We start from the raw sequence: 224,998 nt of genomic DNA on the forward strand, positions 1-224,998 counted from the left end.
TCTGATCACGATGCCGCCGTCAACTGTACATGAGCGCATTGCCTTTATTTGAAAAACAATATGACACTCAGCCTGATATTTTGACTTTTCAACTTGTAGTGTCCTCCCTCGAAAACTCGGTGCGACAATTAGGCATTCTTAGACAAAAGAGTGGTCATTCAAGATTGGTCGTTATGAGCAGGGAGGGTTAATTCTCAAGCCAGAAGTAAATAAATAAATATAAATATAATCCTTATTTTGATTATAAAATTTTAATATTTAATAGGTTTGAAATTAACATTTTAATAATTTAAAATTTAAATAAATTGTTATAATTCGTTAATTTTTACCATTAATGCATTATTTTCCTCAATTTTGATTTTATTTTCTAAGTTAATAATTTCCCTAAAATAGCAATAAAACATATATTTCAATGATTTAATTTAAAAAAAAAAAAAAAAAAAAAATCCAGAAAAAAACAAAGACGAAGCTTTCATGTTCATCATCTTCTTCAATGAGTTGATTATTAAACGGAGTCTGGAATCGCGACTCCATTAACGACCAAGAGCTAAGGATCGGTTTGTTCATATAAATAAAATAAAATAAAATTAAAAAAAAAAAAAGAAGAAGAGAAAATTGTGTTATAAAAAGGAAAAAGAAATGAAAGAAAATGGGAGGAAAGAGAAGTTTGGAAGTTTCTGTTCCAAGTTGGGTATGGAACTCACAGTTCTCTCGTCTTTGCAACCACTAAAATCAGCCCCCACTCTCCCCTACACAGATGGGAATTGATCGTCGTCTTTGTCGGCCATTTGAGCTTCACAATTTCATCTCTGATTTCTGTTCTTCATTTTAATAATCCATTGGAACATCTCTCAACTCTCTTCTTTCTTCTTTTTGTTTTTGGTTCGACTAATTTGGGGGTTTCCGCTGGTTCAATATAATATGGTAAAAGTGCGGAATCATTTCTCTATGATTCTTCGTTGTTTTTAGAGTGCCAAGTGTTTGATTACAGCCGCAAAGTACTAGAGATTGTGTTCATTTTTGTTTTTCTTCTTCTTCTTTCTGCCGAATTATTGATTGAAATTCGGCGACATCCATTATTGCGAAGGCTTTGAAATTCAATCTCGATCTGCTACTTTTTTCTTGTTCCTTTTCGTCGTTTTTGATTTATGAGCTCCATGGTTTTAAGGTCGTCGTTAGAAGATGTGAAGTGGAAGAAGACATGGCCGGATTGCTGTGTTTATTATCCTTTCTTCGACGAGTGATGGCTATGCTATGAGGTATGTAGCTTGTTAAGAGTTTTTGTGATGTTTTGAAATGAATACCGTGGAACTTTGAATCTGATATGAACTTGTTAGGAACTTTAAGCAAAAGAGATATCTATTTTCTTTGTGAGATCTGTTCTTATTAGGCAATGCTGTTTGTTTGAAATACTAGGGGGTTTCTACGGCTGCTATGTTGCTGGATTATCTGGTAGTTAATATGTCAAGGGGAGGATTCTTGGTCAGGATTGTTGGATTTTGGTTTGCAATCATTCTTCTTTCTTGTAATTCACAAGGCTTGAACTTAGAAGGACTGTCTCTTTTGGAGCTGAAAAAGGCTTTCAAGGATGAGTTTGATAGGTTGAAGAACTGGAATCCTTCGGACCAGACACCGTGTGGTTGGATCGGTGTGAAATGCACGTCTGGTGAAGCTCCGGTCGTGTGGTCACTCGACTTGAAGTCGAAAAACCTCTCTGGATCTGTGAACCGTGTAATCGGTAACTTGATTCACCTAACTTATCTTGATCTCTCTGACAATGAGTTCACTGGAAACATTCCCAAAGAAATTGGTAATTGTTCAGGTCTTGAGTCTCTTTCTCTGAATAACAACATGTTTGAGGGGGAAATCCCACCTGAATTGGGGAAGCTTTCTTCCTTGAGGAGCTTAAATATTTTTAACAATCGAATAAGTGGTTCGATCCCGGAAGAGCTCGGGAACTTATCGTCACTTGTCGAGCTTATGGCGTACACTAACCAGCTCACCGGACCGTTGCCTCGTTCTATTGGGAATCTCAAGAATCTTAAGAGATTAAGAGCTGGACAGAATGCTATATCTGGAAGCATACCTTCTGAAATAAAAGGGTGCCAGAGTCTTAACATGCTTGGCCTAGCTCAAAATGAGATAGGAGGGGAGCTACCAAAGGAGCTTGGGATGCTTCATAACTTGACTGATATGATTCTTTGGAGTAACCAGTTTTCTGGGACTATTCCTGAGGAGCTTGGGAACTGTTCGAGCCTCGAGGTGCTCGCCCTGTATGCAAATCATCTCGTTGGCCCCATACCAAAGGCATTGGGGAATCTCAGTTCTTTGAAGAAGTTGTATCTTTACAGAAATGGGCTTAATGGGACTATTCCAAAGGAAATTAGTAATCTTTCTCTGGTTGAAGAGATTGATTTCTCAGAGAACTCTTTAACAGGGGACATCCCCTCTGAGTTAAGTAAGATAAAGGGCCTGCGCTTGCTTTTCCTCTTCAAAAACCTGCTCACTGGTGTAATCCCTGATGAACTTAGCACCTTGAGTAACTTGACATGGCTAGACCTATCAATTAATGATCTTAGAGGTCCCATACCATTTGGTTTTCAATATTTGACCAAGATGTTACAGCTGCAGCTCTTTGATAACTCTCTAACTGGTAGCATTCCGTCAGGGCTCGGTCTTTTCAGCTGGCTTTGGGTGGTCGATTTTTCGATCAACAACTTAACCGGGACGATACCGTCTCACCTTTGTCATCATTCTAACCTGAGTATTTTGAACTTGGAGTCTAACAAGTTTTATGGCAACATCCCTTCTGGAATCCTAAACTGTAGACCACTGGTGCAGCTTCGTCTCGGTGGGAACATGCTTACCGGGGCGTTTCCATCAGAACTTTGCAGCTTGAAGAACCTTTCTGCTATTGAACTTGGCCAAAATAATTTCAGTGGTCCAATTCCTAAGGATATTGGAAGATGTCAAAAGTTGCAAAGGCTTCATATTGCAAACAACTTCTTCACATCTAACTTGCCAAAAGAGATTGGAAGTTTAACTCAGTTGGTCACTTTGAATGTTTCATCAAATCAGCTCACTGGTCAGTTGCCACTTGAATTTTTCAACTGCAAGATGCTTCAACGACTCGATCTCAGCCACAACGTCTTTATAGGTTCTTTACCGAATGAGATCGGATCACTTTCGCAACTCGAGCTTCTCATCCTCTCAGGAAATAAGTTCTCAGGAAACATACCTGCAGGACTAGGAAACATGTCTCGTATGACCGAGTTGCAGCTCCGCGGTAACTTGTTTTCTGGTGAAATTCCAAAGGAGTTGGGATCCCTTTTAAGCTTGCAGATTGCAATGGATCTTAGTTATAACAATCTAACTGGGAGAATACCACCAGAGCTTGGAAGACTCTCTCTTTTGGAGATTCTTCTGCTCAATAACAATCATTTGACAGGACAAATTCCTACAGAGTTTGACAACCTATCTAGTTTATCAGTCTGCAACTTCTCCTACAATGATCTTACTGGACCTATACCTTCAATTCCTTTGTTTCAGAACATGGGCATCGATAGCTTCGAAGGCAACGGCGGACTTTGTGGCGGCCCTCTTGGCGATTGCAGCGGGGATCCTTATTCTCGTTCAACGCCATTAGAGAGTGCAAATACATCACGAGGTAAACTCATCACAGGCATTGCTTGTGCTGTAGGTGGGATTTCTCTCATTTTGATTGTGATTATTTTGCATCACATGAGACGTCCACACGAATCTTCGACGCCGAATAAGGAGATTCCGTCCTCTGACTCAGATTTTTACTTACCTCCCAAGGAGGGATTTACCTTCCATGATCTGGTTGAAGTCACAAATAACTTTCATGATAGCTATATCATTGGAAAGGGGGCTTGTGGGACGGTTTATAAGGCCGTGGTACCGACCGGGCAGATCATCGCTGTTAAGAAGCTGGCATCCAACAGGGAAGGAAACAGCATTGAGAACAGTTTTCAGGCTGAAATTTTGACTCTTGGACAGATAAGGCATCGAAATATCGTTAAGCTTTATGGATACAGCTACCACCAAGGCTCCAATCTGCTTCTTTATGAATACATGGCAAAAGGTAGTTTAGGTGAGCTAATCCATGGGTCCTCTTACTGCTTGGATTGGCCAACTCGGTTCACGATCGCGGTGGGAGCTGCCGAAGGACTAGCATATTTGCATCATGACTGCAAACCAAAGATAGTTCACCGTGATATCAAATCAAATAACATTCTCCTCGACGATCACTTCGAAGCTCACGTCGGTGATTTCGGTTTGGCAAAGGTGATTGACATGCCTCATTCTAAGTCGATGTCAGCCGTTGCAGGATCTTATGGATACATCGCTCCTGGTAAGCTCTTTGTTCTAACTCGAATATCAAAATTTTCACAAGTTTTTGGTAGTTATGAGCATATCATTGACATTTTCATCATGCAAACTAGAAGAAATCCTGAAGTAGTATACCTATTCCATTCTCTTTTCTGGGTGCAGAATATGCTTACTCTATGAAGGTTACAGAAAAATGCGATATTTATAGTTTTGGAGTCGTTCTTCTAGAGTTGTTAACGGGAAAAACTCCCGTTCAGCCAATAGATCAGGGAGGCGATCTTGTAACGTGGGTGAAAAATTTTATCCGTGACCATTCATACATGTCGAGAATATTTGATTCTCGGTTGAACCTTCAAGACCGAAGTATCGTCGAGCACATGATGAGTGTACTTAAAATCGCTCTAATGTGCACGAGTATGTCGCCTTTCGATCGACCATCGATGCGAGACGTTGTATCAATGCTTATAGAGTCTAACGAGCAAGAAGTGAACTTCATTCCATCTCCGGATTCGGATCTTCCCCTCAAAGATAACACTGTATGACTGTTTCTCCATTCTTGGAAGTTCCATAAGATGGCTGAAGATTGCTATAATTGCTGATTGGTCCTCCTGATTTTTTTTTCTAACAGGAAATTGATTGGTTTCATAGCTTTTTTTTTTTCTTTTTTTTGAAAATATGTGCATTGAGTTTTGAGTATTTGGGGGTAATTGGTTGAAGATAGGTATTCTCCAATTCTGTATTTTTTGTTAAAGAAGCTAATACAGTTTTCATGTACAGTTGGTAATACCATCTTTCTGTATGTAAAACTATCACTCTTATCAATAAAACTCTTTGAACTTCTTCCTTTCAGTTCCTATCCTAATGTTCTTAAATTTGACTCAAAACTACTCTTAGAACGTTTAATATCTCAAATGGGTGATCGTATGATTTGCATTTATATTTGTTTCTACTAACAAAGCATTCCTGGTATGGGTGTGGAAACCTTTTTCTAGCAGATGCGTTTTATAAGCTTGAGGGGAAGCCCGAAAGGGAAAGTCCCAAAGAGGACAATATCTACTAGGGGTATAATCTTGAGGGGAAGCTCGAAAGGGAAAACCCCAAAGAGGACAATATCTGCTAGGGGTATAACTTTGAGGGGAAGCCTGAAGGGTATAACCTTGAGGGGAAGCCCGAAAGGGAAAGTCCCAAAGAGGATAATATCTACTAGGGGTATAATCTTGAGGGGAAGCTCGAAAGGGAAAACCCCAAAGAGGACAATATCTGCTAGGGGTATAACTTTGAGAGGAAGCCCGAAAGGGAAAGCCCCAAAGAGGACAATATCTACTAGGAGTGTGCTTGAACTGTTACAGGAGAACGTTGGGTCCCCAAGGGGTGGATTGTGAGATCCCACATCGGTTGGGGAGGAGAACAATACATTTCTTATAAGGTGTGGAAATCTCTCCTTAGTAGACGCGTTTTAAAACCTTGAGAGAAAGCTTGAAAGGGAAAGCCATGGTAAGGGTGTGGAAACGGTTTTAAAACCTAAAACTTTGAGGGGAAGCCCGAAAGAGAAAACCCTTATAAGGGTGTGGAAACTTCTCCCTAGTCGACAAGTTTTAAAACCTTGAGGGGAAGCACGAAATGGAAAACTCAAATTAGACAATATTTCCCATGAAGAGGTTTCTAGATATGACAGCTCCAATCAACCTAAAATCTTTAGTCGATGTCGGGTTGCAGTAAATTTAATTGTATCGATACTTCAACACTCTCCTTCACTTATCAACTTCAAAATTTATAGAACGTCTAACGAGTGGAAATCATTGTTAATTAAGGAGGAAACAACATTATAGTAGTTCAAACACAAATCTCCTACTCTGATACGATACGATAGATCTCACTATGTCGATGCATGGGACTCTGTTTATAAGTCAAATTGGATTTTGATATGCAAGATTTGGTGGAAGAATGGCCTTGGAAAGAGCCATTAGTGAACAGAATAATCTCTTGACTTTTATAAAACTATTCACTCCAATTCTTTGCCCAAGTTGAGAGCTGATAACGAAATCCTCTATTCTTCACTCTAATTCTTTATCTTCGTTGTACTAAAAGAATCGAATTTTTAACTCAACATTCTTCATTTGATCATGACATGTCGTTAGAGATGTTGATGGGGCTGGCTTCTTTGTCTCAATCTTGGCCCCGGGATAGGATGGAGATTGGAGCAGGGTTGGAGACGAGAATGAGGAATGTAATCCCCACTCTCACCCCCATTTAGCAAACGGAAAAAAAAATCTCTATGCTTCCTCTCCCATTTTCGTTTAAACGGGATTTTCCACTATGTACCGGAAAAGTCCCCACGAAGTCTAATCCTACAAGTTAAATGGACATCTCTATGTATTATAAAAAAATATAGAAATACAAAAAAAAAAAAAAAAAAAAAAAATTGTTAATGTTAATGTTTTAAGCAATATCACAATCTACTTACCTACGATGGATCCTCTGCCCGTAATGTGTTATTGGGCTGCCCGTCGGCAGAAAGAGACTGTCCATCTTCTTGTTTTACATTTTCGTCTGTCGCCATCTATCAGAACACTTCACTGTTCATATATATATATATATATATATATATATATATATATATATATATATATTTATTTATTTTTCTAATTTTAAAAGTTGACCGATAAATATTTTTCTCAACTATAGGGCTGTAGGAACCTAAAAAAATCAATTATTATACCTAGATTTGATTTTAATAAAAATTTTGACCAAATTTGGAATTCCCCATACTATTGTAATTTATTATTATTAATTTTTTAAATTTTGATATTGAAGTTAAATAAGTTTATTATTAAAAAAAAAAAAAAAAAACAGAAAAAGATATTTCTTTTATTTGAACCTCCCACTTTTAAAAAATGATTACATGTTAATAGTTAGTAAATTAAGTTTATTTTAATAGGCTACTTGTTTTACGCATAATAAAAAGGTATGTTAGTGAAGCGTGATTGACACCGTTAATACTACTCAAAAAGACCTTCTACACACCCTTTGTTAAATGATCGAGTTTAGTCAAAATTTGCTATAGAAGTTGCTCCGACTTTGGACTAACCTCTTGGAAATATATAATTGGACAATTTCATTGGTTTTTGCATGACTTGACTCGTTTTTTTAACTGGTTTAATAGTTGGGACAATAGGATTTTTAGTTTTTTAAGATGTGTGGTTAGCAAGACCGAATTTGTATCATTTTTTCTTGTACAACCATTTTGTTCATAGCAATAATTCAAGTATCCTATTGTGAACCAAAATGTCATTTTTGCTAATATGGGAAACCACTCAAACCCAATCCAACTTTTAAAGAGATTTCTTTTACGCATAATAAGCGATTTGTTTTATTCTACTTTAAAGCAGGACCGACATCACTACTATTAGTAAACACTCTCTCTGTAAACACTCTCTCTCTAAGGGATCGAGTTTAGTCGAAATTTGCTGTAAAAATTACTTCAGCTTCAGACTAACTATTGGGAAAGATATAATTGGGTAATTCATTCTTATTAGAAAAAGGAAGTTAGTCTGGAAAGATAGAATTGGGTAATTCATTCTTATTAGAAAAAGGAACCGTTTACTTGTCATATCTCTTTGTTCTTTGAGTTGTTCTAGTAGTCGGGTAGGAAAATCTTGCAACTTTGACAGACTAGAGACGTGTGGTAAGTACGACAAGATTCATATCATATTTACATTTATATGGTTTAAAAAAAAAAAAAAACCAACGTCCTTTTTACTAATATTGTTCCCACTCAAAGCATTTTAGGATCTAAGCCCAATGGGAATGAAGGCATGTGATGTATAAGATATATTGCTTGAAGGGTTCAGTCCTGATGTGAAAGAATGGCTCATAATTGGATAAATAGCACTCAAATAGAAATTGCCCCCCACATAAGAAAGCATGATGAGGATTTTCTTTAGCGCAGTTCATCTATATATCAATTTGGCTCTCTTTAGATACAACAAAAATTGCTACCATGGCATATTGTTAAGCCTCCAGCTCAAACAAAAACATCTATCATCAAACATTATAATAAGATTATTGTGATTATAATAAATAAATTAAAAAAAAAAAAAGAAGAAATCTAATCTTGGTAGATAATATATAATAAAAGTAGATTGCATGATATGATGCTCCAATTTCAAATCAGGCTAGTTGGGCAATTTGAAGAAGATGAAAGATTTGATGTTACAACAGGATATTATATTTTAATAGTTTTTCTAATGGTTAATTTGTGGTGATGATAACTTTGCTTAGATTCATTTAGATTAGAAGACCCTTGGTGTAATTATTGCATCTAAGAAAGAAATTTAGAAAGTTAACAATGGGAACAAAGATTTCACATAAACAAATATGGAGTTGTGAGGTGAGGTGTAACGGCTCAAGTCTACCGCTAGCATATATTGTCCGCTTTAGCTCATTATAAATGGTACCAAAGCCAGACACTGAGCAGTGTGCCAACAAGGATATAGAGCCTTCAAGGGAGGTGCATTGTGAGATCTCATATCGATTCGAAAGGGGAACGAAACATTTCTTACAAGGATGTGGAAACCTCTCCTTAATAGATGCGTTTTAAAACTTCAAGGATAACGACGATATATAATAGGCCAAAGCGAACCATATCTATTGAAACTTTGGCGGGTGTGAATGGAAACAGAATTTGATGCTAACTTCTTCCAAACCATCTTGGGCTGTGTAGCGCATAGGAGGTTGGCGCCACCAAGCCAACAGAAACTTAATCCTCCACCAGAGGAAATGTCTAACAACCACCTTAGTGGAAATTTAATCCTCAAACAGTTCACTATTGTGGATGTTTCAATTTAGCCTACAGACTTTTGATTACATAGGCACTAAAAAATAGACCACATTTCTAAACAACATTATTATCTACTTTGAACCAAAAAATTTAGTCACGATCTTAATAATTACCATTTTCCAACAGATTGATTGCACCATAAACTTAGTAATGTGATGGAATTACCACTCCTAAATTTGTTTTTGTTACTTCTGCCTCCCATTTGTCCTTATGAACAAATATTAAGAAACATTTCTATTTGTTATTTCTCTCTAACTATCCTTCCTCTTCATGAGTCTCGCAAGTTTTTACCTTAGTAACCAATGGCTATCTCTTCTCTTTGCATCTAACTTTGGTAGTTTTGGTCTCAACAAACCTCCTTTTAGACCTACTTCCTCAACCCTGACAACCCTTTTATCCTCAAACATTGCTCTAAAAGTTTAGCTGGGTCTAAGATCATTGAGCCTATCAAAACAATGAGGCTTGCCTAATAAATACTACAATATTCCAAAAATTTTGAGAACTGGAAAGGCTAATGCTATTGGATTTCAGAGTGAATTGAAACAAGTAGCTTGATTGATCGTTGCCCAATCAAAGAACTTGCTGATTCTGATACTTAATAGTTTTTTCCCATCATACAATCTCCCTCTGTTTCCTCTGTTTCCTCTGTTTCAGCATCTGTGTTTGGCTCTCCCTAACTGGTTTCTTAAAATCTTGATTAAAAAAATGAGTAAAAATAAATATGTAAATAAAATAGGCCCAAGCTTTTACCATTGACAGAGGGAAACAATGGTTTTGAGTTAAATAGCAACACCCTCTAGGCCTCTACATTCTTCATTTTTATGATTTACCCGTAAAAAAAAAAAAGAAAAAAGAAAAAAATTCCACTAATGTACCTTGTATTCCTTCTTATGGAAAGGCGATTTGACAGAAGAAATCAATTCCTAATAAACTGCCAAAACACAGCCCGTTTGACCTCCGTCAAGTCTACAGAGAAAAATAGGCTAAAAATTACAGAAATAAAAAGGAAAATGGAGACAATAAGATCAAGAGCATCCAAAAAGCAGAGAACTCTTCAGTAGTGAACGCCTGATTTCACGTACGGAATAACATGAAATGCAATTATTACCGACCATTATATGCCACAGGAGTACTGAACAAACGTTGATATATTATTAATAACCTCAAAGGTACATGGTAAAAAAAAAAAAAAAAAAAAAAGGTGACCTTTACTAGGAAATACTGCCCTAAGATAACCGGGGAATTCAAATTCCTTCGCTATACTCATATTCATGACGCAAAATAGCCTTCCTTTCCTGAACTACATTATAGAATCTAGCTTTGGAAAGGCCAAGATCATGACAGTAAAAGTAAAACTAGTAGAGAAGTAGAACAGAGTAGAGTGAACTTAGCTGGTCTGGTGCTTCACCACGAGAAATCCTTCTTCCAGTTTACTTCGTCGTCACTGAAATAAAACCCATCTTCCAAAACCAACCAAGAGCATTTCCTGAGGGCACTACAGCGATATATATCTCTTGGTACCTTGAATGCGTCAAAACTCTTCCTTGTACGGTCAAGCTTGACAGTGCATGAGAATTGAGAGGTTGTAGTAATCCAGAAGTTGGTCCTGACGGGCCAACTGAAATCATCATGCTCTTGGAGCGCACGCCCGCCGATATCACTGTCTTTGGACGCGCACCATATCACCAGAGGAAGTGAGGAGTTGTTTGTGAAGCCATTGATCACACGGACTTCGTATTCTATGCCATACAGTTGCTCTGGAGGTAACAATGACATGAAAACAGTGAAGAATGGAAATAAAATGAGCATCAGAATACTAATGAGTATCTTCATGATCATTAAGAATGGAAATTGGAAATTTCTGGTGTAAACGATGGCAGTCTTGTTCAAGCTTTATATGCTCTCAAAATGGTAATTCTAGACTATTTACGTTCTCTATGATGAGAATGTACTAGTTCGGTGAAATGCACTTCCACTATTCATATTCTGTGTTAAATATGAAATGAAATGGTTGTGAAAAACTTAGATATCAGAACCGTATTTTATCTTTTCTAGATATTCTTGTAAACAAATCGAGAGAGGATTATATGCTCCTCCATTAATTTGACACGTTTTCTATATATCGAACATTTGGAAAAGACATATAGACGGAAACCTACTAGCAGCGACGCGGCGCGTGATTTTGTTCAGAACTTTCTTTAGGAAAATGATGAAAATCTTAAATGACAGTGTTTTCAAGCTAGCCCCCCTGAAGAAAATGGCAGTGTACTTTAATAATCACACCGTGGACCAAAATATGCGATGTGAATGAGCTTTATGCAACACCAACGCCAATAGTTCAGAAAGTACTTTCCGATTACTATAAACTTCTATAAAAAAAAAAAATACTAAACTATAATCATCCGAAAATCTTAGTGCTCATGTAAACACTTTGAATTCACAAAATTGAATATAATAGTTTAGAAGCTCTTCGATAATTATTTTCTTTCTAATCATCCTGTAATCTTTTATTGAAATGGGGTTTAAAAATCTAATCAATCAAAATTCATGAGCTAAATCATACATTCATAGATATAAAATAATAATAAACTAATACTCGTTCCAAAAAAAACGTGCTTTTCTTTCCAAAGTGTTTCAAAAGTGAAAATTCTAGACAAACTTGTTATGTTCGTTAACAAGTTTAGTTTTAAAAATAGAAAACTAAAAAGACATTAGCTTAATTATCTACCAAATTCTAATTTCAACTATTCCTTTTATCTAAGGTCCCTGAGAAAGAATATTACTCAAATGCTACCCTTGGATCCAAGGACTACAAGATACTCGAGACGATTATCGATTAACTATACTCTTGCTTCGAAAATAATGACCCAAGAATTTCAGAGTACCTGTACTTATAGGGTCCACTGAAAGTACCTCCTTCGAAAAATAATCTTCGTGAGCTCCGCTGACATTTTCAGGTTGGAAAGCTGCGGTCAAAGTGTATGTCAAAGTCTAGATCATTGTTCATCATACATACTACACAAGTCTACTTTACTCCAGACTTTTTAAAAAATAAATAAATAAATAAATACCGACTGTTCAGTGGTGCTTAAGTAAACAGTTATCGATCATTTTTTATAGAACGCTACGTTTACCATTTTCAGAGTTCGGCAATATGTAAAACTGACCTCTACACCCTTACCCAAACAAGGTTTAGCCTCATAGGAGCACCAATTAGATCTCTCAAATTCACTCCCCCCATCTTATCGCTATCCTATGTATTAATATCAACTATTACGATATAATTTATATCAATCCACTTGTGGCACACTCCTAGATAAACTCAAATCTTCAGCCTACAGAACAAAAAATGGAAAAAGAAAAAAAAAGAAAAGAAAAGAAAAAAGATATGGTGCCTTATCCACTCTACGAACAAAATGGTGTCTGTCACGGTCCTATCGTGTCTAACAGTCCTTAGAATGTGACCAATTATACTTGGGTATAAAATGATGGTTCTAATTCTCCCATATTGAAACAATATCAGTCGCCTTACCATTATACTATATTGACGCCTCAATTTCTGTTCACTAGCAATGCATCACGTTCGACAAATCAGATTATTTGTTTCTACTTTCTCTAAGACTTCGCTACAGTCAACTCGTCTTTAATTAACTTTAGTACCTGAAATGGACCATAAAGCCAAATGCATCAATGGTTTCAATACATAAATAATGATCTCATTGGAAGTTTGAGTGATCTTAAAAGAGAGATGATTTGTAACCAACATCAATGGTAAACAAACCTAACAGTTTTTGGAGAGAAAATTACTGAGATGAGAAGTAAAAAAAAACCTTTCTAACCTTGGCACTAAAGAAAGGCTGTGAGGCAGACTACTTCTCGGCCTCACCACCGAGCACGAACCAATATGGTTCATTAGGTAACGACCAATGACAAGTGTGGTTCCACTATGCAAACTGGCATTCGGTTCCTTCTGCAACAGAACGATGGCAGGGACTGAACCATAAATCACCGACCCACGGGCATAGTGCTGGGTTTTCCCGTCTGGAACGGAAAGAAGAAAAAGGCATAACAATTTGAAAAGAGCATACTCCATTAATTTGAAGCCACGATTACAAGACCATGCTTATGAATGTCCCCCATCACATTGAAAAAGATAAAAATAACCATCTGTAGTAAGCGCAGGAGTGTCAAACAAAGCATAGCTAAACCAACTAAGGCATATACTTTAGCCAAGACAATGTTTGAACTAAAAGGAAAGAAAAATGAGGTTATTATTTCACAAAGATAAAAGCGACCTAGCAGTACAAGAATATATTTATTCACAAGAATGCTAAAACCTATGAACAGTTCCATTCATTCGCATGTAAGCCATACCATAAGAATAGTGTACCTTTGGAATTGAGACTGGCTTAGTCAATCTCACCCAGGCTGCTTAACCGATATATTTCATCTTCAAGGCCAGAAAAGTGATTCAAAAGTTCTTTATGAAGTTCTCAGGAATCGACATGACTTTCTTCCAACAGTGAGAGACACTGGTGCATAACCTTTAATCGATTAGTTAGCAATTCCATTCCCTTACCGATTCCATTCCCTTACCGATTCCTTCAGGAAGCTTTCTTTTCCTGCTAGATGGTCCTTAAACGATCTCCATGCTCTTACATTCCCAAAATATCAAGCTATCCGTCAAGATATACAAGCATTTACTCATAAGAGTAATATATAACGACTTTTCAGAACTCAGTAGTAATAAATTAAGAATAAACAGATTAAAAAACTGCGTCAAAATTTAATTAGCTGCTAATTACGTGCAAATCTGAAAGGTAAATGCCATGCCAATGCCTCGTCTTCACATACCGTAAAAACACGCGACAATGAGAATCGCCAAAGAAAAAAAAAACATTAAAGATTAAAAGAAATCGCAGAGCGGATACGGTGAGGCTTTCGACCAATGAAATCAAGCCTGATTTACTTGATAAATTCAAATCCTCCAGTTTATTGAGCAGCTGAACACGATTCTCGACGGCCTGTAAAATATAATTGTACATCAATCAGTCACTGGAAGGAAGTATCTGCCGTTCACGAAATCTAATAGCAGAAATTCAACAACATACGAGAGCAAATGCTGAAGGACTTAGTCCAGAAAATGAAGAAAATATTATAGAACAAATATGGATACCGATAAATCCTTGCGGATTCAACCACAGATTGCGAGTAGTAACAAACAATCGAAGCATGATCACACCCGAAACATTGCTAACAAAATAGAATTCGACTCAAAATCATTTTCCGAAAACCAGAAGAAAGAAACTTCAAAGTGAGATGCAATGGATAAACGGAAATTACATCTGAAGACGAAATGGCATCGAGAATGCTCAGCAAATCGCCGCTTGACCCTCTTCCGTCCATCGCTCCTCTTGCTCTTCCTCGCGCGCGTAATCCATCCGTTTGCGTATTCGAAGCTTTCCCGCCTTCGGGATGCGTAAAAAAGTAAGCCCGGTCCAGGAAGTTGGATTTTATATGACCCTTCAACTTTTCATTATTTCATTTTTACCCCAAAATTATGTTCTTTTATGTGGGCCGCCCCAACAGCCCAGACGATTTTTCCTCTTATAGCCGTAACTTTTTCCCTGCAAACTACAATATTTCGTAATATTATAAATTTAATATATTATTATGATATATTTATTTTTAAGTATTATGGTCATAATATTTCACGTATAAAAAAATTAGATTTTTTCTTATTAGATAAATGAAACTGAGACGGAGCTAACAAGCTCCGTCTCGACCCTATTTCTCATCCCGTCTCGCCTCCATTTTTTTACCTATAAAAATAAAAAATTTGATAAAATTTCCCGTAGAGAATCCAATCCCGATAAATTATTCAAGAAAAACCTCACCCAATTTCAGAATTTCGCAAAGATAAGAAATGAAATAGAAACGAGGACGAGGATGAGGACGGAGAAGACTTTCCGAGTAAGATGGTAGTGGAAAGCATTGGTACATGAAGCAGCTTATTCATTAATATGTAGATTACATTACAGAGCTAATGCTCCAACGCTCTTTACTGTCGACATACACCTGATATACACAAAACGACACCAAGTTAGCGAGACGACAAGTCGTCTAGCAACGGACTAAAGGGTTCATCTGTGCCTAGCGACCTGACCCGCCACCTCTCCCCGATCCAGACCCAGACCCGGATCCCGTACCCGGACCACTACTCGATCCACCTCCGCCGCCTCCGCCTCCGCCACCACCGCCTCCACCTCCGCCGCCTCTTCTGTTAATAGTTTCCATGCCGCCGCCGGCGTCGGCGTTGGGCTGCTGCTGAGCGAAGCTACTGCTTACGATCAAAACCAAAAAACAGAGGAAAATTCCTGGTCGAGCCATGTGTGGATATGGATAGGGATAGAGAGCATATGTTCGGTTTTATCGTTATTTATAGAGAGCATTTGGGAGATGAGATTTGGGAGTATGGCAGTTGTTGAAGTCTTGGCTTGACAAGGAGGCTCTGGACCGTTGATCTGGCTACCCATGTGGCGGCCTTTTGGCCACCCGATTTGACAACACAGCAAATATATATATAATATTACTCGTTTCGCCTCTTTATGCATGTATATTAACACAAAATTAATTTATTATATATTTATTTATTTATTTACTTACTAAATAATAAATAAATAAATATTTCTTTTTATGTGCATGCGTGCATGCATGCATACTTTGAACAAAAAGCCGCCACCTTCTTGCAAACACAAAAATCAAAACAGTGACCGAATTCCTACACCTCCAACACGACCACTACACGACAACACTTGTTTTTTTTTTTGTGACAGCTTATGGGCGAACAGCGCCACTGACCGGACCGACGTCTCCACCGACACAACGCTGCCGCCGCCCCCAATGCCACCAGCTCCACCAACGCCAGCCAAATTATTCGATCCCGGCGGCACCCCCTCAGCATCGGCATCGCCTCCATCCCTGCGTACCCGTTAAGGCGTGAATAAAGATTAAATTTATCCACCATTAATTTAGGTTCCCATGGATAATAATAATGTTTTGTGTTTCTTTTTTTTTTTTTAATTAAATTTTTTTAAAAAAACGTGAACGAGAAAATAGGTCGAAAACAATGTTATAAACTAAAAACAACGGCAACAACAACCGTTTTGATAGCACATAACTTTAATAGGAAAACGTGACAAATGGTCCTATTCTCCTATAATATATTTTGATACATTTTAATTCCGACGGGTGTAGACATGATTTTTTGTGAATAGTAATACACTCGGTATTGAGACAACATGAAATATTAAAAACCTATTTAATATAAGAGCATATAAAAGGGGTTTGAAATTGACATATGGCTATAAACAACACGTCCTATAGATAATTATATTTAGGAATCTCGACTGTACAAATAAAAATAAACATTGGGTTTTAAAACCATAATTATCTTCAAATACCAAAATTAAAAAAAGTGAGTGAAGAAAGTGAGTGAAGAAATAAAATTAAAAAAAAAAAATCAGTTAGAATTTCACTTGAATCACATTTTGGGAATGGAGGAAGATGGGTAGATCAGTGAGGAAGAAGAAAGGCTGAAACCATCGCTTGTGGCACGAACACTTTCTATTCCCAGTTTAGAAGAGGATGTCAATGCCAACACCCCCTTTGGCCTCTTGTTTTCTTGACCATCAGTACTTCCCCCTTCAACGAGCAGGTCGATCTTCGAGTCGGTTTCTTGCTTGATTTCTTTAAGCATGGCAGCGACATCTTTCATGTTCGGGCGCTCGTCCGGGGCGAAGTTCACACACAGCAATGCTATGCCTAAAACTTGCACCATTTCCTCTATCTCTGACTCTGACCTGGATAGAAGGGCTGCGTCTAGAACTCCCACTCCTTTGTTGTGTCTCACCCAATCAACTACATGTTGCCCTTCTGGTATTGTTGGATCAATTGGTTGCTTTCCGGTTAGGACTTCCAATACTACGACACCAAAGCTGTAAACATCGCTCTTTTCTGTGATCTTCATCATGTATCCATATTCTGAAAGGAAAAGAGAGTTGGTTAAGAATGACTTTAATATCGGGTCGAAAACCAAAATATGTTTGTGTAACAGCCCAAGTCCACCGCTAGCAGATATTGTCTCATTTTGTCCGTTAGATATCGCCATTAGCCTCACGGTTTTAAAACGCGTCTACTAGGGAGATGTTTCCACACCCTTATAAAGAATGTTTTGTTTCCCTCTCCAACCAAGGTAGGATCTCACAATCCACCCCTCCTTGGGGCCCAACGTCCTCGTTGACACACCGCTCGGTGTCTAGCTCTAATACCATTTATAACAGACAAAGCCCACCGCTAGTAGATATTGTCCACTTTAGCCCATTACATATCGTCGTTAGCCTCACGGTTAAAAACGCGTCTACTAGGGAGAGGTTTCCACACCCTTAGAAGAAATGATTCATTCCCCTCTCCAATCGATGTACGATCTCACCATTTGTCTATAATGATGAGACGAAATGGGGGAAAAGAGAAACCAATAGACTCTGCACGATGGTTGGCTTGATCCAATAACATCTTTGATCTTGACACTTAAAAGGTTTTATATTAGCTATAAAGTTTCATGAAGTAAAGACTGGATATAGACATTACTTGATATGAAATAAAGATGATGATCAGAGAAAAAACTACAAGAACTGAAGGAAGAATGGCTTACCAGGAGCAATGTATCCATAAGAACCGGCCACTGTATTGGAGGAACGACCGAAATTACCTTCATCGACGAGCTTGGCAAGGCCGAAATCAGCAATGTAAGCCTCAAAATCCAGGCCAATGAGAATATTATTGGCCTTGATATCCCTGTGAACAATGGCAGGGACACAGTCATGGTGCAAGTAAGCAAGCCCTTGTGCTGCACCAAGCAAAATTTTGTACCTAAGTGTCCAGTCCAAGGCATCATCCCCTCCTCCTCTTTCATGGAGGAGGCTTCCCAAACTCCCATTAGGCATGTAATCATACATAAGCAACCTTGTGTTTTTGTTCCAACAACAACCCAGGAATCTAACAATGTTCTTATGACGGATCAAGCCTAAAGTTTTCACCTCCGTCGAGAAGGAATCCCGAACCCTTGGTTTGTCGTCGGTATACTCATGACTGGCAGCTGATATCGTTGGCCATAGCTTCTTCACGGCAATGATCTCGCCGTTACCGATATCAGCACGATAAACAACCCCAGAACATCCTTTTCCAATCACATTTGAATCTATGAGGCATCTAAGTACTTGATCCACAGAGAAATTTAGTTTCTGGAATGGTGTGAATTGCCAAGGCCATTTGTCCCCTAGCTCCGAATCATCATCATCAATTATGGTTCTTCTTGCTCTAATCACTGCTATAATCCCCATGATTATCAAAACAAATGTTAAAACAACGAGCAAGGCAATTACTATCATAAGTTTATGAGATAATCTCACGTTGTTTACATTCCTTGTTAGTCCTGATCCATCCATTAAGAAACATGAGTCCCTGATCGAAGAACAGAGCCTTTCATTGCCAGTCAGGTCCGTTGGTGCTAGCTGCCTGAAAAGCTTGTTGTCAGGAAGATAACCACTGAAGTTATTGTAAGAGATATTGAGAGAGACCAAATTACTCAGCCCTGCAAGCGGTTTCAAGTCCCCCTCGAGCTTGTTTCTTGACAGATCAAGAACTGAAAGCTTAGTAAGTGCAGATATCTGAGGTGGGATTGGCCCATAGAGCTCATTGTTGCTGAGATTAAGAGCAATTTCAAGAGCATCAAGCCGTCCCAGCTCCACTGGAATGTTGCCTGTAAAATGGTTACTACTAAGATCGAGCCGTTGCAAACCCGAACATAGCCCGAGCGATGCCGGTATTGCTCCCGAGAATAAGTTTGCTCTCAAAGCAAGCTTATTTAACGAAACAAGACTCCCGAAACTCCCCGGGAGCTGACCCGAAAATCGATTCGATGAAACATCTAAGACCTGAAGCTCAGACAAAGATGCCAAAGAGCTAGGCAAGGGACCTTCTAAAGCATTATAGCTCAAATCTATCATCTGCAACTCTCTGCAATTGCCAATCTCATCAGGCAATGGACCAGAGATTCGATTCCCAGAGAGATCAAGAAAGTCTAAACTACTCATCCTGCCAATTGTTCTCGGAATCCCACCGGTAATCCGGTTGTTTCCAAGCCGCAGCCGCACGAGCGAGCTGCCATTACCGATTTCGGGTGGGATCGAACCAGATATATCATTGGAAATCAACAGAAGTTTTGTGAGATTATGAAGCTGAAACAACCCAGAAGGAATAGCACCTGTGAGTGAGTTATGAGACAAATCAATAGCTTCAAGATTACTACAACCCTCCAAACTTTCAGGAATGCTTCCTTCAAGCTGGTTCTGCCATGCCAACAAGACAGTAAGCTTTGACAAAGCCCCAAGCTCTGGTGGAATCAACCCAGAAATTTGATTGTTATCAAATTGCAGCTGCAACAAATTCTTGGCATTTGAAAGACTAGCAGGGATCGAACCAGAGACATTGTTATCACTAATCATAAAGTCCTCTAGTTCTGTAAGTCCTCCTAAAGTTAAAGGTAAAGTTCCAGACAGGTAATTCAAAGAGAAATCAATTCTTCTCAAACTGCTACAGTTACCAACCTCTTTGGGGATTGCCCCAACAAGATTGTTCTGCCATAAGAACAATTGCTCAAGTTTTTTAAGCTCCCCAATCTGTGGTGGAATCGAACCAGAGAGACTATTTTCGTAAAGAAACAAATCAACAAGCTCAGAACAGTTACCTAAATCGGAAGGGATTTCGCCGGAGAGCAAAGTCGTGTAAATCGACAATGTTTGAAGCTTCTGAAGCCTTCCAAGAGACGACGGTAACCGGCCGGAAATCCGAGTATCGGCCAGTCCTAACAATGTCAGTTTACTGCAGTTTCCAATCTCCGGTGGGATTTCTCCGGTGATTTCTTTGTTACCTCCCGCTCGAAGAACTTCGAGATTTCCCAATTTTCCGAAGTCCAGCGGCAAAAATCCAGACAGTAAGTTATCAAAAACGAAGAGATTCTTGAGACTAGAGCAAAGCCCTAACTCCGCCGGAATGCTCCCCGTCAACTGGTTTCCGTTCAAAATCAAGTCCTCTAACTTCCGGAGGTTTCCAATACTTACGGGAATAGAACCGGCAAGATTATTGGAGCTCAAGTCGAGAATCGTAAGTTCCGTGCAGTTTCCAATATCATCGGGGATTTTCCCGGTGACATTAGCGCCGGAGATAACAAGCTTCTGAAGAAATCGAAACGAAGAGAGATTCGAAGGCAGAGGAAGCCGAAGAGGAACAAACTGAATATTAATTTCAGTAACAAAACCTTGAGAGGAGCAAGAAATGGAAGTCCATTTACACGGATTAGGATCAAGAACGTTCCAATCGGAGAAATGAGAACTACTACCAGAACTTCGAAGCCATGAAAACAACAGAGAGGCTTCGCCATTGGTAGCAGAGACATAAGAAACGCATTGAAGAACAGAGAAGAACAAGAACAAGAACAAGAAGAAGAGGTAACGTTGTCTCGAAGATGGCATCGACGACATTTGCATCAATTTCCAAACCCTTCTTCTCGGGCTCGTATCATTGATATTGCAGCCTCTTTCCGTTTCTCTCGAAGAACTATCAATGGCGATCAATCAAAACCAAAACCAATAAAATAAAGATTAACGAGCACTATCTTGAGACTATCAAAACCAAACCCACTACCCACGCCGCGCTTTGGATGCTTGTTTTCGGTTTTTCTCTCTCTAGGGCAGAGAGAGAGAATTGAATATTGAAATACTGGGCACGAAAAGAGAGGAGGGAGATGAACTGCTTGGAGTTGCAGTGGTGAAGAAGATAGCCGACGCCCGCCATTGTTGCTTCTTATTTGCTTGCTCGTTTCGCTCCATGAACCAAAATTATTATCTATTTTTTAAATTTTAATTTGCTAATATCCACATTTTTTTAAAGTTTTATAGAAATACTAAAATTATAAAATGAATTATAATAAATAATTTACATTGCCATTTCCCTAGGTTTGTATGATTTAAATAAATGTACTAATTATGAGAGTCGCAATCTAAGCCGTTGGATTTAACGAGCAAAAATGATCAGATGGTCCAAATTCGTGCATGCATAATTGATGCATCAGAAAGGCGGGAAAATTAAGAATCCGTTTATAAACACTAGGCGACGTTGATGTTGAGTAGATTCTTGAATTGTAATGCAAGTTTGTTAAATTCCATTTCTACCCCCAACAAAAAATAATAATAATTAAACAAATTTAAATATTATTTTGACTTACTCTACTTTTAAATTTTGTTGGTTATTTTATCTTTCAAATATTTATTCTTAATTTTTTCAACTTTTGTTTATTTTAATAAATATGTTCTTAAAAAGGTCCACTTTAATGAACATTATCAATTGGTCAACCGATTTCCGACATTTTATTGCATCTCCTCAAAAAATTTATCATTCAGATGTAGTCTCAGTTCATTAACGTACCATTTTTACTCGGGTCTCACATGCCCACCAGCTTCCGTGTTGGTTCGTCATTGCTTTGATACCATTTGTAACAACCCATACCCATATTTTTTATTTTGCACATGATGGCCTCGACATTCCCTCGTAACCCCCCGGGACATACTCAGGTTACTTACTCCTTTCTTGAGAGTAAAAACTATTCCATAGACCAACACGAGTCGTTCCAAACATGTTTTGTCCTAGCTCACATAAAGCTCAAGAAAATTCCTAAAATATCATAAAACATAGAATTGCTTCAATTAAAACACGTCTAACCATGAAGTTTCTATGATTGAGCTACCAAAAAATAACGTTCATATTTTTTGTATAGGTAATGACTTTTAATTATTTTTAGCATTTATTAGATATCCTATTATCAAGATTCTCTCATAGAATACGGTTTCTGTTCATTCATGTACCTCTCATTTACTCGGTATCACACTATTATTTTATTGATTAATTGCAGCGGATATAAAAAATATATAAAACAAAATAATTAAACATATTTGTAAAAATATATACTTTATAAATATTTTAAAATGTAAATTTAAATAAACGCATGTAAATATCTCAAATATACACCAACCTATTTAAGGAGAAAAAAAAAACAATAAAAAAATGGTCCCATTTTATAAACGTATCTCACGCACGTGAAACTCACGTGAAATATCAAATCCTAAGTAAAGAATCAAATCATACAACTCACATTCATCAAAAGAATTGAAAGGTTATAGAAAATTAAAATAAATAAATAAATAAATAAATAAATTTGAATAATAATTGAGTGTCTGGTAGAGTGACATTGTAACTTTTGCTCAAAGCCTTCAACAAAAAGACAACGGTTTCCTCATTTTTAGGCCTCTCCACGTGACATTCAAATTTTAATTAAAATTAAAAATAAACACAACCCCTAAATTCGTGTATAATATATAATAATTTGTATTAATAAAATATTTAAAAATCTAATTTTAATATTAAAGGAATATAATTTTTTAATTAATATTGTTTTATTTTAGCGACGGAGGTTTAAATTAAGTACTTTAGTTCATTTATATTAAATTTAGAGTTAATTAATTGCTGAGTTGGAATTATAAATTCATTTCAAAATATTTTAAAAAAATCGACTTTTAAAAACATCACTCCACAAATTATGGTAAGAAATGATGATGTTTGAATTAAAATATTTATAAATTGAATTATTATAGGAGCAAATTGAAATAAATAATTAAATATTTAATGAGGATTACGTGTAAATTAGAATATTTAAATCATTAAATAGTTATGATTTATAAAGTACCAACAATTAAATATATTTTGACGATGGCGCTTTGTCGTCCTAAATGCTCCCTAAATTGAAGGGTCACTGCCTAGAGAAACTCCAGGTGGAATCTTTCCACGTGGCATTTATTAAAAATATAAATTTTTTAGATGGGCCAGGTACTCGGCCCATTAGTTAACTACAATTGGGCCTCGATTTGTGCGTGAATATTTGGGCTTTTAGTGTCTGCTAAGAGCTGTAGGTTTATAATGGGCCCAATGCAAGGGCTAGCATGACTCGAAAATTCCAAATAAGCACAAATGAAAAATTACTTTGTCCGGGCATTCCACCGCCAGTAGATATTGTCCTTTTTGAACTTTTCTTTTCGAGCTTTCCCTTAAGATTTTAAAGGGCCTATGCTAAGGACAGATTTCACACCCGGGATCTCACAATCCACCCATTCGAGGGCAGTATCCTCGCTTGTACTCGTTCCTCTCTCAAATTGATATGAGATCTCACAATCCACCCTCAGAGCTCAAAGTCCTTGATGACACAATGCCTCGTGTCCACCCCCCTTAAGGGCTCAGCGTCCTCGTTGGCACACCGTCTGATGTTTGACTTTGATACCATTTGTAATAGCTAAAGCCCATCGCTAGCAGATGTTGTCCTCTTTGAGCTTTCCCTTATAAGTTTCCTCTTAAGATTTAAAAACACGTCTGCCAGTGAAAGTTTCCACACACTTATAAAGAATGTTTCATTCTCTTCTACAACCGATGTGGGATCTCACAATGGGCATGTTGTCTACCCCTCACTCTTAAGAGAGAAGGCTTTCTCCATTGCCAACATGAGTCACTTGTCCATAATCCACATTTTACTGGGATATGTACTGCTCTGACACCATTTGTAACGATCTCTCGATATTCAAAATTTGGATTTAGCAATTGTGGGCCCCGACATTCTCCTACATCTCATACGATATGATCACATTACCTATTTCTTGTTTTTTAAGAGTGAACTATCCTCACATACAAACACGAGTCGCTTAACCATAAAGATTTTATGAACGAGCCACTGAAAAAAGAAAGATGTGCCATATTGTTATAAGAAATAACTTTTATTTAAAACAATTTTTAGCCACCGTATCGTTGGACTATAACATAATTCACGTATTCTCTCATTTATTCTCCCTACCCAAGGTTATATGCTGTGAACCGTTGTTATTTCTCTCGTGCTTGCTTATATAACGTCTCTTTAAAAAATATATCTTTCGAAAATCTCTCTCTCTCCTCTCGTTTTCTAAAACTTTCTTTTAAAACCGAGGTCAGAGGCTCGAGCATACATAGCTTGGTTGTGGGTGACGCAAGAACGAATTGACTTAGCTCACTTGTCGTCGGAAAGTGAGTGTCTCACGATCGCAAGTTCGCTGCCATCAAAAGTGCTTTGTGACAAGGACACAGTATTAGCATTAAAAGTTATATTTAATTTTTTTTAAAAGTATAATAATAAAGATTCTAAATAAATTTGAAAAAAAAAAAAAAAAAAAAAAAACTGAAAACTGTCGTAAGCGCTAAAATAATTAAAATATAGGTTGAAAAACCCTCGTCCTAAATTAGGGTGGAAGAATTGGCGCCTTGAGCTGAATAATTTGTTCTTCGTCATCGGGAATCAGAGCAACTGAAGCAGAATGGCAACAGTTGCTGCTTCAAGAATTGGATTGGTGCTTCCTCGGCCGGTGACATTTGTGACCGGCAACGCCAAGAAGCTCGAGGAAGTTCGAGCAATCTTGGGCAACTCCGTTCCTTTTCGGTCTCTCAAGCTTGATTGTATACTCGCGCGCTCTCTTTCTCTCTTACTTTATCCTAGTTTTTTGATCTTTTGAGCATTTGTTTATTGTTGTTGTGTTATTATAATCAGTGCCGGAGTTGCAAGGCGAACCAGAAGATATATCGAAAGAGAAAGCTCGATTGGCAGCTATTCAGGTGCACTCTCTTTTACATTTCCGTCATTCGATTAAGAGTCACTCTTCAGATGAATCAAAACAAAAGAGAGGAGTCATTTTATCCTTTTATTTGTTTGAGTGTTTGACTGATTTGGAGTTGCCGGGTTTGATCAATGGAAGGTTAACGGGCCGGTTCTTGTGGAAGATACATGCCTCTGCTTTAATGCTTTGAAGGGTCTACCAGGTATTCAGTGTTTTTCATTTTTGAAAACCTCTTCCCCTTCCAAGCGTATATGTTCAAATCATTGACATCGTTATCTTTCTCTTTTTCAGGGCCATACATGTAAGTTGCTACACTATGAATGCCCCTTCTTAGGTGAAGCTTTGTTTCTTATTTACATATTACTTGAACCATAACTATGTTGTCATCATATATATATTAAAGAAACTTATAGAAGAATTCAACAATTGAAGGATTCATACGATTCTCAAGGGAGAAAAGGGTCTTTCTCTGTCCAAGGATGGCACATCCTGGAAGAACTAGAAATTGATTCCCCTAATTACTCAAATAATATTTTCTTTTTCTCCATTTCTAATTTAACAAAACTAATTGAGATCTATCCAAGTTTGTTTTCGCATGGATCTCAGCTGAGTTTGCAGAAGACGCGTATCTTATGTTTTTAATCATCTGGTGGCTTTAATTGTGCAGCAAGTGGTTCCTGGAGAAGATTGGTCATGAAGGTCGTACTTGTCTTCATACTAGCTTTTCCCTTTACCATTTTTCTTTTATTTAGTGGCAGTGATATACGCTGGTCATTGCAACCAAGTGTTGCTTACATCTGTCTTTTGCAGGCCTGAACAATTTGTTGTTGGCATATGAGGACAAGTCAGCATATGCTTCATGCATCTTTTCATTTTCTCTTGGGCCTGAAGCTGAACCCATCACATTTGTGGGAAATACTCCGGTATGAAATTGTACAGTTTCCTACTTAACTATACGATGAGCAGTATTTTCTCCAATCAGTTGTTTTAATTATCTCAATTTTCATAAGTTTGGATATTTTTATTCTAAGTTTAATCTCCTCCAATCCAGTTTATTTTTATAATCACTTCATATCTTTACAATATTCCCAACATTTATCCTAATAAAATTCTGTGAGTACACCTTTCTTTCTCTCTTTAAGTACGATGTTTAGAAGTTGAATTTTGTAGACATATAGTAACTTACATGGCCAAAAGAAGAACCTCGACCTTCTACTTGAAAGTCAATGTTGGATTCTTAAGATGAGTTGATAGGTCATATTGGGCTCAAGTTATTTGTAGAAGATCTCTTGGGACATGTTTGAGAGTGATTTTGTCTGTTATATTTGTTGTGATCAAATTACTCCAAAACATACTTTTAATGATTCAAAATCAATTTAATGTTTGTTTTACATTTTTAAACATTATTTTCATAAAATCAAAATTGATTCAAAACATGTTTTGGAATGATTTTGAACCTGACAAAAATGATTTAGCAATTTCAAAATCACTACCTAATATGCTTTTAGTTTCTTACTGTGTGACGGAAGAAACCTTTTGGAGATAAATCTAAATGCTAATGGAAAAAGTAGGAAAATGATAATGCCTCTTCTTTCATCAAATTCATTATCATCATCAAGAGGAGAAAGAGATTTAATATGAATATCACAAGTTGTCACTAGGAAGCATTAGTTTAGTTAATTTTGGGCTTTAGTGTTAGAACAGATAGTTGCAGCTGGGTATTGAGTGTATCAATGCTAATATGAGGTTGTGAATTTTACATTGTGGCTGGGTAATATATATAGCAATGCTATTTAGTTTGGATATGATAGAACAAAAGTTGATTGAGCATAACGTCAAAGAGAAGCGTGGTTAAGGCAAATGGAAGGAAACATTAGTTTTAAGTGCAAGTATGAAAGCTAGAAATCACAGTTTTTTATGATAGCGATCTACTGACCATCCCAAGAGTGCACAACTTCGTGAGGTTATGCTTCTCAAGGGTCTAATTTGGGAGTTCTGGATAAATTCTGGTTGTAGGGACATACATACATACAAGTCTTTGATTGGAAATAATTTTGGACATTAGTGTAAGAACGAATAGTTGCTGCTTTTGGTAGTTAATGAAGAACAATTCTTTTTATAAGAGATGAACAAATGGATTCCGTTGTTGGAGAAGTCGGTAAATCAAGGCCAGAAGGAGAAGAAGCTATCAAGTTGAGATCACCTTAAATTCAGTGGTTGCGTAAATGTTGCCAAAGACCATTTCATGGGTGTATTGGCAGTCAAGAACATGTAGCGATAGGACAACGAAGCGACCTATAATTCTTTTGTCCAACACAGGTAGCTACAGATTAATCACTGGTATTTGAATATTGTTGCTCGGACGATGATGCTATTCCTTATTCACTTCCTTTTCTTCTTATACATATTTGTCTAGTTTTCACTCATTGATCTCAGAAAAAATTTGTTCTCAAAATAACACTGTATGAAAATGAGTTCTCTCTGGGTTCTTTCTTTGTTGTACTAAAAATTTGTCCTCATTACTTGCTCTATTAGGGAAAAATTGTTCTTCCGAGAGGCCCTAATGATTTTGGTTGGGATCCAATTTTTCAACCTGATGGCTATGATCAAACGTAAGCTTATCTATCCCTCCCTCTCATTGTAGAATCATACTACAACAAATACGATCAATTTATAAATAAAGGGTCTGCAACATATTCTTATGATTCTACTTTATTTCATAGGTATGCTGAAATGTCCAAGGAAGAAAAGAACAAGATATCTCATCGCTACCGTGCTCTCGCACTGGTGAAATCTCACTTTGCTGAAGCTAATTACACCTACCAGATCCAAGACTAAAGGTTCTCTCTATCTTGTCCTGTCATAACACACTATTTACAAACTTTTTGCAGTGTGATAATTAGAATTTTCTGTGCTGATCGTTGGAGCTTGAAAGCCATGTTGCCATGATGGGTTTTGGCTTTAAGGCTCTTCTAAAATTCCAATTTAGAAATCACACAGTGTCAGATGTGATAAACGAGAATAGTTTCTTCATCTAAATTGCAACAATAATTGTTATTTATGCATAAATGAAAGGTTAGAAGATGGATAAGGAGAAGAAAAAACATCAATAATTGTTATAAAGCATATCTTGCTTTCAATACAGTAGATTGGGAGAAATATTAAGAGAGGTTAGGATGGAATGGGGAGACAACAACTCAGCATCTTTAAAGTGCATGTCTGAGGCTGAGGAGTTGCATTTGCAACTGAAAGGGAATGTTCATCCTTTCTACTTAGTGTCTCCTTGTTCATATCCATTTGGGAAAACTTTTGGGCCCAGAAATGGAAATGGGCCCATTATAGTACGGATTTACGTTTGCAGTCCCTACTACCTAGCAATAGCCAAATGGGCCCGACTCACATGCTTCCCTATTTGTTTTTCCATCATCCATGATGGAAATTAATACTCTCCACTGTTTTCATGATATCAGTTTCTGCTCTGTTCATTGGAGACCCCATTTGCCTAATGCCATCTGTTTAGATGAAGGCATAGTTGTCATTAAAATTCTTTCCCCCAGTTATATAAGTGAAAGAAATAGTTCTGGTGTTATTAAGTTGTCTTGTGGTATCATGCTAGTTTTTGGAAAGTTTTATTTATTTAAAGTTGTCATGTCTGTCTTAATAAAATCTAATTGGTGGCTGCATACATTAGAATTATTTAGATTAAGTTACATCTTTAGCGCTTTTAGTTCACCTTAATTTCAGTTTGGATCTTATTTTATGAAATATGAAGCATAGAAACATATTTTTCAATCGGGTAAAGATTTAATCACCTTGATTGAAAGGTTAAAGTTTTGAATCTCTCACTAAGCAAAAGTATATATTAACGTAATCTCTCACCTCACCTCACATATTGTCAAGCCAACCAAAAGCTTAAATTTTCTCTCTAATTTCTGCCTGCATTAAAGGAAAGAAAGGTTGGAAGCCATGTGTATGTGTAGAACCAGAATGTAAGGTGGTGGGAGGTTGCTTTCTTTGATTATATGGTGCCCTTTCACAGTCTCTTATCGGTTGTAAAGTGGAGCGTAAGCCTACCATGTGTGGTAGAATCGGTCATATGCTGAATTTAGTTCATGGAATGAATCATTACACTTGGAATGCTTCCTTAAAATATTTTCTCCCTCGTTAGCTCATTTAAGAGGAAATAGATGGTGTGAGATTCTACACCGGTTAGAGAGGGGAACGAAAACATTTTTTATAAGGGTGTTGAAATCTCTCTATAGCATACGCGTTCTAAAAACCTTGAGGAGAAACCTGAAAGGGAAAGTCCAAAGATGACAATATCTGCTAGCGGTGGGCTTTGGCCGTTACAGATTGTCATCAAAGTATTAGTTATTGTCAAAATTTGTTCGTTATAGCATTTCTTCTCTTTCTCCATTAGCATATATTTGAACAAGAACTAGAGGGGATGAAAGTAAGGTGCAATTGTTATGGTTGACTTGAGCATAACTCAAATGATCGAGACGTTCTATGCTTGACTGAAAAATCAAAGGTTCAATTCTTTACTCTCGAGATGTGTTGAACTTTTTTCTTCTTTGAAGATAGCTGTGAATCTAGATTTTTTTGAGGGCTTGATTAAAAACAGAATAGTCAATTATTTTATTTCTTGTAAATTTGTTGGATGGATAAGTTACTGGTATATGTCAATGAAATCAAAACTTTTTAATGTCATGAAAATGATTACTGCCATTGAAGTTCATCATGCCTAAAATATAGTCAAATGTTTGATGCCCCATGACAAAGGGCATGGAATTGTTTTCTAATATGATTTTTTTTCTTGCATAGTACTTTTATTTGGTGTTGACTTTGACTTCCAATTTGACCACTCCAAGAAATCATTTTAGTTTCCTTGTAGAGAAAATGAATGAACTATGAGCAAGAGAACAAGAAAAAAAAAAAAAAAAAAAGATCTCAAATGTTCATTTCTTTAATAGAAAAGTATTGTGATAAAAAAAAATCAATATTTACTGCAAGTGCTTGTATTGCTCTTCCTTTTATTTACTCGATCATATAAATAAAAAACATTAACTCTTTATTGACATATTAATCCTCATTATCTAACTTCAATAATCACTATCAAAATCTTATCTTTTCAACTAATCCTACACTCGGTAAATTTAATAGAAGGACAAGTGACTTTTCAACTATTCTTACACTCGGTAGAAGGACAAGTGATTGAGTTAAAGAGAATGAATTCATATGTCCTGTTCAGTTGTAAGAACCAAAAGAACACAATTGTTTTAAAGTATCAAAAGAAAAAGTAAAGTATCAAAAGAAAAAGAAAAGTAAAAGTAAAAGTTAATCTTTTTCTTTATTTTTATTTTTATTTTTTAAAAAAGGGGCCTAACCTATTTAATTTGCCTATCAATAATTCTATACACATTTATGATTGTTTGTGAAAAGAAAATATATGGGTTTCAAAATTCAACCAAATGAATTTATTTCACATCACCTCTCAACCAATACCTTACAACTATCTACCTTCAAGAAGTTAATTAAAAAAGAGAAAAAGTAGGTGGAAGATAGACAAAGACATATCAACAAATATTTGCTATCATCTTTAGCAAACTTTTGCTTTGATAATTAAATGTTTGACAAACATAGTGTAGAGATTGTATCACAAAACAGAACAAAGTGTAAAAAGAAAGAAAAAGAACAAAAAATACAAAAAAGGAAGGAAAATGTAAATAAAACACTCAAATGATTCTGGTCCTATAAGAACCAGAAGATAGTAGACATGGTGGGTAAGAATGATAGTTGAAGGAAGAGGAGCAACGGATTGGGAAGAAGAAAAGTGGGGAATAAATGAACACAAGAACAACGCTTCCGCACCTGCTTGCTGAATGGCAAATGGTGTGTTTTTGAAGTTGAAGCAGGCCGAGGTTGAGCGATTTCAGGGTGTCTCAACAAACAGCAAACTGGGATGGTGTTTGAATGGGAAACGTCTCTGTAATGAGACAGATAAAAATGTACACTAGTTTGTTTTTAGATATGATAGAGGAGATAGAATGTGGAGATTGAGGTAAGGTAAGGCTATTTGTAAGTAAATATTTGAAAAATTCACAGAAAAACTATAGAGGGGGTGTTCTGTGATAGCCAAAGGGATCTGAATGCTAGCAGGGATGGCCTCTCCGGCAGGAAAGTGCACCGGCGGTGGCTGTTATGGTAGCAACCATGGATGAAGATTTTGCTCCCAAGCTTGAGGCTCTAGCATAGCTTGCTGAGGCCCCTGCACCAGATGGAGTGAAAAAAGCACCATTCATCAATAGGTCTCCTTCTGATCTCCAATTCCAGTTTTTCCACTCAGATTCAGCTGTCTCAACTCTCTTGGTCACCTGCAGAAGGTGGTTGATTCAGTAAAAAAAAATAATGGTGAGGAAAAAGTCGAGCATAAAAGTTTAAAAATTGTGTGGTTAATCTTTTTACCGCTATTATTATTGGTATCTTCTTGTTCATCGAAAGAAAGACAAATCGAACACTAAAATGAGACGAAGTGTATCACTAATAGACGATGTTTGAAGATTTTTAAGAGTATTAGTACCTCTTTTGCAAATGGATTGGTTGGAGCAGCATATCTGTTACCCTGGCTGTTGATGGTTGGATTTGCACTTCCACCAATGGCGTACATTTCCCAGTGAGTATAATCATTGTTCACTACATGAAAGTATCCGTGTCTACACCTGCATAATAGGTCAAATTGATTCCATTTTGTTAGATTGAAAACGGGTTCGGATGTTAGTATTGTCCTCTTGCTTATAAATGGCTGAACACTTTCGTTTAGCTGAACAGAGTTTTAAGCCAATATCTATCTACGGATCTGGTTGTCATCAAGACATGGCAGCTTGAAGCTGACATTTCAGAAAACTGTGGTGGCTTAAAATGAATAAAAGGACAATAATGATGAACAGTAAGATTGTACCTTGGCATTCTTTGGATGAGTCCTTCTCCAAAGTGATTGTAAGCAATGGTCACTTGCATTTGTTTATCTCTAACGTAAGAATCACTATGTCCCAATAACATCACCTGTTCATAAAACACACAACGTGATGCACTGTCTCTGAAAAATAGGGACAAAAAAAGAAGGAAACGAGTAGATGGATGAAGTGAAGATACCTCATTGTGGTGGGTGAAGTAATTGTTGGTGATGGTAATTGCGGTGGATCCCATGACAGCATCAACGAGGCCATCAGCACAGTTAGAGAGGGAATTGTGATCAATCCAAATATGACTTGACCCAAAAATGGAAATGGCATCCCCATCAGCAATTGTTCTCCACCCAACGTGATTGGGTGAACTCCTTACCATGGCGTTTCCAGTGGGCTTGCAGTCATGGATGTTTAGACCATGGACAATAACATTGGTCACAAACTGGATTGTGATGCAAGCTCCATTAGCAATATGCACATTGGACCCACGGGCATCAATTGTCTTGAAACTGTTCATGATCAGCTCCTGTTTCAGCTGTATCACCATGTCTCTTTTGAACACGATCCAGAGAGGTTCATCCTGTATAACGGCATGTCGCAAAGTGCCAGGCCTTGGATTGACAGGGTCATCGTCGCCAGAGTCAGTGATGACGTAGAATCGACCATCACGACCACCGATGGCATTTCGGCCAAAGCCAATGCCACAATCTGCTAGACGTTTGCGGTTCTGTTGCCAATTGGGGTCGCAGCGCCAGCAGTCATCAATAGGATTGCCGGTTCCACACGAGAAGAAACCAAGCTCTCTCCTCGTAGTGGCATTGCGGATACTCCTGATCAAGTGTAATTTTTCTTACGGTTAATCTTCGGTGTTATAAAACTCTTTAAAGAATGAAGTAACTATAATTAGCACATTATTGGCGGAAATAACAGCAGAAACTCCTGCTAGCAGCGTCGGTGGGGGTAAATTTCTTGTATAATTAAATTTACACCCAAAAAAAGAACGGGATAATGGGAGCCATAAAAAAAGGCAATCCTATTTGTCAATATGTGAGACTATTCAGTTTGATGGGTGAAAGTTTGGTGGCCTATTTTTTCGGGTCCTTGTCGCCTACTGGGCCACTCAAGGGCAATTACCACTTGCAATAAACTCGTCCAAATCAACTTAAAAGTTCATTTGCCTCATATTACAAGTCCACATGGACTGGATAGCAAGATCCTAGAAAATAAATGGATCCACTTTCAACTGTCTTGTTCTGAAATAAGACCAAACAGTAACAACAGAATGAAATAGACAGGTATAAACGGACACTTAGGTGAAAAATCTAATGCAACGTTAAGAAGGAGAGACGAAAAATGAAAAGGGGGTTTTCAACTCTGGAATCAGGATTCAATCTACCGAAAATCTGACGATGAAGGACAGAAAAGTGGCCATGTTCATATTATTATCGATCATTTTTAGGTGGGTTTGTAATAATTTGGTCAGATTGGACAGGTTTACTTAATTTTCCTTAAAAATTTGATTCCTAAACCTTCACACCTCCATAATTTTCCTACTGATAATTCAAATTCTAGACTATAAATGGTATTATCTCATATATTTATAATCTACATGAAGAGGAAAAGAAGACCCACATGTCAACCATAGCAGCGATCTCGTCTGGGTTGTCCACGGCATGCTTATTGCCGGGAGTCTCAGCCTCAGGCTCCTCCAACCTGAAATTACCAACAGAAAAGAAGAAACGAACGATACTTCAGAACTGACAGTTGATAGGCAGGATATGGATATTTGGCAAGGACATTAATGCATTTTGACAAGGACAGAGGCACATGCAATTTTGAGGAAATCCCAGCAAGCAGCAAATCATAAAGCAAAACGTGGCAACGCAACAAAGGTAGGGAGCGCAAGAAAAGAGAGTGGCATAATGTAACGCGTTTTTTCTTTTCACGTCGCGTAGTTCAGTGTCCAATATAGTGAATCTTGTGCAGCACTCAAAGGTGGAAAAAAGATACTCAAAAACCGTTGAAAGTATCTTTTCTAAGAGCCAATATAGAACGGAGAGCGAGCGGGAAAAGGCTATTTTCACACTCTCACACATGAAAATGTCATAACCTTTTTTAGCACAACAAACAAACGACATAAAAGGGAAAAAGTTGCAAATCTGGGAGGACGTCCAAATTTGTTACTGAAGGAGAGGAATCCCAAGAAGTAAAGGATAACGAAATAAACGGTTCAGATGCAGGGATCTAGATCCAAGCGATGGAGATTTGTAAGAGAGTTGAGAGAGGCCAAACAACAGACGGTTGAGATCAGTTCAGGTAGAGGAAGGTAGGAAGGGTATTAACGTTGAAAGGTTTTGTTAGGTACTGAATCTGCCGCATTTATTCTTTCAACTGAACTTATTCATTGAAAATAAAAGAGGAAAAAGAAAAATTATTCACCTCACTGCCATTGATGAGTTGCTTGAGCTCTGCAACTTCCCCGTTGCCTCATTACTGCAAAATTTATTGAAATCACAAGTTTGAAACACAAAAAACGGAGAAATAAAATTTTGAAGGAATAGCTTATTGAACTCTCCATCTTCCCTCGTCATTCTCTCTGACTCTATACTGAAATGTTTGGTAGGTCGAAATATGCAATACAAGACAATAATACATTCCTGAAATTGGTTCCAAGGACGAGCCCTTTTCTCAAAGTACACAAGTTGTAAATGAGAACCAGAACGAGAGATGAAAAGCTCTGAGTGAAACAGCATTAATACAATGTAGTTGAGAAAACACAACCGCAAACGCTAAATTGAAGAATCATCGAAGTTAGAAAACATCAAAACTCCAAAAACGTTTCAAAATCGAGCGTCTACTCACATAATGTGGCTAAAATGGATACAAAATCAGGAAGAACAAACGAAAACTATATAAAGAACAACAGAGACAACTCGGATCCCATAAATACAGAGCAAATAACAGAGAAGGAGGCGAAATCGCCGACGAAGATAAGAATTAAGATAAAAGAAACAGAAAATCCACAAATTAAAGAGAGAGATAGAGATTCATACTCAATTTCAGGAATGTCTTTGGGAATTCTTGCAATTGCTCCGACGAACAACATGAACACCACGAGAAGAAACAAACGAATCCACCCTCCAGATTCCGCCATTGTCATTCCTCCAAACTCCAATTCCTTTTGCGTCCAAATGCAGACACAAATTTTCAGAAAGGAGAGCGAAAAAGACGAAGAACAAGAAGAAGAAGAAGAAGTTGGAGAACGCAGTAATGGAGTCGGAGTAAGCTTCCAACGAAATGGCTTTTCTTTATAGACTTTCTTCAAAATTAAAAATTATAAAAATAAATTATAAAAACTATTCCAACCGACGTCAACACCGTTAACTCGGTTAGGTCACCATTTTAACCTTCACAATTTAACCTAACCCACCACTTCACCACACATTTCCAGTTTTACCCTCGCTAACGCCCCATTTTAACTTTTAACCACTGTACTCCCGCCACACGTGCGGACGGTCTTCCCCACGTGCCACATCTTTCTCTCTCCCCGTTACGTCGGACCGCTCCTAAACGTTGACTCTTTAACCATCAGACCCTTCTCCGTCACGTAATCTTCATTTTGGTATGAGTCAATTTTATATTAATATTATTTTATTTCGTTTTTTTTTTGGTATTTTCATGATATTTTATTTATTTTTAAATGGATAATTTAACTTTAAAATCAATATTAATAAAATATATAATATTATTTAGACACATTGTCAAAACCAACCTTAATTATTACGAAAAAAATAAATAATATTTATTTGAAACAAAAAAAAAAGTACGAAGAGGTTACGGAAAATTAGTGATTTTGCTGAGATTAAGGAATGAAAATGGGAGAAGGGAAAATAATTAAAACAAATCAATGTAATTAATTATTATGATAATAATAATTATTAATTAAAGTAGCACGATAATTATTAGGGGTTGTTTGGTTGCCACGTAATATTCTAGTCGCCAATCACGGGGGTAAACATTTGAGTCACGCGTTGACTCGGTCGTGAATCAAGGGATTTTATTGGCTTACAGCTTAGTTAATATAATAATTAAAGTTAATATAATAATTAATTAACATAGTAGACACTATCTATTAGTGGGCTTGAGGGAGCGATTACAAATGTTATCAGAGGCAGACATGGAGTGATGTGCCAATGAAGATAAAGTTAAATTGCTGATAAACTCTATCTACTATTTTTAAAGTTGATATTACTGTACAATTTTTTAACTAAAAATGAAAGTAAAAAACCTGAGGTTAAATTTATAAAATAAATTATTTTTCATTATAAGAGTATATTATACTTTTTAACCTAAGTTAAGATTGCTTGTGTGATAGGGAATATAAATAAATAAATAAATAAAAAGATAATGTAATTTTAAATTTAGGTATTAAAATAACTAATTCATGTTCTTTTGGATAAATTAAATTTTTTTTATATTTCCCTTTTTATTTTTCCCTTTTGAAAAAGCCAATAAATTCTGATTTTTTTAGAATTTAAACTTTTTAAAAGGCAAATAATTATTATTGTGAAAGGTGATTTTGTTTAATATATATATATATATATATATATTTTTTTTTTTTTATTCAAATTAGGATAAATTATTTCAATAACTTATAATTATTAGTTTTTTTAATTAAAAAAACCCTTTTTTTTCCTTAAAAAAATTTAGAAAATTTTGAAAGAATATTTATAGAAAAAGAAAGTTTTTTCTTTTGAAATGGATTGTGGAACAACCAAGTGACTCCCATCATGAGGGAAGTTGAAAATTGAAATTCCCTTCAGTGGATTTACAATTTTGCCCTTGTTTTTTGACATATTTTACACCCTCACCAAGCAAAGGGCCACTTATTGTGTGGGGGCTAAACCCATCAAAGCAAGTAATTAGTTTTGGGGTTTGACTTTTTAGGGTTAGAAATGGAATAATAAGTTTTCAAACACGGTTTTATAACCGAAGGTTCTAAATCTCGACATTGACGAACATTAAGGGTAATTTTATGAATTCAGTTGACTTACGTTAATAAACCTATAAGTTAACTTGAACATAACTCAATTGATTAAATTGTATTTCCGACCTTATCCTCTACACGTCGATTTTAAAAATTCCCACAAAGCTAGATTTAAAAGCTGCTCGAGAATCGAGCTTTCTCGATGGCATCTTGAGAAAAAAAAAAAAAAAAAAAAAAAAACAAAACAACACGAAATTTATGAAGTAGTTGGCATTAAACACAAATAAGGAAAAAAGTGGGGGGAATAAATGCAAATAAACAACTTATGAGGGGGGAAATTGCAAATGTAGTTTAGAAGGCAGATTTATTGGTGAAACTGATATGTCATAGCCTTTGGTTGTGAATTGAAATTTTGGACCCAAAATAAGAAAAAGGGCAAAACTTTCTCCCTCTGGGAGGTACATCTAGTGTCCTTAGCTACTTCTAATGTTTTTTTTTTTCGGGAGCGGTGATTGTTCGGGATCTTATCCTATAATATTTGTTTTTAGTTCAACGAGGAGTCGAGAGATTTAAACGTTTGATTTTTAAAGTAATGTAAACAAAATCTTCAACTGTCCATTGTTAAACTAGAAAAAAAGAATGTTCGTACGAGTTTCTCATGATAGTTTGATTTCACTGACTATCGAAGTACACTAAAGTTAAAAACTATCTTTTCGAGGAAAACCCATAACTAGAATTATGTCATACGATGTTACATAGTACACGAGAAGTATATAGAAAATGCGGTAATAACTTCACATGTATGTTTGGTAAAGTAACACTAGTCCTTAGCTCGAACATTCGAGCTTTTGATAAAATAAGAACTCTTGAGTCAGATAAATTAACAACTAATCACTGTTGTAACAGACCAAACCCACTACTAGTAGATATTGTATGCTTTGATCCGTTTCGTATCGCTGACAACCTCACAATCGTATCGAAACATGTATCCTAAACTACAGAAAACACAAGTGTTTTTTTTAATAATAATAATAATAGAGTAATATTAATAAAAATGAGGTTGCTGTTATACCCTTAAAGAACATGTATATTACAAAACGACCCCAATTGTTCCCGACCAACATAAATTATGCACATGGGAAGTCATTTTAAAACCACAAAAAATAAAAAAATAAAAAAATAAAAAAAATATAAATAGAAAATAACAAGAAAAATTATTTGATTTGGCACCAATCATTTGGAATTTTACAAAAATCCCCCCACCATACCCCTCAGGATAATTTTATTTGGTGCTTCTGGCTCCATTTGTTGACACGTGTCCTGTACTTTTCATCTGTGGTGAAGATGAGATCAAATCTCTCTCTTTATTGACCATTTTACCCTCTTGAATGTTTGCTCCAGCCTCCATGTGCATGGTAGCCCAATTAAAGCCTCACTTTTCATATCCAAATATGTATAAATTTAGATTTTATTTTATTTTTCATAAATATTCACGTAATTATAAAAAAAGCTTTTTGCCACTTGAAATGTCTATTTTGTGCGATTTAAAATTAATAATATAATAAATGTCTGCAGAAATTTATTCTATTGGTCATCTTAACATATTTGAGTAAAACTACGACTGATTTTATCGGTCAATTTTTGTTAGATAAGATTCTCGATCTAGAACAATTGACCTTATTCAATAAAGTAATTTACGGTAGCTTTTTCGATTACGACCTGCACCCTATAGTCAATGAATATTAACTATCCCATTTTATAGTATCGTGCCAGAAAAATGATATAGTACACGACGGAAGCTAACTGTATTTATTTCTTTAAATTCCATGAAATGACATGCCGACCTTTTGTTTCTATTTTATCTTTTGATATTATTACATTACCGAAATTACCCTTTTTTTTTCCGATAATTAAAATAATTAAAATATTAAAATTTTGTTCATTATAATATATATATTTTAAAGAATTTCGTTTGTTAAGCAGAGATTTGCGGATGGATGAGAGAGAGAGAGGTCCAGCCTTCCGGGGCAGGTCATCGCCAACCCGAGAACGTGGTCGAAAGTGGGGCCCACAACGGACCACATAAATGCGCATCAGGATCGGGTCACGTGGCCAACCCGGTTTGCGTCTGTTTCCTATGGGCCCCACTCAGTCTCAAATCTTAGTTGGCATTCCGCCCAACCCGGCTCGCCTTCCGTGTATATTTTATTTTAGATTTTACCTTTTTTTTTTCTCTCATTTTTTTATTATTTATAATTATGAAACTAAAAGATTAAATCATACGACATTTACCACGGTAATTTATTTATCTTATATATTTATATTTACGGTCTAGACCGAACATAGTTAAATGTACGATAATTGAATTAAATTTCTTTTTACTAAAAGAATAAATAATTTTGCTTCTCCACCTCTTTGTGAACCGAAGGTCCAGCATTTCACTAGCACATCGTCCAGGTCTGATACTATTTATAGTTCTTTGGGAGATGTTTGTTCTGTTCCTCTCTCTAACCGATATGGAATCTCACAATCCACTCCTCTGAGGCCAACGTCATCACTATCGCACTATTCGATGTCTGACTATGATACTATTTGTAATAGACCAAGCCCACACCGCTACTAGATATATTATTCTTAAAATTCTCGAAATTTCTAATACTCCTTGAATAATGGCTCGGAATCACATCTTTATTGCTATTCAAATAAAATTAAAATAAAAAATTTTTAAAAACGGTACATAAACATTAAATTATTATAAGATGAGGTATTACTTACATGCATAATTTAAAATAATTTTATAACTATACGACTGTTACAATAAATGAAATGAATATTTAAATATGTATATAAAATAATTTTAAACATTTTAAATAATTTTAAATTAAGTCGACTTGATGACGTTAACTATTTAGTTCCGTTTTTTAATTTTTAATTTTTTTTTGGACAAATTACATCATTATTTCCATGTTTTCTCTTAATTATTATAACTTTTATTCTCCCAACTTCCAAAGGCTATTATTGTAAATGTACTTTGACTTTTTTGTATCAATAATATTTATATTAAATGATGAATGCTATAAGCTCAAATTAATTTTTATTTAAATTTTCATTTTAGTCCTCCCACTTTTTAAAATTTCATATCTGTCTTTTAACTTTTTATTTATTTATTTATTTATTTATAGAATTTAAAAATTATGGACTAAATATATACCATTCTAAAAAAATTAAATTTGGCTAAAAATACAATATTTATTTAAAAGGGGATGAAAAATAAAATTAATAAACGGCGAGAAAACAGTTATAATTCTAAAAAATTGAAAAATATTATAATTATTAAATGGACCTTAATGGTCACGTTTTCTTAATTCAACCCATATTTAATTTAGAAATCACTTCGAAATTTATTTAATGATATCTACGATACGAACCATATAGAATCAAAATTTATAAGTTTAGGAACATTAGTCAAATTACATACATAGATGTAGGTATCAAACTTTATTATAAAAACTATATCATAAATGACGAAGCAAAGAGGAAAACGGAAAACAACATTAACGGATACAATATTGGGCCGACATGTTTTAGAACGTACGGATGAGTGTGATGTGGGCTTGGGTCGACATATCGGGCCGGCATTTTTCTTCGTGGGCTGAGCCCAGCCCAATTTGGTCATTTGAGCCCAATAAAACGAAACTGTTCATTGGATTACAAATCTTACCTGTTGCAATTCAATAATGAGATTTTTTAAACAAAAATTTGTAACTAATAATTATCGAAACAAATTTACAAAAATAAGAAATAATAATTATTTTTTTAATTATAATATTATAATAATAATATTTTGCACTGAAACAGTGTTTTACTCCTAGATGTCCAGCACCTCAACCCATTTTCGGGGAGAACCAGCTAGCTTTGAGTTCGAGTGGCATTTCACCTCTAACCACAACTCATCCACTGATTCTTCGACATCAGTTGGTTCGTACCTCCACTTAGTTTCACCAAAGTTTCATCCTAATCATGGATAGATCACCCAGGTTCGAGTCTATAAGCCGTGACAATTGCCCCATGAAAACTTATAAACGCCCTAGCTAAACTTATTGAGACTAGGATAGATCACCCAGGTTCGGGTCCATAAGCCGTGACAATTGCCCCATGAAGACTTATAAACGCCCTGGCTAAACTTATTGATGATCGAGATGAAATTTCAGCTTTTGACTCTCGGTTAATTGAACCCTCGCTCCTGGTATTATTTCGAGACATTCCGTATACGAGCCTCTTCAAACAGGACTTATTGCTATTGATGCGATGATTCCTATCGGACGTGGTCAGCGAGAAGTGAAATTCTCCATTTATTTTAGTGAGTATCGGGTGGGAATTTTCCATAGAGAATTGTTTGGTGTGAAAATTTTATCTGTTTATCATATTTAAAAATATATTTATATTAAGTGGGACGAGAATTGGGTGAAGACGGGGACGGAGAATATAATCCCGTCCTTGACTTCATTTATCTTGAGATTGTTACACGAACATGACTATCCACAGTGGTATGATATTATCCACTTTCTCTCGTATTTTAAATATAAATTAAAATTTTTATTTTTGGAACTTATTAAATAAATACTAAAATAAACACAATATTTAAAAAGAATATTCAAACCTATTTAAAAAAGGACCGCCAAATCCCAAATTGTCGAGAACGTGAAAGGCTTGTAATTTGGATCAATATAATAACGGTGGTACCCGGGCGCGCACGTCTTCTTCCCACCATCATAGATCGTACTTCTTGTTCTTAGTAACTACTGAAAAAAAAAAATAACCACCCGAATTTCAGCATATTCCACTCTCGAAGATGCGAAATCCCACTTCAGTTCATCTCCATTTCCCTCTCTTCCATCGCCCCATTTCTGTCGAGAAGATTTAGACGGAAATCGCCATCATGAAATGGATATGCATTGCTCATTTTTTGCTGTTAATTAGGTTGATTGTGGCCGATCATCGACGAATCCCCACCACCCTTGATGGGCCATTTCTGCCAGTTACTCGTCGATTTGATCCGTCTTTGAGGCGTGGAAGCGATGATTTGCCCTTGGATCATCCCAGGCTACGGAAGAATGTTTCATCCAACTTCCCTGAACAGATAGCGCTTGCGATTTCAACTCCGAGCTCCATGTGGGTCTCTTGGGTTACGGGTATTTGATTCTTTCAGTCTCTGCATACTTTATTTTCAGTCGTTGTATCAATTTCGAAGAGTTTTGAGGAAGCAGAGTATCATTGATGTGTTTTTACTTTCAAATTAGTTGCTGTTGTTTTGTTTGATGGAAATTTGGATATGGGATTGTTTGAATTGGTTCAGGGGATGCTCAGATTGGCCAAAATGTGACTGCGCTGGATCCCTCGTCTATTGCCAGTGAGGTTTGGTATGGAAAAGAAAGTGAAAAGTACACGAGTGTGAGAAGAGGGTTTTCGACTGTTTACAGTCAGCTATATCCATTTGAAGGGCTGCTTAATTACACTTCTGGCATCGTTCATCATGTCAAAATCGACGGTATAAAAGCTCTTCTTATAGATTTCTTATGGTAGTTGGAATTATTTGAACTCTATTATTGTTTTGATTGTTTTAGTGCCTGAAAAAATCTCGTTATTTTATGGTTTCATTGTGAGATCCCACGTCGGTTGGGAGGAGAATAAAACATTTTTTATGGGGTGTGGAAACCTCTCCCTAATAGACACGTTTTAAAAACCTTGAGGGAAAACTCGAAAGGGAGCCCAAGGAGGACAATATTTACTAGTGATGGGCTTGGGTAGTCACAAATGGTATGAGAGCGAGGTTCCAGGTGATGTGCCAATGAGGAGGTTGAGCCCTGAAGAGGGGTGGACACGAGGCGGTGTGCCAGCAAGGACGATGGGCCCCAAAGGGGGTGGATTGAGGGGTTCCACATCGATGGAAGAAGGGAACGAGTGCCAGTGAGGACGTTGGGCCTTGAAGAGGGGTGGATTGTGAGATCCCCCATCGGTTGAAGAGGAGAATGAAACATTCTTTACATGGGTGTGGAAACTTCTTCCTAGTAGACGCGTTTTAAAAGTCTTGAAGGGAAGCTCAAAGAGGACAATATCTATTAGCTGGGGCTTGGGCCGTTGGCCAAAGAGGTCAATTTGAAAGGATGTTCTTATAGAGGTGCCGAAGCCTCTACATCTGGCATGGGGGAAGATCAACTAATGAAAGTTATTTTCATTTTGAAGCATGTTCTTTCGTATGGTGGTTCATATCTTGAATTAAAGATAATGCAAATTAGGGTCATTCCAAGAACACTATGACTTCCTTTATTTTGCCTAATATATTGTTTCTATCATAGATGCTCTTAGAGTAGAGTATTATTCCCTTTTATTTGCCAAGTATGTTGCTTAGTTTCTTGCAGGCCTCGAGCCCGAAACCAAGTATTATTACCGGTGTGGAGATAGCTCTATTTCAGCTTTGAGTAAAGAGCACGTCTTCAAGACTTTACCGGTGCCGAGCAAGAGTTCATATCCTCATAGAATAGCCATTGTTGGAGACTTGGGACTCACAAGCAATTCAACAACAACAGTTGATCATATGGTTAAGAATGATCCTTCTCTGATCTTGATGCTCGGAGATTTAACTTATGCGAACCAATACCGCACAACGGGTGGCAAAGGAGCTTCATGCTTTTCATGTGCATTTCCAGATGCGCCCATCAGAGAGACATATCAACCCCGTTGGGATGGGTGGGGCAGGTAAAACCTCATATAACACAATCCTGTTTCCTGTTTTTAGATCTTTGAAAATATCTTTTGTTACTTGTTTTGTTTGGAAAACGTCTCTGAGATATGTGGAAATTTTTTAGGAAACAATACGTGTTCTTACTTTACCTTAATGGAACTATTATATTTTGTTTACGGCATTTTGAGAATTGTTGTGAGGGAATTCCACATTGGCTAATTTAAGGAAGGATCGATCATGAGTTTATAAGCAACAAATACATCTCCATTGGTACAAAGCCTTTTGGGATAACCAAAAGCAAAGCCATTACAGCTTATGCTCAAAGTAGACAATATCATACCATTGTGGAGAGTCGTTATTCCTAACACGGCTTACATGTTGTATACTAAATATCGTGCTAATTTGACATGGGTCATATTGGGTATCAGGTTTATGGAGCCACTGACATCACGAGTTCCAATGATGGTTATTGAGGGTAACCATGAGATTGAGCCCCAAATTTCCGGGATCACTTTTGAATCATATTTGACAAGATTTGCAGTGCCCTCTGCTGAGAGTGGCTCGAATAGTAGCTTCTACTATTCATTCAATGCTGGCGGAGTTCATTTTCTTATGTTGGGAGCATATGTTGATTACAACGCTACTGGTAATAGATACATACACGCATTCTAGTCAAGTTTTCGAACTTTGAAGGGATTTTTTTTATAAATGGCCTGGCTCTCATTGTAGGTGCTCAGTATGCTTGGCTGAAAGAAGATCTGAGTAAAGTGGATCGTAGCCTGACCCCTTGGTTAGTAGCTGCCTGGCATCCTCCATGGTACAATAGCTATGCTTCTCATTACCAGGAATTTGAATGCATGCGCCAAGAAATGGAACACCTTCTTTACGAGCATCGTGTCGATATCGTTTTTTCTGGTCATGTAAGTTTCAAGACTCTCTTGGATCAGAAATATGCCTGTTTTTCTTGACCCTCTTCCCACCGGACCCCCCGAGAGATCGAAATAACTTCACACAAATGTCTAGTCTTGCAAGTTCAATATGGGAGGGTCATTGACCATCATGTTTATCTTGTGAATTATGGTCTGCAGGTCATTGAGTCTTGTACTGGCTTTAATATTGACCCTGTCTTAGGACTTTAAGTTTATTTTGCCTGTAGTTCTTTGTTATTTGATGAACATTTGATCGAATGTGTGCTATCTGTCTCGGCTGTTCAGGTACATGCCTACGAGCGCATGAACCGAGTGTACAACTATACGCTGGACCCTTGTGGGCCAGTTTACATAACAGTTGGAGATGGTGGAAACATTGAGAAGGTTGATGTGGACCATGCTGATGACCCTGGAAAATGTCCTTCAGCTGGTGATAACATCCCTGAAATTGGAGGAGTTTGTCGTTTGAACTATTCTTCAGGTCCAGCAGAAGGGAAGTTTTGTTGGAACACTCAACCTGAGTGGAGTGCATTTAGAGAAAGCAGCTTTGGTCATGGAACGCTTGAGGTCATAATTTATCATTCTATCCTTACTCCGAATACAACTTTTGTCTGTTGTGAGATCCTACCTCGGTTGGAGAGGGGAACGAAACATTTCTTATAAGGGTGTGGAAATCTCTCCCTAGTAGACGTGTTTTAAAAACCTTGAGGGAAAGTCTGAAAGGGAAAATCCAAAGAGGACAATATCTGCTAGCAGTGGGTTTGGTCTGCTACAAATGGTATCAAAGCCAGATACCGAGAGATGTGCCAGCGAGGATGCTGGACCTCAAGGGGGTGGATTGTGAGATCCTACATCGGTAGGAGAGGGAAATGAAACATTTCTTATAAGGGTGTGGAAATCTCTCCCTGATAGATGCGTTTTAAAAACCTTGAGGGGAAGCCCAAAGAGGACAATATCTCCTAGCGGTGGGTTTGGGCTGTTACAAATGGTATCAGAGCCAGACACTGAGCGATGTGCCAGCGAGGACGCTGGGCCCTAAGGGGTGGATTGTGAGATCCCACAATGGTTGGAGAGGGGAACGAATCTGTAACAGCCCAAGCCCACTGCTAGCAGATATTGTCCTCTTTGGGCTCTCCTTCTGGGCTTTCCCTCAAGGTTTTAAAATTCATACGCTAGAGAGAGGTTTCCACACTCTTATAAAAAATGCTTTGTTCCCCTCTCCAACCGATGTAAGATCTCACAATCCAAGCCCACCGCTAGCAGATATTGTTCTTTTTGTGCTTTCCCTTGTGGGCTTCCCCTCAAGGTTTTAAAATGCATAGAGAGGTTTCCACACCCTTATAAGGAATGCTTCGGTTCCAAATAGGATAATATCTGCTAGCGATGAGTTTGGGCCTTTAATCTTCGATGTCCATTAACCTTGCAGTCTAATGAAGATCCTATCGCACTGTATCAGATGCGAGAGCTGAGAACTAAACTTGTTTATTTTTCTAGTTCAGGTAACAAATTCAACACACGCTTTGTGGACTTGGCACCGGAATCAAGATATGTACAAGGAAGATAACCATGGAGATCAAATATACATCGTTCGACAACCCCGGGCGTGCTCTCCAACTGCCAAGGTTGCTTCTGTCTCAATACTCTCTTGAATTGTTAATGTTTATAGGTCCTTTTAAGCTTCCTTGCTCTACAACTTATAATCAAACCTTATCGAAAAATGTTCAAGGTTCGATACGTTAGTAACTACCATGGGTTAGCCTTATAGCATTAGCATGTAAGAAGACTTTGAGTGAACGTGTTCAAAGCACGTGATGACTTATCTAGGATATGAACGTTCTATGAATTTCAAGACATAATGTTACAAGGTGTGCGTAAACTAGCTCGAATACGATATAAAAAAAATCAAAGAATGCTGCACGTATACCTCACTTGTCTTTCTCATCTATGTTATCAATATTTTTCTATCAAATCCCTCGTTACTGTAAATTATTGTATTTATTTTTAGCTGAGGGTAGTGTGGTAATTCCTCCCATGCGTTGAAAAACATTTAGGGACAAAGAGATTTGTGAGATCCCACATCGATTCAAATGAGAAACGAAACATTCATTGGATGGATATGGAAATCTCTCCGTATTTTAAAATCGTGAAGACATATCCAAACGTGAAAGAACCTCTTCATTCAGTGTATGTAACTAATTCGATTGAAAATGTTGTCTCATCTTGTATGTCTCAAAAAGAAAAAACAATTATTAGCTTTAAATAAGTAACAGGTAATTCCCATATTGGTAATTACCATATAAATAAATATTGCTTAGTGAAATTGGAAATTAGCGTAATAATTTGAATTTAAATATATTAAAATATTATTTTATTTTCTATATTATCCATAAATCTCTCAAATATTTATTAGTTTATTACTAATTTTTTTTAATAAAAAATCTCTATTAATATTTTTTTAATATATTCAAATTGTGTATTTTATTATACAAAAATTATTATAATTATTTAACTAATTTTGATATAGTTTTTCTAAATGATAAATCCAACATTTATATATATATATATATATATATATATATATATATATATAACTAAATAACTAATATATTTTTTCAAGAACGAACATAAATATTTATTGCATTATTTTTCCTCATATGGAAAGTGTTCTGTCATGAAAAAAAAAAGTATATTTATAATTCCTTGTTTGGACATTTAATTTTTATGATTTTTTTTATAATTAAAACTAAATTGTTACAAATTAAATTTCCGTGAATTATGAGAGCTTTCAATCATATATAATTGAAAGTTTTTATTATTATTATTTATTTATTTATTTTATTTGAATCCATTTATGTCAAGTGAGTTGTTCTTGCTCTGGCACAATGAATTAATGAAATATTATTTATAAGTCACTTCAGATATTTCTTGGAGAACCCACCGCCTTCACGTGTTGCTGTTGAAGAAAATTCTCACAGCTCTGAGGACCGATTTGATTCCATTTCGTTTCCCCTTTTCCATATCCTTCAATCACATTCACAATCCCGATTCGCTCTCTCGCCGATCGTCCTCCATTGCCGTCCACGATGCAGTACAACAACTTAGGCAGGTCCGGCTTGAAGGTCAGCCAGTTATCATACGGTGCTTGGGTCAGTTTCGGCAATCAACTCGATGTGCGAGAGGCTAAATCTCTTCTTCAATGCTGCCGTGACCACGGCGTCAATTTCTTCGACAACGCCGAAGTCTATGCCAATGGAAGGGCTGAGGAGATCATGGGCCAGGCCATTCGTGAGCTTGGATGGAAGCGCTCTGATATCGTCGTCTCCACCAAAATCTTTTGGGGCGGTTCTGGTCCCAACGACAAGGGGCTTTCCAGAAAACACATCGTTGAAGGTACCAAGGCTTCGCTGAAGCGATTGGATATGGAGTATGTTGATCTTCTCTACTGTCACCGTCCGGATGCGTCGACGCCGATCGAGGAGACGGTGAGGGCGATGAACTATGTGATCGATAAGGGATGGGCGTTTTATTGGGGTACTAGTGAATGGTCGGCTCAGCAGATCACTGAGGCTTGGGGGATTGCTAATAGATTGGATTTGGTTGGGCCGATTGTCGAGCAGCCGGAGTACAATTTGTTATCTCGTCATAAGGTAAGCGCCTTCTTTTTGCTGCAATCGATTGTTTCCTGATGTGTTCTTAGATCATAGAAATGGAATTTCCAGTTATGGTACACAACATTTTCTGATGAGGGTTTTGAATGCTGTGATTATTGACTGATCCGGTGTTGTGATGGTTTCTGCAATTGATTTCCAATGGAACTATATATCTGGTTTCTTCAAATCTGCGTTAGATATGCAATTTTGGCCTTGATCTATGCCATTTTTCGATTTTATTATCATTCTTTAGAACTTCCATTAGTTTTTTCTTTCAAAACTTGACTGTGAATAGATATTAAAAAGCAACGTCGTGAAAATTGAATAGTACTGTTTTCCAAGGCAGTGATGGGTTTATGGTACAGTATTATTTTGGTTAAATTACAAGATTTATGTTTATTTGGTCCTGTACATCCAAAACTATTACTAAACTTTCAACTTTGTATCTATTAAATATAAACTTGAGTTCGTGTCGAACGAAACCTTAAACTTTCAATGTTGTATCTCATAGATCTGTAAATTTTAAAATTTTTGAAAGCTGAGGGGCTAAATTTGAAATTTTGAAGTTAGGAATCAAATAAAAATTACCCTGTAGTTCAGGGACGAAATTTATATTGGGGATTAGATCGAAGAATAGAACGTAGATGATATTATATGTTTAGCCTAATGATTGCATGGTTCTATATGTATTTACCAGTAAAACTGTTCTCTTTGTTTTCCTCTTCCATTTGGAAATGGAAATAGAGCTTTCCTGTTGTAGATTTAAAGTCAAGGTCTAGTTTCAGAGATGTCAAATGAGATTTCTTTGTTGGAAAACAATCTTTAACTTAATTCATGAACAGTTTAATGTGTTGCAGCTTGCAAGGATGATTAATTTAGTCTCCTCCTTTTGGGTTCTGTTCTTTTTGCATGGAGATTAAATTCAGACATGTTACTGTATCAATGCAGGTCGAGTCCGAGTTTCTCCCTCTGTACAGCAACTATGGCATAGGTCTAACGACATGGAGTCCGCTGGCGTCTGGTGTGCTCACTGGAAAATACAACAAGGGAACTATACCACCTGATAGCCGATTTGCTTTGGAAAATTACAAAGTAAGATAAGTTCGGATCTGATAGTTCGGCATGCTTCAGTATGATTTAGCTAATAAGTTCTTAGTTATCAGTTTCTTTTTCGGATTGACGTCTGCAAGCAACCTCGTTTTGACATCCTATGCTAGTAGTGATTAAGAACTTAGTGTTTTTTTTTTTTTTCTCCCTTATACCAATGATGAGAACGTGGGAACTTAAGCCTTATTCTGCATGTTTGTAGAATCTCGCAAATCGATCTCTGGTTGATGATGTGTTGAAAAAAGTCAATAACTTGAAACCAATTGCGGATGAGCTAGGAGTGCCATTGTCGCAACTAGCAATTGCCTGGTGTGCTTCAAATGCTAACGTCTCCTCGGTTATCACCGGCGCCACGAAGGAATCTCAGGTCAGTTTTATGTGGCTGTTGGTTTTGAAATTTATGCACGTTTTACTCCGAGATCTAGTGTAGTTAGCATGTGTGCTTCAAATCCTAATGTCTCATCAGTTAAACATGGTTGGGCTAACTGGGAGTCCTTTATCTGGCTCGTCGGGTCCTAATTGGGTCTGTAAGCCGTAAAATGTAAAGGACTGCCTTCAAAGAGTTGGCTCATATGGAACAGGCTTAATACTTCTAAAAACCAGTTAATCTACCCTATACATCATAAACTAGTTCATATCTTCTGCTAGTTATTGGGTGATCTTTAGAGGTTGATCTTTTTTAGCTGTGAGGATATATGTGATCTGATTCAGTAGGACCATATCTGTTCTTAGAAGTGTAACAAAAAAGGATTTTAGTTCAGCAGTTGATTGAGTAGGACCAGTTTCCAATGTTGAATGATGAAAGTCCCACCTCGGCTAATTTAGGGAATGATCATGGGTTTATAATCAAAGAATATTCTCTCCATTGGTATGAGGCCTTTTGGGGAAGCCTAAAGCAAAGCTACGAGAGCTTATGCTCAAAGTGGACAATATCATACATTGTGGAGAGTCGTGATTTCTAACATGGTATCAGAGCCATGCCCTAAACTTAGTTGTGCCAATAGATTGGTAAATCCTCAAATGTCGAACAAAGAACACCAAAAGAAAAGGAGTCGAGCCTCCACGAAGGCATAGTAAAAAATGACTAAGACTCCAAAAGAAATAGGAGTCGAGCCTCGATTAAGGGGATGCGTACATGGCTAATTTAGGGAATGATCATGGGTTTATAATCAAATAATACTCTCTCCATGAGTATGAGGCCTTTTGGGGAAGCCTAAAGCAAAGCTGTGAGAGCTTATGCTCAAAGTGAACAATATCATACCATTGGGGAGAGTCGTGTTCATCTAACATCCAAAACCATTCTGTTTGCATTCAGCCGCCGTTGATTTTAGTTCAGTTTCCCATCACAGATTTGGGAACCACACAGTTTATTGATCATAGTCCTAAGTTCATGATTTGTAAAAGTTAATATATAGTATAAGAATGTGCATGAGCATAGCCTTTTTTTTATTTTGATGTAATCTCAATTCATGTAAGTTACGGGATTAGCTCTATTCGAAGCGTGGAAATGAATCTGGAGATTCAGATAGTTCCCGGGAAGGAAATTTGACTAAAGAATTAATGAAAAGGGGAAATATTTATTGATTATCGTACAAATGATAACCATAGGAATCTCATTAGTTCATAAGAATAAGTACCAAGTTAATCAAAGATATCAAGAAAAAGGCTATCCTTATAAGAAGAGTTTAGTTTTGCTGAATCCATTGCAATACATCAAGAAATGAATGTATGAGATAACCCGACCTCTAACTCGTATCCTAAACATTCTTCTTCACCCTAAAACTAACGATCACAAACCGTTTTCGAACGTGTGCAGATTCAGGAGAACATGAAGGCCGTGGACGTGATCCCACTGCTAACTCCAGCAGTAATGGAGAAGATCGAGGCTGCTGTTCAAAGCAAGCCAAAGCGTCCAGAGTCATTTAGGTGATCATAGCCACATTCTTTAGTTGACAGATGGCGCACCATTGTCTTTCTGTGTATTTCTTCCTAGCTTCCATATTTACGTGCTTTTATTTATGATATGCTCTGTTATGACCTTCTTTGTTTGCTATGAACTCTTGGGGATTTCTTCTTTCTAGTCTTTATCAATGTATGTGTGTGGTTTTTTTGAGGGAGATAAAAACAAATAATTCAGCTGTGTGAACCATTAAACGGTTTAATAGAAACATCTCCGATGCCCGAACTTGATCGAAATATCGATATATCAACCAAAATTTAATATCATGATTTTACATGATTTTTTATTTAGCTAAACGTGTTAAATATGTACAATTATTATTATATAAACTATGGTTAAGTTGACATTGTCACGTAATATTAAAAAGGAAATTGAAAAATCTTTTTTGAACTTTTTTATAAACTTTTAAAGGTATTTTTCATTGTTATAATTTAAAAAATATTTCAAAAGTTTTAATAATATTAAATTGAAAAGAGAAAAAGTTAAAAAAATATATATATTTTCCACGAAAACTTTTAATATTATGTTTCAATAATTTTTTTTTTTAATTTAACAATAAAATAAAATCTGAGGGGTTGCGTTGAAAGAGCGAGAAATTCATAAATTAGTTTGGCGGTTGGGACCTTCCGTCCCTGTGATTTTGCGCGCTATTCTGACCATTGTTACTATCCTACAACTCCGTTCCTCTTTCAACATCTTTCTCCATCTCATTTTCCGAGCTTTTCTCGTTCGAATGCAAATCCGAACACAGGTATGATTTTGCATTTCTGATCTCCGATACGCATTTTGGTCGTTTCTAGCTAGGGCAAAATCTTGTGTTTGTTGGAGAAAATTTTCTTCCGACACCACGCTCTCTTCGAAAGACCATCTTGAGTGAATTTTTGGCGATATTCGTTAATTGATTCTCTGTATGTTCATTCTACAGTTCGGTAAGGGCGCAGGAAATCTTTTAGGTGAGCGCCTATTTGAAGATTCTTAGGTACATTTCAACGTTTCAAATTTCTGATTAGTTTTAGGTCTAGCCTTTTGTTTTTTTGTCCATGTTATTGAGAAATGAATGGAAATTGTTGGCGTTAATGGCTCGTTCTTGCTGCGATATTGAGTAGACTGAATGGTTTGTAAATTTAGGAGAAACGAAATGAGCATCTGAAGTAGGTGATTTGGGGGTTCAGAGTGTAGAATTAGCAAATTTGTCGATTCTTTTTGTTTCTGTGATGGAAAAAGATAAGGAAAGAGATTTATATTTTGAAGAAGAATGGAGAAGATAGCTTAAAAGGCCAGAAACTGTTCATATGTTGAACAATTTATCTTTCTGAGATCATGCCTAGGGAAGTACATGGTACTTTAAGCCAACAATTATACATGGAAAGACCAAGGGCTGTTTCGGATGTCCGAATTACTGCAGATTATAGTGCAAGTGATGTTTGTGTACAGACGGGTGGGGTATTTTCTTCCCAGTTTTTGCGGGATCGAGCTGCTGTAAGAAGATTGTCTGACATGAATGATGGAGATCATCATAATCAGCAACAGAAAAAGAGAACAGGTCTTAGTTTCAGTCCGAGCACCCAATTGGTATATGAGGATCTCAGTGGAATTCATAGACTCGAGAGAATGAATTCTGAAAGGAACAACAAGGTTTATCCTAACAACACAAGCAAATATCAGTGGGAATATAGTGCTACTGGACAAGCATCTGGTGAATACGCCGATGAAATTAACCGAGAAGTTCAATCTGGCCACACGATGCCGCCCTTGTATGCACCGGATTCACCTTGTTCATGTTATCCCCTTGGGGCTGGATTTGGAGATTTTTCTGCCAATGGCAAGATGAAATTTCTCTGTAGTTTTGGAGGTAGAATATTACCGAGGCCTAATGATGGGATGCTTAGATATGTCGGTGGAGAAACACGCATTATGTCCATTAGAAAAAACATCTCATATGAAGAACTTTCCAAAAAGACATACGCTGTCTGTAAATATGCCCACACTATAAAGTACCAGCTTCCTGGTGAAGACCTTGATTCACTAATCTCTATCTGTTCTGATGAGGATCTTCATCATTTGATTGAGGAATATCATGAGCTGGAAAATGCAGAGGGTTCTCAAAGACTTAGAATTTTTCTTGATTATTGCGAGAGCCCTACTTCTATTGAAGAAAGGGCAGTTCAACCAATTGATGTTGATTATCAATATGTTGCGGCTGTGGATGGTATGCTAGACCCAACTCTTCATAGTCCTAATTTTCGTACTGCTTCTTCACATACTAGAGACTTAAAAGATGCCCATTCACCTATGCCAAATTTGGCGGAAATGCTTCCTAGACCTAGTGGGCAATTGTTAAATCCCATTCAAATCCCACGCAAGGCATTTAATCAATCACCTTTAAATTCTCCGGTTACAGTAATGCAAAAAGACTTTAAGAACGTAGATTCAACATGTGCAGAAGATGCTAGAAACTTCATTCCATTTGTTTCTGAGAAACGTCCTCGTGATACGGTTTATTATGTTGATGCAATTGGCCGTCACAATCATCTTTACCATGGTTCTCAATTGATGGATTATCATCATGAAAAATTTAGAGTGGAAACTGATGAGACATACGAAGTTCTTAATGTTCATTTCCCACGAGGCTCCAGCGTGGATTTTGAGCCTGCACCCAACTGGGGTCTAAGTGATACACATTCAGTGAAAACTATGCTCAAGGAACGGGCAGTTAACTATGAACAGCTACTCTCTGATGCGGAGTATTCGATGCAGCTAACATCTGGAACCACCCATATGGGACAAAGAATTATGCATTCACATTCTGAACCCCTACTGCAGGAACAGGATCAAAAGTCGAATCATGGAGGATTCTATCCACTGACCTCATTCAATGATTGTGATCAGTCACCTTCACTGGCAATGTCAATTTCCATGCAGGATTTGTCAACGATGTGGAAACAGAGAGTTGACGGGGTATATCAAGATGCTAAATATGAGAATCATCGAAAGGTGGCATCTGGTAGTGAAAATGAAACATATGAAGAATGCAATTTTGATGAAAAAAAGGCTAATTTCAATGGAGGCATTTATGTTCCATCACTTAATGATGACCAAAAATACAAATATTTTCAACATGTTGACTACCAACAAAATGGTTGTCTCCTCAAAGAGGTTCAAAGCTTTAGAGGCAGATTTTCTGCCGAACGAGGTCTTGAATTAGAAAATTCTGCAGACACCACGGGTGGCCCCACCCTCGTATACCATTTAGAAACAACTGCTCCAAAATATTTCGAGGAGAGCCAATATTCTACCAAGGATAAACAAACTACTTCTAATATAGTAAGCATCTACGGCCTGCAGGTTCAAAGCTTCTTTATGTGCAACATATATACCTTTTCATATGGATTTAATTCTCATATATAACATATCTTGAACTCTTTCATCCGCTTAAGGTACCTCCAACTTTTTAAACATATCCGTCCACTTAAGGTACCTCTAACTTTGTAAAATATGCATCACTGAATGAAGTTGTTGTAATACTAGTATTGAGCATTTTCCACATGCGCGCGCGCGCACACACACACACACACATCGGTTGTAAGAAAACATGCAAGGATGTTGATAAGAATTTTGTAACTATAGCATAATTAAGTGGAAAGTTTACTCGTTCACAAAAGTTGAAGTTCTTATTATGTTTTGTTGATCAATTCATACACTGATATGCAGATCATAACGGATGCAGATCTTAAAGAACTGCAAGAGTTGGGATCTGGGACGTTTGGCACAGTTTTTCATGGAAAATGGAGGGGAACAGATGTAGCTATTAAGAGAATAAACAAGAGTTGCTTCTCAGGCAGTTTTTCAGAGCAAGAACGACTGGTAGGTACGACATAATTTGAAAATAGATCTTTTGAAATGTATAACCGATTCCTGTGCTCATGTTGGTGAATATGGTTATGAAAATTTTCTTAGGAAGTTATAAAATTGTGCATGCAATTTCAAAGTAAAAGTTGTACCTTCTATTTTCTCAAATGCATTTCATCATTGATTAGGCCTACGAACATATTGTTGAAGAATTTAGCACAAAAGGGGAAGAGACAAACACTTGGAAAAAAAAAAACATTCATTGAGATAGTACAAAATGGACGAGAGAAGACTTCTTACTCACCCACTTTAATCGCTCTTTCTTACTTTTCTTTCTTATGGGACATGCTTCGTACTCGTAAGTATGAAATCCTTGGAGCCCAAGTAAAAAAAATTTATAGGAATTCTCAAGAAATGCTTGGAGCCTAAAGAAATGCGAGTATGGTTTCTAGAGCATTTCTTTTGAGATACTTATTTACAATCTTCAAGATAACTTCAGAGAGGACTAATATATATTTATGTAGATTCTCCAAGAAGCTCTCGATATAGTTATTGTTGTCTTTCATTTTAACACATATTTCCTACAATCTAATTCTACCTTCCCCCCGGCCCTTTCACAATGGGACCAAAATCTCACTGTTTGCTTAGACTAGAGATTTCTGGAGAGAAGCAAAGATCCTATCGACTCTGCACCATCCAAACGTTTTGGCTTTTTATGGGGTGGTTCCTGATGGACCTGATGGAACATTGGCAACTGTAACCGAGTATATGGTAAACGGTTCGTTAAGGCATGTCCTTTTAAGGAAGGACAGGTAAGCTGGTCTATCTCCACATTTTGATTCTCTTCTTTCCTGTGAAAAGGGATATTGAAACTTTGGCATTCTCACTGCAGAGTGCTTGATCGTCGGAAAAGGCTTATACTTGCAATGGATGCAGCTTCTGGCATGGAATATTTGCATTTGAAAAACATTATTCATTTTGATCTGAAGTGTGAAAATTTGTTAGTCAGTTTGAGGGATCCTGAACGACCTGTATGCAAGGTAAGTTTTAACATAGCTGACATCTTGTGCACCTTCAATGTTTTCTGAGGTTTCTGTGTTTAGTTATCTACTTTTATCAAATTGAATCTTGCAGTTACCTATGACTAGTTGAAATTCATATTTAATATTCATGTCACACTGAGCTCGTTTCGGGGTCATTTCCTGTCTTTTAAGGTGGGAGATTTTGGTCTATCAAGAATTAAGCGCAACACACTTGCTTCGGGAGGCATGAGTGGAACTCTTCCATGGATGGCACCAGAATTGTTAGATAGTTGCAGTTCTAAGGTCTCTGAGAAGGTTAGCAACTTAAAAACGAAGATCTTTACTTTCTTTCATCTGAATCAAGCCGTGTAAATGTTGCGTAGATATTGTGCTTGAGATGCAAACGTAGTTCTGTATCAGTTATATCATTGGAGGATACTATCAATACTATTTTTGCTTTATTATCATTTTTCTTTTTAACAGGTTGATGTTTTCTCATTCGGTATTACAATGTGGGAGATTTTGACAGGCGAGGAGCCATATGCTACCATGCATTGCGGTGCCATCATCGGTAACTTTCCTTCCTATGCTCCTAACTTCTTAAAACCTTCTCAAGAGAGGTCTTGTGCTGTATTGTTCAAATTAGTATCATGCTGTTCTATACTTTGGTGGGCAGGTGGAATTGTAAGTAATACTCTTAGACCGCGGATCCCGAAACGCTGTGACCCCGAATGGAAAAGGCTAATGGAAGAGTGTTGGTCTCCTGAACCTGCAGCAAGGCCATCATTCACAGAGATAACGAATAGACTTCGTAGCATGTCGGTAGCGGTTCGGATCAGAAAGAGACCAAATGTAACAAGTAGATGAAACTCAACATCCTCATGTAAGTCACTGTTCTTGTGAATTGGAAAAGAGGAAAATAAAATAACTTAAAGCTTAAGCTATTCTGTGTAGTTAATTAGCTGGTTTTGCTTATTCACTCAGCTGAAGCAACCCATAGATCTGACGTTTATGGAGTTGATATACTTAGAAAAATCTGTAGATATGTAATAACAAATTTTCATATTGCATAATGCAGCCGTTCATGTTCATGTTCATGATCCTGAGTTGTTCATATTTATTCGATATTGTACCAGAGATTTTTTTCAATTAGCTAAACGAGATAGAGGATGAGAATTTTTTTTTTAAATGAATATTATAACAAATATGATCTCTATAATTTGACTGATAATTTATCCTTAGAGGGACAAGCTGAAAAGTCCATGCTCCCTGCTAGTAGATATTGTCCACTTTAGCCCATTATGTATAATCGTCAGCGTCACGGTTTTAAAACGTCTACTAGTGAGAAGTTTCATACCTTATAAAGAATGTTTCGTTCCCCTCTCCAACCGATGTGAGATCTCACAATCCACACTCCTTGGGTGCCCAGCGTTCTCGCTGGCACACCGCCCCGTGTCTGGTGTCACAATCGCACTTTTAATGGCAGTGGACTTGCGATTGTGCGGTACTCACTTTCCAACGACAAGTGAGCTAAGCCAATTCGTTCTTGCGTCGCCTACGGCCAAGCGACGTATGCTCGAGCCTCTGACCTCAATTTTAAGAGAAGGTTTTAGAAAGCGAGGGCAGAGAGAGATTTTTGAAAGATACGTTATATAATAAGCAAGCAAAAGAGAAATAACAACGGCTTACAGTATATAACCTTAGGTAGGCTCGATGACTTACTCGGGTCACAATCAAATTGCAGATTGTGACATTCTCTCCCACTTAATTTAGTCATCGTCCTCGATGACTTCCTCGGGCGCATTCGCCCCATTGATTGTGAAACTTGGCTCTGATATCATTTATAACAACCCAAACTCACCGCTAGCAGCTATTGTATGCTCTAGCTCATTATGTATCACCGTCAACTTCACAGTTTTAAAACACGTCTACTATAGAGAGATTTTCACACTCTTATAAGAAATATTTGGTTCCCTCGATATTGGATCTTATACAAACTTTAATAAACGCACAAAAATTAGATAAAAAGATATCACAGCAAAATATTAGCTCACTTTTGCATGATAGTTAAAAGACATATGTTATCAGCTATAATTTTTAATTAAAAACATTGAATAGAAAAATGATGGCCCACCAAATAATGTCTACATTTGTCCAGATGCGGATAGATAATGTAAACATATCTATCATACGGATAGATAAATGAAAATGGCGTCGTTGTTCTAGAATTCCCATGCGCTTCCCAATTTCGGCATTATCCATTATCCTGAGACGGCACGCATTCCCAAGCAACCGCCTATTTTGATTGCTATATTTACCTGAAAATGGCCACCGATCACCATTTCATATACTTTTCCGGCCAATCTCAAGCTCAATCTCATTTCTCCGGCGGCTTCAGTAATGGAGAAGGCAATCAACAGGCAGAGCATTCTGCTACATCACCTCCGGCCTTCTTCTTCGGCTTATAGCCATGAATCTTCGCTCTCTGTAAGTTCTTTATCCCTCCTTTTGAATTGAAGATTTTGTTATTCAAACTTTTCTCTGCAAGTCGCTCTTTGAATTGTTTGATTGAGTTTGGTTTGGTTTGGTTGTTTTTTCTTGCTAGGCATCGGTTTGTGCAGCTGGGGATAGTGCGTCGTATCAAAGAACGTCGGTGTTTGAAGATGATGTCGTGATAGTTGCGTAAGTTGCTTCGTCTTACATGAAGTGAATTTCGCTCTCTATTTGCTTACAGTTGATTCAAAGTGATTCCTTAAATTGAATTTGTGAAATCTCCATTTTCTTTCTCTCAGAGCATACCGCACCGCCCTTTGCAAATCGAAGCGTGGCGGCTTCAAGGATACTTATCCTGATGATCTGCTCGCCCCTGTTTTGAAGGTTTCTTGTTTCACTTTTTCTTCTGTTCTCTTCATGGATTCAACTTAATAGGTTAAACCGAATAAGAGGAGAACCATGCTTTCGTTTTTCTTCGTTTTTGTTGCTTAATGATTTAGTGAGCTCTGAATCCTGATGATGATGATGATTTGATCCAGGCATTGATTGAGAAAACTAATTTGAATCCAAGTGAAGTTGGGGACATTGTTGTTGGTTCTGTGCTTGCACCAGGTTCTCAGAGAGCGAGTGAATGTAGGATGGCTGCTTTCTATGCCGGCTTCCCTGGTATGCAATTCTCCAAGAATTGTTCATATTCATTGGTGTCTTCTATTATCAATGCATGTAATGCTTTTGTTGCAGAAACTGTGCCTGTTAGAACTGTTAATAGGCAATGTTCGTCGGGGCTGCAGGCCGTTGCTGATGTAGCAGCAGCTATAAGAGCAGGATTTTATGATATTGGTAAGCAACAAAGGGATAAGTTGAGTGAAGATTTATAACTGCCTTGTTTAGTACGCAAACTTATTCTATTTTTATTACTCGTGTTTAAGGAATTGGAGCTGGGTTGGAGTCGATGACTGTTAATCCAATGGCTTGGGATGGATCTGTCAACCCTAGAGTACTATCTTTCCCTTGCTCTAATACACATATTTGAGTTCAGTTCTAGATAGTCTTTAAAACATACTTCGAAGTAGGAATCTTAAAAAAATTGAAATCTCTTCTTTAAAATGACAGGTGAAGTCAATGGAAAATGCACAAAACTGCCTTCTTCCGATGGGAGTAACCTCAGAAAATGTTGCCCAGCGTTTTGGGGTGTCAAGGGAGGAGCAAGATAAGGCTGCTGTAAGTAGAATGGATCTTGTATCTCTTTCAAGGCTCTTAGATGTATATTTTGTACTGAAATCCTTAGTGTGTGTCTAGGTTGAGTCTCACAGGAAGGCTGCAGCTGCCACTGCTAGTGGCAAATTTAAGGATGAAATTATCCCTGTTTCTACTAAGGTAAGTAGTAAGATTCGGTACAATGCAGTTTTCACATATTGCATCAACAGGTATGCCAATTGGTTGCTGGGGTTTTGATGTCTTTATTTCAAACAGATTATTGACCCGAAAACTGGTGAAGAGAGACCTGTTACAATCTCTGTTGATGACGGGATTCGACCGAACACAACTCAAGCAGATTTGGGGAAGCTAAAGCCTGTGTTTAAGAAAGATGGAACCACCACTGCTGGTATAATTATGTCTGATTATATTTGAATTGATTAGTAGAGAGATGTTCTGCTATTTTTGCTTATGATCCTCTGGTGTTGGTATTGTGTAGGCAATTCTAGTCAGGTGAGTGATGGTGCTGGAGCTGTTCTCCTTATGAAGAGAAGTGTTGCAATGCAAAAAGGACTCCCTATTCTCGGCGTCTTCAGGTTTGAATCTCAAGATTTCTCTTTAATACTTGACATCACAAAGAATTGTACAATTTGAATGGTGAATTCCGCTAGATATTCAAAACTTGTTCATCCACGTATCCTGACTTGCAAACTTCTCCCCAAACTGTCATGATTATTTTTACTATCTTATGCATGGGGTGATGACAGCATGCTTTGCATTAGCCATAGTTACTCTCAGAATACACCATGTCACGAAACGATGAAGGAGATTAAGCGTTAGTTTCGAACATAAAAGCTCATTCTTTTAGGTATTAACTTGGGGCTTCCCAAAGTAGAGATTTTAGAACTGTTTTGAGTATGAATGTAAGATCCCATGTCGGTTGAAGAGAAGAACGGAACATTCCTTATAAGGGTGTGGAAACCTCTCCCTAGCAGACGCGTTTTAAAAACCTTGAGCGGAAGCCCTGAAGAGAAAGTCCAAAGAGTACAATATCTGCTACCGATGGGCTTGGGCTGTTACTAATGGTATCAGAGTCGGACACCGGGTGGAGTGTCAGCGAGGACGCTAGACCTCCAAGAGGGTAGATTGTGAGATCCCACATCGGTTGGAGAGAGGAATGAAGCATTCCTTATAAGGGTGTGGAAACTTCTCCCTAACAAACGTGTTTTAAAAACCTTAAAAGGAAAGTCCAAATAGGACAATATCTACTTAGCGATGGGGAAGTACTTTTTTGTCTCAACATTTGTTGCTGTTTGTTTTGTAGGACGTTTACTGCTGTGGGTGTGGATCCTGCTATCATGGGTGTTGGCCCGGCTGTTGCAATTCCAGCCGCTGTCAAGGCTGCTGGGCTTGAACTGAATGATATCGATCTTTTTGAGATAAATGAGGTACCATATTTTTCTATCACAAATTGAGGCTTGAAGTTTGAACCTTTTAGGCACATGTTGGCTTTGGACTAACGCACAACCTAACCTACAGGCATTTGCATCCCAATTTGTGTATTGTCGTAACAAGCTGGGGCTTGATCCAGAAAAGATCAATGTTAATGGCGGAGCAATTGCCATTGGACATCCACTGGGTACAACAGGTATGTTTCTGACACGAATTTCTGTTAACCAACACCTAAAATTTTTTAAGATCCTGATGAGTTAGATGTATGTTTCTTCTTTGTATTCTTTAACCACGATTGAATCATTAGCAAATGATAATGTTTACATGGCAGGGAGAATTAGTATTAGATTGTCACAAATCTCTCCTTAAAATTTTTCTATCATTTGATGATTTTTCTCTTAGCATATGCTCATTAACTTGGTTCTGTCTGCGCTCTGTCATCTGTGGCTGTCTTCTTCCATAGGCGCCCGCTGCGTTGCTACATTGTTGCATGAGATGAAACGCCGTGGCAAAGACTGTCGTTTTGGAGTGATATCAATGTGCATAGGTACTCTCTCTCCCTCTACGTCCTTCTCTTTACCATTGTGGAGTTACAGTCCAATGACGATGACGCGATGGATGATTAATTCTTGAAACTGCAAAATTGCAGGCACTGGAATGGGAGCTGCAGCTGTGTTCGAGAGGGGTGATTGTGTTGATGAGCTTTGCAATGCTAAGAAAGTTGAAGGAATAAACCTTCTGTCTAAGGATGCTCGTTAGAACAAGTTTTAATACTCAATAGTGTGAGACAAGGAAATCAATAAGAAGGATACAGTTTTATGGAGATTTGAATATCTGTTTGCTTCCCACCATCTTATTCCATTCTGGACGCATCATTTTAATTCTATTGTCTTTTGATTTGTTTCCATAAAGGCTTTGTCCGAACTACTTGATGATCCTAAAACAAGTAGTCATTTGGTTTGAATTCAACGGATGGATATTTGGATGTTAATGATCCTAAAATTGATGTAACTCGAAGCTATCTTGTTTCATTAGTCTTATTCAACTTTTGTTGGGTTTAGAATGTCGTGAGACAGTCTGATTAATAGCAGGAAAGTTTCAGTCATGAAATTAAATTTCGCAGGAAAGTTTCAGTCATGAAATTTAATTTCATTGTGAGACATGATTATATTCACTAGAATTTTATCTTTTAAATTGTTTTAGCGATTGGTATTCCATGTAATATTCCATGTAATAAGTTTAAGAGTTGGAAGTTGAGTTTGTATACCCCTCCTTCAGAGTAAATGTTGAATGATGGCTTTCTTCAAGGGTGTTTTTTTGGGGTTTTATTGATAATCTAATGAAGGTTAAAAGGCGCCTTATCCTTTATATAAAATATCTTACGTCATTTTCATTTTTTTGGGTCATGTTACCCGTGCTAGTAAGAGCTTGAAGTTTTGTTTTCGAGTTAGTTTTAGATGATACAATGTAACTAACACTTCTCTCAATGTATTGAGTTTTTTTAACTTTTAGCATTTTCACTTTCCACTTGCGTACTCGAATAGCAAGTCTTTTTTAAGCTTAAATCATGCTCTTATGAGAAGCTGATTTGTTATAACTCTTTCGGATGCAAGTAAATTATGATTATTCAGCTTGTTCTTATATTAGACTAGTGTTTTTATCCTTCTTTTGTTGTTCATGATCTAAATTGAATGCTTTAGTTGTATCTTTGATGTTGAGATAAATTATGTTCGTTGATATGTGTTGAGATAGATTATGTTTGTTGATATGTTTCTCAAGTGGTGGTAGTCGTAAAACGCTCCTGTTTGATGATAGTCGTAAATGCTCTGTTTGGTGATAATCATAAACGCTCAATCTAGTCTGATACGTAGTAGCTACCAAGTGACCTTATCCTCCAACATTATGGTACAATAGGTATTGTAGATGACTTCTTTATGTCAAATGGCTCTTGGTGTTGGTTGTGTAGTTATTGAGTTGAGGTTGGGATGGAGGATCGGGATCATGTGTTTTACGCCGAAGTGCTTGAAAATTGGTTTGTCTTAAGAATCGTGTGATTCCCCAAGTTCTAAGTAGTTTGATGTCGTATTCTCCTAAGTTATGGGATAATTTGAATTTCAAAAAATTTGGAGACTCATAAAAGAAAAAGAAATTAATTTATTATCTAATGGTATTGTAAATTTTCCATTCAAATTTCTTCCACGTCATTGAATTTCAAACAAAGAAGAAATTACATTGGAATCTCAAGCTGATGTGGCAAGTTTCAGCTTGACAACAAGTTGACATGGCATAATAACTTGGTAAAAAAGAAAGCTGACATGGCATTCAAAAAGGACAAGAAATTCACCCCTTCCCGTCGCCGGTTCCTCTCCCTCCCTTCCCTCACCGTCAACTCCGCCGCACAGCGCAGATCCAACGTTCAAAAACCTAATAGATGAGAAGCTTTGAACCGCGGTGGAGCTTTGGGGGCGGCAGCCATGGCAGCTTGGAACTCGAGCCGCTTCGATTCGTAAGCCCTAGAAGCCTCTTCAGCAGTATTATAAGTCCCGAGCCAAATTCGAGCTCTTTTGAAAGGGTCTCGAATTTCAGCAGCCCATTTCCCCCACTTTCTCTGCCTCACGCCTCTGTATCGGCAAGCCGTTCTCCCGGTCGGTAGGGTTTTCGACAAAACCCTAATATTCCGTCGCTGATGAGCCTTTCCGCCATTACTACCTCCGCGGGCAGAGCTCTGAGAGGCTTCATCATCAATTGATTTTGAGGAACGAGAAGGAAAGACAGGAAAGTGGATTTCTCGCACTATGCGTTTCGATTTCGAAGATTTTGCTTCGTCTCTCTCGTTTTCGCTGGAAGATGAATCGGTTCCATCCGGATCGTTGCAAATTACGCGGAGTTTTCGGCTCATTCTTCTGTTCTTCGAAGGAATTTGAACTCAATTTGGAATCCTTTTCCCCCAAAAACTTTTTTGAATCGTCGGAGTAAAATACTGGAAGGTCTGACAATTGTGAGGGAAAAAATTGTAGAATATTTCCTTTTATAAGTCCGCTTAAGCGTTTTTCTTTTCCGCTTCCTTTTTCGTTTTCATAAATATTTTCAAACTTATCTCTTAAAATTCATGAATTAAACTGACTTTTGAAAAATGTATTTTCAGTTTCAATGTGTTTAAAACTCACACTTTAATACTTTAAAACAATTATTTTTGTATTTTACTCTTAATTATATATTAAAAAGTACTATTTTCTTTTAATACAAAAACACTTATTGGTTATCATTCAATAATTTTTATTTTTTTCAAGGTGTATAAAATATAAATTGTATTTAAAAAGTATTCTTTTTCAAAGTTACTCGAAATACGATTCTTTTTAATACTGTATATGGTATTGTTTTAATTATATACCATAAAATGTTCTTGGAACTAAATGAATAACAAGCTATTTAATTATATACCATAAAATGTTCTTGGAACTAAATGAATAACAAGCTATTTATTAGGCAAAAAAGTGAATTTGACACAAATGATCGTTACCAATTACGCTTAATGAATATTTAAAATTTGGGTAAAACTTTGTAGGAAAACTAATCGGATTATGATGAAAAAATGTAAATTCCCAACTATGAACTGATAGAATTGAGAATTATATGAGTACGGTGGCTAACTATTTGGTTTCCACTATTTGGTTTCAAATACGAGCATTATTCAGCTGACATAAAATACGTATCATTGTTTAAATCCTCCCGTCCACCTATAAATTTATTGGGATTCCACCTAAATAATGTTTCTTTAATAGAGGGGAAAGAAAACAAGCATAAATTTCGAAAACAAAACCGATATAAATCATGGTAGTACATTCATTCCGAATAAAGTTTACTAGAGAGATGTGGTAAAAGTTGCAGTTTTACATGAATGGTTAATTGCACTATGCATAGTCTTACAGTTAAATTTTGTGCAGCCCAAGCAACTAAACTATATGGCCACCAATATATTTCACAGGTTTGGTATAATAATTAGCTTTTCCTGCTCAATGGCAATGCCTTAACTTATAAAAGTATAAGAACCTGTCAATACATACTATGAATCTTCACCATGCCCACTCCTCATTCAGGCTCAGGCTGGGAGGCTTTCTTCTTCCCCAATGGAGAATTGCACCTTTGAAGTCTTACGCTTCCGACCGAGAGTTCAAGCACAAACTATTCTAACAGGCTATACGACGAGACGAAGGGAAAATTAGAGAAAATACACGACGAGAGCATCATTTTATGACGACCATCGTCGTCCAGGAAAAAGTCTTTAGGACTTTTCTAACATTGCTTAACAATGTGTAGCATAAAGAAAACCCAACTCAGGCCTCGTCTCCACAGTATGGAAACATCTGTTACATTCTCATCCAAAATGTAGAAAATAAAATGAAAATAATAGATCTGATTTACCTTGGTTCCACAAAAGAGTACGAGTGTGTGTGCTGATTTGTAATAGGCCTGAAATCACCGTTAATATCAGGTGATTGACGACTTACAAACCGGGCATGATGTTCGCCTCTGTAGCCATGGATCAATACACTGAAACAGCAAACAGAAAGAGAAGAGGTTAGTGATTATGGCTTGAAATGGAGAACGGTGCTTCTTTATTAAAGCATGCATACATCTTTATGAAATTTGTGTAAGCAAGGTAGATGGCGAATGACATCTCCGATGGCTGGCGTATCGAGACAAATTGCACAAGGGTCTTCCATGCTGTTAGTCTGAGAAGGACAGGAGACAAAAGGTCAAGGGCAGGCTAAACCAGCAGATCTGGTGGTCCGGAGAATGAGTTTTTGATCAACAAAAGAAAATACAACTGAAACCAGGATGCAGAACCACCACCTACCTGTACTGTAGATTGTGGCAAACTATTAATCCGGTTAGTCGATGCACCAGCATGGCGGTGATTGTTCTCGTCAAGGGATAGCAGCATTTCATAATCATTCCTGATAGAAAGAATGAAGAAAAAGAATGTCATATATCTAAAACAACTGAACAAAGGGGTTTCTTATCCAACAAACAACCTAAGTTTGAACTTATTTCCACATCATTTGTAATCAAAATTAATGGGTCGCCTAAATTTATACAACTTCGCATTAGTTCAGACATGACCTTACACTTCCACCTTTGACTTAAAATCTTTTACCCCGGCCCATTATTGCAATAGCTGAAGTTTCATATTTGAGAATCAGTTCCACATGTATATAGTTTCACTACTCAGACCCAGGCCAATTGCTTTAAGTTTTCATTCTCTCATTTTATCACCTGATGACTAAGATTTCAGTCTCTATGGGCATACTCTTTATTTAACTGAAACGAGAAATAAAATGTCAATCCTTTCTCCATGATATAATAAATTAAGTGCATAAACGATCATGTCTTTTAAATCACCAATCTAACCCAAAAGCTTAAGATGATGGGTTAGGATAAATTTTATATCAATACTTCAACAATACCTCTCACTTGTGACCTTGAACAAGTGGAAAATAAAGTTGAGGAAGAAATGATATTAGAAGGTTCGAACACAGAACCTCCTACTTAATACCATGATTTAACAGTGTCGCTATTATCTTGCAACAAGTTTGCAAACTTAACTGAAAACATTAGCTAAAGTTGTAAATTGTTTTCAAATAGGTTGACATCTTACTCGTTGAAATCACGCCGGCTGTGCAAGATGTCCCTATTCATTCTTGCATCTTCCATTTCTCCAACCGCAGCCTCCAGAGCTTCCAATATATCAAGTCTCTGTATTAAAAGAAAGTTACCAGGGTTTAGATATGGTAAAGGATAAACTATCTCATTACAAACAATCATACGCAAGATACAGTCATCATACCATCAAGAATCTATTTCATATATCTTGTCCATATAACAGAAAAAAAGTAGCTGGTTAACCTAGCACCAAAGAATGAATCGAGTAATTACCATATCCAAATCCATATGCACAGGAAAATTAACATTCCTTTGTCTAGTTGACACTCTATGAGAGCCACCAAAAAATTGATTCCTCATCTGTGCCATACGTGTAGAGTGGGTTACTCGAGTCCGTGTTATATTAGAAGAGTTTTGTGAAGATTGAGATCGAGTTCGTCTATTTGCCTGTGCTACCAGTGAGCCCCTCTGACTCTGAACAAAGGAAACCAATCAACTTTTAGATAGAAGATGGATACGAATTCAAGAATATCTTTTACCAGGCACATTGTACATTTGAAAAAACAAAGATAATTAACTAAGGATCAAACTATTTTAGGAAAACATGTTAGCCATCTTTCCACCAAATCTACGAAAAAAATGCATGTAGGAGAATGGTCGACATAAATTAGCCAAAGCTATGCCAATGACATTCTAACCCTAGCTTTGTGGACATAGATTAACATTGTGGGGAAACATGGGTAATAAGTTTTCAACTTTAAGGGAAAAGAAGTAGAGAGGGAGAGAGAAAGAATTTCACTTGCATAGGTGGTTACACATCCAAAATGAATTTGCAATCATAATCTCTGTAATATCAAATTGAAGAATTGAATAACTTAAGACGGCAATGTTCCAAAGACCAAAGATGTTGGAATCACAGGAAGAAAAAAAAGACAGTCAAAAGGATATAATACACTGTAAGTCTGGCGGGAGGGTGCAAAATGTCCATGCTCCACCTGCTGCAGTGCCATAGCTAAATGTTCATCAATCTGCAAGCAGAAACATAAAACTTATGAAAATTAAGAATTTTATTAGTAAGTTACTGATTAAGCATGGATAAGGACAGCTTAAATAAGAATTAACCACCTCTTCTCCTCCAATAGGGATCTCCTGATATAGTTGCTCCTGAAGTTCACGAGCCAACATCTCATCAGCTTCAAGTTGTCTTGCCCTAGCATCTGAGGTGTTATCATTTAAGCTGCCAACATTCTGGGAGACAGGGTGTCTCATTTCAGGAGACAACTCATCAACCTCAATAACTTCATTCAAACTATCACGAATTCTTCGACTCTGGAGTCTAGTTGACCTTGAGTTTGAAGATTCCTCAGACGTACCAAGGTACATGACATCTGGAATGGGGCATGAAGTATTAATTTGTGAAGTTGATCCGTGTTTCCTTTGTTTTTTGTTTAGTTTGCTTTCAACATGCATCGGTACAATAGTTTGTTCTATTTTGGGCACAATGCTGGAAGCCCTTTGAGATGTATCACCATTTCCTGCACAATCAGTTTCTGCTACATGTTCTTGCCCACTAGGGATTTGTCTCTCCATGACAATTTCAATTTTTTCATTAGAAAACCTTCCAACGTTATCTATCTTCTTAAAAGAACTCCCAGATGGATTAGACAAGGCAATCCCTTTCCTTGAATGATTATGTGTTCTTCTCCAAACACCTACTTCTTCAAAACATTCAGATGTACCTAATCTGGACGTTCGGGCTGGATTAGCTCCAACAGCCTTTTCCGTGTCACTGAAAGCAAATAAGATATCAGAACAAATTTCTTTTGAAGGCTGCAACCATACAAGAAAAATTGAAGCTGAGCTTTAGTGTGTGTTGACATCAATAACTGAAGTTGTTAAATGATGTTACATTTTAACTGATATTCAGATAAGGGTTCAATTTCCAACAAAATTCAGTTGTTGTAAATCCAATAAAACAATTACCATGCAGTTTTGTATACCTGCAAGAGTGGTCATAAAGTAGTGTGTCAATCAAATATTCATGACAAGACTGTAGTCTCTTGCATGGAAACATGGAATAGACCGGCATGGTCTCCCGATGCCAAACTATTGCACTACAGTGTACATTGTAGCAAAGAGTCAAATCTATATGGTTCAAAATCCCTGGTTCAGTGGAACTAAGAACTTTCCACAGGCCAAATGAAAATGAAGAACACCCAAAGAAAACATGCAACAACTTTGAGAAAGTAAGTAGCTTAACAAGAATTCTACGGAAGACGCCAGGATACAGTAAAATACTAAAGATTGAACATAGCTTGATTCAAGATGTCTACAAAATTATTTTGTGATGCAACTGTCAGGTTGTTTAAAGGACATAGGAAGTTTTAAAAACAATCGGCAATATTTGTAAGATAAATAACCTGTCATAACATCCTAAGGTCAATGATAAAACAAAGATGCCCCTTCTAGGTTCACCCTTTTCAATAGAGGGAAGGGGTTCCACAGAGAAGAAAGTATGAGGATTACAAAAGAAAGTTGAGCGTTAAGCTTCGATAAAGGATTTTAATAGCTAAAAACGTACGAGAACCTCAAAAGAACCACCAAGCATGAGTGAGAGCATGCAAAAATATAAATAAACTCACAAGAGGAAAATTTCAGTTGCCAATACCTCATAGGCAGCCAACAACAACAGAATATAAGCAGCAAAACACGAGTTCAGCATTATGTCAACACTGACTAAAAACTTTCAATCTTTGCAAAAGCATAGCATGAGGGATGATCTTTCGTTACCTGCTAGAAGCAGAAATAACTCTGACATAATCATTATCATGTGATACACAAGGCTGACGCATAATCCCCTTTCCTTTATCTTTGCTACTACAATTGTCTTCAGCAACTATATCATTTATATCTATCGGACAAGATGGACTGTTTGATGGCATGTTCCTCAAATTGTTCTCATCAACAGCTCTAGAACTCTTTTCACACTGCTCAGATAAATTCTTTGCTCTTATTGTAACATTATGAGGTGAGATACAACCATTCCGTACCAACCTCTTGTGCCCAGTAGCTCTAGGGGAGCTTGCAAACTGACGATGACCCAAAACTTGCTTCTCATGTCGAGTATTAATGTTATTGGATTTTTCAACTCCCTTTCTATGAATCATGGATAAACCAACATCTTGGAATGATTCCTCAACAACCTTTTCCTTCCCTTTAGTGTTCACGTTGGGTTTCTTTGGAGAAATTGGTATGTAACGTGCAGACTGTTCATTTGATGTGTTTTCAATCTTACAGTCCTTAGATACATTACGATTAAACGTTTGAGGATTATACTTAAGATCGTGTTCTCTTATTTGTGGACCGGTGGTATTTTCTTGACAAGGTGGTGGTTTGGAAGGAGAGTCAACAGATATAGTTATCCCTTTATCCAAGCGACGAGGGCAAATAAAACGTTTCGGCCCCTGATATGAATATTTTTCCCTTCCACCTTTTCTAAGTAACAGATTATTTTTCAATGCTGAATCCTCTCCCGGTGAAAGAATAATGGTGTTTCTATGACCCTTAAAATTCTCACCAGGAATATTTTTGGAACTACTATCTAATCTCAACTCATCCCCATTTTCACTGACAAGCACCCCCAGGCCCTTCATGCCATTCATCCCCTTTTCTGTCATGAAATCAGGGTTTCTTAAACGATTAGATAAAGATGAATCAGTCTCAGTTTGAACAAAATGTCCACCATTACTTTGTCTGGCAGCTAACCGATCAGGTGTATCGGGAACATCCATGATCCATTCAGTCTCCATCTCCTTCATACTCTGCATTGAGGGTAAAAGATCAACTCCCAGTAGATTATAGTACCACCCAACTAGGACACTCAAAAAGGGACAATTGGGAATTAAATGGTAACTAAGTGAATATTAACAGAGAAAAAGGAAATATGAGCGGTGAAACCGAGTTGACAGTCAGTGGTAGATTTTCCAAATAAAACACTAAAATCTAAATTTATTAACAAAAAAAAAAAAACAATAGGAAGAATTCAAATGAAATTCATGAACCAAGAGAAGACTAGAAAAAAGTTAACATACATTAACAAGATATGCAAATATCCAGCATCAACACATTGTCTAGAGCACGGGATTTTTTTACCGTTTAGCCTCCCCACCCTCCCCCCCCCCCCCCCCCCCCCCCCCCAAAAAAAAAAAAAATCGTAATCATAGGCAAATATCCAGCATCAACGCAAGAAATCCATCCATCTCCCACTCCTTTTTCCTATGGCAGATAAAACCGACCACAAAATGTACAGAAGAAATTGATTTTCATTCAACTACGAGAATTCAAATGCATATAATGAAAGAAATCATACAATGAAAGCATGTTTTGTAATGCACAATGGGTAGACAACAATATCCTACAAGTACACCAGCTCTTTCCATGTGTGTAAAGGTCTAATCGCTTCTCAAGAACCAACTGATTCGGCAAAACATTGAACTTAATCGGAGCCAAAATAATTGTAAAAATAAACGTTCTGGTAATCTAAAGAGCGAATCGAATACATTGTAAATAATTTTCAGAACATACGTTAATGTAAGGAGAAACAGAAAACGACACAAAAGAAACCTCTCACAAAATAAACCTAAAAATGCAATGCTCAAACAAAATAAATGATCAACCTCGGCGTGTTTCTCTTTCAAATCCAAACAAGCGAGAAGCCGACAGGTTGAATTCAGGTACGACGGAGAAGACGATGGTGAGGCCATCCAATCACCTCCATTCTCTTTCTTCCCTTCTGTAAACCCACCGTCTGTGTGTTCCCTGGTGCGAACCGGGTCGGGTCGCATCGGATATTTGAATATGGGCCCAGATAATATTGAGGTCCAAAAAAGCAACCTTGGCTCAATTAAAACACTTCTGGCTTTCATTTCATTTCGGTCCAAATTTCCGTCGCTATATTTTCATATATGTAAATATGTATTTTAATACAAATTAATTGCAAACAAGTTATTTTAAAAAAAAAAAATTCCTAAACTTTATTTTGTAACGCTAATATATTTTTAAAATTCCAATAATTTAATATAATTTTAAATTTGTTACAACAGAGACTCGATCGACCATGTCATTTGCCTACATTTGGACAAAACGATCCTAAACTTCACCATCTCTCGAATTGGCTTTGCGCTTTTCTCATGCAATTTAGTTGGAGGGCGAAGAAGGCCCCTTGAACCATCAATGAGGTGCCACTCTAGAAGAGCTCGAACTCTAATATGTGTCAGCATCTACGAGCCAGTGACTATTCCTTGAATTAGTTGGAGGGCGAAGAAGCTTGAGCCATCAGCTAAATATCACTCTAGAAGAGCTTGAACTCTAATTTGTATCATCACCTACAAGCCAGTGACAGTCTCAAGTAGACAATTTCATAAATACCACTCTAGAAGAGCTCGAACTCTAATTTGTGTTAGCACCTACGAGCCAATGACAGTCTCAAGTAAATAGTTTCTATGAAACGTAAATCTTCCAAAAAGTAACGAATGTATGCACAAATATTCTCAAAATTATGCTCAAATTTTAACTTTACAATTTGCCTTTATGATTAATAAATAAATTTGATCTCCAATCCCTTAATTAATCCACGTATGATACAGAAATATAACGTTACTAAATTATACATAAACGGTAAAGTTATCGCTTGAAAAATTCATAAATTTTATTGCATGTACATACAAAACGATCAAAATTGTACTTGTAGATAAAAATGTAATTAATATTATCAAATTAAATGGATAAGCAAATTTTTTTTTTTTTTTTTTTTTCTTTTGAAGAAATCATTTTAAATGACTTGCAACAAAATGGTGAAGAAAACAATAAGTGGATGTCTTCGAAAACTGAAAAAAAAAAAAAAAAAAAAAAAAAAAAAAAAAAAAAAAAAAAAAACTGGACTAAAGAGAACAATGAGAGAAGAAAAATGGATGTGGTCTCAGGGACTGGATTTGGGGTATAACTCTTAAATGTGAACTAGAGAAAGATCTCTAACCGCAGCCATAAGGTTCGTCGTCTTACTCGTCTGTCACACACCCTCTCGATGCTGCTTGCACGTTCTTGATGTACTGAAAACGAAGAACAATTTTGATTGAAGTTTTGTTTTCTTTTTTTAAAAATAAGGAGAAACAGTTTTAGACGAGAATCGTAGAGATGGTAAGACACGAACCTTGTGGAGAACGCCTCTGGTAGCCTTGTATGCAGGTCGAATCCAGTTCTTTCTTCGTTCTTCCATCTCTTGATCGGATAATTGAACGTCGATTCTCCGGTTCTGGACATCGACATTGATGATATCGCCATTTTGAACCAACCCGATAGGACCACCTTCCTGGAAAATGGATACAGAAGAAGCACTTAAACATTATTTGATCAGAGAGAAGGCATAAGGACAGGAGGAAGAAGAGAGATCGCATTCTTAGTCTAAACCTAAACTTCAATATTAGATTCTTCACTCCAAAAGTTTTCGCTACACTCTGGTTCTCTCTTTCGTGTGCGAACACGACGATCGCCATAATGATTTATTGCAACAAATAAAATACTACCGACAAAAAAGATTTGTATTTCAGAAAAGTAATATATTCTCGCAAAATATTTGCAAGAATGCAGTCGTATAACGGATATAGAACCGAAAACTTTTCTTCCCCTGAACTCTCACTAAGCTTCTACTGTTTCAATGAAGTTCAAGAATTTAACAAAAGAGAGAAACAAAACGCACCACTGCTTCGGGGCATATGTGACCGACAACGAAGCCATGTGAACCTCCAGAGAACCTACCATCGGTAAGCAATGCCACTTCCTGTAGATGTCAATGGCAGTGTAAAGATGAATTTGACTTCAAAGAGGATGTCATCATCTTCGTAACCAACACGTGACTTTGACAGCAATGCTTTACAAATTAAACAAAAATCTAACATGAGTTTAGAGTTCAAACACCATACCTTCCCCAGACCTGCACCCATTATGGCACTAGTTGGTGTTAACATTTCCGGCATACCCGGTCCCCCTTTAGGGCCTTCGCCCCTAATGATCACTGTTCGTCCCTATGTAATTAAACAATTTGATTTCAATTACAACATACCAAAAAAAACACGAGTACGTATGTACGTATATGTATATGTGTCTAATGTATCTAAATGTGCATGGATTACTTGTTCAACTTTAGGCTCCTTGGTTTCAGGGATAAAAACCTGAAACCAAGGAGCCTAAAATTGTACTATTTATATTTGGATGGTGTAATCAAATGGGTATAAAAACCATAGATTTATATAACCTATCATTAGTACTAGTATGTAATTATTTGAAAATGAACTTATGTAGTATGTGGAATTTGCAACCTGTAACTAAGAATTGCATGCAGATATCAGATTAGATTATTAGCCTAAGATATAGGGATAAAGTCATCAGTACCTTAAAACTCGAAGGGTCCTCTGTTATAGCTGCAATCATCGCTTCTTCCCCTTCAAAAACAAGGGCAGGACCTACAAAACAGATTTATTTTAGGTAGAATGATTTATTTTCATTCTTTGCAATATCTTGTAAGTTATAAGAATTTGGGTCAGAAGTTAAAAAAAGGAGAAACTTGCTATACAGATAAACTACGTCTTTTCTGCCTTATCACTTTAACCCCAAGGTTGTCTTTTTTGGCTTTGGCCTTTTGAATGAAACCCTTTGTATCTCATCCAAAAAAAAAAAAAAAAAAAAAAAAAAAAAAACAGAAAAAGAAAGAAAGACGAGCGTCTTTTAAGAATTTGAGTAGTGATTCATCTGTAACACCGACTCTCTACCAACCAAAGACACGGGCATTAGACAGTGGCACGGAGGCACGAAGATGTACGTTCTGATAAATGATGAGATTCAGAACCACAATTCGAGGGCAAAGCAGTTGTTAAATGAAAAGTTCGTTGTTTCCTCATTTTTTTAAAAGCAAAGATGAATCAAAATTTTAACTGTGAATAACGTTTTTGGTTCATAAAGCATCTCGAAAGCTCGGTAAATGGTACCAGAGAAATATAGCCCCTCCTTGCCAGTAATCTTAGCCACCGAACCCTCGGGAGCAAGGTTGCCATATAATATTTGAAGGTGCCCTGTTTCCTTGATGGGATTGTCCAAGCTTCTGATAACATCCTGCATTCAAAGCATAAAAGGTAGTTATAAAGTGTTCCTTCAGATTTTCACCTCTATTGTAGCCAACATACCTGCCCTTCAGATAGAGGTAGGAAAAGCTTAGCATTTTCGGCCAGCGTCTTTCCCGTAACTGAAAACAAAAAATAACATCACCAATGGAAGTAGAAGTTAAAACGCAAATGCCACGGATGTGTTTGCTAAAACATACCAGTCATACAATCTCCATCTAAAAGTTCGTTCTCCAACAGATAGCGAATGACTGCAGGTGTTCCTCCAATCTATCAAAACAAATATTCAATACTTATCAGGAAGCATGATGGTAAACTTGTTGCACCCGTACATACTACAGTAAACCATAAGCACTAGTGGTGGCATTTTATATGACTGGCAATGAGATGAAAATAAACTCCAGACCTTGTGAATGTCCTCCATTACATATTTTCCACTAGGCTTAAGATCGGCAAGGAAGGGAACCCGATCGCTAACCTTCTGAAAATCATCAAGGGTTAAATCCAAACCAACAGACCTGACAAGAATCATTACATTAGCCCACAAAGATATCTATAGTAAAAGGAGTAGAACGTCGATGAACAATTTTACATCAAGCTCTCCTCACCTTGCTATAGCAATCAAGTGTAGCACTGCATTAGTGGAACCACCCAAAGCCATAACAACAACCATTGCATTTCGTAGAGATTTTTCCGTAATAATATCCCGTGGTTTCAAATCCATCTTCAATAGATCCAGAAGATATTTTCCAGCTAAACGGCACTCGTCCAACTTTAGTGGATCCTCAGCAGGTGTTGACGAGCTTTAGGAAACATGAATCAGATAAGAAATAGGATAAATCTCGAGAATATCTTTGCTCCAAACTAATGTTGTGGACTGGAGATATAGCTTACCTGTAAGGAAGAGACATGCCCATGGTTTCAATAGCAGAAGCCATTGTGTTAGCTGTATACATACCACCACAAGCCCCAGCCCCTGGGCAGGAGTTGCGGACAACACTCTTCCTCTGCTCGTCACTTATTGACCCGCTAACATATTCTCCATATACCTAAGTACCATAATTAAAAGATGTTAAATGGGAACCTAAAATTTGGAAGAACAAATTTGACGAACGCAGTCATTAAGATTTTTTTAAACAGGCATCAACATATACAGCTCGATATCACATACAAACAAATTCAAATGACCTACTTTCTACTTTCTTAAATTTCTTAAAGATATCAAATGACCATGCTCCATATTCTTTTTTGTTCTTATATATATGCATGCAAACTCTTACAAAGTACTAATTCCAGCAGTTGCATGCTTATGCATACCCAGAGAAATCGTCCCTGAAAGAGTGTTATGTTCATGCATTTGACATATACATAACGAGCTTTTAATGCATAAATAACTTAATATGTTAAAATAAATAAATTTTAAGATTTTTAAATGAAATAACTAAAAAATGAAAACTTCTCATACTTTGCCTTTAATATGCACGTACCTGAAATGCAGACACTATGTCGTATGTATTGCCTTGAAAATGACCGGGCTGCAAAAGAAAAGACGACAGAAAAGAATGTAAAATTACAAACAACTTCAGAAATTTGCACTAATTAGCATGAATTCAAATGAGGACAAAATACGAGTGTCTAAGTGAAAGTATGAGGATGATAAACATGCAGCTATTAGCAACAAACAGAGTAATGATTCTTTAAAATGTGAAGGCTCTGAAACTGATCATCTTCTGTAGTTCTACTCTGATAAAGATGGTGAGAAAAAAAATGCAAGGAATCGAAGACACGAATTGAACACATTCCATTGTGCTAAATTAAATACAGACCATTTACAAGTGAATAATTTTTAGCAAAGTTTTAGAAAGAAGACACAACACCAGCTTCATGATAAACATGAGAATCAATTGAAAGATTATATTCAAGTCCTGGATATGAGCAAAATCCAAGTCCCAAACCTTGATGGTTCCACCATAAACCATAATACTTGGTCGATTCAGCCTACCCATCGCCATTATTGTTCCCGGCATCTGTAGAATAGCCAGTTATCAGTACACAGTTGTAATGTGGAAAAAGAAAATCTTCTAATGCTTTTCATGGAGATTTTTTCTCTTTTCTTTGTAACTTGACTTCTAAATTTTCATGCAAAAAAAGGTGAAGTAAAAAACGGCATGCTGGTTAATCAGAAAAGGAAAAAAAAAATGAAGCCGGTGCCCACACAAGATCACACCCCGTTTAGTAAGGTCAATTTTACAGACATGTAACCAATATTTCTCCAAGGATTTTTCTTTACCTCCTACTAGATCAAACTCAATGATTATCGATAAAATCTAAGATATAACATTCTTGTGATATTAAAAATCGTGCGTATTTCCTAACATTGTTCTTTGTTTTCTAATCTTAAAGAACGTCTTTAAGACTGTCACCAAATTTTGGAAACTAAAAGATGTGGTTTAACCTGTTTTCGTTTTAATTTGACTAAGATTTCAGGAGTGAACTAAACAGAGGAACTGTATGCACAATAGTTTACATAAGCTTACAGCAAACCGATGTCAAAATTTAACAAATAGAGGTTAATCGATCGGGAATGGCACAAGGAAAACAGAGAAATGAAAAGGGGAAAAAGGAATTCAAATTTCAAACCAATCCGCAAATATGAGTAAGCAAGATGAAAAAGACGACCAGATTCTGTGCAAAAAATAGCTGGAAATGGGAAGAAAATGAACGAAAACTCACATTCTTATCACATCCAGGGATGGAGATATTTCCGTCGTACCACTGAGCACTCATAACAGTCTCAATGCTATCGGCAATCAAGTCCCTCGACTGCAAGCTATAGCACATGCCTCTAGTCCCCATGGAAATGGCATCACTAACGCCAATCGTATTGAACCTAAAGCCAACCATGCCGGCCGCATTAACCCCATATTTGACAGCCTCGGAGAGCTTCAACAAGTGCATATTGCATGTATTGCCCTCATACCATACCGACGAAATCCCAATCTGAGGCTTCTTGAGATCGTCATCGGAGAGACCAACGCCGTGTAGAATCGCCTGAGAGCCACCCTGGGACTTCGGCTCGGTAACGCGAGAGCTGTACTTGTTAAGCTTTTGAGCGCCAGGGGAACTGGGAGATGGAGAGTCTACAGACACCGGCGGCGGCGGAGATGGCGTAGTGACATTAGAAGTCGAGGCTCTGACAAAGAGGGAACGACCTCGTCGGACATTGGTATGGACAGGTGGTCTGACTGTGGTGAACGGGATGGCGCGTGGAGACGGAGCTATGATCGCCGATTGCATTTTGGCGCCGGAAAGGGACGGCAGCGGCAGCGGCAGCGGCAGCGGCAGAATCAGGGTTTAAGAAGGCTGCGGCTACAATGCTATATAGCAACAGGGAGGCAGGAGAATACTCGTTCGAGAACAATAAGAAGAGTGCTGACATCGAATCTTATTAGTAAACGATCCCATCTTGGCTTTGTGAGCGGTTTCTTTTTTTCTTTTCTTTTTTTAATTATTCCTTCTTTTTCTAAAAATTAACTTGTTTTTAATTTAATTAATCAACTATATTAAATATTAAACTTTTACATTTAAGTTCTTAAATAAAATATTAATAGGTTAATTTTTAATTTTACCTATAAATTTTAAAATATTGATTACTATTCTTTTAATTAAAATTTATATTAATAATACATTTTAATTATTTTATTAATTGTCGTCAAACCTATATAAAAATATAAATTATTAGATAAGACATAAATTATCATTTTAAAAATTAAAAAATATATATAAAGACAAAACCATGGGACAAATACAGTGGACACTCGTAGTTTGTGTCCCACACACACCAACGGTGAGAAAGGACAAAAAAATTCCAACTTATCCATAGTTTCCTTTTTTAATACTATTTTAGCATTAATTATTCACATTATACTTATTCCATTTTAGTTCACATGGGTATAATTCTTATCTTATTCAATATATATACATAATTTAAAATATTATAATATTAATTAAAATTATTTGATTATTTTAAAATTAATGAACGAATAATTTTAACCATAACTTTAAAAAAAAAAAAAAAAAAAAAAAAAAAAAAAAAAACTATTCAATTATATAGTTTAATTTTATACTCAATGAGTCAGTGAGAAATTAATATTTGGAGACTTATTTTATTTAATTCACATGGGTATAATTTTATAAATTTTATTTATTTAATTTAATACCTATTATTCACATGTAGTTATTGTATAAGTATACATAATTTAAAATATTATAATATTAACTAAAATGATTTGATGAATATTACCATTTAAATTTATGTTTGGACAATTTTATTTGTATGAACGAATAATTTTAACAATATCATTAAAAAAAATAATTCAATTTTATATTTAATTAATCAATGGAGTTTTTGTAATTATTAGTATTAAATACGTTAATTAATCAATGGGATAATTATTAGGTGCACCTTTAAGATTTGTAGATTTTATTATTTTTTAAAATTTTTAAAATAAAATTAGAATGATTAAATTTTAAAAGTGTATTTTAAGTCCCAGTTAAATTTTTAGAGTGAAATAATTAGTTTGAAATTTATGCCATAACAAATATATTTTCATTTTTAAAATAAAAGATATATTTAAATTAAAATGGATAAACATAATGGTTTAAAAAATGTAAAAATAATAATAAATTACATGAGAATATGGGAGAGACTCGTAAAATAATTGACTTAAAATAAGGAAATTATTTAAATGTATGCAAAGTACGATAATTTAATGTATGAAATAAAGTTTTTGTGGCCTCGACTTTTTCCTCTATCAGGTGACGACAATGCAAATTATGATAAAATAAATGTATAATATGTATAGATTTAAATTTTATGTATTTATAATGATATCGGGTTAGGGGCTTGAGCCCAAGACCCATGTGCCTCTGCGGGTGATTCGAAATGGATAGAACGCTGGTGAGGGTGGTCCAGTAGTCGTGTCCCACTTGACATCAAAGTTCCATCCCATAAATAAAATAAAATATTAATTGTGTTCATATTAGCCACACAAATTTAATATATTCAATTGAGACTATAAAGGTTGAATTATAGAAACGTTTTAGTATGAGACGAGTTTAATTTTTTTTTTTTTAAATAAAAAATTATATTTAGATTAAAAGTTATTGTTTTTTATTAGAAGTCAACTCGATCACTCGGATAATAGGGTTTACAATCAAATTCAATTATACCGTTAATATCCTTACGAAAATAAATAATATTTATAATATTTGATATTAAAATTTTATGAGATTTTATTTATTATTAATAAGTATACTTTTTCATTGAATTAAAATAAATCTAACAGACGAACCATCAAATGGGCTTTTCTAAGTGGGCTTTCCTTAGTGGGCCTCTGTCGCTCTACTACGGGTTCTTTGTTCAACTATTTATTTATGTTTTATAAATATTATATAAAATATTAAAGAAAAAATAAATAAATTTTGATATTTAAAGTGATTAAATCGCAAGTATTTAAACTCTAAATTTTAAATTTCCTCAAATTAAATATTAAATTTAAAAATTATTACAGTATTTACTTCCAGGTTAAATTAATTTTTTAAAATTGTACAAAAAAAAAAAAAAAAACTAAATTAATAAACAAAGCATAATTAGCTGTGACAACTAATTTAGGGCTTTAATCACGTTGGATAATCAGGTGACAAATATTCAAATTTTAAAATAAATACAATAATTAAAGTCAATAAAAAATTTAGAGTGGTGCGGATCCAGCCCACTAGCGTTTTATTTTCCGCTCTATTTTTTTCTCCTAAATCACGCGTTTCATTAAATAAATAAATAAACGTTCAAATATATTTGAAACCGTATTTTTTTTAATAAATAATTTCTTAAATTTTTTAGAATAAAAAGTAATTGAAACCTTCTTTATTAAGCAATCACTAATCAACAGATTAATGCACTAATTGCCATTTTAAAAGTCAAAATTTATTAATTTTTTTAATTTGTATTTGTTTTTATTTTATAAAGGGCACAAAAACAATTATTTAAAAAAAAATATTAAAATTAAAGAATATTAAAAAAATTAAACAGTAACAAAAAAAAAAAAACCTATTAGGGTGTTAAAAGTTTTGGTCTGTTACTAAATTTTGGTAAAATTAATAGAAAATTGAATGGGGAAAGGAGGAAGAAAGAGGAAGTAGAAGTGCAAGTCTGGCTCACATGGCGACTTTCCATTTTGGACAATCTGTGTTCTTCCGGCTTCGGTTTACCCTCCGCTGTGTTCTTATCTCTTAATCTTTCAGTTCGTGAAGGTAAAATTATCGAGAGATAAAACCCTTGGATTTCAATTTCTTTCGCTTTCTATTATGCATTTGATTTCATTTGATTTTTGAACGCGTTGTTCTCTTTGACAAAACCTCCCCAAATCCCCTTTCGTGTACTATTTTTTCTCCAATTCTACGTTCTCGTAGATCTCGCTGTTTCAATTTTTCTTTGTCTGCCTACCAACCGCTTGCGCGACCATTTTTTTGTTTGTTGTTCGTCTTTTTGATACAAACATTGCTTGGATGGTGGGGTTTTCCTGCTTTTTCCTGTGTTCTTTTCTTGATTCCTTTACATATTTTTATCCATTTCTTTACAGATTCGGCTGCTTTTGATTGTTTTTGTTCTTTTTTTTTCCCTTCCAATTTATAATTCGTGCTTCACGCACCCACATGCATGTTTTTGGGTTTGTCTGATCTGGATTGGATCACAAGGGTCTTATGTTCTTTTTCTACTTGTAGAGAGAGAAAGAGAGGAGAGAGAGAGAGAGGGTGGGGTTTTGGCTCTTTTCCTGCAATCTTGGTCTCTCGAGGGGTCATGGAAGAAGCACACAGGAGGAGGAGGAGAAGGTGAGATTTCTTGAATTGAAGGATATTGCCACTGGCCCATTTGATAAACCTTTCTTCTTTGTATGATATTGGCGTCAACGTTTTCTATTGGGCTGTCGGTTGTCTTCTCGTGACGGTCTGGTGTAGTCAATTGTGGCTGCTGGAACTTCGGAAAGGGTTCAAGGAATTCTTCTTTTTGTTGGATAATTATGATCTGGGGGTTATTCTTCATAGTTGAATCTACTTCTACTTAATCATTATGTCCTTGCTCGTGTGCTCCCCTGTGATTCTTGATCTCTGTTGAGTTTTTGAGTTGAATGACTGTTGATTTTGAATGTTCTTGAGCCATGGCTGGTATCGATGTTTCGAAGTATGTGCATAGTCCGGTACACAAGGCTGTGGCCACCAGAGATTATACCAATCTCAAGAGAATCTTTGCAGGCCTTCCTCGGCTTTGCAATCCTTCTGAGATTCACACTGAGGCTGCTTCATTAGCTGAGGAAAGCAAGGCTGAGGCCATTTCTGCTATGGTTGATTGTCGAGATGTCCCGAATCGGGATACTCCACTGCATTTGGCTGTAAAGCTTGGGGATGAGACTGCTACCGAAATGCTTATGGTTGCAGGGGCAGATTGGAGCTTGCAGAATGAGAATGGTTGGAGTGCACTTCAGGAAGCAATTTGCAGTAGACAAGAAGGGATTGCTATGATAATTGTTCGGCACTACCAGCCTTTGGCTTGGGCAAAATGGTGTCGGAGATTGCCTCGCTTGACTGAGACTATGCGAAGAATGAAGGATTTCTACATGGAAATCACATTCCACTTCGAGAGTTCGGTGATCCCTTTCATATCTAGAATCGCTCCTTCAGATACTTACAAGATTTGGAAAAGAGGTGCTAACTTGAGGGCAGATATGACACTGGCTGGTTTTGATGGATTTAGGATCCAACGTGCCGACCAGAGCGTTCTTTTTCTTGGCGATGGGACTGAGGATGGGAAAGTACCTTCTGGTTCACTCTGTATGGTCTCACACAAGGAGAAGGAGGTAATGAATGCTTTGGACGGTGCTGGTGCTCAAGCAACTGAAGAAGAGATTAGACAAGAAGTGACAGCAATGTCTCGGACTAATATATTTAGACCCGGGATTGACGTCACTCAGGCTGTTCTTTTGCCCCAGTTGACTTGGAGGCGCCAGGAGAAAACCGAATTGGTGGGTGCCTGGAAAGCTAAAGTATACGATATGCATAATGTGGTCGTTAGTATCAAATCCAGGAGGGTCCCTGGGGCAATGACGGATGATGAATTCTTCACATCATGTAATGAAAATGAAACTGAGAGCGAGGAGTTTGCTGACATTTTAACCGAGGATGAACGAAAGCAACTTGAGAATGCACTTAAATTAGATTCAACTGATTTGGCTTCTTCTGAGAATGGTGACGGGACTATTGCGCATCGGCACAGTTGTGTTGAACAAAGGGAAGTTCCTGTCGAGGATGTAAATGGATGTAGAAATGGAGAGATTCGACCAGAAAAGAAAGGATGGTTCGGGGGATGGAGGAAACGGGATAGCAAAAACGAAGGACAAAAGAAGATTGCTCCTCCAAGAAGCTCCCTTTCTATGGATGATAAGGTAGGTGATCTTCTAGGGGACTCTCCTACCGAAAATCATAGCAGCATCCCTGGAAGACATTCTGTTGAGATAGTCTCTGAACACCGAAGAGGAAGGGAAGCGAGAGCTACCTCTTCGACTTCTGAGAGCAAAAATCGGCATAAGGATGGGAGTCACGAAAACGAGTACAAGAAAGGGTTAAGACCCGTTCTTTGGCTCTCTCCGAACTTTCCTCTACAAACCGATGAACTATTGCCATTGCTGGATATTTTAGCTAACAAGGTCAAGGCGGTTCGGCGTTTGAGAGAACTGCTTACCACAAAACTCCCACTGGGAACGTTTCCAGTCAAGGTATTGTACTTGTTATGTTGAGCTGAATTTTATATTTAACGAAGCAAAACTGGAAGATAGTTTTTCACGTTATTTTTTCTTAATTGTTCGCTTGGTTCTAGTATTCCCTCAATATATAGTTGGGAAGTGAAATTTTGCATATGGCATGCGTAGAGAAGTCTGCTAGCATTGGATCGATCTGAATATTTTAGATTTTACATTCACAAGCCTGCTCTTTTTGCTCGTCTCCCTGTCGATGTGGCGCTTCTAAGTTATTGCCGTTCAAAGCCCGATAATTAACTTGTTATCTCTAGCTTTTACGAGTCGATAATGTTTGATTCTGGTGTTACACCTACCTACTGGTCTCAATATCTCAAGTTTCATGGTTCTGAGGCTAGTAAGACTATGATATCTGAATTTTTCTCATCATTTCTTAGTGTATATATATACCTATACATATATAGATATAGATACAGATACATAGATATAGATATGGTAATGGCCCAGGCCCACCGTTGGCAAATATTGTCCTCTTTAGGCTTTCCCTTAAGGTTATTAAAATGCGTCTCTTAGGGAAAGGTTTTCATGCCCTTATAAAGGGTGTTTCGTTCTCCTCCCCAACCGACGTGAGATCTCACAAATATAGATATAGATAGACAGGGCGTTAATTAAATACCCAATGAGTTACTTTGATCAGTGCTCTTGTGAGTTAGTTATTGAATCATGGCTGGTCAATCTGCACATAGCATTACTCATAGAACGAGAACAGCCTGATGGCTATGAAGAAGTAATTTCCTTCTGGCATTTGTTGGCTAGATCGAGTCAGATTACTCGTATTTTCATTTTCTTCCTTTCCCGATCGTTAGTTTTAAACATGGTGAAGTTTTTTTTTTCTTTTTAATGAAAAACCGTGTTCGTTTCGAGCTGGAGGTAGCAAGTAGGATGATTGAATGCATTTTTCAGTTAAGTTAGTTATTGATGCTGTACTTTCTATACAGGTTGCCATCCCTGTGGTTCCAACCATCAGAGTGATTGTTACCTTCACAAAGTATGAAGAACTTCAACCGGTGGACGAGTTCGCAACGCCCCCATCAAGCCCTACAGCTGCAGCAGCAGGCAGGGAGAGCCCTTCCGCCACAAATGCCTCGAGTTCATCTTGGTTTCAGTGGATAAAAGCCCCGTATCAACGCACGAGTTCATCGTCCAGTGTTTCTAGCAGTAGGATAGAAACTCTCGAAGACCCATTCGCCATCCCCCGTGATTACACCTGGGTTACCGCTGAAGCAAAGAAAAAGAAAATGCAGGAAAAGAACAAAGCAAAGAAAGCGAGAAGTCGCCGTGATTGATCGAATCAAAGGAAGTCGAAACACCGGTGAGAGGCTCATTCAAAACAAATTAGAAGAACAGATACGAGGTAGGAAATAGTTTTTACTCGTTTAAAAATTCATCGATTCGTGTTTACTTTGAAGGAAGAAATTCTTGTAGGAAATCATCGCCCGGGTAGAAAGAATAACACACTGTTGTGAATTTTTACAATTTTTACACCATTTACTTTCACTTCTTACATTGTTCTCTTAATTAACAAGCTCATGGGGTAATATTTTCGTGTATATTTTGTATTTAAAAATGTCAATTTTATATTTTATATTTTATTTTATTTACCAGAAAAAAGAATGATGAACAAAATCTAATCAGCTTGGTGGTCTAATCGAAGCCTGAGATAAGGTTTTTTCCTGTCTTGATTGCTTATGCCGGCCTGTCGTTTAGGTGTTTGGATTGTCGGCCAATATGGCCGACACGAGGAACCTGTCGTTTCCTTGACGTGGCGGCGATGTGTTCGTCCTCGTCCTGTGGGAAAAAGTAAAAGTAAAGCCTTTTGTAGACCAGGCATCACTTTATTATTTTAAAACGTAAAAAATATTAAATACATTTTACTAATATAAATAAAATATAAATAATAGATATTTTAACCCCCTTGCATCCGTGAACAACAGATAACTATCTTTTGGCTAACTTAGCCTCTCCCTCGGGATCAACAAGGGGTAGTACAGGAATATTCACTTGTTGTCCATTGTTTACACCTTTCGGCCTGATCTTAGGCCCCCTCCGTGGACAAACCTTGGAACCCTTAAGTTTTTGGGGGCATTGGATTCTCACCCATGTTTGCTTTACTCAAGCCAACATTCTCACTTTCGCTTCGTCCACCACTGCTCGTGCGGGTGCTTCCCTCTAAGGCGGAACGCTCCCCTACCGAAGCAGTTTTACATCCCACCGTTTCGGCAGATCGCTTAGCCCCCGCTCATCTTCAGCCCCCACAGTTTCGGCAGATCGCTTAGCCCCGTTCATCTTCGGCGCAAGAGTGCTCGATCATTTTAAAAAAACAAAACGTTCATTTATTAATTTAAATATTTATTTGATTTTTTTAATATATATATATATATATATATATATATATATATATATATATATATATATATATATTTTTTTTTTAAGATTTATTGAAAGTATATTAAATTTTAAATTATTAGGGGTAAAATTGAGGGACTAAAGTGTCTTTTCACGAGGTTTCACCAAAATGCCACAAAAAATGGATGTTGGCAGAGTAGATGGGAGGATTATCCTAACTACTTGTATTTGTAATTCTCGAAAAGGTAAGCGCCACGTGTCAAATTCTGATTCGTTACTACGACTTACAATACATTAATGAACTTGGACGGGGTGTCGTCTAGTTTCATCCCCTTGTAAGAACGCGCAAAAACGTCAATACGAACCCGAAAGCCTCCATTGTTGCGACCTCTAGAGATATGAAAATTCTCTCGTTTCGCTCTTTAGATCAATGGTTGCTTTGTGCTTTTAGAACGTGAAAGTGCGTGTAAATCTTTCTAATTTAGAGAGAGGGGATTTTGAATCTGTTTTGTTTGATCGGGAAGGACGATGAGCGACGGGAAGAAAGGAGATCAAAACTTGGAAGCTCCATTTCATGTTGTTCATAAGCTTCCTGCCGGTGATAGTCCCTATGTTCGAGCCAAACACGTCCAGGTATTCAACTTGGAATTAATTCATCAAGTTCATATAACGAACTGTAAGGATCATAATTCTCTGCTTTTTATATTTGATGTCTCGTTTCGTTCAATTTCTGTTCCGTGTATGGATGTATATTTATTGTTTGCACCGAGTTTCTGCCGGTTTTGGTGTTGGATTAGTTTCTCCGCAGTACAAATAAGATCCGTTTTGAATGTTGATTAACTTGTTTATCAGTAGGAAAACCGATTTTTCTAGAAAATGAATCTGAGACGGAAAATTTTCAGTCGATAACCATGAAAAAGGATATTCAGTTCATTATTACCAATAGCTTTTATACGGACGAATTTGGAAACTTTTGACTCTTGCTATACCTCATTTATCCTCAATCTGCTGAACTATATAAATGATCATTGTTATAGGGAATTGAAGTTTCATATTGTTCTCATTATAATGGATTGAAATGAAACTTTTTAAAATTCGAGGTATAATTGAAATGAACCTCATCTGAACTATTTTGATAATTTAAATAAAGAATTCAAGAATCTGCAATTATATTTGAACGCTTACAGTCCCAATTTTGGCATCTCCATTTCCTTCATAAATGCTCTTCATTCATAAATGCTCTTCATTCTTAAGTTGAGAAAATTTGAATTCTAAAATAAATTAGAATAGGAGATTGTGTTAGGAATCACGACTCTACATATGATATTGTCCAGTTTAAACATAAGGTCACTTTATTTTGTACTTTTCCAAAAGGCTTCATGCCAATGAAATGTATTCTTTTACTTGTAAATCCATGATCATTTCTTAAATTAGCCAACGTCATCCTAACCCTTCTCAATAAATTGGACTAGAACATAGAATATTGTGTTGATTGTGCTTTACGTTTCTTTTGACTCCTGCTTTCTAACGAATTGTCTATTATTTCTGCAAATTCAGCTCGTTGAGAAGGATCCAGAAGCAGCCATAGTCCTCTTTTGGAAGGCAATAAATGCGGGAGATAGAGTAGATAGTGCTCTGAAAGACATGGCAGTCGTCATGAAACAGCAAGATAGAGCACAAGAAGCCATTGAAGCCATAAATTCTTTCAGGGATCGCTGCTCCAAACAAGCTCAGGAGTCATTGGACAATGTTCTCATTGACTTGTACAAGGTAAACAAAAGATTTGGTTTCTGTGTTTTTGATAGTCAAAATCATATAATGTCTTAACCCCCTTAGAGCTAATTACTTAAAAAAATTATTCAAATTCAAAATTCCTCAAGTTGCATGTTTGTGGAAAGCATTTATGAAAACTTATGTGTTGTCGTTTTGACATGCTTGGCAGAAATGTGGAAGAGTTGAGGAGCAGATAGATCTGTTGAAGCAGAAACTTCGGATGATTAATCAAGGAGAAGCCTTCAATGGAAAGCCCACAAAGACAGCTCGCTCTCACGGAAAGAAGTTTCAGGTCACCATCAGGCAAGAGACTTCAAGGATACTGGTATGTGTCGGATGAAAGTTCACGTTGGCTAATTTAGGAAATGATCATGGGTTTATAATCAAGGAATACTATCTCCATTGGTATGAGGCCTTTTGGGGAAGCCCAAAACAAAGCCACGAAAGCTTATACTCAAAGGAGATAATATCATACTATTGTGGAGAGTCGTGTTCATTTAACCGTATGAACAGACCGCCCTCAATTCACTCCCCTTCTATTCGAAGGAAAGGAAACTTTTAAACATACAGAAACCAAACTAAAAAATAAACAAAAGATGCCTCCAATGGCATAGGAAAAGCTTAAATCTTAACTGTCTTGCATATATATGAAGGCTTTGTAGTTTGATATTAAAAAACATGAAACTCCGCCATTGCAGGGTAACTTGGGATGGGCGTATATGCAGCAAGAGAACCACAGAGCAGCAGAAGCCGTATACCAAAAGGCCCAAATCATAGACCCAGATGCAAACAAGGCCTGTAACTTGAGCCTGTGCCTGATGAAGCAATCTCGACATTCAGAAGCAAGGCTAGTGCTGGAACAAGTGCTGCAGAACAAGATTGCAGGATCCAACGACCAGAAATCAAGAAAACGAGCCGAAGAACTGATGAGGGAATTGGAAGAATCCCAATCGGCAAACAAGTCGTTTACTGAAGATGGATTCATCATCGAGGGACTTGATCAGTTGGTGATGAACCAATGGTCGCCGTTGAGATCTAGAAGGCTTCCAATTTTTGAAGAAATTTCCCAATTTAGAGATCAATTGGCTTGTTGATCCAATTTGGACTGGAGAGCTTATTTGGAGTTTAGAGTTTTGCGCCTTCCAGGTGTGTTTACTTCTTTTTTCTTTTCTTATTTTTCTTTTATTTTATACGTGAGAGAGATAGAGAGAGGGTGATGTGATTGGTTAAGAAGACTTTAAGAGCAGGGTGACGAAAGAAAGCTTGTTGTCATTTTGTGTTGTATAGTTGCAGGAGAGAGTCCATATCTCTTCCGTGTACACAATGGTTTCATTCAATAATGTAGTTGGTATTGATGACCAGCAGCAGATATAGTCCAAAAAATATGATGATTTTTACTTTTAAAGACAGAGTTTGAGGGTGTTAAATAATGGTTTTACCCCTTGGAAATAAATGCGATCACTTTCTCGTTGGTATAAGTTTGACAAATGTAACAAAGAAGATAATCCTCTAATGGATGAGATTCTCTTTCTTTTTGGGGCCAACCAACTTTTGGAGTAAAAAAATTATTCTCAAATCAAAGTGAATATGAGATGCGAAAGGCTTTACTTTCTCCCCTTTTTTTTCCCGGTCCAATATTTGAAGGAAGGCGAATCAGTCCATTCTATTTTTGTTTCACCTTCACCCTCCCGTGATTTTTGTTTCGCCTTCACCCTCCCGTGTACCCACCTTAGGCGGGGCGACTAAGATAAGCAAGCCCGTCCAATCCTCTAAGCATTACCCCTTTCCCGCCTTCGACTTCAAGCGGTAACCAGCTTGCTACTCTAACAGGTGGGTTTACTCTAACAGGTGGGTTTGAGCTAGTTGAAAAGTGTCTTTCGCTTCTCTTACTCCACTCTTTTCTCCTTCCTTCTTCCTCGTTCCTAGCCATCCAATTAGATATATATAGAAAGTTCTTTTACCATAAAGCCGATAAAGAATAAGAAATTGTAAGAGTTGTAGTAAAGAACCTTCCTTACCGAGTTAGTGGTCCGGATATCATGAGTGATAAAGGCTGAAATCTTGCAAAGAAATATGATGAAAAACAAACTAAAAAGTAACCGGTTATAGATTAAAAAAAAAAAAAAAAAAAAAAAAAAAAAAAAATACCAAAAAACAAAGAACATAAAAAAGGAAGTATCACTATTATTACATATCGGAGGATCCACAACATGAACCATAATAAACCGGGTCTACCTGAAGATTAAGGAATTGCTTATATATATATGTATCTATACATCAATACAAAATACAAAATACAGACTATCCTAGCAGAAAGGTGATGGGAATTGGGTACTACAGCCTAGAGAGAGATTCAAAGACATCAAAAATCAAAGATCTGCGAGTTGGGTATGCGAATCTATCTACCGAGAACGATCGTCCACCAATGTAGAGAGCCAGTGTACAATGTCGAGGGAAATCGAGATGGAACTTAACAATGAAAGCCATGACAGACCGACAAAATAATGATGAGAATCAAAGCAATGACAATACCGAGAACGATCAGTTTTATCTTCATATTCTGGAACCACATCTTCCTCCTCATTTTCGTTCCCTGCGTCCTGAAATCCTGAGCCTGAAATACAAAAGAATCCAATTCATCAACTTGGAATGAAAATAGCCTTAAAAAAAGGTGGCAATGCATCTTCAGGTTATTTATAAATTTTGGTTCTAATCAGTTGCTTTTCTTCATTGATTATCAAGATAGTGTATTTGAAGAAGACAAATCGATAAATGCAATCGAAGCCTAAACTCTGAGGTTGCTTCTGATCAAGCGACATGAATTTTACACAATCAACATAAAAATGTAAGAAATTTTTATTCAACCAACCTGTGAGCGGAGATTCTCTGTTTTATCCACTAACAACTCGATTTTCTCACCACGATCGAGAACCTGCCAAACAGATAAAAAAAAAAATAGTTGTTTCATGATTAAAATGTCATCCAAAAGGCCCCTTTTCAAGTTCAGTTCCACAAAAATTCCTCAGTAGATTTCAAGGTATCCTAATTATTCAGATACATGCAAGCCATGCAAGCATACATAACCTGGGGTGACATACCACCAAATCGAGCATTTAACTAATTCAAATGCACGCACATATAGGGGCGTGTATGTGATACGGGGAGATGAAACAGTTCATTATTTGCATCCCTACCCACCAAAAAAGAATAGAAACAAAAAGGTAAAAAAAGAAAGAAAGAAAAAATGTTTGAATTAACAAAGGACATGAACAGCATTTTAAATTATTGAAAACAATCCTTCACTCTAACAAAATCAACAAAATATTATTACGGCTCTTTACCTTCTCGATGTTTTCCATCATAACACCCTTGACTTCAGAAACCTGAGCCTTCACCTTAGCAAGCTTGCTGATCTCTTCAGGATGATCCACACAATATTGCATATGCTCCTTTAATTTTGATCTACAAAAATTAATTTGCCAATGAGTTCTAAAAATTGTATCAGAACACATCAGTTATCAATGGTTTCCATCTCATGGTTGGTACATTGGTTTATGTTTCTTATCTTCTTCACTAACTTCTTCTTCAGTTTAAAAAAAAAACATTTCTAAATATGTATTTAAGAACAGGAAATTAGAAAGAGTACCCAAATTCTTTGTTCAGACTGTTGGCAACAGCAGTCGCAGCTTTCCCACCACCATATCTCTTGTTGAAGTCTTCCTTGACGCGCTCAAGAAAAGCAATAGGAACTTGTCTACCAGCAGCTTCAACAGCAACTACACAATAAGCTGCAGAAAACGGAACAGAAAGTTAGATGTAAATAAAATCATGAGGGAACTTAATGGTTGGAATCGATCATAAGTGATCATAAGGAGCTTATGCAATCCACCAACAGCTAACCAAGTTTTTAATACAAGCAATTGCAACTGAGCAAATAAAACAATGCCAAGTTCTTCACATTGATACCTCCATTTCTAATTCAGTATTTTTGCTCAGCTTAGATCAGCCTGGATTCGAAACAGTGCATTTTCCCTCCAAGGTGATCTCGTGCTCCTTTCTTTTCGAGGTAACCAAAAACACGAATTCTTTCTCTCTCTCTCTCTCTCTTTATTATTATTATTTTTTTTTTCTTTAAAAAAGGAAATAACTCCGATCGTTTTAGCCGCCTTTTAGTGTTTATAAACAAACCTCAATTCTCGTGGAACTATAAAATATCCACCGATCAAGATAAGCAAAATGTCCGAATCTGATGTGATTCAAGATGTACCATGAGCTATAATACACTAACACACTAATGACCAAACCTTCAGAAGATTAAAAAAACGATGGATCTGTAACAGTGACGAAATGACATTGAAAACGAAGAGAAGAATCTCGTAAAGGAAAGCTCAACAAACGAATAAATCATAACGAGATCTGGATCAAAACAAACTGTAGCATTAATTCAGATAAATGAAACGTACTGAATCCGTTCTCGACGAGATAATTGAAGGTGTGGCCATCGCAGTTGTAGGTGAACTTATTATTCGAAGCAGGGAGCTTCTGGAGGCATTGAGAGGCGATGCTAGTGAAATTTCCGGTGAACTCTGTATACTCAGCGAGAATCACCGTTCCTCTAGCCACAAAGCTGTAGATCAACGACTGTTGCCCCATTTCCGAAAGAACCCTAACTCAACAACAATCATAGATCGAGATTTAAGAAGATCGATGCAATGCCAAAGAAACAAAATCAAAACAAACAAACAAACAAACACAGAGCGAACTTCAGGACAATGGAGAAGATCAAACCAGATCGGCGAAGGAGGCTGAAAAATCCTTACCAATACTAGCTGCTTCCAAACTCCTCTTCGAGTGAGCGCGTATATAGAGCGAGACGGAAATTTCGGGGTTCAAAATATCGGAAGAGGAGGTTCCTCAACGCTTACCTTTACCTTTAAATATAGTTGGGAACTGCAAGGGAGCATTACGAACGTCGGTTGAGACTTGGGGGACTGTACGACATAAATATATTTAAATAAAAATAAAAATAATAATAATAAATCCGAATTTAAACGCTCCCCCGGTTCTTTTTGAATTTCGAATCTTTTTTTCCTGCTTAAATCATCTAACTAAGTTATTGCCTATTTAGTTCACTCTTGAATAAGCACGATGTTTGAGTTCGAGTCTCCTTCCACGGCTTAAAACTTACGTTTTTATGTATTATTTCACTTTCTGATAACGGGTATTTTCATCTTTCCATCACAGTACTAGTTCACAATCGAGCCACTCTTGCCCCAATTCTTTTTCGTGGGCTTCTTTGAGGCCCAAACATAGGTGGGTCATGTATCTCGAGGTCCATACCAATGAGGGGCGGTGGTGAAATTAACTAGTGCGTGAGTCTCATAGCCAAAGAGTGATCCTGAGGTCAAGAGTTCGAGCTTCTCAAACCAAAATTCTTTTTTCATTCGCTTCTTTGAAGTCCAAGTAGATCAGTGTGTACTTCAAGGTTTATACTAATAGGCGTGGTGACGTAGTTGGCTAGCGCATAGGTCTCATAGCTTGGAGAGTGATCATGTGGTCAAGAATTTGAGCCTCTCTCACCCCAATTATTTTTTTCGTTGGTTTCTTTGAGGTCCAAGTAGGTCAGCGTGTACCTCAAGCCTGTACCAGCAGGGGGTGATCCTGAGGTCGAGAATTCGAGCCTCTCTCACCCCAATGAATTTTTTCATCGGTTTCTTTGAGGTCCAAGTAGGTCAACGTGTACCTCAAAGCCCATATCAATAGGGGGTGGTGGCGCAGTTGGCTAGCGCGTAGGTCTCATAGCTTTGTAGTGTGATCCTGAGGTCGAGAGTTCGAGCCTCTCTCACCTCAATTATTTTTTTCATCGGTTTCTTTGAGGTCCAAGTAGGTCAACGTGTACCTCAAGGCCCACATTAGCAAGGGGTGGTGGCGCAGTTGGCTAGCGCGTAGGTCTCATAGCTTTGTAGAGTGATCCTGAGGTTGAGAGTTCGAGCCTCTCTCACCCCATTTATTTTTTTCATCGGTTTCTTTGAGGTCAAGTAGGTCAACGTGTACCTCAAGGCACACATCAGTAAGGGGTGGTGGCGCAGTTGGCTAGCGCGTAGGTCTCATAGCTTTGTAGAGTGATCCTGAGGTCGAGAGTTCGAGACTCTCTCACCCCAATTATTTTTTTCATCGGTTTCTTTGAGGTCAAGTAGGTCAACGTGTACCTCAAGGCACACATCAGTAAGGGGTGGTGGCGCAGTTGGCTAGCGCGTAGGTCTCATAGCTTTGTAGAGTGATCCTGAGGTCGAGAGTTCGAGCCTCTCTCACCCCAATTATTTTTTTCATCGGTTTCTTTGAGGTCCAAGTAGGTCAACGTGTACCTCAAGGGCCACATCAGCAAGGGGTGGTGGTGCAGTTGGCTAGCGCGTAGGTCTCATAGCTTTGTAGAGTGATCATGAGGTCGAGAGTTCGAGCCTCTCTCACCCCAATTATTTTTTCCATCGGTTTCTTTGAGGTCCAAGTAGGTCAACGTGTACCTCAAGGACCACATCAACAGGGGGTGGTGGCGCAGTTGGCTAGCGCGTAGGTCTCATAGCTTTGTAGAGTGATCCTGAGGTCGAGAGTTCGAGCCTCTCTCACCCCAATTATTTTTTTCATCGGTTTCTTTGAGGTCCAAGTAGGTCAACGTGTACCTCAAGGCACACATCAGCAAGGGGTGGTGGTGCAGTTGGCTAGCGCGTAGGTCGCATAGCTTTGTAGAGTGATCCTGAGGTCGAGAGTTCGAGCCTCTCTCACCCCAATTATTTTTTGCATCGGTTTTTTTGAGGTCCAAGTAGGTCAACGTGTACCTCAAGGGCCACATCAGCAAGGGGTGGTGGCGCAGTTGGCTAGCGCGTAGGTCTCATAGCTTTGTAGAGTGATCCTGGGGTCGAGAGTTTGAGCCTCTCTCACCCCAATTATTTTTTTCATCGGTTTCTTTGAGGTCCAAGTAGGTCAACGTGTACCTCAAGGGCCACATCAGCAAGGGGTGGTGGCGCAGTTGGCTAGCGCGTAGGTCTCATAGCTTTGTAGAGTGATCCTGAGGTCGAGAGTTCGAGCCTCTCTCACCCCAATTATTTTTTGCATCGGTTTCTTTGAGGTCCAAGTAGGTCAACGTGTACCTCAAAGGCCACATCAGCAAGGGGTGGTGGCGCAGTTGGCTAGCGCGTAGGTCTCATAGCTTTGTAGAGTGATCCTGAGGTCGATAGTTCGATCCTCTCTCACCCCAATTATTTTTTGCATCGGTTTCTTTGAGGTCCAAGTAGGTCAACGTGTACCTCAAGGGCCACATCAGCAAGGGGTGGTGGCGCAGTTGGCTAGCGCGTAGGTCTCATAGCTTTGTAGAGTGATCCTGAGGTCGAGAGTTCGAGCCTCTCTCACCCCAATTATTTTTTGCATCGGTTTTTTTGAGGTCCAAGTAGGTCAACGTGTACCTCAAGGCCCACATCAGCAAGGGGTGGTGGCGCAGTTGGCTAACGCGTAGGTCTCATAGCTTTGTAGAGTGATCCTGAGGTCGAGAGTTCGAGCCTCTCTCACCCCAATTATTTTTTTCATCGGTTTCTTTGAGGTCCAAGTAGGTCAACGTGTACCTCAAGGCCCACATCAACAGGGGGTGGTGGCGTAGTTGGCTAGTGCGTAGGTCTCATAGCTTTGTAGAGTGATCCTAATGTCGATAGTTCGATCCTCTCTCACCCCAAGTATTTTTTTCATCGGTTTCTTTGAGGTCCAAGTAGGTCAACGTGTACCTCAAGGCACAAATCAGCAAGGGGTGGTGGCGCAGTTGGCTAGCGCGTAGGTCTCATAGCTTTGTAGAGTGATCCTGAGGTCGAGAGTTCGAGCCTCTCTCACCCCAATTATGTTTTTCATCGGTTTCTTTGAGGTCCAAGTAGGTCAACGTGTACCTCAAGGCACACATCAGCAAGGGGTGGTGGTGCAGTTGGCTAGCGCGTAGGTCTCATAGCTTTGTAGAGTGATCCTGAGGTCGAGAGTTCGAGCCTCTCTCACCCCAATTATTTTTTGCATCGGTTTCTTTGAGGTCCAAGTAGGTCAACGTGTACCTCAAGGGCCACATCAGCAAGGGGTGGTGGCGCAGTTGGCTAGCGCGTAGGTCTCATAGCTTTGTAGAGTGATCCTGGGGTCGAGAGTTTGAGCCTCTCTCACCCCAATTATTTTTTTCATCGGTTTCTTTGAGGTCCAAGTAGGTCAACGTGTACCTCAAGGGCCACATCAGCAAGGGGTGGTGGCGCAGTTGGCTAGCGCGTAGGTCTCATAGCTTTGTAGAGTGATCCTGAGGTCGAGAGTTCGAGCCTCTCTCACCCCAATTATTTTTTGCATCGGTTTCTTTGAGGTCCAAGTAGGTCAACGTGTACCTCAAGGGCCACATCAGCAAGGGGTGGTGGCGTAGTTGGCTAGCGCGTAGGTCTCATAGCTTTGTAGAGTGATCCTGAGGTCGATAGTTCGATCCTCTCTCACCCCAATTATTTTTTGCATCGGTTTCTTTGAGGTCCAAGTAGGTCAACGTGTACCTCAAGGGCCACATCAGCAAGGGGTGGTGGCGCAGTTGGCTAGCGCGTAGGTCTCATAGCTTTGTAGAGTGATCCTGAGGTCGAGAGTTCGAGCCTCTCTCACCCCAATTATTTTTTGCATCGGTTTCTTTGAGGTCCAAGTAGGTCAACGTGTACCTCAAGGCCCACATCAGCAAGGGGTGGTGGCGCAGTTGGCTAACGCGTAGGTCTCATAGCTTTGTAGAGTGATCTTGAGGTCGAGAGTTCGAGCCTCTCTAACCCCAATTATTTTTTTCATCGGTTTCTTTGAGGTCCAAGTAGGTCAACGTGTACCTCAAGGCCCACATCAACAGGGGGTGGTGGCGTAGTTGGCTAGTGCGTAGGTCTCATAGCTTTGTAGAGTGATCCTGATGTCGATAGTTCGATCCTCTCTCACCCCAAGTATTTTTTTCATCGGTTTCTTTGAGGTCCAAGTAGGTCAACGTGTACCTCAAGGCACACATCAGCAAGGGGTGGTGGCGCAGTTGGCTAGCGCGTAGGTCTCATAGCTTTGTAGAGTGATCCTGAGGTCGAGAGTTCGAGCCTCTCTCACCCCAATTATTTTTTTCATCGGTTTCTTTGAGGTCCAAGTAGGTCAACGTGTACCTCAAGGCCCACATCAGCAAGGGGTGGTGGTGCAGTTGGCTAGCGCGTAGGTCTCATAGCTTTGTAGAGTGATCATGAGGTCGAGAGTTCGAGCCTCTCTTACCCCAATTATTTTTTCCATCGGTTTCTTTGAGGTCCAAGTAGGTCAAAGTGTACCTCAAGGCTTGCATCAACAGGGGTGGTGGCGAAGTTGGCTAGCGTGTAGGTCACATAGCTTTGTAGAGTGATCCTGAGGTCGACAGTTCGAGCCTCTCTCACCATAATTTTGTTTTTCATCCGTTTCTTTGAGGTCCAAGTAGGTCAACGTGTACCTCAAGGCCCACATCAGCAAGGGGGTTGTGGCGCAGTTGGCTAGCGCGTAGGTCTCATAGCTTTGTAGAGCGATCCTGAGGTCGAGAGTTCGAGCCTCTCTCACCCCAATTATTTTTTTCATCGGCTTCTTTGATGTCCAAGTAGGTCAACGTGTACCTCAAGGCCCACATCAACTGGCGGTGGTGGCGCAGTTGGCTAGCGCGTAGGTCTCATAGCTTTGTAGAGCGATCCTGAGGTCAAGAGTTCGAGCCTCTCTCACCCCAATTATTTTTTCCATCGGTTTCTTTGAGGTCCAAGTACGTCAACGTGTACCTCAAGGCCCACATCAATAGGGGGTGGTGGCGCAGTTGGCTATCGCGTAGGTCTCATAGCTTTGTAGAGCGATCCTGAGGTCGAGAGTTCGAGCCTCTCTCACCCCAATTATTTTTTTCATCGGCTTCTTTGAGGTCCAAGTAGGTCAACGTGTACCTCAAGGCCCACATCAACAGGGGGTGGTGGCGCAGTTGGCTAGTGCGTAGGTCTCATAGCTTTGTAGAGTGATCCTAAGGTCGTGAGTTCAAGCCTCTCTCACCTCAATTAATTTTTTCATCGGTTTCTTTGAAGTCCAAGTAGGTCAACGTGTACCTCAAGGCCCACATCAGCACCGGGTGGTGGTGCAGTTGGCTAGCGCGTAGGTCTCATAGCTTTGTAGAGCGATCCTGAGGTCGAGAGTTCGAGCCTCTCTCACCCCAATTGTTTTTTTCATCGGCTTCTTTGAGGTCCAAGTAGGTCAACGTGTACCTCAAGGCCCACATCAACAAGGGGTGGTGGCGCGGTTGGCTAGCGCGTAGGTCTCATAGCTTTGTAGAGCGATCCTGAGGTCGAAATTTCGAGCCTCTCAAACCCTAATTGTTTTTTTCATCGGCTTCTTTGAGGTCCAAGTAGGTCAACATGTACCGCAAGGCCCACATCAACAGGGGGTGGTGGTGCAGTTGGCGTAGGTCTCATAGCTTTGTAGAGCGATCCTGAGGTCGAGAGTTCGAGCCTTTCTCACCCCAATTAATTTTTTCATCGGTTTCTTTGAAGTCCAAGTAGGTAAACATGTACGAGAGTTCGAGCCTTTCTCACCCCAATTAATTTTTTCATCGGTTTCTTTGAAGTCCAAGTAGGTCAACATGTACCTCAAGGCCCACATCAGCAAGGGGGTGGTGGCGCAGTTGGCTAGCGCGTAGGTCTCATAGCTTTGTAGAGCGATCCTGAGGTCGAGAGTTCGAGCCTCTCTCACCCCTATTATTTTTTTCATCGGCTTCTTTGAGGTCCAAGTAGGTCAACGTGTACCTCAAGGCCCACATCAACAGGGGGTGGTGGCGCAGTTGGCTAGCGCGTAGGTCTCATAGCTTTGTAGAGCGATCCTGAGGTCGAAAGTTCAAGCCTCTCTCACCGCAATTGTTTTTTTCATCGGCTTCTTTGAGGTCCAAGTAGGTCAACGTGTACCTCAAGGCCCACATCAACAGGGGGTGGTGGCGCAGTTGGCTAGCGCGTAGGTCTCATAGCTTTTTAGAGCGATCCTGAGGTCGAGAGTTCGAGCCTCTCTCACCCCAATTAATTTTTTCATCGGTTTCTTTGAAGTCCAAGTAGGTCAACATGTACCTCAAGGCCCACATCAGCAAGGGGGTGGTGGCGCAGTTGGCTAGCGCGTAGGTCTCATAGCTTTGTAGAGCGATCCTGAGGTCGAAAGTTCAAACCTCTCTCACCCCAATTATTTTTTTCATCGGCTTCTTTGAGGTCCAAGTAGGTCAACGTGTACCTCAAGGCCCACATCAACAGGGGGTGGTGGCGCAGTTTGCTAGCGCGTAGGTCTCATTGCTTTGTAGAGCGATCCTAAGGTCGAGAGTTCGAGCCTCTCTCACCCCAATTATTTTTTTCATCGGCTTCTTTGAGGTCCAAGTTGTTCAACGTGTACCTCAAGGCCCACATCAACAGGGGGGTAGTGGCGTAGTTGGCTAGCGCGTAGGTCTCATAGCTTTGTAGAGCGATCCTGAGGTCGAGAGTTCGAGCCTCTCTCACCCCAATTATTTTTTTCATCGGCTTCTTTGAGGTCCAAGTAGGCCAACGTGTACCTCAAGGCCCACATCAACAGGGGGTGGTGGCGCAGTTGGCTAGCGCGTAGGTCTCATAGCTTTGTAGAGCGATCCTGAGGTCGAGAGTTCGAGCCTCTCTCACCCCAATTATTTTTTTCATCGGCTTCTTTGAGGTCCAAGTAGGTCAACTTGTACCTCAAGGCCCACATTAGCAAGGGGGTGGTGGTGCAGTTGGCTAGCGTGTAGGTCTCATAGCTTTGTAGAGCGATCCTGAGGTCGAGAGTTCGAGCCTCTCTCACCCCAATTATTTTTTTCATCGGCTTCTTTGACGTCCAAGTAGGTCAACGTGTACCTCAAGGCCCACATCAACAGGGGGTGGTGGCGCAGTTGGCTAGTGCGTAGGTCTCATAGCTTTGTAGAGTGATCCTGAGGTCGTGAGTTCAAGCCTCTCTCACCTCAATTAATTTTTTCATCGGTTTCTTTGAAGTCCAAGTAGGTCAACGTGTACCTCAAGGCCCACATCAGCACCGGGTGGTGGTGCAGTTGGCTAGCGCGTAGGTCTCATAGCTTTGTAGAGCGATCCTGAGGTCGAGAGTTCGAGCCTCTCTCACCCCAATTGTTTTTTTCATCGGCTTCTTTGAGGTCCAAGTAGGTCAACGTGTACCTCAAGGCCCACATCAACAACGGGTGGTGGCGCAGTTGGCTAGCGCGTAGGTCTCATAGCTTTGTAGAGCGATCCTGAGGTCGAGAGTTCGAGCCTCTCTCACCCCAATTGTTTTTTTCATCGGCTTCTTTGAGGTCCAAGTAGGTCATCGTGTACCTCAAGGCCCACATCAACAAGGGGTGGTGGGGCAGTTGGCTAGCGCGTAGGTCTCATAGCTTTGTAGAGCGATCCTGAGGTCGAAATTTCGAGCCTCTCAAACCCTAATTGTTTTTTTCATCGGCTTCTTTGAGGTCCAAGTAGGTCAACATGTACCGCAAGGCCCACATCAACAGGGGGTGGTGGTGCAGTTGGCGTAGGTCTCATAGCTTTGTAGAGCGATCCTGAGGTCGAGAGTTCGAGCCTTTCTCACCCCAATTAATTTTTTCATCGGTTTCTTTGAAGTCCAAGTAGGTCAACATGTACGAGAGTTCGAGCCTTTCTCACCCCAATTAATTTTTTCATCGGTTTCTTTGAAGTCCAAGTAGGTCAACATGTACCTCAAGGCCCACATCAGCAAGGGGGTGGTGGCGCAGTTGGCTAGCGCGTAGGTCTCATAGCTTTGTAGAGCGATCCTGAGGTCGAGAGTTCGAGCCTTTCTCACCCCAATTATTTTTTTCATCGGCTTCTTTGAGGTCCAAGTAGGTCAATGTGTACCTCAAGGCCCACATCAACAGGGGGTGGTGGCGCAGTTTGCTAGCGCGTAAGTCTCATAGCTTTGTAGAGCGATCCTGAGGTCGAGAGTTCGAGCCTCTCTCACCCCAATTGTTTTTTTCATCGGCTTCTTTGAGGTCCAAGTAGGTCAAAGTGTACCTCAAGGCTTGCATCAACAGGGGTGGTGGCGAAGTTGGCTAGCGTGTAGGTCACATAGCTTTGTAGAGTGATCCTGAGGTCGACAGTTCGAGCCTCTCTCACCATAATTTTGTTTTTCATCCGTTTCTTTGAGGTCCAAGTAGGTCAACGTGTACCTCAAGGCCCACATCAGCAAGGGGGTGGTGGCGCAGTTGGCTAGCGCGTAGGTCTCATAGCTTTGTAGAGCGATCCTGAGGTCGAGAGTTCGAGCCTCTCTCACCCCAATTATTTTTTTCATCGGCTTCTTTGATGTCCAAGTAGGTCAACGTGTACCTCAAGGCCCACATCAACTGGCGGTGGTGGCGCAGTTGGCTAGCGCGTAGGTCTCATAGCTTTGTAGAGCGATCCTGAGGTCAAGAGTTCGAGCTTCTCTCACCCCAATTATTTTTTCCATCGGTTTCTTTGAGGTCCAAGTACGTCAACGTGTACCTCAAGGCCCACATCAACAGGGGGTGGTGGCGCAGTTGGCTAGCGCGTAGGTCTCATAGCTTTGTAGAGTGATCCTGAGGTCGTGAGTTCAAGCCTCTCTCACCTCAATTAATTTTTTCATCGGTTTCTTTGAAGTCCAAGTAGGTCAACGTGTACCTCAAGGCCCACATCAGCACCGGGTGGTGGTGCAGTTGGCTAGCGCGTAGGTCTCATAGCTTTGTAGAGCGATCCTGAGGTCGAGAGTTCGAGCCTCTCTCACCCCAATTGTTTTTTTCATCGGCTTCTTTGAGGTCCAAGTAGGTCAACGTGTACCTCAAGGCCCACATCAACAACGGGTGGTGGCGCAGTTGGCTAGCGCGTAGGTCTCATAGCTTTGTAGAGCGATCCTGAGGTCGAGAGTTCGAGCCTCTCTCACCCCAATTGTTTTTTTCATCGGCTTCTTTGAGGTCCAAGTAGGTCATCGTGTACCTCAAGGCCCACATCAACAAGGGGTGGTGGGGCAGTTGGCTAGCGCGTAGGTCTCATAGCTTTGTAGAGCGATCCTGAGGTCGAAATTTCGAGCCTCTCAAACCCTAATTGTTTTTTTCATCGGCTTCTTTGAGGTCCAAGTAGGTCAACATGTACCGCAAGGCCCACATCAACAGGGGGTGGTGGTGCAGTTGGCGTAGGTCTCATAGCTTTGTAGAGCGATCCTGAGGTCGAGAGTTCGAGCCTTTCTCACCCCAATTAATTTTTTCATCGGTTTCTTTGAAGTCCAAGTAGGTCAACATGTACGAGAGTTCGAGCCTTTCTCACCCCAATTAATTTTTTCATCGGTTTCTTTGAAGTCCAAGTAGGTCAACATGTACCTCAAGGCCCACATCAGCAAGGGGGTGGTGGCGCAGTTGGCTAGCGCGTAGGTCTCATAGCTTTGTAGAGCGATCCTGAGGTCGAGAGTTCGAGCCTTTCTCACCCCAATTATTTTTTTCATCGGCTTCTTTGAGGTCCAAGTAGGTCAATGTGTACCTCAAGGCCCACATCAACAGGGGGTGGTGGCGCAGTTTGCTAGCGCGTAAGTCTCATAGCTTTGTAGAGCGATCCTGAGGTCGAGAGTTCGAGCCTCTCTCACCCCAATTGTTTTTTTCATCGGCTTCTTTGAGGTCCAAGTAGGTCAAAGTGTACCTCAAGGCTTGCATCAACAGGGGTGGTGGCGAAGTTGGCTAGCGTGTAGGTCACATAGCTTTGTAGAGTGATCCTGAGGTCGACAGTTCGAGCCTCTCTCACCATAATTTTGTTTTTCATCCGTTTCTTTGAGGTCCAAGTAGGTCAACGTGTACCTCAAGGCCCACATCAGCAAGGGGGTGGTGGCGCAGTTGGCTAGCGCGTAGGTCTCATAGCTTTGTAGAGCGATCCTGAGGTCGAGAGTTCGAGCCTCTCTCACCCCAATTATTTTTTTCATCGGCTTCTTTGATGTCCAAGTAGGTCAACGTGTACCTCAAGGCCCACATCAACTGGCGGTGGTGGCGCAGTTGGCTAGCGCGTAGGTCTCATAGCTTTGTAGAGCGATCCTGAGGTCAAGAGTTCGAGCTTCTCTCACCCCAATTATTTTTTCCATCGGTTTCTTTGAGGTCCAAGTACGTCAACGTGTACCTCAAGGCCCACATCAACAGGGGGTGGTGGCGCAGTTGGCTAGCGCGTAGGTCTCATAGCTTTGTAGAGTGATCCTGAGGTCGTGAGTTCAAGCCTCTCTCACCTCAATTAATTTTTTCATCGGTTTCTTTGAAGTCCAAGTAGGTCAACGTGTACCTCAAGGCCCACATCAGCACCGGGTGGTGGTGCAGTTGGCTAGCGCGTAGGTCTCATAGCTTTGTAGAGCGATCCTGAGGTCGAGAGTTCGAGCCTCTCTCACCCCAATTGTTTTTTTCATCGGCTTCTTTGAGGTCCAAGTAGGTCAACGTGTACCTCAAGGCCCACATCAACAACGGGTGGTGGCGCAGTTGGCTAGCGCGTAGGTCTCATAGCTTTGTAGAGCGATCCTGAGGTCGAGAGTTCGAGCCTCTCTCACCCCAATTGTTTTTTTCATCGGCTTCTTTGAGGTCCAAGTAGGTCATCGTGTACCTCAAGGCCCACATCAACAAGGGGTGGTGGGGCAGTTGGCTAGCGCGTAGGTCTCATAGCTTTGTAGAGCGATCCTGAGGTCGAAATTTCGAGCCTCTCAAACCCTAATTGTTTTTTTCATCGGCTTCTTTGAGGTCCAAGTAGGTCAACATGTACCGCAAGGCCCACATCAACAGGGGGTGGTGGTGCAGTTGGCGTAGGTCTCATAGCTTTGTAGAGCGATCCTGAGGTCGAGAGTTCGAGCCTTTCTCACCCCAATTAATTTTTTCATCGGTTTCTTTGAAGTCCAAGTAGGTCAACATGTACGAGAGTTCGAGCCTTTCTCACCCCAATTAATTTTTTCATCGGTTTCTTTGAAGTCCAAGTAGGTCAACATGTACCTCAAGGCCTACATCAGTAAGGGGGTGGTGGCGCAGTTGGCTAGCGCGTAGGTCTCATAGCTTTGTAGAGCGATCCTGAGGTCGAGAGTTCGAGCCTTTCTCACCCCAATTATTTTTTTCATCGGCTTCTTTGAGGTCCAAGTAGGTCAATGTGTACCTCAAGGCCCACATCAACAGGGGGTGGTGGCGCAGTTTGCTAGCGCGTAAGTCTCATAGCTTTGTAGAGCGATCCTGAGGTCGAGAGTTCGAGCCTCTCTCACCCCAATTGTTTTTTTCATCGGCTTCTTTGAGGTCCAAGTAGGTCAAAGTGTACCTCAAGGCTTGCATCAACAGGGGTGGTGGCGAAGTTGGCTAGCGTGTAGGTCACATAGCTTTGTAGAGTGATCCTGAGGTCGACAGTTCGAGCCTCTCTCACCATAATTTTGTTTTTCATCCGTTTCTTTGAGGTCCAAGTAGGTCAACGTGTACCTCAAGGCCCACATCAGCAAGGGGGTGGTGGCGCAGTTGGCTAGCGCGTAGGTCTCATAGCTTTGTAGAGCGATCCTGAGGTCGAGAGTTCGAGCCTCTCTCACCCCAATTATTTTTTTCATCGGCTTCTTTGATGTCCAAGTAGGTCAACGTGTACCTCAAGGCCCACATCAACTGGCGGTGGTGGCGCAGTTGGCTAGCGCGTAGGTCTCATAGCTTTGTAGAGCGATCCTGAGGTCAAGAGTTCGAGCTTCTCTCACCCCAATTATTTTTTCCATCGGTTTCTTTGAGGTCCAAGTACGTCAACGTGTACCTCAAGGCCCACATCAACAGGGGGTGGTGGCGCAGTTGGCTAGCGCGTAGGTCTCATAGCTTTGTAGAGCGATCCTGAGGTCGAGAGTTCGAGCCTCTCTCACCCCAATTATTTTTTCCATCGGTTTCTTTGAGCTCCAAGTACGTCAACGTGTACCTCAAGGCCCACATCAACAGGGGGTGGTGGCGCAGTTGGCTAGCACGTAGGTCTCATAGCTTTGTAGAGCGATCCTGAGGTCGAGAGTTCGAGCCTCTCTCACCCCAATTGTTTTTTTCATCAGCTTCTTTGAGGTCCAAGTAGGTCAACGTGTACCTCAAGGCCCACATCAACAGGGGGTGGTGGCGCAGTTGGCTAGCGCGTAGGTCTCATAGCTTTGTAGAGCGATCCTGAGGTCGAAAGTTCAAACTTCTCTCACCCCAATTGTTTTTTTCATCGGCTTCTTTGAGGTCCAAGTAGGTCAACGTGTACCTCAAGGCCCACATCAACAGGGGGTGGTGGCGCAGTTGGCTAGCGCGTAGGTCTCATAGCTTTGTAGAGCGATCCTGAGGTCGAGAGTTCGAGCCTCTCTCACCCCAATTAATTTTTTCATCGGTTTCTTTGAAGTCCAAGTAGTTCAACATGTACCTCAAGGCCCACATCAGCAAGGGGGTGGTGGCGCAGTTGGCTAGCGCGTAGGTCTCATAGCTTTGTAGAGCGATCCTGAGGTCGAGAGTTCGAGCCTCTCTCACCCCAAATATTTTTTTCATCGGCTTCTTTGAGGTCCAAGTAGGTCAACGTGTACCTCAAGGCCCACATCAACAGGGGGTGGTGGCGCAGTTGGCTAGCGCGTAGGTCTCATAGCTTTGTAGAGCGATCCTGAGGTCGAGAGTTCGAGCCTCTCTCACCCTAATTAATTTTTTCATCGGTTTCTTTGAAGTCCAAGTAGGTCAACATGTACCTCAAGGCCCACATCAGCAAGGGGGTGGTGGCGCAGTTGGCTAGCACGTAGGTCTCATTGCTTTGTAGAGCGATCCTGAGGTCGAGAGTTCGAGCCTCTCTCACCCCAATTATTTTTTTCATCGGCTTCTTTGAGGTCCAAGTAGGTCAACGTGTACCTCAAGGCCTACATCAATAGGGGGTGGTGGCGCAGTTTGCTAGCGCGTAGGTCTCATTGCTTTGTAGAGCGATCCTGAGGTCGAGGGTTCGAGCCTCTCTCACCCCAATTATTTTTTTCATCGGCTTCTTTGAGGTCCAAGTAGGTCAACGTGTACCTCAAGGCCCACATCAACAGGGGGTGGTGGCGCAGTTGGCTAGCGCGTAGGTCTCATAGCTTTGTAGAGCGATCCTGAGGTCGAGAGTTCGAGCCTCTCTCACCCCAATTATTTTTTTCATCGGCTTCTTTGAGGTCCAAGTAGGTCAACGTGTACCTCAAGGCCCATATCAACAGGGGGTGGTGGCGCAGTTGGCTAGCGCGTAGGTCTCATAGCTTTGTAGAGCGATCCTGAGGTCGAGAGTTCGAGCCTCTCTCACCCCAATTATTTTTTTCATCGGCTTCTTTGAGGTCCAAGTAGGTCAACATGTACCTCAAGGCCCACATTAGCAAGGGGGTGGTGGTGCAGTTGGCTAGCGCGTAGGTCTCATAGCTTTGTAGAGCGATCCTGAGGTCTAGAGTTCGAGCCTCTCTCACCCCAATTATTTTTTTCATCGGCTTCTTTGAGGTCCAAGTAGGTCAACGTGTACCTCAAGGCCCACATCAACAGGGAGTGGTGGCGCAGTTGGCTAGCGCGTAGGTCTCATAGCTTTGTATTGTGATCCTGAGGTCTTGAGTTCGTGCCTCTCTCACCCCAATTAATTTTTTCATCGGTTTCTTTGAAGTCCAAGTAGGTCAACGTGTACCTCAAGGCCCACATCAACAGGGGGTGGTGGCGCGTAGGTCTCATAGCTTTATAGAGCGATCCTGAGGTCGAGAGTTCGAGCCTCTCTCACCCCAATTGTTTTTTTCATCGGCTTCTTTGAGGTCCAAGTAGGTCAATGTGTACCTCACGGCCCACATCAACAGGGGGTGGTGGCGCAGTCTGCTAGCGCGTAGGTCTCATAGCTTTGTAGAGCGATCCTGAGGTCGAGAGTTCGAGCCTCTCTCACCCCAATTGTTTTTTTCATCGGCTTTTTTGAGGTCCAAGTAGGTCAACGTGTACCTCAAGGCCCACATCAACAGGGGGTGGTGACGCAGTTCGCTAGCGCGTAGGTCTCATAGCTTTGTAGAGCGATCCTGAGGTCGAGAGTTCGAGCCTCTCTCACCCCAATTGTTTTTTTCATCGGCTTCTTTGAGGTCCAAGTAGGTCAACGTGTACCTCAAGGCCCACATCAACAGGGGGTGGTGGTGCAGTTGGCTAGCGCGTAGGTCTCATAGCTTTGTAGAGCGATCCTGAGGTCGAAAGTTCGAGCCTCTCTCACCCTAATTGTTTTTTTCATCGACTTCTTTGAGGTCCAAGTAGGTCAACGTGTAACTCAAGGCCCACATCAACAGGGGGTGGTGGCGCAGTTGGCTAGCGCGTAGGTCTCATAGCTTTGTAGAGCGATCCTGAGGTCGAGAGTTCAAGCCTCTCTCACCCCAATTATTTTTTTCATCGGCTTCTTTGAGGTCCAAGTAGGTCAACGTGTACCTCAAGTCCTACATTAGCAAGGGGGTGGTGGCGCAGTTGGCTAACGCGTAGGTCTCATAGCTTTGTAGAGCGATCCTGAGGTCGAGAGTTCGAGCCTCTCTCACCCCAATAATGTTTTTCATCGGTTTCTTTGAGGTCCAAGTAGGTCAACGTGTACCTCAAGGCCCACATCAACAGGGGTGGTGACGCAGTTGGCTAGCGGGTCGAGAGTTCAAGCCTCTCTCACCCCAATTATTTTTTTCATCGGCTTCTTTGAGGTCCAAGTAGGTCAACGTGTACCTCAAGGCCCACATTAGCAAGGGGGTGGTGGCGCAGTTGGCTAGCGCGTAGGTCTCATAGCTTTGTAGAGCGATCCTGAGGTCGAGAGTTCGAGCCTCTCTCACCCCAATAATGTTTTTCATCGGTTTCTTTGAGGTCCAAGTAGGTCAACGTGTACCTCAAGGCCCACATCAACAGGGGGTGGTGGCGCAGTTGGCTAGCGCGTAGGTCTCATAGCTTTGTAGAGTGATCCTGAGGTCGAGAGTTCGAGCCTCTCTCACCCCAAATAATTTTTTCATCGTTTTCTTTGAAGTCCAAGTAGTTCAACGTGTACCTCAAGGCCCACATCAACAAGGGGGTGGTGGCGCAGTTGGCTTGCGCGTAGGTCTCATAGCTTTGTAGAGCGATCCTGAGGTCGAGAGTTCGAGCCTCTCTCACCCTAATTATTTTTTTCATCGGCTTCTTTGAGGTCCAAGTAGGTCAACTTGTACCTCAAGGCCCACATCAACAGGGGGTGGTGGCGCAGTTGGCTAGCGCGTAGGTCTCATAGCTTTGTAGAGCGATCCTGAGGTCGAGAGTTCAAGCCTCTCTCACCCCAATTATTTTTTTCATCGGCTTCTTTGACGTCCAAGTAGGTCAACGTGTACCTCAAGTCCTACATTAGCAAGGGGGTGGTGGCGCTGTTGGCTAACGCGTAGGTCTCATAGCTTTGTAGAGCGATCCTGAGGTCGAGAGTTCGAGCCTCTCTCACCCCAATAATGTTTTTCATCGGTTTCTTTGAGGTCCAAGTAGGTCAACGTGTACCTCAAGGCCCACATCAACAGGGGGTGGTGGCGCAGTTGGCTAGCGCGTAGGTCTCATAGCTTTGTATTGTGATCCTGAGGTCTTGAGTTCGTGCCTCTCTCACCCCAATTAATTTTTTCATCGGTTTCTTTGAAGTCCAAGTAGGTCAACGTGTACCTCAAGGCCCACATTAGCAAGTGGGTGGTGGCACAGTTGGCTAGTGCGTAGGTCTCATTGCTTTGTAGAGCGATCCTGAGGTCGAGAGTTCGAGCCTCTCTCACTCCAATTATTTTTTTCATCGGCTTCTTTGAAGTCCAAGTAGGTCAACGTGTACCTCAAGGCCTACATCAACAGGCGTTGGTGGTTCAGTTGGCTAGCCCGTAGGTCTCATAGCTTTGTAGAGTGATCTTGAGTTCGAGAGTTCAAACCTCTCTCACCCCAATTATTTTTTTCATTGGTTTCTTTGAGGTCCATGTAGGTCAACATGTACCTCAAGGCTTATATCAACAAGGGGTGGTGGCCTGGTTGGCTAGTGCATAGGTCTCATAGCCTTGTAGAGTTATCTTTCCGAGAGTTTAAGCCTCTCTCACCCCAATTAATTTTTTCATTGGTTTCTTTGAGGTCCAAGTATGTCAGCATGTACCTCAAGGCCTATATTAGTAGGGGGTGGTGGTTTAGTTGGCTAGCATGTAGGTCTCATAGCTTTGTAGAGTGATCAAGAGTTCAAGCCTCTCCCACCCCAATTATTTTTTTCATTGGTTTTTTTGAGGTCCAAGTATGTCAACGTGACCTCAAGACTTACATCAATAGGGGGTGGTGGAGCAGTTGGCTAGCGCGTAGGTCTCATAGCTTTGTAGAGTGATCCTGATTTTTGTATCGGTTTCTTTGAAGTCTAAGTAGGTCAGTGTGTACCTCAACGTCTATAGGGAGGGGTGGTGGGTTGTAGCCTCTCAAATCCAAAATTTAAAAAATATATATATATTCCTAAATTTTTTAAAATAATATTAAAAAGTTTAAGTGCCAATATTTTTAAACAATTTTATATGAGCGCAGAGTATTAATTTTACGTTTAAAATTTTATGCTTTTTTTTTTTTAATTTTTGAAAGGTATTAATTAAATTTTTAAAAAAATAATATTAAAAAGTTTAAATGCCTATATTTTTAAACAATTTTATATGAGCAAAGAGTACTAATTTTACTTTTAAAATTTTATGTTTTTTTTTTAACTTTTGAAACGTATTAATTAAATTTTTTTAAATTTAAGAATATTTGTAAGATAAAGTATAAAATTTAAATTATTGATTACGTTGAATTTTCTTAAAATAATCTGAAATATAACCCTCTACCATTAAAGTTGGGAATTGTGATGTGTACAAAATTACTGGATTGTGGCGCGAGAAACGGTGAGCTAAAATGGCGCCACGTCATCGTCTAATTTCGAAAAATGTAAGAAAAATAAAATGAAATAAAATAATCGAAGCGTTCGGGATCGCCGGGGATACGGAAACTAAAAGCATTTCGCGGTCTCCATCGCTCTCACTTGGTCACAGCTCGGTACATATAAATACAGCCATCATCGTTCGGCTTTCGAGTGATCGCGATTCCTCTCTTCTCTGTTGAAAGCCCTAGAGTTTCTCCTCTTGCAGCCATCAGCTTCTCAAAGGTAGATTCTGTGCCTATTTTCTGTTTGGTTGCTTAGAAGATGATGGAAATGGAAAAGGAAAATAATAGACACATGTCCGTGGAGCTTTTCTCTTACTTTTTTTTGTTTTAACTTAGAAGTGAGTGCCAGTGATTTTTGTTTGATTTTTTTTAAATATATCGAAGGTTTTATGATCGAGGCAAGAGAGATTGGCTGTTGAACCAAGGAGTTTGAATGTTTGATGCGTTGTTAGACTGTTCTTGTGTTTTTGTAGCGTCTGGATGAGCGAAGATTCGCGAGTTTCTTTGTTTCGTCTTCTTCTGTTTCTATTCGCATCTGCGAAGTTGACTGTTGATTTTTGTAATGCACTTTTCATCCTGTGGCGGCGGCAGATTAGCAATTTCAGTTTGACTTTTGTTTCTCTTTTAACAAGTCAATACGTCTTTATTTGAAGGCATATGTTCTGTATTTCCTATCGGTTCCTCTGTTTATCATCGTTTGCGAGTTTCTTGCAGCTTAACGCATTAAGCTCTATCGTTTCATTGGTTGTTGTTCGTCTATTTCGTGATTTTCTGTTTACCGCAGACTTAGCTCAAAATATTCGGCAGCCATGTCGAGGAAGATGCTCATAGGTGGAGAACTGAGCCATCAGGCTGAGGCGGAGGAACACTACGACTTTGATTTATTCGTTATTGGAGCAGGAAGTGGTGGCGTTCGTGCAAGTAGATTTTCAGCTAGTCATGGAGCGAAGGTTTCATATATGGACTTATTCTGACAAGTGCATAAGTTTAATTTCGTGTTTATATTGATGATTCGTTTATAGTCATTTGTGCAGATTTTACTATTGATTCCGTAAAGATTTTATATGCCTTTTTTTGTCGACTGTTATTCTCATTTGGTATCTCTTTCCGAAGAATTGTCTGGTAAACATTTGCTAACTACGTGTGAAAATATGTTGGAAGGTTGGCATCTGTGAACTCCCATTCGATCCAATCAGCTCTGAAGTAATTGGAGGAATTGGTGGAACGTATGTTGTCCTTCCAAGCCCTCGAAAAAGATTTTTATTGTTCACACAAAATTCTTTATCATGTTTTATCTCATTTGGCAATTTAGGTGTGTCATTCGTGGCTGTGTTCCCAAAAAGATTCTGGTGTACGGAGCAACATTTGGTCCTGAGCTTCAGGTTAGAATGTAATTTTTAGAACTTTTATTTCTACTAAATGCAACAGTGTTCACTAGTTTTTGTTAGACACAGTCAACTCTAGTTTTCTTAAAATTACTTTAAATGCACCGTACAGTCATATTTCATATTAAGAAAAAACTAATTTCATTCTGTGGGCATGAATTTTATGAATAAAGCATGTGTTGTTTGTGTAGGATGCTCGAAGTTTTGGTTGGGATGTGAATGAGAAAGTGGATTTTGATTGGAAGAAACTTTTACAAAAGAAGGTATGTTTCTTACGCTTAATGTTTTGCACGTGATTTCTAACAATTTCAAAACAGACTTTATAGAGCTTGTTTTTTCAATGAAGTACATAATTCATTTTGATTAAGATTTGTTGGGTATATTTACATAAAGATCTGGTCTATGTGGTTTTCCGAAGGTTGCAAGAACTCAATAAATGTTTGCTTTTAAAGTTTAAGTTCTTTCCATGATTTAACCGATAATACACCGTAGTAGAAGCCTGATGCAAAGATGGGTAGTTAATCCTCCTCAGTTCAAGAAAAGTAATTATAGCTCCTGACTTGATCCTTCTGTAAATTACATGTCTCTAGTTTTTACACCGCTCATTAGATTTTTTGTTAGATTTTTCCTTTCTGAAGCATATTGGTTAGTGATTAGAAAAAAAACTGTTAATATAACGTGCAAAACTGGGAGTTACGCATTTGGTCTTCATAGACAAAGCATAATGGTGGCCTATGTTTCCCCAATGAAACAAGTGATCCAAATTGTCATGTTAAATGCTGGAAGTCTGAACTTGAGAAATTATGTTTCCAGATGTATGAATCTCTTAGTTGTTTTAGATACAATTCTGAGTTATGACCAATGTATCATTTCTTCTGGTACACATGCCATTCTCAGCCTATTGGCTAAGATCAGGAGTATCTGTTCTTATCACTTATTTGAACGCATATTGTTGCTCTCGGTAGTAATACTTCCAGTAATTAGTAAGGAATTGAAATTATGTCCTCAATTTTTTATTTTTTATTTTTTTATTTTTATATATTGGTTTTTCTTGTCTAATATGGAGACATGTACTTCTTTTAACTTTTGAAATGTAGACAGATGAGATAGTCCGATTAAATGGAATTTACAAGCGTTTACTGACTAATTCGGGAGTAAAAATGTATGAAGGAGAGGGAAAGATTGTTGGTCCACATGAAGTTGAGGTGACACAACTTGACGGTACCAAAATATGCTATTCTGCAAAGCACATTCTGATTGCAACCGGCAGTAGAGCTGTCATTCCTGATATTCCTGGGAAGGTAGCAGTCTGCTCTTACTTTCTCTCTCTGTTGACCAAAATTACTTATTGCCAACTTTGAATGATAAGTATCTGATTCCATCCACTGTTTCTGTTGAGAAATTTGCCAATTATTATTTCAAATGCTTCTGAAGTAATTACATGCACACATATATATTCTGAATTTGATATCAATTTTGTGTAAGTTAAAATTCTTTGTCAATATTTTTTTCAAAAGCAATATTTTCATTATTAGAAGTGTTATTTCCTTTGGAGACCTAAAATTCTGTTTGTTTATTTTATTTTATTTTTGTTGACCATTTTTTCCACAAATTTTATATTAGTTTCATTGTTGTCTATTTCCTATTGTTCAATTGGAGATAAAAGAGGAATATAAGATGTGAATCGTTTCTGATACGGCTTTGATCCATGCTGAGCCGCCTTGTATTATCATGTACATTACACACTGAAAGTCTTATGGGTGTTGTTAAGTTATTGTTCATGCTGATCTAGAAACTTGCACACATAAACAGTGATTTAAAGTGGTGAAGCATTGAATCAGTAAAGTGCCTTAGAGATTTAGTTAGAAACTATTATGTTCATATGACTATGGTTCTAGGTTATGAAGTATGCTATCAGTGTCCCCAATTGTTCATAAACATGGATCGCAATGCTAATTGAGGAAGTTTGTGCCACTTTTGATATTCTTCTGGCTGATTTTCGTCTTGAAGTTCTCAAAAACTTTCCCCTAAAAGAATGGCCCGGGGTAATATGGATGCAGATTAGTCTGTGCTGTCAATTGAGGAGCTTCGGATATGGATATACAATTTAATTTTATTCCTTTTCTTTGTCATTAATCCCTCACGTTTAGTTTTATTTTTTATTACTAAATTTTTTCTGTTTGTAATTTTGAGAACTTAGACCATTGTGTGAACATTTTATTGACATGAATGTTGGTTGTTTTTGCTTTAGCATGTCAAGTGTTTGAACACTTGATGCAGTTTTTTTTTTTTTTTTTTTTTTTTTTTTTGTCTGGTAAATTTTGTTTGGCTTGCTATTGGAGAACTTTTGGTTATTCCGTTGCAATTCTGGAGCCCAATCATATGTTTTAATATTTTTCTCTTACTTTACTTTTGCAATCTCTAGGAATTGGGAATAACATCTGATGAGGCTTTGAGTTTGGAGGAGTTTCCTAAGCGTGTCGTGGTGCTTGGAGGAGGGTGCGTTCTCTCTTTTTTATTAGTACATCTGCTTTGTGCATTTTGATTGAGGTTCATAACTTCTTTTCTGTTATTAGGTACATTGCTGTTGAATTTGCTTCAATCTGGAATGGGATGGGTGCTAAAGTTGACCTATGTTTCAGAAGGGAACTTCCACTAAGGTATAATATATCTTATCTTACGTCCTTTTATACTTTCAATGATTTTTGAAGGATCGAACTGCCTGATACTCAGATACAGATTAAAGAAACTGTATGATGTGGTGCTGATATCTTCAACTCTAATAGGCGTTGCCCCTTTGCCCTTCTGAACCATTTATTGATGAAGACATTCAAACATGGGCCCAAAACAAAAATTAACAGGAAATAAAAGATGTAAAAATATAATCAGTGTGTGTTTATGCAAACTAATATCATTAATCGCTATTTGCTGGTGTCATTATTTTATACTAATGATCTTGGATGCTATGACTAAAAACGTTATATTTCAGAGGTTTTGATGATGAAATGAGATCGGTGGTTGCAAGGAACTTGGAGGGCAGAGGAATTACTTTGCACCCAACAACAAATTTGACTGAAGTACTTTCCATTATTTCTCCCTCTTTTGGCCTATTTTAAATATTTCCTTTCTATGGAGTTAACACGATAATACTGGTCCCAATTTTCTATAAACTCAGTTGATAAAAACAGATAACGGCATAAAAGTTATCACAGATCATGGTGAGGAGTTCTTGGCAGATGCTGTGTTGTTTGCGACTGGTAATTATCTCTGCATTTGTAATGGCCCCTTGAAGAAGTATTGCAGTTATTTGTATTTTCCTCTAGGTAGTGAAGAATGCTTATTTTATGAAAAGAAGTATGCAGTTTATATAGAACCAGCAAGGGAAAGAGTAACAGAATTTAGTCTGCTAGTTTGTTGTTTGGAACTATAGGACGAGATCAACAGTACTGATGTTAATTTCTGGTTGTAGAGTGCTTTTTTATATTTGGTGGTTCTCTCAATGGTTATTTGCATGTTACATTGATTAAGTGACATGTTTGTTACAGGTCGTGCTCCTAATTCAAAAAGATTAAATTTGAAAGCAGTTGGTGTCGAAGTTGATAAACATGGTGCTGTGAAGGTGACTATTTATCTTGCCTTTTCGATTATTGCCTTTTGTTTTCAACGGCCTCTGGTTTTTTGGTACAAGGGGTCTAGGGTTTATAGGTCTTATTAGTCTTTTTTTGGTTCCCTCGTTTTGTTTTTGGCTTTCCTTTTTATTTTTTCCTTTTTGGTTCTGTGTTTCACGTTGCCATCTAATTGTCGCCTTAAAAGATCTGAATGTGTTTATTCTTCTCTATGCTATTTGTGTGGGCCAGCTAGGCTTTCATTTGTAGGTTACCGCTCACCCGGGATGTTGACCTAGAAATATTTTGAGGAAAGAGTGTTGAGTTCTACTATAAGGCTTGAAAAGATGTAATTAGGTAAAATAAGAAAGGTGCAATATGAGTTATGACATTTATATCTGCTAGCATACCAGATGTACTTGTCGGCTAATCTGCTGTGGTGCTCATCACTAATTTGTGCAAATTGGGGCTTTGAGTCGAAAAGAATTGGAACTAGCTACTTTCCTCGACCAAGTTGCTTTAGCCAGTTTTGATGGTTTTTGAAAAGGAAATTTTCATTTAGCCCATCTAAACTACCTCTCTTAAAATGAAAATGGTACATAATGGATTGAACCGTATTTAGTTAGTGCCTACAGGTCAGGATTTGAGTAGATGGCTTTACAGGGGAAAACATGGGGATCAGATTCTTTCTTAACAGTAATTATCCTGAGCGGGTTTGCCCCTTTTTACTCATTTGGTGTGCCGTCAGCTTTCTCCATCGGATGCACAGTATAGTGTTGAGCGGGACTAACCTTTTTTACTCACTTATTGTGCCATTATAAGGGATTTCTTTGTCTTGATTCTGTTGTTCTTAAGAGGCAAATGAAGTTTCAAAGATTCTATTGTTCAGGTTGATGATTATTCACGCACAACTGTACCTAGTATATGGGCTGTTGGAGATGTTACTAACCGAATGAATCTTACGCCTGTGGCTTTAATGGAGGGATCATACTTTGCAGTATGTATTCTTTTATTTTCTTTCAATACTTATCTATTAAACCACTGCTTTTTTCCCATTAATATTTCAAATATTAGTCCTAATTTTGATGCAACATCGTTTATTTTATTTTATTTTATTTTTCCTATTTATTTGCAGAACACTGTTTTTGGTGGTGAACCTACGAAACCAGATTACAATTATGTACCCTATGCTGTATTCTGGTAAGAAATTATTCTCTTTTAATAGATTTTCATTATTTCTTTTCCATTAATTCATGTATTTTGCATGCAAATTGAGGATTATGGTGCCCATATATCCACCTTCTCGAGGAAAATAGTATGTTCACCGCTAGCCGATATTGTCTTCTTTGGGCTTTCCCTTTCTGGCTTTCCCTCAAGAATTTTAAAATGCTTCTACTAGGGAGAGGTTTTTACACCTTATAAAGAATGCTTCGTTCTTTTCCCCTTCCCCAACCAACGTGGGATTCTACAGGATATCATTGTGTCCATTTAGACTTTTGTTTCTGTTACTTTTTGAGTAAATTTATCTATTATTAGATCTCTAAATACGCATTATTCTGTTGCATATGCTTCTATTACACTTTTTCAGAGAGAACATTCTCTTATCCATTAAATAGATATATAATACAATTTGTTCTGCCTAATTTGCAGCATACCTCCTCTCTCAGTTGTGGGCCTAAGTGAAGAAGAAGCTGTAGAGAAAGCAAAGGGTGATATTCTTGTGTACACATCTTCCTTCAATCCAATGAAGAATACAATCTCTGGGTACGTCGAACAAATTTAAATCAAAACTTGAATAAATCATAATATTACCATGCTTCATTAATGTACGGTGACTATGGGTGGGATTTGACTGACTAAAACCTTTTCATCTCTTAATGTATAGGATAGCCAGGAAAATGTGTTTTAAGGCCTAAATTTCTTAGGATACCAATGTAAATTCCCAACGAACTTGAGTTAATTAGTACAAGAAAAACTATAAAAAGAACGATACCAAAATATTAATGCAAATCAATTATGTAGTCTAGTTTTAACATTATTACTCTTTTTATGAAAAGAATTTCCATTTGCCATTCAGGAAGTGGCATTTTGATTTACTCAAACCCTAATTGGAACCGAATCACTTGTAGCTGTTACTCTGAGCTCCCCGATGTGGGTTTTTTTTTTTTTTTGTAAATGGCGTTTTTTAAAATATATTTTTTATTTAGTTGCAATTTCTTGTTTTGTCTACAAAATTGGTTATTGTAAGTACATCACTTATCTGATGGTGTTACAGTCGACAAGAGAAGACAGTGATGAAGCTTGTGGTTGATGGTAACACACAAAAGGTCATTGGCGCATCGATGTGTGGACCAGATGCTCCTGAAATTATGCAGGTGCGTTTTATATTTTGTTTAGAAAATATGGTTTTATTTGCTACATTCTATTATTCTAGTATTTAATTTTCTTTTATTTTTTCCTTTTAAAATGGACCAAACAAGTGAAACCTGGCCAGGCACTGCGGATCCTTTTTTTCCATTCCATAATATGACTCATTGTAATTTTGAAGTTGATTTTCAACGTTTTCAGGGAATTGCTGTCGCTCTGAAATGTGGAGCAACCAAACAACAGTTTGACAGCACTGTAAGTTTCCATCCATTTCCTTTGCCCTTGTAGAATATTACTTTTAAAATACTAAGAAATTCATGATCATTCAAGCAAACTTTAATATTATAATTCGAAGAATATGGTTGTTTGTTTCAATTCTGATCTTGTTTGCTCTTATTTGCCGACGGGGGGAGTGGAGAGGTCCCTTGGTTAGTCGAGTTGGAAGTGAAGTAGCAGCAGGGTCAGCGGTGGTTTCTTTCTAAGCATTTGAAAAATCATTTCAACTGCCTCTAAACTTGTTTTTACCGGCTCATTTTGAAATTTTGGAAAAAGCATTAGTGATTTTGAAATAAGCTTACATTTCAAGTGAATTAAATTTATTTTCACCGATGTTCTCGAAGTCAATTTTTTTTTTCTTTTTTAGGTATTTGAAGAGTCATTTCAAACTTAGTTCTTAATTATGCACGCGTAGAAGCATTCTCAAGTCCCGTTTTTAAGTGTCTTAGAATCCTAGAAATTATTTCAAACTCATTTTTATAACTTCGAAAATTGAAACAGGTTGGAATACACCCATCTGCAGCAGAGGAGTTCGTGACGATGCGAACTATAAGTAGGAAAATTGAAGTGGGTAGCAAATTGAAAACAAACCTGTAAACCCACACTCCTTACAGGAGCACAGTTGGAAGATGGCACATCTCGATGGTAAGTAAGATATGTTTCTGGTTTTGTTTCTTAGTTTACAAAAAGGTAAATGAAATAAAAAAAGTGAAAATCCACTTTTTTTTTTTTTCTTTTTCTTGGGGGGTCGGAATAAGAAGTTCGCTAGGTCAGAGTGTGTGAATGGGCCTGGGGGTATTCATGATGATGGGGGTTTTACTGAACTGAGTGGGTAATGTTTTTCGTTTAGTTGTGTAATTTTTACCTGGATTATTTTCTATTGTTCGGTGTCAAATGGGTTCTAGAAATCTCCTTGTGGACTCTAGGTAGTTTTGCTTGTTCTTTTAAAATTTTTGTTGTGATGATTTTCTTTTTTTTCACTTAATAGCCCTTTTCCGAAGATAATAAAATAACGAAAAATTGACTGCCCTTTTCTTTTGCCGTAGGAATCAAAAGGGCAGATATATTAGATTTTCTTATATATATATTGCACTTTTTAAGTTTCTTTCATCTTTGAACTTCTCAAAAGAAGTTATTAAACAAATATATATTTCCAAGAAAAAAGAAAATATATCGTTTCTATGTTATACTTTCCTGTTCTTTTTTTCTAAAATAGATTATTAAATAGTTAAATATGTTTTTTGTCCTTAAAATAGAAAACGAAAGACAAAAAGAATATTATCGAAAGGAACTTCAGCTTTCATATTTCTGTTCTCAAATTTTTAAATATTTTGTTTCTATGCCTCGTTGATGCCGATTATTTAACAAAAGCTTTGTACTTTTCATACTGAAAACATATCAAAAGCTTTGGTAAATAGTAAATAAAAGGTTTACAAAAAATTTGATTATCATGAAATACTCCTTGAAAATATGATATTTTGGTTTTAATACCAATGGTATTTTACCAACCTTTAGATTGATGGATGATACAGGAATTAAAGCCAACGAGTGAGAACTTTCCTCTTGAACTCAAATTTTTTCAGTTAGGTTTTGGTTATTCTGAAATAATTAGACCTTTTTTTTATTCCAAACCTTCTAATATTGTATATCTGTCTAGTTTAAATCTATTATTTTAGTTTTACAAGTTATTACATTTTGAGTTTAATAAAATCAATTTTAAAAAATGTCTTTTCTTTTCTTTTTAATTTTATGTTGGATGATATTTTTTTGAATTTGTAGTTTAGACATGAAGTTGAAACTTTTTTCATAGGTTAAGAATTTATTAATAATAAGTTTAAAAATCTAGATGCTTCTTAGATGTTTTAAAAAGTTTAAAAGATCGTAGATATCTATAAAAATAAAAATAAAACATGTAATTTAACTCAACAAAATTATCCAAGATAGATTAATAGAAATTTGTCGGTTTCCTAATTGGCTTCTAACTTGTGATGGCCAGTTGACTTAACCAGAAACTGGTGGGCACCTTGAGCGTCCAACTTAACCAAAAACTAAAAATTACACTGCGTCTTATATTAAGTTTTTAAATCTTGATTAAATTATGGCTGTATAACATGTTTAATTTCTAAAGTTTGGGGTTTGTGTCTAGCTTAATAATATCTACACTGGCTCTTAAATTTTCAATTTGTACCTAATAAGTCAGTTTTTAATTTAGTGTCTAGGTATTTGATAAATTTGATTCTTTTTTCTATTAAGTTTTTAAATCTTGATTAAATTATGGCTGTATAACATGTGTAAATTTCTAAAGTTTGGGGTTTGTGTCTAGCTTAAAAATATCTACACTTCTCTTAAATTTTCAATTTGTACCCAATAAGTCAGTTTTTAATTTAGTGTCTAGGTATATTTGATAAATATGATTTTTTTAAAAGACGATCTAGAACGTTAAAATTGAAAAAAGGCGTATAACAAAACACAGAATCGATCGAGGTATAAAGAACTAGAAAAAGTGCTTAATAAGGAACAATAACCAAGCAATCATTTACTTACCTCTACACGTCACGTTCGTACCGCAAAACCAAGGCCATCGCAGTATGGACATTTTGTTCCTTCGTCCACAGAAACTGCACCATACAATCGAAACAATTCTCTTTTTACATAAAATTACCACAGAAAACTCGAAGGAAATACAATTGGGTTCATGAGTGATTTCACCTGTGGTTCAATCTTTGGCTCACCGGTTCGGTCGCATCCTGAAAAAATAAAACTGGTTGATTTCTCAAGATGAATGTGTTAGGAATCATGACTCTCCACAATTGTATGATATTGTGCACTTTGAAGATAAGCTCTCGTGGTTTTGCTTTGAGATTTTCCAAAAAAACCTTGTACCAATGGAGATAGTACTCTGATACTGTGCACTTTGAGCATAAGCTCTCGTGGCTTTGCTTTGGGATTTCCCAAAAAAACCTCATACCAATGGAAATAGTACTCCTCACCTATGAACTCATGATCTTCCCCTAAATTAACAAACGTGGGACTCACTCACAAAAGAGTAGAACTTCAAGAGCATTCACTTTTTCTTTTCTTCTTCTTCTTTCTTTTTTTTTTTTTTTTAAGCTTCAATCAAGCAGGGGATTCAAGTCACCCATCTCCAAGTCTAAGTCGATGACATATCTTAGTCAGGGTTAAAAAAGCTAAAAGTTAAAAATGTTATTTTTTTCGATTGTATACCTCTTTTTAGTAACTTATTCAATTGTTATAACAAAAATTCCAATGGATACTGCCGGTAGAACTTTTGAATTTTAAGGTATTGTGTTGAATTCCTTTTGGAAATTTGACAAATAATTCCAAGACTTTCTTAGACTATGAATTAGAGCGTTGGATAATTCAATCCTCGTTACTAAAAAAAAGAAAAAAGAATGCACTTTAAACATATGATCGAATAGTCATGTACCTGTGCATAACAGACGACCCTCCCCACAACATCTACATGTTTACTGTGAAGTCGTGCGGGGTCTTCCCATCAGTTCCTTCCTATGAGAAAAACTTGCAGTAACTTCTTCTGAATCTCTGGTATTTCAGTTATTAAATTAACAACAAAAAAAGGAGGGAAGAGAAGAACAATATTCAGAGTGCAAACATTTAATATTCAGTGTCGGACAAAACAGATGAGGGAAAAAATTTAAGAGACCAGATGAGGGAAAAAATTGCATACAAGTTTATTGAATGTAAAACTGACAAAGCAATACGTACAAGATGATTAACATCAAATTCTGTGAGAGATGGTACTTAAAAACTTTGCAACTATTGCTTAAACGCCGAATGCCATATGCTTATGCAAGACGAGATCAGTTCTTTACTCAATGGAATTCGAGAAGAGTGAGATTTGAAATTTTATTTGTATCACAATGGAGCAGGCACTTCTTGTAGGCTAGTATTCTTTCATTTTTTTCTTAGTATTACATAAAATCCATACATACATACATATATATATATATATATATATATATATATATATATATATATATATATATGTATGTATATATCTACATATGCATATATGAAGAAGGCACTGCACCTTCTGGACTCTATAGAAACTCGCAAGTGAAAAATATGTTGGAATGTTCCTATGCAACACATTGCTTTGGCAAAGTATCAAATGTATTCTTCAACTAAATCGTACAAAGACAGACAGTTGCCATTGAGCATATGAACAGAAAACATCAAATACCAGATACTTCGATCAACCAGAAAGACATACAAAGAGAGAACTCCAAGGAGATCTGTCACCTAATTCTGATTCAACATTAGATATATGGAAAAAAAAAAGTTATAAAACATACTTTCTGATCGGTTGGAATATTCCCTTTTTCATCTGTTTTGGCATCTGATCCAGGACTCTCAGTTCGTTTCTCCTCATATAAAATTCCAAGGAGTTCTGCAGTCATTATACCTCTTCGCGGAAGCCTGAGGCGGCCTGTCAAATAAAAATATGTGTGTATACTATGTAGTGTCACGGATTGAAAGAATATGGACTAAACCTGTAGAAATCCTATTGAATTAGTAAAGAATGATAGACTACTACCAACTCCAGAATAATCTTACCTGCCAAGTCTTTAACAGCACGCTCAGGTCCACTGCAGAAACTAGAAAATTCCATGTATTCTTCACCGGAGTAAAATCCTAGCCTACGCAATGCTTCCTGGCATTTTATAGAGGAAAAACAATACAGAAGCATGTTCTTCAGTGATTCGTAATAAAAGAAATTAAAGCATCGCAAATAGCTAAAAGCAGGAAGACAATACCAAAAGTGCTCAAGATAGAGACTCGATTCAACTGAATTTCACAGAACCAAACATATATCTCAACATCTGCCATAGAGTTCGATTGACTATATTCATCTTTAAGACTATTCTTTCAGGCAGTAGGCTTCAGACGCACAACGTCTATCAGCAAGTTCGATCTACCAACGTTATTGCATATGGTTAAGAAACTCGATCAAATCCTATCGAAGAGACAAAATCATAGGAAGAAAAGCAGAACGGACCTTAAGACTCGCCTTCTAATATTTGATAGAAGAAATGCGTATTGCGAGCAGACCTGCGGCACTAGGTCTTCCGCTCCTTCCGAACCAATGCTCAAGGACTTTCTCTCATTCTTCACCTCTTTCTAGGTCTTACTTGCGTCGGAAAACTTAACAATTTCCTTCTTCTCTATCGCCGCATCCACTTCACGAGTACTCTCATCCAACAAAATGTGACTCCACCATCAGCCGCCGGTCTCAGCATCAGATTCTTCTCCTTCAAGACATGCAACAGGCCGGCGATATTCGCAAAAGTCTCCGGCACGGAAACGTCCCTCCTCATACGGAATTTCGGCGTTCTAACGCTTGTATTTGCAGCTTAACCTCAGCAATTTCCTGCAGAAGCGACTCGCGTTCTCTGGCTCAACGCTGCTCTTCGCGGATCCACTGTTCCTTTTCATGAAACCACCGCTGCTACTCCTGGAGCCACAGGAGCTCCTCACGGTCGTTGCCAGCGTGATTCATACAGCGAGAGATGAGGAAATTGGAAGGAGAACTAGATGATGAGATCTTGAGAGGAAGAATAATGGAGGAAAACGTTGAAATGTAGCAGAGAAATTGGAAGGACTGTGGAAGGAAGGGGATAAATGAAAGAACGAAGAGACTCTCGAGTATATATGTTTCCAATGGGGGGAAAAGTCTGAGAGTGCTAATTTAAAATCACACGTTTTGCGTGAAGAACTGGCGGCAAATCCCGACATCAGCCGAACCTAGCAATACCAATCTTTTTATTTATTTATTTATTTATTTATTTATTTTTAAAGTGAAGCAAACATTTTTTATTCTATTTAGAGTTATCAATTTTACGGAAATATAAATGTGAATTGATATTTCTGAAAAATAATAATAATGAATTAAAAAACCATCTCAATTAATAAATAATCATATCAATATTTAACCAACATTTGAAAATATTAATGAAAGTATTGAATGTTAATACCTTACTTTAATTAAATGAACAGGATTTAACCTCTATACTACCAAATTCGTAATAATTTAATTTAAAAGATTTAGTATGTAACAATTTAATCTATATATTGAAATACCCCGAACAAACCGAACAAAACATTACATAGTAAAATCCCAAGCAGTAATTGACATGTGTCTACCCAATTTGAAGTCCCAATATTTTAATATAAAATTAATTAACTAAGAGAGTGTAACAACCTAAGTCTGCAAATAGATATTGTCCGTTTTGGCCTTACGTATCTTCATCATCAATCTCATCAATCTCACGGTATTAAAACGTGTCTATTAGAGAAAAGTTTTCACACCCTTATAAAGAATTCTCTATTCCTCACCCCCACCGATGTGGGATCACATAACCCACCCCCTTGAAGCCGTAGTGTCCTAAAACGTGTCTATTAGAGAGAAGTTTTCACACCCTTATAAAGAATACTCTATTCCTCACCCCAACCGATGTGAGATCACATAACCCACCCCCTTCAGGCACTACTGTTCTCGCTGGCACTATTATCCTCGCTGGCACACCGTTAAGTGTCAAACTCTAATACCATTTGTAACAACTCAAATCTAACATCTTATCCAACATTAGCAGATATTGTCTGTTTTGGCCTATTACGTATCGTCAAACGCGTCTATGTCTATTAAGGGAAGGTTTGCACGCCCTTATAAGGAATGTTTCGTTCCCCTACCTAACGTGGGATCAGAAGGAATAAAAAAAGAAAACGCATTGATATGAGCATTTACTAACATAAAACACAGAACAACTCAAGTGCAAAATCAGAATAAAGAAGCTTAACAAAGAATGCAAGCACATTAAAGATTTGTAATAATGGAATTATTTTGGAGCTTGGAAAAACTCGTGTCCACCAAAAATAAAGTACAACAAAGTTGAATAATTGCATCACCAGACCTCTGTGAGCTGTGACTTCTGACAATAATATACAAAAATAACTTTATTATACAACACAAATCTGGTTATCCATCCACATCCACTGTATAGCCAAAAGCCATCATTATCTTGAAGAAGGCAGCATACCATACCATTGCTACCATTAATAATACCAAAGTTTTCTACACCAAAATGTAGACAAGAACATTGTTGAAAGGGCACTTACACAAATCTTATGCCCTAAATGCTTCAATGGCAGACGATCATCTCGGGCATCGTCTATTCGTTCGATCTTAGTCCAATTTCACATTAGAATAGAGGAGGGTGTCCCTCGTGAGAGGCATCCTTAGAAGGCAGCACGACTGCAGTGAAACAACAAAAGATCAACAAAAACAACATATATGCTGTCATATTTTATGAACAGGATAGAACAGTATTATATTTTTTTTAACATAAAAGTTAGCTAAAATGTCAAAAGCACCAAAAATTAATATGAATTTCTATCATAGACTAGTCATTAATATTCCTAAGGCCACAAAAAAACAATAATCATTGTAGAGAAAAAGCAGATAAATAACGTATTATTATCCACTTTTATGTTTATTTCAAAACTAGAGTGAAGGTAAAAAAAAAAAAAATTACCCCCATAAGAGTTGCAATCAAAAGGATGATTCCAGTGATCCAGGCAAGGGTTGTCCTAACCAGTATCACTTCTTGAATAGTTGTGTTAAGTTTGACTTCTTCCACCAACCAACGTGGAGTCGACCGAGGGTTAAAGATCACATTTAATCCTTGTTCTGCATTTGGTGATGATGATCCAGAAAACAAAACAACTCCAACAATTTGACCTGCAAGTTAAATTACAGGCATCTAAGTAAAAAAATAAAATATTAAAAACCTAAATATTTTGTTCCAAAATCGAAAAGGGAGTCAATGATTTTAATACGCATACTCGTATAAAGTCATCATTGAGCAAGAAAAACATCAAAGCCAATTTGTAATATATCAGGTTACAGAAAATTTGTTACTTCTCCACAAAAATGGGCAGCTGAAAGACTAGAGCTTAATAATGAATAATTGGTATGCTCCTCCAAACCAAAGCAACCGACCACTTACCATCATATGCTTTTTGGAGTAATTGGAATATCTTGGACAAAGCAACAATAAATAGTCTCGATCTATGACTAGCATCTCCTTCGGAATCACTTTGATCTTGGAATGCCTGTTAACCCGATGGTGAATATCGATGAGAATAAACTAAAATTACTCCGTCTTAAAGAAAAGAAAGAAAGAAAAGAGTGACGACAGTATTTGGGAGACTAAAAACACACAACCACATTCAATATATGTTATTTTTCTGCCAAAGAAGCTTTTACAAGAAGGCGGCAGAATCAAGGTTGCAGACTCCCAATGTCCACACCGCCCGTTATGACCCAAATGTACTAGAGTTTTGTAATGCCAGAAACTATAGCACTAATAACCTCATCAGTGTCTCTATTACAGTTTAATTGTACGGTAGAACAAAATTGAGGTCAAACAAATATTGCATGATAGGAACAAAAGTTGAATAAACGTCATCCAAAAAAAACAGCAAAATCAAGGAAAACAGTGTACCTTGATGCTATCGAATGAACCAGTGATGAGCTCAGATGGACTTTGCACATTTTGTGACAAATCCTCATGAATGTGTATAGCCCTCTTAACATTGTGAATGAGACACAAAAGACTACCTATAAATTCTCTGTCCCCTGTCTGCAAATGAATATAATGCACCAATGAACACATTAACAAAAATGGTTTCCAATATAACCAGATAACATTCTTTACAGATGGAGAAAAACCTTAGACAGATGAAGATAGATTTTAACAGCATCAGTCAACGGCACAGTCAACTCTCCATTTAAAGTTTTTGATGCATCAGCAACATATGATCCACCAATGAAAGATGCCTAGTAAGATATTCAAACAAATTAGAAATTGTTGAAAATGAAATGGGTAAAAATATAGGCGTTTAATATCATAACTTACAAATTCACTAATATCTTCATCAGTATAAGCTGCCAATGGTTCATTCAAAGGAACAACAGACACTTCATCCTCACCTGCTAATAACTATCATTAGAGAGGCCAAAGGGCAGTGGAAAATATTTGGGAAAAAGACAAACCAATAACGATTTTGGAAGGAACAAATACCGGGAAGTTGGATGTCAGCACTCTCAGAACTTACGTGAACCTTACTCGTAAGAACATTGCTGGACATGCCACTTACCAGGCTTACAACTTCCGGATCTGCAAGTATCAGAATTAAAAAAGGTCAACGCCTTTAAAAAACTTGCAACCAAGAATAACATTTTCAATTTCATTTTCAATTTCATTTTCAAAATTACTGCAGAGACCATGTGCTCCTCTAATCTCAAGCATAAAAACTGAACGAGGCCTATCAAGCGGATTTGGCATCAACATCCCATTCAGCTGCAAAAAAGGCACTAATAACATGATCAAAACCTTACGGCCGCATACATAATTTACAACGAAAACTTCTGCAAAACTTATCAAACAATCAAGAACCTTAGATGAACCAGAAGCTGAAAGCGTTGAAGGCGGCGCAAAACCAAGCAAGACTGACACAGCAGCAGCAACTTCTGGTAGTGACATTGAACTAACCTGTGGAAATCAAATATGAGAGCATAACATGAGAAGATAAGCTAATATTCTATCACAAAAAAACATAGAGCAAAGTTCGACATTCTGTCACATTAATAATTCCCACTGAGAATATGGCTAAGCAATGGACAATACGTTTAAAATTGCTCATCGATTGTCGGATGGGTTGACACTAGAAGGGTTCACAATGTTCTCAGACCATCGCCGTAAAAAAAAACCCTCAAAATTCCATTTCAATTTCAACATCACGAAATGTGACACATAGGATTTCTTAAATCCGTTAACCACTTATTGGCAGACGATGGCTGATACCACTTATTAGCAGGATGAGCACGTGAATTTCAAAATGCAATCATATGTATATTACGATGTGAAACAAATATAATGCTAACATTCAAGAAGGAACAGCTCAAATCAGTTCAAGTAGTTCCAGATTCATTTTCTTCAATCCGCCGGAATTCGCAAAGATCCAACACAGATATGGAAACAGAATTCAAAACAATTTGAGCAGGAAACTCGAGTCTATTCACAGATAGCCAACCGAACCAATCATGCCAGGGAAGAGAAAATACAGAATAAACTAAATTACCTCGGAGCCATCATCGGTCGAATGAGATCGAAGATATTGATGCGACGAGCTATCAACGAAAATCACCGAGCCAGTATCCCCGCACTGGATCAAGCCATAAAAATGTAAAACACGTCAAATTGAAGAATTATCAGATCCCGCGGCTGCTCCAAAGTATAAATCCGCGGGAAAAGAAAAAAGAACAATAACTTAAGAATCAGACAGAATCACGGAAACGATCAGATAAAACAAACCCTAGCGAGAGGGAGGATGATTAAGAGGGTGAAGAAGATGAGTGAATTGCAGAATTCCATCTTGTAGAGAATCTGGGAACTCTGTGGCCTTCGAAGAACGAGATGAATTAGAATCCGCCGTGCCGATTTCTACACATGAACGACATGGGTTGCGTCGGGCCGAGTCGTGGGCTTTTGGATTCTTTCAATGTGGTCCTCGATCCAACCATCGAATAATGAGTCGGCCCAAATTTATCCTCTTCCCTAATTATTAAATTACAAATTTATCCTCTTCCCTAATTATGCCTAATAATTTTTTTACGTTGATAGTCTCAAAACTGTGGCTTTTAGGCCGAGGACACATTCGTAATTTTCTAAAATATTACATTTTTTACAGTTGAGTTTTGAATTACATTTTCAATATTTACACTTTTGCCCTTCATTTTTTCACTAAATACCTATTTCTACCCATTAAAGTTAACTAGAAAATGGCTCAATTATTTTAAATTAATCAACTAAAAGTTAATGTCAAATATTAAAAATAAGAATTAGTGAAATGCATAAGAATTAAATTTGAAAATCAAAATTAAAAATGTAAAAGTTGTAAACTTACGAACCAATTAAATATTAAACTCAAAATTAAAAAAAAAATAATAATATTTTGAAAATTAGAGATCGAAATTCATTTTAATAATTAATACAAGTCTCAAAATATTCACATAAACAATGTGAAAAGTCAAAAGTACCCCTCAAAGCAAAATTCCAATAATATAAGTCCAAAATAATCGAGGAATGGTCCGCATTTAAATATTCTCATAAAAGGGATCCTTTTTCTTTATGATATTAAAGCATTTTAATATTCAATGAAAAGGGCATTTTAACAATAATGAGATATATCGAATTCCTAAGATAAATAATTGAGTAATTTATTTATTATTATTAATTGTTTTTTAATATAAATGCCGAATTTAAAAGTGAAAATATTACATCAAAACAAATTATTTCCTTGATTTAAGAAAAAACGTAATTATATGAATAAATTAATGACGTGGAATATTATGGAAAAAGGTGATGTAATAATAATTAATAATACTGTTTTAATGATTACGTCGTACAATGCATGCATGAAGACGACTAGGTCGAGATCCGTTAATCCAAAACGCACCGTATTGATTAGAACGGAGATTAAATTAAAAGATATAAAATTCACATTACATAATTGAAAATCACCTCATCTAAAGGAAAACAATAATAAAGGGTACGGTGTTGGATAACCGTACATAATAATTTTCACAATTTAGATATGAAATAGATATATTTGAATACAATTCATTTTAGTGGTGGCCGCCACCACCGCCAAACCCCGCTCCACCGCCGAAACCGGCACCACCACCTATGCCACCACCTCCGCCGAACCCTCCGCCACCCCCACCGCCACCACCAATACCAACTCCACTTCCTGCTCCTCCTCCAAATCCGACTCCAGAACCTACACCACCTCCGCCACCAAACCCACCACCAGCTCCTCCTCCAAGACCGCCACCAGCTCCTCCTCCCAGACCCCCACCAGCTCCAACTCCCAGACCCCCACCAGCTCCTCCACCTAGACCGCCACCAGCTCCTCCACCTAGACCGCCACCAGCTCCTCCTCCAAGACCGCCACCAACTCCTCCTCCAAGTCCTCCACCTCCACCGAGACCACCAACACCTCCAAGTCCTCCGCCACCACCAAGACCACCTCCACCTCCAAGTCCTCCGCCGCCACCTAGACCGCTACCACCTCCAAGTCCTCCGCCGCCGCCAATACCACCTCCACCTCCAAGTCCTCCACCCTTAAAACCCCTTTTGTAAATACCATGCCCAATGCCTCCTCCACCTCCTAAACCACCTCCTCCGCCGAGCCCTCCACCACCACCCAATCCACCACCACCACCTAGTCCTCCACTTTTAAACCCCCTTTTATAAATGCCATGCCCTAAGCCTCCTCCACCACCCAAACCACCACCGCCTCCAAGCCCTCCTCCACCACCCAAACCACCACCGCCTCCAAGCCCTCCTCCACCACCCAAACCACCGCCACCTCCCAACCCACCTCCACCGCCTAGACCGCCGCCGCCACCAGCTCCACCACCAAACCCACCACCAGCTCCCCCACCAAATCCACCTCCAACTCCGCCACCAAAACCTCCACCGCCACCGCCACCAAAACCTCCACCGAGGCCACCTCCGCGAAACCCTCTACCCTTCAAAAAACCAAGTGGCCGATGAAACAAACGCTTGTCATCTTCTACCACATTGTCGGCTCCGACCAAGGCAATCCCCACACACACCCAAAAAGCCACTGCACGCAGTGAGAAAGACGCCATTGGTAGCTTTGCTCTGAGAACACAGAGATCAAACCTCATTTATATAGACGAAAAAAAACAAACAGACACTGGCACGAGAGACAGGTAAATTAAATTAAAATTAAAATTAAAATTAAATTCAAAATTAAATACAGCTTGACTTTAATTCAAGAACGTCTCCATCTACCCCTGCCAATGCCATTTATATTTCCAACTGTCCCTCCGCCAATCCATTAAAAGGAATAAAAACATTAGCCAATCAGACAGGATTCCTTCTTCTTCGCCTTTTCGCATTATCTGAATTGCCATTAATTTTTATTTTTATTTTATATACATAAAATATTAAATCCTATAATTATTATTTTCTAAACTAAATTAAATATATATATATATTGTTCCAATTTTATTTTTAAACTCCATTTTTTTCATGAAAACTCGGTTAAAAACAATATTCTCTCCTTAGTCTCAAAGTCATGTTTGTCCAAGACATGTCGCCTATCGCCACATGTCCGTGACACACGGCGAAGTCATGGCTACGCCTGGTAGACATAAAATGACTCAAAATATACTATAGAAGATGCGACTAGTTGTCAAATTCTCCCAATCCAAAAAGTTATATACTGTTTAAGCGGTTGTTGTTGCCTTTTTGCTTCTCTGCTATATAACACCACTAATCTCTCTCTCATTTTTGCTTTCAAAACTTTTTCCTAAACCTCTCTCCCCATTTTCTAAAATCTTCTCTTCAAAACGGGACTCGAGGTTGTTGCCCGACTGTAGGCAACGTGGTCTAAAGTTGGCTTGACTCGCTCAATGCTGAGAGTGAGTGCCGCATAATCGCCAAAATCACTACCAAGAAAGGGCGAATGTGACACTTAGCATTAATTATTATTACACAAAAAAATCAATGTTAATTTTTATCTTGCATTTTTTAATTATTAATTTTTATATAGTTCCCAATTAATTATTATACATATGAATATAAATATGTATCAATTATTTTATAAATATTAGGCAGACAAAAAAAAAAAAAAAAAAAAAAAAAGTACCATAAAATTAAAGTTGCTGTAATTTGTTGTTATGAACCTTATCCTTCAAGACACAAGTCAATTCAATTTCATCAAGAGCATGCCAAAAGCGTGCCTAGATAATTTGGAATCAATGTGAGTTTTTAATTCTATAATATTTTATTTACTTATTAAATAAATAAATAGTCGACGCCACAAAAATATTTAAAACAGTTAAATATTATTTTCTTGTCAGTGGTAGGTTGAAATCTTTAATTTCTCGTTATTTGTAATAAATTTTTCCTTTATTTATTTATTTTTTATTTTTATAACAATGTGGCGTACTAATTCATTAATAAAATAGTATATTTTTTTATTTTTTTTTATTTTTAAATCCAATTTAAATTATATATTTTTAATAGATATTTAAAAGGAGATAAATTAATTAACAAGAAAATAATACCAAGATTTATTATTACAAAAATAAGAATTCAATTTAAATATTTGAAAATATGGGACAAACTTAAAAGAAATTGTAAAAATTTGGATCAAAATGTAATTATAAAAGTTATTATTTGACGTATGTTTTGGAAGGTTTTGAATTGGACAAAAGTGGTTATGGAAAAAGCTGCAGGGACTGAAGTTGGAAATAAGAAAAAAACACTGGGAATGGGTAATGGGGCCTGTAATGTGATGTCATTTAATAGGGAGGCTGTTGGGTTCGGCTATTAATGGCGCAACTAAACCATGTCCTCCCACCATCATGCAAGTCCGCAGTTCGAACCACTACCCGTACTTCCCTATTTAATATTCCATGTATTTATTTACTTGTATAAATGTATTGTATTGACTCGAAGCGTTTCGAACAGATTAGATTGAGTTGGATTATTAATTTTTTTTTTTAATTATCAAATTTTTACGAGCCACGATGAATTACTAACATCAATTATGAAATTTGATTTAAGATATAAAATTAATGGTAGAATATATTTAAATAGTGTTATGATTTTTCCTTTTATTTTTTCGGAATTGGTGGGTAGTATATTTTATCTTAATTGTAGTAGTTAAGTTGATAGTTTATATCCTTTCTATTCCACTTTTATTTCCCGTGTTTAACAGTTACAAACTTTAAATATTTTTTATTTTTTAAAAAAAATGTAAGGTTGGGTTGGATTGGATCGTAACCCTATTTTCGGAATAGTAATCCGATAAAAAGAATGTTAACTGTAAACTGAATAAAAAATTTGTTTGCTAAAAATTCAAACTCAAATAATAATAATAATCCTAACTGTTGGATAAAAGTTCCACGTCGGCTATAATGAGCATGAGTTTATAATCAAATAATACTATATCCATTAGAATAATGTCGTTTGGAGAAGCCCAAAGCAAAACCATAAAAGCTTATGCTCAAAGTGGACAATATCATACGACAATGGAGAATAATGTTCATCTAACATGGTATCAGAGTAATGTCATAAACTTAGTCATGTCAATAGAATCATCAAATGTCGAACAAAGAACTCCAAAAGAAAAATGAGTCAAGGCTTCTCGAGCGTATAGTAAAAAATGACTAAGACTTCAAAAGAAAAATGAGTCGAGCCTCAATTAAGGGGAGACGTACTTTATTCGAGAGGAGGTGCTGGATGAAAGTCCCACATCGACTAGAATGATCGTGGGTTTATAATCAAAGAATACCATATCGATTGGAATGAGACATTTTAGGAAGTCTAAAGCAAAGTCATGAAAACTTATGTTCAAAGTAGACAATATCACACTGTAACCGAGAGTAGTGTTCATCTAACACTACCCAACCTCCAACTACTACAATTTAGTGTTTAATAGTTTGAATTTGTATTTAAAAGTATTTGTTCAAAATATAAAATACATGATGTCTAATAGATAACCACCATAAGTTGGTACACAGTCAGCAATCAATAAAGTGAGGAAATTTCGAAATATAAATTAAAAAATATTTATCTTTTTTTTTTTTTTTAATTATATATCGATAAATTGTTATTATTATTGCTGTAAAATTGGAAGTGTAGTATTAAATATTTTTTAAAAGTTTTATGACTGTGGTTGTGATTTAACTCATTAAATAATTATATATTTGAATTTTTATATTAATTCGTACTAAAAAGAATATTATATTGATATCATATTACCTTTAAATATGGGGAAGGGGTCCGGCACGTGGCATTAATATTGGAGACTGAATCAGAGATCATTCTCTCCGTCTTCGCCGAATATCCAACGGTCACGAATTTGCCATGTACACCTAGCTCTGTACCCGAACCGAATTCCTAACCACGTGGGCATCGCCACCTAGATCATTTGACGTTGTCAAGTTCCCTCTTTGTCCTTTTGCCAGGTCACCAATTTAAATTAATTCCTTTTTTTTTTCTGATGTAATAAAACTTTTGTTTTTAATTTAAATTCAGTTTAAGGTTATTTAGTCTCTAATTTTTTTTAAAAAACTATAAATTAAAAATTAGGGTTTCATTACAAATTCAAAATTTTACAAGGGATAAGACAGTAATTAAGACAGTAATTATCATTTAAAAAGTCGATAATTCGAATAAAAAATAAAAAGTAAAATAAATTTACCATTCAACAATATTCCGAAGTTAATAATATCTTTGATTCTCTGGACTTAGTCTTTTTCTTTAAAATCCACGTGTACAATCCAACGGTCCTAATTCTCCCAACTCGTCACAGTTTCCGTGCAGGTTTGTCAAAATGGAAAAGCCCAACAACGTCAATTAACGGGCCAGCTTAAGTTCGGGTCCGAGCCTCGGGCACGAAGTCAGGTTTGGAACCAGAACTCAGCTTCTTTTGAAGTCCTCGAAGGCTATTCAAGTGATGTTAACTTGGAGCAGTTCGAACCTGGTAAAATCTCTGATCACTAGCCCTAGAACTTGTTAATCGACCGAATTACAAGCTCCTTGATTTTAGGTGAGAATTTCGGCTGTTTTTGAACTGCTAAATTGTTTACCGCTTTGTCTGAGATCGCGAAAAAGTTTCGCGCTTATTGAATTGAATTTTTTCTGTACGTGATTGTGAATTTGAGGACGAGATATTTGATCAATGGAGATCTTACTTTCAGGACTTCGAAGATTGGTAATGCGGGCGTTGATCCGTCTTTTTGGTGTTTTTTAAGGCTGTAGAGCTGAATTCAACAGGCTGCAGAATCTTCTGTCTTAATTTTGCAGATATAGGTTATAATTACGGTAGGATTTTCGTCGTTTACTTGAGCAGTTCGTTGGGTTTCAAGATAGAAGATGGCGCAGAGTAACTGGGAAGCAGATAAGATGTAAATATTTTTGTTCAATTTTCCTTTCATCCATTATTAGATGTTTCTGTTTTAGTCTATTATTAGAATTTCATTCAATTACACTTTTCACAAACTCTCGTTGATTTTCCAGGCTCGATGTGTACATCTATGATTATTTAGTGAAGAAAAAATTACATGCCACGGCTAAGTCCTTCATGAACGAAGGAAAGGTCGCTCCAGATCCAGTAGGTAATACTTCAGAAATTTCTGTCAATTCTTATTCAGTAAGTTTCTAGTGGAATAAGATTTTGTCTGGTTCCACTCAGTACATCGAGCATGATTGATGTGGCTACTAAGTAGACTCGAGTTGAGTGTTCATATTGGAACTAGATTACTGTATTACATTCTGTGCAGCGATTAAGAATAGAACGTTGCATTGACAATAATAGTCCTTGCATATGATGACGTGCAGCAATTGATGCTCCTGGAGGATTTTTGTTTGAATGGTGGTCTGTATTCTGGGACATATTTATAGCAAGGACGAACGAGAAACATTCTGAAGCTGCTGCAGCATATATAGAGGTGATTTTCTCGACATATTATTGTTCAGAACTGTCGACATAATTACTGATATAGTGAGTTGAATTGATGCTAAGTTCCATTGGTTTTCATCCTTTGTTGCTTATGTCTTATGTGCAGGCACAACAAATGAAACAGAAGGAACAACAACTGCAGATGCAACAACTGCAGCTTATGCGTCAAGCTCAGTTACAACGAAGGGATGGTACTCACCCTTCGCTTGGTGGTTCACTGAATGCGGTTAATTCTGAAGGAATGCTGGGGCAACCAACAGCAAGTGCTCTGGCAGCAAGAATGTACGAGGAGCGCATGAAAAACCCTAATGCAATGGATTCAGAGACATCCCAACCACTGCTTGATGCGAGGGTGATGAAACCAGCTACAAGTCATCCAGGGTAAGTTTCTTTTTATTTTATTTATTCCTATTATGTTTGTTTTCTTGAACCCAATGCATAGCTAATACTTTCTTCTTGGTGCCTTGTATAACACAGACAGTTGGGAAACCCTGGAAGTGTGAATGCAGCATTGCAACAGATGCAGGCACGGGGTCAGCAGCCCACGGTAATTGGTTTATTTAGCATCTTTTACTCCTTAGTGTTTCTTTCTTTGTACATAGCTGCAGGGTTGATATAAAATCTCATTTTTGTAGGATATTAAACCAGAGGTCAGTATGGGTGGTACTCAAAGGTCATTACCTATGGATCCATCTTCAGTTTATGGGTCAGGATTAATGCAGTCAAAACCTGGAATAGGAAACACAGGTTTGTATCCTTCCTAAATAAAATTCTTCAAGGCTTTCCATATTTAAACTGATTTTGTCATGACAAAATGACTGTGTGAAATTTGTACATATGTAGACTGCATGCTATGAGGGGTAAGGTTTATGTTATTCGCACACATGTTAAACAACAAAGGGAAGCCAGTTGAACAATTACTGAATCTTTACTTAATTTATCTCAAGTGAACACCTAGAAAGAAAAAAACATTGAAGGGGCTAAACTAGATTGCTAGTGGTATTACCAAGAAATCCTACAAGTGTAGACCTATGTAAAACATATTTTGAAGACCTAGAGAGCTCCTAAAAAATGTAGCACACTCAGAGTGATCTGTTGTTTGTATCAGTTTGTTCCCTCTAATTTGATTTTGAATGTAGAATATTTCTGATAACGTATGTTGTTCTTTGTGATAGTAATTTTTCATTATTTTTCCAAATAACTCGGAAAGTGTGACACAATTTTCTCTACCAATTACTTTTCTTTGAATAAATTGAAAACATATGATTTTACACCGTTGTATTGTTTTTGTTTGCTGTTTGTTGTTTGCTTAATGAATGTTCAGCAAACCTTACGAAACCTGCCTGGCCTGTTTGAATACGTTCAGAGTTGGCCGGAAGATACTAAACTTGAACTCTGCTGTTCCATTTGCTTCACTAAGTTAATGGAGATAACTTACTTGGAATGATTCCAATCACTTTTCCTTGAGGTCCATTCTCTACATCTTGAAAAACTTGTGTTCATTTTCCAGGATTGAACTCTGGAGTCAATAGTCTTCCATTGAAGGGATGGCCTTTAGCTGTAAGTTATATTTCCATTTTTCTTTAGATTAAGGATTTTTTAGTATGGTTTCAAGTTCACATTTGTGGCCTTTTCCAAAGCAGGGTATTGAGCAAATAAGGCCAGGTTTAGGCGCACAGGTTCAAAAACCTTTCCTTCAAAGTGCTAATCAATTTCAGCTCTTACCGCAGCAGCAGCAGCAACTCTTGGCACAGGTTCAAGCACAAGGCAGTCTTGGTAGTTCGCCTATGTACAGTGACATGGATCCTCAAAGATTTAGAGGGTTACCCAGAAATAACTTAAATGCAAAAGATGGTCAACCAATTGCAAATGATGGGTCAATTGGCTCGCCTATGCAGTCAACTTCATCAAAGGTATATTTCCCTTCCGGAAGGGCACAGTTCGTCTCAAATCTGAATACTCTCTTTCTTGATTGATGTTGAGGTGACCTAAATGGTTAAAGGCGCTGTTTGCAGATGAATATTCCACAAATGCAACAGTCTTCTTCTCAACAGCAGGATGGTTTACATCCTCAGCAAGTACAACAGGTTGTGCCTATTCTTATGACACAACAACTTAATTTCTTTTCCTTATACTTCATAAGTTCAAGGAAATAAATCTTTCAGTTTCTTACCTATCTGAGTACTGTTGACAGCATTATTTAAGATTTCACAACCAGAATCTGTCTCTCTACAACTTAGCAAACTAATAATTGTTTATTGAATGTGAGTCACAGAACCGAAAAAGGAAGGGACCTTCATCATCTGGAGCTGCTAACAGTACTGGAACAGGGAATACCCTTGGACCTAATTCCCAACCATCAACTCCATCAACTCACACCCCCGGTGATGGAGCTGTTATTGCCCCTAATATGCAGAATGTTAATAGCATGCCAAAGAATATGTTGTTGTATGGGAATGATGGAACGGGCGGTCTTGCATCGTCCACAAACCAGCTGGTAAAGGAAATATTACCTAACAGTATATTATCTGCATAAACTAAGAGACAAATTCTAACCAGTGATGTAGCATGAACATTCGCTTATATTACAACCCATGCATCTGCCTGGTGCAGAATAATGCTCAAGAAAGGGGATGTTTGGTTAAATCCCCAATGACTAATGAAGTATGCACGTCTTTTTAGTTTGATACTTATAACCATATCTTTAAGCTTTCTTTCTTTTCAATTCTCAATGTTCTGTAATTTAGATTCCAATGGATCCGAGCCGCTTTCTTATAATCATGTTTGTGTGATAGATTTGGATTTGTCGTTGTGATGGCAGTGGTCATGAATTCTTGCATGTTTCTATGTACTACACTTGAGTAGTCCGTTAATGATAATATTTCATTATTTCCCATTGCAGGATGACATGGAACATCTTGGAGATATTGGCTCCTTAGATGATAATGTGGAATCATTTCTCTCGCATGATGATGGAGATGGAAGGGATTTGTTTGGCACATTGAAGCGGAACCCTTCTGAGCATGCTCCAGAAAATTCAAAGGGTAATCCATGATTGCTTCATTCAAACAGTGGTCACGGACGTCCTGGTTCTGATAGACTATACCCTTGGTTTTGTGTCCCCACCCCATTTTAGGTCTTTCTTTTAGTGAAGTTGGTTCCATGCGTAAAAGCAACAGCAAAGTTGTGTCCTGTCATTTCTCTTCGGATGGGAAGTTATTAGCAAGTGCCGGTCATGACAAAAGGGTATTAAAATTGTATCTCTTCTGTATTATTTACTGCCGATGTTGATCTGGATTTTCTTAAACAGAAATGTGAACTCCTTCGCAATTGCTTCTTTATAAGAGTTGATGAGCTTTCCACTTTTCATTAGCTTAATGTGATCACCTCCTCGATTTTCTTTCTTCTGAATGTGCCATTTTGGAATTTGTGTATGACGCTTCAAATCTTTCATAGTAGTGCTGTGCAATTCTCTTTCAATTACTTTCGCTCCTAATGTGGATCGTATGCTAGCAAACCTTGGTAAATTATTTTGTCATCCGACATCCAATACGTTCATATAAGTATGCTAGTACCAATAATTGTTTGTATGTCCACTTGATGATATTCATTTTCGTTATCATTTTTTTCTTATTAGGTTGTTATCTGGAACATGGAGACATTGCAAACTGAAACCACACCGGAGGAACATACTCTTATCATTACCGATGTTCGTTTCAGACCCAATTCAACTCAGCTAGCAACATCTTCCTTTGATACAACTATTCGACTTTGGGACGCAGCACAAGTATGTTTATTCTGCTCACTTCACTTCCACATGATGTAATTTTTGTGATCAGTTATTTGAATTGATCTAGCATCAAGTCCGTCTCCCTTGCTCGTTATAAATGACTGTGTGGGATCTATTCTTGCAGCCAACTTATAGTCTACATGCATATACTGGACATACCTCGCAAGTGGCATCTCTTGATTTCCACCCAAAGAAGAATGAGATTTTCTGTTCTTGTGATGCGAACAATGAGATTCGCTACTGGCATGTCAGACAGGGCTCTACGCACGTCTCCAAGGCTAGTTCAATGATTCTGTTGATTTTTTTCGTTCTTTCAAGTTCCCAGTCTACAGTATCTTTTTCGTTAGCAGTTAAATGTCTAGTCTAATTGCAAGTTTGTGAACCAGGGTGGCAATGGCTCAACTCAGGTGAGATTTCAGCCAAGAATAGGGCAACTTCTGGCCGCTGCATCAGATAGCGTGGTATCTATCATTGATTTCGAGTCAGATAGGCCAACACTCTCATTAAAGGTACAAAAAGAGTAAATTTCAAGAAAAAAAATTATTAATGTAGAGTTATGTTTTCTGCCATTGCAATTCTCAATTATTTTCTGCATATCTATCCATCTATAACGATAACGATGTATAAATTCTTTTTAGCTTCAGAAATAGGATTTTAATTTCAACATTTTGAGAAAAATGTAGATAATATTTACTGAACTCTCTCAAAACTAGTTTAGTAGCAACATTATGGAATCATGGACAAAATAATAATAAACTCCAAACTAATAATTGTTAGAATTAAAACCCTACTTGCAAAAGTGAATGAATTTAGATCCTCCATTAGGATTTCGTTTTAAAACGTTGTATAATTGTCATGTGTATAAAACTTCTTTAAATGCAACTAATAACGTAATATTAGAGAAAAACGTTAGAATCAAATGGATAATAATGGTTTCTCATTAATATGAGCTATTTTTTATCTTCTTGTTTTTCGCTATTTTTTTCACTTATTAAGGAAGAATTGTCAATTTTTTTTTTTTTTTTTGCTATGTTGGTAGAATTTCGGGAGAAAAACAATCTTAATAGATGATTGTGATATGATTCTAAATAGAATCAAATGAAAATTATTATATATCACTCATGGAGGGTCTAAAGTCGTTCACTTACACAAGTTTAGGTTTTAATTGATACAATAGTTAGTTTGAGGTTTTAATTGATACAATCCGAACTTTAGAGTATAGATTATTTTCTTGCCATTTTTCTTTCATTTATTTGGTTAATTTTCATTAAATCTCAAAACTTTATAGCATTTTTCTTTCTTGTTTCTTATTTTCTTTCATGTTCTGAAAGCATCGTTTCCCATTAAAAAAAATTGTTGCTTGCATATTTTGAAGGATTAACACTATGATATTTTCTTATGGTGCCACGTTTATAGAAGATTTTGGATGGTAGAATAATTGAATAGCATATCAACAGGATTACAAAAGACTCAGAAGTATTAAATCCTAAACTAAATCTGTGAAAATAGACAAAGGAAAAGTAGAATGAGCTAGGAATCAAACCACTCGATAATTCAATTCTTCCTTTGTCAAGAGGAATTGAATTGTTTAGTGAGGAGATGGAGAAGTTGAGAATAGTGAGGAGTGGTGGAGCTTTTGCCCATTGGCTCTCTTGAATCTTTCTTTCCTCTCGGCAATTGGGAGCTCAGCAGTTGCTGAGAAGTAGGTCATGAGCCTGATTTGAACAGATTTGGTCATAAACTAACATAAAAAATGTAACTAAAGATGCAGGAAACAAGCTTAGTAAGGACTGAATGACTCTTGAAATCAAGAATTATCAGTAACTGTTAAGGAAGAAGTGGAGAAAGTTTCTGATGTCACTATAAACCTGGTTATCCATCCAGAAGAATTCGTTTGGTGGAGCCAAAACTGGTACCCATAGAAGAATGGAGAAAAAGTTGCCCACAAGAAAACTAACTTAGATGGCGTATCATCGTCTTCGATGGAAAATCCTTGAAGCCATGTGTATGGAGGGCTATTATTCTTATTACTAGGTTCCCAAAACTCGATATCCTTGAGATGATGGACAACCTTACCATATTAGAATAGACAGAGTCCCAATAAAGATCGACACCTCCATCTCAAAAGCTCCTAAAAGATAAACTTCATTGTCACTAGAATTTGTTCGGTTGACATTTAAACCAGAAGATTCTTTAGAAATTATGATAACGTCGAAGAGATTAGCTTGCCTTTATGATAACGTCGGGTAAGAGTCTGTTGTCATTGTCAGCAAATAGGAGGTGGAGCTTGGCGAGAGGTTATTTTCTATTCTCACATTAACCCCTCAACATAGCCCAAATGGAGTTCGTTTGCTAGAATTCTACTAAGTTAATCAGCCATAAAAAAGGAAAGAAATAAACAGAGATGATCACTTTTTCTCATACCCACTTGGTTTATCTCTGATCAATGAGTGAATTATGTGATGAACACTGTAATTATAACAAATTCAACATAGAAATTATAGCTACTAAAACTAACACTATTATACTGTTTAAAGTATTCGAATTTTCATAAAATAATTATATGACAAAAAAGCCAAGGTCACCGACGAAATTAGAGCTACTGAATGTCATGTAGTGAAGATATTTGTATCTTGATTTTACAATTTTGACACTGTAATCAAAGTTCCCCATAGGTTTTATAGCTACTCATTGAAATTAACTTCACTGATTTAGCAATCTTGTATACAAATATGAAATAAATTCAAGTATTAGTTGGATAAATTCGAAAGCTTCTCACTTAATTACTATTGTAGTAGTGGCTGATGAGAGAATAATGTTCACTTTGTAGGGTCATTCATCAGATGTGCATTCAATTTGTTGGGATACAAATGGAGATTATTTGGCATCTGTTAGTCGGGAGTCTGTCAAAGTATGGTCGGTCGCATCGGGAGAATGCATTCACGAGCTCAGTTCCAGTGGGAATATGTTCCATTCTTGCGTTTTTCACCCGAGCTATTCCTCCCTCTTGGTTATCGGCGGTTACCAGGTTATACTTTGCTTTACAATTATGCATTATTTCCTTAGCTGTACTGTACCATTTGCTTCCAGTTATTCCCCCACATGCATTAAGTGCCTATGTTTCAGGAGTTTATTTATAACCAATTAGATCAACGTTATCTTCGAGCCTGCAACTTTTTATAGGAAGAACAATTTCAGTTCGGATTATAACACGAGAAAGTTACTTTTTTAAAAAAATTGTTATGAAATATGTTCACACACCAACAGAGCCCCAACTTTTGTCATTTCATATATCGATTTCGTCGAGCTGACATTGATGAGACCGATATTGGTATGAAGAAGATGAGAACACTTTCGTTTGATTTGCTAAAAGATATCGAGTTAGACATCAGTCATGTACTTATTATTATTATGATCTCTTTGTAACCCAATTCGATCGGATGAATTGCAGTCATTGGAGCTGTGGAACATGGCTGAGAACAAGTGTATGACAATGCCCGCTCACGAGTGCATGATTTCGTCGTTGGCTCAATCACCAGTAACAGGAATGGTCGCCTCCGCGAGCCACGACAAATCTGTCAAGATATGGAAATAAGCATATATACCCACATCAACTTCTCTGGCATTAGGTGAGTCAAACTCTGATTATTACACAAGTCTAATGGCTCTTTTCCATTTTTCCTCAAAAACTACATCTAAAAATGGAGTTTTAAAAATGAAAAGTAAAAGATGGGAAAAGTAAAAAGAAGAGAGTTCTTGTTGTATTGAAAATTTACCTTCCATTTTTCTTCATTATTTAGAGTTATGGTGGGTAAATAAGTTAAGCTAGTGTGTGATATTTCCCTCATGGGTTGTCTAATAGATTTCACAAACTGAACCTTCTTTTAACCCTATTGATAGAGCTTAATTTTAACTGTTAAAGATTTACTGCCTTCCTTCTCATTATTACTAACTTATAAGTTAATAATTTTGTTTTTTTATTTATTAAATCTTATTTTATTGTTATTATTATTATTATTATGGTTCCTTATTGCCTTGCTTTGTTTCTCTATTTAGTTCTTAAACAACCCATTCCTTTAAGTTTCATTTATATTTTTTATTTTCTTCCCTGAATTTTAAAATAAAATAAATTTTTCATGAATCATTTAGCATATATTTGTTCATTAATTTGTGTCAAATTTTAAGGTGGCTCTAAAAACTTATTAAATTTGGTGATTGAAATTAATTAAATAAATTAAGTCATAGCTATATTATAATTTAAAATAATAAATCAATTAACGACTTAAGAGGAATATAATATATGTTTATATGCCACGTGGGCCAATCTAAATCTGCCACCTGTCCATCATTATTTTGGTCAGGCAAATCATTGAGGCGAAGAAAAAAGTGTAGAAATTCTTATTTTTATCTCAAAGTTTGCTGTCTAGCAAGATAAATCCAAGAACGTCAATGCGTGTGGGGCCCTCTATTTTTATTTTTTTTAAAAGGCTTTTTTTTTTTAATAATTATAAATAAAATAACAATAATAATAATAATAAATAAATAGTGGAAAAGTACAAATCGAATAAATTAAATTAGCTATGGCAGATAATGTGGAGGTTGCATGGTCTGCCTAGTCTGTACCAACTTGGCTTTCCCACTTTCCATTTATTCTTTAAAACGCGTCAAAATATTATTATTAAATATTTCTTTCTTGAATAATAAGAATTTTGGATAATTGTCTTTATTTAATGCGAAAAATTATAGTATTTATTTTTCTTCAAAAATTATAATAAAATGATATTTGTTTATTAAATCATTAAAATTGAAGAAATCAATTTAAATAGTTATTTCAGGAAAAAAAAAATTACTTTTTACCTTGATTCTTACCTCACCAACTTTATTCTTAAATTTTTAGGTTTAAATTCCATAAATAATTGTTTTTTAAATTTCATATAGTAAAATATAAATTTTAAAATCTCATAAACACAAGAATATTTATAACTTGTGATTTAATTATAATATTTTTGCATCTATTAGTTAAATTATTTATTTTGGCCGAATTTGGACACTTTATTATAGAATTTGAACGTATTTTCTACATTTTAAAGCATAATTTTAAAGTTCTTAGGGTTATTGTCTATTTGTTGATTAAATTCGTGGCAATTTATTGTTAATTCGTATAATAAATGCTAAATTTGATTGGAAGAAATTTACGTGAATTTCACATTCATTTAGTAGTGAATTTGTTGATTAAGATAGACGTGACGTATACAAATAGTTAATATGGATAGTGGCATGGTACTAGTCTCGCTAAGATGCTTAAGTTAGCTAGAAATATTAAGATGTAGAAATAGGTCGGACTTCATCTAATAATGTTTACCGAGCACATGTAATTTTCTTCACTTTCAAGACGGTATTTAATGTCTAGTCCACTAAATCATATCTCTTACAAATGCATGTTAAATTACAAGTTTAGTCTTTTAATTTAGAGGTTTTCATTTTCGATGAAGTTCTTGAGTTTTTAACTCAGTAATTAATAGGTCAGTGACAAATTTAAAATACAAATTGACTTAGTAGATATATATATATATATATATATATATAATCAAAGAAGAATTAAGAACTGAAATAAAATTTATAGAGTAATATGAATTCCAAAATGCTGATTTATTTACCCAAGAAGGGAAGAAAAATTTACCTATCAGGAAGGGTAAATTTTGGAGATAATAATAACTTCCAAAGGAAGAAAGTATTTACTCCACGTAAATAAAAACAAATAAATAAAGTAAAAAAATGGGTGAGATATCATGAGCGCTGCATGACCTGCCTCTGCCCTTAATAAGGACCACCGCCCCAGGGCTGCCCGCTTGGAGGGACAGTTCAAAATTCGGAGCGCCCTCCAAACTGGGGCAAAAGTCCCTCTTCTTTTTTCTTTAATTATTATTATTATTTATATATTAAAGAATATATAATAATTTAAGAAAATGACATTTTTGAGCTGAGCAGCAGGAAAAAAGGGCGTCTTTTTCGTAAAGGACACGGTATCCCATCATGTGTAACTTTTTTTTTTTTTTTTTTAAAATTTTTTTTCCATTTCAATAAATAGAAAACCTCCAAACTTTATAATTACTTCACAAAAATTATTAAATTTTTTTTTTTTTTTCCTTTTTCGCTTGAATTTAAATATCTAATTTTTTTTTTTTGTCGAGATTAACTTAGTGATTAAACCGACCGATGTTGAGACTAAAAAAATAGTCGGAGTCAAAATGACGGATGGTGAAAGAATTTTAAATTAAAAATATTAAAAATAGAGTCGTGTAGCTTAATTATTACAAAATGGTAAGTTCAAGCTCGTGAAGTCATTTGAGCTGGTTTCTATTTGATTTTGAGAATTTTTACGATCACTAGCGTCGATTCCTTTTTCTTCTTGTGTTTTTAGATAGTCGAGTAAAAGTTGGTGCGTGTAAGAGTGTACGATGATTTGACTGGTTCGAGTTTGAACATTGTATTGAACCGATCACTCTCCAATACGGTCAATCCTATTAAGAGAGTAACCCAACCGGATCAAACTCTTACATGATCAATTATTATATGCAATTAACAGTTGATGATAACGGTTAGTTGAGAGAGAGAGTAATCTAATAAAGCGACGACTATTGGTTAAAGTGAAATTGATTCAAATAAAAAGCGGTTTTCTTTGACCCATGTCGGGTGACGACTTTTGTCGACACTTGGCTGAAAGTTGAAGGGCAGGGGGAGGGGAACGAGAAAGAAAAGGAAATGTGTTCCACTGTATCTATGATATATAATTACTAAAGGATTGGACAAGCTAACTATATCCAACGGTTCGGTTTGGGTTGAACCAACTTTTTTCTCGAGAACTCTACCCAATCTAAATCGTCCCTATTACCGTCAATATATAGGGTCGGGATTCCGTACCATTTTTATTAGTTCAATATATGGAGTCGAGATTCGAACCTAAGACCTCTTGACCTCGGTTTGGGTTGAACCAAACTTTTTTATCGAGAACTTTACCCAACCTAAATCGTCCCTATTATCGTCAATATATAGGGTCGAGATTTCGTACCATTTTTATTAGTTCAATATATGGAGTCGAGATTCGAACCTAAGATCTCTTGACCTAGAGTAAATGCTTGAACTAAGGCAAACAACATTCGGGTGAGCAGATTTAAATCAGCCGAGCCGATTATCTTTGTTTCTAATTTTTCCTAATACTTCCGTGACAAATTTATATAGTCTTGTTTTCATCGATCTCGGCACTTAAACTTCTAAAAGGAATAGATGCAGTTATTGACTCACTCCAATAGATATTAAGAGACCGATACAAATTTACTTTTATTTAACTTATAAAATGAAATAGTTTTAATTAATTTTAGTCGTTAAATTAAATGGTTTACATTACTTTTATTTAATGTTGATTATAAAAAATTTATTTGTTTTTATTTGGATTGGTTAATTAATTATAACTTTTTATCTACAAAAATGGTAAAAATAATAAATAAAAATAAATATAATTAATTAATTAAAAAAGAGGAGAAATTTTATTTTATAATTAATTAAAAAAAGAATAGAGAAAAATAAAATAAAAAGTACAGGAAGCCTGAAAACCCCAACCCTACCTGTTTTTTTTTATTCTTTTCTCTACCAAAGCACTCTTCACCTCCGTATAAATTACCCCAACCTCACACTTTAAATCCTTTTTTTTCTTCTTCTTCTTCTTCCTTCGTCCAATCCGAACCTCGATTTTCTCTCTCTAGAAAATCTTCCCCCTTTCTCTCTCCTCTGTCTCTCTGCCACTGCGTTTTCCTCCATGAGAGCTTGCTTACGTACTCCGCCATGGGTAAGTACATCAGGAAATCCAAGTCCTCACTCGAAATCACCCTTATCGATGCCTCTCAGTCCTCCTCTTACATTGGCGTTCGAACTCGGGCCAAAACCCTAGCTCTCCAGCGCCTTCAGAAGACTTCCAATTCTCCACCGTCGCCGTCTTCTCCTGCCACCTCTGGTTCCTATCTCCAGCTCCGAAGCCGTCGCCTTCACAAGCCGAAGAATATTGCTCTCGCGAATGAGTCGAAGAAGCAGAAATTGCCGCAGAGGAGTAGTAATGAACGTGGCCGGAGAGTTACCGCTGGTTCCGGAGAAACCTCGAGGTTGGGGGTTTGTTCGGTCGCTGCTGGTTCTATTGAGTCTGTCTCGCATCGGCGTGGCGACGGCGAAATGAAGGATGTGACGGTCGAGGAAATCGTGGTTAAGCAGAGCGAGGTTCAGGAAAATGTGAATATTCATGACATTCAGGAAGAAGCTTCGTTTGGCGAGAATGTTTTGGATTTTGAAGGTGGAATGAGGTAGGTCTCTCTCTTCTTCCTTGCCTCCCCTCTGTTCTTCTTCTCTTTTGTTGAATCTCCATTTTCTCTGCACATTTCGATGCCTCTAAAACAGAGATTCTGAAGCTTTTTGGAAATTTCGGAGGGTTAGGTTTACCATTTTTCTCTTCTTCTTGACACAACACAGTGTTATCATATCACATAGAAATTGATCAATCCGTTCATAGGAAACAGAGAGTAATTTCAAGCATAATCAATCTGTTATAATTCGCCATTTGAATATTTATCACAAATCTCTCTTCTGACACACAGTTCATATATTTGTGTGTATTTCTTGAAATTGCAATGAGCAAGAACATCTTTGGGGTTTAATTTCTTCTTGGTACTAATATCCTCGTAGGCACGAAAAACTGAAGATTCTATCAAAGCTCGAGAATGTCGAGAGGTCCTTTTTTCTATATTTTATCCTCCTCGGTTGTTTCAAGTAGTTTTGTCTTGTACATTTATTGAGAAGGGCATTACGCGCCTTACGCTGTGCAAATACCTTTGTAGAACTGTGCCTTCAGAATTGCTTTTCCTTTATTCTCCTGTTCGTTTGTTCATTGAACTCCATTGTTACCTTTTTTGTATTTTTTTTGGCCAATCCAGCTTGAGGATTCATTGAAACATGTGAAGATTCCTCTAAAAATCTCAACGTTTATCGTTTGATTGTTTATCCTTCAAATTGAAGGAACTGGGAACCTATTCATGGCTTGTTTACACATTTGGACTGGTCTGTCGTTTTTGTTTATAGTCCAATTCTAATGACTGTTCATGTTAATGGTTGCAGTAGGGAATCCACTCCTTGCAGTTTGATACAGAAGCCCGAGAGCATACGAACACCCAGTTCTTCTACGAAGGCGTCGAGTACCACCGATTATAGGATACGACTGCAAAATTCCTCTGCAACAGATGTACCGACCACTCGGGAAGTTGACGATTTCTTCAACTACGTCGAAGGAGAGCAGCAAAGAAAATTCATCGAGAAGTAAGTGATGCATTTCCCATGTTCAGCATTCTTTTCAAAGCCTTTCTAAGCTATAGTCCGCATTCACATCATGAGTATTACATTTCACGGTTAACTACAGGTATAACTTCGACCCGAACACAGGCAAACCACTTCCGGGACGTTACCAATGGGAGAAAATGGACGATTAGACGACATTCATTCAATATATTCAGGACCCATTTATCTCAATGTTCTCAGGTTAAGTTGTGGTTATAAATGGTAGATAGTCAGATCTTAGTTTCTGTGACCCTTTTACTTGTAAAGAATTAGGGCTGTACTAATGGTCTGTAACATAACAAGAAGTTGAATTACACAGCAAATAGAACTAAAAGCCTTGTGTCTAATAGATTGGTGTAGCATTTAGGCTGTTGGGTAATTAGTTAGGTGAATGTGTGGGGTACAGAAATTTACTTAGAATTTTCATTTTCTTTCTTTAATTTTCTTCCATTTGTACTGATGAAAGTGGTAAAAAAAAAAAAAAAAACCCTTTGATGGAATAAAATTCAACCATCACTTTTCCCCATATCTTCTTCTTGTTTTTGTCTCTTCTTCCTCCATTATCTTTGTTTGCAGGTTTTTGGTCACAGTAGACTTTGGCCCATCTCTTACATATGTCTCCATGCAAGACAAGTCACTCCACACTTCATTTATTTAAGGATAAGCATCACTGTGATCTCGTTTCATGGAGGTGGAGCGACTCAACCGGTTGGAGAGAGGAACGAAACATTATTTATAAGGGTGTGGAAACCTCTTCTTAGTAGAGGTATTTTAAAACTTTGAGGAAAAGCTTGAAAGAAGAGAAAGTTTGAAGAGGACAATATGTACTAGCAACTAGCGTCTGCTCGAGGTATTCTAAAAACTTGCGTTTTTTGGTTAAAAGGGTGAATTTTCAGTATTGTATTGGTAAGTTAACGGTGTTTTAAGAGAAAAATTACCGAAAAAGAAATAAAGGATTTTGAGTGAGAAATGAGAAAGATGAGTGTGGGGGCTAAGGCAAAGGGAGAGGGCACCCAAACACTGTGAAGGGTAACTATCAGAGGCTGCAAATTGCAGAGCACAGAGGAAGAAGAGAAGAAGTTTACAGGAAAAGAAGTTGGGATGTGCTTTTCATTCATAGTGGTCCTGAGCTTCTTCCTAACTTAACTAACACCTTTACTGCATTCATTATCACTGCCTCTTTTATGCTCTTCTTCCTTCTCCTCTTCACTCTCTCTCTCAACTCAGGCCTTCTTCACAATAAATCACACTTTATGTGCAAGACAATGACCTCCATTTAATCCTCTCCTTTCCTTCTCCCGTTCTGTCTCGTCTCGACTTGTGATAACAATATTGATGAAGATGTCGAGGTGAACAAAATCATAGAGGTTAAAATATCATTTTGGTTATTGTATTCTCGATTAAATTTAAGATTTATTGCAATTACACGAACTTAAGACTAAGACTTAATTTTAAATTAAAAATAAGTACTAAAATTTACAATTTCTAAATACTTTTCGTTTTTTCTTTTTAATTTATGGAGTTCATCTTTAGATTTAGTTGTTAGTATAATTTTCTGACCTTTTTATTTCAATTTGTTTTTTAATTTCAACAATTTTAGTTAATTTATTTTGGTGTTATGAATATCATTTAGATTTTTATGAAATAAAACAATTATTTTCCAATTATTTTGATGAAATAAAACGTTGCTTTCAAAATTATTTTCTACATTGATAAAAGAAAAACTATAAAAATAAGTTTTAAAATTAAGAAAATGTAAAATATAACTTGAAAATCAAACGAATTTCTTTTAAAAAAATGTTGAATAATCATTTTACAGTCAACTATAAATTGAAGTTAAAGCAAAGTTACCGTCCAAATATTAATCTAATAATATATCATTTTTGGACGCTTAACCTATACCTACCACGCCCACTTCATGTCCTTCACACTTAAGCCAAAGACTTTTCCATCCATGAAATTTCAAAGGAACTGTAGGATCATTGACTTATAGCTAATATCGTGCACACCTACCTAAAATATTTTACTTACGAGCTTTCATACGCTAGGTAGGATCATACGTAGGATCATACGATTCTCTCATAATTCAATCGTTATCATTCTAAACAGTTTGATCTCGAAAGACCGAGAATAGTAAGAAAAAAATCAAAGTATTTTCAGTAATAGGGTAGTAGGCTAGTTTGCATCAAGAACAAGAAGTCATCAACAGATCAAGAATCAGATTTGATGCGTTGAAAATTTATAAAGTATTAGAGGTTCATAAATATGACAAATCTAGAGGAAGTGGGAAATGAAAAACACTGATTGTCTCTGCATTTTATAACCAAGAAGCCACATTGATGGACTGACCGATCATTAGCAACAGCATAAGGATCAACCACTAACAATCTAACAAATTTAAAGCTTTCTAAGGTTACCTCAAGAGCTCACTCAAGCTTGTTTGGTGTAGAAGCGTATGGCGACTGCCAATCCCAAAATTGCAAGAGGAACGAGGAATTGGAGAAGCTTGATGATGAACTCTGATGTCTTGTCCTGATTGTAATGAGGCTGCTTTGGAGGCGTGTATGCGACCTTCTTTGGAATTGTTGAAGCATCGATCTCTCCGACATAGTATTGATCCATCATTTCTCTTGCATTGTCACTATGCCCCACGTCTTCGAAGTCGTCGGTTGCATCCTTTCCTGAGATAGGATTATCGAGTATGAATTATCGTGTTGCCAAGTACGAATTATTGACTAGGTCTGAAAATCTGAGCTGAAACATACCTGTAGCTGATAACAAAACATCGTCACCACCAGGATGGTCTTCTAAGAATTTGGTCACATCATATACCTGCTCAGATAATTTAAGGAACCAAGGAGATCAGATGACTGATGAACACAATTCTATAACATATGCAGCTTATATAAGTCATGAAAATGGTAGTTTTTTCTTCGATGGCATTATGCTCTTGGCCCTCCTTGCTAATCCCGGAGCACGCTACAATAACCGTTTAATTTCTGAAAATTCTACACGATTCTATAACATATGCAGCTTGTATAAGTCACGAAAATGGTAGTTTTTCTTCAATGGCATTATGCTCTTGGCCCTCCTTGCTAATCTCCAAGCACGCTATAATAACCATTTAGTTTCTAAAAATTAAGCTTATAAACACTAATTCCACATATACGTGTCTTTTGCTTTGTTATCCACTTTCTACCTATGTTTTTAAAACTAGGAGGAAACAAAAATAGGTTCAAAAAAATATAAAGTCAAAATCAAATCGTTATGAGAAAGTGCCTAAGTTGTCCACTTAAGAATTTGAATCCAAAACCTTAGTAGGTACCTTCGAAATCTATGCATCCCGAGCCCTTACAACTAAGGCCACCTCTTTAGGGTAGGAAATGAATACTTTTATTCCGACCACCATCATTTTTATTACCATGAAGGATGCAAAAGAGTAACCAGAAAAACAAAGTCTCAAAATCAGTTGAATACACACAATTAAAGCACCTTAAAGTAAAGACTTTGTTTCAAATGGGCAAGCTGTAAATTCTAGGCTGGATTGGCCCAATATTTACTGGTTAGTGATGAACCAAGGATGCATAGTACTTCTAGCAAAGGAAATTCCCTTCACTTTCAAGGGATCTTTAAACAAAAAGTTGTACATATGGATATCAAGACATAACGTTCAGTAAGTTGGCTACAATGTTTGAAAGTGAAGATAGTTCCCAGCTCAAAAGTCACACAACACCAGCAACCCTCTTTGATAACCATTTTGATTCTTATTCGTGCTTGTTTTCATTCGATTTCTTTACAATAGTTTTTAACTTTCTTAAAGGGAACATTTGAATTCATAGTCATAGATTTTGAAAATATTTCTAAAATTTAGAAAACAAAACAAAGAAAGTCACGTGTAGAAATAGTGTTTACAGGCTCAATTTACAAAAACAAAAAAAACGGAGAGCCAAGTAATTATCAAACGGAACCCTAATAATTAGATTGGCGGAGTGGATTGGAACAACCACATGAGGATATTAAAACATATCAAGCATCATGAATCAACAAACTTAAAGAGGATAGGTCAAAATATATTTACTCTTTCATACACATTCACAGTACTAAAAATTATCTCAAGATCTAAGAGACTACCAATGATATTCATTGGACTAGGAAATGCTCTTTCTCATAAACAATTAACAGATAATCACTGCCACAGACTAAAGCCCTAAGCCAATAGATCAAACAACAGACAACGAAGTCCGGTCCAGAAATCACAGATCTAACAGCTTAATACAACATTAGAATGCCACAAATCACATCCACAGTCAAAGCAATCCAGCTAAACCAGAACATAAAAACAACAAATCTGAAATCTCAAACAAAATCCAAAGCAAAAGTGAACTCCACCACCAGAACAAGGACAAAAATTCACCCAATAACAAAAGATCATCCCAAAAACTAGCAGAATCAGCTAATAAACCGGAAGAATCATAGATCCAACACAAAGACAAAGAAAGGAAATGGAATATACCTTGCCACTGATGATGAGCCAACAGTCCTTGTGATTGTTGTGCTCTGCGACTTCCTTCAAGGTGAAGACCTTTTTGTCGCTATCCATCTGCTGGAATTGGATTCGTCGATCGGATTGTGTCCGATTGAGGAGGAAATGAAAGGGGAAAGTGGGCGACGAAAACGAGGATACAAAACAAAAATCAATATATATATATAGAAAGGGCAATTAAATTAGGCTTATAGAAAGTTCTAGATGTCAATTGAAATCGGGATTCGGTAGTTGGTAGATGGAATGGCGATGGCTTTCATTCAAAACCTAACAAAATTTCTACCAATTGGTCGGCAAATAACGTACCAATTTACTCTTAAATTTTTATTATTTATGTTTATTTAATTTTTAAATTATTTATTTTATATTTAGTATGTCTCAATTATATATAAATTCAAATTTAATGCATTTAATTCTTTTTGTTTAGCATTTCCATAAATTAAAATATATACATCAAAGTTTAGGGCTAAATTTGTAATTTTAAAAATAGGCGAACAAAATAGACAACTTGTAAATTTGTTTAAATTAATAAAAATATCCTTAAACTTTCCATCCGTAAAATACCTAGAAAGTGTAAGAGTATTGACGTTATATTTGAAAATTCATGGGTATTTTAGTAATTGTAAGTGTTTTTTTTTTTTTTTTTAAGTTCTTAAAAAATCTTAAGAGTATTAATGAAATTTTAGAAAGTTGAGTCAGTATCTTTTTATAAATAAAATATTAATGTTTTCTATCTAGACACAAGTATTTAATAAAAATTTTAATTTTTTTTTTGTAAGAGTATCAACATCATATTTTAAAATTTATGGGTATTTTAGTAATTGTAAGTGTATTTTTTAATTTTTTTTTTAAGTTCTTAAAAAATCTTAAGGGTATTAATAGAATTTTAGAAAGTTGAGTCGTATCTTTTTGAACCGTTTAAGGATATTTTATAAACAAAATATTAATGTTTTCTATTCCGACACTAAGTATTTCTTTAATTCAAGAATATTATTAAAAATTTTAATTTTTTTATTAATTTGATTTAAAATAAAAGAGGATCTTTTGTTTATTATAATTATTTTTTGGGTATGAAATTTGAAAATACCAACAATTATTATAATTTAAATTTATGAGTAGATAATAATTAGTTTTTTTTTAATAAAAAAAAAGTCCTGATATTTATCATTTTCCAAAATTAAAAATAAAAAAAGGTGAAAAATAAGCTTGTAAACTTATAATAGAATGAAAATCCCTTCAGTAATTATTATATTAAATGATGAACATTTAAGAGAATCAAATGGCAGGCAGGCATTATTAATTGGGAAAAATAAGAATTAAATTGTGTACCAATTAGTAATTTAGATTAAAATAATAAAGAAAACTAATTAGTGAGGGGTATATTTGGGATTACGAAATTAATATATGGACAAAATAGTCCAAAATTTATTCGTTCACAATAGTTTTTTAAAACTAAATAAATAGTTTGCGAACATACCTGGAATTGGAGGGAACTCCGGAAGCATGGAAGGCGATGAGTAGCCGCATACTTCACATTTTCCAGCCCTACGCTTCGGCCGGTGGTCGGATTACTATGCCGATGGCGGTCTCTACTTGCCGGAATCTGGCGGTGTTGATCAAGTGTCAGTTCTATCATCGTCGGCGACCGGGATGATTGCTTGGCAATTTCTTGTTCGATGGTTTTACGTGGTATGCAACTGTCTTTTAGTCCGATTGTATTTACAATACTTCACATTCTTGAGCATTTTCCATTTGTTTCATGTTTCTATTCGCGCATTTATGAATTTTTCTTCCATGATTTGTGCCGCTTTCAGCAATTCTGTAGTGCATCCTGTTTTCATAATCGGTAGGGTTTAACACGCTGGGCCGATTTTGTGATTTTGCAAATTGGGCCCTTAAATTCAGTTTATTGTTCCTATTTCATCGATGAGGTTTACTGGATTTGAAATGGAGAGAAATTGTAATGTCCTGCAAGGTGAAGGTTGATTTCTGCCTTTTATAGTGCTAGGGAATGTGGTATAGAACAAGCAGGGTAATATGAACAATGGCTGTAAGTAGTCATTATTCCTCATTGTGGAGCAGCTTGAAGTCTAAGCCCTCAATATGGTTCTAAACTTTCGTTTCAATCATGTTCATTTGTGTACTTTATATCGTTTGTTTAGTTTATTTTACCCTACTGCACTCGGACTACCTTGGACACATTTGCCTAGTTTCACAAGCTTAGTAGGCAAGCAAGCACACTGTAAGATCCTATGTCGGTTGGAGAGGGAACGAAGCATTCCTTATAGGGTGTGTAAACCTCTTCCTAACAAATGCGTTTTAAAACCTGGAGGGAAAACCCTTGAAGGGAAAGCTCAAAGAGGATAATATCTGATAGCGGTGGGGCTTGGGCTGTTACAAATGGTATTAGAACCAGACACCGGGTGGTGTGTTAGCGAGGACGCTGGCCCTCGAGAATGGTGGATTGTGAGATCTCACGTCGGTTGGAGAGGGAACGAAGCATTCCTTATAGGGCGTGGAAATCTCTCCCTAACAGACGCGTTTTAAAACCTTGAGGGAAAGCCGTTGAAGGAAAAGCCCAAATAGGACAATATCTGCTAGCGGTAGGCTTGAGTATTTTTCCCCCAAGCAATCACCTTTGATCACATAATATTTCAAAGGCCATTATATATTGTTTCAACTCTGTCATCCCGATCACAGCTCATCTAGGTTAGATGTATATCTTCACCCTAGAGGTCAGAAGTTCCAATCCCCTTATACTCTCATTTTGTTGAACTAAGGCAACCACTGGAGCTTGTACTTTATCTTTGTGTCTTATTCTGCACAAATATCTTTAATGTCTTGTTTCACTCAGGCTTTCAGTTGTCTTTGCGTTGTCTTTGTGTTGTCTTTGTGCATACCTTGTGCTGTGAAGAACACGAATTCAACAGCTTTAATGGAAGAAGCCATTGGGGGTTTCTTTTACTCCTCCATGTGTCTTGTGTATTATAAATCTCGCCTCACTTGGGTTTGCACTTGTATTTTTGCTATGCATTTAAGTCTCAAAGAGCTGTCGTGCCTTGTACTTTATTCAACATGGATTTGCAGTTTTTACCGTATAAGCTCTGAGCAAACACGACATGAAGTAAATATAGGCTGACTAGTCATCCGACGAAGACTTGAGAGTTTATCCAAATGTAGCAAGTCCTTGGTTATAATACATGACTTTCTAGGCTTCTAACTTTATATATATATTGATGTATAAATCATTAGCGGTTTTATTGCTGCATGTCTGATTCACTCCCCGTAAATATATTTCTCTTCATATCTTTACTTGAGACACGGTATCATATATGGTTCTTAATTTCATTTCTCAAGGGAAGTGGATGGTGTTTTTTTTTTTTTTTCTTTTCCATTTGTTAGATCACCTTCTTTACATCCTATAAAGTATTTTAATTAAAATACAGTTCTGTACAAGTTTATTTAACAATTTGTTGGATCTGATGTTATGCTTCCCTGACTCTTTGGCAGAGCGTTGGCCAACCTTAGATAAAATCAGAGCACGAGCTATCTTTTGGAAATCCTGGCTAGGTTACCCCGAAGGTTCCTGCTTTTAAAAAGTGATACTTTTTGGGATTCTGGTGGATTGTGCCTGTCGAGGGTTGCTCTCTCGTGAGTATGTCTCCCAAATGACTGTTCGTGTTCCAAAACACTATGGGTTGGTCTAATAATAAATGGCTTATGGAGAATGAGTTCAAGCCATGGTTGTAAGCCCAAGCCCACCACTAACCAATATTGTCCGCTTTGGGACGTTACGTATCGTTTTCAACTTCACGGTTTTAAAACATGTCTGCCAGAGAGAGGTTTCCACAACCTTATAGGGAATGCTTTCTTCTCCTCTCCAACCGATGTGAGATCTCACAATCCATCCCCCTTGGGGGCCCAGTATCTGGCTCTGATACCATTTGTAACAGCTCAAGCCCACCGTTAACAGATATTATCCGCTTTGACCCGTTATGTATCGCCGTCAGCCTCACGGTTTTAAAATGCGTTTGCTAGGGAGAAGTTTCCACACCCTTATAAGGAATGCTTTGTTCCCCCCTCCAACCGATGTGGGATCTCACAATGGTGGCCACCTAGCTAGGATCTAATATCTTACCAATCATCTTGGCAACCAAATGTAGTACTGTCAAACGGTTTCTTGTGAGAATAGTCCAGGTAAGCTAGTCTGAAAACTCACAAATATAAAGAAGCTATGAACTCAGCAACCAGGTTTTGCACTAGTTATAGTAGTAGTATGCAGTCTCTTACCCTCCTTCCTTCATTGACACCCTACTGGTTTTGTTTTTGTTCTGTTTTCTTAACTTATTCAGGTGCCTCTTATGGTAGGCCAACCAGTAAATTCTATTGATTTGTTATGTACTAGAGCTTTGCCGATACCTAGTGGATGTTCTTGTTACATTGAAATTTCTTTTTGCTTGTTTTTAGCAGTGTTGTGTCAATCCACAATAATGAGAGAACAGCTTATATAGATATATATGTGTGTGTATGTGTGTGTCTGTTATGGGCTCTTTGTGTTTAATTTGACCATCACTTTCACTTCTTTTCTTGAGTAAAAGTTTCCTCCAATTTTCTTGGTGGCTCACTTGTATCCTGTGATTAGCTTTCTATACGGTGCTTCCCCAACTTTACTTTAATTAGCCACTCTTACCTGCTTCAAGCTGATGTATATCTCATTAGTTCAATTTCATGTGATACATAGAGCGTTTCGAGAAAACTTTTTGGTATTTTAGTAGTATAAACGTCGTTGCTAGCGTCAAAGAAAGTTGTGTCGTAACGTAGCAAAATTCTATATTGGATAAGTTTCAAGATTATTCAACAAAGTCGTCTCATGATAACAGTTGGATGTGAATTTAGAACTTCATATGTGGATACAAATTCAAGATTCTTGTTAACGGTTCCTCATACATATGGTGCAAAAAAGTTAGCCAGGTAGCCCATTCGAGTAATTTCTTGACACATAAAACATATTGGATCGAACATGGTATTATATACCTTGATCATATCGTTATTTCTGTATGGTTGTAGCACTAGAAATTTTTCATTAACTCCATTCTTTTTTACTTATTCTTTTTTGAAGGATAGGAAAATGATATAACAATCAGGAGCAAACTGGAACATTGTCGAGATAGGATGAGTAAGGCTCCAAAGGTAGTTGTCTTATCTCTCGCCCATCCTTTCTCGTGATATAGAGTCCTACACGATACGACAAGTAGAGGCAAATCGACGAATTCTTTATTCAAAAAAGACGGTAAATCGTCAATTTTGAGACTAAAATGTTATTTTAATCAAACAGGGAATGGATTGTGATGTGGAAAAACAGAATAACAAAGCATATCCAAGTTGAAAAATTCAAAAAAAGGGATGGTGGCTCTTCTTAATAAGGTTCATGAAAAGTGAAGAGCGTTGTTAGGGTGCGAATGTGACGCACATTAATAAAGGGAGGTGAAAATGTGAGGTGAATTTAAGCTTCCACCTTATTAATCCCCCCGAGGCTCCTCCTCCTCTCTCTTTCTTTCATATTTCTATAAAACCCTCCACCAAGTCCAAATTTTCCACTTGGTCCTTCCAAACACACCGTTGCTGGCTGGTAGGGTTCCTTTTTTTTCTTTTTTTTTTCTTTTTTTTCTTCTTATTATTTTTGCAAATGGTTAATAAATAAATAAATAAATAAATATTGTGAATGGGCATTATTGTTTTTCAGGTGGGGATGAAAAGACAATTTAGGGAAAAGTTTGGGGCAAAGTGAAAATTGTCTTGAGGTGAAAAAAGAGCATTGACATTAGTTGGTTCGATTAAAGTTGGGTGTGTTGTATGCATATACGCAAATAGCCAACCCAATGGAGAAGGACGATAACTACTCGGTAACTATAGCCTCATCCTTCTCTATTCTCTTTTCTTTTCCTCTACTTTTATTTTATTTATTTATTTATTGTATTACTACGCTCGTCTCTCGATTATATATTTCAAAATATTTATTTTAGTTTTTGTAACTCCGAATTCCACCTTTTGGATGATGAAAGTCCCTCGTCGGCTAATTTAGGGAATGATCATGAGTTTATAATCAAGGAATACTCTCTCCAATGGTATAAAAGCCCAAAGCAAAACCATTGTGGACAATATTATCATACCATTGTGGAAAGTCGTGTTTGTCTAAAACAACCGACTTTGATTTTATATTTTCAAAATATTCGTTTTTAATTCTTCTAAATACTCATCCAAAAATAACGTTTTGGGTAAGTACCAAAATGAACATTTTGAGACTCGGAATCAAAATAATTTATTTTTTATATTTTTAGAATTTTTTTCCCTTTTGATTATAAAATTTTTTGAAAAAACTAATTTCATGTATTTAAGACTTTTATGAAATTAAAATAGTTAAAAATATCATTTGTAATATCCACTTAATTATTTTAAATTAATTTGATTTCAAATTCTTATATATCCTTCGTAATCACTTTAGAAGGCAAGCCAAAATCTTGAATTAATTTAAAAACTATTTTATAATTTTTAGTGATTAATGGGAAATATATACTTTTATAATTAATATAATTTGGTACCTTATTGTGTAACATATTTTTGAATTATATATATAGTTGGCGGTCCCACGTAACAAACAATAATTAAAATTCAATTATTTTTTTTTTCTTATTTATTTATTTATTTATTTTCTCTAAATTCCACAATTTTTAGTTTCAACACACTATATTTTTCCACAGAACGAAGCTCCTATGCCGCCAAGCTTCTCCAGCCACCACCACCACCAACACGATCTCTACAACAACCAAGATCAATTCATGAGGTCTCGCCCCTTCGAAACCTCCGCCGACAACGCCACCGGAATCCTCACCTACTTTCCGGCCAACCCTCTACCTCCTCCGCCGCTGCAATCGGTAACTTCACCGGACAAGCTCAGCTTCGCTGAGGTTATGCAGTTCGCCGACTTCGGTCCGAAGCTCAGCCTCAACCGGTTCGACGAGGATGACGAACCAGCCGGGATCGACCCAGTCTACTTCTTGAAGTTCCCGGTTCTGAATAACGAGAGGGCGGAGGAGGCGGCGGCCGGAGAGGAGGAAGCGGCGGAGATGGGAGGCAGAATTGTAGGGGAGTTAGAAGAAGAGGAGAATTTTAGGAACAATAAAAATGGTAATAATAATAATAATAATAATAATAATAATAATAATAATAATAATAATGGTAATAGTAATAAAAGGAAAAGAGGACGGACGGTGAAGACGAGCGAAGAGGTGGAGAGCCAAAGAATGACGCATATTGCGGTGGAGAGAAATCGAAGGAAGCAGATGAATGAACATCTCCGCGTTTTGCGCTCTCTCATGCCTGGTTCTTACGTCCAAAGGGTAACTTTTTTCTCTCTTTTATTTAATTTCACGGCGGAGAGATTATAATAGAGATGGCGGAGAGATTATAATAGAGATGGGCGGAGAGATTGTAATAGAGATGGCGGAGAGATTTTCTGAACATGGGAGAGTTTTATTTTTATTTTTATTTTTCGATAAAATATTATTAGATTTATTAGAATATTTTATAGTTTAAATATAAATTAAATTTACACGCTGCAGGGAGATCAAGCCTCCATAATCGGCGGAGCAATCGAGTTCGTGAGGGAGCTGGAGCAGCTTCTCCAGTGTCTAGAATCACAAAAACGACGTCGTCTCCTAGGAGAGCCACCACTACAGGCAGGCGACACACCTCCGCCGCAGCAACCGCCATTTCTGCCGCCGGGAGCAGGTAATTTCGGGGGTCACCAAAACGAGGGGCAAATATTGGAAACGACGGCGGAGAGCAAATCGTGCTTAGCTGACGTGGAAGTGAAGGTTTTAGGGTTCGACGCAATGATAAAGATCCTGTCGAGAAGACGACCGGGACAGCTGATTAAAGCCATCGCCGCCCTCGAAGATCTTCAGCTCAATATTCTTCATACAAATATCACCACCATTGAACAGACTGTTCTTTATTCCTTCAACGTCAAGGTTAGTCAATTTTTATTTTTATTTTTCAAAATTCATTTCAGAACTTTTAATTTTTTTAAAAATTCTTTACTAAGAACAATATATTCCAGTTGATTCATTATTAATAATAATTAAGCTCGGTTCAATAATTATTTAATTTTAAAAAATTAAAAATAATACTTTGACCTATAAAAATTATTTGTGTTATTATCCACTTTTTATTAAAAAAAAAAAAAAGTTTTTCTTCAAATTTTTAATCAATTTCCAAAAACAAAATGAAAAAAAAAAAATAAATAAATAATTAAAATATTAAAATATTTCAAAATTTAACTTGACATTGGCAAAATAATAATAATAATAATAATAATAATATACAAAAATTTATAAAAATAAAATAATTTATTGCAATTAGAATAATAGTGTGAATTTTATAATTATTAATGGATTTATTTTGAGTATGATTGGCAGATAGCAAGCGAGTCAAGATTCACAGCAGAGGATATAGCGAGCTCGGTTCAGCAGATATTCGGTTTTATTCATGCGAACACCGGCATGTGATGCAATAAATTAAACCCATAAATATCTCATAAAATTATTTGTATCATTAATTATTTATTTTTCTGCTTTTTCTCTTCTGTTGTTTTATTGTTGTAAACCAAATAAAAATTATATAATTTATATTTATTCCCCCTCCTTAAATTTCTATCGCTTTATCAATTCTTTAATTTTATTTTAATGATTTTTAGGAATTAAAATATTAAGGAGATTTTCGATTCATTTATGTACCAATTTTACTTGAGCGCCGCAAATATACTTAAATATAAAAATATAAAATATAAAAATGGTAAATAGAAGCTTCTAAATCCTGAAATAATTTATTTTCTGCATTAAACTTTGCCTTGAGATCAAATTTAGTCATTGGAACTTAAATTTAATTTGTATATATAAATAATAATTTTTAAAAAATATCATTAGAAATTGATAATTTAAAAAATAATTATTGGAAATTGTTAAATATGTGGAAGAGTATATATATATATATATATATATAGTATCTAAAAAAAATGGATTATTATTGAAGAGACCAAAAACAATTTGTCTGTTTAGTAAAAAACAAAAAGAAAATTAAATACATATTGACTTTGGTTGAATTAATACAGCTATAGATACAGACATTACAAATATACATGTTCCAAAGTCAAACCTTATGAGACTTCTTAGTCAAATGGTCTACAACTAGTCAACTCCCTTTCTCTTCCTCTCCTTTTCCTTCAATAATACAAAAGAAAAATTATAAAAATATATTTTTTTTTGGTAATTTCACTTGAGTTTATATTGAAATATTTATATTTTGTCGGAAAATTTTACAATATCACAATATTGTGAGAATTTAATTTTTTATAATAAATTGATGTCTCTAAAAGGAATAAAAAGTCAACCTATGTAATATATTTCTTTTGAGCACGAATCACTTACTTCTCTAAAAACCTACAAATCGACGACGTTACACTATTGTAAAACTTAAAATAAAACATATTATATATAGGATATATCGGTGCTAAAACGTTTCGAGATATCGTTTGAATTGTTGAGGTCGAAGATCCGTAATTTGTTCTCGGGTGTGAAGCGAGCTAGTTCCATGCAGATCGCGGACAAAATCTTAGCTTACCTAGCTCAAAGTTTATAATTTCAAAACTAATTTTAACAAATTATATTTTTGGGAAAAATGATTATTCTCTAATTGATTTTATTGTTATTATATTTTTGGGAATGTGTGGAAAGAAAATAATAGAAGTTGACATTGCAGGTTGGCATTGGATGGTTTGAAAGTCAACGCCATGCCCCCTTGTAATTGTAATTTGTCCTGAAGTCGTTGACCTGTCAGAAAAATTAAAAGTACTTTTTGGTGGTTTCCCCTTTCTTTGGCGGTGGCGATGGGCGGTGGGGCCGCCGGTGGGGGCGGCGGGTCCTCCCTGAGGGAAAGTCTTGAAGCATTTTTTCCGATTGGATCTGAACCTAAAGACTATGTTGCAGGCTGTGATCCAAAATGCATGTGGGGACTGCAAATTACGTTTTCCAATTTGCTTTTTTATTATTAAAATTAAATTAAATTAAAAGAAAAAATAAAATTTTAAAATTTTATTTTCCCTCCCCCAAATTGGTTAAAACTTATAAAATTTAAAATAGCTCTAATTTATTTATCTATTTATTTTTAAATAATAATACAATATTTTATTTATTTATTTATTTGGGTATGAAGAGTCAAGAGTGACCATTCAATAGGTTGATTGTACAAATTTGGCATCCCATACACAAAACCAATAAGCTCTTAAAGTTTGCCACTTACATATATTTGAGGCACACACTACTCTCTTCAAAATGGAATAGAAAGCTTAAAGTTCATCCTAATATATATATATATAGTCACATCTCCTACTCGGGTTATACTGTATCAAAGTTGTAACGCATTTTCTCGCTCATGTTTTCTAAGACCCCTTTTCTCAAACGTGACCCATGGTTCGATCATATGTTCGAATTGTCTGTGAATTATGATTTTTTTATGGCTGATTCATTTACAGGGTTAGAACAATCATTGTCCCGCTAAGGTTTTGAATCCATATTTGACACGTAATGGCCCAACACTTCCATGCATCCTAAACGATATGTCCACGTTATCTGAAATACTTCTTGAGAATGAAGACTATGACCACAGACCAACGTGAGTTATTTCAGCATGTTTTGTCCTTACTCACCTCCCGAGAAGTATATGGGTGAGGGTAAATTATGTTAAAGGACCCACTTAAAAGTATTTGAAGACAAGCAAATGGATATGTCCTAGTAATGCAGAAGAATGTAGAGGTCATCATGTGCTACCTCAAGAGGTTGAATCTTAGGCATAAGGCGTTACAATCTACGAAGTACGAGGATTTTACTAACCCTAAAAAGACAATAACTTATTGTTTGTTTTTAAAAAAATAAAAAAAAATAGAAACTAGAAATAAAAAAGATGTTAGGCCCAAGATGAGATAATGGGCCTTGAGAAGCTCGGCCAGGCCCAGCCCATCAAATCTAAATCGCATATACATATCGAAATCTTTCACTCGAAGGAGGCCTTTCTCCCTAAACCCTAGTTGCTCGCAGAGACTGAGAGAGTAGCCGCTGAACCAAACATGGTGTCGGGTTCTGGAATCTGCGCGAAGCGCGTCGTCATTGACGCAAGGCACCACATGCTCGGGAGGCTGGCTTCGATTGTGGCCAAGGAGCTTCTCAATGGCCAGAAGGTGGTCCTCGTCCGATGTGAAGAAATTTGCATCTCTGGAGGATTGGTTCGCCAGAAAATGAAGTACATGAGGTTCTTGAGGAAGCGTATGAATACCAAGCCCTCTCATGGCCCTATTCACTTCCGTGCTCCTGCCAAGATCATATGGCGAACAATCCGTGGGTAATGTCTGTTGTCGCATTGTTTTTTCCTGTTTCTTCTTGGTTAGATTGAGATGAAAATGTGTGTTCGATTGTCTTTGTATTGTTTGAATGCGATTTACTACGATTTATTTAGGTCTGGAATCGGTCATGAGAGAAGCAACATACATTTATGATTTCTTTGGTATTTGAGTTATTTGTTTAGTTTGTACCTGGTTAGGTTAGGAACAAAATTGTTAGTGAAAGGCTGTATTATGATGTAGAGTGATTGTCTTTGTATTTATGGCTTACTAATGTTTGGTTGGCAAACTGTTAGGCTTATGAATGCCATATACAAACTGTTAACTCATATGCCATATTTCCATTTCCTCGAGGGAACTAGTGATTTTTCCTTCTTTGCTTTAGGTTAGGGGTTTGGATTCGTCCTTTATTTGTTTTCAGCCCAAAATGTATGTGCTAGATAGGTTGGTAGCTTATATGGTTACTGTTTGTGTGTTTCTTAGGATGATCCCACACAAGACAAAGCGTGGAGCTGCAGCTCTTGCTCGTTTGAAGGCATATGAAGGTGTTCCTCCTCCCTATGATAAGATGAAGAGGATGGTCATCCCTGACGCTCTCAAGTGAGTTTGAGGATGATCTCTTTTATGGTGCCAGTTGGCAATAATGAATTCCGTTTGTTTACTTATTAATCTTAGCTATGAATTCAAATTTTTAGATGCAAAAGTAATAAATGAAACAATGCAAGTAAACCCTTTTATGTACTGGTTTTCTGTATTGATGTGTCTCTATATTGGAATATTAGGGTTTTGAGACTTCAAGCTGGACACAAATACTGCTTGTTAGGCAGACTCTCATCAGAAGTGGGATGGAATCACTATGACACTATCAAGGTACGGACTAAAAATTATGAATCCATACCATTCCACATTGTTTCTATATTTTACCAATCTTACCTGATTTATCATTGGAAAAATTCCTTCATTCATCTTTGTCATTAAAGTAGGATTTATGAATTATATGGGGTCCATTAATTGAAGTAATCTATCATCTAATGACCTGTGAAATGTTTGAATGGAAATGTACTATTATAGTAATAGAAAATTTTCCGTATTCTTCAACCTCCCCCATTTTCAACTATCGCAATTGGTCATGTTCCATTGATTTTCATGTTGATGAAGTGAATAGATGATGCTTTTGCCTATTTTAAACCATTCTGTGTCCGCCGATTTCTTTTTTCGTTCCCTCAGGAGCTTGAAAGGAAGAGGAAGGAGAGGGCTCAAGCAGCATACGAGAAGAAGAAGCAGTTGACTAAGTTGAGGGTCAAAGCCGAGAAGGTTGCCGACGAGAAGCTTGGTCCCCAGTTGCAAGTAATAGCCCCAATTAAATACTAGTTTGTTCCGAGGTTGTGTTTAGTTGAGAATGCCTAATGTTATGGAAGAATGGAGTTGCAGTTTGTTTTGCATTTTCTTTTCTAGTACCATTTTGTTGTCTATTGATGATGTTGGTCGCCATTTTTTCCTTTCCTTTTTCTTCGGATTTTGAAATTAGTTAAATTTTGGGGAATCACTTGTTATTCCTTATTCTACTTACTGCAATAGATTTCGTCCTCTGAAAATAAGCTATATTTGGAGCAAAACCTGAATGTTCAGGTCTGTAAGCATGAAATTTCGATTGTTTCTAAAAATTATTGAAATTAAAACTAAGTTACGTTTACTTGGGAAATTAATTACAATAATGATCTGGTTACAAACATCCCTTATATTAATCTATTTGGACTTATAGATACAAATTCTTTTACGCTAGAAAGAATAAGGAGAATTTTCATTTATTTATATGATGCCAGAATTTTCGTGGAAACTTGGAGAATCTATGAGTTAAATGCGTCCATCAAAATGGATTTGGTTTTGCATATTGAGGCATATATCTATCATTCAAATTAGAATCTACCAAAGAAGTTATATAGATTCAAATAATGTCAGTCTTCCCCCATTATTTAAAAATCAATACAAGTCATTGCATAAACGGCATAAAAGAACTGAATTTAGAGGTCAGGGTAAGAATGTTGGTCAACGACGGCCGCAGTCATTGCCCTTTATTTTCCCATATGAACAATATTTTCGAGTAGATGTTATGACCTCTTTCATGCGTCCTGGGAATGATTTCTCCAGCATTTCGATCATTACCACAACGATGCTGTCGATAGGAAACTTCCGAACCAGTTTTCTGCCACTGTAACCATTTACCTTCACAGGCGACTCAATGATCATCTCCATCCAGTCCCAACCATCTATTCTGAATCTGTTCTACCTCTAAAGAAATTCTGTGTTCGGATTTTTAATGCACACAATACACGACGAAAACAAAGAAAGAATTCAAAATTTTCAGCTCACAATTGTTGGAAGCTCCCTCCCTGCCTACTTGATGTTGTGTGTTGGAACACTCAGATAAAATTTTGTGTTCTTGAAGTCATCTAGAAGGGGATTGTATCCATCCTTCAATCTTGTCTTTGATGGCAATCCGAACTCTTCCATGAACGACGATGTGTCAAGCTGGCACCAACATGGAGATGGGGCAAACAAAACTTCAGCATTGCCAAGAGGAAATTGACAGTGAAATCGAACTCGTCATGCAATAATAGTCAACATAATTCTTACATTATAATGATACCTAACTTAGTAACTCAGTTCAAATTAGGAAGAAATTGAAACAAAAATTATTTATCTTGATCTTCGTTTAGAATCTGAGGCTATCTATCCCTCAGCATCAGAGTGAGCCAGTTTACAAGAATCAAGCGGCATTTAGTTTTGACGAATAGCATGTCAGAGAGTGTGAAACTTACAATTATTGTTCGCCTCTTTTTCCCTGTCTTTGGCTTATCTCCATGTAATTTCAGCCATCCAGAACAATAATGATCAATCTGTTCCAATAATAGGAAGTCTGTGGGGAAAAAGATGTCAGCATCACCCTGCAGATCGACCAAAAACATTGAGCCTTTTTCAAGGTGGAAATAGCAAAACTCACTAGAAAACGAAAAGGCAACAGCCGGTGTCTCTACTTCAAAGCCTCTTTAAGTTATGAAATAAGAGATTCTAATGATGAGGGAAAGATAAAAATTTGAATCTAGTTTTAAGTTTCTGGACTCCAGGCTTGCTTACCTTTGCATCCAGATAGCTTTCATAGTCTGAGCTGCTTCCATGTGCCTGCACACCGCACATTACAACGTAAACAATTGAAACTACAATCATTTTACGCGCTCATTCTTGGACAAAAAAATGTTCGTTTTATGTACTGTTATCTGATTTCAATACAAACCTATCATCCAGAAGATACCAAGTAGCAGAATTCTCAAAACTCGTCAATTAGAAGAAAGAACATACCTTGGTTGAAACTAATGGTGCTCTTTCACCAGCTATCCTCACATCAGGTAAGTAACTAAAGTCCGAAGCAATTAATGACATCTTTGGTAGCACACGATGCAACACTTCGAGTAGATTCTGCACAACCAGTACAACACTAGAGTTGGTGAAATCTCGGGAGAGGGAGGAGGACAGGATCAATTTAGTGGTTTCTCACCAAGCAACCAGTTGGTAGCCAACATTTTCTGGGTTTTGGAAACGCTCTAGACCAAACGCCTTTTGCTTTTGATAGTAAACTGCTTTTGGCCTGGTCATTTTCATTGAAATTCACAATCTCTACACATCGCTTAATAAGAGGGTCTTGCAATGGTTTATATAATTCCACAAGTGATTCCCTGCAGCCATAGAGAAGCAGGATCGGCAACGACTCGAAAAAATCGTCACAAGTAAAAATAAGCCAAACATCTTGCTAGGCAACATATTACAGAGAAGCTTCTTATATACACAGTGCCTGTTGATGACTACAGTTTTAAAAATGGAGCCCGGAAGCAAGCTGCTTCAACCATGGCCAAATCTGAGAACATGTTTTTTTATTTCCCTTTTGGATGAGGCCCAACGATGCTGGCGGGCAGAAAATGACTATGGGCCGGTAAATAAAGTTGAACTTGTTAACAGAACACCCTTGTTTCTTGAAGTATTTAACCATATCACATACAGATGAAATAAGTGAACCAATAGTCTAACATACGATCTCCTCTTTTAGGACAACGTAGCAAGAACTAAATGCAGGCAGGCATGAATAACAACGCATACCTCTCAAGTTGCTTTTCTACCCATACTTCCATCCATGAGGAAACCTGATTTTCTGAGTAAATAAGATCATGAGGAAGATTGTCTAGTACCTGTGAGAAATCAACAATTTAATTGGTCAATGAAACATAAAATTGATTCAAAATCAAAAGAAAGTTAGAAACCGCTTGAAGATAAAAATTCACATTCTCAACAAAGTCTTCGGTGAAATTTTGTTACAAGATTATGATTCATGATTGAGTGATGAAACAATGAGCAACAATTGAGGAAACACAACAACGATGTACTATATCAACAAAAGCAACTCAATCCCTGCGCCCATCTTCTATGGATATGTAATCAAACTCTTCCAATTAAAGGATCAGCAATTTCAAATTTTCCACAAGTAGTTGATCTTTAACCCTTTATCCCTAATTTTATAATCAAGCGTGCATTCATTTTTTCATGTTCGACCTCCTCCTTTACATGCTCATTTGCAAGATCGATTAGTGCTAATTTTAAGAAGCAAAAAGTGAATATATCGATCAACATTTATTCAACGGAAATATGGGGGGTGAGGTGGTCCCTGAAATACACATAAATGTGGAGAAGGAATCTATGACCTTTTTCTTGTTCAAATTTTTGAAAGAATGTAAACTTTGTGAAGATATACGAGAGCTAAAGACGAGATATACCTCAAGCATAATTACCCAACACGGCTGCTCCTTCACTTCTCCTGTGATAGGAGGAAGGCAATGGTTAATATTGAAACTAATAGTAGAATCATAAACGCAGAGGACATATTTAAATAAAGGAGAAAACAAAAAGTAACAACCCACTACCCATTATAGATAGTCAGCTGCTGGGTACGAGGAAAAACGAAGAACACAGTTTAAACACTTGTATCTACATTGGAATCTGTTCTCCTTTCTCATCCCACACCTGGGTGGTCTCTCCGGCACAAAAGAAATAATTGCTTAGACACCATGTGAGAACTTTCACCCATTCATTCATCCATATAACTCTTCAAACTTGATGCTACCCCCCACCCATCCATCCATCCATACACCGCCCAAGACAAAAGTATGCAAATGATTGACAGCACTTGAAAGGAATAGTTTAGGGAAATGTACGAAAACATACCCCATCCACTTAAGTCAACAGCATCACGACATTCTACGCTGAATTTTGATTGGTGACTACGAACCTCTCCAACAGTTTGTCTTTGTATCTCCGCTAATGAAGGACTTATTTCCACTGAGCTACAGTTATATATGTAATTATCACGTAAGACATAAGGACAGAAAATTGAGACATGGGAAAATGGGAAATTGAGAATTTTTTCTTGCATGTACCTTAAATCATACATTTAGCGATGTTAATTTTTAGTGAAATTGGTTAAATAACAATAGTAATTTTTTTTATGTAGAATGGATACTATGTGCATATGTTTTCAAAATTACAGAGGTTTTTTTTTTGGGGGGGGGGGGGGGGGGCTATTGAAAGTACAAGGACTAAAACGGGACATTTGAAAGTACATAGAAGAGACCAAAATGATATTTTAACAAACTAACAATATGGTTATTTTTAAAATTTATTGAAAGTAGAAGGATTAAAGTTGGACATTTGAAAGTACAAAGACTAAAATAGAATAAGTCCCAAAGTACTGAGACCAAAATGGTATTTTAATCAATAACTTAATACAAAAGATATAATTACTATTAATAATTCAAGAATAGAAGATATTAAAAACTATTCTAGCTTACATATTTTTAGGATGCAAATAGAAAACAAAATGACTTTTGTCTTTGTGTATTTTCTTTTTGATATCCTAATAATTGATCACTAGTCTAAGTATTCATTAAGGTATATGTAAAAATAGTTCCAATATACTGTTTCCCATAAAAATAAATAAATAAGGTTAATATAATATGTTTTTTAAGAGAAATGCATTATGAAATATATGATAACATACATGCGGTGGAGGATTTTTAGGAAAGCTATAGAAGTCTAAGATCTCTCTTTAAAATGTGCGCCTCTGTATTTATGTAAAGAAAACTGTTGAAGGTAGTTCATTGGCTATATTGAGAGCACATGGCATGAATGTGCCATGCCATAAAGTAATTGAGCCTAGAAACTATAAGGATATCCCAGCTATGGTAGAGAAAAAAACGCTTCAAAAGCACATACGTATAAGTCATATTGTTGTAAACTCTTGTAGGAGCATTCAACATAACGTAATCCATTATCCCCTTTGCACATGTTCCTGATCCGCCACCAATTTCATATATCTGTGGACACATAAAAACACACACACACACATACACACAATCAAGTAGGCATAACATGATTAGAGAATCAAAACATGTAACTTGTTCAACATCTTGAAGGCTCCTATTTCAAAAGAAGGCTATAACTAATAAATTTGTTTGACTGCTTGCAATGACTTCGTGGAATATTTGGATTAATGGAACACAACCTGGTGAAGACAAACCTAAGGACTTCAGATAGGAGACATTTTATGTCCTTGTCCTCTACTCTACGTCCTTGCCATTAATACAAAGTTTTTGCTTCTAACCCAAAAAAACTATAGCATAGTGTTGAAGCACCAGGCAGGGGAGATTCCATATAGCTTGACTAAAAATACTGAGTTCTTAAATTTAAATCCAAAATCAGTAACCAATTCGCAGTAATGGCTCACAAGTTATAACCACATATCTAATACGATGCTCACACATCTGCTGACGAGGAAAAACATCTCTAAAAAACACTAGGGGTGATTCTTATCAAATAAAGAGACTTCCTGATTGGAGCTCTTAGAGTAAAAATTCACTAAATCTCAACTTTTAACTATGGTCACATTATGGCTGTATGTCAAGGATTGTCAATAATTTGATTTCCTACGGTACAGAAATCTTTGAGCTTTGTTTTGTGGGACAGGACATCTCAACCGGCTACCACAAAAGTACTAGTTATTTAGCAATCAAGACAAACAGAAGATGGGAAGGCAAGATATCCTCCTATAGAAAAGTTGAGGATGGAGATTACCAAAAAAAAAGAAAAAAAAACCCTCCTCTTAGCTAAGATAAAATAGTATGACACAATAACAGAGATGTTTAGATTTAGCAGCCAGGGAACTTGTCAAATTGCATACACCTTCTACGTGAAAAGAAAAATGCTACAGCAAAAAGATCCCGAGTGGCTATGAAGTTACAGTTAAAGATCAAGAAAGATAGAAATCTTACTTTTAGAGGAACAGAAAGATTAGCAGTGCGCATGATTGCTTCGGCAATCCCATGGGCATACCAAGGCTACAAGGAAACAAAATTTCAGAATCAAAGACAATGAAGGCTGACAGACAAAAGTGACCAACAAAAGCAAACGTGAATGATGTAGCCACAAAATTACTATCAAATTAGCTAGATTACATAAATGTTGAGAAAGGAAATTTTTTATTCTACTCTCACCAAGGTCGATTAAAAAATTAACAAAGAAAATTCATGGGTATACTTTTTTCATGCAAGTTTAAAACCATTTTTTTAAAATTACATTGAGGAGAACTCCTTAGAACTAAAGGACACAAAGGTACAATCTATAGAACAAGGAGAGAATACTCGATATCAGACCCAATGTCTCCTTGGAAAAAATATCTTATTATAACATGAGCATAACTCAACGTTACTCCCCTTTAAAAGTTCATAGGTTCAAACCCCACCCCCATATGTGATAATATATTCTAAAAAGAAGAAAAGGAAAATATTGCTGTCCAAATTAATGCTAATACTACATATGATGCCCCATGAAGAATTTAACAAAGAATCATGAATTGAGAGCAACAAGTAATACCTAGCAATAGAATATGAAGGAAAAAATTCACATTTGTAATTTTTTCTTTTTTTAATTTTACTTATTTTAAAAAGAAATACTCTCACATTCATACCCTGCATCGTGCACATGTGCACTAGCATCTAACATTCCTACCCTTCCTTAAGAAAACGTGATACAAAAAGGTTTTTCTTTTTTTTTCCATTTTTAAATGTTGCAATACAGATGGCCAAGTTGAATTATTAGCCTAGTGGATAAATTCCAAGAGAGTGAGAGAGAACGAGAGAGAGTATACATAAAGAAACTCTTCAAAAACTTGGACAAAAGAAATAGGAAAATCTACAACAAGATTTAGTTAGACGAAGAACGATATCCTAAAATCCTTTATAAAAAAATATGATAATTCCTTCTCGAGCATGACAACCAAACAACAGACATTCAGATTGCACGCATGAATCTGCACATATGTGAGTGAGCATGCAAGAGAGAGAGAGAGAACCAATTGCCTTAAAAAGCTCCACTGGAGTAAACCATGATGTGTCACTCTGCTTGTAAATTTTATCCAAGTATCTCATATAAGCTTTCCTGCCTAAATCAAGCACACATTTCAGTACATGAGGCAAAAATCACAGCATCAATATTAGTACTGCATTATGCTTCTTAAGAAATTAGCGTGGTGAGTTGACCAAAGTATGATACAAAGCATTGAAAAGAGAAGCAGAATTAAGCTTCCAATTGCTGGAAAACAATAGATTTAACAGAAAAGTACGTATTAGAAAAATTTTCGGGAAGGACAAAGTCAGCATAAATTAGTCAAAAAAAACTCGAAATGGAAGTCTCGGAGAAGGGTAACTTCCATAACATAAGATCAATACAACAGATAGATCATAGTATTACTAAAATCAGTTTCAAGGCTGAAAAAGAAAATTGAAAAGGAAGAAAATAATGTACGATGTCATGCACAAGGTTTTCAGACCCTTTATTTGCGCTACTGCAAGCAACTCAATCCAGCTGCCATTATTTGTCATTTCTGTACGATAAATATTCAATTCCATATATCTATGCTCAAATACTTTTGACCTTAAGCGGGCGACTTTCATCGATAATAGAACGACATTTCTTCGTAGAGATAAAAAGGGCCGCGTGGTTAACTAAATTCAGATAAAAAATTTCTTGTAATATAGACGTAAAGTTTAATAACACAGACACACACCACGTCCTTCAAAGTTCAAATTAAACGACATAAATCAATTGATCGGAAATATGATTACTCTTAAGCCTGTCTCCCGGCCACAGTTCGCTAGCTATTGCAGCAAAACAGTGATAAAAACAACTTTGGAACGCTCATCTATCCCAATAATTCATTCCTAAATGCTCAAGAACACCCGAACTATACGAATTTGAAACGATGGCGTACCTTCGAGCTGATTGAACTTAATACTGCGTTCCATAACTCCAACCGACCGTGACCGCTGAGCGAAGTATCCATGATTTGCATCATATAATGCGGAATGTATGAAATCACGAACCTGATGAGAATTAATCATCGAAATCCATAACTCCAAAATGCGAAATGTGAGGCAATAGGCAAGAACCAATCCGAAAACGATATAAAACCAGTTAATACTTACAAGAATCGGCTCGTCACCCACAATGTGAGTAGAAAAAAATGATCGAGATAGAACAGCGCACGATTCCTGACATGAAATCACTGCAAAGGAAAATCAAGTATTGAAGACGAAACTGCAGAACACATGGAAATAGAGAGAGAACAAGAGAGAGAGTACCTCTGGTAGTGCGAAAGAACAATGAAAGCTTTCTGAAAGAGAACGCCAGTGACGCCATGACCAGGATGTCAAGCTCTGAGAGAGTGGGATTGCTGTTCTCGCTGAATTGAGGGTTCTGGAGGGATCGGGCATAAACCCTCGCGCCAAATTAAATTTACCCCGTTGGAAATTACCTTTTTAACCCTTTTTTCTTAAATTATTATAATTTTGGTATTTTATTTTAATCTCAATTTTTATTTAAATATTAACGAGTCCTTTGTTACAGTTTTTTTACGGTAATATTGTGTGAACTCTTGTGTTTAAAAAATATATATGCAATATTAATTTTTACATTTCATAAATATTTTTAAATAACATTTAAAATAAAATTTCATTAAAATATCGGGACTTGAATAATATGGCAGTGACCTATAATAAAAATTGAAACTCGAACGTCATCTTAACGTTCCAGGTGACTACCACGCCCATTAGATGACCTATTTTACATAAAAAGTATAATCGATTTCTACTTCAATAATTGTTTTGATACATTTATGAAATATGAAGGGTAAAATCGTACTTTTAAAAAATATATGGATACTTTCAAACGAAGTCGGGTATATAATATGCATCTTGTTCTATAATCGTATCATCGTCAGTCTCACGATTTTAAAATGAAAGACTGATGTGGGATCTCACGATATCTCACAAATCATTTGTTCGGAAGGAGAATTGTTGACGTTGTGTTTTGCTTATTAGTCATCCATTAGGGTGCAGTTTGTATGGAGACCATATCCATCAAGTTGCTGCAGCATTATTCCATTTGAGAGCGGTTCTAATGATACACAGTAATTTTCAGTTTTTTTAAGCTTTTATTAGTCATTCTATCATTAGAACCGCTCTCATTCATATGTGGTATCTATACATTCATGTACCACTCATTTAGCATGGAACCAAATAATCAAAATCCTAATGGATGGACAATAAAGGAAAATAAAATATTTTAAAAAATTGTTAATTTTCTATGGGTCTCGGGCGAGGATGAGGTCATAAATAAAATAATAATAAACAGAGCAAATTCTGTTTGGATAGTCATAAATAAAAATAACCAAACACTGGATAAGCCAAACAATTCTCCATTTTGTCCCGAAGAAGAAAAGGAAAGAAGTTACATGAATCAGTAAGGTCAGGGAATTGGCTATCCCGGTTATGAGTGGGTTATCCACGAATCCAATCACGCCTCAAATATCTCTCTTCGTCTCCACCGACCACCCAACATTATAACTAATAAAAACTTCTATTTAATTTTTATTAGAATTTTCCAAAAATAGTCATCAAAATGACTTTTTTACCCTTCTGAAGCCACCTGAAACCTACCTTGAACGGATGACGTCACGAAAAAATGGGGGACAAAATCGAAATTTACAATTTGACATTTCAAAATAAAATTAAAAAAATAAATAAACCACCAGCTCGTTTTATGGAGGGGTCCAGCCTGGCCGCCCAGCTTTGGCTGGCCTCCCATCTTTTTGGACTAGCTCTGTCTCTCTTATCCATAAATATAAAACAAAATTAAAAGATAAACAAAGAAAAACTAAGCTGAGATGGTTACAAATTGTATCAAAATCTGACACTAAGCTATGTGTCATCAAAGAATGAATTGTGAAATTCGACGTCGGTTCTAAGAGAATGAATTGTAAAACATTTCTTATATGGGTGGAAAATCTCTCCCTACCAAACATGTTTTAAAACCGTAAACTTAATAGTGATACGTCAATATCTACTAATCGTGGGCTCGTGTGGTTACAATATGACACATCATCTTCCTTCCATTTTGAACTTCAATTTCAGAAGGGAAAAAAAACATGAATTCCGAGGTTGTCGTTCCTCCATTAATGGCGGCTTAAAGCTCCAAATTCTCATGTGGGTCACAGTCCTCCACTCTCAGTGAAACAAATTTGAAACATTAATCTAAGCATTTCTTGGTTTTTTGGGTTAAAAAAGCAAAAAAGATTCCATGGACGCCATGGATTTCCATGGATTCAAGCTCTAGAGAGAGAAAGAGAAAAAGTGGGTGTTTTCTCTGAGGGATGATTTGGTCAGCAAAATCAAGTTCTTCTTCTTCAAATTCACTTCTTTTTTTTATTAAAAGATTTTAAAAATAGTTTTCAAAGAAAAAAAGAAGCTCTAAAATCAATCACATGGCAGCAGGTTGCCTTTCTGATTTAGCCTTCTACCCACGCTTGCACAGACTCATACTGACAAAGACAGAACACAGAGAAAAAGAAAACAAAAACTTGGGACAGAGACTGCGCACAAACATCGCTGTCTTGTTTCTCTCTCTTTTAAATTCATTTCATATATATATATATATTTCTTTTCTTGATTGCTCGACCCATTTTCGGGGCTCCGACCCAAAAGGGTCGTTTAATTTTATGGAGTGGATTTTTTGGCTCTCACATTTTCGTTTTTTTTTTTTGTTTCACTCGCGGGAGCAAAAATGCTCTCTGGGTTTTCACAGGAACCGGCAGGAATGTACTCTGCCATTCCGGCGCTGCCGATGGACGGCGGCGGCGGCGGCGGCGGCAAGTTTCAGGGTTCTCTAGACGGAACGAATCTTCCTGGAGATGCTTGTTTGGTTCTCACGTCGGATCCCAAACCACGCCTCCGATGGACGGCGGAGCTCCATGAGCGATTCGTCGACGCCGTCACTCAGCTCGGCGGCTCCGACAGTGAGTACACCTTTTTTTTTCCTTCTATTTTTGCTTTCTAATTGCTTCTCTCTGCAATTTGGGCTCTGTTTTAATGATTGTGTCACTTAATGCTGGCTTGAAGTACTTGGCTCATGTGGGTCGGTACTCTTATTGGTTAAATTCCAACCTTTGTAACGGTTTGATCATGAACGGTAGAAATGATTGAGTTTGCTATTAAACTCGTAAAAAAAGTAGTGTAGCGGTTTTTGTTCATATTGGTTTCACTACAATCCACTTTTCTATTAAATGCAATAGAAATAGACCGTGTCGACGAGTTAGTTCGACGTCCTACCGACGGGTATGCAAGTAAGTATTGTCCTTTTTTTAGGGTAGAGTGTCCTTGAGGGAGATGTGGCCTACAACTAGATTCATGTCTATTGATTTGGTGTCCTTGAAGTTTCTTTCATTTAAGACAAGCTGAGTTAAGTTAGGTTTCTCATTGCTCCCTTAAGTGTTGGGCATGGAAAAGAAGTAAGTGTGCACTTAGATGAAAAGAGAAACGTTTCCGGCCCAGGGGTATCCCAACACGGAGAGTTTGCCATATATCGGGGTGGAAGATGGAATCAGGTCGGTGCGGGCCGCGAGAGCGGTACCAAATCGAGGCAGGCGAGTGAATAAGGATCGAAACCCAATATGAAAACACTTCCGCTCGAGTTAGGGGCCTTTTTTTGCAGGATGCCAGGTGTGCAGGAATGCCCAACCGGGTTCGGTTATATAAACATTCTATATGGCTAAGATGCAAGCTTTAGCAATAAGAAACGATTGCGTTACTGAATAGAACGATTTGTATCGGTTTCTTGTTTGATTATTATGTTTTAATACGTGCTAGAGAGTAAACTCGTCGAGTTCGGAGCCATGGTGTCGTCTTGGTTGCTCTTTCTATAGAGTTGTATGATACTTTCTCTTATTTGATTTGTTCCTAATGGTCAAAATGCTGATATTGGTTGCTCTACACTTTTCAGAGGCAACCCCAAAAACAATCATGAGAACAATGGGAGTAAAAGGCCTCACCCTTTATCACTTAAAATCACACCTCCAGGTTTGTTCATATCGCCATTATACCGACCGGGCCGAGCCGAGCCCGACACTCGTCTTGTTTTGTTCTATTTGTGTATTCGGGTCGGGGGTTGGGTTGAGTGACCGTCTACGCTTGAGCATTGTAGATATTTACATTGTATGTTTTCTTGATGCCTTGTGCTAGCAGAAATATCGGCTCGGGAAGCAATCGTTCAAGGAATCGACGGAGAACTCGAAGGACGGTACGAACTTCCTCTTCAAAACAGTTAGGACTTGGCAGTTTCCTTTTCTTGTTTTGTATGGAATGAAGTAGCAAATAGTTCAAACTGTGGGGCATGCTTACTCTTTTTTATTTAGAGAATCATACATCGACGTACCCGAACCACCGGTTTCGGTTTTTTGCTGTATATCGTCTGTGTGAAGCTTAAACGACTCATAGATATGGCCTTTCAGCTTCTTGCATTGCAGAAAGTCAAGAAACAAGTTCGTGATCATCGCCATCATCGAAAATAATAGCTCGAGATTTGAACGAGTATGCTCGACTTTTTCGTTTTACGTAATGGTTTTCCATGCTCTATATATGTCTTGCATTGAGTAGTTTTGTTTTTCGAACAGTAGTTTCCAAGTCACTGAGGCGTTACGAGCACAGATGGAGGTTCAAAGAAGGCTGCACGAGCAGCTTGAGGTTAGTCGCTCGTTCGTTCTTCCTGAAGAAACTCGAATTTGTAATGGGCTTTCTCCATCCTCTTTGGGCTTTCTCTTTCGGGCTTCCGCTCAAGGTTTTTAAAACGTGTTTGCTAGGGAGAGGCTTTCACACCCTTCTAAAGGGTGTTTCATTCTCTTCCCCAACCGATGTGGGATCTCACAATCCACCCCTTCACAATCCACCCCTTCAGGGCCCAACGTCCTCACTGACACTTGTTTCTTTCTTCAATCAATGTGGGACCCCCACCAACTTCACCCTCCTTCGGGGGCCCAGTGTCCTTGCTGGCACACCACCCGTGTCTACCCCCTTCGGGGAACAACCTCCTTGCTGGCACATTGCTCGGTATCTGGCTTTGATACCATTTGTAACGGCCCAAGCCCACCGCTAGAAAATATTGTCCTATTTAGGCTTTCCCCTTCGGGTTTCCCCTCAAGGTTTTTAAAACGCGTCTGCTAGGGAGAGATTTCCACACTCAGGGTGTTTCGTTCTCCCCAACCGACGTGGGATCTCACAGAAGATTTATAAAACTCACTGTTTTCCATTTTCAAGTCCATGCTTCTTTTACTTTAAGCGCAGGTGCAGCGTCGACTTCAACTTCGCATTGAAGCACAAGGAAAATACTTGCAGTCAATACTCGAGCGGGCGTGTCGAGCATTGAGCGATCAGGCTGCAGCATCTGCTGGACTCGAAGCTGTACGAGAAGAGCTCTCTGAACTTGCAATGAAAGTAGGCAATGAGTCTAAAGAGATGGCACCCTTGGAGGCTCAAAAAGTGCTTCCCTTTTCAGAACTTGCTGCTGCTCTAGAAAATCCAAAGGCTGCTACGGTTATGCCTCGAGTAGGCGATTGCTCGATGGATAGCTGCTTGACATCAGCTGGAAGCCCGGTTTCCCCGATCGGAGTAGGATCAACTACCACCGGAATGAAGAGACCGAGACCAGTTTTTAGTCATGGAGATTCAATGGCGCTCGAGGGCAATGCTCGACACGATGTCGAATGGATGATGAGATGAAAATTAGGACTTTGCCTTAAAAAGTACAGCCTTTTCTTCTGAGCTACTTGCTCTCTTGTTCACTTCTGTAATGAAAGTATTATACAATCTGTTTTGTGGCTTGTAAATTCTTCATAATCAGACGCTTTTGGCTTCTTTGATCTTCATTTACATCTCTAACTTAACATGGAGGGCAAAATGGTCAATTTCAAAAGTTATTCTTACATTAAAGCCACCGACGCTACTTACCTCGACTTTTTTTTTCGGGAATATACCAAAGTATTGCTCGAGTTTGTGTTGGTCGTTGAAAACCGTCAACAAGTATTCGCAGAGTGATATTTAATTGTTACTTTTTAAGATTTGTCGATTAAAACAAAATTCATTACCTTTCTCATCATTGTCTCTCCACCAAGAATGAGAATCTGGTCAGGTACCCTTTTATTGAAGGTCGCTCGAGCTTTTATTCGCAGAGTGATATTTCATTGTTACTTTTAAAGATTTGTCGATTAACACAAAATTCATTACCTTTCTCATCATTGTCTCTCCACCAAGAATGAGAATCTGGTCAGGTACCCTTTTATTGAAGGTCGCTCGAGCTTTTATTCGCAGAGTGATATTTCATTGTTACTTTTAAAGATTTGTCGATTAACACAAAATTCATTACCTTTTTCATCATCGTCTCTCCACCCAGAATGAGAATCTGGTCAGGTACCCTTTTATTGAAGGTCGCTCGAGCTTTTTCTGTGAGTTTGACATGGGTTACTTCAGTGTCGTAGTGTCTGGTACTCGAACATTGACCCGAGGTATTTTCTCTATCCCTTCTTACCCTGAAAAAACAGGGGCACCTTGTATCCTTGAACCGATAATCATCTTTCGACTAACCTAGCCTCCTCTGTCCCTCGGGACTAATAAGGGGTAATACAGGAATATTCATCGAGGCAAAGTCCCCATGAGATCGACATCTCTTAGATGCCCGTGCCAATAGAAGCTTAATTGAAAAAGCTAAACATTTTTTTAACTGTCGTGCTTTTCTTTAAATAATTTATAAGACGTCGATAGACACTTTTAGTCCTGACAATAATAATATTCGTTCATGCTACTTTTAATTTGTATTTTTTAAATATAGTTCTAATATAAATAAAAATATTAACTATATATATAAAAAAAATACAAAATTTATGTGTATATATATATATTTATTAAAGTTAAGATATTTAAAGCATAAGCATTTAGGATTGTAGGTGAGCAGAGCTGCTCTCTTGTCAAAGAAACCCATAATGGCATCTCCACTTTAGACCAAAGCGAAACCCGTTCCATTTGTCTTCTCTCCGTTGCCTTTTCGTTTCCTATTTCCTCCGCCGAACTTCAGACGAGCTTTCTTCTCAGTGTTTCCATGGAAGATTCATCTGGTGAGTACAGCTTTCTTTTTCTTCAGAGTCCATGTTGTCTCTTTCGCTCAGTCTTTTTGTTCTTGCTACTCGATGCTCATTTAATTCATCGCAGAGGAACAGACGGAGTGTTTTATTTTTTTGTTTATTTTGCAGTACTTCCGCGTAAAAGAATTTAATCTGTTCGTCGTCTTGGAGTCTATTTTGTGTGAAATTATCTATGTAAGTTCTGTATTTTGTTGTGTGTTGAAACAGAATTATTTGCCTTGTTGAATGGTTCGCGTCGTTTACGTCGATTTATCTGTTAATCGTGCCGATTGACGGTGCAATCTAGGGGTTAAATTTGATGTTCAATAGCATTTTGAATGATTTCTTTGGGATTACGTTAAGTTAATCTTGGAATTTGTTGTGAACATGAGTATCTGGTCGAAACCTCGAACTGAAATTGTATAGCAGGGTTGTTCACAATCGATAGGGCAAACGTCTGAGAGTAAGAAACACGCAAAAGGATAGATAGTTAGAAATTTGGAAAGAAGGCGATTTACAAGCGATGTAAGTAGCCTATAATTTGGAGGGAAATCTCGTGTCTCAGGCTTTGGGAAAGGATGGATTACTGGATTTTTCTTTCTCTTATTAGAATGTATTGATGCAATCCTACTCTTTTTCGTTTTTTGTTTTAATTTGTTAAACAACAACCAGAAAGAAACTTTGGAGCATATCCGAAGTTCTTATCCACGTTTCAAGTGGATGGGAAGTAGTGATGATCATAAGAGATACTTCAGAAATGTTTGCATATATAGCATTTCTTTTCCATTTTCATAGGCAAGCAACAGTTAACGTTGCAACTTGTATTGTTCTTAGGATGCTCAGTTCCTTGCTATCACAAATCTACCCAAAAGCTTAAGCTTATGGGTTATGGTCAATTTAATCATGTAAATACTTTACCACTCTCTCACGTGTTTGCTTCAAAATTTGTAGAACGTCCAACAAGTGAAAATCAATATTAATTGGGAAGGAAATAACATTATAGGAGTTCAAATACAAGATTTCCTACTCTAATACCATGTTAAATCATCAATCAACCCGAAAGTTTAAGTGGATAGGTTACGGTAAATTCAAATATATCACTACTTTAGCAAACCCTAAATGCTTATTTTCCATTCTCAAGTCTTTTTTTGGCTGTTTGACAACTTCTGGAATTGCTATTTTGTTCATAGGATATGCTGATTTTGTTTTCATTTGACTTGTCAGGCACACATTGATTTTCTCTTATCTTTTACTCTAAAGGAACGTCTCATTCTAGCCATCATGTCCAAAGTTGGAAACATGTTTTTGTGCTGCAGTTCATCAAATAAATATAACAGAATAGATGAAAAGCTTGGAAGAAAAATGGTTGAAGTCAAAAGAAATTTAGCTGGACATGACAATTTCAAGTCATTAAATGGCATAATCTTGAGATTTCCCCAATTCAGAGAGGGATTACAAAACATCAGGGGTGTATTTGAACAGTATGGTGAGCTTTATTTCAGCTGTATCACTCTTTTTGAGATTCTCCTGCTCTGGATTTTCTCACATTCTCTCTCTGTCTCTCACAGATGAAGATTCCAATGGAAGCATCGATCGCGAAGAACTCAAGAAATGCTTACAGCAGCTGCAAATGCATATGACCGAGGACGAAGTTGAGGATCTTTTCCACTCTTGTGACATTGATGGAAGTTCTGGAATACAGTTCAACGAGTTTATCGTTCTTCTATGTCTCATTTATCTCCTCAAGGACCAGCATTCGCCCACCGTAAGCACAAACTTTTCATTCAGTTTTCAATCTGTTTGTTATTCTTGGGCATAACCATCCGGGATGTTTGTTACAGAAATCAAAGCTGGGTTCACCTCAACTTGAAGCAACTTTTGACACCATAATCCAAGCTTTCATATTTCTTGATAAAAATGGTGATGGCAATCTCAACAAGAAAGAAATGGTCAAGGCTCTGAACGAGGCTTCTCCATTCGAGAGATCCCCTGCACGCATTACAAAGACTAGATTTCGTATTCCTCCCTTCATTAACAATTCTCCGTTTTCGTTTAACAAATCGTTCTAGACAATTTAAACATATCTGATCAAACAAGGCGTCAAATACACCTTCATACACATTAAACTTCCTTATTTTGACTTTAGTTCATTTTAGTTCCTCTACTTTCAAAATGTTTATTTTGGTTCTCGTACTTCAACCTCGATTCATTTTGGTCTCTATTCTTTTACAAACTAGGCATTTTAGTTGAATGTTCTGATACAAAGCCGTGCTTTTGTATTGATTTTCCACTTTTGTTGATTGATACAGGAGAAATGGACTGGAACAACAGTGGGAAGGTGAATTTCAGGGAGTTTCTATTTGGTTTCATTAACTGGGTTGGAATTGACACGGATGATGACCTCTCTCTCGAATGAAGTTATGGGACATCAAGACATCGTATAGACATGAAAGACGGCGGCTTCAAAATTAAGGTCAGGCTGATATGTCATATTCATAACTGAATGTTTGTTTATTTCATTTGGTGTATTGTAATTGTAATGTTCTGAATTATATTACATAATGTTATTCTTATTGTCATTATGTTATGTAATATGAACGTAGTTCAATTAATGGAGATAATTGTATGGATGATAAACCATCGTTTTTAAGCCAATGTCTTCACCAATTAAACTATATTGTCTTAAAAATTTGTTAAAAATTTGATAGACAGGTCTCTCATCCATCCCTACAGTTACTAAATTAAAAAAAATATTTTTTTTACATTGCCCTCGTCATTGTTATTTCTTGTTACATTTTAAGCTTTTCTAATGAATTAAACATTAAATATTTATGACTTAGGTATTTAATGCACGTGAAAATACAAATAACTAAAAATGTAGGGATCATAATTTTAAATGAAAATACTACTACTAGTCTAACTCTTTTTTTTTTTTTTTTTTTGTTTTTAGAAAATAATGAAAATAAATAACTTTCAATTCCATGTTTTTATAATTTTTACAAATAATTTTTACTTTTTGCTAATAAATTTTTAATTTTTAATTTTATGTCTAACGTATTTATAAATTTAAAAGTATTTAAATTTCGCTCAAATTGGATATAATTTAGTAACATGTAAAAAATATTAATTAATGGATTATACAAATAGTTTTAATATGTTATACGAAATAATTGACATAATTAAACATATTTGAGGCATTATTTTAATATTTTTGGAGTATTTCGTATAATTAATATATATATATATATATATATATTTAAAAAATAGATAATTAAATCTCAGTCCTCTCATTAGCGTGTCACGCGCTCTGAGGGCGTGGACTAATCGTCAAGATCATTAAGAAACTTAAAGCCACGTGGCAATCCCGCCGGCGCCGCATCTGGCATGGAAAATATAAAGATTAAATCGACTCAGCTTCACTCAGCTCGTTTTTCTTTTTCTTTTTATTTTCAAAACTTCTCTGTATTTCTCATCCCATTTTCCTCAGCATCATGATCCTCTACCTCACACGACGTTACTAAATCGACTTTTATGGAAAGTTAGTAGGGTTTTTATACTCGAGAAATCGAAAGTGGAAACCGCCACCATTGAATCATTTGATTTTCTTTTCCATTTAACTTTCCGATTTTTCATTTTCATCTACTAATTTAATTGTTTTCGTTATCGGAAGCATATTGTTGTGAAGTTGCTGAGAGTTGAAAGCTTATGGAAGTTCGAAAGAAACGCTGATTTCTGTTCGGTTTTTATTCTTCCTCTGTTTAAGTTTTTGTGATTTCCATTTGCGACCAGTGATGCTCACTGTGGTGGAGTGAAGTTTGCGGTTGGATGTAGATTTCGAAGTGAAAGTTGTAGCTCTGAATTGTAGATTCAGTAAGGGACTCGTTCGATTTTCTGAACTTTTCACCGGCGAAAACGAGGTTTATTTTCTATTCTGTTGTTTTTTGTAGCTTGATTCATGGTTTCAATCTTATTTCTGTTCGTCTAGCGACTAGAAAAGTAGTTTTTCGTATTTGTTTGATTGGATAGCATTGGACGTTGAAGTTATTCTTGTGGAAAATGGCTTGTGAAGCTGTACAACTGTGGACATTTAATGGATTAGTGGCTGCGTTTCTTGATCTTGGTATAGCTTTTCTTTTATTATGTGCAACGAGTCTTGTTTTCTTTACATCCAAATTTCTGGCGCTGTTTGGGTCATGTCTGCCTTGCCCTTGTGATGGACTATTTGGGAACCTTGGTAGTGATCACTGCTTCCAAAAGTTGCTAGTGGATTGTTCGTCCAAAAGAATATCTTCAGTCCTACATTCAACTAGAGAAAAGTTCCCATTGGATTCCATGTGGGATCAAGAGCCAAAATGTTGTTTTAAGTCGATGTCGGTGCACGAGAGGAATGCAAAGGAGGCGTGTGTTGAATTCGAAGGTGAAGCATCAGGTGATTCCTGGTTTAAAACCAGATCACCTCGAGGTATGATTTATGGAGACGTTCTCAATGTCAACGAATCGCATTATAAATGCGGTGTGGGTGGCAGGAAGATTGCATCAGTGTCTCTGAATGACGTTTTTCAGTCGGATGTGGAACTGGAAGACCTTTGTCATTCTCCTTCAAGCTTCTGTGGATTTGGGGATAACAATAACGAGGATGGCTTCTTTTCTGTTGATACTGGAGGTAATGAAATTTAATGTGTACCATTTGTCATTCTTTCCCTGTTAGATCAACTTAAAAAGTCATGATCATTTATGCGAATTGAATTGCCTTTTCATGGCAGCTATGAGCTTATTAGGATAGCAAATGGCTGATAACTCTGTGTCTTCTGAACTTCATTTTTATTGTAGTGTAGCATTTATGCATTATGCTTAGGACCCTTAACTGTTTTTGGAGATTGATTGGAAAGTTCGGTATTGGAAACCGAATATGTTTCGAATATGCATCTTGGACGTTGAGATCATAAATTTTGATGTTTGGGAGAATTTCCGTTTGACAAGTCTGATATTTTGAATTTTCAAGTGAATGTCGTGAAGAATGCAGCAAAAATTTGTTTTTATTTGGTTTTGCTCATTACTTTGTTCCTTATTTACGCTAGCTAAGCTAATAAATAGTAATTTTTCCCTTCAATCAAATAAAAAAGCTTATTGATTGATTCAGGGCGCGGTCCTCCTTCTTAGAACCGATTGAGGGGGGCCTCGGCCCTGAAAGGGAAAAGTGGCCAAGCAGTAACAGTGTTTTCTAACGGAAGTTTTAAGTTTCCTTGTAAGAGAAATTTTGCATTTTCTTCATAATTTTTCATGGTGATAACTGCAATCTTGGTGTTCTGATAACATTGTAGATGAAGGGGAGGCTTCATTAGACAACAGCAATCAATATAAAGTATTTCCCGATCTCGAACTGGATGATTCTTATGATGAGAAAATATGCGCAGAGATGTATGGAGCATCTGCTGAAGAGGCTAGGAACAACTGCAGAGGGGAGTTATGCTTGGATGGTAATGAGAGTGATAGAATCAAACTATTGGCACAATCACTCGAAGAAGAGCAGAAAGCTCGCGCTACCTTGTACCTGGAGCTCGAGAAAGAGAGAAGCGCTGCTGCCACTGCTGCTGATGAGGCCATGGCTATGATATTACGTCTTCAAGAGGAGAAGGCTTCTATAGAAATGGAGGCTAGGCAATACCAGAGGATGATAGAGGAGAAAACTGCTTATGATGCTGAGGAAATGAGTATTCTTAAAGAAATTCTAGTGAGGAGAGAGCAGGAAATGCATTTCCTGAAGAAGGAAGTTGAAGCTTTTAGGAAAAGTTTCTTTGATAATGATGGAGTGAGTGTTGATATGCTTGACTCTGAATTTACACCCCCATGGCTTGAATGCATCAATGGATCCATTACAGACAAGCAATCTCATGAGTTACCATCAGTGGAGTCACGAAACTTAATTTTTGAGTTCGGGGAAGAGTCCCCTTCGATTCAAGCGGATGAATTCGCTGATGCTGCGAAAGCTAGTGGCGTGTTGTTGCACCAAGTTGCCGATAATTTCGAGCTTAGTGAAGAGATTGACAACGAGTTACAAGGAAAGGGCTTGGTGGAAGATAAAAATGTATACATTGTACCAGGAGAAGTAAATGAACTGGAGCCATATCCGAAAAGCAATGTGTCGAATGGCCTAGGTAAGGTCGAGCAGTGCACAGAATTGACTGCTGATGAACAAGAAAAAGTCTACGACGATTCATTTGACGGGTTGGCATTTGCGGAAATAGCTCTTCCTTGTGTTGAGTATAATTTGGAAAAGCATGGGAACCATCAAAAGCAGTGGACAAGAGATTTCAAATCTGTGAATGATACAGATGCCTGTCCTCATGATATTCATGTCATTGAAGATGAAGCTAGAATGCCCAATGAAGCAAGTGCTAATGCTCGTAAAGAAACATCGGTTAATGGTAGCTCGAGTATTCCAGTTAATTGTGATAGTTCATCCTTCAGTTCGTTGCAGAATGGACTAGACATCACGAGAAGCAGCTCAGATGCCACTGGAAGATTTCCACCAATGGCTCGTTCTCGAAGCAATTCCTTGCGTTCTGAATTGCGTAGAAACTCGATGTCTGCTGTCGATTATGAAAGGTCGAAAATCGGCAATGAAGTTGAGTGGCTTAGAGGAAGGTTAAAGATTGTTCAAGAGGAAAGAGAAAAGCTCAAGTTATCTGTGGAGCAAAAAGAGAAGGAGAACAATCAATTGCAACTTTTAGAAAACATAACGAAGGTGCTGTCGGATCCTGGAATGGCAGCTCTGCAGGCTCCATTGCCTCCATCCTCTAAGGTACATTAACCAATCTTCAGTTGATATTATTAATACGCTACGTGCATAGATCTATTAGAAATCACGACTCTCTACAATGGCATGATATTGTGCACTTTGAGCATAAGCTCTCGTGGGTTTGATTTTGGTTTTCCCAAAAGGTCTCGTACCAATGGAGATGTCTTCCTTACTTATAAACCCATGATCAACCCTTTAATTAACCGATGTGGGACTCCTCTCCCAACAATCCTCGACAAGATCTATACCTTCTTCTAATGTATTGTTTAACAAATCTAACAGATCAATGCATTGTAGAATGAAACCTTATTTTATCATTCAACTCGGTCCAAGAAAAACCATAAATGCTCTGCAATTCTAAAATTCTGCCTGCCTTTTAGTCGTTGTCAATCCATTCTTGATGGCTTTGTTTTCAGGATGTGTCAAAGAAACGTTGCTGGCGAAGCTCATCCTTAAGCATTCACAGAAGCAGCTAGCCAGTTTGAAGTCCCACCAAAAAAACGAAACGAAACGAAATGAAAGCACCATAGCCGAACACGATACAGCATCCTCCAGGTTAGAAATTCTAGTCTTTTTGCCCCACTGCCATACAAGACTACAAGACGTGTAAATTGAGAATAACTTGACAGGTTATGGCTTAGATCATAGGTACTTTTTCTGTAAGTTCTGATGTGGGGTGATAGATATTGGGATATCGAGCCTCCTATAAGCTATATTTAGTAAATTGAAACCCTGTATACATCCTGTGCTTACAAAACATACTTTCTTCCTTTCTTCGTTCTCTGTATTCTGTCTTCTGTCTTGTATTCTGTCTTCTGTCTTGTTGAACGTACCTGAAGTCATCAATACAATTTTTAGCTAATATTCTTCTTCAAATTTTCTCTCTCCTGTTCTATGTTCATCTTGATCGAGTGTACGTTCTTGAGCGATCCTTACAATAAATTGTAGTTGTCATATTTATAACCGTTAGATGGATGAAAATGAGATGGGAAGATGTTTTTTCGTTGTTCATCTAAGAATTTGTAGTAGTAGCAACAACCATATTTTCTCGATTCAAATAACTTTATTGACGTCCTCAAACCTCGAAGTTGGGAGGATCTTAGATTATGAACTCATTGAAATTTTCTTAGGGTTGGAATATTCTAAATCTTAAATGAATTCAACTCTTTAAATTTTAAAAAATTAAAAAAATTAAATTAATTCTTTAAAAATTAATTTGAAAATAGGATTTTAAATTTCATTTTATAAAAAATATATTAAATTAAACTTTTGAATTGTTAAAATTTACCAATTTACTATGCAAAAAAATATTTAGGGAATAAATTGTTTTTTAAAATTTGAAAGTTCAGTTCGATGGTATTTTTTTTTTTTTTTAAAAAAGATCTTAATCATTAAAAAAAATAAAATATTACTAATATGTAAAATAATATATAATTTAAAATATCATCCACTTATTTCCAATCAATTTTAAATTTATTATTTATAGCCTTTTTAATATAAATTTTGAGAATAAAAATAATTTTAAATAATTAAATTAAGATTTATTGAAGTATAAAAATAAAAAATTTACGTGTACAAAATAATTATAATTTAATTAAGAATTATAATTTGCCAACGAAATTATTAATTGAGCCAATTTATTTAAATATTCTCACCCCTTTTATTACTATTTCTCTGCTGCTGAGACTCTCCGTTTCTCTCTCCTCTCATCAGAAGCCCTCAGGCCTCACTAATCCGACGCTTAGAGCCATCTTCATCGGCCAGATTAAGAAGAGTTTTAGTAGCAGCAGCGGGAATGTGCAGGCTTCTCTCCCTCCTTCTCAATCTCTCGAGATCTTGAAGCATTGTTCTTGAATTTTTCAATCTCCATTTCCTCATGTGATTGCTGGTTTCGCTGTAAATTTTCATCAGCAGTCTTGGTTCTCTTCACATCTAAAAGGTACAGGATTTCGACTTCGGTTCTTATTTTGTCTTGACCTCTGTGATTGTTCAGAAGAAGCTCTTGCCCACCGTTTTCAATTTGAAATATTGTTCTGGATCTTCGTTAGGATTAGAAGATGATGCGCCTGTAGGTTCTATGGATTGTGTATAAGTTACCGGGATGGCTGATTCTGAAGTTCCTCGCGATTGTTCGATTTCGAGGGGGTGGGGTCTTTTATTATTATTGTTGTTGTTGTTGTTGTTGTTGTTGTGGTAGCAGATTTTGTTTGATTTGATTATGTTACGGACAATTTTTGCTTCATTTGTTTCTAGTAGTATCTCAGAATCTGTTTTCAGGGAACCATGGGGAAGAAAGTTAAGAAGAAGAACAACCGAGCCCCTCTGAAAGAGAAGCGGGTATCTTCAAGTTCACCGAGGAAGGTGCCCCAGCGAAGCAGCCCAACGGTGGAGATTGCTGTTGAGGATGTATCAGTTGTTAAGGAGAGAAGCCAATGCCAGCACCTTGATAAATGCTTTAATTTCAAAGAGTTATCATCGAAACTTGCGTCCTCGGAACCTATTAGCTGTGAAGATTGTCAAGACAGTTCAGCTGATAGAAGGGGGAGTAAGGGGAAGGCTAAACATGGGAAGAAAAAAGGGGGAACTTCTGTGGATGTAAAACCTGATGCCAAAGCAATTTGGATTTGTTTGCAGTGTGGCCATTATGCCTGTGGAGGTATTGGACTTCCTACCAACTCTCAGATTCATGCCGTTCGACATGTCAGGCAAACTCGACACCCTGTGGTGATTCAGTTTGAAAACCCGCAGCTTCGATGGTGTTTCTCTTGCAACAAATTACTTCCAGTAGAGAAAACTGATGAGAATGGTGAACAAAATGATGGCTTGTCTAACGTGGTGAAATTAATTAGGGATCGATCGATCAAAGCCTCGCCTGTGGACATTGAGAACACATGGCATTCAAGCAGTGAAGTTACAGCTGCAACTAAATCAGAATGTTCAATGTTAAGTGATCTGGACGGAAGAAATCATTATGTTGTAAAAGGATTGATTAATCTAGGTAACACTTGTTTTTTCAATTCAATCCTTCAAAATATATTGGCCATTGATATGTTGAGAGATCATTTTATGAAATTGGAAGAATGTGTTGGACCTCTAACTATAGCCTTGAAGAAGATCTTTATAGAAGCAAGAATGGAAGGTAGAATGAAAGGTTCAATAAACCCAAGATCGGTTTTTGGCTGCATCTCTTCCAAAGCCCCTCAGTTCAAAGGATATGAGCAACATGACAGTCATGAATTGCTTCATGCCCTGCTTGATGGATTGTCTACTGAAGAGCTGACTTCGAGGAAGATGACAAAGTCTAAGGAAGAGAGAATGTCTGGAAATCCCACTCCTTCTTTTGTTGATGAGATGTTTGGGGGGAAAATATCAAGTGCTGTATGTTGCAAAGAATGTGGCCACACATCAACAGTTTATGAACCATTTCTCGATCTTTCTCTTCCCGTTCCAATGAAGAAACCTCTGGCCAAAAAGGTCCAACCAGTCTCTCGGGCAAAGAAGACAAAAGTGCCACCTAAGAGTAGTGGAAAGACGATTCGTAAAACTGGCAAGCCTTCAGATGTTGTACCAGTTCAAATTGCCTCGCTCCCATCATCCAGTAATGAGCTTTCCCTTGCATCAGAGGCCAGCGCCACCAGTAGCACAACTACCATCACGGAGAAGACTTTAAGTTCTCAGAATGTCTCAGATGTTAAAGAGCCTGAAAAAGAAGTTTTGATTGAGAATGGAGGAGAATGTGCTTCAGATAATTTGACGTGGATGGATTTCCTTGGACCAGAACTAACTGTCGAAAATTGTGATGTTTCCACTACTCAGGAGTCTAAAAATAACGTCGAAGTATTTATCAGTGACGATTCACAAAGCATCTCTGGGTCGGGTATGCAGGTGTCAACCCTTCACAATGAACCCAATCAAGGACCAGATTTTTCTTCAGTGAATTCGTGGGATGAATCCCCTTTACAGGTTCAAGCCTCTGAAGTTTTGCTGCTCCCTTACAAGGAAGAGAGCTCCACTGCTGAAGTAGCAAAAGCAGATGATCAGGCTTCCTCATCAATTTTGGGATGTGCTCAAGATGATTTTGAGGGATTTGGCCTTGGTGATATGTTTGATGAGCCTGAAATCCCCATAGGGCCCATTGCGAGGCCCTCCGCCACAAATGAAGTTGCAGAGAGTAGTTTTGTTAGCGAGTCTGAGCCCGAGGAAGTCGATAATACTAATGCTCCCGTCTCTGTGGAGAGTTGTCTAACTTATTTCACGAAGCCAGAACTTCTGTCCAACGAAAATGGATTTAACTGTGAGAAATGCTCAAAAAGGCTACAACAACAAAGGTTGGAAATGAAGAAGCAATCAAAAGTTGCTCGCAAAGCTGTAGCAAATGGATATCAAACTGATGTAGGGGGTGATATATCTAGTTTCAACGTGGACTCTTCAGTTGAAGTAAAGAATCAACGAAATATGAACTTAATAAATGGTTCTATCAGTCATAGTAGCGGCGAAAGCTCGAATTTGAAAGAAAATGCAGATAGCTCCGGTCGAGATTGCACAAAACCTGTCAATTACCAGAAAGGCAAGATGGATTCTCTTGTTTTGAATGAAGATGAAGCTAAGGTTGACATAGATATGAATCCTGGCCTAGCATATTCTTCAGGTTGTAATAACACTAGCAATCAAGAGAATTCGGATGATAAATCCAGGTCTTATCTTTCCAACGATGATCCTAAAGGCACGGGACTTGCAAAAACTAATATTGAGCCCCTGAGTTCACAAATATCTGCCGAGAACCAACCAGAAAAAAGTGAGGATTGTGAGATGAATTCTGATTCAACAATTGTGTATGTGAAAAGAGATGCAACAAAGAGGTTTCTCATTCACAAGGCCCCTCCTATCTTGACAATTCATATAAAGAGGTTCAGTCCAGATGCTCGGGGTCGTTATAGTAAATTGAACGGCCACGTCAAATTCAAGGAAACAATTGATCTCAAACCATACATGGATACTAGGTACCAACTTCATCCTTTTATCCTGTTGCACTTTACATTTTTTTCAATTCCCCAAAAGGATTGCTTACATCCTTTTAACCTGGATAAAAATATCAATTTGCCAACTGCTACCTCTTCTCATATCCATTCAAAGGACCTAATTTGCCATACACTTTGTTAATGTTTATCAGTATACCCAAATGGCATGTTTACTCCATGTTGCTTTCTAAGTGAAGTGCTTGTAGATTCTTAGAATTTGCATCAAACTATACAAGGTTACTTTGAAAGGCCAGCTTTGGTGGATGCTGATGTTAAGCAAAACACAACGTAAAATTTTCATAACCACTGTTGTTGACTAGACTAGATCTATAGGCTCCTCTTTGTCCAACTTATTATCAGATCAGAAGCTGCGCTTCAATGGTATAGGCACCATAATATGGAACCTTGAAGCACTCTTATCATGATCTTGAATTTACCGGTAGAATGACGATGATCGTGGAAGGTGATAGCATTGTCATTGTTTTATGATTGCTAATGAAATCACGACTCTGATCATCATCATTCCACTGCATTTTATCTCTGATTCTGATAATTGCACTTCCATTTAATCTCCACTTCTCCGTTAACATAACTTTTGTACTCTCCTTAGCAATTGGAGAAGCTTTTTGTAGATCCTTTGTTATGAGGCTAAAAACGCTTAAATTTCACACTATCAAAGAAAACGTTTAAAGAAAAATATAATAATTGAGAACCCGATCTGAGAAAATGGTGAGGGTGTATACAAAGAAAAACTTTGCATTGGAAACTTTGATTCGCCCAAGCTGTTATAGCTCATGGGTGTTTCATGAACACGAAGAGTTATGGCTTATACTGTTTTTTTGCCATGTGGAGTTTCATACACTATTGACACCAGTGCACAGAATTCACCAAGTGAGAGTACATTTCCATAGTGCCCCCGAGCCGAGGCTGGGGGCCGAGGCTGCAGTCATGCTTCAGAGTTCCTTGTCTTGCATTGAAAAGAAGTATTCACCACTGGTTTTTTATATCATGTATAGATCCTCAGTTGTAACTTATTTCCTTCTTGGTTATACTATGGTGGGTACAGATGCATACTGAAATGATATAATAGTTTACCTTCGGGTTTGTTGGAGAGTTCAACCAATATGAAAGCTGAGTGAGGATTTGATGATTAGCAGTGACTGAATTTGAACAATTGTACGGTAATACAACATTAACACCATATTGTTTTATGTTCCCAGGTGTGCAGATAGGGACAAGTGTAAATATCGGTTGGTCGGGGTCGTGGAGCACTCGGGATCTATGAGAGGAGGCCATTATGTTGCATACGTTAGAGGGGGCAACAGGAAGAGGAGGAATGGGGAAGCTGAGGAAGAGGCTTCTGTTTGGTATTATGCAAGTGACGCCTGCGTAAACGAGGTTAGCCTGGACCGAGTTCTTGGCTGCGAGGCATACATCCTATTTTATGAGATAACAGGTCAAATCTTTGGCTAACACAACACATGCTTTTACTTCTTCATAACTTCCAACAGAAGACAGGAAAGAGAGAGAGAGATGGAGAGAGAGAGAGAGAGAGAGAGAGGCAGATGAGTGTACACCTTTTACAATAGAATTTTTCCTCCCCAGTAAAAATCCATTCTTTTTGATCTATTAGATCTAGGCTTTGAAATATGGTTATCACAAAATTTGTCTAATTGCCATTGCCAATCGAGGGGGTGTTGGGGCTTTTGAGGTCTTGGCTTTTATCACCCTGGATTTTGTTATATGAGATATGTGGTTGCTCAAATTGTTTCTTTTTCCATCTATTTTTTTCCCTGACTTTCTTAGAAGTGAGAACATTTATCTTGACAGATTAGTATTAACAAATCCAAATTTTGAGTATACGTTTCAATGACACTTAAAAAAGTTAGTGAATTCTTCATTCCTTTTTCTCAGGCTCGAATGTGCTTTTGAAACGACATATAAAATAATATCGACTATAATAGCTGCATTATCACGTTCAATCTCTATTTGGATTCAGTCTCGATCCCTCATTTTGACAACTTTCGAAGATAGTGGAAAAAACTCAATAAGTAGTTTGCTTCATAAGGACCATAATGACTATGAAATGTGAATTCAAAAATCTATATAATAAATTATATAAATTTGAGATATTTCTAGTTGAAAATCTATTATTCACAATGTAGCCTATTATTCACAATGTACATTCAACATTGAAAAATCTGTCTTCAAAATTAGATCATATAAATTCGAGATATTCTCTTTGATATATTCGACGCTGAACAATTGACAATCACATTAAATCAGATTCATCAAATAACTTTTCTTTGATAACCCAACTTGTCTATAACTTTTCTTTGATAACCCAACTTGTCTAGAATCGTCTATGAAACAAATGGGCACAAAATGTTAATAGGGTTGTGTACCCTTTTGCTCTTTGCACGTTTTAGTGAAAATAAGCCTTCAAATTCTCACTCGTCGATGTACTCTTCCTAGATATGTCAATAATGATTTTGCAGGAAATGATGTATTCAACCATCTTGACTCTGTCCTTTTATCTTTAGAACAATAACATAATTTGAAGCTTCCATGTCAGTAGGGAATTTTAAATAAGGACCTCAAAAACTACATATATTGGTAAAGAAGCAACTTCGTAAAAAATTTCTTACCTGCATGGGTTGTGAACCAGAGTGGAAAACGAGGTTATTGCTACATTACAAAATAGGACATTCGAGATGACAGTATAACACATGGAGAAAGTACAATTGTACACACCCTAGATGAATCCGCTGTAATCTCGCATCAACATGAGTCTCCACGTGTTACTGTTTCGCAATGCTAGACTGATCCGAACGGGCCTGAAAAAAGCAAAAAGTTCACTACATGATTCAACAAGCAAAAATCAATGGCATGGAAATAAGGAAAGGAATGCATTGTTGTTATCTCCTCCATCTTGTAAAAGGAAAGGGCATTCCATAAATCACTCCATGACAGAAATGTTTCTATGAAAAAGACTGGTTTATGCTTGCATTTTTTTACCCATAAAATTTACCTGGAGGCAAGTGCCGTTTGTAAATGAAACCTATTCAATTGGAATTGGTAACTGTGTCGTTCGCAGGGTCGAGTTATAATGAGCTTGCTAACATCTTGATATATGCTTCTCATCTCGCAGTTGAATTGGATTGGGTTGAGACATCCGAATCACTGTCACTTCGACTTTCCACCAATTGGCCATTCAGAATCTCCAACACGTTGTCTGGTGGACATTTATCAGCAGGATTTTTTGGTGACATTTGACAGAAACATTCAGGCCAAGAATTCGTATAAAACGACTCTGGTTGAACGCGTTCATGTGGCCCACCAAAGTGTGTCCCGAGCATAACTCTCCTAATAGCTTCTTCAAAGCCTGCTGTCCTTCCGTTCTCTCTGTTGATGAAAACTGGTGCAAGAGCTTTCCTGTCTGGTCTGATTGTAGTCCGGAAGCCATAATACAGACGGTGGCCCAGCAAATTGTTGGCGAAGTTGCTCGGTCCGTCATAAGTTGGCATGAAGATGTCGGAAAGGAGACAAACCATGTAGTCAACTGCAGACCCTGTCAATCCTCTCACATTTTCAAGAAGTTCTTCTGAAGATTCAACAGAGCTATGGTTCTCGAGACGGGGAAACAAAGCACGAAATGGCTTCATGAATCGTTCGCCACCGAAAAGCTCACCAGCCGCGAGATATATTCTGGTAGAATTGTCAAACCCCATGGAACGTAAAATGAGACCAACCTGCAGAACAAAGAAGAAGCTTAGCAGATCGGTGATTCTTTACCATATCATTTTTACATTCAATAAAAAATGACAAGTGTAAATGCCCAGTAATCAACTGGTTTTAAGCAAAGATATAGTCAAGTGTGTATGCGAACGTCACCTCCTCCGGAGTTAAGGGGCATTTTCCAATTGCCCTTCTTTCACTATAAACCAGTCTCTTCTTTGCAAAATTTTGCTCTCGATATTTCTTCAAGATTTCTTGTTCTTCAGGAGTAAAAATATCAAAACACCTGCAAACCAGTCAAATAATGTAAATATACCATAACATGACTTCTCTTTCATAACAAATAAGAAATAGTCCGAGAAAGAAAGTAAAATGTAAAGCGGGTGTGTCTAGGCCCCTCTTGTCATTTTCTTTGGGAAAAGGTGGTAGCAGTGTAAAAGAAAACCAATTATTGTAAGGCAGCCATCAGGACCTTGTTTCTTTTTCTTCTTTTAATTTCCCACAAATCATCAGGACCTTGTTTCAAAATGCATTATCAAGATCAGTGAAGAAAACACTTACCCTGCAAAGGCCAGCATGTCCATCTCAAAACGAAGGTGAATAGACATGAAATGGCCTTGATTGCGGAGCTTATCAACTATTGATTGACTAATTCTTAAGATATGCGGCTTAAATCTCAGAGCGTGATAGTTAACCCTGCATCTTAATCTTTGGTATTCAGGATTGTCAATTTCTTCTGCTAAACGATGTGAGAATGGAGTGAGATATATAGCACCATGCTCCCTCATCTTCTCAAGAGCAACCGTAGTATACCAACTGATTGGGGCATCTCGAGGGGGTCGGAGCTGATTCAATTAAAGAGATCATGAACACAAACATATAATTCCCGACAGAAATTTTCTTTTAGAATAACGTCTGACTTTTTTACCTGAAAAGGTTTTATCTTCTTAGTTTTCCCATTCTTGCGAATATCTGGAACGCTATCCACAATTCGTACATCATACCTCAGCGTCCTTATAAAATTCTCCACATCATAGATACCATGAAAACCACTACACAAAATGAAATCAATAGTTACCAGGCATGTATTATAGAGGGTAGAATATATTGTGGAAAGAAAAACAAGATTTAGTTGAAAGTAGGAAAGTACTACACAATATAAAAATGGTAACTAGAACAGATTGAAGTACTGAGATAGATTTTCTTTTTGGACACAAAGGTACTAAGATGGATAGTTAAAATTTAAAATACCTCTTCTCATGCCAAAAGGAGTTTGCATCTAAGTCAGGTAGAACCAGTGTTGCATTCATAATCCGAGCAGCAAGAACTGCATTACATATCTAAAATATCCAAAATAATATTTTTATAATGAGAAACTCTCGCATAGAGGAAGGTGCAGAGACTAAACAAGAGCTTAAAAAACAAAAAGAAGAAAGCTATAGAAGAGACTCCAATTATTAATAATAACAAAATGACGTCACCACCAATGATCAAACTAAGTCAGAAAACCCCAACCATGCCAACTACTCTAACAATCCAACCATGCAAAAGTAGAAAGCCCCAGTTTTCAGGACATAAGTAGCATGTTTTTCCACTCAATTTTGAACTTCTATCTTACTTAAAGACAAAAAAGCTGAGAGTGCATGAAGAAAACTAGAGTTCAAGCTATGGAAGAAATACTAACAGCACTGCGTTGTTGATTCAGACCACCATTACAGCGAACCTTCAAGTAACCGTTGCTTTCATTCGGTGGAGCTGTCATGGTGTGATTGAGTTTTAAAATCTATCTTATCTAAAACAATACAACCATCATTTCTCAACATAAGCTAAAAACATGCAATATAATCTTGTTGCATGAGACAGTGATTTTTAAAGGCAACGAAGAAATACGTGGCCAATCAGATCGTGGAGCTGAAGACGGTCTCCAACCACCAGAATCAGCATGGCTCCAAAGTTCTTCAGCCTTGATCTGGCCAAACAAGAATAGAAAATGTCAAATTTCAATCGTGTTGAAATATTCAAACACTACCAATAGCTTTACCTATCACCTCCTCCATGTATCCAGAAATTCGTAATTCGTGCGAGGTAGCTTTCTTTTTGCCATCGTAATTCGTAAGGATGAAAAAATTTACCAGATGCAATTCTCAACCCCATATTGATAAAACGGCATCAAACAACTCTTTAATGTGAGGTAGCTAAGCTTACACTACATTTTAAAACTACAATGTGATCGTGATTTCACTGCTGACAATGAATTTAGGAAAACGAATTGAGATGATCACATTAGCGATACCGAAATTCCAGCAATAAAATAATGGATTGACGTACTTTTTTCCTATATTTCCCGAGTGGAAAAAGAATGAACGTAACCAGTTTCATGGAACTAACTATGAAACTACCACTCTAAAGCTCTACTTCAACACTCTCGCGACAGCGGACATAAAGAGCAATTAATCACACCCAACAACCTCAACTAACCTCAGAGCGAGAGACGGATCCAAAGCCACCTTTACTCGTTGATGATACAAACAACAAAACCGTACAGATCAAGAGAAAAGCCACGGCGATTGATAACTTGCCCATCATGCCCTTCAATCCTCCTACACCTTGCTTCGCATGTGGCCGATGTAAATGTTGCCCCGATCTGCAACGAAGGAAGTGGTGATTCAAATTTTAAGACGAAGAGCAAACATCACAACCGTAAATGGGACAAATGTATGAGAAAACTAAGATCCAAGAACAACCTTCTCATGGCTGAGGAATAAAGTGTGGCACTGCAAAAAGCCGGAGTTCCTGCTTAGATTGGCAAGTTCAAGCACTGATTATCTGGAAGATGGTGCAAGAAACTGAATCAATTTCTTGGATATCTATCTACCGCCATACGCAAATTCGCGGGGCAATTGGCTGTTAAGCACAAGCGAATCAATAACGATAGCTCTTCTTGTTGTCCTGTTCGGGTCGGTTTGATGTCATTAACATTCATATTCATACCCGACCCGTTTCGTAAGCTTCCCCTACGTAAATTATTTTTTGGTAAATATTTTAACAAATATCAGATTTATACACCTAATAATACTCCTTTAAACCATATAAAAATCCATTAAAATTAATTAACGATTTTACCAATAAGTAATTAATTAAGCCATTTATACTCTTTAATTTAATTTTAAATTCTAACGTATTTTATTAGATGCTCAAAAAAAAAAAAAAAAAAATTAATCTCTTGAACAATGATATTGCTAGTATGTTTATAGCATTACGTTCTAAAAAATGATTTCTATTCATCCATTCAAACATAACTCAAGTAATTAATATATTATAATTTTGAAAAAAGAAATATAAAAATCAAATTTTCACCCATTTATTAGTCTAAAAATTAGTTTTTATGAATTATGATATGAATTTAATCAATAATATAAGTCTTAACCTACGTTTTTTTGGGTTATTGGATTATGATTATTATTTTTTTTTTAATGCATTAAATTCAATTATTTGGTCTTTTATTTAAAAAAAACGTGTATATATCACATAAATAGTATATTTAAAAACAAAGTAACAAAGTTAATCGAAACCGACCTTAGCTCAGTTGGTAGAGCGGAGGACTGTAGTGAGATTTCTCAGATATCCTTAGGTCGCTGGTTCGAATCCGGCAGGTCGGATTTTCCTTTTTAATTCCGACTTTTTATTAACTAGACACGTGGAACTTGACAGTTTTGTTTTTATTATGCATAAAATAATGTTTCATGAATTCCTATTAAAAAAATAACGAAAATAACTTTTTATGATAAAATATTTTATTTTATTTTAAAATAGATAACAATATTATTATTATTTTTAGTACAATAATAACAATATCTACCCTTTGATTTGGAAGCAAGAAAAAATGATCATTAATTTAAATAATTTCTTTAAATTATGTGATTTATATAAACATTCATCTATTTATTCATATATATATATATATATATAAAATATTTAACGCCAATATCAATATTTTTATTTCAGGTATAATAAGATGATAATTCCAACATCGTTGAGTTGCTATACGCAAGATACACCAATAAATATAACATTATCGAGTACTGTATCCTATTCATGATGAATTTTGGAGTATGAGTCATTTTATCAAGTTTAAATCGCACGTAGTACTCCTACAAGGGCCACACTCACTTTTCAAACTCACGTTGCCGTGTTGTGATATGTTTAAACCAATAATTTACGGTATCGTCTAATTAAAAAATGAACTATTACATCTCTTCTATCGGGTTATAGACAATCTCGTAATAAACCTGTCTTTGAGTTAAAAGGGATTCAATTTTGATAACATAAAAGTTAAAGGGTCTAATTTTTATTATTTTATAATTTGAATGGTCAAGTTATAATATGTGTAAACTGAGGGGGTTTTGTGCTTATCATTAAAAGTTGGAGGACTTATTTGCAACAACCACTCTACTTAGGGGCAGTTTTGCAATTCCTCAAAAGAATTTTAATTCGAGTGTAAAATAACTCTTATACTATATGTATACATATACAATTTTACACACACCAAAGGAGGGAAACCTATATATATTGTTCCGGTCACCTTCCTCCCGCCAAAGAGCAAAACCCTAAAATCTATGTCGGCGAAGAACTCCAGGCCAGTAACAACTGTACTGAATGTAAAGTCGGCGAAGTTCTGACTCTGGCAATCCGAGCTGAGAGTGATGTACGGAGGACCATCCAATTTCAATACTCGTGGCTCCCGCAGGCGGCAGCGCCGGAGGCAGAATCAGAAACAGCCGTCACAAGCGCAGTTTCCGGCTGCGCCACATTTGAATCCCAATGTCCCGGTTCAAAATCTTAATTATCCTCTTCAAAATCGTAATGTGTTCATTCCTGGTCACCAGAACGTTAACTTCCCTATGCAGAACTCGAACTTGCCGGAGCAAAATCTTGGGTTTCAGTTCTCTCAGCCTCCCAGTCCAGGTTTCCGATTTCGTCAACCTTCCAGAACAGGTTTCCAGCCGCAAAGTTCGACTACGAAGTCAGCAGAAGGAATCGCGAGGATCAACCACGCTGTAGCCAAGGCACACAGCGATCTTCTTGTGGCTGGGGAAAGCATCTCAGCTTGGAAGGTCTCGCAATTAGCGCTTTCAATTCTCCAGGTCGATTCCTGGGATTATTTGGGGTTCCGTATGCAGGAAGTCGATGCTCTTCACCGCCTCATTGTGATGGAAGGGAAGGTAACGTGAGAAAATACGTTTTTAACTTCACACGCACGCACACACACACATACACACACATACACACACACACACTTCTGCTTGATTTATCACACACTCTTCTGCTTGATTTATCTGATAATTATTGGGTATAGAGTCTATTTTAAGTATGGATTCTCCGGGAACTTGTGTTGACTGGAATTATAAGCAGTAGCCTACTAGGGGCTTATCTAGAAGGAAACTCATGTGGGTCAGGCCAAGCGCTGGCCGGGGGGTTCACGGCGGCGGAAGGGGAGACTGACAATCACTTCCAGTATGAAAACGGAAGATATCAATTTTGATAATATTGTTGGAAATATCGTTCGCAACATTTCCTTCCGCATATTATGGGCTTCTTTCGGTTTGTATGCAGTCGTGGGCAATAATCGTTCGCAAGCAATGATAACTAGTGATGTTGTATTGTTGGTTGTCCAATGCCTGTAGTCTGTGTGAGAAGAATCACTACATTATATGAATTGGAGAAGGCTATATGCAAGGATGAGGGAGTTAAGCAATTTGAAGAGCTGAGACTGGGCCCTTTTCTGCGTCATCCTCTTGTATTGCATTATGTCTCAGTGAATTCTGAGGTAACTGAAGTATTTAAAATAAAGAGTGAGGAGATTATTTGTTATCTTTCGGAGTTCATGGATGTGGATGCTTGTAGAAACAAAAATATTATGGTCGAAGACTTTTTGGACTTCATTTCCAGGAAGCGATCGGTTACAAAGAAGGAAATGCTGGGTATACGTGTTCAAAACTTGGAGTACGTAATTCTATACTCTTGGGCATTGCTTCACTAGTGGAAGAATGAGAATATTTACATTTATGGTTCATGCATTTATAGTTATAAATATTTAATATGAGGCAGGCTAGTTTGTATTTTTATTTTGATGTTCTGAATTCGCTTTTGGTTATATAGTGAGAGGAACTTGTTGTTGTAGGACCCATATATCTGTTATTCGAAAAGCTAGAAGATCGGAAGATGACATTCTTAGCAAGTATCTAACAAAATCTAATGAGAAACGCCGGAAGCGACCTCTTTTCTCAATGAAGAAGCAACAGCTAGATGAGCGTTTTAGTGCAATATCTCAGCGAGTTGAATCATCTTCCTCTGTTCCCAAAGACTATTGTGGCAAGCATGTTAGATTTTCCTCTGAAAGCTCAGGAGATGAAGACAGTGATGATAACACACACGAAACTGAAAAGAATGGCAACCATTCAAGCTCCGATCTAAAAGTTCCATTGCAAATTAATAAAAGTTACGCTGGTTCAAGTAGCTGTCCTTACCCATCTGCAACTGAAGAAGTGGCGCGGCTTGGGTTGAATGGTGAAGTAAGTGCCCATGCCTCTCCTATTGGCAGCCAAAAGGACAGTATAGGTAATGGTACATCCAAAAGGAAAAGGAAATCTGGACATCAAATGCACACTACTTTTGGATCCCCAACATTAGGTAAAAAAGTCAAGGTAGAAGCCAGCGTCCTCGAAAAAGAAAGTTTTGATAATTCTGATGAAGGCAGTGGCGTTGAAGTGGAATGTAAAATTACAAATAATTCTTTGAGGATGTTCATCACAACATGGAAGGATGGATGTAGAGATGCAACTGCGCCAGAGGTGTGCTACTTCTTTTTACTTTTACTGATTTCCATCTCTTATTATGTTAATATGAATTCTGCATGTATCACACTAAAGATGCTAACAACTTCATGTTAATTTAGACTTTCCCGGTGATTAGCCCCCCTGGCTAATTGGTTTTTAAAAAAATTAACCTCAAAATCAAAACTGTTATTTATCATCATATTTTTACTTTTTCAATGTTTCTATTTCTTATAAATGAAATTTAATTTTGAATTTCGCTTTCTACATATATCTGGTGTGGTTAAGAATATCATCAAAGATTCTAAGTGGCAACAATTTCCAACCGCTCAACATCCTACTACGTGGCTTTAATATCTTCATTAACAGACCTTGTCATGCAAGAAACAACATTGATTTCTTCTACCACTTTTAACTATTTTTGTTTCCCTTGAATAAAATTTATTTGGAAATAATTTATGTAATATTCTACTCCCTTACGAAATATTGATAATTTCTAGGAAGATAAGCCTTAAGGCAATACAAAATGATACCAACCAATAGGAGAGTGCTGGTAATCTCTCCTCCCCAATTCGTTCCAAGGAGAAAGTAACAATGGGATCTAGAATGACGATTTCGAGGCTTTTTTTTTTTAATGCCTTTTGGCAAAATGTACAGCATATGTCCTCAAGTTGAAGTGCCAATCATAAGAATTTTTGTAACTACAGAAGCTTTTGATGAGGTTGGGAATTTTTGTAATGTTACCCAAAAGGCATTGGATGGTTGTTTATTTACTTGAGCATTTAGAATTGGATTTTAGAACAGGATCATGTGTTTTCTTGTTTATTTGTTAAATCAAAGTGGGAAAGCTAAATTGATTCTGTATTGTAGGTACTCAAACGGATGTTTCACCATTATGGCATAAAACTTGGATCAAGAATAAGCGTGAGATCAATGATATCATCTTACCCATTCATTGGATTACTCAATGTCGCTGTAAGGGATTTATTGTGTTGGACATTGTTGATTATATATATATGTAACTTATTAGTCTTATCTTCTTTAGTGTAGTTTTACTCTTACTAATTAAGGGCTTCTACGTATGCCTATATATATATATATATTTAACTCTAATATAGAATGAGATGAATTATGCTCCCACGGTATTTCAGAGGTTTGCAACATTGGTTCTCATAACCCACTTTATTACCTATGTGCAAATAATTCGTAGTCTTTAATTTGTTCTGAAAAATGAGGTTTTGTTTTATGCATTTTTTTTAAAAAAAAAAAACGGTGACTATGTAGATAACTGTAGAAAACTAGACATATATTTATTTAGTAATGAGGTATATCAACCATGATTCCTCTTATGTGAAAAATTAATGCATCATTCATACTGGTGGCTAGAGGCATATGCATTTCATATATCGTTTAAGCATCATCAGTGCATACCAATCTAGAATGACTGATGGTTTACTTATATCATTCTGTCCATATTATTTAATTTTAAGTTCTGATAATTACACAGTGTATGACTGTTGATGTAAGGGTATTTTTGCTTTGCTTATCTTGTGATAAGTACTTTAAGCTACTTATTTTTCATTGCTGTCTTTACTGCAGGTTTCATCTATTAAGAATGGGATGTGGGACAGCATTTATGATTCTCTACAAACAATCAATCTGCATGAACTGACTAATACACATGTTGAGAAACAACCCGTATATGAGTGCATAGATGTAGGTCCAAGTGCAGAGGGCGCTCTTATTAAGCATGCTCCGAAGTCTACATATGGTGAGTAGTGTTTACTTGTTGGGCTTTTCATCATTCTTGACGCTGAAGTTAATATATCAGATGGATGTTGTACTGATTTAGTTCTTCAAAAACAACACAGACATAGACAAGCAAGCAAGAACTTGATATTGCTTCCTTGGATTCGAAATGCTTTAGTCCATTTATTTATTTATTTTTAATTTTTATAAAAAACTGAAAACTTCATTGAAAAACAAGGGGAAATCTAAAGGGTTAGGTGTAGAGGAAACCCCTGCACAAGCACTACATGATGAGAGCCTTCCAATCGTCAATTATCATCGATAGGCTATAGCTTCAAAGGTGGAAGACTTATCTTCAAAAGTCCTAGTATTCCTTTCCTTTGGAATGTGCCAAAAAAGAGCTCTAATAGATTAGTTCTTCAAAATCTTTGATTTTCCTCTGAACCAAGGGTCTCAAGAAGCCAATTGTCCACTTTCTTTGGAAGACAAAGTAACAGCCGTACCTTTCCCGAAATGAAGTGGCATTCTTTGAGTGGTACCTTTTCCTGGAAATATGTTGAGCTGTACCGTTTTTTGTTTCAGTTTTGTTTAACAATCTTCTAAATTTTGAATAAGATTAGAGGTCAGAAATTATATTGGGAACTAATTACGATTACATTCCTGGAGGAGAATTGTTTGTGATTTTGATTTGTAAAACTTGAAATGGTTGAGTTGAATTGAATGATCATAGAATTTGGCAGTAGTGTTGTGTTGTTTGATTTTGCTTTATATGGTACATATGTTACATGATGGAACTCTAATGTGTTTGTATTGATATTTTACTTTTACAATCTTGAAAATAACATTGGAAACGAAAATGATATAACTTGACTAAAATCCTTTTTTTATTTTTCTTAACTCTAAGGCATCACTGTGGAAGATATCCTCAACAAAGTTGGTCAACATATCAAGTCTGAGCAGGAGATCCACCGCAATGGTCAGTTTCTCCTGGAAAATAGAATCCACACCTTGAAACAGCTTTGCAGCTGTGAGTTCTGGCTTGTGGAGCAATTTTCTGTCAAGGATTTTAAGTCTCTTGGTCATGGGGACTTTTTTACTTTCTTACAGAAGCATTCCTCTATGCTCCCTGATGAGCTACGCAAGTTTCTTTTGCCTGAGATTTCTGAAAAATCCCCTTTGGAGGCTTGCATGTTACAGCGTCAGTTAGTGAATTTAGTAGCACAAGCTTGTAATAATTCATCTGAGAATGAAATAATAAGTAAGCAGATGATATGTACCCTTCTTACTCAGCAGTTTCCCTCGATCAGTTTCAAACTGACTGAAAATGGGTCTTCGGAAGATTTTATGGAGCTTGTAGGGCAGCAAAAGAACAGTGTTGTTTCCAAATGTGTCATGTTTTCTGCTTCATTATTAGGGAGATGCCATTTAAGAGATTCTTTGGCCACAATGGAGAATGATTTATTGGGTGCCACATCAGTTAGTGCTGAAGTTGGTCAAGGATTGAGAGCCATCGAATCTGTGACATCAGAGGATGCTATCAAAGTCTTGATTAGAGCACCAATGTTGTTGGATTTGAACTTATGGTCTCATTGGGATATCTTATTTGCTCCAGCTCTTGGTCCTCTTGTACCCTGGTTGCAGAATGAAGTTAATATAGAGAACTTTTTGTGCATGGTTACCAAAGAAGGGAAAGTTATACGAATAGATCACACAGCTACTGCTGATTCATTCATGGAAGCTGCACTGCAAGGATCTCCATTTCAGACTGCGGCAAAGCTTTTATCTATCTTTGCTTTAATTGGTGGAGAAAAATATGTTCCCTTATCCCTTCTTAAACACCATGCCAGCCGTGCTTTTGATGTTATTATCAAGAACTCTGTTGAAAATACAGAAATGTTTGGAAATTGGGCTCAGGGGCATGAAAAGGTGCTCGAGAAGGTTTCTGCTGGTAATTTGAGTGTTGAATTGAAGAAGAAGAAGATTGATATGAGGAACAAAGCAATTCCCCTATTGTCTAGGTTTTTTGTTGATTGCCTTGCTTATCTGCCAGCAGAGTTTCGTTGCTCGGCTGCAAATATATTGCTTTCTGCCATAAGTTCTGTCATTAAAGATGCTGCTTCAGCTATTTTACACGAGTGTTGGAAACCAGAGCAGCGTCTTATGCTTCATGAAATAGGCCTCTCTCTTGGTGTGCTGGAGTGGATTCAGGACTATCACACAATTTCTTCTAGTGCTTCTTCAGATCTGTTCACTGATGCATGCTTGAATGACAGGTTTGAGATAAACAGAAATTTGCACATTGGTGGTCTTTTGACTAAGCATTCTGTTTCAGAACAAAATGTCTCTTTATCTATTGAAGAGAATATGTGTAATGAAAAAATGAGCGTTCCTAGCACAGACTGTTCTACCAAAATTTTTAATGATGTAAATGCCCTCAGTTATATGTCACCAGCTTCAGAACCTGATGGAAATAAGGATGCGGATCAGAACATTCAATCCATCAGGCGTGATGAATTTGGTCTCGATCCAGATCTTCCCAATTCTCAGACTGGTATACTGAGGAAGCAGCATGCTCGCTTAGGAAGGGCTCTTCATTGTCTTTCGCAGGAGCTGTATTCTCAGGATTCACATTTTCTGCTTGAGCTGGTGAGCAGGGCTATTGTCTTTACTGATTAGATTTATTTCCTTCATTGGCATATATTATTTCTCACTTTATTTTTGGATAAGAAAGATATTTATTTTTCGTTATATGAAAGTATAACGCACGTATTATGGAAAAGAAAACTAAAACAATTTCAGAGCTGCACATAAAAAAATGCTCCTCAACTTCTTTTCTAGACTTTATTTCTCACTAGACAGTAATTTAGTTACAATTATGTGACAAAACCCCACCTGTTTTAGTATCTGAAGTATCAACTGGAACTTAACAGGGGTTCTTTGTAATTAGTCAAGTCCATACTATGCTCTAAAAATAGCAACATTTTGATTGCAGTAAGACCATCCTGTTGGTTCTTTTCCCAAACAAATTTACCTTTTTGTGGACAACTGGTTAGGGGTTGATGTATTTGAGTTATTTTTAAAAAATATAAAACTGCTATAAGTGTAGAAGAATCAAGGAAGTGTTGTATCCCTCAAACTGTTCTAGGTATCAGCCAACGTTTGATGACTTAAGCTTTTCAAGGATCAACCTATGGCCTGTTACAAATTACATAGCCAAAGAGTAATTTTAAAACCATAAAGATGTGTATTTTGAGATGTACCATTCTCAAATGTTTTGCATGGTGTTCATTTTGTGAAATTTCTAAGTGTTAGAATTTCAATAAAATAAACATCATCAAAGAGATTTAAAAAAGGTGCCAGAAGCTGTATCATTTATGTATTTGTTCTTGGTGTATAAGATAATCCAAAGGGGTATGAAAAGCCATGCTTATAGGATTTCAAATTTCTCGAATGTTAAGTCCATTTCATCCACCAAATTTGATCTCACTACATAAAGTTCAAAATATCTATTTGATGGACATGATTTATTGCATTCATCTAATCAATCTTGTTATTAGGTTCAAAATGCTGACGATAATATATATCCATCAAGTGTCGAACCCACTCTAGCATTCATTTTTGAGGAGTCAGGTCTTGTTGTTTTAAATAACGAGGAAGGCTTTTCTGCTAAAAATATCAGAGCACTCTGTGATGTTGGGAGTTCAACAAAGAAAGGATCAAATGCTGGATATATAGGGAAGAAAGGCATTGGCTTCAAATCAGTTTTTCGGGTATGTTAAGGGTATCATTATGTCACCTCTGTCTTCATTGTTTACTAATATATTTCCATCTGAGTCCTTTATTCTATCTTCCTTTGGTGGGTTGAGGTCTTCCTCTTCCTCTTATGTAATTTCAAGCATCAAAGAAGTGTTTCACGTCTTCTCTTAAAGAAATAAATAATACATTGATCATTTATAACTTTGTATATGTTTATCAGTTTTCAGCAATTACATCTTTTGTCCGCTCTTCCTCTCTCTCTTTTGTATGGTGTCCTTTCAATTTGTAGTCTGTTCTGATGGGTATGGGGTGCTCTTTCTGCAGATCACAGATGCTCCTGAGATTCATTCCAATGGGTTTCATGTTAAGTTTGATATAAGTGAGGGGCAGATTGGTTTTGTCTTACCGACTATCATTTCTCCTCGCAATGTTAACTTGTACAGTAGGTTGGTTTGCAGTGCCTCTGATCAGCAGGATACAAATATTTGGAACACTTGTATTGTGCTTCCTTTCAAATCAAAACTATCTGGAGGAAATTTGATCAATAATATTGCGAATATGTTTGCGGATTTCCATCCGTCTTTGTTACTCTTTCTTCACCGTCTCCAGTGTATTAAGATCAGAAACTTGATTGACAATTCACTTATTGTTATGAGAAAAGAAATTGTTGGAAATGGCATCATTAAGGTTTCTCATGAGGAAGAAAAAATGACATGGCTTGTTGTATCACAAAAGTTGAAGGCTGACCTTATTCGTCATGATGTCCAATCTACTGAGATCTCAATTGCATTTACACTCAAGGAAGAAGGGAATGGGATTTACAGTCCATTTCTGGATCAACAACCAGTTTTTGCATTCCTTCCTCTAAGAAAGTATGGCTTGAAGTTTATTATTCAAGGCGATTTCGTTTTACCTTCGTCCCGAGAGGAGGTGGATGGTGATAGTCACTGGAATCAGTGGTTGTTGTCAGAGTTTCCTGGTTTGTTTCTGAGTGCAGCCAAATCTTTCTGTTCTCTTCCATGCTTTGAGAGCTGTCCAGGGAAAGCTATTGCAGCTTATATGAGTTATATTCCACTCATTGGAGAAGTACATGGGTTTTTTTCTAATCTTCCTCGATTAATTATTTCGAAGTTACGCATGTCCAACTGCTTACTTTTGGAAGGAAAACAAAGTGAATGGGTTCCCCCATACAAGGTTTTGAGAGGTTGGAACGAACAAGATCGTATTCTTCTTCCGGATAGTTTGCTTCATGAACATCTTGGGATTGGATTCCTAGATAAGGATATAATCTTGTCCGACTCTCTAGCAAGAGCATTGGGTATTGAAGAATATGGGCCTAAAATTCTTGTGCAGCTTATATCCTCTCTATGTCAGAATCATAATAGCCTCAAATCAATGGGACTGGTTTGGTTGGGCTCTTTTCTAAATGTACTTCACAACATGCTTTTTCAATCGTCTCGGCAAACGTCATTAGAGTTGGAAAGGAATGCTGATCTTGTAAAATCTCTTCAGAAGGTTCCACTAATTCCTCTCTCAGACGGTACCTATAGCTCCATAGCTGAAGGTACAATATGGTTACACTCTGATTCCTCAAATACCACAGTTGATGGCAAGTACGGACTCGAAGCTTTCCCAAATTTGAATGCTAAGATTCGTGTAGTTTGTCCAGCCTTCCTTTCTCTTTTCTCTGTTGATGACTCACAAATGGATGCGCCTTCAGTGGGGAATATTAGCAGGATGCTTCATAGGATCGGTGTTCAACGTTTATCTGCCCATGAAATTATGAAAGTACACGTCATTCCAGTTATATCAGATGAATCAAATCTAAATAGCAACAAAAATTTAATGACAGAGTATGTTTGTTTTATAATGACTCACCTGCTATCGAGTTGTCCTGAATGTCACACAGATAGGGAGTTTATCATTTCGGAGTTACGTAACAAGGCCTTGATTTTGACCAATCATGGCTACAAAAGACCTGTTGAGGTACCAATTCATTTCAGTAAAGAATACGGCAATCCCATTGATATAGACAAGCTCATGAATATGGAAATGAATTTCCATGAGGTTGATGACACCTATTTGAAACACCCAGTAACCCAATCACTCTCTGGCGGACTCACAAAATGGAGAAGTTTTTTCCAAGAAATTGGTATCACTGATTTTGTTCATGTAGTTGAAGTTAACAGGAGCATTGCTAACATGCCTCGTAATGTTATGATGAATAGAATGTTGGATCCAGAGCTGATATCTTTTGGTTCAGTGGTTAAAGATTGGGAATCACCAGAGTTAACTCATTTATTAACCCTGTTATCCACGAATGGAAACCAAGGGAGCTGTAAATACCTTTTGGAAGTTCTTGATACTTTATGGGATGATCATTTGAGTGACAAAGTTGTGGGTCACTTCATTTCTAAATCTGGTGATTCTATCAAACAGTTTCAGTCTGCTTTTATGAATAGCATTTGTGATGTCCAATGGGTAGTATCAAGTGCGGACGACAAGCGTCACTACCCGAAAGATTTGTATTTTGACTGTGATGCAGTGCGCTCAATCCTCGGAAACTTTGCTCCTTATGCTGTTCCAAAGGTCAGTTGATTAGCTGCATTTCAAGTAAATTTTCCTCTCTTTTTATGATATCCTCTAAGGCTAGAACTTTTGTGAGGTGCTTCCTGACGCTTTTTCCCATGTATCAAGTTTTTGGAAGAAAATAAATTAATCTTTATAGACCTGTAGATGTTGATCTGTATTCTCATTGTTGCAACAGGTTAGAAGTTCAACGTTGGTACGTGATATTGGGTTCAAGACTCGAGTTTTGCTCGATGACACTTTTGATATTCTAAAAGTGTGGAGAACCCAGAAACCTTTCAAGACAAGGTACTAATCTCTTTATAATAGTGTTAATTTACATAACGACTACAAGGAATTAGTAAAATTGAAAGGAGCACAATAGTTTGAAAACATTTCATAGAATCTCAGGGATACGCGAACTTCTCTTTGTAAACATCTTCAATTATAGGCTTGACTTTGTTTGATCTTGTCCTAAACTATCCATTTATATTGCCTTCTTTGATATGCCAGCATATCTCAAATGTGCACTTTCTATACATTCTTGTGGAATGAGATGGCTGCATCAAAACAGAAAATTTTGGAGGAATTGCATTCAGGGCCTTTTATATTCGTCCCTATTGTAGCTGACTCTAGGCACGAGGATGTGGTGTCGGGTATATTTTTGTCTCCTAAGGAAGTATATTGGCACAACCCCATTGGTGCTATTGACAAGATTAAGGATGTTTATCTTCAAGGCCGCTTGACAAACACGGTCGATTGTCCCATAATCAGGAGTTTATGCAATATTTATCCGGGGCTTAAGAATTTTTTTGTTGATGAATGTGGAATACATGAATACCCTCCTCTAAGGAGTTATCTTCAGATTTTGAAACAGTTATCAGCTGTTGCTTTGCCTTCACAAGCTGGTGATACAGTAAGTCATTGCAATAATAGATGTTCTTTTCTTACAAATGATAACCACTGAAGTGATACTTTCATGTATTAGGTATTCCAAGTCTTTCTAAAATGGGCAAATGGACTAAAATCAGGACTCCTGGGTTCAGAAGATACGGCTTACCTGAAGGAATGTATCGGAAACTCCAAGTTCATGGTCCTTCCCACGGAACAAGATAAATGGGTTTCGCTTCATCCTTCCACTGGCATTGTGTGCTGGTGTGATGATAAGGAATTAAAGCAGCAATGTAAGAATATGGGCAAAATATATTTTGTAGACTTCGGTGAGATCGACAGTGACAAAACCGAGGTTTTCCGGGCACAATTCTCTCACCTCTTGAAAGCTTTAGGGGTTCCTCTTCTTTCTGAGGTAACCTTCTCTCATTTGTTTTACCTTTACTGCATGTGGACCATAATACATTGAAAATATTTTAGGAAAGTCCTGTTTCGAGGGATTTCATAAGCATGATGTAAAAAATCTCGATTCATTGTCGAAATTTGGACCTTTTATAAGATAAATTGTATTGTTGAAACTTCTAGAACTCCGGGGACCGAACTGAAAATAGGCATTGTAGACATTTCACGTAAAGGCCGCCTGATGCTTCGCAAATGAGAATGATCTAATTGACTGTGCTAACAAGCTCTACGACTTCCACACGTTGATTGTGTTTGTTTTTTCGTATAGATACTATCGTGTTCACCGATTAACTATTTATGCAGATTGTAACTCGTGAAGCGAAATATTATGGTCTGAGGGACTCTAGCTTCATGACTTCATTAATGAACTGGGCTCTTCCTTTTGCTCAGCGCTACGTGTATAGCGTACATCCCGACAGATATGCTGAGCTTAAGCAATCTGAATTCGACATCCTGAGTCGTCTGCAAGTAATTGTTGTTGAAAAGCTGTTCTTCAGAAATGTTATAAAGAATTTCGGACGTGCTTCTGATGAACAGATTCCATGTAGCTGTCTTCTGCAGGTAATTTAGTCATTGATTCAGTCCTTTTGCTAACAGACTTCTAATTTAGTCATTGATTCTGTATGAATTTCTCATATTATGTTTTTGCAGGATAATATTTTATACACAACCCAAGACTCGGGTTCTCATTCGTTGTTTATGGAGTTTTCGCGTTTGCTATTCGATGGAGCTCCCGAGCTTCATTTGGCCAACTTCCTTCACATGATCACCGCCATGGCCGAATCGGGTTCTTCCGAAGAGCAAACAGAGTGTTTTATCCTGAATACTCAAAAGGTCACAAAACTTCCCAAGGAGGAACCTGTTTGGTCTGTCTCATCTGTCACCTCAGTCGTTGAGTCTCACAACTTACTTCAAACCTTACCAAACAGCCAAGGGTCATCTTCCAAGGCTAAAGATAAAGCAAGAAATTGGCCACCGGTCGACTGGAAAACGGCTCCGGGTTCTAGTTATGCTCGTGAAAATGGTCTCAAAACACAACCAGGAAGCTCACTGCCTCGCAACCGATATGCAGAAAACGCGTTTGAAGTCGTCGACAAGCAAACAGAGAACTTGTCTCCAGTTTCAACAGCCACAGACTGGACCTATGAAGATGATTTATCTGCAAAGTCAGTAGCATCTGTTGTTAAAGGCAGTGGTGATAACATTGGTTCTCAGTCCGATTCGTGTGGCTTTGCCTGGAAAATGCAGCTTAGAACTCGCACCATCGATCCAGCACAGGCAACGGTAACTGGGAGACTCGGCGAGCACGTCGCCTTCAAATATTTCACTGAAAAGTTCAGTGACACAGTAGTTAAGTGGGTTAATGAGGACTCAGAATCTGGATTCCCCTTTGATATAATTATAGGAGACAATGAGGAGAATAGACAGTACATCGAAGTGAAATCAACCAGATCTGCAAGGAAAGATTGGTTCGACATATCAATGAGAGAATGGCAATTTGCAGTCGGAAAGGGAAAATCATTCAGCATTGCACACGTTTTATTATTAGCTAATAACGTCGCCCGGGTTTCGGTTTTTAAGAACCCAGTTAAACAATGCCAGTCGAGCAAGCTCCAACTGGCTCTTTTAATGCCCAAGCAAAAGGAGTACTCCACTGTCTTCTCCTCCTGAAGTAGCAGCTCCTTGGTTTTATTTTCGAGCTCGTTGGAGAATATCTCGATCCAGCTCGCTCATTGTCGAGATGGAGAATATCTCAATCCAGCTCGTTGTTGAGACGGAGAATATCTCAATCCAGCTCGCTCGGAGGCTGGATTTTCTCAGGAGTCGCAAGTTATAATCTGTGAGCACCAGCAGGGGGCTGGCTAGTCTTTAATTTTTGTACATCCTGCAGTGTTATTCATTGTACATAATTACTTAGCAAAGCTCTAGTGTTATTCATTGTACATTATTTGCTATGCTTTCAAAATCAGTCCTATATTTATTTTTTATTTTTTATTTTTTATTTTGCTTTTTAGTTATAATAATATCATTAAGTCTAATATTTTTTAATGTTTATCCTTCAAATTATTAAATAAAATATCATATTATAAAATTTATATATAAAATTATGGATGTGAATTCCCCAAATGTGCATTCAATATCATTTTAGGGTGATTTTTGCATATTTTCCTTTTAACCATAATAATTATTTTATTTTTATGTTAAAATATCATTTTTGTTCTATGTAATTTGAGCTTTATTATTTTTTAATTATAATATGACTAACTTTTTTAAAATAAATTTTTTTGAAAGTATAAAAATTAAAATAAACAAAATAACTTAAATATCGCCGCCTAGAAAACCATAGTTGGTCGACATGTCGAATCACTATGAAGTGCAAAAGATGTGTCGTTTATATTTACAACACGAGAGCCTCAAGGAGAGTAAACAAAGGTTAAACCTTCTTCAAGGCCCAGAAGCTCGTGCCTCTACCATCACAGTCATCAATGGCGTTAACCTCTCGTTCTGCGATCCGCACTGCGACCAATCTCTCCAATAACCTTCTACGCTCCTTCTCCACTTCCATCAAGTCCACTCACCATAACAATCACCAGCAGACGCACACATACTTGGAGGCGAGCGCCTTTGTTGGAAGCTGGGAGGCGCCGAAAGACCCTGAGGAAGCGCAGGCCAAACTCGCTCTGCTCCGAAGGGACTACGCGAAGCAGGTGAAGCAGGTGCGCAAGAATTACATCCAGGAGGTCGAACTCTTGAGGCTCGAAAAGCAGCGCAAGGATGAAGCCAAGAGAGAGGCGCTTAGGGTTGCCAATGAGGAACGCAAGAAGCTTAAAGCCGAAGCTGCGAAAGCCCGAGCCGAAGAGCGTAAGGTTGCTGATGAAGAGTTCCGACGGACTTTGGTAAGTGGTTTCCTTATCTTCTTGAACATTTACATCGTGAGATATTATTGTTTGAAGATCTTAATTGGAAAGAATTTGATTGGAAATGCATCCGTTGCATCTTCCAATCTATTTGGATTCAAAGAGCAATCTATTCATTTTTCTTTCAATGATTGGGAGAAGTGCAATCTCTTGTCTCATGCTCAGTCGAACAGTTTCCTGGATTGAATTTGTATATTTACTCTTATAGTGTAAGATCCACGTCGATTGGAGAGGGGAATGAAACACCCTTTACTCTATAAGGGTGTAGAGACCTCCCCTACAAACCGCGTTTTACAAATGGGGACCTCTCCCTAGCAGACGCCTTTTAAAAACCTGAGGCTGAGGGCGATACGTTATAGGCAAAAGCAGACAATATCTGCTAGTGGTGGGTTTTGCTGTTACAAATGGTATCATAACCAAACAACAGGCACCGCCAGCGAGGACGCTGTTTTCCAACGGGGTAGATTGTGAGATTGTGAGATCTTACATCAATTGGAGAGGTAAACGAAACATTTCTTATATGAGTGTGGAAACCTCTTCCTAGTAGACACGTTTTAAAACCATGAGGTTAACGAAGATTTCGATTAGGAACTTTTAATTTGACTTGCTGATTGAGTAACTGTGTGGAGCTTTTGAACTAAAATTGAGCCTCCAAGGGTCACAACAAATTGAGTCCTTGTGGAGCTTTTGAACTAAAAGTTCTAAAATTTGGTACAACGAAGTTGGATGATTTTTTAAGGTGTTTAGTGAAGTAATAAGCACTTTTGGGGTTTTTTTAAAACTTTAAATTCCATCGGGTAGCCAAGTCAGTGAGTCTACTTTGTTTGACAATGCCATAGGGACAAGGTTAAGGCTTAATTCGGCCCACTCTGTTGCTTCATTATCCTTTAAATTCCTACTAAGCTTTAGGTCTCAAAATTCGTTGACAATATTCCACGTTTCTTTAATCGTGGCTTTTTTGCTATGAGAGAGCCTGTACTTCAAGGCTAGCGTGGTATTTTCAATCCATGTGCATCCCCCATCACCCACCTTATGGCAGGTTCGGTTGGTGATGAAGTTTTGATGTTTCTTTATGTACTTTCAAGGCCCTTTTGTAGTAGATGGAGGGGTGATTTTTGTTTGATGTAGGAGTATATTTAGCCCTTATAAAATTTCTTTGTAAAACATTTTCTTCATAATGATATCTCCATATTCATTTGGCGAGGAGAGCTTTGTTCTTCCTCCTTATCGAGAGAGGACCGAATCCTGGTCACCAAATCTTGTGTTCAAGTGAAAAGATGACCAAACTTGAAAGGACTTGGCCACCCTCTCACGTCTCCCTATTCTTAGATTAACTTCCAAATTGACATTGCTTGGAATAAGGGGCTTGATTTTTCATATAATGTGTTCTTTCTGAATGACTGCGTATGATTAGTTTATGATTATTATTCTGATCTTAGATCATGATTTCATTAAATTCATCTTACGTCGTATCGTATTGACATTCCATAGCCATGTTTACTGAATCGATTCGATTGATATATACTCTTTTACGTGGTGCATGTAATGCCTAGTTTATGCTTGGTAGGAATTTCTCCAACAAAAAAACAAGGACAGAAGTCAATTAGGCATTTCAGCATGCTAGGGTCAACACGCCTTGAACAAGCATGACCGTGACACCTAGCCTATGTGAACATCGGTTTGACCATCTTGAAATCACTTCTTAAGCTAAGCAGCAGGATATTAGTTCAAAAGGATAGAAAATATTATCTTGTTCTTGCATTTCATTCTTCGATACGACGATGATATCCGTTACGATTAGATTCGTACAATCATCTAATGCGATTCGCTTGATGTGATGTAGATGAAAGAAAGAGGTGAGAAGCTTGAGCATTGGAGAATGATGGAAAAGAAGAGAGAAGAGAAGAAGAAAGAAAAGAACGAGGTAATAAGAAGGCAGAGTTCCATGTGGGTTGATGAAAAGAAGTTGGAAGAGAAGCTGTTAGACGCCATTGTTAATACCATCCCTCTCTGAGCTTCCCTTGCCAGTTCTCTTTTTTGACTGATTAAGGTTGTTCCAAGTTCTTACAGCTTTAGATCATTATTACCAGATTCTGACTCATAAGGTTTTGTTCACTTTTACATTATACTGTCCTCATGATATTTCAACTCTTTATGGTTTGTAGGTTCAAATCTACCCTTCCTTTTTATTATTATTATTCATAATTCATATTACGAGGCAAAATATATATATATATATATATAGATTTCGTCTATAGGCATGAAATGAGGTCTATTATCGACCTCTCTATATGAAAGCGTGCAGAGGAATTCCTACCATGAGTTCGATTGGATCTAAGCTTCTTCCCTGGTAGAGGTACCGGTCACCCAAATTCTCGAGTTTGAATAGGGTCAGGGAAGCGAAGCTTAATGAGCTTTCTGTCGGCTGACCACTACATAAGCTGCTGCGGACGCTTTCTTTTTTAAGATAGCAAGGAGGCAATTTGTTCGTTGGGCCAATGAGCACTACCTCTGACTTTTGTGTTTTGAAAGGAATGTTGTTGACTCAACAAAAATTCGTTGATAAGTCCTAGAATCACTCTCGAGAAACGGCCTGATTTACATACTTGTTCTCTGCTGCGAACTGGGAGCCAGACCTAACGCGTATATATATATATACACATCAATTTAAATATTTTACAATTATTCAAAATTTTTTTTTTTGGCTATCATTTAAAATTAGCTTGAAATCATATAAAAATTAGTCCTTCAAAATTTAGAAAAATTATCACAATCTTTATAAATAAATAAATGAAAAGAAAAATAGAGTGAGGTTAGAAGATTAAAAAATTACTCAAATTTAATAAAAATGGATACTCCTTCAGGATATAAAAACTAGTAGTCTTGCCATGTAGATCGGTTCTAGTTATGACTAGAGATAGTGAAGAACCTACTATGTCTTTCTTCTAGGAGATCGGTTTAGGATTTAAAAGTTATGCATTTAATCGACACATGAAATTTAAATTGATACAAAATATCAAAACTAAATATAAATTATTTTCTTAGTTCAACAAATGGAATAGAGAGACCTCTCGATTAAGGATATGTCTTATCTCGTAGTTAAAGAAATCTCTTAATAAGTTAAGCTATGCATTAACCCGTAGTAAAAGAAAACGTATCGAAACATTAAGCCCTCAAGTAAAGAAAGCTAATATTGTGAGTTTACAAGTATAACCATCAAACTTTGGCATGATCCATTGCACACTAAAAGAGTTCCAAGTGAATATGTAAAGACCTTTCAAAATTGTGAAACTAAACCCCAAGGGGAACATCCTTTTGGAAGACAATTCTATTGCAAATGAATGAAAATACTAAAGAAAAAACACATTTCCTATAAGAACAGTAAAACTGGAAAGAAGAAAGAAAGAAAGAAAGAAAGAACACAAGTTTACAGCTGCAGAAAAACCCAATCTAAATCAATGACACAGACATTCTGAGTATGATTTACATCCATAATGAGAAGGCAAAGAAGGGCCAGGGAGAGGGTAAAAGAATGTCTAATCCTATTCATAGTAACCAGCCAAGAACCAAGAACCAAGAACCAAAAACCAAAAACCCATCATTTCATGATTAAAAGAATGTCGTTTTTTCCTTCCAACCATCCATCGGTCACTGGCTCTTTGGTTTTTGAATCTTCACGTATGGAAACAATCCCCAAAAGTGGACTACTCTCGGGTTCCATTCTAGTTGTTGAGCACGACAAAACATTAAGAATGTATTGGCGAAATAAGAATTGAACCCCATTAATACATGCCATAATGCATGACCCTGTGGGTTTATATACCAGCTAGAGATGTTCTTGCAGTATAAGCGATCAAAAAGCCAGCAAACAGTCCCAAGAGAGATGGTTGTCAAGTATAATTTTGCTAGCCGCTTAGCGTGTATGTCGTTCGTGTGAATATAGTACTTGTACATTCTTGGGATGCAGAGGAGACATAGTATTGCATAGTGTACCTTAAAGCCTGCTCCAAAACGGACGATTGCATGAGCAACAGCAAAGGCAGCTCCATATAGAAACAAGAACGTTGGCATCGTGCTTCGGTAGTGCCAATCGGGCGAATAAAGGATGTAGATATAGAGGAGCATTTCCCATACCATAGGTGTTTCATCGCCTTGCTGTTGTCTGAAAATAAGTTTAGAGTTGAATAGATGTTATAATGGATGAAGATTTGATAGAACATGCAAGCCAATGCTAAAAACATTTGTAAAGTTTGATGGCATAATATGAAGTTATGCGTCGACAAGCAATAATTAACGTTCATAAGAACATTTATGAATACTTATAATGAATGAAGATTTGACAGAGCATGCAAGCCAATGCTAAAAACATTCATAAATTTGATGGCATAATCAAGTTATGCATCCACGAGCGATAATTAACGTTCACAAGAACATTTATGAATACTATTCATAGAAATACACCATAAAAGCTCCAGAAGAAATAATTTTACAGGGCACTCATCATGACATGTACCAGACCTCAGTAGAGGGGGCGTAAAAAGTTGCAACTCCTAACACATTAGAAAAATATAAAATCAGAGATGAGAGCATGAATTCCAATCAAGAATGAAATGCCTAGACAGTTCTAACTTCTTCTTTTTGCGAGTGTGTGCGCGTTAACTAAAATAAGTTCGTAGACGTAAACTATGAAATCCCACATCGGTTGGAGAAGAGAACGAAACATTCTTTATAAGGGTGTGGAAACTTTTCCCTAGTAAACGCGTTCTAAAAACCTTGAGGGGGAGCCTGAAAGGAAAAGCTCAAAGAGGATCCAAAGTAGTTCGTCCCTTAACTCCACACAACATCGTTTTGTAATTTGATCACTCGTGGAATCTATCTTATATCGACTTTTTTATTCACAACCTATACATACTAAAATTAACACTTCAACTCAAGCAATTAATACAAAATTCCAAGCGAAAAAATAGGACGATCACATAATCATCTTCATTCTTTATTCTTCAAAATAAAGGTAGAAGACTTACACTCGTTGCAAGGTAGCATGATACAGCATGCTTCCAATGGAAAGGATCATATTCGATATGTGAAGAACACTAAACCTCTTCTCAAACCTTTGTCTCAAGGCATTTACGAGACCAATAAGTGCTAAAATGAGGCATGGAATATTCGATATCGTGTTGAAGAATTCGGCAATATAAGAAGAGTAGACATAGTTGCTTTCGCACCACTCGGGAGATGTGACAGGACCCCAGAAACTAGATATTGTATCTGCCATTTGAAAATTAAGTATGCCCCAAGATAATCGAATTGCGTTGTAGGATCGTTCGAATTTTACAAACCTGCAATCATATTTTTCAAGAAGTCAGTGCATAAAACAACATACATACAAGTCAAAGCAGAATTTACTTCCATTTTTAACCCAAGAACATCTGAAGGAAATATGTATTTGATGAGGAAACTTGTCTGAATTGCTGTAGATTCTTAAAACAACCGGCAGATGTGTAAGTCAAGTTAAGAAGCCATAAACGACAGTACCAAAATTACTATCTCCATATTTTGTACTTTGCTTGCAATAACAGAAACCGCCAAACCTAGAATCGGATTAAGCTAAGAAGACGTAATTGAAACTTTCATACATCATCTCTTCAATTCTTTGCCGTGCATATAAGAGACGTCAGTAGTAAACTAACTCGAACACAACGACGCTAAGAACCATACCAACGCTTTCTGATGCAAATTTAGAACCAAAATATCCACGCTGGCCCTAACAGTTCTACAAACTTTTTCCATTTCTTTCATTTTTCCATCATGACTTGAATTCCTCAAGAAATTCAAGAAACAGGCAATGGTTCGAATCTCCATACACAACAATCACGGAGCAATAGAACTAAAAATGTAAAAAAGAATCAAGAAATAAAAACCAAGAACTTCGAAACTGAGGAAGAACAAGAAGATTGAAGAAACTACTGACCGTTCCGAAATAGATCTAAGCTAGAGAATAACCATTCTTGGATTCTTGAAATTCAAATTCCTGAGGTCTTTCTGTCGGTATTGCGAAGCGATCGGAAGAGATCTAAGCTGAGAGTCCGAACCAATTAGGGATTACCCAGAAGGAGGACGACGAGCGCGTGGTGAGGATATAATGGAAGACGACGGAAATCATTTGTGACCGTCGGATTAAATAAGCCGACGGTTGATATTGCTCCGGTCATCGAGCTTTGGCGCGCCTCGTGATTAATGGAATCAGAATCCGACTTTGAATCGCTTTACAGCCGCGTGTGATTCACGCGCTCATGTGCTTTCGACCTCGTCACGCTCCCTCGCTTATTTATTTATTTTGTAAGAATAACGCTTAAAATGTCTCTTAATGTGAATGTAAGCATATTTGAACGTATATAAATTATTTTAAAAAAACAGATAAAATTATTAATTATTATATTATTCAATATTTTATTATGTAATAAAGAAAAAAAAAATAAACAACCGTTTAATACTTCACAATTATTATACTGAGAGGTAACCGTCCAAATAGATCCTCGACCAATTAACTAGATTTTTTAAGTTAAAAAAGTTTTTTTTATATATATATTTAAAGGTATTTTTAAAATAAAATATAAAAGATTTTCAAATGATATTTTCTATTTGTTAAAAATTAAGAGAATTATTTATTTATTTTATAAATTTAGGAGTATTATTAAAAAAAAAATGAAAGTTAAAAAGAATATTTAGTATATATATTTTTATTAATTAGCGTTTTATTTTTCTATTATTACCCTATCATTCATTTTTTGAAAATAAATTAAATGAATTTGAAATTAAAAGTTTAGATAAAATCTAATTTATTTATTTATTTAGTCGCGTGGTGGCGCCAAAACCCTCGAGGGAAGCATAGACTATCAAGTAGAGACCCATTCACCATAAGCGGGCACTGGAAGGAGCTTGCAAAGAGAATCGGGACAATTTCTTCACCATACGCGCCCATGGCGATGCTTTCTAGTGGTATGCCGAGTGGCCTGAGCTCAGCCAGTCTCTCTGAGTAGCTTACGACGCCGGTTTTCGATGCACCACCAACATTGATTCATCTAAAGTTGTAATATCCGATATGCTGCGCCGGAACGCGAGGGAACGCGAGGGAACGCCCGGATATGCGTTGGCGCGTCATGAATATGACGAACATGTAGGTAACCGAGATCTTGGAGATGAATTTGATTCTTGAAATGTCGTGTTGGTGTGTGTTGTTGTAGGATGTTGTTAGCTATACATTACACGCTAATTTTGTGCGGGATTGATTTTTAGAGCGATTATGAATGAAATACATATAGTTTATGAACTGTTAGGCATCGACATTCCTAAAATTGTAGCTCGTTAGATACGTACTCTGGCAAAATGAATTAAGAGCAAGTTTAGAAACTCACTGCTTCACTTTTCCTTAATTGCTTAGCTCGTTAGACACGGGCTCTGCCCAATTGAAATAACGGGACAAGTTTGAATCACATAATACTAAAGGTTTTTGTTACCCTCTCCCATCGATATGGGATCTCATAGTCCATCCCCTTCGAGGCCCAGCGTCCTCGCTGACACTCGTTCCCCTCTCCAATCGATGTGGGATTGACATTCGTTCCACTCTTCAATCGATATGGGATCCACAATCCACCCTCTTTTGGGGTCTAGCGTCCTTGCTGACACTCGTTCCTCTCTCCAATTGATGTGGGATCTCATAGTCCACCCCTTCGGAGCCCAGCGTCCTCGCTGGCACACCGCTCGATGTCCACCCCCTTTAAGGCTCAGTGTCCTCGTTGGCACACCGCTCGGTGTCTGACTCTTGTACCATTTGTAACAGCCCAAGCCACCACTAGCAAATATTATTCTCTTTGAGTTTTTCCTTTCAGGCTTCCCCTCAAGATTTTTAAAACGTGTCAGCTAGGAGAGGTTTCCACACCCTTGTAAAGAACAATTCGTTCATTTTTAAAACGCATCAGCTAAAAGAGGTTTCCACACCCTTGTAAAGAACAATTCGTTCCTTTCTCCAACCAATGTGGGATCTCACAATCCACCCTTTTTTGGGGCCAGCGTCCTCACTAGCACCATTCTCCTCTCCAATCAACGTGGGATCTCACCTGCGATCGCACTGAATGAATAGAGGCCAAGAACGAATTGTAAGTGTAAAGCTTTAAATTCATTCTAGTTCAAAGGAGTTGGGGTACCTTATGGAGAAATTTGTTGTGCTGCTGAACTTCGTTAAACCTGTTCATCAAAATGAGTTTGGGACATGATACTTCAATTGCCATAATGGTGAGTAAATTTTGAAGAAGCCTCAGAACTTCAGGCTTATTGTTTAAATACTTGTTTAGATCATTGGAATATTGCAGTACACGTTTGTGGTCTACTTCTTCATTTTTGTTGTTTATATGATGGGATGCATCTCAATGGATGATTGAAATGTCCTCTGGTTGTTCATACCTTTGATGCTGGGGCCTTGCATTCTTTTTAGATATCTGTTCTCTTCAGAAGAAGGCGGGTGGATGATTGTTGAAAGCTCAAAACCCGCTCGGCTATTACAATGGTATTTGTTTATTGAACATTGGAACTCTGTGCATACATTTCTATCATAGTATCCATTACAGATATCTCTGATTTGCTCTAGGTTCTATCAGATGAGACACAATCTGGTGCCAACATGGATGCTATTATCCAGGTACTATTTGCTTTGCCTTTGATTTTACCGTTTATGTATGGCCTGATTTTACCGATTAGTTCAAGTTTACATGTCACTATACACATAATGACGGTTTAAGATCCTCTAGGTTTCTGAGATATTGTGATTCAGAAAAATGTTGTAGGTTTGGAAATTTGATGAGAAATTTCATTTTGTATACGAGTGCAACACCTTGTAATTGATTGTGTAGTACTCACTCTCTCCACCGAGTGAGTCAGCCAACTCTAAATCGTGTCTCCTTCGACCTGATGACGTATACCCAAGCCTATACCCAAGCTCTGACCCAGCTTTAGGAAGAAAGTTTTAGAAAATGGAGAGAGGGGGAGGTTTTAGAAAGAGAATTTGAAAGCAAGATTGAGAGAAATGAAGAAAGCAATGTTATAGGAGCGAAAAAAAGGTAACACAACAGCTTAGATAACATATAACAACAGCTTAGATAACATATAACTCCAAGTAGGAAGAATTGAGAATTAGTT

The 224,998-nt window shown here is 37.4% G+C and overlaps 34 protein-coding genes, 1 long non-coding RNA gene and 31 other non-coding genes across 90 annotated transcripts; 51 read left to right on the forward strand and 15 right to left on the reverse strand.

Annotated features, from left to right (window-relative positions):
• The first annotated feature begins 528 nt into the window (after positions 1-528).
• On the forward strand, positions 529-5,202 carry LOC111791810 (uncharacterized). The gene is made up of 3 exons (XM_023673293.2): positions 529-1,259; positions 1,417-4,375; positions 4,516-5,202. The coding sequence occupies exons 2-3, from the start codon at positions 1,435-1,437 to the stop codon at positions 4,893-4,895; spliced, it is 3,321 nt and encodes a 1,106-aa protein (XP_023529061.2). The 5' UTR covers positions 529-1,259; positions 1,417-1,434; the 3' UTR covers positions 4,896-5,202.
• Positions 5,203-8,048: 2,846 nt separating this feature from the next.
• Positions 8,049-11,323, reverse strand: LOC147793309 (S-protein homolog 24-like). Its single transcript, XM_087122065.1, has 2 exons — positions 10,069-11,323; positions 8,049-8,391 (listed from the first exon to the last, which is right to left on the reverse strand). Exon 1 carries the CDS (start codon positions 11,030-11,032, stop codon positions 10,598-10,600), a length of 435 nt encoding a protein of 144 aa, XP_086978191.1. The 5' UTR covers positions 11,033-11,323; the 3' UTR covers positions 8,049-8,391; positions 10,069-10,597.
• Positions 11,324-11,400: 77 nt separating this feature from the next.
• LOC111791532 (uncharacterized) lies at positions 11,401-14,822 on the reverse strand. Its single transcript, XR_002814661.2, has 7 exons — positions 14,537-14,822; positions 14,125-14,217; positions 13,584-13,847; positions 13,033-13,234; positions 12,726-12,853; positions 12,079-12,159; positions 11,401-11,441 (listed from the first exon to the last, which is right to left on the reverse strand). It is a non-coding gene; the product is annotated as an uncharacterized LOC111791532 (long non-coding RNA).
• A 1,719-nt stretch (positions 14,823-16,541) lies between these two features.
• LOC111791296 (uncharacterized) lies at positions 16,542-21,130 on the reverse strand. The gene is made up of 2 exons (XM_023672581.2): positions 17,907-21,130; positions 16,542-17,236 (listed from the first exon to the last, which is right to left on the reverse strand). Exons 1-2 carry the CDS (start codon positions 20,797-20,799, stop codon positions 16,737-16,739), a joined length of 3,393 nt encoding a protein of 1,130 aa, XP_023528349.1. The 5' UTR covers positions 20,800-21,130; the 3' UTR covers positions 16,542-16,736.
• Positions 21,131-24,606: 3,476 nt separating this feature from the next.
• Positions 24,607-28,054, forward strand: LOC111789685 (Inosine triphosphate pyrophosphatase family protein). Its single transcript, XM_023670337.2, has 8 exons — positions 24,607-24,835; positions 24,927-24,991; positions 25,132-25,195; positions 25,285-25,294; positions 25,661-25,692; positions 25,804-25,916; positions 27,529-27,605; positions 27,717-28,054. The coding sequence occupies exons 1-8, from the start codon at positions 24,697-24,699 to the stop codon at positions 27,829-27,831; spliced, it is 615 nt and encodes a 204-aa protein (XP_023526105.1). The 5' UTR covers positions 24,607-24,696; the 3' UTR covers positions 27,832-28,054.
• A 2,513-nt stretch (positions 28,055-30,567) lies between these two features.
• Positions 30,568-35,252, reverse strand: LOC111790921 (putative pectate lyase 8). The gene is made up of 7 exons (XM_023672050.2): positions 35,012-35,252; positions 34,398-34,451; positions 33,591-33,671; positions 32,146-32,788; positions 31,952-32,055; positions 31,574-31,712; positions 30,568-31,367 (listed from the first exon to the last, which is right to left on the reverse strand). Exons 1-7 carry the CDS (start codon positions 35,116-35,118, stop codon positions 31,146-31,148), a joined length of 1,350 nt encoding a protein of 449 aa, XP_023527818.1. The 5' UTR covers positions 35,119-35,252; the 3' UTR covers positions 30,568-31,145.
• A 6,420-nt stretch (positions 35,253-41,672) lies between these two features.
• PAP23 (purple acid phosphatase 23) lies at positions 41,673-46,492 on the forward strand. Its single transcript, XM_023670516.2, has 7 exons — positions 41,673-42,137; positions 42,302-42,493; positions 43,365-43,701; positions 44,116-44,333; positions 44,417-44,607; positions 44,902-45,183; positions 46,116-46,492. The coding sequence occupies exons 1-7, from the start codon at positions 41,885-41,887 to the stop codon at positions 46,263-46,265; spliced, it is 1,623 nt and encodes a 540-aa protein (XP_023526284.1). The 5' UTR covers positions 41,673-41,884; the 3' UTR covers positions 46,266-46,492.
• Positions 46,493-47,532: 1,040 nt separating this feature from the next.
• KAB1 (potassium channel beta subunit 1) lies at positions 47,533-51,447 on the forward strand. Its single transcript, XM_023672625.2, has 4 exons — positions 47,533-48,263; positions 49,215-49,358; positions 49,576-49,740; positions 51,190-51,447. The coding sequence occupies exons 1-4, from the start codon at positions 47,700-47,702 to the stop codon at positions 51,301-51,303; spliced, it is 987 nt and encodes a 328-aa protein (XP_023528393.2). The 5' UTR covers positions 47,533-47,699; the 3' UTR covers positions 51,304-51,447.
• Positions 51,448-51,924: 477 nt separating this feature from the next.
• LOC111790082 (RAF-like serine/threonine-protein kinase 20) lies at positions 51,925-57,162 on the forward strand. 2 transcript variants are annotated; one of them, XM_023670881.2, is made up of 9 exons: positions 51,925-52,084; positions 52,259-52,312; positions 52,462-54,657; positions 55,045-55,197; positions 55,831-55,994; positions 56,075-56,222; positions 56,397-56,519; positions 56,688-56,775; positions 56,881-57,162. In XM_023670881.2, exons 3-9 carry the CDS (start codon positions 52,654-52,656, stop codon positions 57,069-57,071), a joined length of 2,871 nt encoding a protein of 956 aa, XP_023526649.2. In that variant the 5' UTR covers positions 51,925-52,084; positions 52,259-52,312; positions 52,462-52,653; the 3' UTR covers positions 57,072-57,162. The 2 variants fall into 2 exon arrangements, with proteins under 2 accessions (XP_023526649.2, XP_023526648.2); XM_023670880.2 differs by having other exon boundaries at positions 52,259-54,657.
• A 1,354-nt stretch (positions 57,163-58,516) lies between these two features.
• LOC111789904 (3-ketoacyl-CoA thiolase 2, peroxisomal) lies at positions 58,517-62,257 on the forward strand. The gene is made up of 14 exons (XM_023670622.2): positions 58,517-58,691; positions 58,810-58,886; positions 58,997-59,081; positions 59,237-59,363; positions 59,439-59,537; positions 59,627-59,694; positions 59,811-59,918; positions 59,997-60,074; positions 60,171-60,303; positions 60,394-60,490; positions 61,219-61,342; positions 61,434-61,542; positions 61,810-61,893; positions 61,996-62,257. Exons 1-14 carry the CDS (start codon positions 58,605-58,607, stop codon positions 62,103-62,105), a joined length of 1,386 nt encoding a protein of 461 aa, XP_023526390.2. The 5' UTR covers positions 58,517-58,604; the 3' UTR covers positions 62,106-62,257.
• A 1,227-nt stretch (positions 62,258-63,484) lies between these two features.
• On the reverse strand, positions 63,485-64,362 carry LOC111791074 (ethylene-responsive transcription factor ERF118). Its single transcript, XM_023672268.2, has one exon. It carries the CDS (start codon positions 64,243-64,245, stop codon positions 63,763-63,765), a length of 483 nt encoding a protein of 160 aa, XP_023528036.1. The 5' UTR covers positions 64,246-64,362; the 3' UTR covers positions 63,485-63,762.
• Positions 64,363-65,169: 807 nt separating this feature from the next.
• On the reverse strand, positions 65,170-71,860 carry LOC111791348 (uncharacterized). 3 transcript variants are annotated; one of them, XM_023672637.2, is made up of 11 exons: positions 71,687-71,860; positions 69,801-70,831; positions 69,011-69,124; positions 68,136-68,799; positions 67,964-68,038; positions 67,284-67,484; positions 67,006-67,103; positions 66,205-66,304; positions 65,981-66,079; positions 65,769-65,897; positions 65,170-65,541 (listed from the first exon to the last, which is right to left on the reverse strand). In XM_023672637.2, the coding sequence occupies exons 1-10, from the start codon at positions 71,852-71,854 to the stop codon at positions 65,835-65,837; spliced, it is 2,613 nt and encodes an 870-aa protein (XP_023528405.2). In that variant the 5' UTR covers positions 71,855-71,860; the 3' UTR covers positions 65,170-65,541; positions 65,769-65,834. The 3 variants fall into 3 exon arrangements, with proteins under 3 accessions (XP_023528405.2, XP_086978499.1, XP_023528406.2); XM_087122373.1 differs by lacking the exon at positions 71,687-71,860 and adding an exon at positions 71,380-71,636; XM_023672638.2 differs by lacking the exon at positions 69,011-69,124 and having other exon boundaries at positions 71,687-71,856.
• A 204-nt stretch (positions 71,861-72,064) lies between these two features.
• Positions 72,065-78,610, reverse strand: LOC111791403 (dihydroxy-acid dehydratase, chloroplastic). Of its 2 annotated transcripts, none has more exons than XM_023672727.2 (15): positions 77,915-78,610; positions 77,137-77,208; positions 76,669-76,716; positions 76,076-76,230; positions 75,790-75,984; positions 75,588-75,699; positions 75,382-75,451; positions 75,245-75,303; positions 75,050-75,173; positions 74,457-74,527; positions 73,988-74,089; positions 73,765-73,845; positions 73,219-73,377; positions 73,045-73,117; positions 72,065-72,394 (listed from the first exon to the last, which is right to left on the reverse strand). In XM_023672727.2, the coding sequence occupies exons 1-14, from the start codon at positions 78,476-78,478 to the stop codon at positions 73,067-73,069; spliced, it is 1,863 nt and encodes a 620-aa protein (XP_023528495.2). In that variant the 5' UTR covers positions 78,479-78,610; the 3' UTR covers positions 72,065-72,394; positions 73,045-73,066. The 2 variants fall into 2 exon arrangements, with proteins under 2 accessions (XP_023528495.2, XP_086978500.1); XM_087122374.1 differs by having other exon boundaries at positions 72,065-72,475.
• Positions 78,611-81,328: 2,718 nt separating this feature from the next.
• Positions 81,329-85,598, forward strand: LOC111790965 (uncharacterized). Its single transcript, XM_087122052.1, has 4 exons — positions 81,329-81,493; positions 81,965-82,072; positions 82,199-84,009; positions 84,987-85,598. The coding sequence occupies exons 3-4, from the start codon at positions 82,399-82,401 to the stop codon at positions 85,332-85,334; spliced, it is 1,959 nt and encodes a 652-aa protein (XP_086978178.1). The 5' UTR covers positions 81,329-81,493; positions 81,965-82,072; positions 82,199-82,398; the 3' UTR covers positions 85,335-85,598.
• A 1,148-nt stretch (positions 85,599-86,746) lies between these two features.
• Positions 86,747-89,529, forward strand: LOC111791642 (protein SULFUR DEFICIENCY-INDUCED 1). The gene is made up of 4 exons (XM_023673049.2): positions 86,747-87,027; positions 87,952-88,164; positions 88,337-88,492; positions 88,866-89,529. The coding sequence occupies exons 1-4, from the start codon at positions 86,923-86,925 to the stop codon at positions 89,259-89,261; spliced, it is 870 nt and encodes a 289-aa protein (XP_023528817.1). The 5' UTR covers positions 86,747-86,922; the 3' UTR covers positions 89,262-89,529.
• An 802-nt stretch (positions 89,530-90,331) lies between these two features.
• On the reverse strand, positions 90,332-93,148 carry VAMP726 (vesicle-associated membrane protein 726). The gene is made up of 6 exons (XM_023670262.2): positions 92,988-93,148; positions 92,631-92,833; positions 91,814-91,955; positions 91,509-91,629; positions 91,037-91,099; positions 90,332-90,781 (listed from the first exon to the last, which is right to left on the reverse strand). The coding sequence occupies exons 2-6, from the start codon at positions 92,818-92,820 to the stop codon at positions 90,638-90,640; spliced, it is 660 nt and encodes a 219-aa protein (XP_023526030.2). The 5' UTR covers positions 92,821-92,833; positions 92,988-93,148; the 3' UTR covers positions 90,332-90,637.
• Positions 93,149-93,930: 782 nt separating this feature from the next.
• Positions 93,931-94,017, forward strand: TRNAM-CAU (transfer RNA methionine (anticodon CAU)). Its single transcript is given in 2 exon segments — positions 93,931-93,968; positions 93,982-94,017. It is a non-coding gene; the product is annotated as a tRNA-Met (tRNA).
• Positions 94,018-94,086: 69 nt separating this feature from the next.
• Positions 94,087-94,173, forward strand: TRNAM-CAU (transfer RNA methionine (anticodon CAU)). Its single transcript is given in 2 exon segments — positions 94,087-94,124; positions 94,138-94,173. It is a non-coding gene; the product is annotated as a tRNA-Met (tRNA).
• A 68-nt stretch (positions 94,174-94,241) lies between these two features.
• TRNAM-CAU (transfer RNA methionine (anticodon CAU)) lies at positions 94,242-94,328 on the forward strand. The gene is given in 2 exon segments: positions 94,242-94,279; positions 94,293-94,328. It is a non-coding gene; the product is annotated as a tRNA-Met (tRNA).
• Positions 94,329-94,396: 68 nt separating this feature from the next.
• On the forward strand, positions 94,397-94,483 carry TRNAM-CAU (transfer RNA methionine (anticodon CAU)). The gene is given in 2 exon segments: positions 94,397-94,434; positions 94,448-94,483. It is a non-coding gene; the product is annotated as a tRNA-Met (tRNA).
• A 225-nt stretch (positions 94,484-94,708) lies between these two features.
• On the forward strand, positions 94,709-94,795 carry TRNAM-CAU (transfer RNA methionine (anticodon CAU)). The gene is given in 2 exon segments: positions 94,709-94,746; positions 94,760-94,795. It is a non-coding gene; the product is annotated as a tRNA-Met (tRNA).
• A 381-nt stretch (positions 94,796-95,176) lies between these two features.
• TRNAM-CAU (transfer RNA methionine (anticodon CAU)) lies at positions 95,177-95,263 on the forward strand. The gene is given in 2 exon segments: positions 95,177-95,214; positions 95,228-95,263. It is a non-coding gene; the product is annotated as a tRNA-Met (tRNA).
• Positions 95,264-95,488: 225 nt separating this feature from the next.
• Positions 95,489-95,575, forward strand: TRNAM-CAU (transfer RNA methionine (anticodon CAU)). The gene is given in 2 exon segments: positions 95,489-95,526; positions 95,540-95,575. It is a non-coding gene; the product is annotated as a tRNA-Met (tRNA).
• A 69-nt stretch (positions 95,576-95,644) lies between these two features.
• Positions 95,645-95,731, forward strand: TRNAM-CAU (transfer RNA methionine (anticodon CAU)). Its single transcript is given in 2 exon segments — positions 95,645-95,682; positions 95,696-95,731. It is a non-coding gene; the product is annotated as a tRNA-Met (tRNA).
• Positions 95,732-95,956: 225 nt separating this feature from the next.
• TRNAM-CAU (transfer RNA methionine (anticodon CAU)) lies at positions 95,957-96,043 on the forward strand. Its single transcript is given in 2 exon segments — positions 95,957-95,994; positions 96,008-96,043. It is a non-coding gene; the product is annotated as a tRNA-Met (tRNA).
• A 69-nt stretch (positions 96,044-96,112) lies between these two features.
• On the forward strand, positions 96,113-96,199 carry TRNAM-CAU (transfer RNA methionine (anticodon CAU)). The gene is given in 2 exon segments: positions 96,113-96,150; positions 96,164-96,199. It is a non-coding gene; the product is annotated as a tRNA-Met (tRNA).
• A 225-nt stretch (positions 96,200-96,424) lies between these two features.
• Positions 96,425-96,511, forward strand: TRNAM-CAU (transfer RNA methionine (anticodon CAU)). Its single transcript is given in 2 exon segments — positions 96,425-96,462; positions 96,476-96,511. It is a non-coding gene; the product is annotated as a tRNA-Met (tRNA).
• Positions 96,512-96,736: 225 nt separating this feature from the next.
• On the forward strand, positions 96,737-96,823 carry TRNAM-CAU (transfer RNA methionine (anticodon CAU)). The gene is given in 2 exon segments: positions 96,737-96,774; positions 96,788-96,823. It is a non-coding gene; the product is annotated as a tRNA-Met (tRNA).
• A 381-nt stretch (positions 96,824-97,204) lies between these two features.
• On the forward strand, positions 97,205-97,291 carry TRNAM-CAU (transfer RNA methionine (anticodon CAU)). The gene is given in 2 exon segments: positions 97,205-97,242; positions 97,256-97,291. It is a non-coding gene; the product is annotated as a tRNA-Met (tRNA).
• Positions 97,292-98,833: 1,542 nt separating this feature from the next.
• On the forward strand, positions 98,834-98,920 carry TRNAM-CAU (transfer RNA methionine (anticodon CAU)). Its single transcript is given in 2 exon segments — positions 98,834-98,871; positions 98,885-98,920. It is a non-coding gene; the product is annotated as a tRNA-Met (tRNA).
• A 225-nt stretch (positions 98,921-99,145) lies between these two features.
• TRNAM-CAU (transfer RNA methionine (anticodon CAU)) lies at positions 99,146-99,232 on the forward strand. The gene is given in 2 exon segments: positions 99,146-99,183; positions 99,197-99,232. It is a non-coding gene; the product is annotated as a tRNA-Met (tRNA).
• A 539-nt stretch (positions 99,233-99,771) lies between these two features.
• Positions 99,772-99,858, forward strand: TRNAM-CAU (transfer RNA methionine (anticodon CAU)). The gene is given in 2 exon segments: positions 99,772-99,809; positions 99,823-99,858. It is a non-coding gene; the product is annotated as a tRNA-Met (tRNA).
• Positions 99,859-101,401: 1,543 nt separating this feature from the next.
• Positions 101,402-101,488, forward strand: TRNAM-CAU (transfer RNA methionine (anticodon CAU)). Its single transcript is given in 2 exon segments — positions 101,402-101,439; positions 101,453-101,488. It is a non-coding gene; the product is annotated as a tRNA-Met (tRNA).
• A 1,542-nt stretch (positions 101,489-103,030) lies between these two features.
• On the forward strand, positions 103,031-103,117 carry TRNAM-CAU (transfer RNA methionine (anticodon CAU)). The gene is given in 2 exon segments: positions 103,031-103,068; positions 103,082-103,117. It is a non-coding gene; the product is annotated as a tRNA-Met (tRNA).
• Positions 103,118-104,659: 1,542 nt separating this feature from the next.
• On the forward strand, positions 104,660-104,746 carry TRNAM-CAU (transfer RNA methionine (anticodon CAU)). Its single transcript is given in 2 exon segments — positions 104,660-104,697; positions 104,711-104,746. It is a non-coding gene; the product is annotated as a tRNA-Met (tRNA).
• A 225-nt stretch (positions 104,747-104,971) lies between these two features.
• Positions 104,972-105,058, forward strand: TRNAM-CAU (transfer RNA methionine (anticodon CAU)). Its single transcript is given in 2 exon segments — positions 104,972-105,009; positions 105,023-105,058. It is a non-coding gene; the product is annotated as a tRNA-Met (tRNA).
• Positions 105,059-105,439: 381 nt separating this feature from the next.
• TRNAM-CAU (transfer RNA methionine (anticodon CAU)) lies at positions 105,440-105,526 on the forward strand. Its single transcript is given in 2 exon segments — positions 105,440-105,477; positions 105,491-105,526. It is a non-coding gene; the product is annotated as a tRNA-Met (tRNA).
• Positions 105,527-105,596: 70 nt separating this feature from the next.
• On the forward strand, positions 105,597-105,683 carry TRNAM-CAU (transfer RNA methionine (anticodon CAU)). Its single transcript is given in 2 exon segments — positions 105,597-105,634; positions 105,648-105,683. It is a non-coding gene; the product is annotated as a tRNA-Met (tRNA).
• A 69-nt stretch (positions 105,684-105,752) lies between these two features.
• TRNAM-CAU (transfer RNA methionine (anticodon CAU)) lies at positions 105,753-105,839 on the forward strand. Its single transcript is given in 2 exon segments — positions 105,753-105,790; positions 105,804-105,839. It is a non-coding gene; the product is annotated as a tRNA-Met (tRNA).
• Positions 105,840-106,221: 382 nt separating this feature from the next.
• Positions 106,222-106,308, forward strand: TRNAM-CAU (transfer RNA methionine (anticodon CAU)). Its single transcript is given in 2 exon segments — positions 106,222-106,259; positions 106,273-106,308. It is a non-coding gene; the product is annotated as a tRNA-Met (tRNA).
• A 69-nt stretch (positions 106,309-106,377) lies between these two features.
• On the forward strand, positions 106,378-106,464 carry TRNAM-CAU (transfer RNA methionine (anticodon CAU)). The gene is given in 2 exon segments: positions 106,378-106,415; positions 106,429-106,464. It is a non-coding gene; the product is annotated as a tRNA-Met (tRNA).
• Positions 106,465-107,457: 993 nt separating this feature from the next.
• On the forward strand, positions 107,458-107,544 carry TRNAM-CAU (transfer RNA methionine (anticodon CAU)). The gene is given in 2 exon segments: positions 107,458-107,495; positions 107,509-107,544. It is a non-coding gene; the product is annotated as a tRNA-Met (tRNA).
• A 70-nt stretch (positions 107,545-107,614) lies between these two features.
• Positions 107,615-107,701, forward strand: TRNAM-CAU (transfer RNA methionine (anticodon CAU)). The gene is given in 2 exon segments: positions 107,615-107,652; positions 107,666-107,701. It is a non-coding gene; the product is annotated as a tRNA-Met (tRNA).
• Positions 107,702-107,893: 192 nt separating this feature from the next.
• On the forward strand, positions 107,894-107,980 carry TRNAM-CAU (transfer RNA methionine (anticodon CAU)). Its single transcript is given in 2 exon segments — positions 107,894-107,931; positions 107,945-107,980. It is a non-coding gene; the product is annotated as a tRNA-Met (tRNA).
• A 69-nt stretch (positions 107,981-108,049) lies between these two features.
• TRNAM-CAU (transfer RNA methionine (anticodon CAU)) lies at positions 108,050-108,136 on the forward strand. Its single transcript is given in 2 exon segments — positions 108,050-108,087; positions 108,101-108,136. It is a non-coding gene; the product is annotated as a tRNA-Met (tRNA).
• Positions 108,137-108,362: 226 nt separating this feature from the next.
• On the forward strand, positions 108,363-108,449 carry TRNAM-CAU (transfer RNA methionine (anticodon CAU)). Its single transcript is given in 2 exon segments — positions 108,363-108,400; positions 108,414-108,449. It is a non-coding gene; the product is annotated as a tRNA-Met (tRNA).
• A 1,658-nt stretch (positions 108,450-110,107) lies between these two features.
• Positions 110,108-118,695, forward strand: GR1 (glutathione-disulfide reductase). The gene is made up of 17 exons (XM_023672623.2): positions 110,108-110,297; positions 110,862-111,027; positions 111,239-111,303; positions 111,390-111,459; positions 111,654-111,725; positions 112,560-112,763; positions 113,888-113,961; positions 114,039-114,122; positions 114,452-114,539; positions 114,638-114,719; positions 115,008-115,081; positions 115,957-116,064; positions 116,203-116,267; positions 116,718-116,831; positions 117,343-117,442; positions 117,636-117,689; positions 118,212-118,695. The coding sequence occupies exons 2-17, from the start codon at positions 110,887-110,889 to the stop codon at positions 118,305-118,307; spliced, it is 1,491 nt and encodes a 496-aa protein (XP_023528391.1). The 5' UTR covers positions 110,108-110,297; positions 110,862-110,886; the 3' UTR covers positions 118,308-118,695.
• A 536-nt stretch (positions 118,696-119,231) lies between these two features.
• LOC111790302 (protein disulfide isomerase pTAC5, chloroplastic-like) lies at positions 119,232-123,565 on the reverse strand. Of its 2 annotated transcripts, XM_087122362.1 has the most exons (7): positions 122,752-123,562; positions 122,510-122,667; positions 122,310-122,406; positions 122,048-122,181; positions 121,159-121,274; positions 120,420-120,457; positions 119,232-120,328 (listed from the first exon to the last, which is right to left on the reverse strand). In XM_087122362.1, the coding sequence occupies exons 3-5, from the start codon at positions 122,362-122,364 to the stop codon at positions 121,239-121,241; spliced, it is 225 nt and encodes a 74-aa protein (XP_086978488.1). In that variant the 5' UTR covers positions 122,365-122,406; positions 122,510-122,667; positions 122,752-123,562; the 3' UTR covers positions 119,232-120,328; positions 120,420-120,457; positions 121,159-121,238. The 2 variants fall into 2 exon arrangements, with proteins under 2 accessions (XP_086978488.1, XP_086978489.1); XM_087122363.1 differs by lacking the exon at positions 122,510-122,667 and having other exon boundaries at positions 122,752-123,565.
• A 1,001-nt stretch (positions 123,566-124,566) lies between these two features.
• Positions 124,567-128,290, reverse strand: LOC111790109 (uncharacterized). The gene is made up of 11 exons (XM_023670925.2): positions 128,129-128,290; positions 127,896-127,979; positions 127,211-127,306; positions 127,039-127,114; positions 126,836-126,931; positions 126,671-126,744; positions 126,484-126,591; positions 126,257-126,394; positions 125,759-125,864; positions 125,285-125,490; positions 124,567-125,004 (listed from the first exon to the last, which is right to left on the reverse strand). Exons 1-11 carry the CDS (start codon positions 128,186-128,188, stop codon positions 124,936-124,938), a joined length of 1,113 nt encoding a protein of 370 aa, XP_023526693.1. The 5' UTR covers positions 128,189-128,290; the 3' UTR covers positions 124,567-124,935.
• A 986-nt stretch (positions 128,291-129,276) lies between these two features.
• On the reverse strand, positions 129,277-130,557 carry LOC111790303 (uncharacterized). The gene has a single exon (XM_087122735.1). It carries the CDS (start codon positions 130,510-130,512, stop codon positions 129,442-129,444), a length of 1,071 nt encoding a protein of 356 aa, XP_086978861.1. The 5' UTR covers positions 130,513-130,557; the 3' UTR covers positions 129,277-129,441.
• Positions 130,558-134,257: 3,700 nt separating this feature from the next.
• On the forward strand, positions 134,258-143,040 carry LOC111790108 (transcriptional corepressor LEUNIG_HOMOLOG). 6 transcript variants are annotated; one of them, XM_023670919.2, is made up of 19 exons: positions 134,273-134,411; positions 134,563-134,576; positions 134,669-134,769; positions 134,882-134,979; positions 135,203-135,312; positions 135,430-135,704; positions 135,801-135,870; positions 135,959-136,070; positions 136,834-136,883; positions 136,964-137,236; positions 137,339-137,410; positions 137,599-137,820; positions 138,226-138,367; positions 138,460-138,569; positions 138,961-139,110; positions 139,238-139,390; positions 139,500-139,622; positions 141,944-142,141; positions 142,565-143,040. In XM_023670919.2, exons 3-19 carry the CDS (start codon positions 134,738-134,740, stop codon positions 142,706-142,708), a joined length of 2,334 nt encoding a protein of 777 aa, XP_023526687.1. In that variant the 5' UTR covers positions 134,273-134,411; positions 134,563-134,576; positions 134,669-134,737; the 3' UTR covers positions 142,709-143,040. The 6 variants fall into 6 exon arrangements, with proteins under 6 accessions (XP_023526685.1, XP_023526691.1, XP_023526692.1 ...); XM_023670917.2 differs by having other exon boundaries at positions 134,258-134,411; positions 134,563-134,769; XM_023670923.2 differs by having other exon boundaries at positions 134,258-134,411; positions 134,563-134,769; positions 136,967-137,236.
• A 3,755-nt stretch (positions 143,041-146,795) lies between these two features.
• On the forward strand, positions 146,796-149,011 carry LOC111786372 (cyclin-dependent kinase inhibitor 4-like). 3 transcript variants are annotated; one of them, XM_087121996.1, is made up of 4 exons: positions 146,796-147,461; positions 147,841-147,885; positions 148,270-148,467; positions 148,568-149,011. In XM_087121996.1, the coding sequence occupies exons 1-4, from the start codon at positions 146,953-146,955 to the stop codon at positions 148,635-148,637; spliced, it is 822 nt and encodes a 273-aa protein (XP_086978122.1). In that variant the 5' UTR covers positions 146,796-146,952; the 3' UTR covers positions 148,638-149,011. The 3 variants fall into 3 exon arrangements, with proteins under 3 accessions (XP_086978122.1, XP_023522439.2, XP_023522438.2); XM_023666671.2 differs by lacking the exon at positions 147,841-147,885 and having other exon boundaries at positions 146,797-147,461; positions 148,273-148,467; XM_023666670.2 differs by lacking the exon at positions 147,841-147,885 and having other exon boundaries at positions 146,801-147,461.
• A 1,682-nt stretch (positions 149,012-150,693) lies between these two features.
• Positions 150,694-153,242, reverse strand: LOC111790557 (cytochrome b5). Its single transcript, XM_087122775.1, has 3 exons — positions 152,999-153,242; positions 151,251-151,317; positions 150,694-151,166 (listed from the first exon to the last, which is right to left on the reverse strand). Exons 1-3 carry the CDS (start codon positions 153,083-153,085, stop codon positions 150,916-150,918), a joined length of 405 nt encoding a protein of 134 aa, XP_086978901.1. The 5' UTR covers positions 153,086-153,242; the 3' UTR covers positions 150,694-150,915.
• Positions 153,243-154,500: 1,258 nt separating this feature from the next.
• On the forward strand, positions 154,501-161,721 carry FMA (basic helix-loop-helix (bHLH) DNA-binding superfamily protein). 2 transcript variants are annotated; one of them, XM_023670861.2, is made up of 7 exons: positions 154,501-154,717; positions 158,148-158,218; positions 158,364-158,657; positions 158,772-158,931; positions 159,787-160,425; positions 160,648-161,058; positions 161,506-161,721. In XM_023670861.2, exons 4-7 carry the CDS (start codon positions 158,908-158,910, stop codon positions 161,593-161,595), a joined length of 1,164 nt encoding a protein of 387 aa, XP_023526629.2. In that variant the 5' UTR covers positions 154,501-154,717; positions 158,148-158,218; positions 158,364-158,657; positions 158,772-158,907; the 3' UTR covers positions 161,596-161,721. The 2 variants fall into 2 exon arrangements, with proteins under 2 accessions (XP_023526629.2, XP_086977959.1); XM_087121833.1 differs by having other exon boundaries at positions 158,153-158,218.
• A 2,414-nt stretch (positions 161,722-164,135) lies between these two features.
• LOC111791787 (large ribosomal subunit protein uL13w) lies at positions 164,136-166,046 on the forward strand. Its single transcript, XM_023673264.2, has 4 exons — positions 164,136-164,479; positions 164,961-165,077; positions 165,260-165,347; positions 165,705-166,046. The coding sequence occupies exons 1-4, from the start codon at positions 164,208-164,210 to the stop codon at positions 165,846-165,848; spliced, it is 621 nt and encodes a 206-aa protein (XP_023529032.1). The 5' UTR covers positions 164,136-164,207; the 3' UTR covers positions 165,849-166,046.
• A 336-nt stretch (positions 166,047-166,382) lies between these two features.
• Positions 166,383-174,357, reverse strand: LOC111791838 (NADH dehydrogenase ubiquinone complex I, assembly factor-like protein (DUF185)). 3 transcript variants are annotated; one of them, XM_087122848.1, is made up of 15 exons: positions 174,215-174,357; positions 174,059-174,138; positions 173,845-173,956; positions 172,934-173,016; positions 171,848-171,913; positions 170,793-170,893; positions 169,746-169,864; positions 169,298-169,338; positions 168,627-168,715; positions 168,031-168,208; positions 167,835-167,951; positions 167,613-167,657; positions 167,297-167,422; positions 166,848-167,006; positions 166,383-166,755 (listed from the first exon to the last, which is right to left on the reverse strand). In XM_087122848.1, exons 1-14 carry the CDS (start codon positions 174,270-174,272, stop codon positions 166,872-166,874), a joined length of 1,350 nt encoding a protein of 449 aa, XP_086978974.1. In that variant the 5' UTR covers positions 174,273-174,357; the 3' UTR covers positions 166,383-166,755; positions 166,848-166,871. The 3 variants fall into 3 exon arrangements, with proteins under 3 accessions (XP_086978974.1, XP_023529100.2, XP_023529101.2); XM_023673332.2 differs by having other exon boundaries at positions 166,383-167,006; XM_023673333.2 differs by lacking the exons at positions 174,059-174,138; positions 174,215-174,357 and having other exon boundaries at positions 166,383-167,006; positions 172,934-173,012.
• A 1,867-nt stretch (positions 174,358-176,224) lies between these two features.
• On the forward strand, positions 176,225-179,826 carry LOC111790071 (protein PHR1-LIKE 2). Its single transcript, XM_087122455.1, is given in 7 exon segments — positions 176,225-176,291; positions 176,405-176,925; positions 177,909-177,985; positions 178,151-178,205; positions 178,417-178,495; positions 178,579-178,648; positions 179,246-179,826. Coding segments are annotated over 6 exon segments (948 nt in total). The 5' UTR covers positions 176,225-176,291; positions 176,405-176,693; the 3' UTR covers positions 179,681-179,826.
• Positions 179,827-180,887: 1,061 nt separating this feature from the next.
• On the forward strand, positions 180,888-183,724 carry LOC111789778 (Calcium-binding EF-hand family protein). Of its 5 annotated transcripts, none has more exons than XM_023670465.2 (6): positions 180,888-181,068; positions 181,204-181,269; positions 182,335-182,560; positions 182,643-182,839; positions 182,916-183,090; positions 183,384-183,724. In XM_023670465.2, exons 3-6 carry the CDS (start codon positions 182,356-182,358, stop codon positions 183,488-183,490), a joined length of 684 nt encoding a protein of 227 aa, XP_023526233.1. In that variant the 5' UTR covers positions 180,888-181,068; positions 181,204-181,269; positions 182,335-182,355; the 3' UTR covers positions 183,491-183,724. The 5 variants fall into 5 exon arrangements, with proteins under 5 accessions (XP_023526233.1, XP_086978168.1, XP_023526234.1 ...); XM_023670464.2 differs by having other exon boundaries at positions 180,889-181,068; positions 182,299-182,560; XM_087122042.1 differs by lacking the exon at positions 181,204-181,269 and having other exon boundaries at positions 182,299-182,560; positions 182,916-183,171.
• A 767-nt stretch (positions 183,725-184,491) lies between these two features.
• Positions 184,492-188,749, forward strand: LOC111791180 (uncharacterized). Of its 3 annotated transcripts, none has more exons than XM_023672423.2 (4): positions 184,492-184,991; positions 185,101-185,737; positions 186,396-187,876; positions 188,290-188,749. In XM_023672423.2, the coding sequence occupies exons 2-4, from the start codon at positions 185,131-185,133 to the stop codon at positions 188,347-188,349; spliced, it is 2,148 nt and encodes a 715-aa protein (XP_023528191.2). In that variant the 5' UTR covers positions 184,492-184,991; positions 185,101-185,130; the 3' UTR covers positions 188,350-188,749. The 3 variants fall into 3 exon arrangements, with proteins under 3 accessions (XP_023528191.2, XP_023528192.2, XP_023528193.2); XM_023672425.2 differs by having other exon boundaries at positions 184,493-185,194; positions 185,313-185,737; XM_023672424.2 differs by having other exon boundaries at positions 184,492-185,737; positions 186,489-187,876.
• Positions 188,750-189,535: 786 nt separating this feature from the next.
• On the forward strand, positions 189,536-194,671 carry LOC111790918 (ubiquitin carboxyl-terminal hydrolase 2). Its single transcript, XM_023672048.2, has 3 exons — positions 189,536-189,812; positions 190,151-192,873; positions 194,112-194,671. The coding sequence occupies exons 2-3, from the start codon at positions 190,157-190,159 to the stop codon at positions 194,362-194,364; spliced, it is 2,970 nt and encodes a 989-aa protein (XP_023527816.2). The 5' UTR covers positions 189,536-189,812; positions 190,151-190,156; the 3' UTR covers positions 194,365-194,671.
• Positions 194,672-195,473: 802 nt separating this feature from the next.
• On the reverse strand, positions 195,474-199,555 carry LOC111791325 (O-fucosyltransferase 1). Of its 2 annotated transcripts, XM_023672617.2 has the most exons (10): positions 199,374-199,555; positions 199,108-199,273; positions 198,520-198,598; positions 198,314-198,384; positions 197,881-197,969; positions 197,558-197,681; positions 197,191-197,474; positions 196,786-196,915; positions 195,923-196,643; positions 195,474-195,728 (listed from the first exon to the last, which is right to left on the reverse strand). In XM_023672617.2, the coding sequence occupies exons 1-9, from the start codon at positions 199,379-199,381 to the stop codon at positions 196,032-196,034; spliced, it is 1,563 nt and encodes a 520-aa protein (XP_023528385.2). In that variant the 5' UTR covers positions 199,382-199,555; the 3' UTR covers positions 195,474-195,728; positions 195,923-196,031. The 2 variants fall into 2 exon arrangements, with proteins under 2 accessions (XP_023528385.2, XP_086977973.1); XM_087121847.1 differs by lacking the exons at positions 198,314-198,384; positions 199,374-199,555 and having other exon boundaries at positions 199,108-199,250.
• Positions 199,556-200,200: 645 nt separating this feature from the next.
• TRNAY-GUA (transfer RNA tyrosine (anticodon GUA)) lies at positions 200,201-200,288 on the forward strand. Its single transcript is given in 2 exon segments — positions 200,201-200,237; positions 200,253-200,288. It is a non-coding gene; the product is annotated as a tRNA-Tyr (tRNA).
• An 866-nt stretch (positions 200,289-201,154) lies between these two features.
• Positions 201,155-201,860, forward strand: LOC147793324 (uncharacterized). Its single transcript, XM_087122372.1, has one exon. It carries the CDS (start codon positions 201,333-201,335, stop codon positions 201,858-201,860), a length of 528 nt encoding a protein of 175 aa, XP_086978498.1. The 5' UTR covers positions 201,155-201,332.
• Positions 201,715-214,876, forward strand: LOC111790338 (protein NO VEIN). 3 transcript variants are annotated; one of them, XM_023671209.2, is made up of 12 exons: positions 201,715-201,851; positions 202,811-203,480; positions 204,333-204,437; positions 205,062-205,233; positions 206,116-207,857; positions 208,769-208,981; positions 209,292-211,556; positions 211,735-211,844; positions 212,049-212,451; positions 212,524-212,841; positions 213,192-213,449; positions 213,540-214,876. In XM_023671209.2, the coding sequence occupies exons 2-12, from the start codon at positions 202,917-202,919 to the stop codon at positions 214,557-214,559; spliced, it is 7,170 nt and encodes a 2,389-aa protein (XP_023526977.2). In that variant the 5' UTR covers positions 201,715-201,851; positions 202,811-202,916; the 3' UTR covers positions 214,560-214,876. The 3 variants fall into 3 exon arrangements, with proteins under 3 accessions (XP_023526977.2, XP_023526976.2, XP_086978497.1); XM_023671208.2 differs by lacking the exon at positions 201,715-201,851 and adding an exon at positions 202,296-202,632; XM_087122371.1 differs by lacking the exon at positions 201,715-201,851 and adding an exon at positions 202,378-202,632 and having other exon boundaries at positions 202,789-203,480.
• Positions 214,877-215,294: 418 nt separating this feature from the next.
• On the forward strand, positions 215,295-217,978 carry LOC111789797 (stress response NST1-like protein). Its single transcript, XM_023670487.2, has 2 exons — positions 215,295-215,785; positions 217,650-217,978. The coding sequence occupies exons 1-2, from the start codon at positions 215,375-215,377 to the stop codon at positions 217,818-217,820; spliced, it is 582 nt and encodes a 193-aa protein (XP_023526255.1). The 5' UTR covers positions 215,295-215,374; the 3' UTR covers positions 217,821-217,978.
• A 1,179-nt stretch (positions 217,979-219,157) lies between these two features.
• Positions 219,158-222,124, reverse strand: LOC111789635 (alkaline ceramidase-like). Its single transcript, XM_023670269.2, has 3 exons — positions 221,778-222,124; positions 220,831-221,145; positions 219,158-219,968 (listed from the first exon to the last, which is right to left on the reverse strand). Exons 2-3 carry the CDS (start codon positions 221,079-221,081, stop codon positions 219,455-219,457), a joined length of 765 nt encoding a protein of 254 aa, XP_023526037.1. The 5' UTR covers positions 221,082-221,145; positions 221,778-222,124; the 3' UTR covers positions 219,158-219,454.
• Between the last annotated feature and the right edge of the window lie 2,874 nt (positions 222,125-224,998).

This window comes from Cucurbita pepo, chromosome 3 (assembly GCF_057944985.1).
Source record: "Cucurbita pepo subsp. pepo isolate OVF chromosome 3, ASM5794498v1, whole genome shotgun sequence".
NCBI classification, from domain to species: Eukaryota; Viridiplantae; Streptophyta; class Magnoliopsida; order Cucurbitales; family Cucurbitaceae; genus Cucurbita; species Cucurbita pepo.

Coding starts and splice junctions, on each gene's coding strand:
- LOC111790965 (XM_087122052.1), top strand. CDS start 82,399: ATGGCTGGTATCGATGTTTCGAAGTATGTGCATAGTCCGGTACACAAG. Junction 84,010..84,986: donor TGGGAACGTTTCCAGTCAAG/GTATTGTACTTG, acceptor CTTTCTATACAG/GTTGCCATCCCTGTGGTTCC.
- GR1 (XM_023672623.2), top strand. CDS start 110,887: ATGTCGAGGAAGATGCTCATAGGTGGAGAACTGAGCCATCAGGCTGAG. Junction 111,460..111,653: donor CATTTGGTCCTGAGCTTCAG/GTTAGAATGTAA, acceptor TTGTTTGTGTAG/GATGCTCGAAGTTTTGGTTG. Junction 111,726..112,559: donor AGAAACTTTTACAAAAGAAG/GTATGTTTCTTA, acceptor TTTGAAATGTAG/ACAGATGAGATAGTCCGATT.
- LOC111790108 (XM_023670917.2), top strand. CDS start 134,738: ATGGCGCAGAGTAACTGGGAAGCAGATAAGAT. Junction 136,071..136,833: donor ACCTGGAATAGGAAACACAG/GTTTGTATCCTT, acceptor TTCATTTTCCAG/GATTGAACTCTGGAGTCAAT. Junction 137,237..137,338: donor TGCAGTCAACTTCATCAAAG/GTATATTTCCCT, acceptor CGCTGTTTGCAG/ATGAATATTCCACAAATGCA.
- LOC111791810 (XM_023673293.2), top strand. CDS start 1,435: ATGTTGCTGGATTATCTGGTAGTTAATATGTCAAGGGGAGGATTCTTG. Junction 4,376..4,515: donor TTATGGATACATCGCTCCTG/GTAAGCTCTTTG, acceptor TTCTGGGTGCAG/AATATGCTTACTCTATGAAG.
- VAMP726 (XM_023670262.2), bottom strand. CDS start 92,820: ATGGGGCAACAGTCGTTGATCTACAGCTTTGTGGCTAGAGGAACGGTG. Junction 91,630..91,813: donor AGTCTGAACAAAGAATTTGG/GTACTCTTTCTA, acceptor TAATTTTTGTAG/ATCAAAATTAAAGGAGCATA. Junction 91,100..91,508: donor TGATGGAAAACATCGAGAAG/GTAAAGAGCCGT, acceptor TCTGTTTGGCAG/GTTCTCGATCGTGGTGAGAA.
- LOC111791296 (XM_023672581.2), bottom strand. CDS start 20,799: ATGCAAATGTCGTCGATGCCATCTTCGAGACAACGTTACCTCTTCTTC. Junction 17,237..17,906: donor TTATGGATACATTGCTCCTG/GTAAGCCATTCT, acceptor TTTTCCTTTCAG/AATATGGATACATGATGAAG.
- LOC111791838 (XM_087122848.1), bottom strand. CDS start 174,272: ATGGCGTCACTGGCGTTCTCTTTCAGAAAGCTTTCATTGTTCTTTCGC. Junction 168,716..169,297: donor GTTGGGTAATTATGCTTGAG/GTATATCTCGTC, acceptor GATTTCTCACAG/GTACTAGACAATCTTCCTCA. Junction 167,423..167,612: donor AAAGCTATCTGGATGCAAAG/GTAAGCAAGCCT, acceptor GTCGATCTGCAG/GGTGATGCTGACATCTTTTT.
- LOC111791403 (XM_023672727.2), bottom strand. CDS start 78,478: ATGCAATCGGCGATCATAGCTCCGTCTCCACGCGCCATCCCGTTCACC. Junction 77,209..77,914: donor TCCCTGGATGTGATAAGAAT/GTGAGTTTTCGT, acceptor GCTATTCTACAG/ATGCCGGGAACAATAATGGC. Junction 75,985..76,075: donor GGCATGTCTCTTCCTTACAG/GTAAGCTATATC, acceptor TGTTTCCTAAAG/CTCGTCAACACCTGCTGAGG.
- LOC111790557 (XM_087122775.1), bottom strand. CDS start 153,085: ATGGATAGCGACAAAAAGGTCTTCACCTTGAAGGAAGTCGCAGAGCAC. Junction 151,318..152,998: donor GGCTCATCATCAGTGGCAAG/GTATATTCCATT, acceptor TTATCTGAGCAG/GTATATGATGTGACCAAATT. Junction 151,167..151,250: donor TGTTTTGTTATCAGCTACAG/GTATGTTTCAGC, acceptor ATCCTATCTCAG/GAAAGGATGCAACCGACGAC.
- LOC111789778 (XM_023670465.2), top strand. CDS start 182,356: ATGTCCAAAGTTGGAAACATGTTTTTGTGCTGCAGTTCATCAAATAAA. Junction 182,561..182,642: donor GGGTGTATTTGAACAGTATG/GTGAGCTTTATT, acceptor TGTCTCTCACAG/ATGAAGATTCCAATGGAAGC. Junction 183,091..183,383: donor CATTACAAAGACTAGATTTC/GTATTCCTCCCT, acceptor TGATTGATACAG/GAGAAATGGACTGGAACAAC.
- LOC111790921 (XM_023672050.2), bottom strand. CDS start 35,118: ATGACAATGGCGGAATCTGGAGGGTGGATTCGTTTGTTTCTTCTCGTG. Junction 33,672..34,397: donor AACTCATCAATGGCAGTGAG/GTGAATAATTTT, acceptor TGGTAATTTCAG/GTTGGAGGAGCCTGAGGCTG. Junction 32,789..33,590: donor ATCGCTGCTATGGTTGACAT/GTGGGTCTTCTT, acceptor ACACTTGATCAG/GAGTATCCGCAATGCCACTA.
- LOC111790918 (XM_023672048.2), top strand. CDS start 190,157: ATGGGGAAGAAAGTTAAGAAGAAGAACAACCGAGCCCCTCTGAAAGAG. Junction 192,874..194,111: donor AAACCATACATGGATACTAG/GTACCAACTTCA, acceptor TTATGTTCCCAG/GTGTGCAGATAGGGACAAGT.
- LOC111791642 (XM_023673049.2), top strand. CDS start 86,923: ATGAGCGACGGGAAGAAAGGAGATCAAAACTTGGAAGCTCCATTTCAT. Junction 87,028..87,951: donor TTCGAGCCAAACACGTCCAG/GTATTCAACTTG, acceptor CTGCAAATTCAG/CTCGTTGAGAAGGATCCAGA. Junction 88,165..88,336: donor TTCTCATTGACTTGTACAAG/GTAAACAAAAGA, acceptor CATGCTTGGCAG/AAATGTGGAAGAGTTGAGGA.
- LOC111790302 (XM_087122363.1), bottom strand. CDS start 122,364: ATGGAATTTTCTAGTTTCTGCAGTGGACCTGAGCGTGCTGTTAAAGAC. Junction 122,182..122,309: donor TGCTGTTAAAGACTTGGCAG/GTAAGATTATTC, acceptor TTTATTTGACAG/GCCGCCTCAGGCTTCCGCGA. Junction 121,275..122,047: donor ATATTCCAACCGATCAGAAA/GTATGTTTTATA, acceptor CTGAAATACCAG/AGATTCAGAAGAAGTTACTG.
- LOC147793309 (XM_087122065.1), bottom strand. CDS start 11,032: ATGATCATGAAGATACTCATTAGTATTCTGATGCTCATTTTATTTCCA.
- LOC111786372 (XM_087121996.1), top strand. CDS start 146,953: ATGGGTAAGTACATCAGGAAATCCAAGTCCTCACTCGAAATCACCCTT. Junction 147,886..148,269: donor AAGCTCGAGAATGTCGAGAG/GTCCTTTTTTCT, acceptor TAATGGTTGCAG/TAGGGAATCCACTCCTTGCA. Junction 148,468..148,567: donor CAAAGAAAATTCATCGAGAA/GTAAGTGATGCA, acceptor GGTTAACTACAG/GTATAACTTCGACCCGAACA.
- FMA (XM_023670861.2), top strand. CDS start 158,908: ATGGAGAAGGACGATAACTACTCG. Junction 158,932..159,786: donor AGAAGGACGATAACTACTCG/GTAACTATAGCC, acceptor ATTTTTCCACAG/AACGAAGCTCCTATGCCGCC. Junction 160,426..160,647: donor CTGGTTCTTACGTCCAAAGG/GTAACTTTTTTC, acceptor TACACGCTGCAG/GGAGATCAAGCCTCCATAAT.
- KAB1 (XM_023672625.2), top strand. CDS start 47,700: ATGCAGTACAACAACTTAGGCAGGTCCGGCTTGAAGGTCAGCCAGTTA. Junction 49,359..49,575: donor TTGCTTTGGAAAATTACAAA/GTAAGATAAGTT, acceptor GCATGTTTGTAG/AATCTCGCAAATCGATCTCT. Junction 49,741..51,189: donor GCGCCACGAAGGAATCTCAG/GTCAGTTTTATG, acceptor GAACGTGTGCAG/ATTCAGGAGAACATGAAGGC.
- LOC111790338 (XM_023671208.2), top strand. CDS start 202,304: ATGCCTGTAGTCTGTGTGAGAAGAATCACTACATTATATGAATTGGAG. Junction 207,858..208,768: donor CACATTTTCTGCTTGAGCTG/GTGAGCAGGGCT, acceptor TCTTGTTATTAG/GTTCAAAATGCTGACGATAA. Junction 212,842..213,191: donor GGGTTCCTCTTCTTTCTGAG/GTAACCTTCTCT, acceptor CTATTTATGCAG/ATTGTAACTCGTGAAGCGAA.
- LOC111789635 (XM_023670269.2), bottom strand. CDS start 221,081: ATGGCAGATACAATATCTAGTTTCTGGGGTCCTGTCACATCTCCCGAG. Junction 219,969..220,830: donor CATGCTACCTTGCAACGAGT/GTAAGTCTTCTA, acceptor ACTTATTTTCAG/ACAACAGCAAGGCGATGAAA.
- LOC111791325 (XM_023672617.2), bottom strand. Junction 198,385..198,519: donor TCCACGATCTGATTGGCCAC/GTATTTCTTCGT, acceptor ACACCATGACAG/CTCCACCGAATGAAAGCAAC. Junction 197,475..197,557: donor AGAAGATAAAACCTTTTCAG/GTAAAAAAGTCA, acceptor TAATTGAATCAG/CTCCGACCCCCTCGAGATGC.
- LOC111791348 (XM_023672637.2), bottom strand. CDS start 71,854: ATGCGACCCGACCCGGTTCGCACCAGGGAACACACAGACGGTGGGTTT. Junction 67,104..67,283: donor TGCATATGGATTTGGATATG/GTAATTACTCGA, acceptor CTTTTAATACAG/AGACTTGATATATTGGAAGC. Junction 66,080..66,204: donor TGCCACAATCTACAGTACAG/GTAGGTGGTGGT, acceptor TGTCCTTCTCAG/ACTAACAGCATGGAAGACCC.
- LOC111790109 (XM_023670925.2), bottom strand. CDS start 128,188: ATGGAATTCTGCAATTCACTCATCTTCTTCACCCTCTTAATCATCCTC. Junction 127,980..128,128: donor TCATCCTCCCTCTCGCTAGG/GTTTGTTTTATC, acceptor GGCTTGATCCAG/TGCGGGGATACTGGCTCGGT. Junction 126,395..126,483: donor TCTATCTTCATCTGTCTAAG/GTTTTTCTCCAT, acceptor ATTCATTTGCAG/ACAGGGGACAGAGAATTTAT.
- LOC111789797 (XM_023670487.2), top strand. CDS start 215,375: ATGGCGTTAACCTCTCGTTCTGCGATCCGCACTGCGACCAATCTCTCC. Junction 215,786..217,649: donor AAGAGTTCCGACGGACTTTG/GTAAGTGGTTTC, acceptor GATGTGATGTAG/ATGAAAGAAAGAGGTGAGAA.
- LOC111790303 (XM_087122735.1), bottom strand. CDS start 130,512: ATGAGGTTTGATCTCTGTGTTCTCAGAGCAAAGCTACCAATGGCGTCT.
- LOC111791180 (XM_023672423.2), top strand. CDS start 185,131: ATGGCTTGTGAAGCTGTACAACTGTGGACATTTAATGGATTAGTGGCT. Junction 185,738..186,395: donor CTTTTCTGTTGATACTGGAG/GTAATGAAATTT, acceptor ATAACATTGTAG/ATGAAGGGGAGGCTTCATTA. Junction 187,877..188,289: donor CATTGCCTCCATCCTCTAAG/GTACATTAACCA, acceptor CTTTGTTTTCAG/GATGTGTCAAAGAAACGTTG.
- LOC111790082 (XM_023670880.2), top strand. CDS start 52,654: ATGCCTAGGGAAGTACATGGTACTTTAAGCCAACAATTATACATGGAA. Junction 56,520..56,687: donor GTTCTAAGGTCTCTGAGAAG/GTTAGCAACTTA, acceptor TCTTTTTAACAG/GTTGATGTTTTCTCATTCGG. Junction 56,776..56,880: donor GCATTGCGGTGCCATCATCG/GTAACTTTCCTT, acceptor TTTGGTGGGCAG/GTGGAATTGTAAGTAATACT.
- LOC111791074 (XM_023672268.2), bottom strand. CDS start 64,245: ATGAGCCGAAAACTCCGCGTAATTTGCAACGATCCGGATGGAACCGAT.
- LOC147793324 (XM_087122372.1), top strand. CDS start 201,333: ATGTACGGAGGACCATCCAATTTCAATACTCGTGGCTCCCGCAGGCGG.
- LOC111789904 (XM_023670622.2), top strand. CDS start 58,605: ATGGAGAAGGCAATCAACAGGCAGAGCATTCTGCTACATCACCTCCGG. Junction 60,075..60,170: donor TTATCCCTGTTTCTACTAAG/GTAAGTAGTAAG, acceptor TATTTCAAACAG/ATTATTGACCCGAAAACTGG. Junction 60,491..61,218: donor CCTATTCTCGGCGTCTTCAG/GTTTGAATCTCA, acceptor TTTGTTTTGTAG/GACGTTTACTGCTGTGGGTG.
- LOC111789685 (XM_023670337.2), top strand. CDS start 24,697: ATGGCAACAGTTGCTGCTTCAAGAATTGGATTGGTGCTTCCTCGGCCG. Junction 25,693..25,803: donor GGAGAAGATTGGTCATGAAG/GTCGTACTTGTC, acceptor TGTCTTTTGCAG/GCCTGAACAATTTGTTGTTG. Junction 27,606..27,716: donor CCTGATGGCTATGATCAAAC/GTAAGCTTATCT, acceptor TTTATTTCATAG/GTATGCTGAAATGTCCAAGG.
- LOC111791787 (XM_023673264.2), top strand. CDS start 164,208: ATGGTGTCGGGTTCTGGAATCTGCGCGAAGCGCGTCGTCATTGACGCA. Junction 165,078..165,259: donor GTCATCCCTGACGCTCTCAA/GTGAGTTTGAGG, acceptor TTGGAATATTAG/GGTTTTGAGACTTCAAGCTG. Junction 165,348..165,704: donor ATCACTATGACACTATCAAG/GTACGGACTAAA, acceptor TCGTTCCCTCAG/GAGCTTGAAAGGAAGAGGAA.
- PAP23 (XM_023670516.2), top strand. CDS start 41,885: ATGAAATGGATATGCATTGCTCATTTTTTGCTGTTAATTAGGTTGATT. Junction 42,138..42,301: donor GTGGGTCTCTTGGGTTACGG/GTATTTGATTCT, acceptor GAATTGGTTCAG/GGGATGCTCAGATTGGCCAA. Junction 43,702..44,115: donor CGTTGGGATGGGTGGGGCAG/GTAAAACCTCAT, acceptor ATTGGGTATCAG/GTTTATGGAGCCACTGACAT.